The sequence below is a fragment of the Puma concolor genome, chromosome E1, assembly GCF_028749965.1.
Source record: "Puma concolor isolate L17-30 chromosome E1, mPumCon1.1.hap2, whole genome shotgun sequence".
NCBI classification, from domain to species: domain Eukaryota; kingdom Metazoa; phylum Chordata; class Mammalia; order Carnivora; family Felidae; genus Puma; species Puma concolor.
In genome coordinates this window covers 23,226,151-23,508,742 of record NC_141680.1, presented here as the reverse complement: position 1 = coordinate 23,508,742, position 282,592 = coordinate 23,226,151, and the positions used below count along the sequence as shown (strand labels likewise).

Below are 282,592 nucleotides of genomic sequence, written 5' to 3'. Positions count from 1 at the left end.
TTGTAAATGGGATCGATTCCTTGATTTCTGTTTCTGTTGCTTCATATTGGTGTATAGGAATGCAAGCAATTTCTGTGCATTGGTTTTATATCCTGCCACTTTGCTGAATTCATGGACCGGTTATAGCAGCTTTTTGGTGGAATCTTTTGGGTTTTCCATATACAGTATCATGTCATCTGCGAAGAGTGAAAGTTTGACCTCCTCCTGGCCAATTTGGATGCCTGTTATTTCTTTGTGTTGTCTGATTGCTGAGGCTAAGACTTCCAATACTATATTGAATAACAGTGGCGAGAGTGGACATCCCTGTCTTGTTCCTGACCTTAGGGGGAAAGTTCTCAGTTTTTCCCCATTGAGGATGATATTAGTGGTGGGTCTTTCATATATGGCTTTTATGATCTTGAGGTATGATCCTTCTATCCCTACTTTCTTGAGGGTTTTATCACGAAAGGATGTTGTATTTGCCAAATGCTTTCTTTGCATGTATTGAGAGGATCATGTGGCTCTTGTCCTTTCTTTTATTGATGTGCTGTATCACATTTATTGTTTTGCAGATATTGAACCAGCCCTGCATCCCAGGTATAAATCCTACTTGGTCGTGGTGAATAATTTTCTTAATTGATTCAGTTGGCTAGTATCTTGTTGAGGTTTTTGTGTCCATGTTCATCAGGGAAATTGGTCTATAGTTCTTTTTAGTGGGGATCTTTGGCTTTGGAATCAAGGTAATGCTGGCTTCATAGAAAGAGTTTGGAAGTTTTCCTTCCATTTCTGTTTTTTGGAACAGCTTCAAGAGAATAGGTTTTAACTCTTCTTTAAATGTTTGGTAGAATTCCTCTGGAAAGCCATCTGGCCCTTGGACTCTTGTTTTTTGGGATATCTTTGATTACTAACTTGATTTCTCTACTGGTTATGCATCAGTCCAACTTTTCTATTTCTTCCTGTTTCAGTTTTGGTAGTTTATATGTTTCTAGGAATTTGTCCATTTCTTCCAGATTGCCCATTTTATTGGTGTATAATTGCTCTTAATATTCTCTTATTGTTTGTATTTCTGTTGTGTTGGTTATGATCCCTCCTCTTTCATTCTTGATTTTATTTATTTGGGTCCTTTCCTTTTTCTTTTTGACCAAAGTGGCTAGGGATTTATCAATTTTGTTATTTCTTTCAAAGGACCAGCTTTTGCTCTGTTCTACTGGTTTTGTTTTTGTTTCAATAGCATTGATTTCTGCTCTAATATTTATTATTTCCTGTCTTCTGTTGGTTTGAGGTTTTATTTGCTGTTCTTTTTCCAGCTCCTTAAGGTTAGGTTGTGTATCTGAGATCTTTCATCCTTCTTTAGGAAGGCCTGGATTGCTATATACTTTCCTCTTATGATGGTCTTTGCTGCATCCCAGAGGTTTTGGGTTGTGGTATTATTATTTTCATTGAATTCCATATACTTTTTAATTTCCTCTTTAACTTCTTGGTTAGCCCATTCATTCTTTAGTAGGATGTTCTTTAGTCTCCAAGCATTTGTTACCTTTCCAAATTTTTTCTTGTGGTTGATTTCGAATTTCATAGCATTGTAGTCTGAAAATATGCACGGTATGATCTCAATCTTTTTGTACTTGCTGAGAGCTGATTTGTGTCCCAGTATGTGGTCTATTCTGGACAACGTTCCATGTGCACTGGAGAAGAATGTATATATTATGCTGCTTTAGGATGAAATGTTCTGAATATATCTGTTAAGTCCATATGGTTCAGTGTGTCATTCAAAGCCATTGTTTCCTTGTTGATTTTTTGATTAGATGACCTGTCCATTGCTGTGAGTGGGGTGTTGAAGTCCCCTACTATTATGGTATTATTACCAATGAGTTTCTTTATGTTTGTTATTAATTGATTTATGTATTTGGGCGCTACCACATTTGGCGCATAAATGTTTTCAATTGTTAGGACTTCTTGGTGGATAGAACCCTTAATTATGATATAATGCCCTTCTCCATTTCTTGATACAGTCTTTATTTTAAAGTCTAGATTGTCTGATGTAAGTATGGCTACTTCGGCTTTCTTTTGGTGACCATTAGCATGATCATCCCCTTACTTTCAATCTGAAGTTGTCTTTATGTCTAAAGTAGGTCTCTTGTAAACAGCATTTTTATCCATTCTGTTACCCTATGTCTTTTAATTGGAGGATTTAGTCCATTGACATTTAGAGTGAGTATTGGAAGATATGAATTTATTGCCATTATGTTGCCTGTAGAGGTGGAGTTTCTGGTGGTGTTCCCTGGTCCTTTCTAGTCTGTGGTTTTTGGTCTTTCTTCCTTGTCTTTTCTCCCCTCAAAGAGTCCCCCTTAAAATCTCTTGCAGGGTGGGTTTAGTGGTTATGAACTCCTTCAATTTCTGTTTGTCTGGGAAACTTTTTATCTCTCCTTCTAGTTTGAATGGCAGCCTTGCTGGATAAAGAATTCTTGCCTGCATATTTTTCCAATTCAGCACATTGACAATATCCTGCCACTCATTTATGGCCTGCCATGTTTCTGTGGATAGGTCTGCTGCAAACCTGATCTGTCTTTCCTTGTAGGTTAAAGACTTTTTTCCCTTCCTGCTTTCATGAGTCTTTCCTTGCCTGAGTATTTTGTGAATTTGACTATGATATGCCTTGTTGATGGTCAGCTTTTGTTGAATCTAATGGGAGTCCTCTGTGCTTTCTGGATTTTGATGTCTGTGTCTTCCCCAGATTAGGAAAGTTTTCTGCTAGGATTTGCTCACCTAATCCTTCTACGCCCTTTGCTTTCTTCATCTTCTGGGACCCCTGTGATTATGATGTTGTTCCTTTTTAATGAGTTGCTGATTTCTCTAATTCCTAAATCGTGCTCTTTTGCCTTGGTCTCCCTCTTTTTTTATGCTTCATTGTTCTCCATAAGTTTGTCCTCTATATCTCGGATTCGCTGCTCTGCCTCATCTGTCCTTGCCACTGTGGCATCCATTCGAGATTACAGTTCACTTATAGCATTTTTTATTTCATCCTGACTCGGTTTTATCTCCGCAGAAAGGAATTCTAATCTGTTTTCAACCCCAGCTAGTATTATTATTAATATTCTAAATTCTGGTTCAGACATCTTGCCTGTATCTGTGTTAAGACCCTGGCTGTCATTTCTTCGTGTTCTTTCTTTTGGGCTGAATTCCTTCATTTTGTCATTTTGAAAGAAGAAAAGGAATTAATAAGTTAAAAAAATTAAAATTAAAAAATTAAAAACAACACATAAAAAATCAAATAAAGGATGCTATATCCGAGGTGTGTTCTGGTTTGGTTGTTGAAAGGAGCTTGATTACAGAAAAAAGGGAAAGATGAGAAAAGAAAGGAAAAAAAGAAAATGATTGGAAATTTGAAAAATGAATACAATGCAATAGAATAAAATGAAAGGATGGAGAGACTTGTGGTGTTTCTGAATAGTGAGGTTGGCCCAGATGGGCAGGGCTTACTGTAATGGCTCCATTCTCCACCAGATGGTGCTGCTTAGCTTACTGGGGTAGATTGTTGTGGAGTCTAGTGGTGTGTATGCACATGCACGGGAGGGGTGAAAATGGCATCACCCAGCTTCCCAGTCTCTACTATTAGAACTCTGTGCTCTGACCAGCAATCGCGTATCCCTCCTTTGTCTCCAGCTTCCATCTGCTCCCCACTTTTATTGTCCATGACTAAGCCATCAGCTTGCCAGGCAGCACATCCCTCCTGAGTTTTATCTCAGATGCAGCTGTTTCCCATCCCCTCACTTCTGAGGAACTGCAGTCTTGACCCGCTCAGACCTTTGGGGGGAGGGTCTCACTGAGCAAGGGCCAGGTGCCCACCTGTCCCCGGGAACATTCTCAAGACCATGCTGCTGCTGATGCCCAGAGACTGTGGCTGGGTGCCAACCCACCCCAGAGAAAGTTCACGTGATCGTGGAGTGGCAGCGATTCAGGGATTATGGTACATCACAACACACATCTGGCACCAGACTTGCCATTTAACGTCCTTGTTCCAGCACCACCAAATGTGGTTGTTCTCTGGGGTCCACTGGGAACTTTTCCTGTGGGTTGGCTACCCTACATCTACCATATGTCCTTCCATCAGGAGAACCACCTCTCCTCCATGAGGCCTGATGACCCTGAGGACCTTGCTCTCTGCTCCTGGGGATTTGCCCTTCCCATGACAACACCACCAGGTATTGAGTGGCAGAGTTTCAGGCTCTGCACTACCCCTGTTTTTAGAATATTAATAGAATTTAAACCCTCTCCTTTCTCCTTTCTCCCTTTTTTGTTCAGTCCCTGTGGCTGTTTCCACTTTCTCTCCAGCTGCTTTCGGGGGGGGGGGGAGTGCTTTTCCCATATTCTTCTCCCACCCCATCTCTGTCCTCTTTCTGCATGCAAAAGCGGCTCCCTGCCCTCCGTGTCTTCTCTTTCCCCCAGTTCACCTCTCTGTGCCACACACCTGCTGAATTCTGTGGTTCAGATTGTGCAGATTATTGTGTTAATCCTCAGATAGTTTTCTAGGTGTGCAGGATGGTTTAGTGTTGGTCTGGCTGTATTTCATGGATGTGAGACACACAAAAAAACTTCCATGTGCCATTTTGGCTCCTTCACCAAGAAATTTATTAACTACCAAACATTATTATAATTAAATTGCTTAAACCAAGACTAAAGAGAAAATCTTAAGAGAAGTCAGAGAAAATACCACATTGTGTACAGAGGAACAAAGATGCGGATTACAGCGTATTTTTGGAAATGATGTAAGATGAAAGACAATGAAGGAATATATGTAAGTTACTGAAAGACAAAACTACCAACCTAGGCCTCTATCCAACAAAGCTATGTTTCAAAAGCAGAGGTGAAGTACTTTTTCCATGCGTACACAATTTGAACAAATTTATCAATAACTCACCTACACTATAAAAAATGTTAAAGAAATTCCTTTGAGCAGAAGGAATATGATGCAAGACACAAAGGAATGAACACCACCGGGAATGGTAACGGCATGGGTAAGAATAAGGATTTTTTTTTCATATTATTTAAACTTCTTTAAAGGACAAGTGGCTGTTTAAGGCAAAATAACATCAACATATTATGGTTTTTATAGAAGTACAATGTCTCTGGACAAAGCACAAAGCCTGGAGAGAAATGGAAGGATAGTGTTGTAAAGTTCTGATACATCACATGAAATGGTATCATATCACTTGAAAGAAGACTGTGATAAGTTAAAGATACATACTGTAAACCCTAAAGCTACCACTAAAATAACAACACAAAGAGTTAGAACCAATAAGCCAATAAAAGAGATCAAATGTAATTGAAATACAGCATGCCCGTTGTCTTGTTGCTTTGAATATTGCTCCAGAGAAATCAGAAGCCAGAAGGATCAGACAATTGGATTTGTCTGCTGTGATTGTTAAGAAATCTTTCAATCTGAAGATATATTTTATAATTTTCCCATATTATATCTTAGAACATTTTTATTGTTCTACTTATTGATTTTTCTACTCCATATCCATTCTTACTGGATCCTCACACTCTAGATAGATCTTCTTGATAACTACAGTAATATTTGTCTAATTTCTCTCCATTTGTGTGATTATCTCAAGACTTCCTCTATGTCAGGAACGGGGTTTTCAATTTCTTGTTGCTTCTAATTTATTTTTTATTCTGTATTGTTTCACAATCTGTGTCCTTAGCAAGATCCCTCTTTGTCTCTTTTGGCTGCTTCCTCACTTTGTCTTTCAAGGCTTGTTTCATTGAATTTAGAGACTTCCTAAATTCTTCTATAGCAATAGCCTTTGAGAAACTAGCTGAAATCCTCAAGATTCTGCAGAATAAAGATATCGTATATTTACTTTATAATTTCATTGGCTATTAGATTAAATTAAAAGCAAAATGGACCTTTAAAGTCCAGTACATTCATCTTCTTAAGGCCCTTTTATTTTAAAATTAAGAAATAAAATACAATGTGTCTCCCTGGGGAATTGTGTCTCCCTGGGGAATAGGTTCATGCAGTAACCTATTTTCTCCACGGGAATAATATTAAAGCAGAGCTAAGGAGCCAAGATCCCAAATAACCAAAAGGCACACAAAATGTTTTCAAAGATAGTGATCAGAATTACTACCATCACTAACAGAATAAAAATGGAAAGGCATAGGGACGCCTGGTTGGCTCAGCCGGTTAAGCAGTGGACCTCAGCTCAGGTCACAATCTCACAGTTCACTAGTTCAAGCCCTGCATCGGGCTCTGTGCTGGCAGTTCAGACCCTGGAGCCTACTTCAGATGCTGTGTGTCGCTCTCTCTCTGCCCCTAGCCTGTGCTCTCTCTCTCTCTCAAAAATAAATAAACATTAAAAAAAACTTAATGGAAAATAATCATGTAATGTGGTTTCTAAAAAATTGCAGTTTGTACTTTCTGATCTTATATTTTGAAATATTCCACAACCATTCCTGGCCCATAAAAGGCCAGACACATGACCTCTCTGTGTCCTTCATACTCTCCCAGTACATGATATCAAGCATTTCTGCACCATTGCTGTATTGAAAATAGTGAAAATATTTTTTTTAAAGTCACAATATCTGAGTCTGCCTGGCACATATGGCTCAAAGATATTCCTGTGACTCCTTCCCTCATTGAGTGCTTCCTCAGCCACCATGAATAACCAGCTCTTCCCTCTATACCTGCCTACGTGTTCACACACACACACACACACACACACACACACACACAATGTCTGCATCTCAGGGCCCTCTAATTACTATTCTGATGACCCTAATTACTATCTGAAATTTCTTTTTTTATATTTACTTATTTATTTTGAAAGAGAGGAGTGGGGAGAGCGAACATGAGGTAGGGGCAGAGAGAGGGAGAGAGAGAATCTCAAGCAGGCTCTGTGCTGTCATCATGGAGCCTGACAGGAGGGCTCCATCTCACAAACCATGACAACATGACCTGAGCCAAAATCAACAGTTGGAAACTTAACTGACTGAGCCAACCAGGTGCCCCTATCTGAAATGTCTTGTACTTGTATTTGTTTACTTGTCTGTGATTTACCTCTGCCCTAAAGAAGAAATCTTGTCTGCCTAGTTTGATACCCTACCCCTGATCCCCAGCACCTAGGAGAGTACATGGCTCAGAGTGAGTGCTCATAAAATACTCGATAATTCAATGTTTAGATCAAATAGTTTCATGGTTAACTAGAGATGAGAGCTACCTAATTGTTTCTTAGCCTGGGATCTTCCTGTCAAATAGGAACCTTCAGAATATAGAGATGTTTCTTTGCCCTGGAAGCCAGACAGAGCAGAAGATTATGGAAAATATCTGGCTCAGCTGTTAGGTTGAACCCAAACACGATGTTTCTTTCCAGGCCTGAAAATCGACGGACACTGTCCAACACGATGTGATTGGCCATGATATCCGATGCATCTTGGATCTGTACTAAAAGATCAGATTCCCCATCAAGCTGAGATGTATTTCTTTTCCTCATTGTTCTTAGAAGCTTGTCTTTATATATTTCCACTTCACTTGCTTTGCTGAAAAGCACAGCAATGTCCTTGGGAGAATAACCATTCCTAAAGAGAAAGTGGCATTTCTTTGCTACTTGGAACACCATATCTTCCATGTCCAAGTACTCCATAATCTCCACGTAGCCCGGAATACCCTGAGCCCATTCAGCTTTATGAACCATCTCCAGGGACGCAGGCGGGATGTTACATGGAGGATTTTCTCTGACCTCCTGCATTACTTCTTGTAGGTATTTGGCTATTGGATCTGCATTACGGATCACTCTGGTGAGCTCTTCTCTTGGATACTGGGCTGTGAGAGCAGGGAGGCCACTGCAGCTCAAGTGGGTAGTCTGAAAGTAGTCTAGAAAGATCCAGAGAATTCCTGGGCAATCCTTTTTTCTCTGAGTGATGGCTTTTGCCTTCTCATACCAGTCTCCATCCTCAGTGCGAAAATTCTGAGCTTCATCGATGATGATGTGCTTAATCTTTTGGAAGTCATTTTTCATGAAGGTTTTCCGGGTCACTGCCTGGCAGACATGTCTCTGGCTGAAAATGTAGAGAAACACAGTCAAGTTACCCCACTCAAACAAAGGAAGCCAATTATATTCTTAAACACATCTGGACCTAGTCATTACAATATGACTTTTCACATGCAAACTTAAAACCACACTAGCCAAAATTATTTTTAAAAAATCATTATAGTTAGGCTGCATACCTCACAAAATTCTTCAGAGGCTGATTTTCACAGATGTAAAGAATATCATCTGGTTGACAGTGAAACACATTCCTGATCTTCTCCATTATCCTAAGAGCCAGGATGGTCTTCCCTGATCCAGGTAAGCCATGAACAAACAGTTCTCTAGTCATGCGAATGTTCTTTGAAAGCAACTCATACTGTTTATCTGTGAGGAGGCTGAAAACCTCAGAGCCCAGCTCTTCACTTAAGAAAGATCGGAATCCGAGCAAGACTATCACAAGGGACCGTAACAGAGCTTCCATGTGCTGGGTGGTCCTAAGGTTATAGGAGTTGGGGTAAATTTGCAAATCCAAATCATGAAGAGTCATTGCTGTATTATCAGGATTCAGTAGGAAGATCAAGGGAGTGACACACAATCTCCCAGTGTAGCCACCTGTGTTCACCAGCGTCTGTTTTAAGATGCGGGCGACTTTCCTAGAGTAGCCCTTCCAGCTTGGGTCCCACTCTCTGAGGATAGTGTAGAGGCGTGGGGTGTTGTTCTGGGAAAGCAGAAGAGCATCACAGATGACTCCCTGCTTCTCTTGCAGACCCACGTCCACAGCCCAGCTTCGAGAGAATATCAATATTCCTTGAGAGAAAGAGCGCATTTCCTTATTTATTAAGTTTTTGAGTCCTTTATGTGTTGAGAACAGCTCCTTGTAGACGCTTTCTGGTGCATACACCATTCTGTCTGGTAATACTAAACAGGAAAAGAATTGGAATAAATTCGAGAATCTGCAAACAAGCTAGAATCATCATTATCCGTAATAGATTCAATCCACATTTGGGCCCAACCACGTGTCAGCATAAGGATGCATTAGTGATAGGAAATAAAACAATTCCCAGTCCAATGGAGATGATAAGTGACTGGCATAACAGAGACAAACAATAATTATACAAAGTGGTAAATGCAATGGGCAAGAAGTGCACAGAGCATTATGCAATCATCAAGGAGAGGGAGCCCTCAGGAAAAAAGAAAATGTGGAAGTCTTTCTGAAGAAGGAGACACCGGAGCTGCTTAAGGGATGGCTGTGAGTTAGCCCTCTGAAGGATGCGAGAATGGAGAGATAGGCAACAGGGGACTCATGAGTAAAGCACAAGAAAAGAAACTCATGCAAGCACCTCCAAGAAGTTTGTGTTGTGATGTCTAAAGTGAAAGGCACAAAGGAGGAAATGAGGATGGAGAAAAAGGCCTTATGGTGCCATCTTAGCACCTGGCAACGCTGACTAGGGTTAACAATACTGTGTGATATATGTGAAAGTTGCTAAGAGAGAACGTAGATGTTCTCAACACACACACACACACACACACACACACACACACACACACACACACACACGTATGGTAATTATGTGAAGTGATGGGTATGCTAGCTAACTTTATTGTGGTCATCATTGTGTAATATGTACAGGTTTGAAAAAAATCATTTTGGGGGCTCCCAGCTGGCTCAGGTGGTGGAGCATGCAACTCGATCTTGGGGGTGTGAGTTTGAGCCTCGTGTGGGGTGTAGAGATTACTTTAAAAAATGAAAGATTTTTTTAAAAATAGGGGGAAAAAACCCATGCTGTACACCTTATATAGATGATGTTATATGCCAATTATGTCTCCATAAATCAGGAAGAAACACCTATCATTGGTTATAAACTATATGAGGTGTCCTACATGACATTTTGTGAAAGGCAAAATTATAGGGATGAAAAATAGATCAACGGCTGCTAAGGGTTAGGGATTGGAGAATTCTGACCACAAAGGGGCAGAATGAAGGGGCCTTTTTTGGGTGATGGAACTATTCTGTGTCTTTACTCTGGTGGTGGTTACATGAATCTATACCTTTAAAAACCTTTAGAATTCTTTAAGAAAAAAGCCCATTTTATATATGTAAATTTTAAAAATTAATTTTTATAAGTATTTTTTTAAAAGAGATTTAGGTGTTTTATATGTATAAAAAGGGTTCTTGAAACTTTTGGCATCACAAGCCCAAATCGGGACTCTAACAAAATCTATGAACCTTCTCCCCAGGAAAAAAATAAACACAAAATTTAAATTTTAAATTCAGGGTAGATGGAAGACACAAGCATGAATCCAGATTTCTGTGATTGGCTGGATGGAGTATGGACTCTCCAATTCATAGACACAATGTGGAAGAAATGGCAGAAAAAGAATACTTCATACAGATTAATATTCAGAATATACAGAACAAGTAGAAGATTGTCAGCATGGAAGACTGATTTTGGAAATGTTCAGTTTAAGATACCTGTGGTACATCAAGTATCCAGGAAGTAATCTGGACACGCCAGTACCATTGGTCTGGGCTCAGACAAATACTAAAGTTATTTTCTATACAATGGACTAAACTAAGGGCTCCTCCTCCTCCTCCTCCTCCTATTTTAATTTAACATCATTTTCAAATTATTGAGCAACGATTTCAACTAAGTAAAGGAATAATATATAAACATAGGAAAGGTTAGTTCAAAACTACCTTTGGTTTTACATTAATACGATTATTAAGTAAAATGTTTGGAAATGGTATAATGTATATTTTAAAGCTAAGAGCTTTCCTAAATGCCAGCAATTCACAATCAGAAATTATTATCATATAAGGATCTCCTTCTAGTAATAAATTTAAACTTTTTAATTCTAGGGTAGTTAGAATATAGTATTACACTAGTTTTGGGTGTGCAATACAGTGATTTCACAATTCTATACATTACTCAATGCTCATCATGATAAGTGACTCTTAACGCCCATCACCTATTCCACTCATTCTCCACCCCTCCCCTCTCATAGTCACCAGTTTGTTCTCTATAGTTAAGAGTCTGTTTTTTGGTTTGCCTCTTTTTTTTCTGTTTGCTTTCTTGCTTAAATTCCACATAGGAGTGAAGTCATATAGTATTTGTCTTTCTCTGGCTGACTTATCATTTTAGGAATAAAATTTGACATATATAGCAACAATACAGATAAAACCAAAACAATCAAGAGATGTAACCTATTTCACTGATTATAAGTGTACTTTAATCTCTCTGAAATCAAGATACATCTTCTAATTTAATTGGCAATATTTTCTTTATTCGTGGTAAATAAAATAATAATACAATATTGTTTCCTTGGGTTTGATGAAATATAGTAAAAGAAGACTTTAATAAATGGCCAAACATCCCATGTTCACCTATGAGGAAATTCACTGTTGTAAAAATGACAATTCTTCCCAAAGTCATTTATCAATTTCATGTGGTTGCCATCAAAATAATCTCCACGTGTCCTTTTCTTTTAGGTGGAACAAAATGATTCCCAGCTTCTTCTAGAAGAGAAATGCCATGATAATACCATTTGGTGGATTCTGGTCTATGTTTTGAATTACGATTTGGCAACGTTCACCGAAGGGTACCAGCAATTTGTTACTATTTGGAATTTATCTTTAAGGAACACCTCAAGGCATTTTTAGAAAAATGTATATTGTAGCATTGTTGAAAATAGAAAAAAATTAGGTGTCATATAAAATTCCATCAAAGAAAGGACTGGTTAAAGAAGTGGTAGCAGGGTAGTTTGCAAAGTTCTATTTTTTGACCTAGGTGGTGGTTACACAGGTTTTGCTGCGTACTAATTATTCTTTTTTAAAGTTTAAATTTAGTTAAGTAATCTCTACACCCAACGTACTTTCTGTACGTATAGTATATTTTACAATAAAAGCAGCTAAAATTAGTAACATCTATGTTTAGGAATACTACGAAACACTACACAATCAATAAAAGAATTGGGTAAATCTATGAGTAAAGTCATGACAAGACATACTTATGTCACTCAGATTCAGCCTTATGCTTGCATATATTTGTAGTACATTCATTTTCACTGCTGAATAGTATTCCACTAGGTGAATATACTACAGTACGAATAGTAACCTAGAGCAGTCACGGGGATCTCTCCAATTTTAGACATCTCTTGATGCATATGTACACATGCTTCTCTAGAAACTAGAAAAAGTTACTGACTGGTATAATATCCAAATGACCAATTTAGTCTAAAGGGATTAACCCAATTTAATTCATAGCAGCAATGTACAAAAATTCTGCTTAGGGGCGCTGGAGTGTCTCAATTGGTTGAGCATCCAACTCTTGATTTCTGCTTGGGTCATGATCCCAGGGTGGTGGGACTGAGCCCCGCATTGGGCTATGTGCTGAGCATGGAACCTGCTTGGGATTCTCTCTCTCCCTTTGCTCTTCTCCCCCCTCACGTTCTTTCTGTATCTCGCTAAAAAAAAAAAAGATTCTGATTACCCAGAACATCTCCAACATCTGTTATTTCAATTAAATAGTGTAGGATGGTATCTACTTGTGGTTTTGAAGTACGTTTCACTCATCCCGATAGCTTGAACAGCCCTTCCTAAGTTTATTGGACATGCGTGTTTCCTTTTTGGAGAAATACATCTTTATAACTACTGTGTATTTGTCTACGAGGTGGTTTGTGCTTTTAACAAGTTTTGTAAATTCTTTATATATTCTTGATACCAGTTCTTTGTCAACTGCATGGATTTCATAATCTTCTTCAAGTTTGTCATGGATTCTTTCACTCTCTTTAAGGTATCTTTTGAGTAACATAAGTTCTTAATTTTAGTGTGGTGAAATTTATCAATCTTCTTGTTTAAGGTTAATATTTTTAGGTCTAGTGTAGGAAATCCTGTCCTACCTCAATGATGCAAAATTATTTGTGTACATCTACTAAAGTTTCAAGGGTTTGTTTCTGACATTTAAGTCCTTAAACCTTCTGGAATTGATTTTTTTTCTATAATATAAATAGGAGTCCAGGGTTTTTTTCATATGAATGAACAACCAACATGCTCCAAAGCAACCAGACATGAATTACCTGGAAAGTAACGTTTTTGCTGTGCTTCCAGACATTCAAAATTCTTATGAGTGCACACAGTCCTGCTGCGGGGTGTAGTGGATGACAAACTCAATGCAAGGACCATCTCAGAAAATCTGGAAAGATCTTAGGAAGTAAGAAGTAACAGTTCAATATGCAAAAATGCAGACTCCAAATTATAGCTAAGCTGTGTTGTAGTCTTTCACTTTGTCTTAGAACCCAAAGCCTTGGCCCACAGATCCTTGTGTATACATTCTGAGTCAACTCAAGAAAGTTTACTAATATCTTGGGCAGGGTGAGGTACTACATGGAGCAATAGTTTTCATTTAATTGTATTCTACTGAAACTCATGTTTTATTTTTTAGAATGCTTACATTTTAAAAATACAATCAGAAAGTATATAAGGTTTGGGGTGCTGGGTGACTCAGCTGGTTAAGCATCCAACTCTTGATTTCGACTCAGGCCATGATCTCATGGTCATGAGATTGAGCCCCACATTAGGCTTCACACTGAGCATGGAGCCTGCTTGAGATTCTCTCTCTCTCTCTCTCTCTCTCTCTCTCTCTCTCCCCCTCCCCACCTCACCTCTCTCCCCCGCTCATGTGCTCTCTCTATCCCTCTCAAAATAAATAAATAAAAATTTTTTAAAAAGAAGGAATAAAGTTCAATGGATACATATTTCTGAGAAGACTCTGAAATGTTCTTTATTTTTGTGGACTTTTGAAAATGTTTCCATTAATTTGTCTCATTTCATCTTGGACTTTCTTTTTCCAAGTGGGATGTACATCACCAATACTACTCTGGCTTATCATTCTTGGTGAGTAGCACATGTTCACTTTGAAAAGGAAAAGTAGGAAAGGAGAGAGCTAGCCACGGACTAGTTGTGTTTGGGTTCAGAATGGAAGAGGGGCGATGAGAAAGGGAGAATATTTATTCCAGGGACCAAGAACGGAAAGGCAGGGAAAAGTGACGGTTGGGTTAAAGATGACACATATGTGCACGTGAAAAAGAATTTCCTGAATAAAGGAGTTCATATTCAGAAAGGTAAAGAAGAGACTTCAAAATGAACACAAGAAAGGGAGTGAAAATAAAAATTACTAGGTCAGACAGCACCCTGCACCAACCTCTAGTAGGTCTATTAGCCCAAGGCAACATCTTTTTGCTGAATGCAGGGTATTCAAGATAGGCAGAGGGAGTGAAGTGCAGTGACCTACCAACTGTATCTATCGGAAATCACAAATCAGGCATGTGCAATTAAGACAGTGCTTTTCTTTGCCTAGATCTTGAAATAATACCCTAGTTCCTCCCTCCTCACCTCTCCCCTTCTGTCCCCCCAAATGAACATTATAATCATTGTGGATTCTGCTCCCTGACCTGGGTCGGCTTCCATCATCCAAGCTATCCATTGCTTCGTGTCCAGCTGTTTCACACAATTGTCCTTCACCTGCCAGGAACTGGGCATCTTGGAAAACACTGCACAGCAAAATTGTTCCACCTTGACTGCACAGACATATCCATGGAGGGTCCCCTGATTGTGTACTTCAAGGAATTTGACAGCATATTTTATCTCATGCTTCTGTGTACAGAAATGATGGACAGGGAGATTCCTAATACAGGAATCAATACAAGCCTTCAACATGTCAAAATCTATTTTGTCCTTTTCACATCCAATGACTTCATGGGTCTCATCATGCACACCAAAAAATATATACCCTCCTTCAGTGTTTGCAAATGCAGAAACACAACTGGGGAGACTCTCGTGAAAGCACTGTGACTCCTCTGTTGAGAACATTTTAAATTCAACGTGGAGGGAATTAGTAAAGTTGAGCTTTTCTAGGTACTGAAGCTGAGTTCTAGCGAATACAGCAGCAGCTGAGGCCCTTATGTTATACTCGTTTCGCACACCAACCTGAACTTTGTGTGGACTTAATGAACTGGAATCAGTATTCCTAAGAGTCTGAGTTTTGCCTTTGAGGAATGCCAATGCTTCCTTAGAATCCATGACATCAGTAGATGCTCTGTATCTATAGTACAAATTGGAGCACAAGGTAGCGATTCGTACACCAGAGGCATCTGCGTTCCAGGATCTCACAAAAATCAAAAAGAGTTCTCCCTGCTGCATCTCATCTAAATAGTCTTTAAAAATTGAAGGCATCGTCAGGCCTACTCCATGGATTTCATAATTGTAGTCTTTGTTCTCAATCTCAGCCTTGACCACTCCGCCACCAGAATTCAGCAGAGCACATATTGCTTTCAAGATGTTTTTCCTCTGTTTTTTCCGCAATTCAGGATTCATTCCTTTCCTTTGTGTATCCCCAAGGATGATCTTTCCTGCATTTAAGACACATTCGGCAAAGTTTGTTTCCAAATCAACCTTGAGACTCATCTTCTCAGCACAGGTCCTTTTCCTACCCTGAAATATAAGAAACAGGAAGACAGAACGATTAGAAGAGGACAAGCATAGGGGAGGTGGGAAAACTGACACTTTGAGGCCACTCTTCTGAAGCTGGTCACTTCATTTATGCACACAGAGTTTGAGGCCACTTTTGTGCATGAAATAAGTGCAGAGGCCAAGGGGAGGAGCTAAGTCTACTGGAAGCCCACTGCCACTGAGAAATGATCAAGAGCCTATTTTGATGCTGTGATTTTAGTAACTGTTTGTGCCATAATCTCTGAGTGGCAAAGTCTCCCAGATCACCTGCAGAAAAGTAGAAATTGTGCAAAGATACATGAGGACGGGGGCTGCAATGCAACCAGAAAGTTTTCACTGTCAGTGGTGTCCCCGGGGTGTGCTGATGTGTATTGATTTTCTCGGTGCTCCTTCTCCTCTCACTGAGACTGGGCTATTCTTGGATTGTTGCTATTCAACAGATCTTTAAGCTTTCCCTCGTTCAAGAAGTTCTCATCTCATGAAAACTTACATATATATATGTAAATTTTACATATATGTAAGTATATACATATACATATATAAGTATATACATATGTAAGTATATACATATGTGTAAGTATATACATATATGTAAGTATATACATATACACACACATACATAATTTATTAGAAACGGACAAATTATTGACTGTTTGGATCAACCCAGCTGGCAGGTTGAGGTGGGCTTTTGGCATTTCCTAAACTTTAAGTGACAACAGGGAATCTCAGAAGAGGTAAAGCTGAGTGAAAGTGTGCACACACCATCTTGACAACCACACCTCATGATGGAAGGGCAGTGTGAGGGATGAACATTTCTGCAGCTGCTTATCTTTAACTCTTTGGTAGCAGTTGAGTAAAAAGAAGGAGTGACTAGACCAACTCACACATAATTACACAGGTCTCCATCAAAAGACAGTTCTTTGTGAACCAAGATGTCCTGCTATCTCCTCATCCAGCTTCCTTCCTTAAAAACAGGTTGCAGGAAACCAAAGACAGAACCCGAGAGAGAGAAGAAAACACAATCCATACTCTGAAAACTATAGAACACTAATGAAAGAATTTGAAGGGGACACAAAGAAATGGAAAAGTAATCCATGCTCATGGATTGGAAGAACAAACATTGTGAAAATGTCTATACTACCCAAAGTAATCTACACATTTAATGCAGTCCCTATCCAAATACCAACAGCATTTTTCATAGAGCTAGAACAAAAAGTCCTAAAATTTGTATGGAACCACAAAAGACCCCAAATAGCCAAAGCAATCCTGAAAAAGAAAATTAAAGCTGGAGGTATCACGATTCTGGATTTCAAGCTGTACTGCAAAGCTATAGTCATCAAGACATATGGTACTGGCACAAAAACAGACACATAGATTAATGGAACAGAATAGAAAACCCAGAAATGAACCCACAACTGTATGGTCAACTCACCTTCGAGAAAGCAGGAAAGAATACCCAATGGAAAAAAAAGACAATCTCTTCAACAAATGGTGCTGGGAAAATTGGATGGCAGCATGCAGTAGAATGAAACTTCTTACACCATAAACAAAAATAAATTAAAAATGGATGAAAGTCCTAAATGTGAAACAGGAAAACATAAAAATTCTAGAGGAGAACACAGGCAGCAACGTCTTCGACCACAACTGTAGCATCTTCTTACTAGACACATTGCTGGAGATAAGGGCAACAAAACCAAACATGAACTATCAGGATTTCACCAAGATAAAAAGCTTCTGCACAGCGAAGGAAACAATCAACAAAACTAAAAGGCAGCCTACCAAATGGGATAAGAAATTTACAAATGACATACCTGATAAACGGTTAGTACTCAAAATCTGTAAAGAACTTATCAAACCCAACCCCCAAAATACAAACAACCCCAGTTAAGAAATGGGCAGAAGACCTGAATAGACCTTTTTCCAAAGAAGACACACAGATGGCTAACAGACACATGAAAAGATGCTCAACATCACTCATCATCAGGGAAACATCATCAGGGAAATACAAATCAAAACCATGATGAGATAGCAACTCACTCCTGTCAGAATGACTAAAATTAACAAGATACAACAGGTGTTGGCGAGGATGTGGAGAAAGGGGAACCCTCTTGCACTGTTGTTAGTAATGCAAACTAGTGCAGCCACACTGGAGAACAGTAGGGAGCTTCCTCAAGAAACTAAATATAGAACTACCCTATGATCCAGCAATTGCACTATTAGGTATTTACCCAAAGGATACAAAAATACAGATTTGAAGGGCTACATGCACCCCAATGTTTACAGCAATATGATCAACAATAGCCAAACTATGGAGAGAGCCCAAATGTCCATCAGCTGATGAACGGATTAAGAAGATATATATATATAGGGGCGCCTGGGTGGCTCAGTCGGTTGTGTCCGACTTCAGCTCAGGTCATGATCTCATGGTCCATGAGTTCAAGCCCCATGTCGGGCTCTGTGCTGTTAGTTCAGAGGCTGGAGCTTGCTTCAGATTCTGTCTCCCTCTCTCTCTTCCCCTCCCTCAGTCACTCTCTGTCTCTATCAAAAAAATGAATAAACAGTAAAAAAAAATTTAAATATATACGTATATGTATACATATATGTAATGAATATTACTCAGCCATCAAGAAGAATGAACTCTTGCCATTTGCAATGTCGTAGATGGAGCTAGAATGTATTACGCTAAGTGAAATAAGTCAATCATTGAAAGACAAATACCTATGATTTCCCTCAGATGTGGAATTTAAGGAAAAAAACAGAAGAACATATGGGAAGGAGGGGAAGAGAAGAGAGAGAAACAAACCACAAGAGACCCTTAACTGTAGAGAACAAACTGAGGGTTGATGGAGGCAGATGAGTAGGAGATGGGCTAGATGGGTGATGGAGATTAAGCAGGGCACCTGTGATGAGCACTGCATGTTGTATGTAAGTGATGAATTCTACCCCTGAAACCAATATTGCACTGTATGCTGACTAACTAAAATTTAAATTAAAAAAAAAGAAGCCAACACAATCCTCTGGATGGGACCCCAGAACGACAGCTGTGGGGCAGGCCTAGAGGATCACTATCCAAAATGGGAACAAGATGCCTTCAGGCTTCAGTGGATGGACACTATACAACCAATGGGATGCTTCATGTGTTAGTCAGCTGAAGAGGTAGAGAGTTTGGGGCTGAATTAGTAATAGGGACTTGGGAAAACATGTAAATACAAATATAAGACAATAACTCTAAGAACAAAATGAAAACTAGTATCAAAAACCATACCTGTAACTGATTACATGGCATAGCTATAAACAAAACGACAGTCATAATATTATCAACTCTGAATATTGTTCTGACCGGAAATGATGACGTAATCATACTGGCAGGATGTAGGGAGAAAAGGGGTAGTGAAATGTGGAGGAGGGAGGTCATTATCTCCAGAAACAGACAGCATTTAAGGTGGGGGGGGGGGGGGAGGTGTGTAAACATAAGCATGTTGTTTAGAAATATATAAGTAATCCTGAACAAAAAAGCCAAAGAGGCAAGAGGATGCCTAGAGAGCAGAAAAAGGGGGCAGAGTAGAGGGTAAGAGGCCACTGATTTTCTTATTATGTCTTATGAAACTATGAGTCTCAACACTACACACATGAGACTCCCACTCCCAGACAGAATAGAGTACCAGGGACTAGATCACTCTCCTCTCTAAAATAAGAAAAACGTTTTAAAAGAAAAAATGGCTGAAAATTTTCCAAATTTGGTGTAACTTGTAAAAAATTAAGATCAAGATCCACAATATTCAACAAGCTCCAAGCACCAAAAATACAAAGAAAACAATACCAAAGTGCATCTTCATTTAATTGACCAAAACCAATGATTACAAGAAAAATCTTAAAAGCAACCAGAGGAAAAAGATACATTACACACACAGAAGGACAAAGGATGACATTAGGATTTTTTTTTGTTGTTGTTTTGTTTTGTTCTTTTTCAGAAACAAAACAAGATAATGGATAAATGTCTTTAAACCAGTGAAAGAAAAACAAACTATGAACCTAGAGTTCTATACCCAGTGAAAATGTTTTTCAAAAATTAAGTTAACAAAAAGACAAACAATCCAATTTTTTAAATGGACAAAGGACTTGAATAGATGTTTCTCCAAAGAAGATTTACAAATTGCCAATAAGCATATGAAAAGATGCTCAACACCATTAGTAATTAGGCACACACAAACCCAAACCACAATGAGATACCACTTCACACCTATCAGGATGGTGGTGGTGATGATGATGATGATGATGATGATGATGATGATGATGATAGAAGGAAAATAACAAGTATTGGTGAGGAGGTAGAGAAACAGGAATCACATAACACTGCTGCTGGAATGTAAAAAGGAAGCAGTCATTGTGAAAAGCAGTTTGAAGAGTCTTTAAAAAGTTAAATGTAGAGGCACCTGCGTGGCTCAGTTGGTTGAGTGTCCAACTCTTGATTTCAGCTCAGGTCATGATCCCAGGGTCAGGGGATCGAGGTTAAGATTCTCTACATATCTATCTATCTTTCTTTCTTTCTTTCTTTCTTTCTTTCTTTCTTTCTTTCTTTCTTTCTTTCTTTCCTTCCTTCCTTCCTTCCTTCCTTCCATCCATCCATCCATCTATCTATCATCTATCTATCTCACTCTGCCCCTCCCCCATTCACCCTCTCTCTCTAAAACAACAAAAACAACAAAAGTTAAACATAGAATTAGCATCTGATCCAGCAAATCCTTTAGGTTCAAACAAGTCATAAATGTTCATACCAGAACTATTCACAAAGGCCAAAAGGTGGAAACAACTCAAATGGCCATCAACACATGAATGGATAAACAAAATGTGCTACAAACCATACAATAGAATAGTATTCAGCCATAAAAAGGAGTTAAGTACTGACACATGCTTCAACATGGGAGAACCTTGAAAACATTATCCTAAGTGAAAGAAGCAAGACACAAAAGGTCACTCTATGGACCGTATATTTATATCCCTCCCAGAATTCATATGTTGAAACCCTAATCCCCATGGGGATGGTCTTAGCTGCTGTGAACTCTGTGGAGGTAATTAGGCCATGATAAGAAGAAGTACAAGAGAGCTTGCTTCCTCTCTCTCTGCTCTCTCCACCATGGCAGTTATCTGCAAACCAGGAATTTTCCTCACCAGACCAGATCAGCCGATACCTTGATCTTGGACTTCCTAGCCTCCAGAATTGTGATGAATACATATTCACTGCTTAAGCCACCCAGTCTATGGTATTTTTGTCATAGCAGCCTGAACTAAGACAGTCACATATTGTAAAATTTCATTTATGAGAAATACACAGAATGGATAAAGTCATTGACACAGAAAGAGGGTTGATTGCCAAGTGCTAGAGGAAGAGGGGGCTGGTGCATAGTCGTTCAATGAGGTTTTATCTGGGTGTGATGAAAATATTTTGAAGGTCGACAGAGGTGGCGGTTGTACAATACTGTGAATGTCCTAAATGCTGCTGATTTGTTCACTTTAAAACGATCAATTCTAGGGCACCTGGGTGGCCTAGTCGGTTAAGCATCTGACTTCAGCTCAGGTCATGATCTCGCAGTTTGTGAGTTCAAGCCCCACATCGGGCTCTGTGCTAAGAGCTCAAGAGCCTAGACCCTGCTTTGGATTCTGTGTCCCCCTCTCACTCTGCCCCTCCCCCGCTCATGCTCTCTCAAAAATAAATAAACATTAAATTTTTAAAGAAAATATAAAATAAATGATTAATTTTTATTATATGAGTTTCATTTCAATTTTAAAAATTAATCAAAAAAGAAGGTGATATAAAAACTTTCTCAAACTGATAAAAGCTGAAAGGATTTATTTGTAGTAGAACTCCAATGTAAGAAATGCAAAAGCCAGCCTTCAGGCAGCAGGAAAATGATTCTGGTTGGAAAATGAATATACACGAAGCAAGAAAGAACACTGGAAATACAGAAGGTATTTTAAACTTAAATCTCTCTAAAAGAAGAATAAAATGGAAATACTAACATTAAATGATTTCAAGCCTTATAATACAGTTATAGTAAACAAGACAGTGTGGAACCAGTATAAAGACAAACAGATTCAGGGAAGAAAGGGTCTGGAAATAGACCCACATATATATGGACAACAAAGATGCCGAGTGGAGAAAGTGTAATTACTTTTTCAACAAAGAGGACTGGAACAATTGGATATCCACATACAACAGAAATGAACCTCAATTCATATTTGGTGCCATTTACAAAAATTTATTTAAAATGTGTCACAGGTCTAAATGTAAAACGTGAAACTATGTGGAAATAAATGAAGACTGCCCAAATGGGAATAATGAGAGGCTATTTATTCAGATTGCACTGTGACAAGGGAGTCAGCCACTTGCGATGGCAGAGACTCAGAGGCAGGCAGGGGACTGGGGAAGCTTTATAGTGAGAGAGGAGGGGGGAGGCACTCGCCCGGGTAAGCCCTGATTTGAAGTTGTTTTTCTAGGGAAGCTGGCAGTGAGCTTACTAGAAATGGCACATCTAATGTGACTGGTTTGGAAGCCTGTTTAGCTTTCTTTGGTTCCTTCTGAGTTAGAAGTGGGGCCACACACCAGGGAATCTGGGAGTTGTTAACCAAGTCCTGAGCACTTTCGCTGCATGGGCTGTGGTTTAGCTTCTGGAGGTTGTTGCTCCAGTATTGTGGGTCAAGAGTTCTGTGTTCATATATGGTCTGGCCAGTGTCCATTTGTATGTTCAGTCTCTTGACCTCAAAACCTCTGGAGGACAACATCGGAGAAAATATTTTTACCTTGGGCTTGGCAGACATTTTTTTAGAGATGTCACTAAATGTACAGTACATAAAAGAAAAAATGAATATGTTGGACTTCAAGAACACCTTTTTGCACCTTTTCTTTTAACACCTGTTAAGAGAATGAAAATACAAGCCCCTGACCAGAAGAATATATTTCCAAATGATATATCTGATCACTTGTATCTAGATTAGATACAGAATTCTTGAAGGGCAATAATAAGAAAACAACCCGATTTAAAAATGGAGGATGGATGCAACAACGTGGATGGGACTGGAGGGTATTATGCTAAGTGAAGTAAGTCAGTCAGAGAAAGACAGATATCATATGTTTTCACTCATATGTGGAACTTGAGAAACTTAACAGAAGGCCATGGGGGAACGGAAGGGGGAAAATAATTTCAAACAGAGAGAAGCAAACCCAATACAGAGAACAAATGGAGGATTAACGGGGGTGGCAGGGGAGAGGAGAAAATGGATGATGGGCATTGAGATAGGCACTTGTTAGGATGAGCACTGGGTTTTGTATATAAGTAACAAATTACGGGAATCTACCCCTGAAACTAAGAGCACACTGTATATACTGTATGTTAGCTAACTTGAAAATAAATTATATTAAAAAAATTTTTTAAAGTACAATGGGGTGCCTGGGTAGCTCAGTTGGTTAAGCATCCAACTCTTGGTCTCAGGTCAGGTCACGATCTTACCATTTGTAAGTTTGAGCCCCTTATCGGGCTTGCAGCTCTCAGAGCAGAGTCTGCTTGGGATTCTCTCTACCCCCTCCCTCGCTCTCTCTCTCAAAAAGAAATAAACATTTAAAAACATTTTTTTAGGGGCACCTGAGTGGCTCAGTAGGTTGGGCATCCAACTTGGGCTCAGGTCATGATCTGGCAGTCCAATAGTTCAAGCTCCACGTCAGGTTCTGCACTGACAGCTCAGAGCTTGGAGCCTGCTTCACATTGTTTCCCTCGCTCTCTGCCCCTCCCTGACTCACACTCTGTCTCTCTTTCTCAAAAATAAAATAATACATTAAAAAATTTTTTTAAATTTTTTTGATGGATAAAAGATTTGAACAGATATTTCACCAAAGAAGATATATGAAGAGCAAATAAGTACATGAAATATTGTTCAACATCATCAGTTATTAGGAAATGGCAAATAAAACTCCACTGAGATAGCACTACTCACTTATCAGAATAGCTAAAATGACTAACCATACAAGGTGTCGGCAAGCATATGGAGAAAAGGGAACTCTCGCACACTCCTGGCAGGAACATAAATACAACCATTTTAGAAAAGACTTTGATAGTTTCACACACTTACCATATGACTCAGCCATTTCACACCTAAGTATTTACCCATGAAAAACGAAAACATATTTCCATACAAAGACCTGTTCTGAATGTTCATAACAGTGGGGGAGGGGCAGAGAGAGGTGGGGAGGGAGGGAGAGAGAGAGAGAGAGAGAGAGAGAGAGAGAGAGAGAAAGAGAGAGAGAGAATCCCAAGCACGTTCCATGCTGTCATCCAGAGCCCAACATGGGGCTAGCACTCACCAACTGTGAGATCATGACCTGAGCTGAAAGCAAGAGTCAGATGTTTAGGGGCGCCTGGGTGGCTCAGTCAGTTGAGCGGCCGACTTCGGCTCAGGTCATGATCTCGTGGTCCGTGAGTTCGAGCCCCGCGTCGGGCTCTGTGCTGACAGCTCAGAGCCTGGAGCCTGTTTCACATTCTGTGTCTCCCTCTCTCTGACCCTCCCCCGTTCATGCTCTGTCTCTCTCTGTCTCAAAAATAAATAAACGTTAAAAAAAAAAAATTAAAAAAAAAAAAAGAGTCAGATGTTTAACTGACTGAGCCACCCAGGTGTCCCAGCTTGTACACTTTAAATATGTGCAGTTGAGGGGCACCAGAGCTTAATTAGTAGAACATGTTTTTGTTCTTGGGGTCTGAGTTCATGCCCCACATTGGGTGTAGAGCTTTACTTAAAAAAATATATGTGTAGTTTATTTCGTGTCAACAATACCCCAATAAAGCTATTAAAAATTACATATCTGAGGGGCACCTGGGTGGCTCAGTCAGTTAAATATCCAACTCTTGATTTCAGCTCAGATCAAGATCTCTCAGTTAGTGAGATCAGTTAGTGCCCTGTCAGCGCAGAGCCTGCTTGGGATTCTCTCTCTCTCTCTCTCTCTCTCTCTCTGCTCCTCTCCATGCTCTCTCTCTTCTCTCCAATAAGTAAATAAACTTAAAAAAATTATATGTATGAATGATGGTGAAAACAAAGTAAAACATATTTTGTTATAATATACTTAGCTCAAAAACCAGTAGAAATTGATGTGCCTGTTATTACTAATATTTTTTCATAGAAACTAAACCTTTGATTAGGACTAGGGTATTGAAGCCCCAAATCGTGCATACTCCAAAAGGACACCTTGGCATGCCCCATATTCATTCGCTAGTAACCACCACCCCACCCTGTCTTTTCCCTTGCAAATTGTGAATTTACACTTTTCAGGCCTGCCAACTCCCTTCTCAGTGGAAATCTAGTGTTTGGCACGGAAAACAGCAGGCACTCCTAATTGCCAGTGAAAATTACCTCAGCAAAATAAGAGAAAATGCTGTCCCTTCCATTACGGGTGCATAAAAGCAGGAAGTATTCCATTTCATAAAATTCCCCTTGTTGATTTTTTTTTCCCCCTAGCAAAGGAATCCTCTTAAGACACCTGGTCTTCAGAGACTGTTGCTCTGGCCTGTGATCATGTGCATTAGCCTTGAGGGATACTATAACTATGAATGGTTGTAAACTTAACGTCCTGTTGCTATGACAATAATACTGCAATTGATTACTGTTTTCTTTCCTTCTTTCTTTCTTTCTTTCTTTTTAGTTTTATTTTATTTTATTTTTTTTTTTAATTTTTTTTTCAACGTTTTATTTTATTTTTGGGACAGAGAGAGACAGAGCATGAACAGGGGAGGGGCAGAGAGAGAGGGAGACACAGAATCGGAAACAGGCTCCAGGCTCTGAGCCATCAGCCCAGAGCCTGACGCGGGGCTCGAACTCACAGACCGCGAGATCGTGACCTGGCTGAAGTCGGACGCTTAACCGACTGCGCCACCCAGGCGCCCCAGTTTTATTTTATTTTAGAGAGAGAAAGCACACGGGGGAGAGGGGCAGAGAGAGAATTTCAATCAGGTTCCAGGCTCAGCACTGAGCCAGCTGCAGGGCTGGATTCCACAACCCCGGGATCATGACCTGAGCCAAAATCAAGGATTGTTGGCTTAACCAACTGAACCACCCAGGTGCCCCATTTCTGTTTTCTGATAGGCATAAACACCTGTGCATTTCGTATTCCGACCAGGAGGCTATCATCACATTTCACTCTTCTTTGATTCGCAAAAGGTACTAAAACTTGTGACTGTCCATTTTCTTTTTTTTTAATTTTTTAAAATGTTTATTTTTGAGAGGGAGAGAGACAGAGCGTGACCAGAGAGAGGGAGACACAGAATCTGAAGCAGGCTCCAGGCTCTGAGCTGTCAGCACAGAGCCCGATGCAGGGCTCGAACCCACCAACCATGAGATCATGACCTGGGCCAAAATCGGATGCTCAACCGACTGAGCCACCCAGGTGTCCCCTTCTTTTTTCTTCTAATTTTTTAAGGTGATTTTTCATCTTCTTCTTTAAACAAAAGAAGAGTCTTGTGACATTTTAAGGAACACTTCTGACACAGGACGTTATCACGCTTAGCGGCTCATCTGGCCATAGGAGCTCTCACCTCTGCCCCCTGCAGACTGAAGAGGAACCAGTTTCTCTTTTCAAGGCAGCCATAGCCTCACCAACATTAGCCAGAACCGCCATCTCCTTGTAGAGGCTTCGCTCTGAGACCTGCCATCAGTGGGCGGGGGGGCACCGTTAGGCATCCCCCTCTCTTAGGCACTCCACTGCAAGGAGTCCCTTCTGCGTCCTATGACAGTCATGTGCAAACGGGGAATGGAGTCATTCACCGCAGCTTAGCCTCTCTGGACAGAATCCACGGGAGTTCTTTTAGCCACTTGTTGGGGGATACAGGGCTTTGTGGACTGCCCTGGGAGTCCTCCTACCCTCCCCCACGCCGTTACTGTTTGAAGACTGACCTTGCAAGCCAGGGGCTTACAGGCATCCTGGGAACGCAGCTTCTTGTAATACAATGAACACTGACCCTATCTTGTCCCCGGGCCACAACCTCGCTGGCTTCACTTTCAGGAGCCCCGGTAACTGATGTGGTTCTTACCTCTAAAGTTCTTCGTGCTCCTGAACAGTGGGAAATTTTATCAAGCTCAGCGTGGTAAGACCTAGGCTGTGACGCTGCGCGCCTCCCGCTCCTCCCCTGTTCGCTCGGCGTTCCTAGCCTCCCGGCTCCCCGATCTCTCACTGTGCGCCTGTCGTTGGAAGTTGCTACCGACTGCAGGGCAAAAGCTCCCGAGCGGGAAAGGAGCGCAGGGGAGCTCGGGAGACGGGCGCAGACGTGGGGAGGGAAAGAAGCCCAGCTCTTGCAGGATTTGTGCAAAGGAGCGCGGGAGACGCCTTACCCGCCAAGGTTTCTCCTCTGCAGAGCGCCTCCCTCCGGCAGAATGTGACGGAACCTCCCAAGTCCGCAACCAGGATTTTGACTGCAAGGCGCCCGCTTTACACCAGGGGAACTAGGCGATACCTCACGGGGAGGGGCCCCGCGCGGGAGAGAGTGGGACAAACCAACAGTCCCAATTCTGTGTACCCGGGAACCCAGTTCTGCAAGGACAACAACCTTGGTTACTTTTGGTGGATACACGTGGGGTTTGCGGGGAGGGAGAGGGGGATCTTTTTTGTTGCTTCTCTGTTTTCTGATTAATTTTTTGAAGCTGGCAGGTCCCCCCCGCCAACAGGGACGGAGTTCCGGGAACAACCTCGCTCCCTCCAGTCCTCCCCCAGCCCGCTCCAGCCCTTCCCCCCTACCTCTCAGGCTCTGGCGGCGCGCTCCGCAGGTGTTTCCTCGAAAGGCCTGCAGCCCCAGGATTCCAGCTCGACTAGCCCCGACCAGCCTCGAGCTCTGTCCTAGGGTACTGAGGAGGTGGTTTAGCGGGAAACAGAAAATTAAGCTTCCGCTTTCTCGCTTCCCCCGCCCCGTCCCCGCCCTCGGCCCCGCCCCAAGGCGAGAAGTTGCATTCGGCCTCCTTTTGCTGGTGTTTTAATTTGCAAAGGGGTGATGACCGGGCCCCGAGACTGGCCGCGGGTGTCGCCGTTTGGGGGGACCCCGGAGGGCTCCGGCGATGGCATTTTGGTGAAAGAAAACAGAAATTGTCCTTTGGATTCGTCTGCTCCTGCAGACTTCACACCCAGGTCTTACGCGACACCGTCAGTTTTCAGGGTGTTCATCCTAATTTTATTACGAAAGTGTTCTGGGCGCTCTCACGAAGGGTCTGGCTCCGTGCCGCGCTCCCGGGGGGAACGGGACCCGGCCGCGCGCACCGCCCTTCGGGGCATCCAAGGAACGGCGCAGCCGCAGCCGGGGGAAGGGGACTAGGAGTCAGCTGCCTGGGAACTGATCCGAGCCCGTGCCCCCAGGGGCGTAAGTAGCATTTGGGGGCCCCTGGAGCATTCAGTTCCGTCTTGACTCCCAACTGCCCCTCTCCTAAGTGACCTCCTTCTGTCTTCCTCGGGCCTCTTAAATTTATGGTAAACAGATGTTTGTTTCCCCATCTCCTCACTTCCAACTCCCGAGTCCAGCCCAAAGGACCGCTGGAGTCCTTCCAGCAAACACTCTCCTACCTTCTCCCCGGGAGCTCCAGGTCTCAGTGGATGTGGGGCTAAGGAAACTGAGGCCAACTATGGTGCCTGGGGCAGGCTGTCGCGCTCACTTCTCAAGACCGGCGCAGGGATGAGCTCCAACCAGACCCTTGGGCACGGGGAGAGTCCGCAGCTTTGAGCTAATGGGCTGGAAAAATGTCAATGTAGGACTACAGGTTTCTGATGAGTCTGCCTCATTGCCCAAGCGCGTTCAAATCCGTGCAGCGGGGGCGCCTGGCTGGCTCAGTGGGAGGAGCGTGAGACTCTTGATCTTAGGGTCACGGGATTGAGTCCCACATTGGGACTTTATAATTTATAATTGTAGATTATTGAACTAAATAAATAAACCGAAAACAAACAAACAAATCCATGCTCAGAAAGGATGCGGTCACTCCTGGCAGGAGACTCTGTAGAACCTGGGGCAGGCCAGGGAGACAAGGATGCTGACCAGTTACCAGAAAACCAAAGCGAAGAGAACAGTCTAGAGGACACCACCCGTAGTCATCTCTGGGGTTCTGCTTTTTGATTTTTAAACGTATTGTCAAATATCTAAGGTGTATGGAAAGTACGAAAATAATAATACATTGAACACTCATGTATTCACCACCCAGCTAAATGAGAAAACATCAGCAATAGTTTTGTGTACCTCTCGCTCATTCCCTCATCCCACCTGTCCCCTACTCACCTGATACCCAAGATGATTTTCTAGATTTGAAGTTACTACACTCATACAATTCTCTGTACTTTTATTACATGTGCATATGTCACTCATATGTGAAATTGTTTCACACAGCGAGCACGTGCAGATAGTAGCATATTGTATACATTCTGCAGAACTTGCTTCCAACTCCTTAACATTTCGTTTTTCAACGTTTATTTATTTTTGGGACAGAGAGAGAGAGAGAGCATGAACGGGGGAGGGGCAGAGAGAGAGGGAGACACAGAATCGGAAACAGGCTCCAGGCTCCGAGCCATCAGCCCAGAGCCCGACGCGGGGCTCGAACTCACGGACCGCAAGATCGTGACCTGGCTGAAGTCGGACGCTTAACCGACTGCGCCACCCAGGCGCCCCAACATTTCGTTTTAAAGATGTATCCATGTATCTAGATCATTCATTTCACTGCTGTATAACTGGATCCTTCCTTTCCACCTTTCCATCCATCCCCTTTGGTCTCCACGTTATCCAGATCTCCTCAAATTTTCCTGCAAAAGACCTCAGCTTCCACCCACTTTGGGGTCATAATTGCCACAGCACGGCATCTTCCTTTCTACTGCCCCCTCCCCGTCCTACACTCTGGAAGCTTCTGGAAGGTCTGGGAAAAGGGAGTCGTGCTTTGATGAAATGTTGCCCCTCTAGCAAGCTTGCATGTTTGCTTGTTTGTTTTTGGGTAGGAGGTGGGCGAGGGCAGAATGTGATTTATTCTTAGTATTTACTGAAGATTAAAAGTAAAACTCGGGTTTGCTCGAGCAAGCAATGCCAAGAGCCACTATTGGTCTCACACACACACACACACACACACACACACACACACACACACTAGGTTAAGGCAAACTTTATATATTTTTTTTCCTTCAATGAGCTAAGCAGGGAGCAACCTAATGAGAAGGGACATAGCATCTTAGAAGGGATTGAAGAGACATATCACCTTAGAAGGTTCAGGCAGTCTCTCATGGAAAGAGAAACACTGCATTAAAGTCAGAGTATCACTGTCATGTGTTGGCGACATCTGCCAGCACATGAGGTTGGTCCAGATAAACCCAATTCAGCCTTCTCCATGAGAGACCCAGGGAGATTGATGCTGGGGTCCATGCTCAGTGACACTGTGGCTGGTCAGACTTTTACTAGGGGGACTGACAGTCATAGCAGCCATGAGTTTTAGCACAGAGCCTCATCAGTGTTTCCACAGTCTTTCTTTCAAACCCAAGCAACTTGTTTATAATATTCACTCTTCGGGCAAAGATACATTGCCACCTTCTTCCTTTTTACTTTTTTGCAATAAACAATAAATTTTTAAAGATACATTTTATATAAACATGCTTAAGACTTTTTAAGAATGGTGTTTGCCATTTGACAAAGTGGGGTGGAAACCTCACCGAAACAAGTGTACTTGGAGGAGAGATGAGGCATCCTTTACAAGTGTTTATACAAATCACACACAGCAGAGAAGACTGTGGGAGGGGGGGAATCTCAGTTCTGTGGGTTCTCAGCACTGACCCTGAGTTCCAAGATCATCCTGATGTTCCTGTCCCAGTGGCTGATTATGCTTTCCCCAAAGGTGCCCAGTCGGTATGAGTCCAATGCTCCATTTGCTCTTGGAAGTGTAGGAAAGTGGCTCAGAATGTTCTCTCTGTCCCCTCCCTCAGGTCTTTAGCTCACTGAGAATGAGTATGGTGGGCAGGATAACAGCCTCCCAAAGATGTCTGCACCCTAATCCCCAGGACCTTAGAGATTATGCTCCATGACAGGGGGAATGAAGATTGTAGAGACAATTAAGGTTGCTAACCAACTGACCTTAAAATAAAGAGAATCTCCTGCATTATCTGGGAGGGCTCACTGTAATCACAAGGGGCCTTACAGGTGGAAGGAGACAGAAGAATCCATGTCAGAGTGATGCAAGGTGACAAAGACTTGACCAGCCACTGCTGGTTTTGAAGATGGAAGGGGGGTGAGAGCCAGGGAACACTGGAGGCCTCTAGAAGCTGGCAAAGCTGGAAAATGGATTCTCCCCTAGACCTCCAGAGAGAACTGCTGTCCTCCTGACACCTTGATTTTGGCCCAGGGAGACCCAACCTGCTCACCAATCTGAATGTTATGATGAGACATTATGTACATTGGCAGATATGCAGCACCACTTATGAGGTATTCTAGCGATTCACCTCTTCCTCCCAGCACACACACATAATCGAGTCTAAATGGTCAATCTTCCGGGTCTGAGACAAAACACAGGCACGCGGGAAGAAATTCAATGGCACCACAAAGAGGCAATCACCTGAACTGTTAATGTGAGAAGTTCAATGGGAGAAGTGAACTGGATTTTTTTTTTTTTTTAACAGATCACAGGGGAGGAAAGAGGGGGCTTAATGGTGTTGATTATGAGAGACTTAAGTCACCTGTCAACTAAACGCATCGTGTGGACCTTGTTTGGATCCTGACTTCAACAACAACAAAACGTAAAAAACCAACCAAACAAAAACCTGTGACGATCAGGGAACTCTGACCGTGGCTGACTGGGTATTAGATTATAATAAGAAATTATTAGCAATTTTGTTAAATGTGATAATGGCATGGTGCTCATACCTTTTTAAAGGTCCTTATCTGATAGAGATATATACTGAAATGTTTATAAGTAAAATAATATGCTGTCTAGGATTTGCTTTAAGATCATCTAGAAAATGAAACTGAGTGGAAATAAGATGATTGGAAAAAAGAGTAATTGTTGAAGCTGAGTGATGGGTGCAAGGGTGTTCACTGTATTATTATCTCTACTTTTGTGTTCATCTGAATATTTCCACAATTCCTTCTACCTTCCACAAAACTACAAAAACACATTTTTAGAAGAGATAGTAATATGCCCCAGTTAATTTTGTGTTTTTTATATTTACTTTAATTAATTTTTTTGAGAGAAAGACGCACGTGTGTGAGTGGGGGAGGGGCAAAGTCAGACGGAGAAAGAACTACAGGCAGGTTCCATGCTCAGCGCAGAGCCTAACAGGGGGCTCAATCCCATGACCCCAGGATCACGACCCCACGGAAATCAAGAGTCGGATGCTTAACCGACTGAGCTACCCAGGTGCCCCTACCCCAGTTAATTTTGAAACACACACACACACACACACACACACACACACGCGCGTGCACGCACACACACACCATCCAGTTCTGAATAAAAACATTATTTTGTAGCCATATTCTGCAGAACTTGCTTCCAAGTTCTTGCTTGTATGTTTCCATGAAGGTGCAGAGATGCTTCACATCAGGACTATACCAATTTTATTACTTTTTTTACTGGGGAAAAAACATTGGTTACTATTGTCTCAGAGAGTTATGACCAGACTTCCAGGGGGCTTAGTATTAAAGTATAAACTTGATCACTTTTGGCATTGTATGAGCTCATCCTCATGTTAAAACTTTAAAAACAGTTGAGCTGGAATTAGATTCAGCTCCAATGAAAAGTTTGTAAATAAATTTTTTTATATTAAATATAATTTGTTGTCAAATTGTTTCCATACAACATCCAGTGCTCATCCCTGTAGGTAAGTTTTAATGGTCTGTTACAGTTGAGATTTTAGTAGAAAATTGGCTCAGAATGTCATTAATCAACATGACCCATGTATATTAGTTTCCTTTTTTTAAAAAAAAATATTTATTTATTTTGAGAGAGAGCGAGCATGAACAGTGTAGAGGCAGAGGGAAGGCAGAGAGAGAATCCCAAACAGTACACGGGGCTTGATCTCGCAAACCATGAGATCATGGCCTAAGCTACAATCAAGAGTCAGAGGCTTAACAGACCGAGCCATCCAGGCGTCCCAATATATATTGGTTTCCTGTTTGAGGCCTTGAGTTATGTATTGTCTGTATTCTCTTAAATCTACTTTGTAACTGACCATCACAGTTGTTTTGCCCTAGAATGGCTAGGTAGCATTTGGGTCTGATCACTTGTCTTCCACACCACTCTCTCTGCAAGGGAAAGAAAGGCGGTATGTCAATTAGTGTCTTCAGTCAATACATGATTTACAAGCCTACCTAGGGGCTCTTTCAAATGCAATCTGCAAGCACTTAACAGCTTGGTGCAGTGGAAAAACCATGGTCTGTGGACTCAGACTGTTTCTGACACTGAAGCCTTGGGGAAATTACCTGATTTCTCCGAGTTTCTCCCTCTTCAACTGTAAATAGTACAGACACGCCTCGCAGAGAATGTAATGAAAATTCATAGAAAATACTTTATCAGCTGATTCCACTTGCACCAGGTCAAGTGTGAAGAGGTTCACTCAACAGTGAAGTATTCATTTTTAAACTGATTTTTAAAAAGCCAAAGCAAGTGAAATTGATTAGATCCAAGATTGGATTGGAGGTGACTGGGGCTTAAATTACCAACTGCTTCAGGGAGAAGAATGTAATTCTAAGGCAGTATTGAGTTGGAAACACCAGTGGAAGGAGGTGGACGAGCAAAAAGGACCAAGCTTATAAGGAGACACAAGACATTGAGTCTGAAATGGGCTCTCCCTTCCCTGGCCCTCTCTCTGCCTCTGAGCTCACATACTTGCTTTTACTCTGAGGGTTTTTAAATGTGTGTGTGTGTGTGTGTGTGTGTGTGTGTGTGTATACACATTTGGTGTTTGTTATTATTTTAAGTAGCTTTATGCCCAACATGGGGTTTGAGTCCTGACCCCAAGATCAAGAGCCATGCCTTCCACTAAGCCAGCCAGGTGCCCCTACTCTGATGTTTTGAAACAAAACAAAACAGGGTCAGGCTCTGCAACAGCTAGAGGAGCTTTCAGATTCTTTCTGAGATAGAAACTGACTTTACCTAAAGAATGACTTCCTGTATGTGCTGTACCTGTTAGATCAAGAAATGACCTCAGACGATTCTTAGGTCAGTGAAACTGTGGTAGGGTCCCCTCCCTAAGGAGAGAGGGAAAACAAAGGAGAGAAAACGTCAAGGTAACCTGGCTACGTGCCAGCGTAACAACATCCCTCATGACCTTGTAAACTGAGACTACTTAAACAGACTGCATGTTTGTGTGTGTTACCATATATGGGAGACAAAAAAAAAAAAAATAGAAAATGTATAAAAACTATGCCACGCCCGGGCCTCAGTTCCCTTACGAACCCAACTGAGCGGTGCCAGCATGAATAAAGTTGCTTCCTGGAAATTAAAAAGCCTTGGTGTCATGACTGTGTGAGAATCCTGCTACCAAACTACTCTGTACGATACTATAATGGTGGACGCAGGTCGTTATACATTTGTCCAGACCCATGAATTACACAACACCAAGAGGGCACCCCGATATAAACTGTGGACTTTGGGTGATCATGATGTGTACGTACATGTAGGTTCATTGGGTGTAACAAGTGTGCACTGTGGTGCGGGATACCCACAGCGGGAGAGGTTGTGTGTGTGTGTGTGTGTGTGTGTAGTGATAGGAGGTATATGGGAACTCTGTATTTTCTGATCAATTCTGCCATGAACTTAAAACCATGCCAAAAAATAAGGTATACTCATTTTAAGGTAAATTAAAGAGATTTTTAATGTTTATTGATTTTTGAGAGGGGAGAGAGAGAGAGAGAGAGAGTGTGTGTGGGGGGGGGAGGGGCAGAGAGAGAGAGAGAGAGAGAGAGACAGACAGAATCTGAAGTAGGCTCCAGGCTTTGAGCTGTCAGCGCAAAGCCTGGCACGGGGCTCGAACTCACCAACTGTGAGATCATGACCGGAGCTGAAGTCAGGCATTCAACCAACCGAGCCACCCAAGCATCCCTTGTAAATTTTTAAAAGTGAGGCACATACAAGCAAAAAGTAATAAGGTAACTGACTACCTAGCCAATGCACTTCCTGGTTGCGCCATACCCATTAAAGATAAGAGAAATGGGGTGCCTGGGTGGCTCAGTCGGTTAAGCGTCCGACTTCGGCTCAGGTCATGATCTCACAGTCCGCGGGTTCGAGCCCCACGTCGGGCTCTGTGATGACAGCTCGGAGCCTGGAGCCTGCTTCGGATTCTGTGTCTCCCTCTCTCTCTGCCCCTCCCCTGCTCATACTCTGTCTCTCTCTGTCTCAAAAATAAATAAAAACATTAAAAAAAAAAAAGACAAATGACCTTGGTGGTATGGTGCTCAACTGTAGAATTTCCTTTTGTTGATGGAGGTGCAAAATGTGTCACAGTCCCCTGACAGGATGTCTTCATTTATCCTGGTATCTGTAAAGTCTGTTATGAACCACTGAGGAATTTTGTTAAAAATGCAGATTCTGATTAAGTAGTTTTGGAGTCAGTTCTGAGATTCTGCATTTCTGAGAAGCCCCTAAGTGATGCTGGGAGAATCTAGAGGAAGTTTGGCAAACATGTATCTCTTTCCTTGCCTAGACTGCTGTCTTTGCTGCATAACTTTGCTGCATGCCCCAGGATTCACCATGAAAGAATGGTTCCTTTGGATATTAAACACATTTCCCAATCATAGGATTGGACTTTCTCTAAGTCGCATTTGTGCTCTGCTTGACATTCTTGTGGCACAGATCACATTCTTTTGCTATACTAGTATCTTTGTATATATCTTATCCCCTCAACCTGCTCCTTTCTACCTCCACTATCCCTAATCCTATGTTCTCAGAGATTCCTGCTTTTCATTAAGCAGGAATGCTTTTCATTAAGAGTGCTTTTCATTAAGAGCCCTTATAGCAACTCTAGTTGGATAATTATTTACATAATTGCTTTTATGGGTGTCTTCCCTACTGAATCAAAAGCTCCAGAAACAAAGTATCATATCTGTATGGTACCATACTATACTCCTATCATTGCCACAGGAACTGGCACACAGTAGGTGCTCACTAAATATTTGTTGAATGGATTGTAAGGTTCTTGGGAACAGAAACTGCACGAGGCTCTGGGGAAGAGAAACAGCATGAGGCTCTGCACATAACGATTCAGTACATAATTACTGACTTAGTGACAACAATGTTAGGAATGTTCAAAAACCATTTTCTGAGTCACTTAATTCATTCAACAGCAATCTATTCAATAGCTACTATGTGCCAGGTCTGATTCTGTCATCAGAGATCTAATAGTATTTGGTGAACATCAGTGTAAAAACAATTCATTTCTTCAAGATGGGAGTCTCTTGGAACACCTGGATGGCTCAGTTTATTAAGTGTCCAGCTCTTGATTTCACTTCAGTTCATAATTCAGGGCTGTGGGATCTCCCCATGTAGGGCTGTATGCTGATCATGGAGCCTGCTCAGTATTCTTTCTGTCTCTCCCTCTGCCCCTCTCCCCAACTTGCTCGTGCTCTCTCTCTAAATTAAAAAAAAAAAAAAAGATGGTGTTCTCTGTTCTTTTTTTTTATTTTTTAACTTTATTTTTTATTTTTTAAAATTTACATCCAAATTAGTTAGTATATAGTGAAGAAATGATTTCAGTAGATTCCTTAATGCCCCTTACCCATTGAGCCCATCCCCCCTCCCACAACCCCTCCAGCAACCCTCAGTTTGTTCTCCATATTTATGAGTCTCTTTTATTTTGTCCCCCCCCCGTTTTTATATTATTTTTGTTTCCCTTCCCTTGTGTTCATCTGTTTTATCTCTTAAAGTCCTCATATGAGTGAAGTCATATGATTTTTGTCTTTCTCTGACTGACTAATTTCACTTAGCATAATACCCTCCAGTTCCATCCACATAGTTGCAAATGGCAAGATTTCATTCTTTTTGATTGCTGAGTAATACTCCACTGTATGTATGTGTGTGTGTGTGTGTGTGTGTGTGTGTGTATATATATATATATATATATATATATATATATATACATACCACATTTTCTTTATCCATTCATCCATCGATGGACAGTTGGGCTCTTTCCATACTTTGGCTATTGTTGATAGTGCTGCTATAAACATGGGGGTGCATGTGTCCCTTCGAAACAGCACACCTGTATCCCTTGGATAAATGCCTAGTAGTGCAATTGCTGGGTCATAGGGTAGTTCTATTTTTAGTTTTTTGAGGCACCTCCATACTGTTTTCCAGAGTGGCTGCACCAGCTTGCATTCCCACCAACAATGCAAAAGAGATCCTCTTTCTCCACATCCTTGCCAACTCTGTTGTTGCCTGAGTTGTTAATGTTAGCCATTCTGACAGGTGTCAGGTGGTATCTCATTGTGGTTTTGATTTGGATTTCCCTGATGATGAGTGACGTTGAGCATTTTTTCATGTGTCAGTTGGCCATCTGGTCTTCTTTGGAGAAGTGTCTATTCATGCCTTTTGCCCATTTCTTCACTGGATTATTTGTTTTTTGAGTGTTGAGTTTGATAAGTTCTTTGTAGATTTTAGATACTAACCCTTTATCTGATGTGTCATTTGCAAATATCTTCTCCCATTCTGTCAGTTGCCTTCTAGTTTTGCTGATTGTTTCCTTCGCTATGCAGAAGCTTTTTATTTGGAGTTCTCTGTTCTTGATTTAATTAGGTCCAGTTGTTTGTCAGACCAACAGGTTCTGAGGTCATGGTTTATGCATTTATGAAGGTTTTTAGGTCAGACACCTTTTCATGTAAGGTTTTAAGGTTTTTAAGTGTCATATTATTAACTTGGGGTTGGGGAAGATGTAGGGAAGGAAGACTGAAGGCACAGGAAGCATTTGAGCATTTAGTAGTGAGATGGTGGTCTGGACTAGAGTAGTGGCAGTGGGGAGCCATTTACACAGATGTGGGAAATATTTAGGGAACAAAATAAACAGAACAGAAACGAAAGCAAAAATGTACACATGGGATTGCATCAAACTTTAAAACGTCAAAGGGCACAATCAAGAGAGTGAAAAGGCAGCCTACAGAATGGGAGAAAATGTTTGCAAATGATACATCTGGTAAGAGGTTAATATCCAGAATGTATAGAGAACTTCTATGACTCAACCACCAGAAAACCAAATAACCCAATTCAAAAATGGGCAAAGGACTTGATATGTATGTCATCTATGGAAAAGGACGATATACAAATGGCCAACAAGCATATTGAAAAGATGTTCAATATCACTCATTTTCAGAGAAATGTAAATCAAACCCACAACGAAGTACCACCTCACACCCATTAGGATAAGAAAAACTTATCCTATAAGAAAAACAACACTATAAGAAAAACAACAGCAGCAATAAAACAGGAATAACAAGTGTTGGTGAGGATGAGGAGAAACACTTCTGCATTGTATGGGATTGTAAAATGGTGCAGCCGTATGGAAAGCACTGTGTAGTTTCCTCAAAAAGTTAAAAATAGAACTGTACTATCATCCAGCAATCCCACTTTTGGATATTTATCTGTAAGAATTGAAAGTAGGACCTCGAAGAGATATTTGCACACACATGATCACAGCAGCACTATTCACAATACCCAGGAAATGGAAGCGACCCAAGGGTCCATCAACGGTTGAACCGATAAACAAAATGTGGTCTACATACACAGTGGATTTCTATTCGGCCTCTAAAAATGAAGACAGTTGTGTTACATGATGAACCTTGAGGACATTACTGTAAAGTGCAATAAGCTAGTCACAAAAAGACAAATACTGTGTGATCCCACTTATGCAAGATATCTACAGTAGTCAGATTCATAAAGCCGGAAAGTAGAATGCTGGTTGCCAGGGGCTGGGGGAGGGAGGAATGTGGAGGCATTGTTTTAAGGGTACAGAGTTTCAGTTTTACAAGATGAAAAAGCTGTGATCTGTTTCACAGTGATGTGAATATACTCACCACTACTGAACTGTAGGTTCAAAAATGGTAAATGTTGGGGTGACTGGCTGGCCCAGTCAGTAGAACATGCAACTCATGATCTCAGGGTCACGAGTTCAAGCCCCCATATTCGCATGGAGCCTACTTAAAAAAAAAAAAGGTAAATGTTATGTTGTGTGGTTCATTTTTGTTTTTTACCACAATAAAAAAAAAAAATGAACAGGATGCTGTGAGTGAGTGGATGTGGTAAAAGGAGATAGAGAGACTTAAACACTTATGAGTGTAGAGTTCAAGAGGAAGGCCGAGGATGGAGATACAGATACAAAATCTGGAGAAATGGAGGTGGAAAAGATGACCCAGGAAGACCATGTAAGAAATGAGAAGATAATATCCTCTTTCAAACAAGGGCTGAGAAATATTCCCATCATGGGAAAAGGAAATGAAGTGAAAATTTCAAAATAGCCTGCAAAGAAGACTTAGAATGAACGCCCAGAACATAGAGCAGAAGAGGGAGAGGAAAAGGGTGAGGGGACAGAGACAGACAGAGACAAGACAGAGACACAAAGACGGAGGGAGCTCGCACCATATCAAGGAAGCCCAGGGAAGAGGGCATGTTTCAAGGTCAGGTGAGTCAACAGTGTCAAAGGAGCTGTCTTTGACACAAAGGAGTGTCAAAGTAATGGCTAAACCCTACGTCATCAGTGACCTCCACCAGCCTGGAAGAAGAGGGTAGTGGGTGTCAGGGTATCATGGTGGGTGAATTATTCTCAGAGTCTACATGAAACTGAATGCCGGAGAAGTCACAATCATATCCTTGTCTGATAGAGACCCCCTTCATGAAAAGTTACATTTGCGACCACCTTGTATCCTAAGGGATATTCAAAGATTCTTTAGAAAAAGAACATCTAAACTTCACAGCTTTAAAATTTTTTTAAAATTTAAGCACATATCATTTCAGTTCATTGCCAAAACAAACAAACAAACAAACAAACAAACAAAAACCACATACTGGAAACTCTCTTCTATGTAGAAAAGGTCTTGTGTCTTTTATTTTATCAGAAGAAACTCAGCTGACTCTATTGCCATCTCTTATCCTTTTAGGCCTAAAGGAAAATTACCAATTTGATCATAAGTAATTTTTTAATGTTTATTTATTTTTTGAGAGAGAGAAAGAGAGACAGAGAGAGAGAGAGTGAGCGAGCATGAACAGTAGAGGGGCAGAGAGAAAGAGAGACACAGAATCTTAACTAGGCTCCAGGATCTGAGCTGTCAGCACAGAGCCCAACTTGGGGCTCGAACTCATGAGATCATGACCTGAGCCGAAGTCAGATGATTAACCAGCTGAGCCACCCAGGCGCCTCAGTAATTTTTATTTTTAAAAATAAAGAGTTAGAGATTTTGTTATCCAAGTAGAAACAAAGAATTTTGAAAAAGTAAATGGAGTGGAGAGATGTTCAAAGCATGAACAAAACCCAGATTAATTTAATAAAAAATTGAGAACTCAGATGAAGCAGTACAGAAAGAAAAAAACCCAGCTTACCAAAATCTTTTTAGTAACATTAGCCCTTTTGGAGTTTAAAGAGAATTTTTTTTAACTCTTCAAAATATCATATGATTTTGGGGCGCCTGGGTGGCTCAGTCGGTTAAGCGTCCGACTTTGGCTCAGGTCATGAGCTCACGGTCCGTGAGTTCGAGCCCCGTGTCGGGCTCTGTGCTGACAGCTCGGAGCCTGGAGCCTGCTTCGGATTCTGTGTCTCCCTCTCTCTCTGACCCTCCCCCATTCATGCTCTGTCTCTCTCTGTCTCAAAAATAAATAAACATTAAAAAAATATATCATATGATTTCTAGAGTTCCTGCCAAGATGGTAATTTAGCACCGGCTTCTGGCTCCAACCATCAAGGTCAACCCTGGAGGATTATAGAGAGAAGCATCATGGATCCTAGAATGAACTAGGAAAAGTCTGTGAGCAACCTCTGGGAGAAGACTATTTTGAACCTACCTGTGTGTGTGTGTGTGTGTGTGTAAAGGTAGCTGAACCCCGAGGTAGAGGAGTCATAACAGTAGAAGGTAATTAGAGGGAAAAAAGATTAAATAGATGATAGATGATAGATAAGAGAGAGGGACAGAAAGAGAGAGGAGAGAAATTTGGATTCTACTCTGCCTCCTCTACCCACCCCATACACATGCTCTCCAGGAGCAATGGTGCAGGAGTCACAGGGATAAAATCAGGGCAGCCAAGATGATGGGTTAGGGAGTGTCTAACCTCAGCCCTTCATTACCTTCCCCCTCCTCCAAACCCTCAGAGTGAACGATTTACTAAATAGGAAGTGCCTCCCCTATGTGATTCTTTCTGGGCTACTGAAGGTCAGAGCCCTGAGCTGAAGAGTGGCTGTGCTTGGGGGAGTGGTACTAAATTGAAGTGTTTCACTGTGATTTTCTGGTGTCTGGTTCTGTTCACACGAATGCTCGTTTCCTTCACTCTCTTTGAGTTCATCCAGTTGATGTAAACTAGGGTCTGGCTCTTGGAACTGCCCCAGCACAGACCGTCTGGTACCTCCAGGGGAACCTGAGCTCCCTCGCCAAAGTCACAACACACCCTTGTGCCAAACTCCTTAATGAGGGAGTCAACAAAATGGGTTAGATATCATAGGAAGCAGACCAAGAATGGACCAAGATTTTGAAATAAATGTAATAAATATACCGGAAGAGTTAAGACATTAAAAATATGAAAGGAGAGGGGTGCCTGGGTGGCTCAGTCACTTAAGCATCCAACTTTGGCTCAGATCATGATCTCACAGTTCATGAGTTCAAGCCCAGCGTTGGGATCTCTGCTGTCAGTGCAGACCCCACTTCGGATCCTCTGTCTCCATCTCTCCCTGCCCCTCCCCCACTCCCATTCTCTCTCTCTCTCTCTCTCTCTCCCCCCCCCCCACCCACCTCAAAACTAAACAAACATTATTTAAAAAGACATACGAGGGGCACCTGGGTGGCTCAGACAGTTAAGTGTCCAACTCTTGGTTTCAGCTCGGGTCATAATCTCGCAGTTTTGTGAGTTTGAGCCCCACATCGGGCTGTGAGCTGATGGTGCAGAGCCTGCTTGGGATTCTCTCTTTCTTTCTCTCTCTCTCTCTCTCTCTCTCTCTCCCTCCCTCCCTCTCTCTCTGCCCCTGCCTTACTCACGTGTCTCTGTCTCTCTCAAAATAAAGAAATAAACTTTAATAAATAAATAAAAAGACATATGAAAGGAGGCTGGAAATTAGAACCAAGGGAAACCATTAGGTATGGAAAATATAGTGGGCAAAATAAAGAACCCAGGAGATGAGATCAATCACAGAATGGACAGAGATAAAATACTGATTCCCAAGTTACAGCATTAGATTCAGGACCTCTTACAGAAACAAGCAGGGAAGGATAAAGAAATAGAAAATATAAAGGAAAGTTAAAAGATATAGAGAATAGATGCAGAAGGATCATCCGGATAATATGAGCTCCAGTTGGAGAAAAAAATTAAAATTAAAAAAGCAAACCACGCCTTTCCAGAGTCCCACTTTTTCCTTTTCTTAAACACAAACACACACACACACACACACGCACACACACACACACACACACACACACACACACACCAGGATATTAGTGGAAAAATTGGTGAAATTTCAATAATGTCTGTAATTTAATTAATAATAATGTACCAATGTTAATAATAGCATACCTATTCATACTTATTCTACTATGATTTTTTAAGATGTTCATATTAGGGGATCAGAGTGAGAGCTATAAGGAGCTTGGTACTATTTTTACAACTTTTCTCTGTCTAAATTAGTTCAAAATCAAAAGGTTTTAACACTCAGTTACTTACATTTTCCAGTTCATTTTATTTTCTGCCACTGGCAAATCTATGCTGTCAATGTTCTGATTTTTTTGTTTAATTCTGGATAAACAATGGAGGAAGGGGTAACATAGATTTATCACCTACAAACTGTTAGCAGTATGATGTAATCTATCTGGTCTTTTTTTTTTTTTTTAAATTTTTTTTTTCAACGTTTATTTATTTTTGGGACAGAGAGAGACAGAGCATGAACGGGGGAGGGGCAGAGAGAGAGGGAGACACAGAATCGGAAACAGGCTCCAGGCTCCGAGCCATCAGCCCAGAGCCTGACGCGGGGCTCGAACTCACGGACCGCGAGATCGTGACCTGGCTGAAGTCGGACGCTTAACCGACTGCGCCACCCAGGCGCCCCTCTGGTCTTTTTTTCTAAAAAAAAAAAAATTTTTTTTTTTTTTTTTTGCAGGTCAACAATTAAACCATGGTGGATTTTTTAACCTTTCTTTTTGCTGTTTATGGAAGAGGCAACTCTAAGATACCACTGCAAAGATGTCTCTACTCTCTTATTGAAAATTGCCCAAGGGGCGCCTGGGTGGCTCCATTGGTTAAGCATCCAACTCTTGGTTTTGGCTCAGGCCATGATCTCATGGTTCATGAAGTTCCAGCTCCACATCGGGCTCTGCGATGATGTGCAAAGCCTGCTTGGGATTCTGTCTCCCTCTTCCTCTCTCTGTCCTCCCCCCTCAAAATAAAGAAATAAACGTTAAAAAAGAAAAAAAGAAAGAAAGAAAATTGCCCTAAAGCGAGAGTGAGAAATGAAATGCCAGTAGGCACGCCAGCAGACCTCAGTATTTGTGAAGAAGGGCTAAGGCTGCTGAGTGCAGGAGACGCGAAGAGAGAAGATCTGCAACTCCAGATATTGGCACAGCACTCCAAGCAGGGAGTTCTCTGCATTGAGCAGCTCATAGAGCCTGAGGAGGAAACTCCATCACTAGTTATCTGAACAACCAGACTGATGGCAGAGGTGAGCTTTAGGAGTTCCCGGATCTCTGGATTGACAGCAAGGGTTGGCAAAAGACATACATCATCTTTACTAATCATTCTTCAGGGCCGAAAAATATCTATGGAAGACAACCAGCCCGCTGCTGCCAATATCTAGCCTCGGAAAAGAGGGAAGCTACACCAATCCTCATAACAGGTCGTTATAAAACCCTGTGCCATGTTCACAGTGGAGCAGGGAAACTTTGGTGCCCCAAGCATTCATTGCCCTGGACCTGTTCCCACAATATACTCCTGCAAGCAGTTCCATCGGGAATATGAGGATCTAACTCTGGGGGAAAGCAAAAAGAAAAAAACAAAACACAACAGGGGACACAGGGGAAGGGAGAGCCCAGGATGACAGCTGAGTGGTGGCCCTAGAAAGCCCCCAGTCAGGATCCAAGGGCAATATGTCCTGAAGACATGAAATTTGAATTGATGTTTATTGATGGTATACTTAATGTATTTACATTTCACATGATTAACAACAAGACCAAAATGTTTCCTCACTTGAGGCAGAGGATTTGGAGATAAATTAGTGTTACATGCGTAGAAAACTAGACAAACAAAAAGCAAAATGATGGTAAATTCCAAGCAAAGCAGAAAATTGTACAGGAAATAAAATAGACTCAGTATATCACCTAGCCCAGCTGTGAATAGAGAATTCATAACAAGGTAAACACTGAATATTCTTCTAACCCCAAATGGTGATAGAAACCATATTGGCAGGAGGTGGGGACAGGAAGCTAGGGAGGGAGTGTAATTGAACTAAATCTTTCAGAAGCAAATAGATAATATCTATATGAAACCGAAAACTGCACAATTTGGAAACAGAGGTATATACAAAAGAAATATTGAAGTGGTCACCTTTGGGCAGCAGGAAGAGGGGTGGGGCAGGAAATAGCTAATTTTAAGCCAAGCCTCATAGAACTATTTGACCAACTAGCTGTGTGCGTCTACAGTAACTCTGATTTTTTAAATTCATAAGCATTCTTATTATAATATAATTATCTGGAAAGTAGTAGGAAACGTGTTGTCTGCTATTATGGAGCGCTTTTTTTCCATATAAACTGGGTCTCTATGTAATATGTTTTATAGTCCCATATTCTTTTTTTTTTTTTTAATTTTTAAAGTTTATTTATTTTGAGAGGGAGAGAGTGAGTGAGCAGGGAAGGGGCAGAGAGAGAATCCCAGGCACACTCTGTGTTGTCAGCACAGAGCCCGATACAGGGCTCGAACTCACCAACTGTGAGACCGTGACCTGAGCTGAGACCAAGAGTTGGACACTTAACTAACTGAGCCACCCAGATGCCCCTAGTCCCATATTCTTGAATGTAAAAGGCCACACACTCAACAGTCCCAATAATAATAATGCCATTCTGAACTTCTTGCATATTCTAGGTTTTTAGTTTCTTGGATTGGGCATTTGTTTCTTTCCAAAGCAACCAGTCAAACTGCAGTGCTTGGCCCTGAAAATTACAGTCAGTGAATAAACAGAAAATGTCCCTTTAAAAAAAAAAATAGGGGACCTGGGTGGTTCAGTTGGTTAAGTGTCCAACTTTGGCTCAGGTCATGATCTCGAGGTTCGTGAGTTCAAGCCTCACGTCAGGCTCTATGCTGACAGCTCAGAGCCTGGAGCCTGCTTTGGATTCTATGTCTCCCTCTCTCTCTGCCCCTCCCCCTGCCTGTGCTGTCTCTCTCTCTCTCACTGTCTCTCAAAAATAAATAAATAAACATTAAAAAAATAAAAATAAAACTCCCACTTGCTTGTGCTATCTCTTCCTTCTGTTAATCCAGAGCATCTTTAACTCCATTTATAATGATGGTAGAGAAACATGTTCTTTTTTCAAAAGTTACTACCTCAAACTTACATAACTAAAAGTCAATCCTACAAGAAGATTTTCTTTAAGATGATGATGAATGTAGAGGCATAGGCATTTTAACTTGTTTGACTAGATTAAAAAATAAAGACATTTTCTTTTTAATATATATCTAATACATGCCTACAGAACAATACATTTTCACATATGGCTTATGGTTAATATGTATTAGATACATTTGAGACTTAATTAAAAGTATAGAGCCTTTTGAAATTCAGAGATAAAAATATGCTCTTTTAAAACACAAAGCAATTTAGGGGCGCCTGGGTGGCGCAGTCGGTTAAGCGTCCGGCTTCAGCCAGGTCACGATCTCGCGGTCCGTGAGTTCGAGCCCCGCGTCGGGCTCTGGGCTGATGGCTCAGAGCCTGGAGCCTGTTTCCAATTCTGTGTCTCCCTCTCTCTCTCTGCCCCTCCCCCGTTCATGCTCTGTCTCTCTCTGTCCCAAAAATAAATAAACGTTGAAAAAAAAAAATTTAAAATAAAACACAAAGCAATTTAAAGTATTTATTTATTTATTCATTTTCATTTACATCCAAGTTAGTTAGCATATACTGCAATGATGATTTCAGGAGTGGAATCCAGTAGGTAATATCCCTTTATAAAAGCTGCAGAGGGGCGCCTGGGTGGCTCAGTCAGTTGAGCGTCCGACTTCGGCACAGGTCACGATCTCAGGTTCGTGGGTTCAAGCCCGGCGTCGGGCTCTGTGCTGGCAGCTCAGAGCCTGGAGCCTGCTGCAGATTCTTTGTCTCCTCTCTGCCCTTCCCCACTCATGCGCACGCGCGCACTGGCGCGCGCGCCCTCTCTGTCTCTTATATAAACATTTAAAAATTTTTTTTAAAGCTGCAGAAAACCAGGTATGACTCAGCTGGGTCAAGCTGTCTTTCCAAATGCCCTTTCTGGCAAAGGAGAATTGTTTAAACACCTGGACTTGGAGACTGTGCCGGGTCGGTTGAAAGTAAATCAAGTAAATGGCTAACTGCTAGAAAGTCTGCTATCCTGCTGTGTTGTGTAACTCAATGATGGACAGCTGTGATAACATTGGTAGCCACACCTGTTTTCCTGGCAGCGCTGGACACTTACAAAGTTGCTTTTTCAAGACGGAAGAAGGAAGAAGAGCTTTTCTCTGTTCTCCCGCAGGCCACTCGGGGCGATAATAACCTAGGCTTCTGCTTAGTTTCTTGAGTTTGGGAGTTTGTGTTTCCTTTAAATTAACACTTCTTATCCAGGAACTGCTGTCACGCCAGGGGGCTGACCTTCGAGTGCTGGGAATGCTCCACCCTCAAGAAACTCCAGGGTGCTGTTCCCCTTGTGCTGAGTATTTGTGTAAGAGTATTTATACTTCCTTGTACGGAGAGTAAAAAACCGTGCTGCAGTAACTTCATCGTCACTGGTGGCCATGTGGCTACCACATGGGTTATGACTCATCCACCAACTACTGCCATCTACATTACAGCCAGAGGCTTTCATAAGAACCTGGGACCTCCAGGTGGCTCATTCCCTTGAGCTTCCTACTCTTGATTTCACCACCCCCCCTCCACCCCTACCCGATCTAATGGTTTGTGGGTCTGTGCTGATGGTTCGAGCCTGCTTGGGTTTCTCTCTCTTTCTCTCTGCCCCTCCCCTGGGCGCTCGCTCTCTCTCAAAATAAATAAACAAACTTAAAGACAAAAACAGGAACCTAACAATCCTTTAGATTTGTTGGTGTGAAATCCCCAAACTTAGTGGAAGGCAGAATGTCACAGGAACTATGCTTTTGGGGTGGGTGCATAGGTGTCCTGGGGTCTGTTCCACAAGCTTTTTTTTTTTTTTTTAAGTTTATTTATTTATTTTGAGAGAGACAGAGAGAGCGTGAGGGGGGAAAAGGGGGAGAGAAAGGGACAATCCCTAGCAGGCTCCACGTGTGGTCAGCGCAGAGCCCAATGAGGGGCTCAGGAACCTGTGAGATCTCAGCAGAAATCAAGAGTCAGAAGTTTGAACAGCTGAGCCACCCAGGTGCCTGTTTTGTTTTGTTTTTTTAATGTTTTTTTTTTTTTTTTTTGAGAGAGAGAGAGAGAGAGACAGAGCACAAGCAGGGGAGGGGCAGAGAGAGAGAGAGAGAGGGAGACACAGAATCTGAAGCAGGCTCCAGACTCTGAGCTGTCAGCACAGAGCCCAACGTGGGGCTCGAACCCACGAACCCCAACATCATGACCTGAGCTGACGTAGGACGCCTAACCGACTGAGTCACCCAGGCATCCCTGTTTTTTTTTTTTTTTTTTTTTTTTTTTAAACAGCTACCAACTCCCTCTGAACAGTCCAATCAATCCTAAAGACGGTGCTGGGCAGCAGTTTCCCTTCCCAGACTCCAAGGGACAGCCTTAGCCCACTTTTCCTCTGCCCTAGGGGATTCCTTTCGAGCTCCCACACCCACCACAAATAGAGGGCCAAGGAAGTCTTTTTTCACGAAGGCCTCAACCTCTGGGACTGTACCCACAGCAGTCTCCTTGATCTTTGGGTTGGGATACACAGGCTCTATGAGCTAGCCCAGCTCCCGCCCTGCGCACATGCTTTCAAGACGGTGGATCAAAGGCAATCACTGGAAACACAACGCTTTGTAAAATAATCTCAGGAACCTGCTTGTACTGGAGACCCAAGGCTCAACTACCTCACTTGGATCCCAGAATCTTGGCTTATGGTGTGGCTGTTGCCTCTGAAATCTTTCACATTTTATGAAAGAATGTACTGGCTATGAGGAAATCGATTACCTTGGTATTTCCATGGCTTCCGGTTTGGACCTTCAATATCGAGAGGGAAGCAGCCCACCGATCTTGGAACCCCAAAGGTCAGTCTATTGGCAGAACCCTATAGACAAGGGAGGTGATAGACGTCTTTGCCTCTTTGTGGCTTAGTGTTTTACTGTACTGGGGCGTTTCCCTTTCTGTGTCCCCTTTATAGATTGTTCAATCGTAAAGGAGAGTACTGTGTAAGCTATCCGCATGTCTGCACCACAGCTGGTGCCTTGGGAACTCCCTCTCCACGCCTCTGCCTGCTCTCAGAACCTGGGGGAAGAGGGACGTCCAGGAACTCTGGAGACTCGCGTCCGACTGAGCGTCCTTGGACCTGTCCGCGCAAAGGGGCCTTCGCTGTCACACCAGGCTGCCACTGCCTCTCTAGCGCCCCAGAGACCCCTCCTCTCTGTGTGCTCTGTGCTTCCCCGTGCGCGCAGGTGGTGGCGTCTGGCTTCGCTCCCTCTCCACCCGCCCCACCCGCCCGCAGCCCACGTCACCCCGGCCTTGAGACCGCCACAACTCGTCTTTCTAGGGAAGTCTCTGCAGAGGCTGGAGCCGAGAAGCGACCACGCCGGGCCCGGAGACGAGCGCGCGGGCCAGCGCCCGCTGCAATGGTCCGCGTCCTGCAGACGGTGATCGGGAGTGGACCAGACCCCTGAGGGATGGGGAGAGGCGAGGCTTTGAGCACCTGAGCCAAGCTGCTGGAAGAACTTCCCTACCCCCTCGCCTCCCACCGCGTAGGCGTCTCCGAGGAGGCACCAGCATGCTCCAGCCTCCCCCCGCCTGTGTCCGCTCCTTGTATTCCTGGGGCACGCCGCCGGGCTAGGGTGGCACGGAGGTGGGGGCACCGAGCTACAACAGCATCTGCCCGATCCGGGCATCCGCGCCTGGAAGGACAACAGGTGGCTATGGCGGGTGGACCCGAGTGGCCTCCCCGCTCCGGCTCCTGCGCTCCCACCCCCAGAGGATGCTTCCAGCAGGTGGGTTCCTATTTGACTTGCCCAGATGTGTGCGCCCTGTCCCCTGCCCGGGGAAAGGAGTGAGTGTGGGCGACGTGGGGGAGAAGGAGGTAGGAAATCACGCCTCTGATTCTGCAAACGCACACTCTTCCCCTTTTTGTCGTATTGCTGACATTCTTAAAGCATACGAGTCAAAGGCAGAGAGCTAGGATTTGGCTATCGATGGTGAAAGGCGCTGGTGTTGGGGTTCAGGGAAAACAAAGTCGAGCTCGTATTCTCTGGGCACTAGCGTGGTTCCAGGTTCCGCGCCACGCGCCCTGCCGGGACTCCAACATGCCCAAGAAGACGAGGGGCTCCAGAGCAAGCCGCGTGGAGAGATGATTGAACCCGCGTGTCCTGGGGACTACACACATAGTGGGGGTTCCTGGGCGGTTTAATCCAATCCTGGCTCCAGCTGCTGCTCTCACAGGCGCCCTCGGGCCAGTCTGCCTCGGAACCTCGGTGTACAGAACTTTCTCCATTTCACCACCGCCCGCTTTCCTGACCAGAACCCTTACGTTGCCTAAACACACTGGGGACAGACGGCAGCCACTCCTTGGGAGGATTTGGAAACGGGAACCATGTCCCCATTCCCCGCAAGTGACCCGTGGAAGTAGAGATCCACGAATGAGGGAGCTCATCCTGGTATCACACTCCAACTGGCCCATAAGGAGCAGGGACTATCAAACAGACTAAAGGAAGGGAATTAATTAATTAATACTGACTACTCATATACAAAGAACCAGGTGCTTTGGATCCATTATTTTATGTCATCCTCACACTCTAACAGAAATACATTATTCACTTCTTTAAAAGTCTTTAAAAACACAGCGTTATACAGAAAAATGCACAAATAATAAGGTTGATGAAAGCGAACCCACCCAGACCTGGGACACACCCACCCAGACCTGGGACACACCCACCCAGACCTGGGACACACCCACCCAGACCTGGGACACACCCAGAGACTCTCTGTGCCACACCCCCTCACTAGCCACTCCTTTCTCCCTGCAGGTAAACACTAAATTGACTTTTTAAGATCGTAGGCTAGTTTTTCCTGGTTCTGAACCCATATTATGTCCTATACAGTATACTCTGGGAGGTCCAGCTTCTTTCACTGAGTATTATGTCAGTTACCATCACATTGTAGGCAGCAATAGTTTGTTCTTTGCACTTTTGTAAGTGCACTTACATTGGTGCGCATTGGTGTATGCCAATGTATCCGTTTTCTGTGGACATTGGGGTTACTTACACTTAGGCGGCTATGATGAAAAGTGTTATCTCATGGCTATACATGTTTTCTTGGTGCACATATTTCTGTTGGCTGCGTACTTAGGAGATGCTGACTGTGCTTGTGCTTTTAGAGGATACTGTCAAATGCCATTTTCCTAAGTGGCTGTAGCAATTTGCATGCCCACCCACAATGGATAAGAGTTCCAGTTACTCCACAGTTTCACTGGCGCTTGATTTTGCCGGTGGTTGTTGTTGCACATTTTTAAAAGTTTGTTTATTTATTTATTTAAGTAATCTCTACACCCAAGGTGGGACTTGAACCCACAACCTAGGAATCAAGAGTTGCATGCTCTTCTGATTGAGCTAGTCAGGTGTCCCTGTCAGTGTTTTAAATATTAGCCATTGTGATGTGTCTACTGTGGTTTCTCATAATAATTTTATTTTCCATTTGCCTGATGTCTGGTAAGATTGAGCATCTTACTATATATGTATTGGCCTCTTTTATGAAGTAACTGTTCAAGTAGTTGGCTCCAACTTTATTCTTCTTCAAGATAATCATTACTATTCTTGACTCTGTGTGTGTGTGTGTGTGTGTGTGTGTGTAAGTATATATGTTTTTAAAACAATTTATCAGTCTCCATTCCCCAAAAGACTCAAACTTTGATTGGTATTTCACAGAATATATATATATATATATATATATATATATATATATATATATATATATAAATTTGGGGAGAATTTGCATCTCTATAATGTTGAGTCATCTAATCCATGATCATGGTAATATCTCTCATAGGTTGACTTTCATTTTTTCTCTCAATAATACTTTAAAGTTTTCTGCACAGAGTCCTTCAAAATCTTTCCCATGATTCATTCCTAGGCATCTGATACGTTGGTTGTTTTTAATGTTTATTTATTTTTGAGAGAGAGGTACAGAGCATGAGTGGGGGAGGGGCAGAGAGAGAGAGAGACAGACAGAATCTGAAGCAGGCTCCAGGCTCTGAGCTGTCAGCACAGAGTCTGATGCGGGGCTCAAACCCACAAATGGTGAGATCATGAGCTCAGCCGAAGTCGGATGCTTAACTGACTGAGCCAACCGGGAGCCCCATGATGTGTTTTATGTTATTATAAATTGCACTGTCTTTTAAATTTCAATTTTCTCATTGCTTGGTACAGGTATTCAGAAACACAATTGACTTTTGTAAATTGACCTTGTATCTAAATTCACTTATTATTTCTAAAAGCTTACCTGTAGATATTTTCAGATTGCATTCATGTATAATCCCGCTGTGTGAATAAGTTGAAAGTTCTATTTCTTGATTTTTCAATCTTTATGCTTTTTATTTCCCTTTCTTGCTTTATCGCCCTAGTTAAAACCTCCAGCACAAGGTTGAATAAAATTGGTAATAACAAGTATTGTCTCATCCATCGCAGGGAGATCATGAGCTAGGACACTGGCTGTAGAGTTTCTGTGATCTTTGTCCGATTAAGGAAGTCTCCTACTTTTAGTTTATTGAAAACTTTTATCACAAATTGTTTAATTTTATCAAATGTTTTTCCTGAATCTATTCAGATAACCGTATCATTTTTCTTCTCTATTCTGTTAATGCGATAAATGGAAATGTGATGCACGCTAGACATATTAGAGTCATCCCTGGGAGTTTTGCTGGGTCATTGAGAATGGTCCTCTCTCTTCTCTCCCATAATTAGGAACTATAATAACTATGTAAGTCTGGAGCTTCTGGGAATATCTTTCCTACCACATGGAGAGAGGCTGCCAGAAAATAAGGTCAACCCAGAGGAAATCAAAGCCAAGATATGGGTGGGGGGAGTATGAGAGAGAGAGAAAGATACCCACACAGAAAGTAATGTTGGTGACAACATTTAAACCCTGGATCTAACAATGTCAAACTTTTCCTAGATAAACAAGCTATACGAGCCAATCAACTTTCTTTTCTTAAAGTACTCTGAGTTTATCTTATTTGTACTCATTATGCCCATCTTGCTGGGATGGTTTTCCCAAGCAAATTGCAAAAATGCATATCAGGCTGTTGAACATAAACTGTATTTCCATCACAGCTGAGTGATGGGACTGGGCATGGGGCTGGGCACTGCAGCTAAAACATGCAATTCTAGGCAGTCTTACTCAAACATATGCGAGACAGGCTATGAAAACCAGCACAGCTCAACTTCCAGATAGATCAGCACTAAACCTTTATATTCACACACCCATTAGGTCCTACCTTACCACACAATCCATTTTCCAAAATACAAAGAATTCAGCCCATTATCCTGGATTTGGGAATGGGTACAGAAAGAATTATCCAACTTGTCTTCCCAATCACTGATGAAAATCATTCTAGGAATTTTTGGAACATGACAGATGTAAAAGACAGGGAGCAAGACAGCCAGTGAAACATCCAAACTTTCCTAGGGAAAAGAGGAAGATTGACAACTCAAGAAACAGTCAAGTCTTTTCTTTTATATGGAGACTTCATTGTCACTGCTATGATCCCTAGCTGAACTGACACCCCAGGAGTTCTCAGCTTAGGACTCTTCATAGTACAGAACCAGCCCTAGCAGCCCTGTGGGCCCCTGTCTAAGACACTGGTTTAATGAAGCCATAATCCATGCACTTGATGAGACATTCCCGGGCTGTCTGAACCACTTCTGCCCTCTTCTCGTCTGGCTCTTGTTTGCCCACTACAGTCAGGATCTCCAGCAGTTCACTCTCCACCAGCTTCTTGGCCAGCTCAGCATCTGCTGCCAGCAGGTTGTAGGCAATGACCAGGCCCCGGTGTTGGACTGACAGCCGGTCGTGCAGGCAAAGCCGCTGGAGGATCTCCAACCACTGAGTTGTCTGGAGGGGAGTTGTGGATAAAGAAGGATTGGAGGAATCAGTGGAGGCACAGAGACTGGATATTTGGGACAAGATAAACCGAAGGCGCTGGTAAGGCCCAGATTCTGGGCTCTGAAAGGACAAGCACATGTCTGGTTATCTGTTGGGACTCAGTTTATGCCTATCTGAGCCCCTCGGGACTAGGTGGCTGATGCCCATCTCCTTACCAGAGCCAGGGCAAGAATTAGAAAACTAAAAGGAACTTGACATAGTCCAATCCATTTCATTTTATAAGTGGGGGAGCTGAGGTCTAGGAAGTGGGAGTAACTTAGCTATGGTCACACATCTGGGAATAGTAGAGAATGAACATCCACCCATTCATTTATTTTCTTATGCATCTGAGAAGCAAAGGGACAGGGCCCCCGCATGCCTAATTAGAATGGTGATGGAGAGTGTTCAGAAAGGAGAATTCTAGCCTTGAGCACATGAGCAATGACTGCTTCTTGCCAACCCAGGTGCCCTTATTTTTTTTTAATGTTTATTCATTTTTGAGAGAGGCAGAAACAGAATGTGAGTGGGTTAGGGACAGAGAGAGAGGGAGACACAGAATCCGAAGCAGGCTCCAGGCTCTGAGCTGTCAGCACGGACCACGATGTGGGGCTCGAACTCACGAGCTATGAGATCGTGACATGAGCTGAAGTTGCACGCTCAACTGACTGAGCCACCCAGGCATAAATTTTGGTTTTTGTCTGCTTTTCTCCTCTGGCTCATATTTGCATGAACCAGGTCGTTACATAGGCTTCTTAATTTTTTCAGAACAATGCATAACTTACCACAAATATTCTTATAGTTGCTAAGAATGCAATATTTTCTTTTTTTATATATGTTTATTTATTTTTGAAGGAGAGAGTGAGCAGGTGAGGCGCAGAGAGAGAGGGAGATGCAAGAATCTGAAACAAGCTCCAGGCTCTGAGCCGTCAGCACAAAGCCCAACGCAGGGTTTGAACCCATGAACTGTGAGATCATGACCTGAGCTGAAGTTGGATGCTTAACCCAACTGAGCCACCCAGGCACCCCTTGCTAACCCAGTGCCCTTAGAGATATGACCACCAGGCATGCCCTGGGCTTGCACTCCACCATCCCTCCTCTATCTCTCTCCTCCATTCCCGGTTGTGAAGCAACCCAACTACTGTGCGTGGGGAAGACAGGAATCCAAACCATTCTGATCGGCCCAGAAGACAGAGTTGGAGCTAAGCATAGAACCAGGAGGCTTGACTTTACAACATTCAACAGACACACATGAGCAGCAGAGTAGGAGACTTATTGGTATGGGTCTTGGAGTCAGAGAGATCAATGTTCAGGTCCCAGCTCAACTACTTAACCAAATGTGACCTTAGGTAAGTTCTGAACCTCTCCAAGTCTCGAGAGCCCCTCTGTCATCTAATATACCTACTTCTTCACATTGTTCTGATGCAGTGATATGGTGCAAGAAATTGCTTAGCATGGTGGCCGGAGCACAGTAAAGTGCTCAACAAGGAGGCGTGGATGGGGGTTATGATTTTATGCAGTAGTCCAAGGATTTCCCCTTTGCTTCCTCGTATACTTATTACCTCACCCTCCGTTTGCCAACGGGGGCAGCTTCCCACAGGCACCACTTACAGATGGGGAGACAGGCACAGGGGGAAAGGACAGACTAATTATTGGCTCTTCAGCTTCTAAGCAGATTTTGGTAAACTCTGCACCGAGCGCACCACAAGGAAAGGAAACGAAAATTCAGCTAGCTGCGGTAGAGTTCAGGGGGAAGGTTGAATGCTGATGGGTAACTGATAACAGGTCTGGTGCCAGTGCTCCCCGGGCACAGAAATGAAGCCAAGATTTCGGAAGGAAGAAGTGGCTGGGAGAGGGTCAGCAATCTTGAAGGATTCCAATCCCTTCCCAACTACCCGGCGATGTGATCTTGAGTGGGTTACTTTTCTGCACTCACCGGTAAATGGGGATAATAATAAACATATCCACCACACAGGGCTGTTGGAAGGATGGAACAACTTAATCGATGTAAACATTTAGAGGAGTGTCTGCAGCACGGTAAGCGGGCGAGTCGCAGAGCACCCTGTGGGAGCCTGTTGACAGATGTTGTGTGACCAGTGACTCCAGCAGAGGCCACCTCGGGGCAGCGGTTTCAAAGTGTGGTCCTCAGGCTGGAGGCACCCCACCTCTCATCTATTGATGCAGAATATCTAGGGAAAGCGTTTTCACCAGCCCTCCAGGTGACTCACACACCTCTCAGTTCTGAGAAACTTGCCTTACGGGGAAATGCCTTACCAACCAGGATGAGCTCCATCCAGCTGAGAGACCCTTCCCTGGTGCCAGGCAGCATAAGCGCCTGTGGAACACACACACACACACACACACACCACCACCACCACCACCACAAACTGTCTAAAAGAGCCTTCCTTTAAAGCAGACTTGAGTACATTTGAACCAAGACGTTTACAGTTTTTGCCTTCAGTGGAGATGACGCCTACAAACTAGGTTGTTTGGTGGGCTAAAGACATCTGCACCTTGCGTGGCCGGGTCCGCAGCTGTGTTTATACCACTTTGCTGAGATGGCCACAGTCCCACCGAAGGATCTGATCACCGCGTTCACGTGAGAGAATCTGCCATCTCTTTGCCCAACCGCCAGTTCCCTGTGGCACCCCAACCACATCCATGCTCCTCTCGGGGAGCTCGGGGGCTCCCCCACAGTAGTTAGTGTTGTGGCCATCCTTGTCATCAATCTGAACTAATGAGCTGTAAGCACCACCAAAGGCAGTGGGTGGAGGTACAGTGGGAGGGACCTGAGTTAGCACACCTGGGAGCCCCAGCCGTGGAGGTAGGGGGCCAGACGGTATAGACGCTCCTTCTTAGGTCGTAGGAACAGGTACCCAGGGGCCTGGGAAGTGTTACCACAGAGGCCGGCCTCCCCATAGAGGACCACACAAGACAGTCCCCTTTCCACCCCCAGGGCCCGCTCTCACCACTTGGGTCATCTTGAGGCACAGTTTCTTATGTGCTGCTGTCAGCATGGCCAGCGCCCCTGCGGCCGCGTTCTGCACCTTCTCATCGTCCTCTCCGCAGAGCAGCACCACCAGCTTCAGCCGGTCGTTCCCATCGGCCAGGAACCTCTCCTGTACCTGTGGGAGGCAGGTACAGGGCTCAGAGAAAAAACGAAAAAACGCCCCCACCTGCCAGCATGAAGAGGGAAAGAGGCATTGGAAGCCGTGTTCTCTGACCTAAGATCCTTCAGAGCTTTCCTTTGAGCAGCTCACCCATGCCACCTCCCCCAGGAAGTCTTCTCTGATTAACTGGAGAAAGGGGCAATAAACTCCTCCAGCTAAAAGGTTAAAGAGACTAAGGGATTCCCCCATAGAGCGTGTGCCGCCATCTCTGTTTGCACTTGGCTATCCACATCAGGGGACAGGGCACAGGCTCCTGGATGGTAGGTGTTGCCCAAAGAGTCGTGTTTCACTTCCCTTTGGGGAAGCCTGGAATGTTTCTCCCACAACAGATGGGCCTTCGGGGTCTGCCATAAAATGGCTTTGCAGTCCCGGAAGGTACACGGGCTTGGCAAGGGCAGGGGACAGAGCAAGAGCTGCTGTACCATTCAATGGGTGAAGGATGAGCTTCCCAAGAGCCCTAAAGCCAGAAGAGCCTCCTGGGCTGGGGCTCAGAGCCCTGATATGTCTCAGAGCTCACTGCCCCCCCCCCCCCGTCTGCTCTACAGTAAAATCCAGTTGGTCAAATTTAAGGGTATTTTGTTGGGTCAGGTTTCCTAGAGGTGGAGCTCTGAAAGGGGTCTAAGGTCGGTCACAGCTGCCCAGGTTATGACCCGCATCTCACTGAAGCTGGGGCAGAGGTCCTCAGAGGCGAGAGTATGGCAGAGATAGTCACTGCAGTCCCCTCTCGTGGGGCACAGTGGTGATTGGAAGCAGCTATATTCCCCACCGATGTGGCAGTAAGCCAGTGCTCGTGATGGAATGTGAGAGGAAGGGATACGTGTCACTTCAGGCCACCATGGTGGAGTACCACAGGTGCCTTTCCCAGAGGCTCACTCCCTGTTCAAATGGAGACCACTCCCAGAGTGGCAGAGAGGGAGACAGTTCTTTTTCAGTTGGGGGGCTAGTTCTCGATGGTCGAAGAAGCCTGGATCCCAAGTCATTGCTTAGAAGCAAGCCAGCAGATCCAAATGTAAGCAAGAAATGAGGTGAGTGAGAAATGAATTTCTCTCTTGGTGGGACCACTGTATATTTTGATTTTGGGGTGTCACAGCAGCTGATGTTCCCAGGGGAAGCCTATTCCTTCTCCCCCACTCTCCCTCCCCCGACTTTCTTTGGATACACTCTTTTCTCCCACATGGCTGCCAGCCCTCCAGGCCAGCCTTAGGCCAGCTCCCTGGTGGATCCTGTTTAGCTTTTAAAATTTTTTTTTAACGTTTATTTATTTTTGAGACAGAGAGAGAGCATGAACGGGGGAGGGTCAGAGAGAGGGAGACACAGAATCTGAAACAGGCTCCAAGCTCTGAGCTGCCATCACAGAGCCCGACGTGGGGCTCGAACTCACGGACTGTGAGATCATGACCTGAGCCGAAGTCAGACGCTTAACCAACTGAGCCACCCAGGCACCCCCCCCCCCCGTTTAGCTTTTTAAAAATTTATTTTTTGAGATGGCGGCGTAGGAGGACGCTGGGCTCACCGCGCGTCCTGCTGATCACTTAGATTCCACCTACACCTGCCTAACTAACCCAGAAAACCACCAGAAGGCTAGCAGAACGGAGTCTCCGGAGCCAAGCGCAGACGAGAGGCCCACGGACGAGGGTAGGAAGGGCGGAGAGGCGGTGCACGCTGCACGGACTGGTGGGAGGGAGCCGGGGCGGAGGGGCGGCCCACCGGCCAAGCAGAGCCCCCGAGTCTGGCTGGCAAAAGCGGAGGGGCCGGACGGAGTGTGTTCCAACAGCAAGCGGGACTTAACATCTGGGAGGTCATAAGTGAACAGCTCTGCTCGGAAAGCGGGAAGGCTGGAGGACAAAGGGAGGGAGAGTTGCTGAGCCCCGGGAGGACAGAGCTGTTTGGCGGGGAGCAAAGGCTCTCGCCAGTGCCATCTCCCTCGCCCATCCCCCAGCCAAAATCCCAAAGGGAACCAGTTCCTGCCAGGCAACTTGCTCGCTCCGTGCAAACACCCAACGCTGTGCTTCTGTGGAGCCAACCCTCCGGCAGCGGGTCTGACTCCCTCCCGCTGCCACAGGGCCCCTCCTGAAGTGGATCACCTAAGGAGAAGCAAGCTAAGCCTGCCCCTCCTGCTCCCGTGCACCTTGCCTACCCACCCCAGCTAATACGACAGATCCCCAGCACCACAAGCCTGGCAGTGTGCAAGTAGCCCAGACGGGCCACGCCACCCCACAGTGAATCCCGCCCCCAGGAGAGGGGAAGAGAAGGCACACACCAGTCTGACTGTGGCCCCAGCAGGTCGGACTGCGGCTCCGCCCACCAACTCCAGTTATACACCACAGCACAGGGGAAGTGCCCTGCAGGTCCTCACCATGCCAGGGACTATCCAAAATGACCAAACGGAAGAATTCCCCTCAGAAGAATCTCCAGGAAATAACAACAGCTAATGAACTGATCAAAAAGGATTTAAATAATATAACAGAAAGTGAATTTAGAATAATACTCTTAAAATTAATCGCTGGGCTTGAAAACAGTATAGAGGACAGCAGAGAATCTCTTGCTACAGAAATCAAGGGACTAAGGAACAGTCAGGAGGAGCTGAAAAACGCTTTAAACAAAATGCAAAACAAAATGGAAACGACGACGGCTCGGATTGAAGAGGCAGAGAATAGGTAAACTAGAAGATAAAGTTATGGAAAAAGAGGAAGCTGAGAGAGAGATAAAAAAAATCCAGGAGTATGAGGGGAAAATTAGAGAACTAAGTGATACACGAAAAAGAAATAATATACGCATGATTGGTATCCCAGCGGAGGAAGAGAGAGGGAAAGGTGCTGAAGGTGTACTTGAAGAAATAATAGCTGAGAACTTCCCTGAACTGGGGAAGGAAAAAGGCATTGAAATCCAAGAGGCACAGAGAACTCCCTTCAGACGTAACTTGAATCGATCTTCTGCACGACATATCATAGTGAAACTGGCAAAATACAAGGATAAAGAGAAAATTCTGAAAGCAGCTAGGGATAAACATGCTCTAACATATAAAGGGAGAACAATAAGACTCGTGATGGATCTGTCTACTGAAACTTGGCAGGCCAGAAAGGAATGGCAGGAAATCTTCAATGTGATGAACCAAAAAAATATGCAGCCGAGAATCCTTTATCCAGCAAGTCTGTCATTTAGAATAGAAGGAGAGATAAAGGTCTTCCCAAACAAACAAAAACTGAAGGAATTCATCACCACTAAACCAGCCCCACAAGAGATCCTAAGGGGGATCCTGTGAGACAAAGTACCAGAGACATCACTACAAGCGTAAATCATACAGACATCACAATGACTCCAAACCCGTATCTTTCTATAATAACACTGAATGTAAATGGATTAAATGCGCCAACCAAAAGACATAGGGTATCAGAATGGATAAAAAAACAAGACCCATCTATTTGCTGTCTACCAGAGACTCATTTTAGACCTGAGGACACCTTTAGATTGAGAGTGAGGGGATGGAGAACTATTTATCATGCTACTGGAAGCCAAAAGAAAGCTGGAGTAGCCATACTTATATCAGACAAACTAGACTTTAAATTAAAGGCTGTAACAAGAGATGAAGAAGGGCATTATATCATAATGAAGGGTCTATCCACCAGGAAGAGCTAACAATTATAAATGTCTATGCACCGAATACCGGAGCCCCCAAATATATAAAACAATTACTCATAAACATAAGCAACCTTATTGAGAAGAATGTGGTAATTTCAGGGGACTTTAACACTCCACTTACAGAAATGGATAGATCATCTAGACATATGGTCAATAAAGAAACAAGGGCCCTGAATGATACATTGGATCAGATGGACTTGACAGATATATTTAGAACTGCATCCCAAAGCAACAGAATATACTTTCTTCTCGAGTGCACATGGAACATTCTCCAAGATAGATCATATACTGGGTCACAAAACAGCCCTTCATAAGTATAGAAGAATTGAAATTATACCATGCATACTTTCAGACCACAATGCTATGAAGCTTGAAATCAACCACAGAAAAAAGTCTGGAAAACCTCCAAAAGCATGGAGGTTAAAGAACACCCTACTAAAGAATGAGTGGGTCAACCAGGCAATTAGAGAAGAAATTAAAAAATATATGGAAACGGGGCGCCTGGGTGGCGCAGTCAGTTAAGCGTCTGACTTCAGCCAGGTCACGATCTCGCGGTCCCCGAGTTCGAGCCCCGCGTCGGGCTCTGGGCTGATGGCTCAGAGCCTGGAGCCTGTTTCCGATTCTGTGTCTCCCTCTCTCTCTGCCCCTCGCCCGTTCATGCTCTGTCTCTCTCTGTCCCAAAAAGAAATAAACGTTGAAAAAAAAAATTAAAAAAAAAATATATGGAAACAAACGAAAATGAAAATACAACAATCCAAATGCTTTGGGATGCAGCGAAGGCAGTCCTGAGAGGAAAATACATCGCAATCCAGGCCTATCTCAAGAAACAAGAAAAATCCCAAATACAAAACCTAACAGCACACCTAAAGGAAATAGAAGCAGAACAGCAAAGGCAGCCTAAACCCAGCAGAAGAAGAGAAATAATAAAGATCAGAGCAGAAATAAACAATATAGAATCTAAAAAAACTGTAGAGCAGATCAATGAAACCAAGAGTTGGTTTTTTGAAAAAATAAACAAAATTGACAAACCTCTAGCCAGGCTTCTCAAAAAGAAAAGGGAGATGACCCAAATAGATAAAATCATGAATGAAAATGGAATTATTACAACCAATCCGTCAGAGATACAAACAATTATCAGGGAATACTATGAAAAATTATATGCCAACAAATTGGACACCCTGGAAGAAATGGACAAATTCCTAAACACCCACACTCTTCCAAAACTCAATCAGGAGGAAATAGAAAGCTTGAACAGACCCATAACCAGCGAAGAAATTGAATCGGTTATCAAAAATCTCCCAACAAATAAGAGTCCAGGACCAGATGGCTTCCCAGGGGAGTTCTACCAGACGTTTAAAGCAGAGATAACACCTATCCTTCTCAAGCTATTCCAAGAAATAGAAAGGGAAGGAAAACTTCCAGACTCATTCTATGAAGCCAGTATTACTTTGATTCCTAAACCAGACAGAGACCCAGTAAAAAAAAGAGAACTACAGGCCAATATCCCTGATGAATATGGATGCAAAAATTCTCAATAAGATACTAGCAAATCGAATTCAACAGCATATAAAAAGAATTATTCACCATGATCAAGTGGGATTCATTCCTGGGATGCAGGGCTGGTTCAACATTCGCAAATCAATCAACGTGATACATCACATTAATAAAAGAAAAGATAAGAACCATATGATCCTGCCAATCAATGCAGAAAAGGCCTTTGACAAAATCCAGCACCCTTTCTTAATAAAAACCCTTGAGAAAGTCGGGATAGAAGGAACATACTTAAACATCATAAAAGCCATTTATGAAAAGCCCACAGCTAACATCATCCTCAATGGGGAAAAACTGAGAGCTTTTTCCCTGAGATCAGGAACACGACAGGGATGCCCACTCTCACCGCTGTTGTTTAACATAGTGTTGGAAGTTCTAGCATCAGCAATCAGACAACAAAAGGAAATCAAAGGCATCACAATTGGCAAAGATGAAGTCAAGCTTTCGCTTTTTGCAGATGACATGATATTATACATGGAAAATCCGATAGACTCCACCAAAAGTCTGCTAGAACTGATACATGAATTCAACAAAGTTGCAGGATACAAAATCAATGTACAGAAATCAGTTGCATTCTTATACACTAACAATGAAGCAACAGAAAGACAAATAAAGAAACTGATCCCATTCACAATTGCACCAAGAAGCATAAAATACCTAGGAATAAATCTAACCAAAGATGTAAAAGATCTGTATGCTGAAAACTATAGAAAGCTTATGAAGGTAATTGAAGAAGATATAAAGAAATGGAAAGACATTCCGTGCTCATGGATTGGAAGAATAAATATTGTCAAAATGTCAATACTACCCAGAGCTGTCTACACATTCAATGCAATTTCAATCAAAATTGCACCAGCATTCTTCTTGAAACTAGAACAAGCAATCCTAAAATTCATATGGAACCACAAAAGGCCCCGAATAGCCAAAGTAATTTTGAAGAAGAAGACCAAAGCAGGAGGCATCACAATCCCAGACTTTAGCCTCTATTACAAAGCTGTAATCATCAAGGCAGCATGGTATTGGCACAAAAACAGACACATAGACCAATGGAATAGAATAGAAACCCCAGAACTAGACCCACAAACGTATGGCCAACTCATCTTTGACAAAGCAGGAAAGAACATCCGATGGAAAAAAGACAGTCTCTTTAACAAATGGTGCTGGGAGAACTGGACAGCAACATGCAGAAGGTTGAAACTAGACCACTTTCTCACACCATTCACAAAAATAAACTCAAAATGGATAAAGGACCTGAATGTGAGACAGGAAACCATCAAAACCCTAGAGGAGAAAGCAGGAAAAGACCTCTCTGACCTCAGCCATAGCAATCTCTTACTCGACACATCCCTAAAGGCAAGGGAATTAAAAGCAAAAATGAATTACTGGGACCTTATGAAGATAAAAAGCTTCTGCACAGCAAAGGAAACAACCAACAAAACTAAAAGGCAACCAACGGAATGGGAAAAGATATTTGCAAATGACATATCGGACAAAGGGCTAGTATCCAAAATCTATAAAGAGCTCACCAAACTCCACACCCAAAAAACAAATAACCCAGTGAAGAAATGGGCAGAAAACATGAATAGACACTTCTCTAAAGAAGACATCCGGATGGCCAACAGGCACATGAAAAGATGCTCAACGTCGCTCCTTATCAGGGAAATACAAATCAAAACCACGCTCAGATATCACCTCATGCCAGTCAGAGTGGCCAAAATGAACAAATCAGGAGACTATAGATGCTGGAGAGGATGTGGAGAAACGGGAACCCTCTTGCACTCTTGGTGGGAATGCAAATTGGTGCAGCCACTCTGGAAAACAGTGTGGAGGTTCCTCAGAAAATGAAAAATAGACCTACCCTATGACCCAGCAATAGCACTGCTAGGTATTTACCCAAGGGATACAGGAGTACTGATGCATAGGGGCACTTGTACCCCAATGTTTATAGCAGCACTCTCAACAATAGCCAAATTATGGAAAGAGCCTAAATGTCCATCAACTGATGAATGGATAAAGAAATTGTGGTTTATATATCAATGGAGTACTACATGGCAATGAGAAAGAACGAAATATGGCCCTTTGTAGCAACGTGGATGGAACTGGAGAGTGTGATGCTAAGTGAAATAAGCCATACAGAGAAAGACAGATACCATATGTTTTCACTCTTATGTGGATCCTGAGAAACTTAACAGAAACCCATGGAGGAGGGGAAGGAAAAAAAAAAAAAGAGGTTTGAGTGGGAGAGAGCCAAAGCATAAGAGACTCTTAAAAACTGAGAACAGGGGCGCCTGGGTGGCGCAGTCGGTTAAGCGTCCGACTTCAGCCAGGTCACGATCTCGCGGTCTGTGAGTTTGAGCCCCGCGTCGGGCTCTGGGCTGATGGCTCAGAGCCTGGAGCCTGTTTCCGATTCTGTGTCTCCCTCTCTCTCTGCCCCTCCCCTGTTCATGCTCTGCCTCTCTCTGTCCCAAAAATAAATAAACGTTGAAAAAAAAATTAAAAAAAAAATGTTATAAAAAACTGAGAACAAACTGAGGGTTGATGGGGGGTGGGAGGGAGGGAAGGGTGGGTGATGGGTATTGAGGAGGGCACCTTTTGGGATGAGCACTGGGTGTTGTATGGAAACCAATTTGACAATAAATTTCATATATTGAAAAAAAATTTATTTTTTACTTCAACAGGCTTTCATGGGTTGGGTTTTCCTAGTATACCAGTGGGAAGATCCAAGACCTGAGTTAAGAATCAAGGGAAAACAGGGGTCTCACACATGGCCTGGCCCTCATGTTCATGAAGGGCCTCAGACTTTGGCCCTACTGTTACCTCTGATGAGGTTATCCCTACAGGCATAGCAGTACTCTGGCAGGATGGAAAGAAGGCATTCATTTACCATATGGTTATAATTGGTCTCCATTACTGGACCATGAAGCCATTGGCATGTTCTGAATTCATTTTATTTTTTATAAATCCTGTAATTACTCTGTGAAGAACACAGTTATAGTGCATTGCAATTTCCATAGAAACAGCAATAGTTCATTAAACTGTTAACATTTAAAATATTCTAAAGTTGTTTGTACAACTGTGTTTTCTCTCATTTTTTTAAATTTTTTTTTTCAACGTTTTTTATTTATTTTTGGGACAGAGAGAGGCACAGCATGAACAGGGGAGGAGCAGAGAGAGAGGGAGACACAGAATCGGAAGCAGGCTCCAGGCTCCGAGCCATCAGCCCAGAGCCTGACGCGGGGCTCGAACTCACGGACCGCGAGATCGTGACCTGGCTGAAGTCGGACGCTTAACCGACTGCGCCACCCAGGCGCCCCTCTCTCATTTTTTTATATATATGTGGAGCTTCAATAAATGTAAGTGGTCTAGCCTCTTTTGAGCTCTAAAAGACCCTGGTCTTGTATTCTTCTCTGTTATGAGATTATTCTGACATAAATAACTTAGGGAAATGGTACCTTCCACCTTAGCTGGCCCAAACTGTGGGTTCAAAGCCCCAGCTAGGAATAATACTACTTTGTGTGTTTTTCTTTGTCTCCTTGGTTCATATATTCCAATCAGAGTCCCTACAGGGAAGAGGACTGCAATCTGGGAGAGATTGAGGGGTTCCTGGGTTCACCTGCCCCATTCCCATCCTGAGCCCGCCTCACCTCCTTGTTCAATACCATGTTGCACATGCATTCAGTGGCCGCCTGCCTCAGCTGGTCGTGATTCTCAAACATGTAATTCTCAATGTCTGGCAAGGCCTTCTCCTTAAAGATCTTCTGCCTAGGGTTTGAGAGGTGGAGGAAGGGAGGCGACTGAGTCCTCTGGAGTGAGCATTTGGAGTTTTGGGCCATCCAAGGGCCACTCCACCCTGCTGGTGGTTCCCTCCCACGCCCTCATCAGGGTTTGGACAACACCGATCCCACCCCCAGCTCCAGGAGAGGCACCAAAGGGCATAAGCTAAATGATAGCATAACATCCTGGCCATAGCAATGGGGTCTGGGGTGAACATGTCACCAGGCTGGAGATTCTTCTGTATTATTGGTGCAGAAGAGAGAGTCTTTCTCTCTCTCCTGCTGGCTATGAAGCCCAGAAGATGTGAGGTCTGGAGCAACCCTTGTGATCACAATCGAGGGGAAGAGCCCATTTGATAATTAAGACAACACAGGCAGAAGTGGACAGAAGTAGGAACGTGGGAAAAGTAGGGAAAGTGGTAAAGAAAAAGTGGGGAGGTGGGGAAGCTTTGTAACCCTTGTATCAAGCTGCACCTGCTTCTGGTCACCCCAGGCTTTTTATTTACATGAGTCCTTAAATCCCCTCTATGCTTAAACCATTCTGAGTTGAGTTTTCTGCCACTTGCAACCAACTGAAAGAATCTCAACCCAAAGCTCTCTACCATCTCCTTGGCTCCCAAGAAGGAATCTGTTTTATCCCCACCCATCCATCTGGATATCTTTTTTTACTACTTCCATCAGAAAGAAATAATATCCTTTGCCTTCCTACATTCACTATGTGCTAACTCGAAACCCTCCCACTGTTGTTTCTGCCCATTGCCTTCAATCCTGTCCTCAGAGGAAAGTACACAGGGTGTGTACACGAAATTTCCACCAAACCCTGCAAGGGGCACATCTCTCCCTGCTGCTCTCTCCCCACCCTACTCACCGGAGTCTGTCACTTCGCCCAGACAGATTGGTGAGGCCCAGGAGAGCCTCATAGTTCTGGAGCCCATCCCGCTGTGTATCCAGGAGACTCACAAGGGGCCGCACCACCTCATACACCTGTGTGGAGGGGTCAAGGAGTGAGTTGGGTGGAGACCGTGTTCCCCCAGACCCAAACATCAATAGAAGCTGGGCTTTAGAATTTCCAAATTCCTTGCCCACCCACTGTCTGACTCAGGCTTCACAATGATCCTGAGAGGCAGGATTACTTTCCTTACTTTGCAGATGAGATAACTGAGTTTCCAAGAGGACAGTCCCATTAGTCAGAGGCAGAGCCAGGCACCTCCAACTCATTGTCCTCTCTGTGACAACACCATGCCCCCTCCCAGGCCTGGGGTAGGGTGCAAAGGCCCCTAGGAGCAAAGGAGACTTCTCCCAATGCCCCCTTCCCCCACCCCTCCGCTGCCCCGGCACCAGCACCCACCCGCTCCCCCGGGAAGGCGATGTCTGGATTGGACACGGCGGCGATCTTTGCCAGGGCATGGGCTGCCTTCACCTTGCCCACGTCTGTGCCCTCCAAAGCCAGGGGAAGCAGTGCCTGCAAGAGAGGGCATGGTCACTCTTTGGTCACAGACATCCAGAGACCTCTCTCCCCATCCTCTTCCTCTAGCTGCTGTCTGCCTATTCCATTAGAAGTTCAGGACAACTAGGGGCGCCTGGTTGACTCAGTCAGTTAAGTGTCTGACTCTTGGTCTTGGCTCAGGTCATGATCTCATGGTTCATGAGATCAAGCCCCATTGACAGTGCAGAGGCTGTCTGAGATTCTCTCTTTCCCTCTCTGTCTGCCTCTCTCTCTCTTTCTCTCAAAATAAATAAACTTAAAAAAGAAAGGAGTTCAGGAAGACTCTACAACATAAACAACCCTTGAGCATCACAGAAAACGATCAAATACGTAACCATGGATGGCTCCCCCTGCCTCCCAGCACACTTTGGTGTCTTCCCCCACATTCCCCATCCATACTGTTTGTTTTTGGAAAAATAAATAGATCGACACACTGACTTTTTACTTCCTGACTAAGTCAAACCTAATCATCACGGCAGACACTTACTGAGCACCTACTATGAACCAATACTTTAAGAGTATTTCTGTAATCCTTGTGACATTCTGCAGAGTGAATGTGTGATCCCCCCTCCCATTTTACAGATGAGGAAACTGGGGCTCAGGGAGACAGTCATTTGCCCAAAGTTATCCAGCTAAAAAGGGGATGAGCAAGGACCCAAAGACAAGTCTTCTACAGCAACATCCACGGTCTGTGTAGCTGTACCTTGCTTCCTTCCCATAGCAAGGAGCATGAATGGGATTCCACAGTAAATCCCATGACACACTGTAAAATCAGGCAGAAGTTGATTTGGGACCATAAGCACAGACAGGACAGATACTTGAATGACAGTGTTCCAAGGAGGTTAGGTTGGAGCAAGCATATTTTATTTTTGGACCAGGCAAAGAGCATGCACACACACACACACACACACACACACACACACACACACACACACACCATTGCTCCTCCCCAGTGGATCATCTTTTAGGATGGCAAGAACCTTATCCCACCAATTACCTTGCCACCACCTTGAGCCACAATGGTTCCTCGGTCTTTTGGGTTATCACACAGTGCCAGGAATACCCTGTAGGGCAAGGATAAAGGACACATCATGTGAACCTTTCCCAGGCGTCAGCAGGCCAGCCAGTCAGACCCAGTGAAGCCCTGGAAAGTGCTGCACCTGCCCCATCATTAGGCAGCTTGGCAAGATACTGCCATGGATGTAAGGAGCTGGGGAGAAAGTAAAGCCAAGTGAGGCAGCAAAGAGCCCCCATCCCTATTTGGGAAGGCAACAAATGGCTCCCTGCTGCCCATCAACCAGGAGAAACTCTTCAGTGCAGATGCAGCCCAGGACCTCTGTGATCTGACCCTCATCCCCTTCTCTGGTCCTACTAGCATGACTCCCTCCTGTGCTCTCCATGCTCCAGACATGCTGCAGGAGAATCTCATCTCACTGACTCCTTCTCCCTCCGTCCCCTCTGCCTGGAACTCTTCCTCCCTGGAACTTAGGTGGCTCCTTTTCTCACCTCGTGGTTCCATTGAGTTACCACATCCTCCAAGAGGCCTATCCTGGCTGCCCTCCCACCTCCCCTCCAGTTGGCTGGTGGGTGCCACTGCTTGTGCTCCAACCAACCCTTTGTATTTGCCCCATCATGGCACCCGATGCATCGTATTGTACCTGTGAGCCTGTCTGCCTCCCCATCTTTGGAATAGCAGGTCCCACTCGGGGCCTGGGAGGCAGCTAACCAGGATGGACAGTGACCTCTTTCCTCCCGAAGCAAACCTCCACCTGGGATGACCTGCCCTGCCACATCACTCTTCAATGTCGATCTCCTCCGTCTCCTTTCCAGATCCCTCCAATGGCTCATTCCCTCATTGACTTCGCTGCTATCTCTATCTCCCTGCCCGGCCTCTCATCCCCAGCTCCCTCAGACCCCATTCCCTGGCCCACTGCAGCCCCACCTGGCCAGCAGCTCTTTGGTCTGGTCGGTGAGAATGGCACTGTCTGCTTTCACCATGCAGGCCAGGGCAGAGGTGACACCAGCCTTCAAAAGCCGCTTCACACGCATGTCTATAAAGTCCTTCTTGTCCTGGGGAGACAAAAGGGTAGCAATGGGGAAAGAGCCCAGGCACCAGGCCAATCTATGTTGGAACTAAAGGTGGTGCATTTCTGACTGCTTATGGCAGGCTGAATAATGACCTCCAAAGATGTCCACATCCGAATCCCCAGAACCTGTGAATATTACCTTACATGGCAAAAAGGACTCTGCAGATGTGATTAAATCAAGGATCTTGAGACAGGGAGATAATCTTGGATTATCTGGGTAGGCCCAGCATAATCATGAGGGTCTCAATAAGAGGGAGGCAAGGAGGGGGCACCTGAGTGACTCATTTAGTTGAATATCCGACTCTTGGTTTCGGCCCTGGTCACGATCTCACGGTCTGTGGGTTCAACCCCCACATTGAGCTCTGTGCTGACAGATTTAGAAAAATCTAAATCTTTTACTGGCTGGAAATATCTATACGTTCATATTCAAACCACGTACAAAGCATACGCTTGAGTCCAGGGAATCACTGGGGAGGGCCCCAAGGAGATTTTGTAACATCTGGGCTACCGCTGACAGGCCTCTCTCCCCTGTCTCATTCTTTCTACTTAACACCCAGATCCCCAAAGCCAGATATCCCAGGAAACAAAATTTCTGTAATTGTTGGAAACATGAAATACACGGTCTGATGTTCATGAAACCAGCAACATAAATTGCAAAATGTTCATCGTAGCTCCATTTGGTTTTTCAGACTAATGGTTGGATCCTCACTCCCCACTCCCCATAGAACATTAAAAGTAAGGGGGAGGGGCGCCTGGGTGGCTCAGTCGGTTGAGCTTCGGCTTAGGCTCAGGTCATGATCTCGCGGTTTGTGACTTCGAGCCCCGCGTCAGGCTCTGTGCTGACAGCTCAGAGCCTGGAGTTTGTTTCAGATTTTGTGGCTCCCTCTCTCTCTGCTCCTCCCCCGCTCATGCTCGCGCGTGCGCTCTCTCTCTCTCTGTCTCTCTCTCAAAAATAAACATTAAAAAAATTTTTTTTAAGTAAGGGGGAAATGAGCATCACCTAATGGGAGAGATTTGCCATGATCATCTTCAAATTATTTGTGTCCTGTGCCAAATCCTCCCAAGCACATACACACAGCACCCAGACATCACTGTCCTTCGGTTCCACCTTTCAGCTGGCCTGGTGACCCTCCAGCATCATCCCTATCCTCACCTTAGGGTGCTCCTCAGGCACGTGCTGCTTGGAGAACTTGGCGAGCTGCACCAGCTCGGGGATTACCTCCTTGACGTCATAGCTGTTGGTGCAGTTCACCAGGGTGGTGGCCACAGAATACAGGATAGTCTTGTCCGTGGTCTGGAGTTACCGGGTGATGGCAAGGAGGGGAAAGGCAGAAAGGAAACTTTAGAACAAATCTCTGCTTCCAAGACGGTCCCCTGGCCTGGTTGGTGAGTTGGCTTGGGAGGAATATGGCTGGTGCTGCCCAGCTTGGAGGCAAGCAGGCGGCACAGAGGGAGGAGGAACCAGCTCTACTCAAGCAGGGTGGGCAGAAATTTCTCCTGCACCTGCAACAGCACCCCTGGGAGCACAAATGGGCACCCTTTTGGTACTCTGTGCCTCTTTCAAAAGCCCGGTCCAACACGCTTTGCCATGGGATGGGGTGGGGGCTAGACTCCTCTGGTCTGGCCCTCCTGATAACTTCCTTCTCCCTTTGGTGGTGGAAAAGAGTCAGGGATTGGCCCAGCGCTGGGAAGGAGGGAGGGGCCCAGAAAGGGCTAGCCACTGGCTGTCAGTCCCTCAGGACCTCACCGTCCTCTTATTCATCTTCCCACTGCCTGGCAGCCACAAAGAATCATGAGCCCATTTTATGGTCAGGTAAAATGAGGGCCAGACAGAGGGAAATAACCAATCTGGTTTACGTGGGCAGTAGGGGCAGGGCCAGGATAAAGACACAGGAGTCCAATTTCTCAGGCTCAGGGGAGGACCCTGTGAGCCTGAATCCAGTAGACCTTTCCTGAGGCCAGAGGTCAGGGCCACACTTGCCTTGGCCAGCTCAAACATGGCCTGCAGGGCAGAGATGTCCTGGACAAAGTCGTCTTTCACGTCAGCATCCAGCGTGAGGTAGGCCAGGCCCTCCACTGCCCATCGCCGGGTCCGGGTATCTATGGACGCATTGCACAGCCACCTGGAAATCAGGGAGGAAGAGCGCTGGGGAAGAGTGCCATGGCTCTGGTCAAGATGGTGGAGCCATTTCAGGTTAGTGGGTAGCAGGTGAGGAGCGTTTCACAATGTGGCCCCACTAGAGCACACCCCAGAGAGGAGATGGCGGGCCCAGGGAAATAGGACCCCCTTACTTGCGACACTGTTTGGCCAGCTTCTCTGTCGACCCTTCAGCAAACTGCCTGAGGCCATAGTCTGTACCACCTGCAGAGCCGAGCTTACAGAGCCCCTGAGGAGGAAGGGACACGCTGGTAGAATCAGAGACACTTGGGGACAAGGCCTTGCTCAAACTCGTCCCTTTGCCCCTTTTTCTTTGCCTCGATAAACCTCTGTGCATACTACAAACCTCAGCTCAGGGGTCACCTCTTCCAAGATGCCTTCGCTGAGGCTTCCAGGATAGGGCAGATGTTCCCAAACGCTGGAGTTTTTACTCTGCCCCTTTCCACCACCATTTTGACCCCACAGATGGCTCTGTGTCTGTTGTCTTGCAAAATGAGCACAAGACAATACTAATCTTATCAGAAACTGCAATGGCGAAAGATATTGGCAGACAGACCTTGTATGTAGCAAACTCAGACGTGCAGAATTTCCTCAGGGAGAAACTGCACTCTTATTGGGAAAACAGGCCTTCCGTAAGAGAAAACTCACGGTGGCAGAAGCTATAACCAGCTTGTTTTAAAAACTGATACAAACAACCACCACAAAACAGATCAATGACTCCGATCCTCACTGTAATTGTTTACAAGCAAAGTAAAAGACCCACGAAAATACTTTCTGTTAAATGAAATTGGAAAAAGTGAAGCCGGTCATCTGTGCCACCTAGAAACTGAGTAAGGAAACAAACTGACTTTTTAGAGTTTGCTCTGAAAATACCGGTTGGACAGAAGCTCCTCGGGGTCAGTGTTGTTGAAAAGCGTGGAGGCAAAGGTCCCCAGGGTTAAACAGCAGCGCCCACCCTCCTGAATCTCCATTCTCACAGCCTCCTACTTATCACCCTGCTCTGCGGGGGCCCATGGATAGGGCTGAGCGCCCCCTACTGCACGGTCTTCTCACGGATGGGGCCACCCCTCGCTCATCTTGGTGCCCCTGGTGCCCCGGCACGAAGCCTGCTACCAACACTCACCACCAGTGTGCGGATCTTGATCTTCTCGTTTTTGGTGGTCTTGTAGATCTCTTTGAGCAGCGATACGCCATTGGTGATGATGAAGGTGGCGCGGCTGAGCTTGGTGGAGGCATGGATGAGGGCCTCCACGGCCACCAGCTGGTCTACCTCACGCTCCGAGCCACACAGGGCTACCATCATCTCCATCACACCTTTCAGTCCCAGCAGCTGATTGCCCAGGTCAAAGGGGCCTTGCAGGATCCCCGACACTGTCTGAATGGCAATCACGTTCTTGTCCATGTCCTGGGGGTCAAACTTGCTCCTAAAATAGAGGGAAGGTGGTTAAGAGAACTGGCTGAAGGTGGGTGGGAAGAGTGTGGGATCTGAGGGGCAGACAGACTTGAATTCACAACCCGGATCCACCACTCGTGTGCCAGGTGACCTTGGGCAATCCACGGAAGCTCAGCTTCCTGACCCATAAACGGACAGTAGTAGTCTTACTACTTATCAGAGTTATGACGAGGACAAGTGATATAACACACGTGCCATGGGCTGTGTCCCCCAAGAAGCACCCTCAGAGGGATGGGGATTGACATGTGAGAAGTTTATTAGGGAGAGTTCTTGGGATCAGCTCATGGGGGAGAAGGGAAGGGAGCAAGACTGAGCATTGGGACACGCTAGGCTGCGACTCAGTCACCAGAAAGCCTCCGCCTATAATGAGTGCTACAGCTGGGACACACGCCCAGGCTGTTTCTAGTTGGGGGGGAGGGACAAGTCATTGGATGCTGGCCACCCTGGGAAGGGTGACGCGGCTGTCCCCAGCTGAGGCAAGTCCCAAGGAAAGGTTGCGGGTGACAGCTGTCAGTCAACAGGCTTCCCAGCAGCTGGGCCGTCTAGTGGGACAGAACAGCAGCCACAGCAACACAAAAGGGCCTACCGTGGAGCCCGGCACGCTGCATCACTCTGCGATGTGACCAAGTCACGCAGTAGCCGGAGGTGGTGACTCCCCCGTCTGGTCCCGGTCCCTTCCCCCAGTGGGTGAGGCTTCTGCCTTGCTTTTGGAATCTACGACCATCTACCCTGTGGGAGAATCTCCGCATGGGGATGTCACTCATGACAAGTCCTCTGATCTTTTGGTGATCTGCCACGGTTGGTTTGATGGGAGGGATCAGGGCAGACGGGCACAGTGGAAATGCAGCTGTTACGAATGAAAGAAAGAGGGCGACCCGGACTAGGCAGGAGAACCTCAGATCAAGCAGGAGTCGGAGACCCGGGCTCTGGTCCCACATCTGCCTCTGCGAGGCTGGATGACCTGAGCAAGTCCCTGTCGGAGAGAAGGCAGCTTTGGAAGCTCCGAGAGCCCCTCCGGTTCTGACATTCTGCATCCTGTACCTCCTGTCTCCACTCAGCGCCAGGGAAGCCAGAGCCTTTCACAATCAGTCAGGTCTGCCCTCTGTGCTGGTTCCACTCACCCCGGCCCTTGACAGAGCAGGGTAGGGATTACACCCTTTGTGCTGGGGGGCGGGGGAAGGTCTCTTCAGGCGCCTCAGAGACTCACTCAACCTCCATGACTGGTCCAGGGGCTGGTGGCTGGTCCAGGGGCAGGCCTGTGCAGAGGCAACATTCCACAGGCTGGCTGGGAGGGGCCCTCCTTCAAAATCCTTGGCCCTCACAAGGTCTGGCTGGGTGACAGTTACTGGAACTCAATTTGGGACCTCATGAGAGACTCAAGAAGTTAGCTGCCAAAGCTGAAGCTGAGGTAGAGAAAGACCAGAGAAGCCCTGAAGAGCTTTCAGGGAAACATTCGGGGGTCAGGTGAAGCGACGGGATTGAGCAGGAGCTGGCAAACCTCAGCTGCTTGGCCAAGTCCGGGAGGCTGAGAATGGTTTTCGTGGTTTAAAGGTTTTTTTTTTTAAAGTATACACTAGAGGGCTGCACATCCCAGCAAATATAAAATATTTCCTCCAGCCCTTTAGAGGAAAACTGTGCCAACCCCGGGAGGGGAGAAAGGAAAAGCAGAGTGACTCCACTCTCCGAAGACTCACCTGGGATACTTTTTAAACATGTAATTTCCTGAGCCACATCCCAGACTACTGAGTCAAGTAGGGTCCCAGAAATCTGAATAATCTCCAAGTCTGAGGATCATTGGAATAAAGGGTTAAAAGACCGCGTAGCAGTGGGAGGGAATGGGAGAGGGCACACAGAAAAAAAAACGGAGACGCAGAGAGAGCATCTGAGTCACAATGATGGTTGAGTGACAGTGGGGAGACCCAGAATTCCACTGTTGAGAGTCCCAGGCTCCTGTCTAGTCTCTGCAAGGCCACACAGTGCTTAAACCTGACAAAGCCCGGTCTTGCTCCCTCCTTGATAAGCGGACATTTGTTCCTTCAACCACAGGAGCTTGTGGTAGGTTTAAAATAAGCCCCAAAATATTTGACACTCTTCTGTGCAAAAGGTAGAGCCAAATTCCCCCCCTCTTAAATGTAGACCATCCTTAATGACTTGCTTCTCATGCATAGAATGTGGTGGGAGTGATCGTGTGTGACTTCTGAAGCGAGATGACAGAAGACATCGCCACTTCGGCCTTGCTCTCTTGAATCACTCACTCTAGGGGAAACCAGCTACCACGTGGTAATGACACGGGGAGGTCCACACGGGGAGGAACCGAGGCCTCCCGCCAACAAGCGGCACCAACATGCCATCCATATGAGTGCACCACCTTGGAAGCAGATCTTCCAGCCTCAGTCAAGCCTTCAGATGACTGCAGCCCAGGCCGACATGTGACTGTAAGTTCGTGAGAGCCCCACAGCCAGACCCACCCAGCCTACCCACTCCCAAACTGCTGTCAAACTGTGAGATAATAAACAGTTGCTGTTATTTTAAGCTGCTCCATTTTGGGGTGATTTGTTACACAGCCATTGATAACGAATACAGAGCCCGACCCCGCGGGGCGTCCAGGAGACTCACGTGATGTACTCCTCGCAGATCTTGCGGAAGTGATCACGCTCTGGGTCACAGCGCAGGTCATCGTAGAGCTTGTTGATGAGGATAGAGGCCAGCATGCGGGTGTTGTCAGTCAGAGGCAGGCAGGATGGCAGATCTGGAACCTGCCCCACCACCTTCAAGATCTTCCTCAGGCCTGCAGGGCAGATGATGGCAAGTGTCAGCTTCCTGCTGGGTCTCTCCTCAAACACACCCCTCTCATTCGGTTGTCTTAACGCCAGCTTCTCTCCAGCCTGCCTTTACACAGCACATGGCTTATCCAGAGTGAAGGGCACTGAAATGGGGCCAAGAGGCCCGGGCTCTACACCTAACTCTGCCCCTAGGTGAGCAATCCACCTCCCACTGTGGTAGTTGATCTCAGAGGACTGAGTACCAGTGTTAACATTCGATGGTATAGCCTTCCTCAAATACTATTTGATATTCTCTCTTCCCCAGGTCTCAGTTTCTGTAAAATGGGAACACTGCTACCTACCACAGAGAGTTTGAGGACTCAGTGAGGTGATGTGTGGTAACCATTTGGGGCCAATCCAGACACATCATTTTATTTATTTAGTAATTGCTACATTCGCTATTTATGATCGCTATCTCTTCTCTCTTCTGTGGAAGAATCTTCAGTGACTTCCTATTACCCATCAGGTTAATTCGATCATTGCATATTTGTTGAATACATGAATGAATAAGTGGATAAATCAACGGGCAATTTTTAGGCACTGAATACTGAAATAAAGGACACAATCCTCTTCTCAAAAAGTTCAAAACGCAATAAGGAACAGTCACATAAAGATTATAGTAAGGTGTAATGAGGACAGCAGGTGTGATAAAGACAGAGTGGTTAACACTGCAGATGGGGTGATTTGCTCCAACAAAGAGTTGTAAATTATTTTGAGCACTTACTATGTGCCGAGAGCTTCATACACATTACCCCGTTTAATCCTAACAAAAAACTACTGGTTAGAAATCATAATTCCCATTTTTCAGAGCAGAAAACCAAGGCATGGAGAAGTCAACTAAGTTGCCCAAAAGCAACTTGCAGCTGGCAAGTGACATTGTAACGGCGCTCTCCCAGCAACATCTGATTTCAACGCCCACGATATTAACAGTTATGTTATGCTGCCTCTGGGATAACTGAGAGCTTGACTTTGGAGCCAGGTTTTAGGAGTGGCTAGGAGTTCGTCAGACCTTAGCTGGTGCAGATAAGTGGGAAGAGGTAGATGCTGGGAGGCGAGAAACTCTGGATGTTAGGAGGGAATTAAAAGTGCTCAAGGGCACCTGGGTGGCTCAGTTGGCTAAGCATCTGGCTCTGGATTTCAGCTCAGGTCATGATCTCACTGTTGTGAGATCAGGCCTCAGATTGGGCTCTGTGCTGAGCGTGGAGCCTGCTTGGGATTCTCTCTCTCTCTCTCTCTCTCTGCCCTGTGTGTGCATGCATGCACGTTCTCTCTCAAAATAAATAAACTTAAAAAAAATGTCAGCAGTATGTTTTCTGCCCTGCATACTTTACCACCCGCACAAAAGCACCGGCAGGGCTGGGGAGTCATGGGAAGCAGTTGATGAACCAACCCAAACTCCCAGCCCGGCTCTCAAAGAGAGCCACTGAATGCACCTGCTTCACTTCCCACCACCTCCCCAATGCCCATCCTCCATGCTTCCCTTCCATTCCCACACATGCTTTGAGCATCTCATTCCTCTTCCTCTAGGACACTCTGGACCTCTTCCTCATCCATCATTGCCCTTCCCTGAACCCAAACGCTCACTTTCGGCTGGATGTCCTGATGGTTCCCAAGGCAAGTCTCCCAGACCAGCTTGTACAACACACAACCTCAACAAGGCATCTTTTCACTAGTATGACAGGATTTGTACATCCATGTTCTGTTTACCCAAGAGCTACTTATTTTGGTGCCTGGAATAACAAATATTGCTTCCCACCTGCCCTACCCATTAGCTTGTGGTTGGACGCAGGTCCTCTCACTGAGAGAAAGAGGTCTGCTGTTCACCCTTTGTAATGGATGCAGAAAAGACCAGAACTGGGAAGGGGAGGGGAAGTGTTGAGGGAGAAGGTTTAAGCACTAGAGTCATTTGTTAAAGTGCACTTTGTTGAGATCTGTGCAAACCAAACAAGGAAGCACAATATCACAAGAGGATACGTGTCAAGCCGGTGAAAGCTAATTTGAACCTTGTAGATCAAAGGATGGTCTATATGTCATCCAACCTGTGGGAGTTCGTCACAGTAGATGATAAAGCCATGGGTGTGATTCCTGAACAATTAGAGTTGACTTGGGAGAAGGGTAACCCCCCCCCCCCAGAGCTGACACATAATGGCCATCTGCTAGAACCTATATATGGGACAGTAGATGCCAATTCTCCCTTCCAGAAGGCCTGTGAAGTATTTTGCCAACCAAGGGACTTCAGGAATGTTATCCTATGGTTGGTGGGATCCTGTTTGCTTTTGGCATTGCCCCCGCTTGTCAGGTAACTCTGCCCAGCTGTTTTCGGGTGTGTTCGGGCCCCGAATTAAGAGCCCAGTCTTGATCGGTATCCCCACCAGCCTGCTGGTGGGTTCTAACCGCTAACGCCTTTTCCTGGCTTTTCAGTTGGGACTGAAGACTTCTCCCAGACAAGGGCCACACCTCTTCTGCCGTCTGCTCAGTGCCAGGTACTCTGGTGCCCACGTGAAAGGCTGGAGCGAGCCCCAGACCCTCCCACCTCCTCACCGTTATCCACCACATAGAGGGTGCGTGAGTTGTCGTGAATGGCGAGGTCCTTCCTGGGGACGTTCTTATTGAGCAGGTTCATGGCCTGGTCCCTGCCCTGGCCAGACACCTTCTTACTGACCAGCATGTCAAGCAGGTGGTTGGTTATCTGCTTTAGGTCCTTCTTGGTATCTAAGGAAGGAGAGGATGGGGTAAATAGAGAGTAGGGAATCTCAGGTCTATAGGACTAAGAACGGCAGAGGCTTCTAGAAGGACTCCGGAAATATGGAATCCCCTGCATCCCGGATGTTGGAATTTCCCAGGAGAGTATAGAATTGCCCATCTCACCCCCCAAAAAGGAGACAAATGTCTAAACATTACCCCCCAGTGGCCCTCCAGCCACTGTGCACACTGACTTTTATAACAGCCCATGCCATCCTTGAATATCAGCTCTGGTTCTTAGAAAGTTCTTTATTCCAAGGCATGACTGGCAGAGAGCCAGGGACACTTCATGTAGCTCTTTATAAACTGATTTAACAAAATGTTTTCCAGACAAGAAATTTATACTCCTTAGAGACATCTTACTCCCTGTAGATTCAGGCATGCTGGGAGCCTGCATTCAAGCCTCAGAAGGGATGCCAGGTCTTCCCCACCTGCTGGGGGATTAAAAGATAAATGCTTTTTCTTGCTTTTGCCCTGTCTGACTTCCCTGCTACTTGGGGATTTTTGTTCTCATTCTAGGTTGGATCCCAAACAGGCAGGAAGGCAGGCAGGGAGAGAGGGAGGCAGGGATGGAAGCAGGGAGGGAGGCAGGGAGGCAGGGAGGCAGGGAGGAAGGCAGGCAGGGAGGGAGGCAGGGAGGGAGGAAGGCAGGCAGGGAGGGAGGCAGGGAGGGAGGAAGGCAGGCTGGGAGGGAGGCAGGGAGGCAGAGAGGGAGGAAGGCTGGCAGGGAGGGAGGCAGGGAGGGAGGAAGGCGGGCTGGGAGGGAGGCAGGGAGGGAGGAAGGCAGGCTGGGAGGGAGGCAGGGAGGCAGGAAGGGAGGAAGGCAGGCAGGGAGGGAGGCAGGGAGGGAGGAAGGCAGGCTGGGAGGGAGGCAGGGAGGCAGGAAGGGAGGAAGGCAGGCAGGGAGGGAGGCAGGGAGGCAGAGAAGGAGGAAGGCTGCAGGGAGGGAGGCAGGGAGGGAGGAAGGCGGGCTGGGAGGGAGGCAGGGAGGGAGGAAGGCAGGCTGGGAGGGAGGCAGGGAGGCAGGAAGGGAGGAAGGCAGGCAGGGAGGGAGGCAGGGAGGGAGGGAGGAAGGCAGGCTGGGAGGGAGGCAGGGAGGCAGGAAGGGAGGAAGGCAGGCAGGGAGGGAGGCAGGGAGGCAGGGAGGCAGAGAAGGAGGAAGGCTGCAGGGAGGGAGGCAGGGAGGGAGGAAGGCGGGCTGGGAGGGAGGCAGGGAGGGAGGAAGGTGGGCTGGGAGGGAGGCAGGGAGGCAGGAAGGGAGGAAGGCAGGCAGGGAGGGAGGCAGGGAGGCAGGGAGGCAGAGAGGGAGGAAGGCGGGCAGGGAGGGAGGCAGGGAGGGAGGAAGGCGGGCAGGGAGGGAGGCAGGGAGGGAGGAAGGCGGGCTGGGAGGGAGGCAGGGAGGCAGGAAGGGAGGAAGGCAGGCAGGGAGGGAGGCAGGGAGGCAGGGAGGCAGAGAGGGAGGAAGGCTGGCAGGGAGGGAGGCAGGGAGGGAGGTAGTCAAGAAGGGAGGCAGGCAGGGAAGCAGGCAGGGAGGGAGTCAGGCAGGGAGGGAGGCAGGCAGGGAGGGAGGCAGGCAGGAAGGAAGGGAGGGAAGAAGGCAGGCAGGGAGGAAGAGAGGGAGGCAGGCAGGGAGGGAGGGAGGCATGCATGGAGGCAGGGAGGGAGGCAGGCAGGGAGGCATTGTCTGGACGTGGGGCTCAAACTGCAAGATCAAACTGCAAACTGCAAGATCATGACCTGAGCCCACGTCAGAAGTTTAACCAACCGAGCCACCCAGGCACTCCGTCTCCATGATTTGGGCTACTCCAGATACCTCACATAAGTGGAATCAAACAGTACTTATCTTTTTGTCACTGGCTTATTTCACCTAGCATAACGTCCTCAAGGTTCATCCATGTAGCACATGTCAGAATTTCCTTCCTTTTTAAGGCTGAATACTATTCCGTTGTGTGGACGTACCACATTTTATTTATCCATTCACCCGCACATGGACACTTGAGTTGCTTCCACCTTTCAGTTATTGAAAATGATGCTCCTATGCCTCTAACACTCTTTTAATTAGAAAATAAGTATAAAAATAAAACCAGGCCACCTCCACCTACAGGGAATGACCCATCTAAGGTGGCAACCGACTCTCCCTGGCCCCCACCCCCGTGGAAAAAAACCTGAAGAATGCCTCCTACCTAAGACCAGCGCTTCCTCCTTCCCTTGATGTTCTCGTTTGTCCTCTCCTGACAGAGAGTCGATGACAGCCTGGAGCAGGTTGCAGACGGCCAGAGACATCTCCTCGTTCTCCACGGCCATGAGGCTACAGATTCTGTCTATCCGGACGGCATGGAGAATCACTGTGGCCTATACCCCCAGCAAGAACGAGTCAGCTGCCCGCCCCTCTCTTCCAGCTGCCATGCAGGTTAGGAAGTGGGTGACGTCCATCCCCACCATGCCCCTGCAGTAGGGAACTAAGCCCAGGCAGCCACGCCTCACGGGGCCCATGGTCTAGGCAGGCTCTTGACACAAGCCAGGCCCCTTTCCAGAGGTTTAAGCCTGGGCCATCCAATATAGTAGCCACTTTGCCACATGGGGCCGTTGAGCACTTGCAATGTGGTGAGTCTAGGTTGAGATGTGCTTTACGCGTAAAATATACACGGGCTTTGGAAGACTTAGGACGATACAATGTAAACTGTCATAACCTTTGCATTCAGCTCTTCCTCATAAACTTTCACTAGCCTTATCTTTGCATAAATGCATTTCCAGCTCAAAGGGAAATGCGGAAGATCAATCTCTGTTGATCCGGGACCATACAATCGAGGATGGCAGGGGGTGGGGGGACACTCTCCACTTGGCATCTGGGTCTATTTATGCCACCCACTAACTGTCCACATGTCGCCCTCCAGATCTGCCTGGCAGCCACCTGTGCTGCCAGCCCCACACCCAGGCCCTCACCCTAGCTCGGTGGCCACTGCACAAGCCCGACAGGGTCCGCACAGCCGCTAGCACAAGCTCGGGCCTCTTGGTGTCCACAAGCTGCAGCAGCAGGGCCACTCCGTTGTTCTGGAAGATCCTCTCGGCCCCTGCTTCTTCACGCCCCAGGACGATGAGGTTGTTGGCAGCCTGAGGAGGGAGGACACGATGAGGGTGGGGCGGGGGGAGGTTTGGCTGCCAAGGCCTCAGGCAGGGGCCAAGTGCAGGGGCTGGTTGAGGACTTGGTTTCCAAAACATCTTTATACTGGGTTCTTCCCCTACAATCCTGCTCCCAGAGACCTAGCCTAGGAACATGACACAACAGAAGAAACAAAGTAACTGACATACAGCCCAACTTGATGAGATATACTGTAGCCACGAAGCCATAAACGAGATCACCCAGCAACTTGGAAAAAACATTAGGAAGTAGGTTCACTCTGGTTGCACTTACATTAAACAAAACCGTGTATGTATGCTTACGGATAAGTACTAAACCAAGGTATTGAAGTCTTAAATTATTTAAACAAGAAGGCCATTAGACTGAGTGGCATTAATGCCCTAGTAGCTAATGTAAGCAAACCCGAATGGAAGCCTGTAATGTCTCAAGGTTAAGAAATCGAAACTTAAGAACAGTCAATCACAGCCAACTAGGCTTTCCCAAATAATGTAACTGCTTAAGCTATAGCCAATCAAATAATTGCATTGCTTTCTTTCCACCCATGTCTTTCTAGAAGCCTTTCCCCTGGCTCCTGTAGGTACAATGCTCCTAACCACTTCCTGTTTTGCTGCTACCCCACTTGAATCAATTTTGCCCAAATAAACCCTGAAAATTATGAATATGCCACGGTTTACCTTTTAACAGAAGTGGATTGTTTTCTTTTAAAATTTTTCCCTTGAATATGGTTTCAGCATTTTGGGTTTGCTTGTTTACCTGTTCTGGGCAATCTGAAGTTACAGGCATTCTCAGGGAGGTGGTGGTTGGTGGGCAGACAGCGCAGGAGAGGGGTCTCAAGAGTCCTGGGTATGAGGACTGATTCTGCTGTATGCTAGCTGTGTGACCTTGGGCAAGTCATGGTACCTCTCTGGGTCCCAGACTGCAAAATTAGGCAGTTGAGCTAGAAAGTTCTCCAGTGTCCTCCCACCCTAAAACCTTGAGGAGGATACATATACCTTAAATGGCCCCAGATCAGGGGAGGAGGCCTCAGCAAAACCTGAAACCCTGGAGTTGGGGGAAGAACTCATGAGAGAGAAGGAGGAGGTGAGCAAAGAGAGAGGGAGTGGGACGCTGGGTATGAGGCTGATTAGAGACTCCTGGGCAAGTACCACCAGGACCACCAACACTCTACCAGTCAAGGGCTGTGTACTCGCCAAGTGCATTTATCTGTAGCAACTCATTAAGTCCTCACATCAGTTTGTTATAAAAGGTATTTGCATGTTACATGGACTTATTGATCATAAAACTAACAAAAATTCCCCACGCATTGTCTGTCCAATTCTTATAACTATAAAATATTCAGGGACACCTGGGGTGGCTCAGTCGATTGAGCATCTATCTGACTCTTAATTTCAGCTGAGGTCGTGATCCCAGGGTCGTGGGATTGAGCCCCGCTTGGGACCCTGTGCTGGGTATGGAGCCTGCTTAAAGATTCTCTCTGTCTCTTCCCCTCTCCCCCACTCACACTCAGCTCTCTCTCTCTCTCTCTCTCTCTCAAATAAACAAATAACAAAAACCATTCAGATGTTCAATTTTTTTCCCCCTGAAGAAAAACCAGAAGGGAACATTAAAAAAAAAAAAAAAAAAAAAAAGGCAACAAATTTGGCTAAGAGGATGGTATTACGAGAAGCTATTCTCATATTTCAGGATGACCTTTTACAATATTTTATAATGGACTAGAACATTATTTTAACATGTTGTTTTCAACAGCTCTCAGTGTGGAAACCTGGGTATGGCAAGTGAGGCACTTGCCTTGGGTGCACCATTTACAGGGACATCGAAAACCTCGGCAATCAAGGTGAGTAACATCTAATGCAATATTTTAAAATATCAAAATCAATGCAATGCAAAAAAAAAAATCATAGTGAACAAAATCTCAAAAATTTAAAACTCCAACCCTGCCCTCATTGGTCTCACCCTAGTCCTGGCCCTTATAGCCAGGTGCTTTCTAAAGTGCTTAACCTTTGGCCCGTTTGTGTCCACGTTCTTCAAGGAGACGCCCTCCTCTTCCTCCGCGACCGGTCAAGGCGTTACTGTCTTGAGATCCGGTGGGACCAGCAGCGGAAGATCGGCCGTGGCGGGGGAGAAGGGGTGGGGGGGAGAGGAGAGGAGAAAGGGGAGGGGAGGAGGAGGGGTCCCGAGCGCGCCCTCTGCTGGCCGGCTGGTTGTCCCGCACTCACCTTCTCCAGCTTGTCCGCTTCACTGTTTTCATCCAGGAGGATCTCGAACATTTTCTGTACCCTTGAGTCTGTGGAGAACTGCACACGAAGCTGAGGAGAAAGGAGGGAGTGGGGAAGGAGGTAGGCAGGGGTCCACGTTCCAGGCGGCTCAGTAAATATTACGGTATCTACTCTGGGCCCCTACACTATGTTTCCTTCTTTCTTTCTTTTCTTTCTTTCTTTCTTTCTTTCTTTCTTTCTTTCTTTCTTTCTTTCTTTCTTTCTCTTTCTTTCTTTCTTTCTTTCTTTCTTTCTTTCTTTCTTTCTTTCTTTCTTTTTCTTTCTTTCTTCCTTTTTCTCTTTCTTTCTTTCTTTTTCATTCATTCATTCATTCATTCATTCCTTCATTCAACAAACCCTTACTGAATAACTATTACATGCCAGATACTGTTGCAGATGCTGGGGATAGAATGGTGAACAAAATCAAGTCCTCACTCCACAAAGCTTACAGTCTAGTTAAGTTTGCTATGCTAACTTGGAGGGCTTGGATCATCACCCAAATTTTGCAGTCTAGTAAATAATTAGCTATCACATACTTTAAAAATGGGCTAAAATAGAACTCGATTTCTAAGACCAGAAACCTGAAGCAGTTTTCAAGCACCTCTTCACTCAATTTAAAACCAATACATTTGGGGCGCCTGGGTGGCGCAGTCGGTTAAGCGTCCGACTTCAGCCAGGTCACGATCTCGCGGTCCGTGGGTTCGAGCCCCGCGTCAGGCTCTGGGCTGATGGCTCAGAGCCTGGAGCCTGTTTCCGATTCTGTGTCTCCCTCTCTCTCTGCCCCTCCCCCGTTCATGCTCTGTCTCTCTCTGTCCCAAAAATAAATAAACGTTGAAAAAAAAAATTAAAAAAAATAAATAAATAAAAATAAAACCAATACATTTGGGGGCACCTGGGTGGCTCAGTCAGTTAAGCGGCCGACTTCAGCTCAGGTCATGATCTCGTGGTTTGTGGGTTCAAGCCCCACATCAGACTCTGTGCTGACAGCTCAGAGCCTGGAGACTGCTTCAGATTCTGTGTGTGTGTGTGTCTCTCTCTCTCTCTGCCCCTCCCCTGATCATGCTTTGTCTGTCTCCCTCAAAAAAATAACCATTAAAAAAAAAATTTTAACCATTACGTTTGGCTGTCTCATCCCTCACACCCCCACCCCCAACCCCAGTGCTCTGAATCTACCATAAAATGACCTAACTGATCACCCATCACCCCACCACCCCACTCCCACCATTTGCCAGCTCCTTCTGTACCTCCCACCACTTTGCTTTGCTCCTCCACAGTCCTGCCTATTTCCATCGGGGCTCATTTCCTCCCAGTGGGTCTCTCATTTGTCACCCCCTCTCTGGTCACTCCTCAGTTTTGTGTTTACTCAGCCCCTGAGTCTGCACTCTGGAAGTGTACTGTGGTCCCACCATGGGGCTGCCCCAGACACAGAGGAGTCGCTGAGTCTTGGAGCAAGGAGCTTAGTGATCAGTTACCCTCTTGCTCTTACAGAGGAGGAACTGACACCCCAAGGGATCCCTTAGAAAATTGGCAACTAAGCCAGGACTAGGGTGTAGAATTTCTCATCTCTGATCCTAGTTCTCCTCCACCCCACTTCGTTTTCCTGGAAAAGATTTCCCTACTGGCTCTATCATCCAGCAGTACCCTACCCTCAGTACTGCTTTTGTCCTCCTAGAAAGAGAAGATCATGTCGCATACATACTAAGTTACAATTTCTTTTTAAAGCCTCCATCTGGAATTTAAAGGACCCGTGTTCTAGTCCTGGCTGGCTTGTCTCCTGGAACAAGCATCTCCGATCACTCAAAGATGGGTGCCTCTGCTCGGCTGTTCTCTGGCACCTGCCTGTGCCATGCATTCACTCCATCCAAGAGTGTGGAGGTAGGGTTAGACCTGCTCTGGTGTCCTGCTTCCCTAACTCGTCTACTAGGAGTTGGGGGAGGCAGCCAAGGCTTGTGGGTAGGGGTCTGGCTCACCTTCTCCTGGATACTGGTGTTGAGCCTCCTCAGTGTCTCCTGGAAGTTTTGGTTCCGTGGCTCGAGGGTGGCACAGCGCTGCACGTCCTTGAAGGCCTGGTCCAACTTCCCCAGATGCTCCAGCGCCTGGCACCGCCGATAGAGAGCCTTGATGTCCGAGGAGTTGATGTCAATAGCTAATGAGGGAGACGGGGCCTCAGGGGCCTGGGGTGCAGATCGCCTTCCTCCCTCCCCTGCCACTGTCCCCAATTCCAGGGCCACTGTGTCTTCATTGGAGATTATCCACCCATGTGGACTATCTGGCCCCAGGCTCCCTCTTTGTGAGGGAGGCAGTAAGAATTATAGTCTCAAGGGAGGTTAAGGGTCATCGCGTCTAGCTCCTGATATTTCAGTCTCTGCTACATCATGATCCCAGCCAAGCACGCATCCAATGGATACTTGCATACTTCCAGCAATGGGGAGCTCCCTCCTTCTCAAGGCAGCCAGGCAGCTCCATCAAGAAAGCCCTCCCCTCTTCAGACCTGAAATATATCTCCCTGTAACTTTGCCCTCTTATCCTAAGTTCAGCCCTGGAAACCCTGAGATGAAATCCGATCCTTCTTCCTTGTGACAGCCTTTTAGGTGTTTGAAGGCAGCTCTCCATCCCACCTGGGAATTGCTTTCTCTGGGCTAAATATTGCCACGTCCCTCAACTGCTCTTCACAGGGTGTATTTCCAGGCCCATCTCCAGCTGGTTCCCTTCCTTCTGAGCTCACTTCACGCTGTCTCTGTTTCTCCTAAAAGAATGGTGCCCAGATCAAAACCCAACACTTGCAGCTAAGAAAAGACTTCCCATTTTGACAATGCACTTAAGTCAACATTGACTTAAGCGCAAGTTGAAATTAGTTGCATTTAAAGGTTTGCTTTGTTTTAATGTTCTTCTCTCCCTCGTCTGTGCAATGGGCTACTACCTCCCTCCTCCTCTCAGGAAGCCTGATCCCACAGAGTGGAGTGGGCTGATGCCCAGAACCACTGGGGAGCCCCAGGATGAGCATACCCTAGTTTACAACAGAGGGTGTGTCATTACCAAGACACGAGGATTTCTGGAAACATCTTTTAATAAAAGAATCTCCCAAGGGGCACCTGGGTGGCTCAGTCAGTTAGGCATCCAACTTTGGCTCAGGGATGATCACACAGTTCGTGGGTTTGAGCCCCACATCGGGCTCTGTGCTGACAGCTCAGAGCTTGGATCCTGCTTAAGATTCTGTCTGCCCTCTCTGCCCCTCCTGGTTCGCACTTCTCTCTCTCTCTCTCTCATTCTCTATTTTTCTCTCTCTCTCAAAAATAAATAAACATTAAAAAAAAATTTAAGAGGCGCCTGGGTGGCTCAGTCGGCTGAACGTCCAACTTCAGCTCAGGTCATGATCTTGCGGTCCGGGAGTTCAAGCCCTGCATCGGGCTCTGTGCTGATGGCTCGGAGCCTGGAGCCTGCTTTGGATTCTGTGTCTCCCTCTCTCTCTGCCCCTCCACCACTCACGCTCTGACTCTCTCTCTCAAAACCAAACATTAAGAAATTTTTTTTGAAAAAAAAATTTTAATTTCCCTCAACCTATGATTTAATATACAATTCGAGTTGCAAAAATGCAATTTAGGGATGGTTTCTCTGGACATCCGAAGCCCCGCCTACAATGCCTAGGATGGCGTTTCCACAATCTGTCATTTCTTCAATTGACGAAGAGCCTCTTAGACAAAACAGGGATGCTGGGGTTGGGGATGGGGGAGTGGGTGGGGAAAGGGAACTCACCTCTTGAGGCATCTGACGCCGCCTGAACATAGCTTTCCTGAGAAATGGAGAAGAGGAAGCAGCCGGGGTTAATTCAGGCCCAACGCAGAGACAACCAGACAGGGTTTGCTGGGGAGCTGCTGGCTGTCAGGGAACCAAGGGCGGACCCCCCGCTGGGCATGGGAAAGCAGATGAGCTCTGACATTAGGCAAACTTGGGTTTGAATCCAGGCTCTGCTACTAATGACCTGGGAGATCTTGGTGAGTTACTAAGCCCCCCTAGCCCTGAGTTTGTTTTATCTGCTATACGGGCACGGCAACGGCAGCTGACTCACGGGGCTGTCAGTAAGATGCTGCGAAATAACATGGAAAAAGCCCCCGGCGTGATGCCAGTTCCCATTAGGCTGATTCCCAACTGGAGGAATTTCTGTCTCCCAGAGGAGTGGGTCAGGCAGTGGGCCCAGGAAAGCAGTGGGAAAGTGCCCTTCCCTGCCCTGAGGGCTCCAGCAGAAGGGGCTGGGACAAGGGGGCTTAAGGGTCTGATACCCGGCAAGATGGGGGGCTGCCTTCACCCCTGCCTCTGAGTGCTGGCCCTCAGCCTCCCGCCCTGCCCGCTCCAGACCGTTTTCAGGCCACAGGCTGCCCGATTCCGATAGAGCGTGGCCAGCAGGGCCTTGTCCTTGGTCAGCTTCAGGGCCTGGCTGTAGCTCTTTGTTGCAGCCTTATAGTCCTGGAGCTGGAAATGCCGGTTCCCTTCCTCCTTCAGCTGCGCTGCTTCTGCCTCTGCCATCTGTCAGGACAGGAGCAGCTCAGTCTGGCCAGTCCCCCACTCCAGACTCCTGGCCTGAGGTCTGGAGCTCCAGGGCCTCCTTCTACTGGGATGGAAGGTGAGGGTTCTGCCTGGAAAGGACCCATGTCTATCACCCCCAAATCCATTGCTCAGAAGGACATGATAGCACCTGCTTGCAGAATAGCATGGCTGAAGGAACCTTAGAGCCCCCGTGCCTCCCTCTCCTTCCCTCCCAGCTGGGCGGGTGAAGCCACCACGCCGGAGGCCTGAATTCTCACTGCAAGCCTTGAAAGTTCTTCTCAGTCCCTCTTCTCCCTCCCCGGTCTGAGGAACTCTCCACGCGGACTCACTTTCTCAGAGGACGGTGCTCCTGGTCTGTCCTCCTGTGATGCTGTTCAGCTGAGCTCCCTTGTGAGCCACCTCCTGGCCACCAAGCCTTAATCTGCCTCCCTCCCCCACCCAAGAGGTTTTATCGCCCCTGTCAGTAGCTCCAGACCATATTTGGCCACAGGGTCAGGTGTCCCTGGAGTCTGTCATTGATACTCAGGGCCTTCCTCCTCCCCAGAGTGGATAGTCATTAGTCACCTGGAAGTGCTGACTAACCTATGCCCCAGCGTCCTACTCAGGGGCAGTCCTGGACTCGGGCATTCATACCACAAAGAGCAGAGAAAGATCCAGAAGGGAGGGAGACACAGCTATAATGCCCCTTCTCCCCCTCCATCCGAGATAAACAATCTCCCCTCCCTTCCCCCAATCACTGCTATTTTGGGAGCAGAGTGACAGCTGAGGGGCTGGCAGACTTAGAGCAGCTGCCCAGGTCCAGGACCAACTGGAGACTTCCAGAAATGCCCTTCTGGAGGGAGGAGAGTTCCTCCCTCTCTTCCACTTGCCCACAACTCCCCAACCCCTCCAGTACTCATTGTTGAAATGTCCCTCCTTTTCTGAAAGACAGAGGGGCTTACTAGTTCAAGTTTAGTGGAAATGGGTGCTTTGTTTTGGTTTGCATGCCTTCTCCTGTGTCCCCCATCCGTGTGGAGTGGATGCATTCAGCCTACCCCTCCCAGTAGACAGAGAGGGTGGGCTCTTAATGTCCCCCACTAGATTATAGGCTTCTTCTTGGTCAGAGCTAGGTCAGTCTGGAATTCCCTGAGCCCGAGGACCGTACCCCCCCCCCCCATCTACCTGGGATCTCTCCTGGGATCAGCTGAGTCTCCCTCATCAAAAGAGGGTCTTCCTGGGACAAGAAGGAAGAACAAAACAGGTCTCCCCTGGGGCAGGACTTGTTTCTTCTCATCTGACTGAGGGTTCCTGAGACAAATTTGAGTCTGTTCCTACTTGGACTCAGAACTCTCTCACCTCCCAGTGTCTCCAAGCCTAGGCTGTGAGTGCCCTCCCACAGGGTAAAGACAGCATCTCATTGCAGTTTGACTTACCCTGGCACAGAGGCTGGCAGAGTGAGTGCCCAATGCGGGCTTCCTGAATGAATGAATGAATGAATGAATGAATGAATGCATAGTGTCTTCCTGTTGATGCTTTTCTTCACTTATCACAATTCTGCCCCCTCCCCCCATACATCTTCAAACCTACCTGACCATGGCAGAGAAACGCACTGAAGATTCTGCTCTTTGATCGGTAACCTTGGACACACAGCTATGACTGTGGACAAGTTCTACTGTCCTGCTGGACCCAAGGCCCAGCTCTGATGCATATTTGTCTGTTGCAGGTTTGTTGACTGAATAAATGAATGAAGGAATGAATGGAGGAAGGGATTCCCTGCCATCATGGTGTCCTAAACTCTGGGCCCCTTTGTGGGGCAAGTGCTCTTGTAGTAATGAAGCAATGGGATAAAGGATCCTGCCACTGGCAGAAAACTGAGGTTCTCTGACTTTAGGTCCTAGGAATCTTAGATTCAAATCCTGATTCAGTAATTCACTCCATGTCAATTCGTAAGCATCTACTATGTAGCAGGAACTGTGAATGACAGTGAAAGCAGAGACCACTCATGAGGGCAAGGATTTGTGTCTATTTTGTTCACTTACATATTTCATGTGGCTATCACAGTGCGTACATAGTAGGTGCTCAACCATATTCGATGAATAAATGGATGAAATAATTCCATGGATCTGTGATTCCTAAATACAAAGAATACCAGGATGTTGTGAAAACACATAATAGGGAAACATGGCATTGTTTCAGAGAAAGCTTCCTGAGTGAATGATTAAATGAGTTAATATATGTAGAGTTCCTAGAACAATGTTTGGCAGAGACATTTGTTGAATGGATGCATGTATATTTCAGGCAAGACTTGAAAAATGAGGAATTGTCACTGTCTTCAGCTGCTCAGGCTGCTATAACAAAATACCACAGGCAGGAGGCGCCTGGGTGGCCCAGTACCTTAAGGGCTGACTCTTGATTTTGGCTCAGGTCGTGATCTGGAGGTCATGAGATTGAGCCCTGCATCAGGCTCAGCACTGAGGGTGGAGCCTGCTTGGGATTCTCTCTCTCCCTCTCCTTTTGCTCCTCCCCCACTCCTGCGCTCTCTCTGTCTCTCACTCTCTCTCAAAATAAATAAATAAACTTAAAAAAAAAAAAAAAAACCTCAGGTGGGATGGCTTGAATAAGTGAAATGTATTTTTCCACAGTTCTGGAGTCTAGAAGTTTAAGATCAAGGTGCCACCAACATTGGTTTCTGGTGAGGCTTCTCTTCCTGGCTTGTAGATGTCCACCTTTTCACTGTGTCTTCATATGGCTTCTTCTCCATGTGAGGAGAGGGGAAAGGAGGAGAGAGAGAGAGGTAATATCTGGTATCTCTTCCTTCTGAGGACACCAGTCCTATCAGACTAGGGCCCTACCCTGATGACCTCATTTAACCTTTATTACTCTCATATAGGCCCTCTCTCCAAATACAGTCACCTTGGGGGTTAGGGCTTCCACATATGAATTTGGGGAGGAGGGACACAACTCTGCCTATCAAAGTTCCAGGCAGAGAAGTCTGCACGTACAAAGGCACCGATGTAAGAAGGGTCATACCTTAGAAGAACTAAGCAAAAGCCAGAAGAATTTAATCTTAAAGAGAGAGGAGTGGGGTGTCTGGGTGGCTCAGTTGATTAAGCATCAGGCTTCGGCTCAGGTCATGATCTCACGGTTCACGAGCTCAAGCCCCACATCAAACTCTGTGCTGACAGCTCAGAGCCTGGAGCCTGCTTCAGAATCTGTGTCTCCCTCTCTCTCTGTCCCTCCCCAACTTGTGCTCTCTCTCTCTCTCAAAAATAAATAAACATTAAAAAGAGAGAGAGAAAATTGAGAGAGAGAGAGAGAGAGAGAGAGAGAGAGAGGAGTGGCTGGAGAGGTAAGTAAGGCTGAGTGGGCCATCATAAGGAGTTTGACTTTTGTCCTGCTTATTATGGGAGACATTGTAGGGTTTTAGGGTGGAGAGTGACAGACCAGATTTTTGGTTGGAAAACGTCACCCCAGTGGCAGTGTGGAGGATACATCGGAAGAGGCAAGAGTGGAAACAGAGAGGCAAGTGAAGAGGCTTTTGTAGGCAACCACGGTGACTCAGTCCAAAGTGTAATAGTGGAGATGGAGAGAACAAATTCAGGACAGGTTAAGGAGGCCAGCCTGACCAAGCTTGAGACCGTCCAGATGTGGGGAGAGCTGCCAAGGAAGACCCCAGGTTTCTGGTAAGAGCCCTCATGTTAGTGGGTCTGCGCTTCAGTTCCTCATCTGTAATGTGGGGAGAGGAAGGTGGGGATTTAACGAGTTATATGTGTGACACGCTTGGAACAATGCCTGACACACTGCTCTCGTTATCATCATTATTGTTATTGCTTTGCAGTGTTGAAAACTGGAGACATTTTTTGCTTTTGTACTCAAGAATTATGAATCGATTTGGTCCATTTAAAAAAGAATAATAATTTCTGCCTGCAACCCAACAGGTCTAGTTTCCTAAGCCACCCATGCAGGGGCGCTGCTGTCAGAGCCAACCCAATTTAGTCTTCTGCCATTTCCGGTCTCTGATTTGGGGGAAAGTCAACCGCTCAGAGCCTCGATTTCCCCACCTATGAAGTGGGGCAAAAATCCCTGTTCTGCAGAGACAAAAGGCTGTTTGTATCCTGCACGGCACTGGGAGGGACTGGGTCGGGGTGACAGCCACCTGTCCAAGGTGGGGCTGTGGAAGCAGGTACCAGGTGCGCCCACTGCCTAAGCCTGGCCGGCACGGCGTGACACGTCCCCTCCGCCACACCAGAGGGCGCTGTCGCGGGCTGCAGCGCCGCCCTACCCCGGGGGCGGCGCTCCGTCCCGCCTGAGTCTTTTTCCTCCACGTGCGAACGCGGGATGGCGGCGGCGGCGGCGGCGGCGGTGGGTGTGAGTGAATGGGAGTGGGGGCGCTCCGGCCCGGGGTCCCCGAGCTCAGAGGGAAGCAGCAGTGGGGGCCTTCCCGCCCGGCGGCGTGGCTGACCCCCGCGGCGCTTGTAGGCACAGGACGAGGCGGCGGCGCGCGACGTGCAGCGGCTGCTGGTGCAGTTCCAGGATGAGGGCGGGCAGCTGCTGGGCTCCCCGTTCGACGTGCCCGTGGACATCACCCCGGACAAGCTGCAGCTCGTGTGCAACGCGCTGCTGGCCCAGGTGAGCGGCGGCCCGGGCGGTCCCTCTTTCCTCCCCTCGGCAGGAGGGCCTGCTCTGGGCCGGCCCGCAGGGGACCGGGAGACCCAAGGTCTGGGGTTCGGGGGTCCCAGCGCTTGCCGACACTGGGAGAACCACCCTGGCGCGCGTCCGTGGCAGTGCCACCTACGTCGGGGGACGGTCAGGAGATGTATTTCGTGTGACAGCGCTTTTCGCTTCGACCTGCGAGGTCCACCTGGGAAGAGACCGCGCGTTTTGAACGCATCGGGTACATCGTCAGATTCCGCGACGCAGCTCCTCGTTAATATCCCCTATCTGACAGTGTGGCCCAGAGGCAGTAAATTATTTGTACGATGCTATGTCGTAGGTGGTAGATTGGGAATTAGAACCCGAATGTCAGGTTCAAAACCCGTGGTCTTCTAAACCAGTGGGGCCATTCATCATTATAGTGGGGGGGGGGGGGCTGGGGGCTTAAAAATATAATACCTAGACCCCACCCCAGGTTTACTACACCAGACCCTGGGGTAAGGCAGAGTCTGTGTTTTCAGCCAGAGTTTTGGATGCTTCTTACACATTGTACATCATGGTGTAGCAGTTTAGAAAACGCCGCATAATCCTGTATACTGACACTAATTCTGGACTTCAGTTTTCTTTCTGGATTAGTCGTTACCAATAGGACGGTGCGTTAATTAGCTGCTCTGAGCCTCAAGTTTTTTCATCTGTCAAGTGGGAATATGAATGCCTGCCTCCCAGGGTTGTTGTGAGATGCAGATAAAGGATTTTAAAGTACTATTTTAAGTGTCTTGCTGTTGCTCTTGGAGGATAAAAGAGGCCTTTTGGGGTGGGCATGGTGGGGGTACCCACACCGTGGCTGGAGAGAATGAAGCTTCACCTGGCCACAGCACACTGGGGAGCACCCCTGGCTCCATCCTTTGATGGAGGAGTTGCCCTTTGCCATTGCCCTCTAGGAGGATCCCGTGCCGCTGGCTTTCTTTGTCCACGATGCTGAGATCGTCTCATCACTGGGGAAGACGCTGGAGTCACAGGCAGTGGAGACAGAGAAGGTCCTTGACATCATCTACCAGCCACAGGCTATCTTCAGGGTCCGTGCTGTGACCCGCTGCACCAGCTCTTTGGAAGGTCACAGCGAGGCAGTCATTTCTGTGGCCTTCAGCCCCACAGGAAAGTAAGGACAGTTGCAGAATCGTGGAATAGAGTGTGGGGGTACAGCCTCTGGCTGGGGTGGGGCAGATACCCCAAGTTAACAATCAATGGGACCTCAGGCTGCCTATCATAGACCTGAGCTCAGGGCACGGGTTCCAGGTAGAGCACTTCCCCAGTGGGGTTTGGTTTTGAAGGACACCCATCTTGGAAGGGCCTTTCTTGGCCTTGATCTCAGGAGAGCTGAACTGTAGGCTTCCTGGCTGTGTGCCCCAGACAAATCACTTTCTGACTTATTTCATCATCTGTGAAACTGAGTTTGTTTGCTTTTCGCAATCCTACACAGATAATGAGAAACTCTAAATCTGATTATGGCTGTGGCCATTCCTTTTAGAAAGGAAGAAGAGAGATATGGCTGCCTTGAGGTAGGGGGTTCTTCTCCCATATGGTATCAGTGTTATACTTCTCCTCCTCAGGGGAGGGAGAAAAGTCCAGTCCCAGACTGTACGCGCAGAAGACAATTGAATAGGCAGCCAAAATGCACATGTGCCCTGTTTTGGTATAAGCCCTACCCCTTGTCTCCACTGCAGAGGTCAGGTGTCCTCTCTTCTTCCTCAGGTACCTGGCCAGTGGCTCCGGAGACACCACTGTGCGCTTCTGGGATCTCAGCACCGAGACACCCCATTTCACATGCCAGGGTCAGTATGCAGTTAGCCATTTAGAGGGAGGGTCTTAACCCAGTGGTAGGTGGGTGATCATTTACTCAGCTCTTTAGTTTCTGAGGAGGCCCAGAGCCAATTCAACCCCTTAACCCAGTTAGCAGCTGCCTGTTCCTAGGTAGAGGCTATCCTTGAACCCAGCCAGCCACTTCCAGAGACTGGACCAGAGAGAGGGTGTGGGGTTGTGAGTTGTGCTGAGTAGCAAGGAGAACCTGCCTTAAATCCAACCCCCACCACAGTGGTTCTCAAACTTGAGCATCAGAATCAACAGGGAGGCTTGTTAACCTACAGGTTGCTGGGCCCCACCCCTGAGTTTTTGTCTCTTTAGTTCTGGGATGAGGCCTGAGAATTTGCATTTCAAGTTTCCAGCTGGTGCTGATGCTGCTAGTTTGAGGTCACACTAGCTGGGTGACCTTGTGTGGGTAGGGCCTGCTCCCTAAGCTTCAGTTTTGTCATCTGGAAAATTGGGAATAATTTTTGCTTTGCTCCATACCCTTAAGCAAATTCCAGAGCACATCACACATAGAGTAATTATTGGTTGGTGAAATGTGTTTTAGTTTCACGTGTATGTATGAGTATACTAGGTTTCCAGGTAGCATGCATTTCTTACTTTTGGTCAAGGTAAAAAAAAAAAAAAAGGATTTGAAACTTTATACCACGTATCCTGGAAGGAATTATTAGCGGAAGTACTATCTATGCAGCAGGATACACGGCTGTAGCACTTGGGATGAATTCTTCCTTTGCCTAGAAAACTGCGTTTCCCCTTTTGTTTGACCAATCATTTATTCTCGGGCTAGTTGAGTTTCTGCAGCGTGTCAGGCGTGCTAGGTACTGGGGATAAAGACAGATATGTGCTCCTTGCTTTCTCCCTCCCCTGTTTTCCTAGGACACAGACACTGGGTCCTTAGCATATCCTGGTCTCCAGATGGCAAGAAGTTGGCCTCGGGCTGCAAGAATGGCCAGGTAGATGGTGGTCGTGGTAACCAGTCAGGGACTCTGGGCTTCCTTCCTAGGACATGGGTCAAGTGAGGTTCTGGGGCCTTCAGGGAAAGATGGATTGGGGGCAGTGGGCGGGAACTTTGGTGGACCTAGGGACAGGATGGAGAGGGTTATTCAGTAAGCTTCTGTCCCTCAGATTCTCCTGTGGGACCCAAGCACAGGGAAGCAGGTGGGCAGGCCCCTCGCTGGCCACAGCAAGTGGATCACAGGCCTGAGCTGGGAGCCCCTCCACGTGTAAGTGATGCTCACAGAACTGGGGGAAGTGAGGAGCCAGGGCTTCAAGGTGGTCTCCTCCCTTGCTTGATGCAGAGGGGCTTTGCCTCAGGGGGTGGGATGGCCAGCCCGACTGACAGTACTGGCATGGCGGGCAGTGGGCTAGGGCTTCCAAATCTGTGTTGCTGCTTGAGAGGGGGCTGTTCATCATGGGCCCTGAGAGTTGCCTTGCAATGCAGCTGGGTCTTGGAGTCAGGAAGCTGTTGAGTCATTATCCCTGGCCTTTGAGCTAAGAAGGGGGGGGCGGTACTATTGCTGTTCCCACATCAGAAGTGGGGCCACATCTCCCTTTCCCTCTCCAGGAACCCCGAGTGCCGCTATGTGGCCAGCAGCTCCAAGGATGGCAGCGTGCGGGTCTGGGATACAACTGTGGGCCGCTGTGAGCGCATCCTCACCGGGCACACACAGTCAGTCACCTGTCTCCGGTGGGGAGGGGACGGGCTTCTCTACTCTGCCTCCCAGGACCGCACCATCAAAGTCTGGAGGGCTCACGATGTAAGAGCTGGAAGGGTCCAGAGAGCAGCCTGGGGAAATCTCGGGCCATGAGATGCCAGGGCTGGAAGGAATGTTGACCAGTGTGTTCTGGGATCCGGGTGGCAGGAGGTGCTTCAGGAACAGTGGGTTCCTGTGGTTGGTGCTGCATGATAGTGGAGGTTCCAGTGTTCATTAACGTGGTCCAGAAATTGCCGCCGCAGGAAGCCTGTTGTTAGCTTTATTAAACCTGCCACGTCCCAGAGTTACTTGACTGGAACCCTTTTCTTCTCACATACTTAAGTTCCTTTCCATGAAACATACTTTTGGAAACAACAATCTGGGCCAGTACCTGCATTTTGTAAGTGAGGAGAGACTTCAGCCCAGAGCGGTGATTTGATTAAGATCACAGTGAACGAGGGACCTAATTCTGAGTCCCATGTCACTGTCTTCTGGGGCTAATCTGGGGGTACCAGTTCCCTAGGGTGGAGAGTAGGGTGGGTGTGCATCTGACCGGTCTTCCTCTGCCCTAGGGTGTGCTGTGCCGGACCCTGCAAGGCCACGGCCACTGGGTGAACACCATGGCACTCAGCACTGACTACGCCCTGCGCACGGGCGCCTTCGAGCCAGCTGAGGCCTCGGTTAACGCCCAAGATCTCCGAGGGTCCTGTGAGTGCGTGAGAGAGGGCCGCCTGGGAAGGAGCCGGTTCTCGGGCTTATTGTGCAACCTGGGCCGGGGGTGTTTGCCATCTGTGTTGGATTTTCTAATCAGCCTTGTTCCTCATCTCTTCCTCTCCCCTCTGGTACCTGGCCACAGTGCAGGAGTTGAAGGAGAGGGCTCTGAGCCGATATAGCCTCGTGCGGGTGAGTGTGTGCCCACCGCCAGCATGCCCGGCTCCCTACTCTTCCTCCACTGGTCTCTCAAACCCTCTGCAGGCACTCAGGCCCCTCCCCCTTCTAGCCCTAGCTCAGACGTTCCTCTTCCAGAAAGTTCTTCATGAAAATCCTAGTTTTTTTTTTTTAATTTTTTTTTTTTTTCAACGTTTATTTTTTATTTTTGGGACAGAGAGAGACAGAGCATGAACGGGGGAGGGGCAGAGAGAGAGGGAGACACAGAACCGGAAACAGGCTTCAGGCTCTGAGCCATCAGCCCAGAGCCCGACGCGGGGCTCGAACTCACGGACCGCGAGATCGTGACCTGGCTGAAGTCGGACGCTTAACCGACTGCGCCACCCAGGCGCCCCAAAATCCTAGTTTTTAATCCTGAAATCTTAATGTATAGGACCATGTGATTTTGTTGCGTTCACTTGCTTATCTGTTTATTGCATTTTCTGTATTTTTTATTGTGTTTAATTTAAGTAGCACATTCATGTGGTCGAGGCTTCAAAGAACACAAAAAGGTAGATGGTGAAGAAGTCTCCCGTCTCTGTTGCCCATCCATCCTTTCCTTCTGGAAACATCCAGAGCTACTAGTGTCCTGTCTTTCCTTCCAGAGACTTCATACCTCCACATACATGTGTATGTGTACACAGGATGCAGCATACATACACGTGTGTACAAACCCACACATAAAATCTTTCCCTTTTTTAGTACACTATTCTGTACCTTGCTTTTTCTTGTGATTATGTATCTTAGAAATTATCCCAGGTGCATAACATTTCCTTTTGCGGGAAGTGACTGCCAGGGGTCCCATGTGAGTTGGTAGCAGGCCTGGCCTCATTTCTCCTAGTCCTGGCCTCCGTGTTGGTGTTGGGCAGTCAGTGGTGCGTTTGCTGCCCAGGTCGGGCTCTCCTGTCTGAGACCGTGCCCAACACGGTGTGCTTTCTGCCTCTCCTAGGGCCAGGGCCCAGAGAGGCTAGTGTCTGGTTCAGACGACTTCACCTTATTCCTGTGGTCCCCAGCAGAGGACAAGAAGCCCCTCGCACGGATGACGGGACACCAGGCCCTCATCAACCAGGTGCTCTTCTCCCCTGACTCCCGCATCATCGCCAGTGCCTCCTTTGACAAGTCCATCAAACTGTGGGATGGCAGGACAGGCAGGTGAGTGGAGGCGTGGGGAGGGAGAGGAAGGGCACTGGTCCTCTAGAAGGAGCTTGGCTGTGCCACTTACTTGCTGCGTGGCCTTGGCAAGCATTTGGATATTCTGAGCCTTGTCTCCTCTTTTGTAATATGCAGACCTACCTCTCAGCTTTGTTACAAGGACTAAGGGAGATGGTATATTTAGGACTGGCAATAAATGGGCACTGAAGTGCTAGTTCCTTTTGTATCAAAGGAGAGAAATGACCTTAAGACGGCCGGGATTGCAGCAGAAGTGTAGACTTGAGCTGCAGTCATTTTCCGGCCCCCCTCAAAGTGTGGTCCACAGACCAGCTGCTGCAGCATCACCTGGGAGCTTGATAGAAATGCAGAGTCTTGGGCCCCACCCCAGACCTTAAGAATCAGAATCTGCATCTTAATAAAGTCATCAGCTGATTCTGCTCCCGTTGAAGTCTGAGAAGCCTCAGTATAACGAGATACTGTGCCCTTGAGGTTAATCAGGTCAGCAGAGAGGCAAAGGCACGGGCAAGAAGAGAAAGGGGACGAGGGAAACCCTTGCTGGGGCCTTGCTGTCTCGGCCATTGTGGGTTTCCGTATAGCGGTCTTTGAAATAGGTCGTTCCCTTCTTTTTCAAGATAAGGAAACGGAGTCTCAGAGACTTGTCCAAAATGACAAGTCCTAATGACTTGTCCAAATAGACATAGCTAATCTGTATTGACCTGGAAGTGCCAGGTGAGCCTGGCCCACTACTCCATGCCACTTGTCAGCAAGCAACTTGTGTTAGGGGGATATCAGGCAGATGGGCTGAGCAGGGACTACACTGGATTCGAAGTCATGCAAAGTTGTCCAGATACGGAGGGCACAGGGGCCCCTTCAGACCTAATACCCATCATCACTTTCCTGGCCCAGGTACCTGGCTTCCCTGCGTGGCCACGTGGCTGCTGTGTACCAGATTGCGTGGTCAGCCGATAGCCGGCTCCTGGTCAGTGGTAGCAGTGACAGCACGCTGAAGGTGTGGGATGTGAAGGGCCAGAAGCTGGCTGCTGATCTTCCAGGCCACGCAGATGAGGTATGGCTGACCTCGTGAGCAGAGGTGGGGCAGGTAGGGGTTGAAGCCTGGCCCTCCTGCCCGACCCCCTTCCGACACCTTACCTGCTTCTCCCCACCCCCACCTCTGTTTAGGTATATGCTGTCGACTGGAGTCCAGATGGCCAGAGAGTGGCAAGTGGTGGGAAGGACAAATGCCTCCGGATGTGAGTTTTGGGGAGGTGGCGGTTGGTGTGCTTGGCTCTCCTGCCCTTAAGTTGGCCACTCCTTGCACCTTTCCCTTCTGGCGTAGAATTCTAAGGGTTCTCCAGGTGCCTAAGACAGCGTGTGGTGCCACGTTCTCTCGGTGGTTAAGAGGGAGAACTGCAGAATAACCGTGATTATGGGAGACCCTGACGGTGCTCTCCGAAGGGCGAGCCCAGAGTCCCTCCAGCATGAGGCAGTAGTTCTTAGAACGCTGGGTTTTGAAGGCGTCACACCTAGTTCCGATCCTGGTTCTGACTTTCATTGTGTGGTTTTGGAGAGCGTGGTTCACCTGCCTCCTGAGAGTTGTCAAGCCTCAGTAGATGGGAAGATCAAAGATAGGAGGCGAACACACTTAGGAACCCAAAGCACGTGTACTTGTAAATGTTGTCATTGTTTGCTATCAGATGACCTTGGTGGGCATCTGAGAGGCCAGGCCCTGGGATGAGGTCTTGGCTGGGGCAGGCAGTGGGTGCCCAGCGTTGAGTTTGGTTGGCCAGAGCAGAAATGGTAGCCAGTCTCTTAATGACCAAGTGAATACAGGTTCTCCCCCGTAGTGGGCTCCTGGGATTATATGGCAGCCTCCCCTTCCCAAGATAGGATCCCCATGCTGTTCCCTCCCCTTCTCCACAGATGGAGGAGATGAGAAATCCCAAGTTCTTGGACTCCCACCTGGACTCAGCTGCTGCCAGTGCCCGCCCTGACAGAGACCAAAGGCCAGGGTGGTGCCCCTGTGAACCAGTGTGGTCTGCTGTCTTTGGACAGACCCCAGTGAGGTCCCTCTCCAGAGCAGGAGGTCGAAGTTACGGGAGAATATCACTGGGCTCAGCCGTTGGCCATTACTCCATACCTTGCTGGGGGGGGGGGTGGGGGGGTGGGCAGGCAGTGACCAGACCCTTGCTGCTGCCCCTCCTCCTTTCCTGAATGTTCTCTCTATTCAGCATCAGACCCTGGATCCTGTGACCAAATAAATAACTTCTATTTTGTGTGTTCGGGTTAATTCCTTGTCCCCAAGGCTCACCCAAGGGCTGTGCTGAGTCAGTCTGTCTAACCCTTCCCTCCGGGCCACACCAAAGCCATACTGACTGGGAGGTGGCCTTTCTTCTCTTTCTCTTGTGCCTACGAGGGAGAGGCTCATTGTGGCTGGGGGCGCTGGTGGAAGCCATAGGATAGTGGCCAGAGGATGATGTGAGCTTGTGCTGTCCAGTGTGGCAGATGCTAGCGACATGTGGCTGTGTTTACCAGAATTCCACATGGTTAGAAGTGCAGTTCTGTGATGCTAGCTGAAGGCTACCCACTGCACCGGACGGCACAGATGGAGAACACCTTCACCAGCCCATGGAGTTGTGCGGGCCAGTGTTGTTCTAGGGCTGCTTTTGTCCGCCCCTCTCTCACACAACACACTTCCTGAGCTCCTGCAGTGCACCGAGCACTGTGCCGGGCTCTCAGGGTACAGAGCAGAAGGTGACCGCTGTCCCAGGGGGCTCCCTCTAACAGCGTGCAGTAGTGAGGGCTCTAGCAGAAGTGGGTGTGATGTGACATGGGAGGCTGGTTCTCTGCCCCATAAGGACTGTCACACAGTGAAAGGAATCCCCACCAGATGTCCTCAAATGCTTGAACAAAGTCTTGCCTCCCATGCATCTGCCTTTGCTTTGTCCCGTTTCAATGCTCCGGCAGTTGGATTCTTGTACGGACTGCTCAAGGCCACGGCATTTCTAACCTCTTATCCCCCGCCCACCATGCCTTTATGATTTTGCACGTCATCTGGATGTGCTCCGTCTCCACCTTGTGTGTCTCTGCAGGGAGGCTGCAGGAAGGGCAAAGGGGGCCACCAGTGGCGGAGTTCCTACCCTGTGCACTCGTTCTATGTGCTCACGTGATCCTCATGGGACCCCTACTGTCCTGCCCGTAGGGTTTTCACCTCCCTAAACAGCCCAGGAATCTTAGATGGTTTGTCCGGGCCCTCACATCCAGGAAAAACTACGATTAGAGCAGACCCTGCCCCATAACCTGTGCACTTTGCGCCACGTCCTTCCAGAGCTTGTTGACTATCGACGAGCTGCCACCACCTCTGTCCAGTGTTGCTGTTTATCCCAGTGTATGTGCGTTTTAGTCTTTAACATTTCTTCCTCCCCCAGGGAAAGGGGGATATGTTCCATATCCCCCCAGCCCCCGACCCAGACTCTCGGTCCTGGCAGAAGCTAGGAAGGTGAATGGCAGCCAGCCCGGCTGTCAACACGAAGCACAATTCGGTATGCTGGGTGACCTGCAGTGCTTTAATAAGGGACTGGACCCAGCCCAGATCTGGGGAGGAGGATGCCGAGCAGCTGTAGGCAATAGCTGACCAGACCTGGCCTGTGGCGTCTCCAGGTGAATGGAGCTCCTATCTAGCCTAGGCCCGGGCCCAGGAGTGTAGATTTGGGAGCATCGCCACCAGGCTCTGGGCAGGGTGGTCAGCAGTTCCCTGGCATGGTGCTGGTGGTACATCTCACGATTCTGGTTCCTGAGAGCCCTGGGCTGAGGCTGAAGCTGAAGATAGGTGAGGGGCTTCCCGGGGCCCTCCTTAGTAGGGAAATAGGTATTCCAGATCTTCCAGCTTCCGCATCTCCTCCAACCCGATGGAGACGGTTTTCCGCTGGGGTTCCTTGCGCTGCACGGTGATCTGGATGGGGTTGTTCTCGGGGAAGCTGTTCAAGTCAGTGGCCACGGTTGCAAACTGAAATAAAACAAACTCAGAATTCCATCCCAGACCTGACCCTAGCTCAGCTCTTCATCTCTGCAACCCCCTTGTTGTTTGCCAAATGGGATCTTATGTAGCCTTACCGCCTGTTCGCGGACTCCAGAAACAGGTACAAACCAGTGCCTTCTCTGTCGTGTGAGGTTTCCAACCACAGTTGTCTGGGCCTCTCCTCCCGTGCGCCTGCCCACCTCCCTTCCCTTCTTCGTCCCCCTTTCGCCTCTTCCCTGTGTTTCCCTCGGTGCCCTTAACTTCCTGGCCCACTCACGATTATTATGAGTTGAAGAATCCCAAAAGTAGTGGCTTTGGAAGCTGAACATTACAGAGGTGCTGGTGAATATATCAGTTTGCATTCCCAGTGGGCCCCAGAGTGGTGTAATCCTTAAACCTCCCAGAAGGAAGCAGCCTGGAATTCATGCTCATCCGCCCAGGCAGAAAGGCAGCCAGCAAGAAGATGAGTTGCCTCCAAATCCCCTGACCTCCCGGCCCTCTTCTCCCAGGGCTCACTTTGTAGGGCTTGCACCACTTCCCCACCCCGGCTGTGTTGGCCGCACGGACGGTGAGGCAGTAACTCGTGTTAGGCTTCAGTTCCATCAGCTTGACAGTAGTGCCCAAGATCTTGTTGAAGATCCACGGGCGATTCTTTGTCTTGGGCGGCTCATTGTCTTTTGTCTTGACCACCTCCTGCAACAGGACCTGGTAGAAACTGACCTGCTGCTTGCCCAGGGAATACGTCCAGGAAATCTAGAAGAGACCCCCCGCCACCAGGCTTCCTCAGACCTGCTCCAGGCTGTCCTCCCCTCACCTCCCACCCCCAACCATGGGTCCGAATGCCCCACTCCCATCCCCTGTCCCTCCTGGGGCTGAGGCAGGTCTGATGGAAGGGATAAGGCATGCTACGGGCCTGTAGCATTTGCAACTCTCCCTGGGCAGCCCCACCCACCTCAGGGTGTGCCCCCAGCCCATATTTCTTCTAGACTAGTTGAGAGGGACCTTAGAGATCATCTTGTGCACCTCACTCCTTGCAGATGAGATTACGGGTTCAGAGAAGGCGGGTGGCTGGCCCGTGGTCACACAGAGTGACAGAGCCAAAGTTCAAACCAGTAGTTCCAGAGCCCACATACTTTGTGCTACAACAGTGGTTGCCAAGCCTGGCTAAGGAGCTGGGGGAGTTTTTATAACACTGCAGATTCCTGGCCATGCTGTCTTCTCTCAGGTCTCCCATTACCAATTTCTCCTCCATCTAGGCCAGTGGTTCTCAAAGTTGGGTGTGCATCAGAACCCCCTAGAGGACCTGTTAAAACAGACTGCTGGCCCCCACAGTTTCTGATTCAGTAGGCCCAGGTGGAGGGGGAGGAGAGGAGAATTTAAATTTCAAACATGTTGCCATACGATGCTGACACTGTTGGTGGTCTGGGAACCACACTTGGAGAGACACTGCTCATCTGGGACTTCCAGATTTATCTTCCTAAAATACAGCTCAAATATCACCTTATATCACCAGATAGAAGGCTTTGCAAAAAGCTGTTCTCTACTGCTTACAGAAAAATCTATACAGTAGTCTAACGTTGCAGGACCTCCAAAAAAATGACTCCAGGCTAACTTCCCCCACTCTGTTCCCTGTCCTGGACCTGGAACAGTGCTACTCAACATGAGGCCTATCAGCACCACCTGGGAATTTGTTAGTGGTGCAAATTCTCAGGCCCCACCCCACACCTACTGAATCAGAATCTCTAGGGATGAGGCCCAGGAATCTCATTTTTAAGAAGACGGTTGGCTCTGCAGGCACAGAAAAGTGCGAGAGCCCTACATTGGGACCTGGCTGTTTGCTCCCACTTTTTCCCACCTGTGAGGTGTTGCTAGTGTCAACCCCTCCATGGAATGTCTTTCTCCCATCCCTGGATGTTTAAATCCTACCTCTGCGTCCCAGCTTAAACGCTACCAAAGCCACCAAGCTTATTCCTACACCTGGAAGTAATTTTTCTTTCCCCCTGAATTCCTGGTGGCACTTGATCTGAACTCTGCCCATAGAACTGCATCCAATCCAGCTTGCACTGGAGTGCTTTACAGACATGGCCTCTCTCCTGTGCCAGGAGCGTGAGGTCAGGATGCAGGTGGTAGGCATCTTCGCACTCCCTGTGGAGCTCAGCTCAGTGCCTGGCACACGGGGGCGGCCAGTAAGCCTGTACCTGAAGGCATGAAGAGGGAAACTCACCACAGCCGTGGAGTCGCTGACTGTGTGTTCGCAGATGAAGGGCGCCTCCGGCACATCCATGACCACAGAGGACTCTGAGGGTGTTGAGGTGTCTGTGTCCAGCTCAGGGTTGTCAAGGTCCAGCAGGCCCCCAGGGACTATTTGGGACTTCGATGGACGGGGGCAGAGAGCCAGGTTCCTCTTGTGTGTGTCGTTGCCCATCGAGGAGAGGCTGAGTTTGTTCAGCTCCCCCTCTAGCATCCCTGCAAAGAAGCTGCTGTTGGGCTGGGTCACAGCCAGTTTGATGGGATTCAACAAGGTGGATGAGAGTGGGGAGATGCTGGTGTCGTCAGAGCTGCATTCAGAATCCTCCACTGGCATCGGCTTCCTGAGTGGGAGGGAGACAGGTGAGCCACGGAAGGAGGCCACCCCAGCCCATGCAGCTGGGAAGCTCCCCGAAGGCAGGCCTTGAGCCTGACTCGCCAGTAACCCCAGATGCTTCTGAATAGCTCAGAACATCCTTATCACCCTGCAGCAGTCCATTCAACCCACCAGGGCACTTACTGAAAGATGCAGATTCCCGGTCCCTGCCCTCACCCCCCCGCCCCGCTTTGGGATGCGACTGGGGAAGCTACTAAAGTATCTTTCAACGTTTATTTATTTTTGGGACAGAGAGAGACAGAGCATGAACGGGGGAGGGGCAGAGAGAGAGGGAGACACAGAATCGGAAACAGGCTCCAGGCTCCGAGCCATCAGCCCAGAGCCCGACGCGGGGCTTGAACTCACGGACCGCGAGATCGTGACCTGGCTGAAGTCGGACGCCTAACCGACTGCGCCACCCAGGCGCCCCTAAAGTATCTTTAATAAGATCTTCAGATGATTCTGAGGCATGTGTTCTGAGGCCCAGAATTTGAGAAACACTGCTAAAATCTTAAGTCCTCCTTCCACAGCAGGGTGCAAATACCCTGGGGAATGCCCAAACCAATCTAGTGGGGTATGGAAAAATATCTAAGTGTCTAAATTAAAAATAATTAAGCTTTACTAATACTTGCTACTGTTGAACAGTAATTACTAATTTCTTAGATTTTGCAACATTTAACAATATTTATTAATATGTAGCATGTAAAGTTAACAATAGTACACATAAATATGAATATATTGGGGTAAAAGCTCAAAAACCTTTCTTCCATTCTAATTTTGTTAAATTATGAAATATTTTAGACATACACGAGATATCAAGAATAATATATTAATATATAATAATGCATGGTGATTATAGTTAGTACTACTATACAGTATGTTTGAAAGTTGCTAAGAAAGGGGCATCTGGGTGGCTCAGTCGGTTGAGCGTCCGACTTCAGCTCAGGTCAGGATCTCGTGAACTGTGAGTTCGAGCCCCGCGTCTGGCTCCGTGCTGACAGCTCAGAGCCTGGAGCCCGTTTCAGATTCTGTGTCTCCCTCTCTCTGCCCCTTCCCCACTCATGCTCTGTGTCTCTCAAAAATGAATAAACATTTAAAAAAAATTTTTTTAAACAAAAAGAAGAAGAATGTTGCTAAGAAAGTAGAACTTGAAAGTTCTTATCATAAGAAATAAGTCTATAACCATGTGTGGTGATGGATGGTAATGAAACTTACTGGGATAATCACTTCATAATACACACACGTATCAAATCATGTACACCTTCTAAAGCCTCAGCAGTACAGTTAAAGCCCCTGACACTTGTGTCCCCCTCCTCAGTCTGCATCCTCCTGCTCAGAGGTAACCAGTACAGCACATTCCAAATTTTGTGTTTATTCTTCATGTGTGTTTCTAAAGCTTTGTTACATGTGTACGCTATCCTTACACAAGTTGTTATTTTGCATATTTTAAAACTTCATATAAATAAATGGTGTCATATCCATCAGCAGCTTGCTTTTTTCATTCAACATTGGTTTTTTTTAGATTCATGTGTATTGATACATGTAGTTCTGGTTCAGACATTTTAACTGTTGTACACTTTCCATTACATGGACATTTGTCTTGTTACCAATTCTTTGCTATTACAAAGAAAAACCTTGGACATGTTTCCTTAGTTTATTTTTTTGTTTGTTTGTTTGGTTGGGTTTTTTTTTTTTTTTTTTACTGATGTAGTCCAGAATCCAAAAAGGTTGGGTCTCAAATCTTTTTTTTTTTTTTTCCTTGACCAAAAGGAAGAAAAACATACTACCTGGAATCCTGGGATACTCATACACGCATGTAAAACTGAAACACATTTCACGAACCAGTAATTACTCTATGTGTGATGTGCTCTGGAATTTTCTATTCTTCTGTTTCATTTTTATAATCCTGGTCTCTGTCAACTCCAGTAATGGATCACAACCCACATTTTGAAGAGCAGTGGTATAGCAGGAGCAGTCACTGGGCCTTTGGGGACCAAGTACCCTAACCAAGGTCACAAGGTGAGTTGAAGGCAGAGGTTGAACCAGAACCCAGATCTCCTGGGTCCCATGCCTCACAGCTCCCATCTGCCTCTGGTGCATTCTGGCTCCTCTCCTCTGCTTCTTACCCCATTTCCCCAGCTGCTCCGGACAGATCCAGCAATCAATACACATGCCCGGATCCCTTACTCCAGGCCAACCACTGGCTTCATGGCTGATGGATATGCCAACTTTTCCTTGAGTTCCAGCCCCAAAGACTACCTCCTGAGAAATCCTGATCCGCCCAAACCTTCTATGCTAGCCTTTGGTGAACATTTGCCATAGGTGACTCCCCCAACAAGGCCCTTTGTAGGCTGGAATCTTGTATTTAGGTCACTTATACTTCAGATTGTCCTAATGAGTCTCTATTTATCTATAAGATTTAAAGCAATTTTTTAAGCTAATCTCTACACCCAACACAGGGATCGAACCCACAACCACAAGATCAGAGAGTCACATGCTCTACCGACTGAGTCAGCCAGGCACCCCAAGAATATCTGTTTTAGATTCTCTTTTTCAAAAGAGCAGTGCTGAAGTGGGCACAGAAAGTAGTTAAGTATTGAGCTATATGCTGGACAAAAATTTTTTATGCTCTTCATGACAGCTCTGCTGGATGGGTGTTAGCCCCATTTTGCAAATGAGGGACTGAAGGTCCCTGATCTTAATTAGTCTATAGTCATGTATCTTAAGTGATAGAACTTGGATTTGAACTTGGGCTCCTAGCCCAAGATTTTCCTGTCATATCACATGACATTTCCTACAAGTATCTGTCACTTTAGCCACACCTGCTTACTTATAGGTCCCTTAGGGACTGGACGTCATATCCCTTTCATGTAATCAAGACTAGCTACACAGTTCATGGGGCCACTTCTTCAAAATTATTAAGAATTTCTAGACAGTGACAGCCATGTCTGGTTCCTCAAGGTGTCCTGTCATAGCACAGATTGGGCTTATCATTCTTGATTCTTGCCGAACATCTCCAAATACACACACACACACACACACACACACACACACACACACACACCAGACTGAGAGCTCCTTCAAGGCAGGGGCTGGGTTTTTCAACTCTGCATTCCTAGAACTTGACATTAGGCCAGATACCTTAGAGATGCTCAGAGAATTTTGTGGAACAAACTAAAGAGAACCCAGAATCACTGAGGAAGAACAATAAACTTCAGGCTGACAGCAGGCAGACTATTGGGGGGACATAATCAGGCAGGCAAAGGCACCAAAAGGGGGGACTGAGGAAGAGGAGCCATGGGGAATGGAATGGACTAGGGGTGTCTGTATGGGGGTGTGGGAGTGGGGAGGACCACAGCTAGACAAAGCAGGATAAAAAGTACCGTCAACAAAACTCTAATCCTCGAAGGCCTTTTGGAGCAGGAGGCCTCCAAGCCTCCAAGAACTGATTTGGGGTCAGACATCCAAAGTGCAACCTTTACACGTGCTGTGCTCTTCCCGGGGAGTTCAGGGACCAAGCTGTGACAGGTCAAGGAAGCAGCATTGCTTTTCCGGGACCCTCTCCTTGCCCCTCAGCTCTGGCCTTAGAAAGAAGGAAAGGACCAGACTTGTGTCTTACGGTAGATTGATGGGATCTTCCTCCAAGAAGTTAACCAAACTGCCTCTTGTGGAAAGTGGGAGTCCTTTGGTAGTGACGGTCCTGTTCATAGACTTGGGGTTTGGAAAAGGCTTTGACATTTGATAGAGTGCATTCAGAACATTGAGGTTTTCCTTCTTCAGCATGGCCTCCCCCCCATCTCCCACTTTACACAGTGCCTTTGATGCCATCTTGTCTGTTTGGGGACCGCAGCCGTCACCACACAGCTGACAGGAAGCAGAGAGAAACTGGGGGCAGTGGACCCACCCTTAGTTTGTGTGGGCTGGGGGTGCAATGAGCTGACTTCATAATCACGGCAGAGTGTAACAATTAGGGGCCAGCCTCCCCCTTGATCGGAGGCTGCTGCCGCCCAGGGCCAGTGTTAGGAGTGGGGTACAAGGGACAGGCTACATCATCCCTTGGGCCCCTTCCAGTTTTAATGCTCTGTGGTTACAGCAACACTGTCCTTCTCTTCTCTGAAGATCTCAAAATGCTTACCACCTGTTCCCTTTGGAGCTGCTCTGGGAAGGAGGAGCAGGTGGTAAGAGAAAGGCTCCCGGGGGCAGGTGGGAGTCGGCAGGGGCCCTGGGAGACAGGCAGCACTGAAATGGGTCTCTGGGAGGGGGGAGTTTGTCTCCAGAATGCTGAGGCTCTATATCCAGAAATCCTGGGCAGCAAACCCCAACTATGTCAGTAGGCACAGGGAAAGTCCAGATGGCTCATGGGGTTCACAGCCCACATACAGCCAGGTTTTGCTGCTAGAACTCTAAATGTGCCACATCCTCACCCCGAGCGTCTCTGTGTGTTGAGTGACAACGGTGGATGCTGCACAGGGATACAAATATGGGCCAGACATGTTTCTGTTCTCAAGGAAACCACCTTACCGTAGGAAAACCGACACATAACTCCGGGAGTGGTTAGAGTGGGTTTGCACTCACATGTGGATTTGTCCACTCTAAGTCCCGCTCTGCACCTACAGGTTGTGTAAACCTTTGGCAAGTGACTTCACCTCGCTGAGCCTCAGTTTCCTCCTCTGGAAGATGGGGATAAAAACAGCAGCCGCCTTATTGGATTGTGAGGAGTTGTAAAGTTGTTTTATGTTTCCCAGAGGACGAGGCAAAGCAAAGGATATTTAAAAACGCCAAATCATATCTTCTGTGTTCCAAATCATCAGGGTTTTTGTTGTTAATTCATCCCCCAAAAGAGAAAGTGTTGTTTCAAAAATAGAGCCGCAGATGCCCTCTCTGCTGCTTCTGAGCACCTACCATAGAAATCTGTAATTACCCGGTATCTTGGACTCCTCTTCACTGTCCTCCCCACTAACACGTAGGTGCCTGAGAGTAGGGATGGTCCGTCGGGTCGAACTCCGCGGCCCAGCGTTTAGAACAGAAGCCGACGCCCGGGGGCGCGCAGCACGACCTGCGCGCGCGCCCCCGGAGGCGGGTGGAGGCGTGTGCGGGCGCGGGGCGTGGCGGGCGGAGAGCCGGTCCAGTAGGCAGCGCGCGGCGGGCGCCAGGGAGCACGGGGGTGGAGCGTCGTGGGGCGGGGGACTGGGGACTGGGGACTGGGGGCCGGCTCCCACCCCAACCGCCCTGTCGCCGCACGGCCAGCAGATGGCGCTGCAAGCCAGGTCCTGGCTCCTGGAAGGCGGAAGCGCGGCGTGGCGCGAGCGGCTGGGCTGAGGCGCGGAGACCCGGTGGGGCGCGCCCCCTCCGCGCTGCCGCCTTGCGCCCCTTCTCGAGCAGGGTGCCGCCGGGCGAAGGGAGAGGGCCCCCGCGGAGGCCCGCGGGACGACCAGCCCCGAGCCCGGCGTTACCCGGACCGACCCCCAGGGAACATGGGCGTTCTCAGGGCCGGGCTGTGCCCGGGCCTCACCCAGGACACAGTCCAGCTTCTGAGGAGCCGCGGGATCAAGACAGGTGACCGCGTGCGCGCCACCCAGCTGGGCACAGCGCGGACTAGGCGTACCCGGGAGGGGTCCTCCCCGCTCCCCTGTGCTCTGCCCCGCACCGCTCTGCAGAGCCTCGGGAAGGCGGGAGTGGGGCCAACCGAGCCCCTGGGGAGGGCAGAACCCCTACTGGGTGCCAGGCGCCCCGCCAGGCCCCACGGCTCTGTGCTGTCACGTAGGCCGCCTGGGACTGCCTGCCCCGGGGTAGAACCGTCACCTCGCTTTACAGAAGCGGAAAAGCCACGTGTGGGAAGCCCGGCACCTCCCTTCCTGCCAATCAACCACGTGTGCTTTGTTTTCAGTGGTGGACCTGGTTTCTGCAGACCTGGAGGATGTAGCCCAGAAGTGTGGCTTGTCTTACAAGGTGAGCTATCTCCACGCTACAAACTTGGGTGTCTCTATTTTTTTTTTTTTTTTTCAACGTTTATTCATTTTTGGGACAGAGAGAGACAGAGCATGAACGGGGGAGGGGCAGAGAGAGAGGGAGACACAGAATCGGAAACAGGCTCCAGGCTCTGAGCCATCAGCCCAGAGCCTGACGCGGGGCTCGAACCCACGGACCGCGAGATCGTGACCTGGCTGAAGTCGGACGCTTAACCGACTGCGCCACCCAGGCGCCCCAAACTTGGGTGTCTCTAAATGCTCAACCCTGAGTCAAAGGAGCAAAGGGCTCCCAGAGATTGAAAACTGGGGTGGCAGCAGCGTATGAGACCCTGGGATGCCCCCTCCCTTGGCGAGTCATTGCTGTGTGCTCCGGGCTGCTTTGGGTTGAAGCGATCCAGGCCCCATCTTGAGTTGCCCCCGCCCCTTTCGTAGGCCCTGGTTGCCCTGAGAAGGGTGCTGCTGGCTCAGTTCTCAGCTTTCCCCTTCAATGGCGCTGATCTGTACGAGGAACTAAAGACCTCCACAGCCATCCTGTCCACTGGCGTCGGAAGGTTTGTATTTGGGGAAGAAGGTGAGAGGCTGGAGGACCGGGCTGCCTCCGGTACCGCCTTTCACTCTTGAATCTAGAGAGAGCAGGGTTTTTCAAGCTGTGATGAGGGCAGCATGGGCAGATGGCCAGGACTTCTGAGTTGTCTTACCTTATGACAGGGTTTCTTGACTTCGCACTTCTAATATTTTGGGATTTGTAATCATTTGCCCCAGGGCGGGGGGTGGGGGAGTGTCTGTCCTGTGCATTATAGGATTTTGGGCAGCATCTCTGGCCTCTATTCAATAGATAACAGTGGTACCTCCCTTCTCCCCATGTTGTGACAATCAAAAATGTCTCCAGATGTTGCCAAATGACCCCTGTGGGGGCACAATTGCTTCTGGTTGAGAACCACTATCCTATCACACAAAATGTCAGTATTTCATTATTATTCAGCAGAGCAAAGCAGTTCTTCTCTGGCCCTGCTTCCCATTTCACTGAAGGACAGGGCAAGGAGCACATGAGTAGCTCAGTCGGTTGAGTGTCTGACTTCGGCTCAGGTCATGATCTCACTATCTGTGAGTTCAAGCCCCACATCAGGATTTCTGCTGTAAGTGCAGAGCCTGCTTCAGATCCTCTGTCCCCCTCTCTCTCTGCCCCCTCTCTCACTTGTGCTCTGTCTCTCAAAGATAGATAAAACAAAAAGGATAGGGCGAGAGAACATGGCAAGACTGACACTCATTGAGTGCCTCCTGCGTGCCAGCCACTGACATTAGGTTATGTAATCTCTTCAGTGACCCTGTGAGTTAGTGATGATTAAGCAAGCTTGAGTTTAGCCCTAGAGATTGAGGGGCATGGAGTGGTGGGAAAAGCCCTGAGACACTTGATCGGAGCCAGGTGTGTGCCCCATACCCTGCAGCAAGAGGGGCCAAGGGAGCTTCCGTGGAGGAGTAGTTATATTCTGCTGCGTGGTCTTGGAAGGGAAAGAGTTGGAAGACCACAGCCAGTTTCTGGCCGAGGGAGTCTGACCTCTTTCCTGGCCTGTTCGTGCAGAATTTGATGAGGAACTCTGCCACCAGAAAGGTCTCTGGATTGGTTTGGCCCTTGCTGTTTCCCTAACACGTTCTCTTGGCAAGATTCATACAGCATGGTGCTTCTTCCTCCTGGTTGGCGGTCCGAGTCTCTTACCCCTCAAGCACCGACTGCATGCCTACAGATACATGCGGATTATAGGTGTCCCAGTATGGCGTGGCTCCCGCACTTAATAAATGTGTGGTGTAGTGGGTAGATAGGAGAGCAGGTGAACAGAAGAGAGGTGTACGCATGTGTGGAGGCAGCATAAGGAGGGAGGGATTCACCGGAAGCAGACCTGGCCTCTGGACTTAGAGAGCTTAGAAAAGCAACATGGGCAGAGGAAGCGTTTAGGGAGAAGTCAAGTCATAAATGGTCAGGACTGTGGCTGCAGTGGGGTGTTGTAAAGGAAATCAGAGGGGCACCTGGGTGGCTCAGTCGGTTAAGCGTCTGACTTCGGCTCAGGTCATGATCTCCCCGTTTGTGAGTTTGAGCCCCGCGTCGGGCTCTGTGCTGACAGCTCGGAGCCTGGAGCCTGCTTCGGATTCTGTGTCTCCTTCTCTCTCTGCCTCTTCCCCACTTGTGCTCTGTCTCTCTATATCAAAAATAAATAAATGTAAAAAAAATTTTTTTTTAAAAGAAAAGGAAATCAGAGTGGTTCTGGAAAGCTCTGAGGCAGAGGCAGGCTGTGGGCATTGAGTATGGGCCTTCTCTGAGTGCCAACCAAGAACCCGGCACCATGCTAGCACTCCACAGCACATTATTTCCTTTGTTCTCCACGACCACCAATGGCCACATCACAGGTAAAACCACCATTGGCTAGATGAAGAGACCGGAACTCCGGTTAAGTGACGTGGGCAAGTTCGCACAACTAATAAGTGGCAGACCAGGCTCTTGAGGCCGTACCTGTCACACTTCTGACTCGGACTGCTCTGTCCTGTTGCCTGCCTCCAGGAGGGAGGCCGTGATGTGAAAGTGAGCTGTGGGCACGGAGGCAGAGGTGTGCAGGGTGGACCGGACTAGGGAGGCTCGCAGGAGAGAGGCCAAGACCGAGATAGTAGCAGTGGAGTGCGTGAGTCCCATCGAGAGCAGGTGACAGCAGGAGACGCATTGAAAAGATGCGCAACAGGCCTTGCTACCTGGTGGGATGTGGCTGTGAGGAATCAGATGATATGCTGGGTTTCTGCCCTCCTCACAACGTTCTCTGGACAGTTAATGGATGGATGTAACTTTTAAAAGGGAGGTGGGGAGTTCTGTTGTCACGCTGAGGAAATGCTTCATTAACCCAAATTAAATGAGTTTCTTTGTTGTAGGCCATCTCAGAGCCTGATGTGCAATGTCAGTCTTTACAAGGACAATAGAGAGTGAAGTGGACCTTGTAAGAAGCTGTATTGACTGGGGGAGTCAGGTGATTCCCTGAAGGCTGGTCTCTCTGTATCTCTGTATCTCCAAGGCTGGAGCTAGGTCTCTGTGTTTCTGTATCTCCCTCGTTTTAGAGTAAGACCTTCAGGAAATGGTGAGGTACTTAGGTCATGTTGGAATGAACGGCCGGAAAAGAAAAGACTAAAAGCCAATCCCAAGGGAAAGGGGGAGGCTAACTCCCAGAAATCACTCGGATTCAAAGCAAGTCGTAAGAGCAGGGTGTGCTTCTGCTGCACCAGGCAGGTGGGGCGAGGTGTCTCTCTCTGTCGTCACATGCTCCGAGTTAGAAGTGCTCGGTAGGAGAGTCCTGTGGGCAGTAGGAGGCATGAAATGAAAACACAGGAACACAGCTAAGAAGTCAGCGGAGAGGGGGATTTGAGAATTCCTTATGCAGCGTGGTCCTCGTGGCCAAGAATGAGGTTGATTCTTGTCTGGAGAGTCAGTACCAGTGGTTTAGCCCAGGCTACACGTTAGAATCAAATGGGAGGTTAAGAAAAATTCTGACTTAATTACTCTAGGTCAGTGGGTCCCACACATGTCTGGGCATTAGAATCACTTGGGGAATCTTTAAACATTCCAAAGCCCATGCCTCCTGCAGACCAATTAAATCACATTCTCTGGGGATGGGACACAGGCATCAGTAGGTTTTGTTTTTTTTTTTTAACAGTTTTTGTTTTTTAATGTCTATTTATTTTTGAGAGAGAGACACAGAGCATGAGCAGGGGAGGGGGAGAGGGAGAGGGAGACATAGAATAGGAAGCAGGCTCCAGGCTCCGCGTTGTCAGCACAGAGCCCGACTTGGGGCTCGAACTCCTAAACTGCGAGATCATGACCCGAGCTGAAGTCAGATGCTCAACCAACTGAGCCACCCAGGTGCCCCAGGCATCAGTCGTTTTTGAAGTTCCCAGGTGATTCCACTGTGCGGACAAGTCTGGGAACTGCTGACAGAGGCCTCTTTTTCAAAACTCCTCTGGAGACTTTAATATGCAGGCAGGATTGAGAATCACTAGTCTAACCTAGTGGTTTTCAAACATGCGCACGCATCCAGATCACCTAGAGGCCTTGTTGAAATCAGATACAGTCTCCAGTTTCTGATGCAGCAGATGTGGGGCGGGGCCTGAGAATTTGCATTACACACCAGTTCCCAGGTGACCCTGTTGCTGCTGGCTGGGGACCATCCCAGGAGGACCGCTGCTGCTGCCGTGATGGAGCTAGGGATTGTCTGGTCCCAGCGGGAGAAGCCACAGGCGACTGGAGTGGTGATAAGAGCGTTTTGACTGGCAGGGACGTGTGCCTATAATCACGGAGTCCTTGGAATTGAAATAGATGGGGTATTTACTGAGGTGATGCTTGGAGTACACAGGAGGGTCAGGGGAGGTCTTCCAGAACCTTTGCAGAGTACTGGGGCCTGGGAAGGGGTTTGCAGGGCTGGGAAAGGGATGCATGAGGTCAGGACATGGAGCCATTAGTATGGGCTGTGGTGTAGATAGAGAAGCTTCAGCCCACAGGTCGGGCAGGGAGTGGAAAGTGGTTAGTGACCTGTTTCATCGTGGTTCAAGGACAGGATGTGGATTAGGAATTGGCTGTGTCTTGAGTTTATCCCAAGGCTTCTGCAGCCAAGGTTTTGGCAATATAGGAACTAATTGGTACTTTTCTATCACTTGCTTCTCTGGGAACATTCATTGTTCATCTCCTGTGTTTCTGGCACTATGCCAGTGTCGGAGCCTAGTCCTTGCCCGTGGGTGCTCTGGGCCAAATGGGGAAGACAGACAAAAACAAGCACATAGAAAATAATTACCAGTTCCTAGAACTGAGTGAGTTCAGCAAGGCCTCAGGATACAAGATCAGCACATAAAAATCAATTGCATTTCTGTATACTGAAAATGAACATGTGGAATTGGAAAATTAAAACATAATACCATTTACACTTGCCCCAAAGAAAATGAAATACTTGGGTCTAAATCTAACAAAGCAGGTATGGGAGCTGTATGCTGACAATTCAAACTTGGTGATGAAAGAAATGAAAGATGACCCAAATAAATAGAGAGACCCACTATATTCGTGGATTAGCAGAGTAAAGATGGCAATTCTCTACAAACTGCCCTAAAAACTTCATGCAGTTCTTACCAAAGTCCCAGCGGATTTTTTTTGATGGTAGAGATAAGGCTTATTCTAACAATTAAACAGAAAAGCTAATGATGTAGGATCACTAAAACAATTTTAAAAAAGGATAAAGTTGGAGGAATCAGTCTGCCACATGCTAAGGCTTACTATAAAGCAGTAATCAAGACTGGTGTGGTACTGGCCACACAAAAGACACAGATCAGTGGAGTGGCGTAGAGAACCTAGCAGTACACTCACAGATATGGCCAACTGATTGTTGACAAAGGTCCAAAAACACTTCAGTGGAGGAAGGATATAATCTTTCAACAATGGTGCTGGAGCTGGTGGGCATCATGGGGTAATAAGTATCCCTAAACCCCTCATCTCACACAAAAATTGAAAATGGATCATGGACTTAAATGTACAACTGTCAAGCTTTTATCTTTATTTTTATTTTTCAAGATGTTATTTAAAGTAATCTCTGCACCCTACGTGGGACTCAAACTCACAACCCCTAGATCAAGAGTTGCACCCTCCGACTGAGCCAGCCAGGTGCCCTAAGACTGTCAAGGTTTTAGAACAAAATACAGAAAATCTCTGGAACTAGGGCGAGGCAAAGGTTCTTGGATGTGACACCAAACGTGTGATCAATTAAAAAAAGATAAAATTTTTAATCAAAAAAATAAAAACTAGTCAAAATTTAAAACTTCTGCCCTGCAAAAGAGGACAAAAAGACAAGCTATAGACTGGGCACCGTATTTGCAAGCCACATATTCAACAAAGGACTTGCATCTAGAATATATAAAGAATTCTTAAAACTCAATGGTGAGGGGCACCTGGGTATCTCAATCAGTTGAGCATCTGCCTCTTGACTTCAGCTCAGGTCATGATCTCTCACGGTTCATGAGTTCAAGAACCATGTCGAGCCCCACTTCAGTCTCTGCACAGAGCCTGCTTGGGATTTTCTCTGTCTCTCTTTCTGTCTGTCTGTCTGTCTGTCTGTCTCTCTCTCTCTCTCTGTCTCTGTCTCTCTGTGCCCCTCTCCCACGTGTGCACACAAGTTTTCTCTCTCCCAAAATAAATAAATAAACTTAAAAAAAAACTCAATGGTGAAACAATCCAGTTAGCAAATGGTCAAAAGACATGAACAGATATTTCACCAAGGAGGACATACAGGTGGCAAATAATCACATGAAAAGATGTCAAACATTATTAGTTATTAAGGAAATGCAAATTAAAACCACAATGAGGGGCACCTGGGTGGCTCAGTCAGTTAAGCGTTTGGCTCTTGATTTCGGCTCAGGTCATGATCTCACAATTCGTGAGTCCAAGCCCTGTGCTGGGCTCTGAACTGACAGTACGGAGCCTGCTTGGGGTTCTGTCTCCCTTTCTGTCTGCCTCTCCCCCATTCATGATCTTTCTCCCTCCCTCCCTCCCTCCCTCTCTCTTCTCTCTCTCTCTCTCAAAAATAAATAAATAAGCATTAAAAAAATAAACAACAAAACAAAACCACAATGAGATATTACTGCACACCTACCAGAATGGCTACAATAAAAAGTAGTGATAGCAGCACCTGGCTGGCTCAGTCAGTTAAGTGTCCCAACTTCGGCTCAGGTCATGGTTTCACGGTTAGTGGGTTTGAGCCCTGCATCGGGCTCTGTGCTGGCAGCTCAGAGCCCGGAGCCTGCTTTGGATTCTGTGTTTCCCTGTCTCTCTGCCCCTCCCCTGTTCATGCTCTGTCTGTCTCTCTCAAAAATAAACAAACATTTAAAAAGCAGTGATAAATACCAAATGCTGGTAAGGATATAGAGAGACTGGATTACTCATACATTCTTAGTGGGATAGTAAAATGGCATAGCCACTCTGGAAAATCGTTTAGTAGTTTCTTAGTAAAATTAATATATGGTTACCACACAACCCAGAAGTTGTATTCTTTTTTTTTTTTTTTACACTTTATTTTTAAGTAATCTTTATACCCAATGTGGGGCTCGAACTTTCAACCCCAAGATCAAGAGTTGCATGCTCTACTGAGTCAGCCAAGCACCCACTAGGAGTTCTATTCTTTTTTTTTTTTTTTAACGTTTGTTTATTTTTTTTTTATTTTTTATTTTTTTTTGGACAGAGAGAGACAGAGCATGAACGGGGGAGGGGCAGAGAGAGGGAGACACAGAATCAGAAACAGGCTCCAGGCTCTGAGCCATCAGCCCAGAGCCCGACGCGGGGCTTGAACTCACGGACCGCGAGATTGTGACCTGGCTGAAGTCGGACGCTTAACCGACTGCGCCACCCAGGTGCCCCAACGTTTGTTTATTTTTGAGAGAGAGAGGCAGAGTGCGAGTTGGGGAGGGACAGAGAGAGAGAGGGAGACACAGAATCCGAAGCAGGTTCCAGGCTCTGAGCTGTCCGCACAGAGCCCGATGTGGGGATTGAACTCACGAACTGTGAGATCATGACCGAGCCAAAGTCGGACGCCCAACCGACTGAGCCACCCAGGCGCCCCTAGGAGTTCTATTCTTACACATTTATTCCAGAGAAACAAAAACAGGTTTACACAAAAACCTGTACACAAATGTTCATAGCAGTTTGATTCATAATTGCCTCAAAGTGGAAACAGCTAGAACAGACTTCAATGGGTGGGTGGTTAAACACACTTGGTACATCCTTACCATGGGCTCCTTCTCAGCAATGAAAAGAAACGGCTATGGATACAACAACTTGGATGGATCTTAAGGGAATGATGCTGAGCAAAAGAAACCAGCCACAATGGCTGCATACAGTGTGATTCTATGTCCATAACATTCTTGAAACAACATGATAGAGATAAAGAACAGATTGGTGGTTTCCAGGGGTTAGGGGAGTAGGGGTTGAATGGAGGGGTGTGGCTATAAAAGGGTGGCTATAAAGGGAGCCTTATAGTGATGGAGACATTCTGTGTCTTGATTGTGGTGGTTGCATAAACCACGTGTGATACGATTCCATAGAACTGTACGTGCACACACATAACACTGGGGATATCTGGATAAGCTCTGCAGATTGCACTAGGGTCGCCTGGCAATGTTGTACTGTGGTACAGTGTATCTTACAGTGCAGGAGGCTGCCGTTAGGGACAGTGTGAGGCGAAGGGTACATGCAACACCCCTGTACGATTTTTTTTGTGCAACTTCCTAATGAATCTATAATTATTTCAGAGTTTAAAGGAAACCCACAAGGGACTGAGATTCAGATCAGGAAGGAGGACCTTTTGATGGGGCAGCGGAGACCTCTGTGGGGAGTGATCTTTAGGCTGAGAGTGAACAGATGAGGATGGCCCCAAGCAGGATCTTGTAGCCGTGCCCTCTTTCCCCAGAGATGTTCAGATCATCTGGGCAGAACCAGTGCTGGGAAGGAATGTCTTCCTTTTCTTCTTGGTTCCTACTCCCCTCTGTTCCCTCCAGTCCCCTGGGTTGATTCTCATCCTTCCTCCTCTTCTTTCATCAGCCTAGACAAACTGCTTGATGCTGGTCTCTACACTGGAGAAGTGACTGAAATTGTAGGAGGCCCAGGTAGCGGCAAAACCCAGGTACATGTGCGGCCAGCAGCCAGGAGGATAGGGGGAGGTGGGTGCATAGCTCCATATCCCTCAGGGAGCTTCTGCCAATGTGCTTGTGACTCAACTTGGAAGAGAGAGGATGGGTGATGAGGAGTGGGGCTTGAACTTGACTCGATCGTGTCACTGGGATTTGGACAGGATTTGGTGGGGAGTTCTCATTTTGGGGGCTCAAGTTCTCCCAATGCCTTGTCTTTTCAGGTATGTCTTTGTGTGGCTGCAAATGTGGCCTATGGCTTGCAGCAGAATGTTGTATACGTTGATTCCAATGGAGGACTGACAGCCTCCCGCCTCCTCCAGCTGCTTCAGGCTAGAACCCCAGATGAGGAGGAGCAGGTAAGGGGTAGGAGGGTTGAGTTCCTTTGAGGTTCTGACACAGAAAGACCCAAGTATCCCTTATACTGCAAGAATTATGGCCATTTGGATTAACAGTCATTTCTATTAATACTTCCTGTACTCTTCAAGCTTCCCCTGTTATGACATTATCCTAGCTGGGATGCTACCACACTGATCTCCCAGGTAATCCAACCCTTGCGCACCCTAAGTCATGGCTGGCAAACATCCAGCATCTGTGTTTCCTTCCCATTGCTTGCCCTCAGCAGACGTTCCTAACCAGACCTGCCAGTCGTACTTCCCTGACTGCACTCTGACTTGGCTTTGTAGGTCAGCACCCGGCAACCACCAGTGTGAGAACTGGCCCAGTAGACAAAACCCATCTGCCATCTTGGACTTGAGTCCTTATGTCTAGATGCGTCTGCTCAGGTTTAAAATCCCTCTTTAACTTGCTTGATCCCCTGCTCCCTCTTATTGAAAGCCCCTCCTTCTCTTTCCCACCCCTTTAGGCAGGAGCTCTCCAGAGGATCCAGGTGGTTCGTGCGTTTGACATCTTCCAGATGTTGGACGTGTTGCAGGACCTCCGAGGCGCTATGTCCCAGCAGGTGAGCCTGCTGTTCTGTCCCTTCCTGCTTCACCCAACTTGCCAGGGCGATCTGTATGTGGGCAGGTGCCCTACGACAGACTGTTTGGAAATGCAGATATGCAATCTGGTGACTCCAGCTGTGCATGCCACTTCCAGGATGGGACTCCTGAGTGCTAAATCCATTCCTGAGTACCTCATTGTTTACATGCCCATCTTTCCCACTAAACAGTAAGACCCTTGAGTGCAAGGATCATGTCATACTCATTTCTGCATTCATTCCCCCACAGGATCAGCTAGGATTACTTTCAGCTGCAAGTGATAGAGTCTGCCTGACAGACACATGAACCTTGAGGACATTTAATTATCTCACATGAGTCTGGAGGTTGGCTGGTCCACAGTATCAGGGCTCTAGGTTGGTGTGTCTGATTCTCTTGCTCTTTCCCCTCATGATTGCAAAGTGGCTGCTATAGCTCTAAGCCTTATGTCTTCACACATCAACCCCGGTGTTCAGGGCAGTAATAGATGGCCCCTTTTCTGCACTTCTCTCCTTTTATCAGGAAAGAAAAATCTGTCTTCAGAAGCCACTAGTAGACTTTGCTTTACATCTAGTTGGCCAAAACAGAGTTTTATGTGTATCTCAGACTAGGAGTTGGGCCCACTTTCCATGATGTCAGGAGATTTCTGCCCAGTACCTGAAAACCTTCAGAATCCTGTTAACAAGGAAGAGGAGTTTAGAATGGCATTTGGATTCGTACTGCACTATACTTGCCTAGGTACTTAGGATTTGGTGCACTGATTTATGAGCTACTAGATTTAGAAAGACATCTTAGAATATTCATTAAATATTCATTAAAATTCATTAAAAAAAGAAAAAAAAAGAATAGCTCAATTCATGTTAAACTCTGACCCCAAAGCATAACATGTGCATGTAAAGTAAATCATTTTTACAAACTTCAGAATGTACTGAACAGATACTTGCCATAGGAGCCATTTTTGATTATGACCCATGTGTGTTGAGACATGAAGTCAAGTAGCCTTGATCTAATCCAACCCTCTATTTCTAGAGATGAGAGTGAGGGCCAGAGAAGTTTAGTAAGTTATTTATAGTCACCACATAATAAGGATAAGAACTAAGCGAATAACCCAAATCTCTCAACTCCCAAGTCAAATGACTGTATTTTTTACTGGAAGACCGTTATGATAGTATATATCCTATTGTATAACAAATTACATAAATTTAATGACTTAAAGCAACACATGTTTACTACCTCACAATTTCTATGGGTCAGGAGTCTGGCACAGTTAGCTGGGGCCTTTGCTTAGGATCTCAGTAGTCTGTAATCAAGATGGCAGCTGGGCTGTGTTCTTATCTGGAGGCTCAACTGGGGGAGAATCCACTTGTAAGTTCACTCAGGTTGTTGTCAGAATTCATTTCCTAGTGGGGTCCAGTTTCTTGCTGGCACACTGCCCCCTGTTGTCTGCCATGTGGCCCTTTCCATAAGCAGTTCACAGCATGACCACTTGCTTTCAAGACAGCACAAGAATGAGAGCAACACGCAGTCTCATATAACATAATGTAATCTTGGGAGTGATGTTTCATTACCTTTGCCGTATAACGTAGCCTAGACAAGAGAGTAACATTCCAACACCTTTGACACTGTATTAGTCAGAAGCAAGCCATAAGACTCACCCGTAGTTGGGGGGAGGGGATTATATGAGAGCTTGTACACCTGGAGGTGGGGGTCAAGGGGCTGCTTTAGGTTTTGTCTGCCACGGATGACCTGATAACTCCATAGTTGCCAGCAGTGAGAGCCTGGCTGTCCCCATTTTAGCCAGAGATTTCAACCTGCTCTCCCAGAGTGAGGAAGAGTTAAGCTGATTTCAGCTTTAGCTTCTCTTCTGCCGTCTTCTCTTAGACAAGCTGATGGCCGAGAGTCAGAAACTGGAAGATGAACAAAGACATGCAAAAGACAGGCCAGATAATGCTGAATATCCAAGATCTGGTCGGCATGAAGTGAGAAAGAAAGCTGTAGAAACAGAATCAGCAAATGACTTGGATATAAGGAGTAAGGGAGGTTAGGTCCAAGATGCTAATGCTTGTGTAAAGACAAAAGTTTATGGTTTTAACAGATGGCTGTCTATATAGTCTATATTTAGAACCACTTCAGATGCGGAAGATGAGGCCCTAGAGGCATGATGATCTGGAAGGAGACAGTGAAGTAAAGAGAAGGCTAACCCTTTAGCACAGGGAGTTAGGAATTTGGGGAGTAGGAAGGAGAGGGAGAAGAGGGACCTGAAAAGATGGTGGAGGGCTGGCCATCAGGAGAAAGATGGCTTCTAAGAAAATTCGGGACTGGAGCACCTGGCTGGCTCAGTCAGTAGAGCATGTAACTCTTGATCTCAAGGTTGTGAGTTCGAGCCACACGTTGGGTATAGAGATTACTTAAAAATAAAATCTTAAGGAGTGCCTGGGTGGCTCAGTCGGTTAAGCATCTGACTCCTGGTTTCGGCTCAGGTCGTGATCTCACAGCTCGCGGGACTGAGCCCCACATCAGGGTCTGCACTGACGATGCTGAGCCTGCTTGGGATTCTCTCTGTCCTCTCTCTCTGCCCCTCCCCTGCTCATGCACTCTTTCTCTCTCTCTCAAAATAAGTAAATACACTTAAAAAATATAGTAAAATCTTAAGGGGTGCCTGGGTGGGTCAGTCGATTGAGCGTTCAGGTCTTGATTTCGTCTTGGCTTGTGATCCCAGTGTCATGGGATCGAGCCCTGAGTTGGGCTCCACATGAGCATGGAACTTGCTTAAGATTCTCTCGGGGTACCTGGGTGGCTCAGGCAGTTAAGCACCCTACTCTTGATTTTGGCTTAGGTCATGATCTCACAGTTTGTGAGATCAAACCCTGTGTGGGGCTCCATGCTGACAGCTGGGAGCCTGCTTGGGATTCTGTCTGTCCCTCTCTCTCTCTGCCTCTCCCCTGTTCACATGCTTTCTCTCAAAAGAAATAAACATTAAAAAAAAGAAAGATTCTCTCTCTTCCCTCCTCTGCTTATCCCCCTTGCATGTGTGTGTATATGCTCTCTAAAAAATAAGATAAAATAAAATAAAATCCTAAAAAAAGAAAAAGAAAATTCATGGCTAGGGCTATAGAACTTGGAACAGGGATTTTGCAAATATATTTTGGTATATCTGTGATGTCCTTTGATTTAAAACCTCTCTCTCCACCCAAGTCTTCAGTAAAATCTCTCATACCTACATAGGAGGTGGGGTGGGGGGACTGAAAGTCCGTGAAACCTGCACAGCTAATATTTGGGGTTGGGGAACTTACTTCTTACCAGTTCCGGATAGAGGAACAATCTTGTCCTGTAATGGACACCCCCTAGAGACTAACTGGTTCATGGCACCTGCTTCTCCCCAGGTGAGCAGTGCCTCAGCGACTGTGAAGGTGGTGGTTGTGGACTCGGTCACTGCCGTGGTCTCCCCACTTCTGGGAGGTCAGCAGAGGGAAGGTAAGAGGTGTGGCAGAGCCCACAGTCCGGGACATGACCTTGCCTCCCAGCTCTGAAATCCAGTCCCCATCCAGCCTAGTCCCGGGTGCCCTGCTGCCCTCGCCCTTTGCTTCTCTTCCAGGTTTGGCCTTGATGATGCAGCTGTCTCGAGAGCTGAAGACCCTGGCCCGGGACATTGGCGTGGCGGTAATGGTGAGGAACTGGGCTTGGCCAGCTTGCTGCTTTTGTGTCTGATCCCAGGGCTTTGCCAAGGGGGCACATGAATTCAATTTATAATTCAGTTTCTAGGCTGTTTACTTCCCTTAAATGGCAACCTCTGAAACCTGAAAGTGGCCCTTTAGGAAAGGGTCCTGGCCCAACTTCCCTGGGTCATCGAGCACTGGATTTTGATGGGATTGGACGTAAATAGCCAAGGGGTCAAGGACAGTCTTGTTTTTCTTTTTACTTTAAGACAGGTTTATTCGGGTATAATTCACACAGAGTAACTCTCTTCTCATTTAAAGTTTGGCCAACAGATACTAATGTATCCAGTCTTGTTACCCTGGCACAATCAAGATCTCGACTATTTTGGTCACCCCAAAAAGGTCACCCAGCCCCAGACAACCACCAATCTGGTTTCTATCTCAATAGTTTTGCCTTTCAAGTCTGCATGCTTCTCATAGGGCAAAATAGTTAAATATAGGAATCAAATTTGCAATAAATCTCCACATCCACAGAAATCATATTAATATTTTTGTATATCTCCATAGGATCTTTTTTCTCTGCATATATATCTATACGTTTAACCAGCTTTCCAACTAAACTGTAACCTTGTTTAAAAAAAAAAACTCAGGGCACCTGGGTGGCTCAGTTGATTAAGCGTCTGACTCTTGATTTTAGCTTAGGTCATGATCGCACAGTTTGTGGGATCGAGCCCCATATTGGGCTCTGTGCTGACAGTGTGGAGCCTGCTTGGGCTTTTCTTTCTCCCTCTCTCTCTGCCTCTCTCTCTCTCTCTCATAATAAATAATTTTTTTTTTAAAAAACTCATTCCATTTCCCATGTCTTTAGATGTTTTAAGAATGCCATTTTTAGCAGTTATATATTTTATCTAATACCTAGGTTACAGGGGTCAGCAAAGTTTTCTGTAGAGGGCCAGACAGTAAATAGTTGAGGCTTTATGGCCATACGGTTTGCATCACAACCACTCAACTCTGCCTAGATAGCATGAGAGCAGCCATAGACAATACTTGAGCAAAAGGGCATGGCTATGTTCCAGTCACATTTGATTTTCAATAACAATTTTGGGCCACATTTGGGTATTAGTTTGCCAGCCCCTCGTATACCATAATGATCTTGGGGCCTGTAGGTCATTCCTGGTTTTCCTCTTATTTTAAGGAAGACGCCAGTGAACAACATGCTGATACCTAAATCTCTTTGCACATTTCATATTATTTCCTCGAACTCCTGAAAGTATATTCCCTGGGTCAGGGTTGCATGCATTTTCTTTTTCTTTTTTTTTTTTTTTTTTAATGTTTATTTACTTATTTTTGAGAGAAAAGGAGCACACACAAGCAGGGGAGGGGCAGAGAGAGGTAGACACAATCTGAAGCAGGCTCCAAGATCTGTGCTGTCAACACAGCACGACAGGGAGCCCGATGGGGCCATGAGACCATGACCTGAGCTGAAGTCAGACACTTAACCAACCGAACCACCCAGGCACCCCGAGGGTGCATGCATTTTTAAATGTGTAGATGCCAACTAATTTCCAGGGAGGTATTCTCATTTCTACACCCACCAGCAGTGTTCTTGAGTCCCAGGGCCTCCCTCTCCTGACTTTAGAATTAACGTGATCACCTGCTTGTGCCTCTGGCTCAGGCAGTGGGGACTCGGTGACGAATAAGCCACATCCCCTGCCCCTGGTTGGGGTCTGGTGGGGAGAATCTTATTAAGAGGATGCTGTGAGGCTCAGGTCGCCTACCTATGACTATCCTGGGCAGAGTAGAACGGACTGACCAGATTACGACCTCCCTTTCAAAGCTCCCCCAACCTCCCCACACACAGAGGCACTCCCTGACACAAAAGGCTGGGTGGACGTGGTCTCAGGATGCCTGTCTGCTGGGTCGGGGAAGCCCGCTGCTGGCTTCCCTTCAGCAAAGTGCAGACAACACTGCTTTTCCCAGACACATGCCCCATCACCTTCTGTCCAAGTCCAGCCTGAGGCATTGTGATTTAATGGAAAGAGTTGAGCACAAGTGAGGACCCACGGTTCTTAACGCAAGACCTGCTGTTACTAACTTATGGAGCCTTGGGGAAGTCATTTCTCTGTGCGAGGCCTCAGTTTTTTCTACACTTGCATTAAGTCTTTGATGCTTTCTTCCCCAGGTGACCAATCACATGACCCGAGACAGGGACAGTGGGAAGCTCAAACCTGCCCTTGGACGCTCCTGGAGCTTTGTACCCAGCACCCGGATTCTCCTGGACATTGAGGAAGGGGCAGGGATGTCAGGCAGTTGGCGCAGGGCCTGTCTGACCAAATCTCCCCGTCTGGTGAGCCAGCCCCAGGGGAAAGCCAGGAATCGGCCCAGATGTCTTATAGAGACATCTTGGATGCTGAGACCCTGCAACCAAAGTGGCCACCGGCTTGGGCTGCTTCACTCAAAAACTTACCTTTCCCTCCTGTCTTCTCCCAGCCAACAGGTTTCCAGGAGATGGTAGACATTGGAACCTGGGGGACTCCAGAGCAGAGCCCCACGTCACAGGGAGATCAGATGTGACTGTTCTACTGATTGGGAAAGGGAGGGCCATCATGGGCCCCCCAACTCTGTGCACAGTAACACCTGCTGTTCACTGCCATCCAGCGCTTGGGATTCCAGTCGAAGCTCTTGGGCTGGACAGAAGAGGCATCTCTGTTTCTGCAGCCTCTCTTTCTGTGGAAACAGAGCTACAGGCGAGAGAGGTGCTGTGGTGGAAGGACCCAGAAATCCATGCCGGTGCCAAGTTTTCTTCCTTGTTTCTATCATGTATGTTTCCAGTGGGAGCTGAGTTCACCCTGGCTTAGGGCATTTCTGAAGAGGCATGCTAGTAACTGAGCAGAACCCTGTGTGTCATCGTTGTGCCTGCACTCCATCCTTACACAGTGATTGAGCCATGAAGCCTCCGGCTTGCCCCCGCTTCTCTCTGTTTTGTTTGTTTTTGTTTGGGGGTTTTTGGCCTCTGTTTTTCCATCCATAAGATGGAGCTCCCCTAGCTTTGTCTCTGAGGTACTAGGTGGAAGTGCCCTTGTAAATGCAAAACCTTTATCTATGTCATGTTCTGAAAAATACAAAGACGAAATTCCCTGAGCCCCAAAGCCACCTAATTTCCCCCCAGAAGGTTGTTTTTCAGTTTCCCCTAGTGAGGTTCCAAAGAACGGTTACTCCTTTTTTCCCTCTTGCCGATTTGGTTTCACACACCTGCATGCATCACCATGACTAGGTGAGATTGTGAACTCCCTGCAGTCCCAGGGATATAATCTAACAGGAAGGGAGGATGTGACCACAGTGAATCCAGCTACTTGTTTATTATGCACGGTGCCTTGCAGGGCCCCTCTACAGTATAGAGTAGCCAAAGGTGCTGAACCATGGCCTTGCCCATAAACAGACAGAGGAGAATTTGCACAGTAAATACAGCCAGCTGGGAAAATTGATGCTGGCGTAAATAATACATGGCAAATCTAGTCCTTTATGCAGAAATTCATTGCCAGTGGCTCCGAGATGCAATATAATTACCCTTCTCTTCCTGCCAGCTGTACCACAGCCTGGTGCCCTAGTGTATGAAATAACCCCCCTGTCTGTTATTGGCACTGTGGCCATCCATCTGAGGGCTGTAGCCGTGGCTGGGGGGGGGGGGGGGGGCAGGGGGTGGTGAGGAGGACACCAGGGAAAGAATAATAAAAGGCAAAGTAGAGAAATGATCAGAATTGTTTACGGACTACATTTTTTAAAGGAAGGTCGCCTTTCTTGGTTAGAGAGCCTGTCATGTAATTAATTAGTTGTGTCTTGGCTGCAAGAAAAGGGGGGTCAGAGTTACAGGGGGAAGCTAGGACATTAAGATGATGAACGTAGCCGAGGCAGAAGCAGGAAGCGTGGAGGACCGGGAACGAGCAGCACGCTGGCTCCGGGGTATCTGCCTGAACGAAGACAGGGTTGGTGAGCCTAAGATGAGGGGGAGCCCGGCACTGCTGCTTGCAGAGAGGACCCTGGGAGAAATTAATGTTCGGTATCCTCACACCATGAGGGGCTGGCGCATTTCTGCAACCGTAGCAGGGAAAAATACGTTAAGCTAGGAGTTGCAGATCCCTGCCGCTCCTGACATTTGGGCATTTTGAGCCCACAGAGGTAATTTCTGCACAGCGGTCTCCCCAATCACTCAAGGGTTCTTTTTTTTATGGAACTCAGGAGTCCAGGTAGTCACGACCAACCAGAGAGGGAAACTGAGGCCCAAAGAGGAGGAGTGATGGTCCCATGGCAGAACAGGAGCGGGCACCCAGGACCCCAGAGACCTTTGGGTCTCCTTGTTACCTTTAGTTTCCCATCTGCATACTTCTCTTCCCCTGGACAATTCACTGCAACTCAGCCATCACCCAGGTGGCCTCACTGGCCACGGGAAGCTGCCCCATTCACTGCTGCTCCAGACCACCTTGTGACATTCCTGCAGGATCCTGCCTCCCCAACCCCCAAGCTTGCTTCCTCCCTGGATCTTGCTCTCAGACCAGGGCTTCACCTCACCCTGCGTGCTGCCACTGCACACTCCATTCTGGGCAGGCTGCATGGTGCGTTGGCCTAGCAGGCTTCGGGCCGGGCTGGTTCTTTTGCCCAAGTGCCTTTTGCTCCCTTTGCTTATGTGTCTGCTGTGTCAGGTGCACACTCACCCTGACATCCTCCCTTTTTTATGCAGCAAGTATTGTCTAGATAGACATCATAACCCCTCTCTGCCTCTCTTTCTGTTCACTTGTCTGCGCACGAGCTCAAGAGCCATTTTAAGAGCCCCATGTCAATTTTCCTTTTGTTCTCTCTGCAGTCTGGGAGCTCAGTAATGGTTAACTATATGAATGGGTGGGCTCTAATGCATTTTAAAGATGGCAAATGAGGAACGCAGGGATGTTTTTCTCTAGATCTAGATAGTCATTGATTCCCCAGAGTAGCTTTTTATAGAGCTTTCTACGGAGGATTCTTGTATGTCCTGGGTTTGATATTAAAATTTTTTTTTCAACGTTTTTTATTTTTATTTTTGGGACAGAGAGAGACAGAGCATGAACGGGGGAGGGGCAGAGAGAGAGGGAGACACAGAATCGGAAACAGGCTCCAGGCTCCGAGCCGTCAGCCCAGAGCCTGATGCGGGCTCGAACTCACGGACCGCGAGATCGTGACCTGGCTGAAGTCGGACGCTTAACCGACTGCGCCACCCAGGCGCCCCCCCTGGGTTTGATATTAGAAAAAAATTAATGTTGAGTCCCTACTCCGGGCTGGCACTTGATGACTTTAAGTCAGGCACCTGAGCCCCCAGAGACTCTCAGGCAAAAAAAGGTCCATGTCTCCTTGAGGCTGCTCTCCACTGCAAGTAACAAAACCTGGCCTAAAGAGGCTTAAACAATAAGGACATTATCTCCAGTTACAAGGAGTCCGAGTTTGGCTTGTTCAGTGGCTCAGTGTGAAGGGGTATAAGGCCTCTTTGATTTCTCCACTCTGCCTTCCTTTTGTGTTGGTTTTGTCTTCAAGCTCATTTTCCTCATTAAATTCTGGATGTGGCCATTCTGAGCATCAATCCAGACATGACAGTATCTACAGGCAGGAACCCGGGCCTTGGGTCCTTTTAAGAACCAGGAAAATTCAACTTCCGGCCAGAGCAGATTTACCTCATACCTTAGCACAGAATTGCTTTCTTATAGCCCACACCTAAATCATGGCAAGGGAAATGGGTCTGTGATTGGCTCAGACCAAGAAGAAAATAGCCTTAGGGCTGGGGTCAGGCTTCTCTTAAGCACATGCTGTGGCCTTCTGGGAAATGGGGGCACTACTAGAAAGGAGGGAGTTGCATGGAGGAATTAGACATCCAGTGGGCAGCCCCAAGTCCAGAAGGCAAGTTTTTCAAGGCTCTCATGTGCTTAGGCCCTTTGTACACATCTCATTTAGATCTTAGAACAGACACCCTTCTAGCATGGGGAATCATTTCCATTGTACAGTCAATAGGAGCCCAGCAAGGCTAAGGACATAAGGCTAATAAGTGATAGCAACAGATTCCAAACTCGGGTCTGTCTCATTCTAAACTCTTCTGTCCATCCTCATGCTGCCTTCAGCTGTGAATATGTAAACGTTTTGATAAAACTCTTTGTTGGGGTGCCTCACTGGCTCAGTCAGAAGGGCATGTAGCTCTTAATCTAGGGGTTTGCGCCCCATGTTGGGTGTAGAGATTACTTAAATATAAAATCCAAAAAAAAAAAAAAAAAAAGATTATTTTTCATATTTTGCCCAGAGAGCAGCCAAGGCTATATACATCCTGAGCTCTTTTCAGCTTAGTTCACCATAAAAAGCTGGATCAGAGATCTACTTTATTAGCTCTTTCCAATTTCCCCTAGGGAATTTACAAGAGACTGCATGACTTAGACTCCTTAAGCCTCAGTTTCATCTGTGAAATGGGGAAAATAAGACCTGCTGCTTATAATTGCTTTAGGTTCATATGGTTTACGTAAAGCACTGAAGACTTTTCCGGGCCTATAATGGGACTTAACCTCATATTATTATTATGAGGCTTCTGATGCCTGGGAGATAATTAGTGACAGCTTCCTTCTGTCCGGGCAAGGCCAGCTTCAAGGAAGTATGACCAGTGCAGTTGCACAGAGCCCTGTGCTTATATTCTACTGTTGCCATCCTGAAATTCTTAATACTTTTGGAACAAGCATCCCATATTTCGCACTGTGCCCTGCAAGCTACATAACCAGTCCTGTCCCCAGCAATGAGTAGAACTCTTGTACTGGCCCTTCCCTTTGGAAAATACCCTACCACTGATTTCTTAGGGAATAACTCCCTTAGAGAGTTACCTCCTATAGAAAAATTGGGGTTAACATCTTGTGTCTTATCTCTGTTCCATTCTGGGGTAATCTACATGGCCTCTTTCAGAAAGGAATACTTTATATTTTACATAATTTACTAGGTTCAGAGAAGTTAAGAGGGGGCTGATGAAGTAGAATGATGATTTGGGGTTTTGGATAAGGAAAAGATCCAGGTTCAAAATGCTGCGGGGCTCTTTCTGGCCAAATTACTCAGGCAAGGTAAGGTGTCTGTCTCATTGGTAAAATCTATGTTGTGGGGGAATTATATTTTCCTTATTGGTAAAATTACATTGTCTCAGGGGAATTTAACAGATAATCTATGCAAAATGCCTTCCATAGAGAGCCTGGCACCTAGTAGGTGCTCAATCACCATTAATTCTTTCGGCTCTTGCCAGAAGTAACAAAATCAGGGCACTAGAACTTACAAACCATGCTGCTACTAATAAAAGAAATAATATGATTTATTTTTTCACTACTGTTTTGGGAAAGGCATGTGCTTCATAAATATGTATTGGAAAGTACTTAGCAAATGAGTAGAAATAATAAAAATATGTCAAAGTAAACTGCTCCTATAAATATGTCACTTGGTAGACAAATTAGTGTTTTATTACTACTAAATACTATTGCTTGCCGAAAAGGATTTTAGATTACTTGCACAATGGGTACATTATTGAGTGCCTCTGCAGAAGGACACGATAAAGATGAAAAATAGTGATGGTGATAATGCTAAAGGTGGAGAAATGAGGAGTGTGGGTAAATGCAGCTCTGAGACCTCCTTGCTTCAGAGATCTGCACATTATTTAGCAGCATTCCAATGATTTAGCTATAATATGGACCAGAGGGCCCTGGGAAAAAAATGACCTCTATAGGATGTTATGAATCTAGGCTCTAACCCATGGATTGAGCACACTTCCCTTTGGAACTGAGCATTTGGCCTGTAAACTGAGCTTACAAAAACATCTCTGGGCCTCACCCTATCCTTGCTCTGAACCTATTAACTTTCTATGACTATAATTAACACTGAGAGAAGGAGAGATCAGGTGGAGAATACTGGGCCTTAATCACAGGTCACAAATCCATTTCAGAATGAAGATGAACAATGTCCTGAGAGGGGAAAATAAGAGACAATAAATGCCTTCACTGGGAGAATTAAAGCCCTGGAGAGAAGCAGAGAGGACAGAATTCCATCAAGGAAAGTTACGAATATAGTCAGGTAGGAAAAAGATGAGCACATTTAATTTAGGGGTAGGAGACCTCTAGAAGGCTAGTCTTTTCATGAGTTCCTGGGGGTGGAAAGACCTGGTTTAAAATTTCAACTTAGCCTTTTTCTACCTGTGTGGCTTTGGGTGAATTAATCTTCAGATCCTTGTTAATAACATGGGAATGACAGGACTCAGTTTGCTGGGTTGTGAAGATTGGAAATCATACTTGTGAGAGTCTACGTGTATAAATGATAGTATTTTTACATCACTTCCTTGTGATGCTCATTATTTTCTTTTTTTTTTTTTTTAAATTTTTTTTTTTTTTTCCAACGTTTATTTTTGGGACAGAGAATGAACGGGGGAGGGGCAGAGAGAGAGGGAGACACAGAATCGGAAACAGGCTCCAGGCTCTGAGCCATCAGCCCAGAGCCTGACGCGGGGCTCGAACTCACGGACCGCGAGATCGTGACCTGGCTGAAGTCGGACGCTTAACCGACTGCGCCACCCAGGCGCCCCGATGCTCATTATTTTCAAATACAAACCGTTCACAACTGTGGGAGGTTTTGACAGGAACCTAAAAATAGGAGAAAGTATCACTAGACTTGGTCAGAAAAATGATGAGAATGTATATTATTTTCCTAGTCTACACTGGCTAACGATCCCCCATGCAACCCTTGTGCTTTATAGTTTGCTAAGCACTTCTCCGTAGTGCTCCGTAATCCTCATACCAACCTACCTCCTAAACCATTCCAATTCTTTCAAGAATGAGGAAGCTGGAGTTCGGAGGTGTTAGTACCTGCTGAAAGGTACACAGCCGATGAATAGCCAGGGTGGGCTCCCGAGCACAGGGTCATTTTCCTTTTACTAAGGCCTTCCTCTGAGCAGTTTCCTCACCCTCTTAGGGTAAAACTAACCCTGGGGGTTTAGACTGGGAAATCCTAGAAGAGGGAGGTGCCAGCGAGTGAGTGGGACAAGCATGGGTTTTGATGTCTTACAGATCTGGCTTCTAATAGCTTTCCAGCTACAGAACCTTGACTAAACTAATGAACCCTGATGGGCCCGGGTTGCCTCCATTATGAACCATCACCTGCTTATAGCATTGTTGCGAGGAACAATGAGATAGGAGAGGCGACTCACAACCTCTTACAACGAAACCAGTTCAAAGATGTTAAAGGACTCGCTCAAGGTCACCAGGCTGGGCCACCATCTAGCTGAGCCTCAGACCTGGACTCCAGCTCGTCGCGCAGTCTGGTGACCAAGGCAACGAGGAGCAGAGAGATGCCCAGATAGGGGCGAATGCATGCATCCACAGGACTCAGGCTCAGACTCGGCCAGCCCCGCCTCCGGCGGCCCCAGCTCCGCCAGGGGGCGCGCTCGGAGGCCGCGCTCTAGCCCGCCGCGTGCCTCGCCCCTCTCTATGGTGGCTCGGGCGCTGCGGGAGCGGAGGGGCGCTCCCGAGAGGGGGCGGGGCCGCGCCGGGGGCGGGGCCGCGCGAGGGGCGGGAGCGGCCGGGCCGGGCGGCTGGGGATGGGTGGGGGGGCCAACTTCCTGGGGCCGCCCGTGAGGATGTCGCGACCGCCCCCCGGTGCCCCTCAGCCCCGGAGACGCCGCCGCGGCGGAGTCCGAAGCCCCCCTGCCTGAGGCGTCCGCGGCCCGGATCCGGCTCCTCCCCTCCCCTCCCCTCCCAGGTGCGGACCGGGCGGGCGGCCGCGGCAGGTGAGGAGGCGGCGGCGGCGGCGCTGGGATCCGCGGGGCGCCCGGCCTGGGTGGGGTCCTGGGGGAGGCCGGGGTGGGGGCGCTGCTCGGCCTCGGCTCTCGCCGCGCTGTGGTCTGGAAGCGCCTCCTCCGTGCGGGGCGCGGCCTGGGACTCTCCCTGCCTCGCTGGAAGTCTCCGCATCCGGGGCAGCTCGCACCTGTCCCAGTAAAAGTCCTTCCAAAGAAAGCATTTCACCTGTGGGGGCAGTAACAGGAGACTGGTCTTTTCAAATATCCCCAAACGTCTTACATAACGGCAGGTTCAATTGGTTTGTGGGGGGAAAGATGCCGCCTTACGGCAGAGGAAACTGAGTCAGGTACGCGGCGGCCTGGTGCCCCCTTAAAGGAGCTGGCTTGTCCCTGCTTCCTAGCGGAGGGGCCTTTCGGGCCTCTCGGAAGGAGACGGCTGGAGTTTGGAGGCTTAGTGGAGAAGTTTGGGAATGTGCTGCCCCCTACCCCCTCCCGCTTTAGGGATTTGTCCTCTGTTCGTGTGAGATGGTGTGTGAGGTCGTCAGTGGCCAAGACGGAGAGGGAAGTGGGGCCTCTCTGCAGCCGGCAGCCCCTGAGACATTTGCCCAGGCGTAGGGAAGTATGGCTAGACCAGGGGAGTCAGAGCATGGCAGGCATCTGTCTGCTCAGAGCCTGATTTCGGGCTGGTAGAAGATACAAACAACAGCATATTTTCTCGTTTTTGTTGGCCTGTCATTTATTCTAGTGGGAAAAAACTGCTTGTGTAATCAAGGAAGGGTGTATCAAGCTCCTCCCAGTCTACCGCGGGGAGGAATTACGGTTAGCTTGGAAATAGGGCTTTACCCACTACTGTCACTTTGCACCTTGGCTAAAGGCCACGGTGACCTAATTACAGACATCCACAGGTGCATGTGGCCTTCTAGAAAGCAGCGAGTTCCTTATTCATCCCCTTTTACAGGTGGTTTGGAGGACCGGGAAGATTTCCCGTCACTCCTGTTGCTACAGCTGTCTGGGGAGCCTTGTGATTTTCTTAGTGACAATTCAAGTTACTGCAATGTGACCAAAGCTGTCCTATTTATTGAGCCATTTTTTTTTAGGAATGGGAGTAGGCAGGGGACAGGTGCTGGGCCGAGTTCCTATACAGAGTTCCAGGGTTGGGAGATGCAGGGTTGCTCTCCGTTCAGGGGATTTCAGGTTTGAATAACTTCTTTATCGTTTTTTCCTGATTGTGTTCTTTTTCACATTTCAAGGAAGTGGGTGATGGCAAGTATTTCTGAAGCATTATGGCATATTTCCTAATAATTTTGAACTTCAGAGTACAGTTCATAAATTACAGTTGATTTAGAGGTGTTATTTTTCTTAAGTTTGGAAGTTGTGTATAACAACTTGATGTGGCAAGGCTAAATAATAACTTGATTGTGCTTGAAGGAAATTTCCATGTAATCTAGGAGACACCCACACACTTTAATGTCTATATCTAATTATGAAGATAAGCCCACTAAAAACTTTCAAATTGGTCAGGTAGAGGTAGAGAGCTGTTACTCTGACTGTTTACATTGGGATCAAGGGTTTTAAATCCTCTAAATTGACTTAATTTAACCATTTGCTAAAATAATACGCACAAAACAAGAGCTGTTCTCAGATTAGAAATTAATTTTTTTTTAATTTTTTAATGTTTTTATTTATTATTGAGAGACAGAGAGACAGAGTGTAAGCAGGGGAGGGGTAGAGAGAGGGGGGGACACAGATCTGAAGTAGGCTCCAGACTCTGAGCTGTTAGCACAGAGCCCGACGCGGGGCTCGAACTCAACCAACTATGAGATCATGACCTGAGCCGAAGTCGGTTGCTTAACCGACTGAGCCACCCAGGTGCCCCAGAAATTAACATGTTTTTAATCTTTCTCATGGCCAAGAGGTTGACATAACTAACTGCTTAGCACTATCTAATAATGCATCTTTAAGGCCTCTTAAGATAGCAGTGGAAAAAGCATTTTCAATTACCAGCATTTAGAAAAGACAAAACAGCAACAGTAACAAAAAAGGGCACAATTTCTTCCCTAAACACATGTTCACTGTCATGTTTAATATAGCCACACCCATCTGTAAGAGTATTGTCCCTAGAACTTTCTGGAAACACCTATAGACACCTAAAGAGTGTTAGGGGGACAAATTCCACCTTGATGTCTTATAATAGAATCTTTAATGCTGCTGTTGCTTTAATGGTAGATTAGAGACTTAAAAAAATATTTATTTTGAGAGAGAGTGCTGCACCCATGAGCAGGGGGAGGGGGAGAGAGAGAGAGAGAGAGAGAGAGAGAGAGAGAGAGAGAGAGAGAGAATCTCACGCAGGCTCCACAATATCCACTCAGAGCTCCACATGTGGCCTGAACCCACGAACCTCAAGATCATGACCTGAGCTGAAATCAAGAGTTGGTTGCTCAACTGACTGAGCCATCCAGGCTCCTCTAGAGACTTTTATATCAAACTTGTACTGACCATAGTGTTTATATTTTGGGATGAAAGTTTTAACCTATGTACCTTTCGAATCTCCTCACCTCTGCAATACAGAGCTAAGTTATAATTTAGAGTTTAATGAGAATACATAGTTTTCAATTGCTATTGGTTAAATCTCAAGGGACGAGCTGCTTTATTATTGTTTGGTAATGATTGGTTATTATTTTTGTTTGGTTACTGGTTATTGGTAGTGGTTACTTGTGTTTATGTAAGAAAGATTTTGGTAATTATAAGGACAATCTATTTTTTTATTACCTTTTTTTGGTTTATTTTTTAATTGAACTATAGTTGACACACAAGGACAGTCTTTTTATATGCAAACACGCGAACTCCCATTCTTTCAATAGGGAAATGGTTTGGTCATTTTCTTGTATCGTGACTTTATATTATCAACAGTGTTTTAAATAGGACTTTTAATAGGATATTCTGTTACATCTCAAATGAAATCCATCCCTAACGGGAAGGAATCCTAGGCCTTGGCTCTCCCAGTTTCCAGGATTTATCAGTTGCCATGGTCAGGACAGTGGTTTTATCTAATCCTATAATGCCATTCTTACTTTAAACCCATTACCTTCCTTTCTCTTGATTAAGATGGTCATGAAGTTTCTTTGCTTTCCCCTGTGCAGGTTGAATATTCCCCATTTTTGATGCATTTGGGCCTGTTAACGTTCTGAATTGGAGCCAAACAGTTGGTTAAGAGAATCCTACTGCACAATCTTAAACATTTTCCTTTTTCAGAGCAAGCATAAAATCTGTGTTTCCTCTGGGGGAAAATTAGCTTTTTGAATCTGATAGGAAAACCAAAGCTGGTTTTTCCAGCTTTGTACCAATACAAAATCTTAACCTTTCCTTTCTGGTTTTGCCAGTACAGTGACTGGTGACAGTAGTGAATGATGAACTAGAGCCTTTGGGAGATCCCCAAGTCTTCCCGAATCAGTAAAAAAAGGTCACATTGTATTCAGTGCAGCCTTTAGCCTTTTTAGTGTGTTTTATTGCAAGGAGTTCCCAAAAGCCAGCCATTCCTTGAAAGCTGCAGTTTGCAGCTGAGTCACTAAAGGGTTCTTTAAAAATACAGATTTCCCAGCCCCACCTCCTGGAGATTTGATTGAGTGAATGAGTGATGACCAAGAATCTACATTTTATTTATTTTTTTAATTTTGTAAAAATGTTTATTTTATTTTTGAGAGACACAGAGCATGAGCCGTGTAGGGGCAGAGAGAGAGGGAGACACAGAATCCAAAGCAGGCTCCATGCTCCGAGCTGTCAGCACAGAGCCCAATGGGGGGCTCCAACCCACGAACTGTGAGATCATGACCTGAGTGAGATCATGACCTGAGCCGGAGTCAGAAGCTTAACTGACTGAGCCACACAGGCGCCCCAAGAATCTACATTTTAAAAACCATTCTGGCATCTATTTCCAAAAAGGTCCCCAAAGCGATTCTGATATGCAGCCAGGTTTGGGAGCCACTGTTGCACTGCTTTGAAATTCTTTACAAATGGTAGTCCCTTTAAAAGCATCATTATGGTATCCAGGATGTTTGATTTGCTAGAATAGCCCATTTCCTAGTCATGACAGATAACAAAGAGCTTTTATAACTTTTATGTAAATTACTTTACAAAGAGGCCCCCCCCCCCCCCCCCCCCCGCCCTCCCGCTGTATTATCTATCTGGAGTCATGAGGGAGGGTTGGTGAAAGTAGCTTCCTTTATTTCCTGAGTGGACAAATGAATGATAATGTGGAAACGACTGGAGGTCTGAATCGGTAGTCGAATCTAGTTACGATCAGTGTTGGATAGGAGAGATGCCTGGGAATTCTCCGCGTGTAGGATTTAAAAATAAAGCCAACTTGCCAGATGTTTCACTGCTTCATAGCCAAAGAGCTTTATTGAAAATAATGGAGGCTTAATAGTCAATAAAATTTAGTCACGGGTCCTTTGCGGAGTTCATGGAAGGAAGCACAATTGCTGAAGTACAGAACCATCCCAGTTAAAACAATTGGGGCACTCAACATGTTAGTTAGGGAATTAAACTTGGGAAAAGTGTAACAGTTGAGGAAATAGACAAACCTGGTTTTGAATCCCAATTCTTCCACCTCCTGGCCTCTGCTACTTCAAGACACGTTCCTTAATCTTTGTCAGCTTCATTTTCTTCATCCCCGAGATGAAAATAATGCCTGATGGGATTGTTCCGTGGATTAAAAGAGAGAAGATCCGTTCTTTATACATTGCAGGCAACTCCATGAATGTTCACTTCTACTTTCTGTTAGGATTTCTATTCCAGAGGCTTAAGATGTCTTTCTAAATCTGGCCTTCTCTGTATCTCTTTCCAGGAATATCTACTCTGTCAGCTCTTTTAGAGAGTCTCTGAAAGAGTGAGGACTAAAGTTAGGAACTGGATGATATGGGTAAAGAAGAATGAGTCATAGGACACTCAAAAGTGTTTTTAGAATGAGAGGAGTATAGGCATATATCCAGAGTTACTGTTTGCAGAAATGAATTAATGCCATCCAAATTCAGCCATACGTATCTATCTGGGTGGTAGTGCGCGGGCACTCATGTCAGTCTAGGAGGCTGTAAGGGTGGCCCCGTTAAGTAGCAGCTGACATCCATTTCTTCCCTCATCTCCCGTTCTCCCTTTCGGTCTCTTTTGTTTCTCTTTCCCTCTCTCCTCCCTTTCAAAGTGCCCTTCCTTTCGACTTGCCAATCATGCCCCAGTAATCACAGGCCAGGCCCCTGAAACTCCAGGCTAAAAGAGAGGTTGCTGGTTGCTAACACCTGTCTCCCAGCTAAATGAATAGGCCCTTTTGTGGGCAGGATGTTAAAAAAGCTGATTAGTACAATACTGGCTTAAAGGACCTATTAATGATACAGCATATGTAAATCAGAGAGTGATTCAAAGCCATTTTCAAGATTTCTTTCTTATACCATATATTTATTTTTTATATTGAATTATGATGTTGGTTGAAAGTTTGTGTCTAAACCATGAATCTGTTTATTGCCCAAACAGACTAATTTTTGTCATTTGATTGGGAATCATTTATATTCTAAAGAAGTTTCTACCCTTAAGGGCCTTTGTATTGTTCAGCAAATGTCTAACTGGTGTGTAATACAATTAAAGTTTTGTTCACTGCGCTGCTGACATAATTAGTTTAATTTCTGCTCCTTATATATTTCTCTTGGCAGCTGGGAAATTAAAATACTAGATGTTGCATAAAACTGCTTTTTTGAGGGGGTGATTTTACTGTCAGTTGAATGGACTTAGGCCCCAGGGTACATTTTTTAAGATGTCTTATTCAACTTTCCTGTAATGGTCTTCTTTCTCTCCATAGAATTAATGTATTAAGGCACATAATTGGCTATTTAAGCATTCAGAAGAGACAATGTTTGGCCTTTACCCCATGATTATATTTTTTCCTTACATCTCTTTTGAGGAAATGTGTGTAATTTTTGAAACCTCTAAGTATATTACACTTACACGAGCATGTGGACTTTTGCAAAGACTGGAGAGTGGAGTGGGTTTCTCTGATAAGGTGTATTATTTAATGCCCTCCCCAAATCACCGCTCTGTTCTTTTTAGATCATAGCGTTTGCAGACCTGATGTGAAAGTGGAGAGGCTGAGCTGCCTGGCAAATCCTCCTCACAATTTTTCTATGATAATGTTTCACAGAAATGGCTCTAGTCTTCAGGAACAGAAGTTGCTCTCGAGGAGACTTTACGTTTAATTACTCTAATCCGCCCTTCATTTCCTATAGGATTCTTGCAGAGATTCTCACCAGGCTGCTGATTTCATGGAGTCATGACTTTACACAGGTTTTTAGCTCTGTTAAGGCTTCCAGCCTCTTTTTGTGTTTTTTTTTTTTTTTTTTTTTTTTTAATGGAAAGTGACCTTGGTCTGGTAATTTCTCCATTGTCCTCTCCTATAAAAAGATAAGCAAAACCTTCTTGCAATCTCAGCAGCCTTTTTCAGCAGCTACCCCTCGTGCTGATTTTGAACTTTTAAAAAATTTTGTTGAGCAAGTGTTACTTGACTTTTTAAAGCTGCCCCTCTCTGGTGCTGGGGGCTAGGCCCCCATCTCCCAGTTTAACATGCTCAGGCCTTCTGGAATCGCGTATAAAGACCCAATTTCATTGTCTCTGGGTTGTGGAGTGGTCAGGGCTCCCTAGGACAACTTTTTGTTTCCCGCAGTCCAGTTCTAAAGGGAGGGGAAGCCCATCCCCATTTGAACTACCAGGAGCCAGTCTGATCGCTGAAAACATTTTAACTGCCTTGATCCTCTTGAAAGAAATGCTGAAACTTACAGGAAGTTAGGCCAACTGGAGGCTCTGCTGGCCTCTGAGTGGTTAATGCAGTTCGTTAGTAATCAGCACCATTGTTTATTTGCAACTGCTGGATTATGTTAAAAGACTTGCAAAAAAAAAAAAAAAAGCTTTTCTTAAGTAAATGGAGCATCCTTCTCTCCCACCCCATCTTCTTCATGCTCTACTCATTTGCTTTGGAAAATCTTTCCAGTCTCAGTCCAGATGACAGGCATACAGACGAACAGCACAAGATTTGATCCTAAAATGTATAGAAGTGTGTTGTCCCTCCAGTATTTTCTGTGAATCTTACCTTTTTTCTTTATGATAATGTTTAAGACATCTGCCTGGGAAATAGCCTCATCCTATTTCTGCTTCCAACCTTTTCCTAGGTCCTGAGTCAGTGGGTCCACAACCAATTAATTATACCTCCTCTTGACCATGGTAAACTATTATTTATTGGTGTGGAAGAAGATTCACCAGAGCATAAGGCTTTAATCGAAAATGCTGGACAAAAGGAGCATTCTAGTTTGGAGAAAGAGAGCAGAGTGTTTTCTAGGGCTTGCTCTAGCAGCAGTAGGTCAGCTGAAGTTCAGTTAGTTGGAGGAATCTTTAGTCAAGGATGGTTCTAGGAAGAGGGGGAATTGGTTTTTTTTGTAAAGTAGCAGCCATTGTTTGGGCATTTGGGATTTTTTGGAGGGGTGAAGAGGGAGAGTTAGGGGCTAACATTTTGTACAGTTGGAAGAAGGTGGCAGGAAGAATTGCGGATGCTAGGACCCTCTCAGCCCATAGCGGGAAATTCTTAGTCTTTCAGCTTCTCTCCTGTTTGCCTTGGTTTCTACCTTTTGGGCATGACTGGACTTCAGGTACCGTTCTTGATCATTTTATTTACTGATGGAAGAATTTGCTTAATCATTCTGAGTGCAAGCTGAAGTTTGCCTTCGCCAGTGTTTGCTACAGGACGGGTGGAGCGAGGGGGTGCCTGAATATTCCCAGAAAGCTTGACAAAGGCCACTCCACCTTCCTTACTGCCCTCATCGTATAGTTGGACCCAGCACTCCAGATGAATCTGAATCCTCTACTCCCATGCCCACTGGTCTGATCCAGTTAGGTGTTTCCTAACTCTCTGGGTTGTTGACACAGTTGCGGACCAGCAGCTTGATGAATAGGGACAGTGAGCCAGCCAGTTAATGGGGGACATAAAAATGGTATCATTCTGCCACTTCACCTCCAGATGATCTTCATCAAATTCTTAAACTTTGTGTGATAAAATTTTTGAGGGGTGCCTGGGTGGCTTAGTTAAGTGTCTGACTCTTGATTTCGGATCAGGTCATGATCTCATGGGCTGGGTTTGTGAAATTGAGCCTTGTGTTGGGCTCTGTGCTGACAGAGTGGAGCCTGCTTGGGATTCTCTACCCTGCTTGCAGGCACATAGGTGCTCTCTCTCTCTTTTTCTCCCCACCCCCTGTCAAAATAAATAAATAAACATTAAACATTTTTTTTCATACAGCATATCAACATGTCTCTTGTAGTACCAAAACTAATACTGAAAATGAAAATACACTGACAATTATATTTAAATTGGTTTTTATTTGAGATATAGGCTGTCCATACCTGCACTGTACCTACTTTTGGAAATGCTCATAAACCGTAGCCTGAAATCCTCCTTGTCTCATCTTTTTAGAAACAACACAAACATAAAAATAAGCCACTGGTTTTATTTGGGAGGGATTGCAGAAAATTCAAGAGTCTCTCTCCCCCTCTCTCCCTACATCCCTCTCTCTCCCCATCCCTGCTTGCACTCTCTCTAAAAACAAACAAAACAATTTTGATGTCATAACATGTACATATTTACATGTGTTTTAATTTACATTTGGTCTTCCCAACCAAACATCATTTTTTTTTTTTTTTAACTTCTGTGCCCAACGTGGGGCCCAAACTCACAACCCTGAAATCAAGAGCCACAGGCTCCACTTACTGAGCCAGCCAGGCACCCTCACCAATGTCATTTTTATAAATGGGGAAAAGTTGGGGCATCTGGCTGTCTCAGTTGGTAGAGCACGTGACTCTTGGTCTCAGGGTCATGAGTTCGAGCCCCACATTGATGTAGAGATTACTAAAAAAAAATTTAAAAATGGGGAAAAGTTGAAATTTGTTACATATTACAAATATTATAAAAGTGTATTGGGGCGCCTGGGTGGCTCGGTCTGTTAAGTGCTGGACTTCAGCTCAGGACATGATCTCATGTTTCGTGGGTTCAAGCCCTGCGTCGGGCTCTGTGCTGGCAGCTCAGAACCTGGAGCCTGCTTCAGAGTCTGTCTCCCTGTCTCTCTGCCCTTCCCCCAATCACACTCCATCTCTCTAAAAAATAAACATTGAAAAATTTTTTTAAAAACATTAAAATATGCTTTCTGTAAGTTTTAATATACGAAATTAAAAATATTCTTTACCTAAGATAATTTATCAGGGATTACACACAAATTGTAACCTTTTTTATTCCTAAAAACATTGCTATAACATATAAAAAATATATGGCTGATCTCAAATTTTAGTGTGCCCCATAATCCCCTGGGCACTTGTAAAAAAAATTCAGTTTCCTGCTTCTTAGCCTAGACTTATACAATCAGTGTTTGGGACTGAGGCTTGGGTTTCTGACGACCATGATGATGATGGTGGTGGTGGTGGTGATGCTGAGAAATTCTGAAATTACGAGGCTGCCTTTATTTTGCAGAGGAGGAATTTAAGGCCCAGAGGAGCTTAAGGCACTTTGAATAGCATTGTTCTAGGTGGTTCTGAGGACATTGATAATCACTGTCTCCTCAGCTACCTGTTACCTGTAAATGAAACAGCCCTGAGCTCCCATCCCTGCTTGGGGAGAGAAGTTCCATCACCTGGTGATTTGCTAATTCAGAACCACAGTGTTACTACTTGGAGATTAGGTGAGGGATACTTACCTTTAATATGTTTAAGAATAAGTCAGTACAACTTGCATTTGGTGCCTGGCTCAGGAGGGATGTTTACCTCTTTTGACTAACCACTAAAAAGGAGTTTTCAACCTCTTGGCCTAACTGTGAGTAACTTTACTCACAGTTAATAAAACCTGCTTAAAAGTGTGAGACAAAATAAAATATGGGGATGTGCAGTTTTTTTGAGGCACTAAAGTTTGCGGTGCCTTTTTTAGAAGCTTTTTTTTTTTTTTTCAACGTTTATTTATTTTTGGGACAGAGAGAGACAGAGCATGAACGGGGGAGGGGCTGAGAGAGAGGGAGACACAGAATCGGAAACAGGCTCCAGGCTCTGAGCCATCAGCCCAGAGCCTGACGCGGGGCTCGAACTCACCGCGAGATCGTGACCTGGCTGAAGTCGGACGCTTAACCGACTGCGCCACCCAGGCGCCCCATTAGAAGCCTTTTATAAGTAGTCTAGGAACAAATCTTCCTAGTTTGTGTTGCTGTAATGTCAGAATGAATGTTGATATGGAGCAGGTGGGGATAATCTCTGCAGGCTTTGCATCCTGGTTTAAATTGCCTAGTTGGATAAAATGTCAAACTTGATAGATTATTGGAGCTGTTATTTTGGTGGTTAAACAAAAATGAAACTGTTTGGATGTTCTCAAGGAACACTGCTCCCTGTGTCTGGACTTTGCACTGGAGAAAGTTTCAATTGTTCAGAAGCAATACTAGTTAGAAAATGCAGCTTCTGTGGCTCCTAGCACAGCTGTCTAAATTACCAGCTCTGTTGGGGCCTTTGGACAAGCATTGTTGAACACTTTTGGAAACAATTTACGCTGTTCCCTGAATAGTTGGGAAACCTAGAAGTGGAGAAAGGTATGGCATTGTGTCTAGATTATTCAAGTCAAAACTGTTTTCTTTAAGTGTCTCTCAAACAAATGTCTCTCGCCATCTTTCTGACTGGGGTGGGGTGGGGGTGGGGGGCTGTAAAGAGAGTATGACTCCCTGGGCCTTTCTTTCCTAGTTACTGACTATTCAGTAGGATGGCACGTTGTCCGGCAGTGTGCCACCTACAGAGGACTTTGGTTATTATAACCTTGATTAGGAAAGAAGGATGGAGAACATGAGTGTGAGCATGCAGATGTTTTTGAAAGTCTGTGCCTGCTGTGTGAAGCCTTGAATTTGCACTTTGAACATTTGATTTGGTGAAGGACATTATAAAACTGTCTCGACAAAACAGCCCCCTTTCCTATTGAAATCATATTTTGCCCATGAGAGTTTGGGAAGCATTAGGCCTGCTCAGCAGGATTTATTTTACTCATTCCGTTGTGTAAAATGATACTTTTTTTCTGAACGGAATTGTATGCGTTGTTTGGTGGGAGTCAGGGGAAGGCTTACTCTTGTCTAAAAGTATGAGAGAATTTGGTGGAAGACTGATGAAAAGACTGACATTTCTTTTGCTGTGTTATACTTGTCTTTGTGCCATATTTTACCTGTATAAAAATTACCAACACTCCCTGTGTACTTGCTGTGTGCAGGGACTTAACTATATGAACTTATTTCATCCTCCCAACAGTTTTACGAAGCATGGGTACTAGTTTCTCTGTTCCACAGATGTGAAAACACTGCACAGAGAAGTTAAGTGATGGGTGCAAGGCCACATAGTGTTTGAACCCTTCTGGCTGTGAAGTCCAAGCTTTCAACCACCAGGCTATAGTGGCCGCATGGTCTGCTGACACATCCGTTACCATTACTTTTCAGAGTATGTCTTCAGAAGTAGGTTCTAGTTCATATAGTGGTGGGCTTTGAAATTTCTTATATGTGGGCCTCTTTGTGTGGAATGGTATTTAAAAGGAGTATTAGGTGCCTGGGTGGCTCAGTTTGTTGAGTGTATGACTTGGTTTTGGCTCAGGTCATGATCCCAGGGTCATGGGATCAAGCCCCACTTGGGGCTCTATGCTGAGCATGGAGCCTGCTTAAGATTCTCTCTCCGTCTCCCACTCTCCCTCTCTCCTTCCCTCTGCCCCTCTCCCCTGCTGGCTCTCTAGCTCTCTCTCTTAAAAAAAAAAAAAAAAAAAAAAAGATGTTAGCAACACTTGTTACTTACTAGTTTTAGTTCTGTTAGCACTGAAGTGTCGTTTCATGGTTTATTCCAAATTCTAACATTATAATTGTATTTTTAAAAATTTATTTATTTTTTTTGAGAGAGAGAGAGAGAGAGAAAGTGGGGCAGGGGCAGAGAGAAAATCCCAAGCAGGCTCTGCATTGTCAGTACAGAGCCCAGTGTGGGGCTCAAACCCACGAACCATGAGATCATGACCTAAGTCAAAATCAAGACTCGGATGCTCAACCAACTGAGCCACCCAGGTGCCCCTGTAATTGTATTTGGTGTATAAACCAGTCACCCTTAAAAGCACATTTGGCTAAACAGCTAAAGCTTTGGCTTAGAGAAGGATTTATTGATGGCTTTTCATTTTTCAATTATTTTTTTTCTGGTGGGGGCAGTGTCTTCCTGTTTGTCACTAGGCCTCAATAAATTGCCCTCTACATAAGACATGTAGATGTTCTGACTTCCTGTTGTAAATGATAACGGAATAAATGGTGATAGACCATTTTCAGGAGGAAGTCCTGATCAGTATAGAAAGTAAAACTTTGCTCTCTGGGCTTGAGACACGTGTCCTGCTTCCCCTACGTATGAAACCCTTGAGGACTGGCTTGAAGAATCACAGAAGAAGCATCATTTAATTTTTTTCTGCTAACGTCTCCCTCACATTTTTGGAGAATGCTCCTGAGACTTGTAAGGAAAGCTATTTGTAGTAAGAAGCCTGTCACATGTGAGGTGCCCTACCTGGTAACCACGTCTTTTACAATTTCTTTGTCTTGTTGCTGCAGTGTTCAGATGCTTTTGATTTCCAGCAGGGTCCTTTCGGCTGAATGCTGAGCTGAAACTACAGCAGAATTCATTCTGTATGGGTTACTTCTGCCTTTTGGCTCATTGCTTATGGCTCTGGGGGAGCTCAGACGGAAATACAGGGAGGGATGAGGCACAGGTAATGCCTGAAATGTATTTCAGGTGGTTGGGCCAGCAACTGATCCATGCTTAGAGAATCTTTTTTCTTTTTTTTCTGGCATGGTAGGAACTGCAACATAAGAAGAAATGTGCTTTGCTTTACAAACTTTTCGCCTTTCTGGGTTCCCCGTGGTGATTGGACAGTTGAATGAGTAATTGCACTTTTATAGTCACATCATCCCTAATCCTTGGCAACCAGCGATCTGTTCTCTGTCTGTATAATTTTGTCATTTCTGAAATGTTATGGAAATGGATTCACAACAATATGTGACCTTCTGAGATTGGCATTTTTAACTTAGCATGATGCCTTCCATGCAAGTTGTGTGTTGTAGTAGCCCGTTCCTTTTTGTTGAGAAGTAGTGGATGTGCCACAGGTTTTTTTTAGCGATTCACCTATTGGTTGTTTCCAGTTTTCAGAATGTAAATAAAACTGTCACGGACATTTGTTTAGAGGTGTTTTGTGTATACAAATTTTAATTTCTCTAGATTAAGTGCCTAGGAGTACAATTGCTGAGTCGGATGGTTTATATATGTTTATTTTTTTATTTTATTTTATTTTTATTTATTTATAATAAAATTTTTATTTTATTTTATATTTATAATTCAAAAATGTTTAATTTATACTTATGTATAATTTAAAAATGTTTATTTCATTTTATTAATTTTTACTTATTATTTTAATGTTTTACTTACTTTATTTTATTAATTTTTATTTTTTTAATGTTTTATTTATTTTTGCGAGGGTACGAGTTGGGGAAGGGCAGAGAGAGAGGGGGAGTGAGAATTGCAAGCCTGACAAGGCATGGGGGGGGGGTGTACGGACAGGGACGGGACTTCAAACTCATGAACCATGAGATCATGACCCAAGCTGAAATCGAGTTGGATACTTGGGGGCACCTGGGTGGCTCAGTCGGTTAAGTGTCTGACTTCAGCTCAGGTCATGATCTCACAGTCTGTGAGTTCGGGCCCTGCGTCAGGCTTTGTGCTGACAGCTCAGAGCCTGGAGCCTGCTTTGGATTCTGTGTCTCCCTCTCTCTCTGCCCCTCCCCCATTCACGCTCTGCCTCTGTCTCTCAAAAAGTGAATAAACATTAAAAAAAATTTTTTTTTAAGAGTTGGATGCTTAACCAACTGAGCCACCCAGGTGCCTCAAATTTCTGGTTACTTCTTTAGAAATTTGCCTCAGTGAAAATATCCTTAAATATGCTGAAAATTGATTTTACAATGGCCCTACCATCTTATTCACATAGCTGTTTTTTTGTCAAGTGACCTTAGGTACCCCACTTCTGGTAATATTACTTAGCTTATGTCACTCATTTAAAAATACTAAAATAGCACGAGAGTGTAATATAAAGCAGGAGGTAAACCCCATCCTTATCAGAAGTAACTACTATGAAATGGTTTTAAACTTTTGAACTATATGTGTTTTGTATCTTTTTTCACTCTATGTGTATGTATATTCTGTGTGTGTGTGTCTTCATGTTCCCATAGTCCCCATCTGCTGTTGTGTTAATGCTTTTTTTGTTTTCAGTGGAGAATGTATTATGGGCATTTTGGCTGTGATTTTTTTTTTAAGTGCTTCAGCTTGGGATAGTGTTGTTTTCCTTTTTCTAACCCCTTTTGTTCTCTTATAAAAGGCATGAGAGAAGGCATGAGAGGTACCTTTGAAAGACCTAAACAAAATGTATTTTATTCTTCGTTACATGAGTTTGGGTTGAAATAAGGTTGTAGCTTTATTTGCAAGGAAATCAGCAGAATTCTGGATGTCGGAATCTACCTATCCACTTTATTATAAGTAATGCAAGTTTGATTTTATGAATCTTGAGGGAAGCAAGAGCTGTGAGCACAATAATCTTTGGAGAACGTACAGTCCTTTGGGTATTAGCCTACTCATCAGGGGCTTAATCAGATGGAGTGTTTTCTTAAGTGCTACTGAAATGCACAGTTCAGTCTTTATTTTGAAATCTCTCCTGTCTACTGTCTCTCTTCCATTATTTTGATTACCTTGATGGGACATTCAAGCTGTGCAGCCTTAGTCTTTTATTTCCACAGCCTACACAAGCCAGTTTGAAGATTAACTGTAGGTGAACAGGTAGTTTTATCTACTTGGCCAGAAATCACCCATCCAGATGAGACACATGTCAACAGAGGCCCCATAGACTTGGGCACCTGCGAGAAGGTAACTTAAATCTTGTGGCATTTTAGTGGAAACCAAAGTGAAAAGTCAGAAAGTTTGACTTATGGGAGGCAGGGCATGGGTATGGGAGGTGGCAGGGAGTAGAGAGAGAAAGAGGAGTGTGTGTGGATGTATTTAAAGAGGAGAGTCCAGAGGTACACAGTGAAGAAGAATTGTGAATTCAGGAAATCTTCAGAGTTGAATTACAGAATCTTTGTTCCGAGAGGGTGGTTACTGGGGAATAGGACGTGAGCCTACTAGTCACTTCATTATGAAGCTATGGGAGTTGTTTATGTGATGGAGTTGGAGGACAAGGGCCTGTCCCTGCCCTTCTTCTGTATTAACAACTCAGGAGAGAAAATGAAGAAATAGCTTTGTAAAGGAAATTACACTATCAGACGGTTCCCACATTTCCATCGCCAGGTTTCTAAATTGAGCTGCCCAGGATAGCAGATTGGTCACATTGCTGACTTCCTTTCCCCCCATCTTGTTATTAGGGCCTCCCACTGTGTCCTGTCAGCTTAGGATTCTTCCTTTTCCCATAGGCTTGCTACTTTTTCAATTCCCTGACATTTAGGGATCTAGTATTTCACTGTGACTGAGGTAGGCAGTTGCTGTACCCTCGATATTGGATACCCTTTTGAACTATTACACTGCAGTGGATAATCAAATGCCCACAATTACATTATAGACCAGATTCTGGTCACTGTACCATCAGGGACAGACTCACGTCACGTGCCCTCACACAGCTGGTTGGGGGGTGGGGGGGTGTTGTTTTGCAGCAAAGTGCTGTGAAGCAGGTTCCCACACCTGAACATGAAAGTGGCTCGTTAAAGATTAAAAGGACTTCCTGGTCCTTCTGGCCCCAAGATGGAATGATCTCCGGCATGGCGACAGCCTCTGTCTCCCAGGAGAGGCCATTTTATACAGGAGGTTTGTGCTTCCAAATGTTACAGTAAGCCTGCATTGGCTGATGCTGTGGTGATAAGTTGGCATTTGGGTACTCTCAAGACATATGAGCTATATAGCATCCCATGGTTTGAATTTCTGGGCAAAACTGCCTCATCAGGAAGTCAAAAGCCTCTACTTTCAACCTGTGCCTTTTGGGAGGTTTTATCCTTTGTTTTATTTGACTATTCTGTTGAGTCAAGTGAACTTTAATCTTTACAGCCATAAAAATTCCATTAAGCCCCTTGTACTGCATCCCAGGTGTGAAAGTGTCTCAGAATAATGACTGTGGGTGACAGCTAAAATCCTTGAGTAGTTAGGGTAATAATTGTCTCTGGAGGCTTGAAGAAAATAATGGTCCAGTTGACAAAATAAATACAGTTCAGTTGTTGTATACTTGGTGATTCTTGTGGGTAAGAGGACTAATGTCTGTGGCATACTCAAGGAGACTGTGGCTCATTTTGGTGGTCTTTGAAACACAACTTTTCATTTTATTGTAAACAGTGCTCGGGGAACATAGCTATATGACTGGTATCTCAAAATACTTGAGTCCCACCTGCATCAGAATCATGTGGGAGCAGGAGATGATTATTGAAAATTCTGATTCTGGGGCCTCTCCACTTGGGCTAATCCAGAATTTCTGAGGGACTCGGATGAGAAAGAATTATTTTCAGTAGGCACCCCTGTGGATTCTTAAGTACCCCTAGAGTGGATTCTTGAGTATCCTAAAATTTACTCATTTTTCACATTTAATTTCTGTGATTTATTAGACGATAGATGTTTGATTGATGCTCATCTGTCTTTTTTGAAGGGGAGGTACTCTAGTTTTTTAAAAAAGGTTAGAAGATCCTAGAACTCCAAAGATGAGAATTTGGCAATGTCCCTAATACTCAACAAGCTGAGGCAGCCACTGGTTTCTGGAGACTTGGATTTATCAATTCAACCTCTTCTCCATAAGAGAAAGGATATGGACATTAATAAGATTAATTTTGTTGAAAAGAATAAATGTGCAGTATCCTTTAGGATGTTGGGGAGGGGAAAGTAGGTAAAAGGGAGATGATTAGAGGAAAAAGTGAGAAAGGGAAAAGATTAGTTAATAAATGGTAAAACGTTTAACCCAGTTTTAAATTACCGATACTTGGGGTGCCTGGGTGGCTCAGTCGGTTAAGCATCCGACTTCAGCTCAGGTCATGATCTCACAGTCTGTGAGTTCGAGCCCCGCGTCGGACTCTGTACTGACAGCTCAGAGCCTAGAGCCTGCTTCTGATTCTGTGTCTCCTTCTCTCTCTCTACCCCTTCCCCGCTCATGCTCTGTCTCTCTCTCTGTCAAAAATCAACATTAAAAAATTAAAAAAAAAAAAAAAATTACCAATACTTGAATACGTGTTCCTTGTTAAAACAAAAAAATTCAAATTCTCGCGAAACTAAAAATACCTCCTGGGTCTCCCATTGCAGTTCCCTCCCTGATGTGTGTATCCTCCCATATCTTTTTGTATGTATTTGGTAATTCTCTATGGATTTGGAAGATGACAGAATCCAGAGATGTGAATTTTTTTTTCTCTTTTGACACCTGGCTTACTTAACGTTTGTAACGTTAAGATCTCTTGCAGAAAAAAAAGGGGGGGGGCTATAAATAGCATTACATATTCCTGTTCAAGAAAAACAGTGAGTGTGAGTGTGTGCAGATATCACACACACACACACACACACACACACACACACATATACATACACTTAATCTCTCCTGTGACCACCCATAAAATGTACCTTTAGGTGAGGAATAACTTGTCTGAGTTTTAACATAATGCATTGAGAGAACTTAATAAGCACAAAGCCACAATTATTTTTCTTATTTCTCATTTTCATATAACCTCCTAGTTTTCATATAACCTCATAAAACTTCAAGTGCCTGAAGCCATTTGTTCAGATTTAGCATCTTTTGAAAGCCCTAAATCAGTGTAATCCTCAGCCTTTCCAGTCTAAAAGAAGGAACTGGGATGGGTATGTATGGTTATATTTTGGGGAAATTGATTGGAACTGTATAGAATCCCAAACCAGGAAATGATAATCTGCCATATTTCTCTTCACCTGCTAATGGTGTTTATTTTAGCAGAATTAGGAGATTCTCATGCTTCTGGCCCCCGTGTTGCTGTTTATATAATTTATATTTACTTCCTGGGTATAGTACCATCTGAATTTTCTCTTCCTTTTTTACAGTTACTAATATAGAATGAGCCAGAAGCCTCTAACAATAATGTTTTTTCCAAAAGAGGTTTCATATTTGTCCATTACTGTACGAACCTTGAGAGTTGCTCCATACCAGAATGTTGTTTATCATCAACTACAGAAATATTTCTTAAAATGTGGTCCATGAGATAATGGTTGTCAGCTGCTGTAAAACACTTTTATCATTTGAAAAGAACTAATTAACACATACTGTAGGAAAACTTCTTTTAAACAGCCATTTTCTGAAAAAGAAAATGCTGAAAGGGAGGAAATAAAAGAGAGAACATTTTATAAAACCTTATAAAGCCCAGTGTGGCTATCCTACTGGAATAATGTAATTAAGGGGAATTAAGCAAGTTGGATAAATAATTTTTTTTTTTCTTTAACTAGACCCTTGAAAAGGAATAGAATTAAGTAGCATAGTTATTAAACCCAAAATGTGACGGTCTGCACATACATTTTAATTAACCTAATAACATTTACTGAATGACAGGCTGGGCTGGTAGTTATATCCAGAGTTCATAGCATGTGGGATCTGCCTTGAAGGATGGACAAGGCTTGGAATGGGAGCCTTGAATGCCCATGCTAAGGAAGAGCTGGTAGCCGTGGGAAATTTTGAGCAGGCAACAGAAGGATCTGATACGAAATCTCGTTTCTTTCTTATCAAATGAGAAAACACAGAAAGCAAGGGCTTAATCTTTTGTTTTCTTGGTATAGCACCAAAGCCCGTTCTAGCTGGTCAGGGCAAATTCAATAATAATTAATAGCTGTTGATGAACCAGTCATTCTACAATTGATTATTTAATAAGCTGGCCAATAAATGAGAATCGACCTAGATTTAGGGATTTTTAAATGTAAGTGGTAATACAGTTTTCACACACTCCTGTATTCCTTAAACATCTGGTAGGTGTGCTGGTGGATAATGTAGCTTAAGCTGTGTGTGGCAGCTGATTAAACAAAAAAGCCTTCAGTTATTTCTGTCTTAATTTGAGATTTTGAATTGCCTAAGGAAATAGAAAGTTCAGAGAAGGCCTAGTAGGGAAAAAGAAGAGTGAGCCTGGTCATAGCTGACAAATTCACTCTGATGATTTGACCAGCTAAGGATGACTGGGCAAGTTCCGGAGTCCTCTGACCCAGATGTTCTAATTTGTAAATGCAAAGTGACTTCTTTATCAGCCACTCTGGAGAAATCTTCAGGGCTGTGAACCTGCTACCTTCTGTAATCTTGCTGCCCTGAGCCCCGGGCTGTTCTCAAATGAAACTTTGGAAAGTGACCACTGGAGCCTCCCAGGTAAGGGCTCCAGAGGCAGCCGAGCGACCAGCAGGAGGGCCATGAGGAAGCTGCCCCTAGTAATCAGCACTGGATTTAAAAAAAAAAATCAGTGGGGCGCCTCTTCTTTTTCGAGGTTGCACTTGATTGTGGTTGGCTCAAGCTGGGTTGTTTGGGAAAGAGGAGTTTTGCCTAGCATGAGTCAGCACTGCCCTGGGTAAACCGCCTGCTCTGTTGCAATCTCGCTTACCAAAGATACGTCCCCAGGCGGCACCATTCACTCTGCCTGAAAGCTGCTGCTGTTGGCTCCTGAGATGAGCTCATCTGAAATGGCTCCAAGGACCTCAGCGGCAGGAACTGGAGGCAGCCTGCTCTCTGCTGTGGTAATGTTTTGAAACAGGCAAAACCAGGTAACCCCAGACTGTTTTCTCTTAGTTTCATTTTCATCAGCTAGACTGAGCTGCAGGACGAACTGGGCCAGTCCTTTGTCTCAGAAGTTCGTTAATGCCTTAACAATTTGGATGTCTTAAAGTCAGTCCTTCAGTCCTTTGGAGGGGGTCTGAAGGGGAGAAGTTTCACTTCATTTGGGATCTGGATGTGGTTTTAGACCTAATTAGACCATTTATTACAGAAACCTTAGAGAAGCCAAACACATCAGGCTTACAGCTTTATCCATCTTTTGCTCTTATAGTTTCTGTCCTATGTTTTTTGAGAAGCAGTTTGGTCAAACTGAACCGTTATTAAAGGAAGAGAGAGAAGCAAAGGTATTTTATTATCTACCTAATCACTGGGAATATCGAATTATAGGGAACACTGTCTTATCAGTGAGTTTCCATATTTCTGAGGTACTATGAAGCACCTCTCTTCATCCCTAATTCTGATCAGACTACTATTCTCTCTCCCTCCTGCTCTTCACTTCTAACCTTGTTTAAAAAAAAATTTTTTTTTTAATGTTTATCTATTTTTGAGACAGAGACAGAGTGCAAATGGGGGAGGGGCAGAAAGAGGAAGACAGAATCTGAAACAAGGCTCCAGGCTCTGAACTGTCAGCACAGAGCCCGATGCGGGGCTGGAACCCATGAACCGTGAGATCATGACCTGAGCCGAAGTCGGACGCTTAACTGACTGAGCCACGCAGGCGCCCCTCTCTTCTAACCTTTTTAAGTCTTAAGTCTCAATGCTAGGCAGTTGCCCCTCACAAAGTTTGCTTCTGCTCCTTCCAGTTCCCCCCAAGTGGCGCATGTTCTTTTACCTCAGGCCTTTAAGGCCTTTACATAAGCCAGCCGTCTCTAAAACACCCTGCCCCAACTTAACCTAGCTACTGGCTTTAGCCTGGAAGTCACTTCTTCCACAGAGTCAGAATTTACATTGACCATAGGGTATATCAAGAATCACCGTCTGTTTTCTTAGACTTCTGTCCATATTACTTGGCACATGGTTTTCAGGGTAGAATGAGGAAGAACGTATAGTGTACTTCCTCAGCTCTGATCCTCTTACCAAACCGTTTGTTATTTCGGCTTCTACCCACATTACCTTGCTCGTGTTTTCCTGAAGAACCCAAGTAAACTCCAGATTACCAAACCCAGTGTTGTGGTTTTAGCCTCCACCTTACTTAATCTCTGCTTGGCATGTGGCAGTGTTGAACCATTCCTTCCCTGCCACCCCCAACCCTCTTCATTTGGCTTTGAGGCTACCTTGTCTCTTCTGAGTTTCTACAGTGTTCTTCTATTATTTCTTTGTATTCTCTTTTGACTATCCCATAAATGTTGAGATACTCCAAGGCTTTGCCTTGGGTGTCTTTCCACTCTTCCCCGTAGCTTTACTCCAAGGATCTCAAATATACCCATAAATTCAGCTATCCTCAGTATGTCTTACCAACCAGCTGTCTGTCCCACGCTTCAGATCCTTATTTCCAACTTGATAGACTTTGTCCAACTTGACAAACCTACCAGAGTGTTCAAAAGGCATCTTAAATTGTTAACATACATTATCTCCACTACCCAGTATCAGTTATCTGCTTGTATTGCTGTAGGTTTGAACTCTGTTAATGATGTCTACCAAATCTTCCTATTCATACTTCTTAATGCCTCACATCATCTAAATATGCTAAATCCATGGTTGCTTAAACCCTTTTGATTGTATTATTGGAGTACTGTTTCATGTGTGGTTTTCCTTCATTTCCACTGTATTGCATTACTGTACCAGAGGTCAGAAAGTAGACATTTTGTTTAACCAGTCCAATGGCTTAAAATGTGTGTAAATAGTTTTAGGCAGGGCCTGCACTCTTCAATGATTACAGGTAACTGGGATGCCTGGGTGACTGAGTCATTTAATCGTCCGACTTCAGCTCAGGTCATGATCTCACAGTTCATGAGTTTGAGCCCCACGTCAGGCTCTGTGCTGACAGCTCAGAACCTGGAGCCTGCTTCAGATTCTCTGTCTCTCCTCCCCCTTCCCTGCTCACGCTCAGTCTCTTTCAAGAATAAATAAACATTTAAAAAAAAAAAAAAAAAGATTACAGGTAACCCTTCTCCCAGATGTTAAATACTAAAGATGTCACATTTTACCTACTTTGCCTCCAGGAATTTGAGTTTATAACTTGTGGTTGAGACCCTTATCATATCTTTTTTTTTTTTTTTTAAGACTTTATTTATTTATTTATTTATTTATTTATTTATTTAATTTATTGTTTTAAAAAGTAATCTCTACCCCCAATGTGGGGCTCAAACTCACGACCCCAAAATCAAGAGTCTCTAGGACTGAGCCAGCCAGGTGCCACCACCACCCCCGCCCCCTTATCAAATCTTGACTGGGCTTTTGCCACTCTACCATGGGTCTTTCTCTGCTCCTGTCTCCTCCACATTGTTGCCAAAGTTATCATCCTAAAAGCCCAAATCAAATCTTTTCATTCTCAGGTTTTCAGAGTGCCATTGGTTCCCTGTTACCAATGTATTTTGATAGGTGAAATCCTTCACAATTTGACCCTGTCCTACCTGTTATTGTTACCTGTCTCATCTCCTTCTTGTCCCCAGTCATTTCTCTCCAGCCCAACCCCTTCCCAACTTCTCTCATTTTCCGAATCCCTGGTTATTGCACTTTCTTCTAGGACTCTGTGTCTTTTTCTGGTGGCCTCCCCCTCAGACTAGCAAAGTACTCATCCCCCAGGAGACTTACTTCATATGTGAAACCTTCCCTGCCTTCTTCAAGTAGAGTTATTCCTCCTTATTTGGACTTCCACGGTTTATTATTTGGTTTCTTCCAGTAGACTGTTGAATTCCTTGACTGAGCCTGTTCCCTGGCCTAGATCCTGACACCATCAGACAGTGTTTGAAGTGGGTTCCCAGGGTCCAACCACTAGTCCAAACATTTTTATTAGTCTTGGCAGTATTAGAAAATTCATAAGCTTTCTTATTAGGTGGCAGCTTTTTAGTTCCTATTGGATGAACTTGAGCCCATGGTGCCTATTCCATATATTTCACCTGAAACCATCAGGTAACCATTCAAAGTTGATTTGAATATTTCTTGGGCTTGCTGAAACTTAGTTCTACAATATCACCTACCATTTTTATTTAAAAAAAAAATTTTTTTTTTTCAACGTTTATTTATTTTTGGGACAGAGAGAGACAGAGCATGAACGGGCGAGGGGCAGAGAGAGAGGGAGACACAGAATCGGAAACAGGCTCCAGGCTCTGAGCCATCAGCCCAGAGCCCGACGTGGGGCTCGAACTCACGGACCGCGAGATCATGACCTGGCTGAAGTCGGACGCTTAACCGACTGCGCCACCCAGGCGCCCCACACCTACCATTTTTATATAGTACTTTACAAAATTATTTCCCTTGTATCATTTTATTTGATACCTACAATACTCTGTTTTGGGTAGGCTTTATTTATCCCTATTTTACTGGTGATTATAAAGCTACATTTGACATTGAAGCCTACATTCATGTGATACTTCAGAGAGAAAATGTGTTTTTACATTGCTTTAAGCAACTGGTTTGTCTCTTTGTAGTTAAATATACCCTGTTGGGTTTTACAAAAACAAAAAAAAAAGGTGCCTTTGCTCAATAGGCAAGTGCTAAAGATCTTGCCTTTTACAAGACTGCTTTGCCATCAAGGTGGAAGGAGGTACCCTGAGCCCGCCTGACCTACAGAAAGGCCTTGACTGTGGTTAGAGACCTTGACTGAAATTAATGGCGTGCCCACTCCAACCTCAAGCTTTTCTGTTGTGCTTCCTATATCTAGAATTTGTTAAAATCTATTTCAATAATGGAGTGTGAAACCAGGTTGATGAGTGAAGGGAGTCGGCACAAGGTGGAGTAAGCTGAACGTTAAGAGCCCAAAAGTTTTCGTAATAATGTCAGCGTATGATTGCATTTGTAGGGTAATAACTTCTGTGGTGCTAACATGCCATATTTGGGACTGTGTGGAATTTGAACCAGTACGATGAACCACAGAGCAAGGAAATAATCTCTGTTAGATGCTGGCATGTGACTTCCAATTTTTGTCCCCTGCCAGCACTGACCCAATGTTTGAGAGGATAAAAATGATTACAAAGTTTAAAAACAAGTCCTATCATTGTAAGTTTAAGAAAAAAAAAGGAATGATTTTAGCCTACTGAAGGAAAAGCTAAGGGATGGCTTGATTACCATCTTAAAGTAGAAGAATAGTTTTTGCCAGGGGGGTTTTGATTAATTGTTCTTTGGTACTTCAAAGATCTAAGAGGAAATGGGCTTAAATTGAAGGAGGAGTCATTGTAATGAATATGAGGAAGATTTTCTTGATCATCCAAGTTGGGAAACATTTGAATGATTGCTAAAAGCGTTGAATTTCTGACGATTTCAGTTTTCTATTACCGTGTAGCAAATCATCTTAAAATTTGAGTGGCTTCAAATGGCAACCATTTTATTGCTTATGAATCTGTGAGTTATATTCAGGGAAGAAGGGCATATTGCTTTGCTCCATGTGATTTGACTTGACTGGGGGATCCAACATGGGTTCACTCACATACGTGGGCCTCTCTGCTAGCTGTTAGCTGAGACATCTTGGTTCTCCTCCATGAGTTCTGACACTCTCTTGGTCTCTCATCATTCATTAATCAAAATCAGGCTCCTTTTACATGGTGGTTGGTTTCCAAGGTGGCCATAATGGAAGCTGCAGGGCCTCTTAAGGCCTAAGCCTGGGCATGTTAATCAGTATCTCCTGGAGGGTGTTGGCACGTATGAGACAGTCTGTGTCCTTTCTCTCAGATAACCTTAAAATGAGGGTGGGGGTTGAGAAAGGGAACAAGACTGATCCAGATAGGTACAACATAAGGCAGAATGGTGGGTGCCTTAAGATAGGCCTGCTGGTCTCCTCTTGCTTCCAGGACCTGATTGAACCCTCTGCCTGGTATGCTCTGCCCTCCAGTCTGCCTAGGCTAAATTATGTCTCATTCATTCAGCACATCATTTAAGGAATGTTTTTTGAAACCTCGCATATTTTTTCTCATAGTTTCTAGCACCTTTTTTCTTCATAACATTTTTTGTTTACAGTTTTTACAATTTGTAATATTTGTGTGATTATTTGACTGATACACAGTAGACAAAAATATGTCTGCTTTGCTCTCCAGTAGCTAACGTAGTACCTGCCTCATAAAAGGCACTCAGCAAGTATTGTTGAATGAATAAGTGGTTGATTGAATGCATGCATGAATGAAGTGATACTTGAATTCAGTTTTAAAGGGTGATTAGAATTGTGGACAGGTGGAGCAAATGACTGGGAAATTCATGGTTCTGAAGTGGAGGTGTAGATTAAATTGCTCATGTAATTCTAGAAGATGAGAGGAACTGGTTTGGGTGGAGATGAAGGGTTTGGTTTTGAGTGTATTTGCTGTGCTAAATTTGAGGTATGGATATCTAGGGAGCATTTAGAAGTCAGGTGCTGACGCTGAAGGGTGAGAACTGATTCCAGATATTTAGATTTGGGAGTTATCTGACTAAAGTCTGTGGAATCCATTCATTCAACACAGACTCCATGAGCTCCGACTGTGTGCCAGAAAACTGTGTTACAGGGCAGGTGAGCTCAAGTCTCGCTGAAGAGGAGCCAGCTTGGTGAAGAGAGCTATGGAGAATGTTCCAGGACAAAAAGGAACCACAAGTGGGCAGACCTGGGTGGGGGGCAGTAAATCGTCCTTTTCTTTTTGAGGACCTGAAAGGAGGATCACCAGGGGATTAGAGTGAGGTGAATGGGGGAGCGGGGCAGCAGTGGGGGGCGAGGTAAAGCAGGAGAGAAAGGCAGGCCCCATATCACACAGGCCTTTGTGGGCTCTATGGGGTGTCTAAACTTTACCAAAATAAGCATGGTGGTGGGAGTCACTGAAGGTTTTAAAGCAGGAGAGTAACAAGCAGTATGTTTTTTTGTTTTTTGTTTTTGTTTTTTTAATGAAAGGTGATCCTGAGTACTGACTGTGTGGAGAAAAGAGAGTGGCAAAGAGGGGACCAGTCAGGAGGTGTTTGCCCTAGTTCTTGAGAAAGATAATGGTACATAGGACAGGGTATGGCAATGTATAGAGTGAGAACGGGATATTTGCAGGATAGGTTTGAAAAGACCCAGTAGAATTCACTAGAGAAGGAAAAGAAGAATGGTAAGTACAGAGTCCTAGGGGATACTTAGGGGTCAAAAAGGAGGAGCCAGGAAGGACTGGGAGAAAGATTGGTCTTTGAAGTCAAAGGGGAGTCTAGCTACTGCACTTTCAGTGGAAACCAAAGGGGAAGAAGGAGCCAGAAGGAAGAACACGGGTAGGTCATTGGTATATGGCGCTGCAGGGAGGTCAGGAAGGTGGAGGATTTAGGGAAAAGTCATTCGTCCAGCCATCAGATCTTTGGTGACCTTGGAGAAAGGGCTTTGGGTAAGATAGTGGAGCTAACAAATGAGTGTGTGACCTGGAGGTGAAGCAGAGCACCACTCTTTTTTGGAGAAGTAGGGAGTTCGAGAGAAAGGGAGACTAAGCGGAGAGCCCACTTGTGCAAACTTGCACAGAGAAGCATGTGTGTGGAAACAGATTTATAAAAACTTTAATGGACCAGTGTTTACCGAGCATCTACTATATGCCAGTTGCTGTGCTAGGAACTATACTGAGTCTGTTCTATTTATCTTTGTTTTTAAACAGTTTGCCTAATAGTGTAGTGACCTCCAAAATGAATTTCTAGATTCTAAGGTATATAAGAACTTCCTTTGGGGTATGGGAAGGAGACATCAGAACTAAGTTTTTTGTTGTGTGTTTTAATTTTTTTGTTTGTTTGTTTTTGAGAGCGACGGAGCATGAGTGGGGAAGGAGCAAAGAGAGAGAGACACACACAGAATCCAAAGCAGGCTCCAGGCTCCAGGTTCTAAGCTGTCAGCACACAGCCGGACGCCAGGTTCGAACTGAAGAACCGCGAGATCATGACCTGAGCCAAAGTCAGACACTTAACCGACTGAGCCACCCAGGCGCCCCAGAACTAAGTTTTTAAAAATATTTTTATTTTACTCTTTGAAATTTCTTCTTAGTATTAGGTTTTAGAAAGAACACAGTAGGGGCACCTATATTACATATAGATATATTGGAGATGTGCTAATTTTTTTTAACTGATGGTCAGAAATGGTGCTCTCCTGGTCTACTGAATAAAGGGGAGTTGTTGAGATGGAAAGAAAAGAAGAGGCAGAAAGGGGTGTGGGGAATCAGCATACCAGGTAGTTTGTACGTTGTTTTAAACCTGTCCTAGGGCGCCTGGGTGGCTCAGTCGGTTAGGCGGCCGACTTCGGCTCAGGTCATGATCTTGCGATCCGTGAGTTCTAGCCCCGCGTCGGGCTCTGTGCTGACAGCTCAGAGCCTGGAGCCTGCTTCATATTCTGTGTCTCCCTCTCTCTGACCCTCCCCTGTTCATGCTCTGTCTCTCCCTGTCTCAAAAATAAATAAACGTTAAAAAAAAAAAAATTAAAAAAAATAAACCTGTCCAAAACCCTGTGATGCTGTTTCCGCCATTTACAGACAAACTGAGGACCAGAGACTAACTTGCCGGACGTCACACAGCTAGTTAAGCGGTAGAACTGGAATTTGAAGCCAGGTCTGTTTTGCTTGAAAGCCTTCTTACCTGACATATTTTCCTCCTCCCCTCGTCTGCTTGATGGCTCTTTCATATTTTTCCATTTAATTCTCACATCTTAAAATACACATTTTGGGTGTCCGTGGGTGGCTCAGGCGGTTGACTATCTGACTTTGGCTCAGGTCATGATCTCATGTTTTGTGGGCTTGAGCTCCCATTGGGCTTTGCGCTGACAGCTCAGAGCCTGCCTTGGATTCTGTGTCTCCCTCTCTCTGCTCCAACCCCCTTGTGCTCTGTCTCAAAAATAAATAAACATTAAAACAAACTAAAAATGAAATCCACATTTTGCAGTTGAAGAGTCTGAGGCAAAGGTAAACAGTTAGCACGTGGTCCCATATCTAGGGTAGGGCACCAGCGGCGCGGCGCGCCTGATCACCGTGTTCTTCCCAAGGTACTACCACTGCCTCAAAGTAAATAGAACCCTGTTGAATTATTTCGGTAAAGTAGGTGAGGCAGTTGCTGGTTATTCGACCAAGGCGTGGAAGAGGGGAGAGGGATTGGTTGGGCTTACACAAAGTAGAAAACAGTAATAGTTCCCACTTTTTGAGCATTTTGTGTTGTTAAGGGCTTGCATTAATTACCTCATTTAGGGATTCCATTTTACAGAAGACGCGAAGATTGGGAAAGTTTAGCATCTTGACTGAGGTCACGTAGGAAGACTGTGAGTTCTGTCTAACTCCAGGCCCCATGTCCCAAAACCCTGCCGAACACTGCTCTTTGGAAAGTTCCTGTGGGTACATCAACTAACGATGAATAAAAGATTTCTGAGGCCAGTGGTGGTTTGGTCCCAGTTGTATGAATTTGTGGGGTACCCAGTAAATAAAGTCTTCTGACGTTTCTGTAATACTTGGTAGCTCAGGTGTGGAGAGGTTGGGCAGTTAGAAGGGAAGAAAACCATAGAATAAGAGTTCAGTAAATCAAGAGAGTTCAATAAATCCTGCCTCAGGGTGTAGGACTGGTGGATTGCAATGGATTGTGGTGTCGAAGAAAGTTGTGTTTGAAATTCATTTTTATAATAAATGTGGTTTGATGCAAGGTATGTTGGGATATGGAGGCAAGAATGCAAAGATGATAAGATTGGATCTTTGACCTCTAGAGAAGGTCAGAGAGAGAGAAAGTGTTTGACTGTGGTGCATGATTGAAGGGTATGGAGCGGTAGAAGGGGAAGAAGTATGGGGAAGTATTCTACAGACTGGCTTGTTGCAGATGGAGGGTGGCACTAGGTAGGGCCAGCCCGGCGGGTGCCATCTGTTTCCTCAGGAAGACCCCTCAGGGTTTCGGTCACTACTTCTTAGGTCTGGTTCAAGGCACAACATTTGTCTTGTTTCGTACCTGGAAATGATCAGTCTTTTGGGGACAGCACTGTATTCAGACTTCAGTGTCGGTGATCAGAAAGGAATGACAACTTATTATTTTAGAGTGACTGAGGCCTTTCCTATTGACAGGAATCTGGATTTTGCTAGGGTATTGCTTTTCTATATCAAGAGATCTGAGAAATGAAATTTAATAATACCACGCTTGCTTGATGAGCATGGAATAATAGAATAGTTTGTGAGGGAAGTTAGAAAAAAAACAAGCTAGGATTATTGATTGCCTGGGGGCGCCTAGGTGGCTCAGTTGGTTAACCATCTGTCTGACTCTTGATTTTAGCTCAGGTCTTAATCTCAAGGTTTGTGGGGCCTGTTTGGGATTCTCTCTCTCCCCTCTCTCCTGTCCACCACCCCCATCAAAGTAGGTAAATAAACTAAAAAAAAAAAAAAAAGATTGTTGATTGCGTACTATACGCTCAGTTTGGTACTGAGTGCTTTTGCATAGAGTAGGACATTTAATTCTCCCAGTGGGCCAATTATCCTCAGTTTATAAATAAAGAAACCAAAGCTCTGTCTCAGCCGGTAAGAGGATAAACTGAGATTGGAACCCAGTCCCTCCAGTTCTAAGAGCCCATACCCCTAACTGCTGCTGTACGCAGTTCCCATTTAAGCTTTATGAACAGACCTTGTCCCACAGGAGAGAAGATGGTGTGCCACCTAGTTGAAGTATTTCTCTACCTTGGGTTATTCTGGACTCAAAATGGCCCCCTCTGTTTTTTTCTAGGTTTTTCTAAGTTTGTTGACCACATTTTGATGTGATTGTGTTCTTTTTATTTTAAGTAATCTCTACCCCCAATGTCGGGCTTGAACTCATAACCCCAAGGTCTAGAGCCATGTGCTGTACTGACTGAGCCAGCCAGGCACCCCAAAGTGGTCACATTCTTTATTTAAATATGTGAATACCATCACCCAAGCCCTTTTGTCTTCCTGTCTTCTTGCTTTTAGTTTGGGAGACATTGTATCTCTTTGGAGGTACTAATCTGTACACATTGATTTTGCATTAATTTTATTATCTTAATTTTATGGGTCATGAGATTCCTCCAAGCTCCTAACTTGTCACCCTCCCTCCTTCCCCTTCCTTCTCCACTGGATTTAAACTCAAATTCTGAGTCTGACTTTGGAATACTTGTCTGGCTCCAGTCCAGCTATCCAATTTAGCTGTGGCTCTGTGGATTGCTAACTGTTATTATTACCATCCCTCCCTTCATGCCCACTTATAGCTCAAATCAAATCCAGTTTCTCACTGTACCTCTATGTCCTTGATTTCATACTTGGGTGTCCTTGCTTTTCTGTTGTGCTTTTGGCTTAGAATGTCATTCTTCCTGTGAAGCCTCTTTGTCTGATCCCTCCCTGGGAGTAATCACTCCTTCCTCTGGGTCTCATAGTAGAGAATTCTCTTTTATGGCACAGTACACTTTCTGCTATATATTTCAATAGTTTGTGTACATGCCTTTATCTCTCCTACTAGACCATAACCTCACTGAATAGATTTATCCGGATGACCTTTGTATCTCCTCTAGTGTCTAATTCAGTTCCCTGCACGTAGTAGGCATTCGATATCTGTTGGATGAATAGGTGAATGGAGAAGCAGAACTAAATTTTTTTTTAAATATTTGCTTAGAGAGAGAGACAGACAGAGCCATGAGTGGGGCAGGGGCAGAGAGGGAGGGAGACAGAATCCAGAGCACAGAGCCTGACGCCGGCTTGAACCCACAAACCGGAGGTCATGGCCTGAGCTGAAGTTGGACATTTAACCAACTGAGCCACTTAGGCGCCCCTCCTGAAACAGAAATTAAGATTTAAGTTTCTGCTCATTGATTTGGATTCTGCCCCCTGCCCCGCCTTTTTTTTTTTTCCTTTCTCATTTCTTTTTCTTTTCTGTTAAACTTGCTGTGTTTTCCTTTGTACTGACTCACCGAACTTGTCTTTACCACTCCTTTTTCTTACTCAGATTTTGCCTCATTTTTTCCCCATTAACAAGCACTATGTGGGAGTGCCACAAGCTGCTGGTCAGATTGTCTCCATCCTTTTGTGGCTTTATTCTGTACAGGAATCATATGACCAGCATGAGAACCGAGTGGTGACTACATTAAGATTTTAATAAAAAGACCATGTGTAAAGAGAACAGTCCTTAAGGTTTGTTATTTAGCTTGCAAATGGGAAACTTTCCGATCCACATTTCAAGGGAAGGGAAAAGAATCCTTGGGTACTTGAGAGGTAGATCAAGGCATGTATTCACACTGTGGATTTGTGGGGTGTTGGAGGTGTCTTTTTTGACCAAAGAAATAACGCCGAAAGCCACAGAAGCTTCCTCTCTTAGTGTTGAATCCTGGAATCTACAGCTGGAAGAAACATTAGGGATTTGTGTCGTTCAGCCTTCCTATTTTCCAGATGAGAAAACAGACCCTAGGAGGCTAACCGATGGGTCCATAAAAACTGGGATATTTGTTGGCCCAGCATTTATTCCCAACACTGAATGTGGCTTGTGGGGGACACCGCTAACTCTTTGAAAGCGGTGAAAATTTCACTTCACGTGGAGGCTTCAGGTCTGTAAAACCAGAAGGCTTTTGCTGCCAAGTAGACCCAGATTGGTAGCAGGTTGGGTTGGGGGCAGTGTTCACCAGAAGGGCCCTTTTAAGTGTTGTGATCACTCGGGTGGTTCCCTTCTGGGCATCTGCTCGGTGGGGATTTTGGGCCGACAGAAACCTGTTTCTTCTACATTTGAAAAGAGACCCACGTTTAATAATAAAAACATTTCCAATCTTTCTTGCTCTTTTCCCAGCCTTCATATTTCACGTTTTGTTTCAGGCGTGACTTTCTTATCTCAGCGCGTGTTTGTGTTCAGTTTTTATTATTTAGGTCAGGCGTCAGTAGGAAGCGTAGGAGAGACCGAAAGTGGCTCAGGAGCTCATAATTGTTTTTTTGGTGCTCTTCAGGTGAATCTTTTTTAACCCAACTCATAGAACAAATGTTGTCAGTGGACTGCTGTTCAGTGAACCATTTGTTGGCAGATATGAAAGGTTACCTGTTTTGTGGCTAGGCAGCAGCAGTGTAAATAGATCAGACTGCCCAGAACAGGAAGTCAAGTGCAAACAGGATGTGCTTGTCTTTACTGTAACTTTGTGTATCTGTGTTTTGAAACTTGGTGTGGTTAAAAAGTCAAGACTTCTAGTATTTGAGCTTGACCAAAGATGTCTCTGTTTCTGGTTTGAAAAGGTGGTAAGGCAACTAACTAGTCCTTTACTGCCCTTGCCTGTATACAGGTACACGTCTTTCTTCTAGGGATTAAGCCATTCTTCCTGGTGCATGATGGTTTTTCCTCCCTTACACCGTATTGCATCCATATGTTTCATAAAATGGAACCACTGAATTGCCTGCTGATGTGTTACTTTTGGTAGATGAGGGATCCAAGCTGTGCTTGGCTATTTATTTCTTAATAACAGTAGAAAATCTTAGCCTGTAATTCTCCAGCCTTTTAAATTACAGGTTCCTTTTGTTGGATTCCAGGATTTCTAGCACACCTTTTGAGTGCTTCCTAAGTGTGGTAGTTTACAAATTACCCCCAGGCCTTTTTAGTCTTTGAATTGAAAATTTCCTTGAATGTTGGAGGCTGGATCTAAAGCTAACTGCTGAACTGTTTTACCCCTGTAGGCATGTTTCTGGAGAAGAGATTAAATAAGCAGTTTGCTTGTTGGGGAGGTCACTCAGCTGGTAAACAATCTTAGGAACCTCTATTTGATAAACCCCTTCTCATTCCTCATTGCTTCCCACTGCTGAAATCTGCTTTATTACGTTCGTTAGGGAACTGGATGGTCTATAGAATAACTCCCTGTGGGAAGTAATCTTAAGATCTTTGTGGATTATCATAACCACTTGAGCTATTTCAGAACAGGTCCATTCTGGTGGTCTCAAACCATAAACTAATGAATATGGAGCAGGTACAAGTCTGGGTAATGTTTTTTGTGCAATCCACATCCTTGCCACATTGCAGACTATCCTTCCACTTTTCTTGTTTTTAAGTTTATTTATTTATTTTGAGAGAGGGAGTGTGCACTTGTGCACGTGAATGTGGCCAGGGGGTTGGGGAGGGGGTAGTGGCAGAGAGGGAGAGAGGATCCCAAGCAGGCTGCATTTAGAGCCCTATGCGGGTCTCAAACTCATGAACTGTGAGATCACAGCCTGAGCTGAAACCAAGAGTCGGGTGCTCAACTGACTGAGCCACCCAGGCACCCCTGTCCTTCCACTTTGTAATTCCAGGAGCAGATGGGTGAAGTGGCATACATATGTTGGCATCAATGAGAATAGCATTACAGTATCAGTATTATGATAGACCGATATCAGCACAGGTGTCTCTTTTCTTGACTCTCGCAAGGAGTGGTAAATATGAGCCAGCTTGCACTTCATTGTGGGATATACAGGCAAAGAATAAAACCCGAAGACCAGGTTAAGCACAGGTGTTCTTCCCAAGGAGGGAAGGTGATGAGAACATGAAGGATTTCTTTGTGGTATGAGGTGAACTAGAAATCTCCATTTCTGCCTCTTGGGAGAGATAGTGGACATATCACATCCTGGCAGGAGCAGAAAACATTTCAGAGAGTCAGCATAATTTCTAGATTGAGATCAAACATCAAACCAAGCCAAAGGTCTGTGGGAGGAAGGGGGTGGTTAGTCTGAATTTATCCTGGGTTTATCACAAACTCCCATCAGACTTCAGCGCAGCACAGGCAGTTATGGGGCGCCAGGTGGGGGCCAGAAATGTGTGTGTGTGCTCAGTCCTCTGCATCAGGTGGACAGAAGGGTTGAGCTGAGGGAGAGTCTCCAGTAACTGAGCCGTGGGAAAATTGGCAAACTTGTTGGCAAAGCGGTGGATTTGGGAAGAAGTGTAGCAGGCTGGGCTGCATGAAGGGAAAACCACCTCCAGATCCCCTCTGCCCCTTCTCCAGGGATTATAAAGTTAAGAGCTGATGGGAGGGGCCTGGGTGATTTAGTTCTTGGAGGATCATTAGAAAACTAGACTTTGCCTGATGAAAGAAAGGTATTAGCAGGTCTTGAAAAAAGCAGATAGGGGATAGAGCAGGTAAATTTTGTCCCTTTAAAGAACCTTAAAACAGCTTTTCTTTAAGTTACTTGTAGCCAGCTTTTATTGAGTACCGTTCTGTGCTAGGCTCTGGAGTACATGCTTGACCTGCATTATTTTAATCCTTTCAATTATCCTTTCAACCTAGCAAGCTCTGTTGTTTTTGAGAAAAATAACGTTTAAAGGGATTAAATAACACCAGGGGCTAGAGTCCTCAGTTGAGTTCACGCCACTGTACGTTTAGCCGCAGTGACTTTTGTGTGGTCCACTTTGGAAAGGCAGACGGGGTCATTTTGACCCTAGACAGAATTCACGCCCTGAAGTGCTGCCTTTCCCCAGGGCTTTGCATGTGGCAGAAACCCTCTCAGTGAATCCCTGGCTTCCTTATCCTGGTGACCCAGTAGTCCCGTCACTGTGATAGTAGCTCAGGAGAACAACTTCTTGGGTCCAGAATAGCCTCTCTGGTAAATCCTGTTTTCTGCACGAGAGTTCAGAGGGATCAGAATCTCTTTATTGTTGATGAGCTCTGTCATCAGTTTTGATGGAAGAAGGATCCTGTGGTAATTAAACCACAGGTCCGTTTATTCTGTTTTCAGCTTGTTTGAAGACTCCTCTGAACTGCTTTCTTTCCTGATTGACTCGCCCTTTGGGGCAAAATGCCTGGGCTGAAATTAAATGTGTAGGTTTCTCTGCTGCAGTGTTCAATCTGTCATCTCTCCTGAACGCCACACTAAGAAGCAGCCATTTAATTGGTCAGACCCCGAGGGTGAGATTTTGGCACAAGGCCATTGGTTAGAATTACTTTTCCCTGAACTTCGCAGCAGATGCTGAGGTCCCTCTGCAAGTATTTGTCATAGACTAGTTGAAACGAGGGAGTTTTCAAGAACATTTATAACTTGGATTATTGTGTATGTTTTTCACTTGTTTACAACAGTTATCACTTCAGGAAAAGAGCTCATGTATTACTAGCGAAAAGTGAAACCTCCCTCCTTTCCCCTTCTTCATGCTGTCATTTTAACGCTTTGTGTTCCAAGACCCGCTGCCGTGGTTCCTTGTGTCCTGCTTCTCCCTCCTCTTGCTTGAGCTGCGCACATTGGTAGCGACTGGCAAAGCTCTGCTTAGACCTGGGTGGATCTGGTAGAGTCTCTTTGATTGTCTAGCATTGCTTTTCTCTGTTGTTTCTCTTCTCCATGTGTTGATTTCACTTTAATTTGTGTTCTCTGCAGTTCTTATCACTGTGCTATTTATTCCCAACCGAAGCCGCTGGGAGGTCACTGAAGGCTTCTGTGCCTTTCGATGCAGGGAGGGGATGGACGTGCCGATCCTGTTCATCCTCGAGGTTTTCTGGCTTTCTAATGCTATCGTAACTGGCAGTTTTAACATGTGTCTGTTACTTCTAGAAACTCAGTCTGTTACCATTCTTAGCAGACACTTTAAAAACTTAATCCTCAGCAAGTGTGAGGTAGGCATGTACCTATTAAGCCTTTCCCTTAACATACTGCTATGGTCATTTGGGTTTAAAACCCTTAATTTGCTCATCACCCTGTAATCAGGATTATAGAGTTTTCAAGCATGAATTTCTCTCTCTCTCTCTCTCTCTCTCTCTCTCTCTCTCTCTCTCTCTCTCTCTTTTTAAAGCTCTGTTGTTGTTATCATTAATAAGACTTCAACAAATACCTGGTGATCACGTTTACCTGGCACTAAGGCTGGGAATTAAGCTGTAGACTCTTTTCCTGTTTCACTCCCTAACCATGGGAGAAGAATACTTGAAAAAAAAAAAAAATTACACAGATTGTTAGCCAATTGATTAAATGCAGTGTTGCTAGAATGCTCATCCCCTCAGAATGTAATCACCATGTGGTGAAGGGACCTTGCCTGGTTTTGTTCCTCTTGGAGTCCCCAGCACCTGGAAGAGAGCTCTGCAGAAAGTAGCGCTAAGCAGACAGTCAGGTGAATGAATTAAAGTTCTTGGGAGGTGTACGAGATGCTGTGGGAGCACAGACAGGGTCAGAGGAGGTTTTCCTGAGGAAATAAATGCTGCATGAGGAGGTCAAGGTCGAGGGTATAGCGTGAGGGAGGTTCCTGAAAACCCACATAAGCTTGGTCTTTGAGGGGTCGACGGAATAGCAGGGTAGCTGGAGCTAAGAGCAAGGAGAGCGAGGCCCTGATTGCTAAGGATTTGCTTTCATTATTATTTAATGGGTACCAGTGAAAACACTTATTAAAAGGAGAGTAATAGAGCATTAGGTAGTTGAGACAATTAACTGAAAAACCCCTCCTCAGCTGGAACCAAGGTGGGCAAGGATGGAAACCGAAACATCTTAAATATTAAGGGCTCTATCTTTAGAAAGTTGGGGGTCTCTTCATAGCGTCAGTACCCCGAAGTTGTAGTGGGTCGGAAATGCAGATGGCCTACTGGATGTATAAATTAAAATTCTGTATTCCTGGGGATGGTTTGTCTGCCATCCCTTTTACAAGGTCCTCAAGTGTTGAAAGGTTGGCTCGGCGGGTAGGTGGTTTCCACTGTCTCTCCTATGGTCAACTCATTTACCTTGCTCTCCAGCACACAGGCTCTGTTAGTAGTACTATGGGGAGGGAGTTGTGGGTGGTGAAAGCATCGCCCTCTTTCTGTAGGGCCATAGATTAATCACCCCTAGCTGTATGACCCAACCCGAAGGGCCCAGCCTCTTGATTTAGGAAAAGAACATTGTAATTTCGATGTTTGCAGGATTATTGTATTAAATGAGACAACAGATGCTGACAAAACAACTCACGTGTTTTGTAGTGTTTTTACTTTTCCTGAAAAAAATACTGTTTTCTAGGATCATCTGAGAAGGGATTTCTGAACCCCTGAGTCTAAATACCTCCTATTTTCCCCTTGTCTACCCCTGAAATAACAGCACAGGAAATTGTTTCTCTCACCTAGAGCTTTGATCCTTTATATTAAAGTAGAACTTGGGAACTGGAGGACATAGGAGTCCTAGTGTCTTTGAAGGCTGACATCTCAGAATGAATAGGGGCTCTGGGAGCTGGTTTGGAGAGAGGCAAACATTGAATCCTCCTTAGCCCCATGCCTTATTATAAGGCCAGCCATTTACTGAATGTCTAGTACCGTCTTCTGCTCTTTTTGTAAGACTAAAAATTAGCTCGTAAAGTACGCTCCCTCTTTATACTGAGCACCTACTCTGTGTCCAGCTTGCGAGGTACAGGCAAGTTTATTCCTGTTCCGCTGAAGCTCAGAGAGCCCACTTTCTCAAGTTCATTCCGTTACTCCTTGTTAGAGTTGGATTTAAGGTCACGTCTGACTGAAGCTAAAACCAGAGTAAGATGTAGTTGGGAATTTTTTTTTCCTTTTTTTTGTTTTTGAGAGAGAGTGCGAGCAAACGGGAGAGGGAGAGAGAATCTGAAGCAGGCTCTGCGCTTTCAGCTCAAAGCCTGATGTGGGGCTCGAACCCACGAACCCTGAGATCATGACCTGAGCTGAGGTGGAATGAATGCTCAACTGACTTGAGCCACCCAGGTGCCCCGAGAATTTTTTTTTTTTTTAACTCTTGTATTTTCTAAAAATTTAGCCCGCAAATGAAATGCCTAGCTAGGAAATATGCATTATCCACTCCCCACATCCTAAGGACTGCTTGGGAGGATGGACAATGTCTATTAGGATTTAAAGCCTTTGGAAATGTTTTCGTCTGCTGTGTTCCAGCCTTGTGACAGATCCCTTGTTCATGCCCAGCCCAGATACCACTTTACCAGGGCTGCTGATCTGATTCAGGCCTCGGGTGTTAGAGTTCCATAATATACTTGTCTTCTCTGTGACTTAGGTGTTCTGAATTCTTTATCCTAAAGTAAATATCTCAGAAATAATGTCCGTATCACAGAGAACATGCTTCACTCTCCCACGCCCAGCAAGTGAGACCAGTGTCTAATATGGTGCACTTGTGGGTTGCTTACTCACAGATGCAACAGTGGCCCTGTTTCATGCTCATGGTGTTGTCGCCAGCCCTTTAAACCTTCCCCAGCCAGGGTGGTTACCTTAGGCAGGTTTGCTGGAAAATTCAAGTTGTGACTTTGAGTTTGGGTTTTAAATTAAATAGTTTTGAGGGATTTCAAGTTTCTTTTCAAACTTTAGAAGTAAGCAGCCTTCCAAGTTGAGAGATGATTGTAAATTTCAGGTGAGTTCTCAAGATAAGGATTCTTTATCGTGTGGGTGATGTGATCAGCTGTGCCGGAGCCCCACCTAATCCAGTCCCTTAGGTGGTAGGAGACTCAAGTTTTGGGGCATCAGAGAGAAAAAGCGTGAGACGTATGGGGCTTTCTGGCCCATAGTCACTGTTAAACATCTAGGCTGTTGCCATTTTAGAATTGTAACTTAAAGTTAAATGATAATTTCTTTTAGCATGTTATTTATTGATCAGTGATCACTTACTGTGGGTTAGGCACTTTCTGAATATTATTTTTCATCCCTACAATTACCTCCCAACACAGGGATTATCCCTTTTATAGAGGTGAGGAAACAGACTCAAAAAGCTTAAGTCACCTGTCCAAGGTTAGCTACCCTTTGTTTTTGATAAAGGGCTTTTTTTTTTTCATAGTCCCTTTATGTCACTATAAATATTGACAAAATGCTTTGGGCCCTAAGGAGAGATAACTAGTACTTGCCTCATTGGCTGTATTGATAAAATACTTGAACGTTCTTCTGACCTCTGTTTGTTCATTTCACCAATTATTTGGGTGCCTGCTGCAAAGTGGTACGGTGCTAGATGTGGATAAAAAAGTGAGGACAGGTGGGGTTCCTGCCCTTGGAGTTTCCAGTCTGTGGGTAGATCAGCTGTAAACAAAGCTTTATAATTGCAGATATCGGCAGTGCTCAGGAAGGAAACTAAGGGCAGTGAGAGAGAGGCAGTGTGACTGAGGAGGACTCCTCTCAATCGGTGGTGTCCGGGTTGCATCCTGAAAGATGAGGAGGAACAACGCAGGCAGGGAGAACAAGCGGAGACCTGGAGGCAGGATGGAGCCGTGTGCTTGACCTCCTAAAGGCCACCATGGCTTGAAGCTTAGCGAGCAGGGAGAAAAGCAGCATGACACGAATCAGAGAAGTGGACTGGTAGCACATGCAGGGTCTTTTAACCATGCAAGGAGTTGAGTTTTCCTTTTAAAATGCAGTGGGACTTTGTTCAAGAGCGTGTGTGTGTGTGTGTGTGTGTGTGTGTGTGTGTGTGTGTGTGTTGGGGAGAAAGAATTGGAGAGAGGCAAGAACAGAAGCTGGGAAGCTAGTTGGGATCAGTTCTTCTACCCAAGAAGCCCTTCTAGACTCTGGAATTACAGTAGAGCGTAAAATCCCTGCCCTTGTGTATTTTTTAAATTCTAGTTAGAAAAGCAGTTAACAAGTAAGCCAGTAATACCAGTTCATGCTGTTAGGCATGAGACTAGAAAATGACATTGAAACTGAAGAGTGAATGGCAGGAGGGAGCCAGGTATGTGATATCCTGGGGAGAAGAGTCCAGGCAGGACTCTTCCAGAAGCAAACAGCAGATTCAACGTCTAAGGAGGGAAGTGTGCCGTGTGCATAATAGATCAGAGATGGTGGTTGAGATCTCTGCCGTATTGGGGGGGGGGAGGGGGGAATGGGGGTGGTGACAGGGGAGATGGAGATAGGAATTTATGAATCTTCAGCTTAAAAACAGTACCCAAAGTCACCTGACAGGGCTCCTCTCGGGAGACTATGGATGGAGAGGGTGCCAAAGACAGCCTAGGGGCTCCCAACATTGAAGAGCAGAGGGAGGGGAGAGAGCAGCAAATAGGCTTTGAGCTGGGAGGCAAACCAAGGGCACGGAGTTGTGGAGAGTGTTTCAAGGAGGAGGCAAGGGTCACTTGTGTCTGGCTCTGCCAGGAGGTTAAGAGGAAGACAGAGAAGTGTCACTTGGATCTGGCCACTTGGGATTCCTTGGTGACCTTGAGAAGAAGAGATTAGGTGGAGTGGTTCAAGCGAGACTGGAGGGTTTAAAGAGTGAAGTTGATGAAGTGAGTTGAGTATTGGGAGAATTTTTTTTTTTAAGGTTTATTTATTTATTTTTGAGAGCAATCGAGCAAGGGAGGGGCAGAGAGAGAGGGAGAGAGAATCCCAAGCAGGCTGCATCGTCGGCACAGAGCCCTGTGTGGGCTCGAACTCATGAACTATGAGATCCTGCCCTGAGCCGAGGTCAAGAATCAGATGCTTAACTGTGCAACCCAGGCGCCCTAGGCTGATTTTATTATTATTTGACTGATTGATGGACTGTGGAATCAGGAGTACTTCTTGCAGCCTGCAGAGCACGGGCTTCATGGTATAAGCGATTTAGTTTCACATCTTGGCTTTACTACCCTCTAGCTATGACCTTTAGCAAGTTAAGTTCTCTGAACCTTGGTTTTCTCACCTGTAAATGGGATGCACTAATCTAATTTGCCTTGCCAGAATTGTGAGGATCACATGATAAAGCACTAGGTAGTCCCTAGCTCAGTGCCTGACATCAGAAGTATTCTTCAAGTGGAGAATGACTACTTTCTTCTCTACTTCTGAAAACATGTAATTACTTATCAGTTATTTCAAAGAGGCATAGCTAAGCCATATTGATAGGCTTTCATAGCATTTCCTTTCAAAGTCATTGCAATTGTACTTTAATTGCTTTTTAAGGATAATATACAAGATGAAGCAAAACCTATTCTGTATTAATGATCCATAACGTGGGATACTTTTCGTAATGCACTTACAGCCTAGCTGCTTTTAACAATTCCAGGAATATGGTAGTGACAATAGGCAAACCTCCCTCACGGAACTGCAGACATTCTTGAAGGCTTGCTTCGTAGCCACTTTCTGATTTGCCCTGTCAGAAAGGTACTTCTTTGAGGATTGTGGGCATTGTAATTAGGTTTTCTAAAAAGGATTTTTGTGAAATCTTACACAGTGGTTCACCATAAGTATGTTAATTCCAGGATGTTGCATCTATGTAAAGCCCGTTGTTGCAGAAGTACCTTGGCACACAGAGCAGTTAATTAAAATCAGAACAGATTGGATGAGAACCTTGGGGACTTGACTTTACTGCCTTAGATTTTGGAGGTTAGCAAGGTAGTTTGGAGTCACATTGCAAACTAGCACTTATTTTACTAGGGCACTGACATTCTGACCCTTCTACTCCATGGGTCCATTCTGACCCTTCCCTCCTCCTCGGTAAAGCCCATGACAACCACTGATCTGCTTAAAATTATTTGCCTTGGGCAGGTGAACGAGTGCAGAAGTGACTGTTTTAAAATTACTTAGGATTCTAGGACTTAATGGGGAGAAATCACATTATCTCCCTTCTTGCCTCTAACTACGACTGTACTCAGCCTACCTGGGATAGATCATTTATCTTAACCCTGTTATTAAAACTGTAATTTTCCTGTTCAGCAGAGCTTAGTCTCTCAAGAAATGCCAGCATACTTGTCAAGCTGACACACTCCCACATGCTGACTAGCCTTCTCGGCCCCAGACCGCAGGGTTCCTCCACAGGGAGGAGCAAGTTTTCTTGCTCATCTTGGCCTTACACCTCCCGTCTTCCTCCCGGTCCTGCAGAGCGGGAGAGGAGAGCCTCGCAGGCTTCAAACAAGCTCCCTGGGACCGCGGTCAGAGACTGTATTTGGGGATTAAATCGCCAAGTCCGTCTGTTCCGAAGAGGGTGAGGGGAATCGGGGAAGGAATTTTCAAACCCTCAAAGAAGATTTGATCATTTTCTTTCAAGATCAGGAGATTTGCAGATCAGAAAGGGAACTTTCTCATGATGGCGCCATGGGCAAAATTCGTTATACACCCACGGTTGGTTCCACTTCCAGCCCTTTGGTAACACGATCAGATGCCAAGTGTGTGTGTCTGTTTAGGGCTGAGGGATGAAAAAATATTGCCAAGAGAAAAGCGTTTGGTTTATATGGCAATGTTAAAATTACAAACGCTTTCCTTTCACTCCCTGAGGTAATCCTGAATACAGTTGTAATTTAGGCTTCGTATTTTCTGGCTTGGCAAGAGAGTACTTTTAACTGGCCACATTAGGAAATGGTATTTTAATTATATGTCAAAAAGAGTAAAAGCCTGGTCTCCTGACATTGGTGACAGGGTCACCAGTTAACTGAAGTTAGCTACTTCAGCACTGGAGACCTCCCCCTGCCCCAGCCCTTTCTGTAATAGTCCGTCCCCACATACTCATATGCCCGGGATAAGACTCCGTTCTCCACCTGCACATGGGGCCGGGGGAAGAACCCAGAGGCAATCTTCAAGTCTTCTCCCAGAGCCAAGACCTCCTGAGCCAGGCCACATACTTGGATAGGCTGATGGCTTTTCTTTCACAGCTCTTCAGAGGAGGCAGTTAAGATTAGAACCAAAGTTGAGAGAATGAAAATACCGCCGTGGAAGATAGATTGTCTTGGTTCTCGACTGAGGAAGACCTTTCTTAGCTCTTCTGTCAGGATGGCTGAGTTGAGCTGTATAGTTGTGCCACATTGGGCCCAGAGTCCCCTGGGGGCAAGGACCTAGTCGACCTCACTTTTGGTATTCCCAGTGCCCAGCACGGCGCTGGTGCTCCCTAAGTGCTTGGGAAAGCACAGGAATTTAAACACTGTACAGCTGGCTGGCCTTCTGGCTGTTTTCCTGTTGATCACGCCTTGCTCTGCGGGCCTACCCATCGTGTGGCAAAGTCCTTGGCTCTCAGAAAAAATTGCAACGTGCAGATTCCTTGTGCGAAGGAAAAGTTTGTTTTCTTCTTGTGGTTAACATCCCCCCCCCTTGTCTTTTTACTTCATCCGTTCACCTTTGTCTGCTGGCAGCTTATCTTTGGTGACATCTGTCTCCCCTTGCTTCCAGTCTCTGGTGAAAGAGGTGACCTTTCTCCTCCCTGCCCACCCCCAGTCTTTCTTTCTCCTCCTGGCCCTGACTCCCACCTTGTGTTGCCAGCTTCCCTTCCCCTGTAACCTCTTCCTCTTTGGGGGTCTCCTGCAGTTTCTGCATTTCTCTGTCTTGTGTTAGTAACCTGCATCCTCTTTAGCTCTGGCCTTCTCTCTTCCCTTCATGGCCAGAAGTTTCTTCAGAGAACAGTTAATCCTTAGGGCCTGGCTCATCCTCACATCTGACCTGTGGTTAGCCATCAGGTTCTCTCTTCCTTAACTGCTCGGTTGAAGAACATATTCACGTTTTCTTGAAACTGGGGCCTGGGTCCATTGGACATTTTGTATTCCATGCGTTCTACTCTCCGGGTCATTTGACAGCATTGATCATTTCTTCCTGAAACACAACCCTCTTCCAGGTGCCCCCCCCTTTGTTTTTATTTGTTTGTTTTGTTTAGTTTTGGTTTTTTGTTTGTTTTTTTAAATTTATTTTTGAGAGAGAGAGAGAGACAGAGAGAGACAGAGCGTGAGCAGGGGATGGTCAGGGAGAGACAGAAACACAGAATCCGAAGCAGGCTCCAGGCTCTGAGCTGTCAGCACAGAGCCCAACGCGGGGCTCTAACTCGTGAACCATGAGATCATGACCTGAGCTAAAGTCAGCCATTTAACCGACTGAGCCATCCAGGTGCCCCCAGATCGCCCACCTTTGAGCATTCTTCCTTCCACTGTTGTGATGGTTTTCCTCCACTAGCCCTTTAGGTCGGGTCTTCCCCGGGGCACTCCCTGGCCACCCTCTCTGACCCCCCACTGTCTAATTCAGTCTTCTGCCCTGTTCTGGCTTGTCATGCTTCCAGCAGGCTGAGGATTCCCAGACCTTTGTCCTCAACCAGGACTATGCTCCTGTGTGCTGTGTCCATCAGCAAGTCCCCTGGGTACAAAACCCCACTTGTCGTCTTAACTGCTCGCTGCCTTCACACAGACACATGCCTCCTCCTGAGGGCCTTGTCCCTCGTTACAGTTTTCTACCGTGTCCTGTTGTTTTTTTCAGAGACCCCCAGGATTCGTCCAAGACTGCTTTCTCTCCCCATTCTCCCACTGCTTCAGTTCACTGACACATCCCACGAGTTCGTCAGAGATCTGTCTGTGCCTTTCTCTTACGCCCGTGCCCTCGTGTCTTGACTGTACTATAGCAGCTTCCTGCTCCTGGCCTTCCCCTTGCAGGCTTGTTCCCTAGGCTGCTTACCGGCAGAGTGCCCACTTTAAAATGTAAATAAGATCAGAAAACCTGCTTGCCTGAACCCCTCACCGTGTTCCATTACTTGCAGGATAAAGTCCAGATTCCTTATCGTGGTCTTTAGTGGCTGCTCGTTTGCCTGCTGCACACCCCACCCTTACTCTTGACCCTACTGAACATTTTGTAGTTTCTTTTTGCATTTTTTTAATTAAAAAAAAATGTTTAATGTTTGTTTATTTTTGAGAGACAGAGAGAGAGACAGCACGAACGGGGAAGGGGCAAAGAGAGAGAGGGAGATACAGAATCTGAAGCAGGTTCCAGTCTCTGAGCTGTCAGCACAGCGTGCCCATTTCAAGCGGGGCTTGAACTTACAAATTATGAGATCACGACCTGAGCTGAAGTCGGATGCTTAACAGACTGAGCCACCCAGGCACCCCCATTTTGTGGTTTCTTTAATGCCATGTTGCATGCAGTTTGCTCTTTCTTGCAAATTCATTTTACTCTGGGCCAGTTACTCTAACAGCAGGATATGTGTGGCATCTCACTGGAGAAGTCTTCTCTGGTCATCCCTCCACCCCTGGGGAGTTGATTGTATCTTTGTAGCCTCCCATATGCTGTAGGAACCTCTGTTAAAGCACTGAGCACCCTGAAATTTCTAGCTTTGGCTTTACATTTCTTTCTGTCTTTTTAAAAGATTTTAAGTAATCTCTACACCCAACATGGAGCTCGGATTCACCACCCAGAGATCAAGAGACATGTGCTCTACTGACTGATCCAGCCAGGCGCCCCTGCTTTTACATTTCTTGTTCCCCTGCCAGACTGTGAACCCCTCGAGGGTCAGATTTCTCCCTTTACCTGCCTAGCACTGGAAACAGCAAGGCACTGGCTTCCATAAAGGTTGCGTGTGTGGGGGAGTGGAGATTCTGACCAAAGTTGCAGACCACCCACAGCCGGGCTGCGCTGATCCTCGCCTTGCCCCCACCCCCTTCAGTTACTTGACCCCTTCTGCTAATTTTGTCACAGATGTCCATATCCCTTTTTAGGATAGCCCAGAAAGCCAATGGTAATTGTGGGGGAAATCTCTAGGTTTACTTTTTAATCTGAACCTTGCCAGAGAAATCGTGGCTGAGCTATTGTTATGATGCTCGTAGCAACGACTGATTTGTTTAGTGGCTCTCAGCCCAGAGAATGTCCAGGTGAGAAAAAGGAAGAACAGAAAGGTAGGACTTACTAGAGGCAGGTGTAGTAAAGCAAGGCTTGGGCCCAGGTCTTTTGGTTCCAGATCCTGCATTCCTTGCATTACAACACATGGTCCCAGATGCTCTTGTCCAGGTGATTGAGAGAATCGTACAACCCCTCTTTCAGAGGGGCCACTCTGCTGTTAGCGCCATTATCTTGCCAACACAGAACTCATTTATTTAACTGTTTCTCACTTTGTTTTTCCATGTGAACTATTCATTGCAGTTAAGACTGTCTTCTAGGAGCTGAGAGGCCTTGGACAAGTACTAGGCCGAGACCAAGGTGTTTGATGTGTAGGAAATGGAGTGAATGCGATTAAAGTTTAAATACCGTGTGTGATTCATCCTGTAGTCTTTGTTGAGCTATCTATCTGCTGGGCACTGGCTGACTGTCATGGTCCCTGTTCTCAGGGGAGGGAGGGGGGTGGGGGGTGGGAGGAGGCGGATGTGAATCAGACATGCCTGCAAAAGGGAATGAATTCTCCATCAGGAGTATTGGGAAATGCTAGAAGCTAAGAAGGCCCTAGAGTAGTCAGGAGACCTAAGGTTATAGCTGTGTGAACCAGGAAGTGAATCCTCCTGCTGGCCTCTGTCTTTTCCTCTGTGAGATGACCAAGCTTGAACCAGTCGGCTTCTTACTGTTAGTACTTCCCAGCTTAGCACATGTTTGAACTATGATTTACAAAGGCACTTTGCATGAGTCAGGAGGCAGAGCAGAAGGTACCATTCTTCTGTGTGACCTGATTATTGAGTAGTAACACTAAATGTTTCATTTATTATTTCTGTAGGCAGAGAGTTCAGGCTCAAAATGTCCATATTGACTGCCATGGTGTACTAAGAAAAGCACGCTCTTACTTCATCACGGCAATGCTTGGCATTTCAGGGGACCCTTTTGCAACTTTAGGTTATTCTGACATTTGAGGGGTTGGATCTTCTTTGTTCTGTGATCTTAAGCATCTGGGTGGCTCAGTCGCTTAAGCAACTTGATCTCAGCTCAGGTCTTGATCTCAGTTGTGAGTTCAAGCCCCACACTGGGTTCCATGCTGGGTGTGGAGCCTACTTAAAGCATTTGGGGTGCCTGGGTGCCTCAGTCGGCTGAGCGTCCGACTCTTGATTTCAGTTCAGGTCATGATCCCACGGTCGTAGGATTGAGCCCTGCATCATGCTGAGCATGGAGCCTACTTAGGATTCTCTCTCTTTCCCTCTCACTCTTTCTCTCTAAAATTAAAAAAGAAAACCAGGGGTGCCTGGGTGGCTCAATCAGTTAAGTATCCATCCGACTTTGGCTCAAGTCGTGATCCAGCCATTTGTGAGTTCGAGCCCCTTATTGGGCTCTGCACTGGTGGTGTGGAGACTGCTTGGGATTCTCTCTCTTTCTCTGTCTCCCTGTGTCTCTCTCTCTCTCTCTGCCCCTTCCCCACTTACACTTTCTTTCTCTCAAAAATAAATAAACTTAAAAAAAATCTACTCCTTTGGACAAAGGAGCACCCCTATTTGATATGTTAAATGGGAATAATATTCCAGAATTTCTTAATAAACCCATAGAGGCACCTCTTCAGCAAGGTTACAAACATTGGTTGAGCGTCTTCTGTGTGCAGGACACTGCTAGGATGCAGTACACACGTGGCTAAGAAGTCATCCCTGCCCTCAAGGAATTTATGCTTTAGTGGCAGAAAATAGAGGGTAAGAATGTCTGTGCAACAAACTGTTTAAGCTGCTGGGAGAGAGGTTTAGGAAGGACTGGAAGAACAAACGTCAGAGCAGTTTGCTCTGCTGGCCGGCAGAGGGGAAATCAAGGTGGGTGGCATGGTACAGGAAAAGAACGTTAGGTTTAGAGTCAGAAGACCTGGGTTTTCAGAATCTCAGTTCTCTGTATATTAGCTGGGTGACCTTGACTTCTTTGAGCCTGGGTTGCCTCATCTCTAAAGGAAATAGTAATAGTTCCTCTCCATGGTCATTGTGAATATGGGATTATACTTGTGTGTGTGTATGTGCATGTATGATAAAGTCCTTTCTTTTTTTAAGTTAAAAAAAAACCTTTTGTTTATTTTGAGAGAGAGAGAGAGAGAGAACGCAAGCGGGGGAGGAGCAGAGGGAGAGAGGGAATCCTAAGCAGGCTCTGAGCTGTCCGCGCAGAGCCTGATGTGGGGCTTGAACTCACAAACTATGGGATCATGACCTGAGCTGAATCCGAGTCAGACGCTTAACTCACTGAGCCACACTGGCGCCCCTGATAAAGTTCTATCTATCTGAGTTCTAGGAGCAAATTCATCTTCCTGAATAAAGTGGGTATTAGGTCACTTACGATTGCTAAGGCAGTTCTTTACTTGAAGTCAGGTCTCAGATTAAACCAAAACATAGCTCAGCAACCTTTCAAAGGTAGGGTGCCATCTCGGCTGTCCGTGTCGTCCTGGTAGATCAGGCGTCTGTCTTGTGTGCAATGGCCACTGGTAAAGCAGGAGGTGGCGAGAAACCTACGGCCCCTGAAAACATGTCTTCACCTCGACGCTCGACTCTGGCAGCAGGTGTGGATTGAGTATCCCGGCTCACTTGTGCCCTCGGGAATGGGGGAATGCAGTAGAGGTTTGTCTTAACTCTGACCCTTTTCCCCTTCCTCCCTCGCACCAGATTTTATCATGTGGGCAACCTGCTGCAACTGGTTCTGCCTGGATGGACAGCCTGAGGAGGTCCCCCCGCCCCAGGGAGCCAGGACGCAGGCCTATTCCAACCCTGGGTACAGCTCCTTCCCCTCCCCCACAGGCTCGGAACCAAGCTGCAAGGCTTGCGGGGCCCACTTCGCGAACATGGCCAGGAAGGTGAGTGTTGACTTCACGGCCTGCTGGGCCGCTACAGCCTCAGGTCCTCGGGCAAGCCTGCCGACCCCTCCGTAATGCCTGTCGCCTTGCCGTTGCCTGATCCCATAACCCACACCTGATCCCTTCACAAGATTGTTAAAGAAAAACTAGCCCAAAGCAGAGCATCTCAGCGTAGATTTGGAGCCAGACAGGCCTGAATTCAGATGTCAGCTTTGCTGCTTACAAGCCATATGACCTAACTTTTCTGGAGATTCTTTCCCCACCCCCGTCTCTAAAATGGGGGTGTAATAGTCATACGCATCGGACAGTGTCGTGAGAATAAAATGGTTAGGCCACCAGGGGCGTCCAGCATGATGCTTGGAACGGAGCAGGCACTCAGTGTTACTCCCTTCATTCGCTGTCGTCATAAAAAGCCCGGCCGCAGATTAACTTGTTCTTTTTATCACTCGCAGTGCCGAGGACATCTCAGGTACATCAAGACCCTGACAGGACAAAGACCGGGGCTCCTTTACTGTAGCGACTTCACTGGCCGTGTGCAGTAGTCATCATGTTTTCCAGATTAGCAAGCAGCAGGGGAGACCAGTGGCTGGGGAGTTGTGCCTGGGTGCGGGCGTCCCTGGTTAGGGCTCAGAGGCGGCATATTCTCCTCGGTCAAGCACGGCCGGGGCTGAAGGTGAACCCTGACCTGGGAATTCCTGCATTCTTCTGCAGAGCAGGCAGTTTGCCGCCCTGGATGTGATGTTAGAATGGCGCTGACGGGGACTTTGAGAGGAAGAGCTACTTTTTAAGCCACGTGCTGTATGCCAGGGTCTGCTGTGAGCTGTGTGGATGTTTTGGTTTCATTTCATCCTCGCAGTGTCTCTGTGATAGAGGTTTCAGGGTCCCGAAACTCCCATTTTACAAATGAGAAACTGAGGCTTTAGAGTTTAACCGTTAAGAAGGAGACTGTTTGTCAAGTTCCTGGCAGATGGCGTAAGAGGGATTGAACGACTCCGTCTTTTCCCTCCACTTAGGTAGTGCCTCCAAGATCATGTGGTTAGTAGAGGGCAGAGCCAGGATTCACACCCAGCTCTTTGAATTCCCAAGCTGCCTCCCAGAAGACATTCAGCACGTCAGAGAATTTCTGTAGCTCTGACCACCCTTTTGTCCCCATAAGGTGGAGGAGGACTGGCATTTTGCCTCGTAGGTTGTGTTTTGCCTACGCTCCACTGCAGCGAAGGTGGGCCCTCAGCAGAGCTTTGCCGCGATTTGCTTGGCTGCCCTGGTCACTGCTAGAATGCCACCAGAGAGGCCACTGCAGGTGGCCAGGGAGCTGTGGTTTAGTGGCTGTGACGCTGTTCCCCTTACACTTAGACTGGAAGGTCGAGTCCTTGGACGGAGGCCGATGCGGAGACTACAAGGAGCTGGGAGTCCTCTTAGTGATGGAGACGGTGGGGTGGGTTCGGGAGCCGAAGTGAGATGGGCAGGAGGCCCATGGGCTGCTTGTCACCTGCCGGGCACTGAGCTTGGTGTTTCAAATGCGTTCCCTCTTTGAGCCCTTAACACAGCCTATGAAACGTGTGCTATTGTTTGTTCCCATTTTAGAGATGAAGAAATTGCTCTCTCTGTTTAAGGTAGTCAGTAGTTTCCAGGACTCCTCATGTGCAACTAGAGTCTGTTGGATAGTCCAAGACCTTGCTGTTTTCAATGAGAAATGCTGGGAACAACCGTGGGAAGAAGTGGCAAAGTAACTTCCTGTTCCTTTGGAACAGGAAAGACATTTGTTTCAGTGAGGCTGCGTGAATTTGCTCTAGGTTTGTGTGACCTTTTCTTGAAAACATCAGTTATACCCTGTGGAAGGCGAGTGGAGGGGAGCAGAGAGCGAGCACAGTGATGGTGATCAGCTCGGGCACCAGCACACTAAGCATGTTGAAAAGCATGTTGAGAGAACCAAGGGATCTGGAGAGTTCCTGACATTTCTGAGCCAGAAAAGAGAATGAGTGAGCAAGGAAACTGCCCCCAGAGAAGAGAGAATGGCTGGTAGGTGAACGTGGGAGGAGGCTTCGTTTTTGTGTATGGTGCCTGTTTCCACCTGACGTAAATGTTTGCCCATGGCCCATCTTCAGAGGTGGAGCACAGGACGGGGATTCTGTGGATTTTGTTTGCAACTCTGTCCCCAGTGCTAGTAGAACAGTGACTGACATGCAGTCGTAGGCAATATGATTTTATAAATGAATCAATGACTAGGCAGTTGAGTTGCCAACAGTTTGTAAAGGAGGAAGTAGGCCGGAGAGTTTCTGTTTTCATTACTTCGTGGTTGATAATTCCATGCTGAAGATTTTCATTGAGGGCCCAACTCTGCTGCTGCAGCAGTGTGCTGACAGCTAGAGGTTACAGGTTTGTGGAGACGGAGCTGAGTCGGCCTTTCCCTCGGGGAGCTCCCTGGCTGGCTAAGGAGGCCCTCATAGCAACTGTGCAAGTTGTGTACTAGGGAATCAGGCATTGCTGGTAAATTGAGACACCAGATAATTCTAGCTGGATGAAAGAAAGTTTATTGATCTGCAAAGCAGCGGCTGAAGTAAAGACACCAGAGGTGGGGCAAGTGCCAGGTGTGTTTGGGAACTGTGAGTGGCCTGTTTGGCCAGAGTGCAGGATGCTCGAGGAGTTAGGGTGGACCACGCTGGGATCAGATGGTGAAAGGCCATGACTTCCGCTGGAAGGAGCTTGTCACCAGATAGCAAGGAAGCACAAGAAAGATTTTGAACAGAGGAACGAAAGAGATCAAGGAGATAAGGAGAAAGCTTCTGTAGCAAAAAGAGCTTTAGGGGGGTATGAGAGGAAGAAAAGTTCCAGTTTGAACGGAAAAAGATGGCTATTGGTACGATGTTGTCTTGCCACAAAAATAAGAATTAATTTTGTGTAATTCACAATGGATTTTGTGAATATTAAGGATGTTTTCTCCTAAGAGAATTTTTCATTTGTAACTTCCTTCGTAAGTGGATCAGCATTCATATCTTTAGGGCTTGGCAAATAACAACCACAGGCTTTTAAAACGTGTTTTCTAGAAGTTGGTTGAAAGGAAATGATTACGAGGATCCTGCTGTTTTTCTTTTCTTCATTGTGGTCAGTATCTTCTGAATACTCATCCAGTACAATGCACAGATAACATTCGGGACTATCTGGAGAGAACATAGCTTGTACCCCCTGCCTTAGAGTTTTTAGTCCTAGAGAGGGATGACAAGCCAAAGGTTTTGCCCCAAGCCAAAAACCTCCTCTGTATTTGCAATACCCATGTGTAGTTTGGCAGGGGCCCCGACCATTTTGGAAAGTGGGGGGGGGGGGGGCTGGTGCTCAGCCTCTTTAGTTGGACCAGTTGGGGGAGGCTGCGGAGGAGGAGGAGGTCGTACTTAGAAACTGGAAGAGATCTTGGGATCTCAGAGTACTGGCAGAAGCTCAGAGATAAGGCAAAGGGGGAAGGGAATAAAAGGTGACTGTGTTACCTTTTTTTGTGAGTGCCCACCTTATGCTAAGGTTTCCTATGCATGACCTCATGTAATGCTTTCAGTAACCCTTAGAGGTGGGTTGACCTTCTGATGTTACAGGTGAGGAATCTGATGCCCTGGGAACTTACTTGTTTTGTACAAGTTCCCTTAGCGAGGAAGGGACCTGCCAGGAACGAATCCTAACTGTGTCACTCCTCAGGCTGTCCTCTTCCCCCCCCAGTGGGCTGCAGGGAGAAATGCCCATAGGAAGGCTGGTGCGGAGGAGGGGCTGTCCCACCTGTGCCAGGGAGTGTGCACGGGGAGTGGGGAGGAATAACAGAAGGGCAGATTAGCCAAGGAGAGTGACGTGCCCTCCCCCGCCCCCCACGCCGGGCATCCCTTGAAGGGCGGTGCCTGCCTGGAGGTGCTGTACTCTTGGCAATTTTGCAGGGATGTTGGCTCCGCTAACTCATCTTTCATGCTTCCTTGTTACTCAGTTAGTTTGCAGGGGTTGCTAGAATTTATACACACGTGTTGCCTTTGCTCATTCTGCCCACGTTTGTTGACAGCCGTTTTCTCCTTTCCCTTTGTTCTGTCCTGGCTCTGCAGGCTGGTATGCTAGCCTGGAGGCTGTCTCACTCCTTGAGGGGGTGTTTCAGATGCTGGCTGACTTGAGAGTCCCCTGCGAGCAAGGGGATATGGAGAAGCTGGGTGGCTGCCTTTGCATTCTGATCTTGCATCCAATAATCCAATAAGCTGGGCACATTTGAAGAAAGAATAGAGAGTTGTTTAGATCTGGCTGATTGAGCAACTCAGGGCTTTTTAATTGCGTCAGGCTAGGTCTTGTCAAACTGCATTGACTTAAGTAATGTTCCACGTCAGGACCTGCAGCTTTATGACACCAAAGCCTCGTCATTTCATGATCAGTCATCCTAAACGTATTTCATTTCCCAATAGAAAAGCTTTAGATCTAAATGAACCCCCCAGGACCCCAAAACATCTATTTTCCACCTGAGTGGCTACAGGTTTCAGGACTGTTATGATGCTCATGCAGCCATGTGTCCTTTTAACTTGGGCTCTGACCATTTTATTGTCTGGTTATGACTGTAGAGAGTGAGGGAGCTGGATATGTGTCCTTTCAAAACGCCTTCTAGGGGTGCCTGGGTAGCGCAGTTGGTTAAGCGTCCGACTTCACCCAGGTCACGATCTCGCGGTCCGTGAGTTCGAGCCCCGCGTCAGGCTCTGGGCTGATGGCTCAGAGCCTGGAGCCTGTTTCCGATTCTGTGTCTCCCTCTCTCTCTGCCCCTCCCCCGTTCATGCTCTGTCTCTCTCTGTCCCAAAAATAAATAAACGTTGAAAAAAAAAAATTAAAAAAAAAAAATGCCTTCTAAGTATGAGTGGTCAAAACTGGTTGGTAGACATGCCCGTTTCCCTTTATGACACAAATGCCACTTGGAGCCTTCTTCAGCCTGCACAGGGGTATCTGATCTCGCCTAGGAGAACCTAAGTCTCTCGGGCATTCTTGCGAGTTTGAATTCAGCTTTCTATATTTAGAAGAGAGGGAACAGAAATATTTAGTTAATGCTCAAGTCACCAGAGGATGAAAAGTTTTTAATTTCTTTAGAGGACTAGTGTGTGCTTCCAGGGCCATGCCAGCATGCCCACGGATTACCTCTGCCGTGGGAGTGTGGCCTGCTCTTGGCTGGGACAGAGCTCAGTCAGATGTCGCTGTGCTGGCTCAGCCTGTAGGGCTAGAGGCTGAGGATTTGCTTCCTGTGAGTTGAGCAAGCCCTTGTGTGCTGTGTGGTCTGCCGTTATGGGAGAGGCTGCTGTCATGCAGTACCTCCTACCTGCTAGGTGCTCTCGTCGTGCGGCTGGGACACTCTGCACTTGCGCAGATGAGAGCTCCTTAATCGCGTCTGGGGGCCCCTGTAGCTGTCTGAGTATTTGCCTTGGGTATGCTGCCGTGCGTCTCTGGATTGCCAGCACTCTGGGCCTTCCTGGGGGGGGGGGGTTTGGAGATGGAGAGCCAGGCCCTGGACTAGGTCCTGCTGTAGGCTTGACCGGGACTGAGTTAGGCAGCATGGCCTGGTGCAACGGGCGTGGCTGCGGACATTCCACATGGACAGGCCTGCAGTGTGAGTCCCAGCTCTGCAGTGTGAGTCCCACCCTCGAGTACGGTGCTTAATTTCTCTGGGCCTCGACTGCTTGGTGAAACAGGGAGGCCTGTTAATAATGATTGATTAATGATTATGTACATTAATACATAATACAGTGATACAGTAGTGCTTTGCGGGGTTGCTTTGAGAATTAAATGACAGGCCCTAGCACATCGTGGCCTCTCAGTAAATTTAATTAATAATAGTAGTAACCACCATCATACATATGCATTTGCTTTCTTTTCTCAGCAGTAAAGTAGAAAGAATCGTAGTTCAGAGTTTGAATCCTGGCTCTCAAAATTATCTCCCATTTCCTAGAAATAATTAAAAGAGTTAACACTTATTGAAGAATCATGTGTCAGATATGCTAAATGCATTCTCTCTTAACTATACAACGGTCATATGAAGTAGATACTATTATTGCCCCCATTTTACAGATGAGGAAACTGAGGGCTAGAGAGGCTAAGTTACACACCCAAGGTGACACCATAAAAAATGGGGGAGAGGGGCACCTGGGTGGTTCAGTCAGTTAAGCGTCCAACTCTTGATATCCACTCAAGTCATGATCTCACAGCTTTGTGAGATTGAGTCCCGAGTTGGGCTCTGTGCTGATGGTGCAGAGCATGCTTACGATCCTCTGTCTCTCTGTGCCCCTCCCCTGCTTGTGCTGTCTCTCAAAAAATAAATAAATAAACTTTTGAAAACAGTGGAGGGGGGAGACTAAATAAAAATGTTGGTTTTTTTTTCCGACCCTAAAGTTGGTATTCTTAGTAACCTCTGTTTTTCTATCTGTACAATGAAAAAGTAAGCCTCAACTGGAATAATAAACGTAGCGTCCTGTACATGGATACACAGATGCATACGGGGCGGGGGGAGGTCTGCCATCTGGGGGTGGTGTTTAACCTGAAAAAGGGAGCTGGCACCCGCATCCTGGGGCGCCTGGCTGGCTCAGTCGATAGAGCGCCCGACTCTTGATCTCGGGGACATGTTCAAGCCCCATGTCGGGCTGCGGGGCCTACTTTAAAATAGCCTAAAAAATAGGTAGCTTAGTACAAGTAGGAGTGATTGGGGGAGGCCTTGCTAGGCATGCAGCCGTAGGCCCCCATCGCACCCCTCTTGTCCTCCGTCTGACATGGTTTCCGCCGCCTCTTGCTCTAAGCAGCAGACCTGCCTGGACTGCAAGAAGAATTTCTGCCTGAGCTGTTCGAGCCAGGTGGGAAACGGGCCCCGCCTCTGCCTTCTGTGCCAGCGGTTCCGAGCCACAGCCTTTCGGCGGGAGGAGCTCATGAAGATGAAGGTGAAGGACCTCAGGGACTATCTCAGCCTCCATGACACCTCCACCGAAACGTGCCGGGAGAAAGAGGAGCTGGTGTTCTTGGTGCTTGGCCAGCAGCCCGTAATCTCCCAGGAGGGCAGGACTCGCGCGCCCACCTCGTCCGCGGATGTCCCCGAGCAGCAGGCCTTCCTGACCCAGCCTCGCGCCAGCACGGTACCTCCTACCTCGCCTCACCTCGCCTCTTCGTCCGCACAGGCCACCTCTGTTCCCCCAGCCCAGGCTCAGGAAACCCAGCAGGTATGCACCGGGTCACGGCCGCCCCCGGCCGGTCAGGGGGCTCAATGCGCTCTCCTGCTCGCTGTGTGCGAGTGGGCGTGAGGCTAAGTGTCCCTTCTGCCTACTGATGCAGGCATGTTTTCTGGACATCAGACCCCGGTTTTGTTTTTTTCAGAGACTATAATGCACAGCATCAGGTATTTTTGTGGTTTTTGTATCTTCTCAATACAGACATATATCCCTGTTAGTTTTTAAAAACTCATTGTTCCAGAAATATTGTGAGAAAGCTGTTAATTCCAAATTTAGTTCTGTGCAGACTGCCCTCCTGCTTATCTTTGTTATCAGTCTTCCTTAGCCGGGTGGGGAGCTCGGTGCCTTAGTAACCATCACAAGGCACGTAGGAAAAGGCACATGGAGAGGGAAGGGAGAACGGAGGAACACTGCGACCAAAACACGGTCGCTGCTTCTCTCGCCAGTCACCGTTTCGGTCAGGTTGTGGTTGGTATACTATGGAATGGGAAGTGGCCTTGGCATCCTCCCAGGGGGCTTCGAAACAGCAGGCAAAGAGCAGCACACTGGCGGAGCTGTGAACCAGGCCTGGGGAGTACAGAGCTGCCTGTGCCTTCAGGAAGCCCCTGTGAGAGGGAAGGTAGATGTGCAAACCAGCTACTGGGTTAGAGCGAGGCCAGTACACTTACCCAGCGTGTCAGGAGTGGTGGCGCCCCAGAGATAGACTGAAGTGCCTCGGTGACCCTTTTATTTTTCTGCTTTAGGACCTAGAAGATCTGGTTTCCATATCCAATCTGTCACTGACTCTTTGGTCACCTTGGGCAAGCTTTGAGCCTTCATCCATGAAATGGGGTTAGCGATCCCAGACCACTTTTGCTCTCACCAGGATGTTGGGAGGACTGGCTGGCGTGACAGTGGGTCTGAAGAGCTGGGAGCCTCTTACAGCTGGCTTAGCACTAGTGTTAGGTCCTGTGCAGGCCGTGGCTGGCCACTGCCTCTTGCTTGTGACCCCCTCCTTCGCCGGGACTGGGCCCCCGATTCAGCTCTGGCAGGCACTGAGGCATAAAGGCCAGGGTGCTGGCTTACTTCACCTGCAGTAAACTCACGTAGCTCTCTTGGGGGCTGTGGTGTGCCCTCTCCCCAGCTGGAGTTTAACTCTTCCCTACACTGGGGCTCTGTCTCCTGGCAGGTTTTACCCCCTAGTGTGACTTCCTCCCTTGGCTGGGTTGAGTTCTCCTGTATATGGGGAGCCCGGAAAGTAACTTGAGGAAATTGCTGTTCCCTAAAGAACTTTCAGGTGGGTTTTTCCATGAAAGGAGTAGGTTCTTAACTTCCTGCCCTTAAGCAGAAGTTCCAGGCTGCACCCGCAGGTCACAGCTCACATCCCCTGTTCTGGTGACATCTGCAGTTTTCAAGCCAGGAGAAGAGACATGGGAAGTCAAGTAACTCGTGCCGACTACCTGCACCTAGGATGCAAATCTGCCATGGCGTCCGCTCCAGGCTTCTTTCCCTTCCCCTTAGCACCCTGGCCATCACTACTAGGGATAGAAGTGGGTGGAATAAGCAAAATAGTGGGTGGACACTAGTTACAGATTTTGATTTAGCCAGTGGGCAAACTGAAAAGACAAGAGCATGCTTTGCAGTGTGGATTCCAGTTTCTCTTTCCAGGAAAAAAGGACATACAGAAGCTGTCTACTTAGGAGGTTAGGCTCGGAAAGGCTTTGTAACTCCAGGAGACTGGTGGGTACCACATCCACGTAAAGCTAAGGGAGAACCAGATACTGTTTTGGGTGCATCCCCGTACATGTATGCTACATGTGTGATCTCACCACCACCTGGCATTTTTGGTGGTGGTGGTGATTTTTACTTTTCATTTCCATTGTAGTTATTGGCCTCTTCTTAATTAGCTCTATGTCATGCATCGTAATCTGGGATGAGTGGTTGGGGCCATGGGGGACTGGTTTCCTGGGCTGTCCCTTTATTGTTCTGAGAGTCTGGAGGAAAGGCCTGTGAGCTCAGACACCTGTTTGCTCCTGGCTCACACCAGGGCCTTTGCTTGGAGGGAGCAGTGGGTGAAGAGGCTCTAGTTAAGGGGGTTGTGGCTTAAATGGTGATGCGGGGGTGGGGTGGGGTGCCTGGGTGGTTTAGTTGGTTAAGCATCTGACTCTTGATTTTGGCTCAGGTCATGATCAGGTGGTGAGATTGAGCCCCGTGTCAGGCTCTGCTTACTGACAGTGCAGGCCTGCTTGGGATTCTCTCTTCCTCTCTCTCTGCCCCTTCCCCACTTATTCTCTCTCTTTGTCTCTCAAAATATACATTAAAAAAAATGGTGATGGAACTAGGAGGCTCACAGTTTTAACTACTCTTTGACAAAGCCTTTTGAGAAGTTAGAATTCTAAACTCCTTAAGCATAGACATCTGTCTTTATAGTTTTAGGCTAATAGATTCTCTGGTGCATTAAGGTAATTTTTGACCAGGTATCAAGATAGCTCTTAGTAATAGTGTGCACTGCTGGTCGGAGCACATTTCCAGAATGTAAGAGCAGTGACTGGATGGAAGAGAGGGAACAGAGTGATAAGGGTCTAAAAAGTCTCATCTGGGTCAAATGAGGAAGCCAGGGAGATATGGTGTGGAGGCGAGAAGACATGACGTGAACAATTTGTGAGAAGATCGTGGACATTGGTTCCAGGGGTAGAACCAAGGATGGTGGGTAGAAGTTACAGGAAGGGCAGTTTGGGATCAGCATCAAGGAGAACCTGGATGGCAGTTAGAGAGCAGCCTGCAGTGCAGTGGACCTGTGGTCCTCCCCTCACTTGGACTGTTCAAGCTGAGATCACATTGATGGTGAGTGGCCACTAATGCCACCCTGGTGGTGAGCAGAAGTAATGTATTGCTTGTTTTTTAGAGTTGAAATCTGTTTGTATTGTTTCTCCCCCCGACAGAGTTAGTATTAAAGAGCAGTCTTTTGTAATGCTGTGGTTCGAGACACCAGATTTCCGGGGGAGATGGGAATACGTTTGGATATGGTATGAGCTGGGAAGAGGCCCATGCTGTGCAAATCCCTGGGTCGTCTCTGTGGATGTGATGGCACCTTTCTCTTCCCACAGGCCAATGGCCATGTGTCTCAGGACCAAGAGGAACCCGTCTACCCGGAGAGCACAGCCAGAGCACCTGCTGAGGATGAGACCCAGGTGGGGCCTCTGCTCGGGTCTGTGCCTTTGCCTTTGTTCTTTCACTGGTGTTGCCAGGCTGTGATTGGGACCCTCTCAGCAGACTCAAAAGTGAAGAATCAGCCTGTGATGATAGTCTTACAATTCTGTTTTCAGGGGTGGAGCTTAGTGTTAGTGTTCCAGATAAACCTTGGAAGCCGTCAGTTGTTAAGTGAGGAGTTGTGAGGTCACAGTGGAGACCAGGGAGCCTCGCGGCCCCTTTGTTTCTAGTCTCTTGCCTTTCTGTAAGTCGCCAGAGGGCAGGCTCCTGGTGCTGCCACGCAAATCTTGTCGTTCTTTTCTTCTGCTTCTAGCACACAGTAGCTATTGTCAGGAGAAGGAGGTCAGAAAATCAGGAGGAAAGATGAGACGGAGTTCAGGCTTCAGCCACGGCGGGGCCAGTCCAGAGGACACAGCCAGCAGGGCCACGAAGCTGTGGTCGAGGTCGCGTACAGAGGAGTGCTGGCCAGGGAAGTCTGCCTCTTCCAGAGGGAAGCAGAACTCACTCCAGGGGAGAGGGGAAAGGCCAGCGCCATGCTTGGTGGTTTCTTGTGTTGCTACCTTTAATCTTCACAGGAACCCTGTGCGGCAGGACGGCAATTTCTCCTTTACAGAGGGGAAGACGGGCTTAGAGAGGCGAGCAACTTGCTCGATGGTGTTTAGCATCAGTCGGTGGAGGAGTCAAAATTCGGGCCGCGTGACTCAAACCGGTGCGCCTTCTCCTGTATGACACCGGTTGGTGGGTTTGGGGCTGGCTGTGCCTGAGCCCAGGACCGTGGGTCAGGAAGAGACTGGGGGCTCTTTTGCAAAGCAAAGCACCAGGCCAGGTCCTCTTCCTGCCTCTGTTCCTACTTACTTCTTGAGGTCGGGCCCAGAAGTACGGTCTCTTGGCGAGAGCTTGGGAGGTAAGAGCTGAGCCCACCGATCTCACCGTTGCCATTGCAGTCTGTCGACTCAGAGGACGGCTTCGTCCCAGGCCGGAGGGCCTCTCTGTCTGACCTGACCGACCTGGAGGACATTGAAGGTCTGACCGTGCGGCAGCTGAAGGAGATCCTGGCGCGCAACTTCGTCAACTACAAGGGCTGCTGTGAGAAGTGGGAGCTGATGGAGAGGGTGACGCGGCTGTACAAGGACCAGAAGGGCCTCCAGCACCTGGGTGAGGGGCCGGCTGCGCGGCAGCTGCACACGGACCCGGACCGCTTGCTTGCTCTCACTCTAAAGCCTGACGGCACCGACCTGACTAGATTTCCATGCTTTTAGCCAAGGAAGGAGTCACCTTACGCATCTGCACCGGCCAGTAATAGCTGCCATTTGAAGTTGAGTGCCAGGACCGGGTTAGGCACCGTGTACATTCATTTAATCCTCAGAGCTGCCTGCGAAATAGGCATGATTGGCATTACCCTTTTATTATAGAGCCTGTATTTGAACTGAAGGCATCCTGGACGGAGTCCATAGCCTTTCCCACCACGTGTCCCCCTCCCCCCCTCCCACCCCGCCATACCCCGCCCAGCAATACCCTCCTGAGCAGTTGGGAGATGAGGAGGTGCGTCTGCACACGTGGTACAGGGGAATAGATCTATTCTGCCTGATCGTGGGCTTTCCCTGCAGTCATTTCCCAAAGCATTCTACACGGCATCAGTTTTAGGCAGTGCCCAGTAAAATATCTAGGCCTGTGGTTGAATGAATTTGGGGAAAGAACTTCGTCTCCCTATTACCGATTCATGAGGGACGCCATAGGAAAGGCAGAGAAGTCCTGCGGAAGAGGAGTGTGTATTCAGCTGTTTTTAAACTCCTCTTTTCCTAAAATTTCACCCAGAGCCCTCTCCTCCCCACCTGATTTAGCTTCTACAATCAGCATTTTGATTCCGTGCATGCTGTTGGTGGTCGAGATCCGATTTCAGGCTCTCCTGTCCCACTAGTTTATCAGAGTTGAGGATGTCTGACTAGTCGCCTGCTCACAGACTCACTTTCCTCTCTGGGATTGTCCCCAAAATCCCTGTAGAGTTGTGATGTCCTGGGGAATAGGACATGGCCCCATGGGAGTACCTCATCCAGACTCCTTGGCTGACTGTTCCTTCCTTCTTGATGTTAATGCTGCTTCGAAAGTGATAGAAAAGGATACTGTGCCTCTGCAGGGTCCTGCCTACTTGGCAGTGTTGTTCATCCAAACCAGTGGAATCCCTTTTACCAAGACTGGACCGGACACGCCAGCGGGAGCTGTGTGTGAGCTCTGAGCGTGTGAGCGAGGAGGGCGGGCGTCTGGCTGGGCTCTTGGCCAGCCTGGCTCCCAAGCAGGGAAGTGGTCCGAGCACAAAGTGAGGACAGGCTGGTTGGAGACGTTCCTCACGCCATCACACATTCAGACATCTTCTTTTTCTTTCCTTTGCAGTGTGTGGTGCTGAAGACCAGAACGGTACGTAGTTGCTTCTATTTGGGACCGTGTTTGGACTCTGAGCTCTTCTGTTTTTCCCCTCTGCTAACCCTGCTTCCTCTTAGCAGGCTAAGAATTGTGAGCGTATTGGCATCTAGACAGCGTAGGGAAAATTTCACGGAGAACCAGGGCTTCTCAGCATCTTTAAAAACTGTCCTTCTCGCCTCCCTGGGAAAGCTGGGGAAGGTGAAGAGTGGCAGCCTACCCACGGGCAGACTGATGTGCATGTCTCGGGGTTGCCAGAGCTTGGGAGCCAGCATCTGTAAAATATTTACCAAAGCGAGCGGCGGCGCGTGTCGCATTCGCTTCATTTTTCATACTCCTACTGCTAAGGCGCTCCTTCCCCTGCAGTTTTCACTCTGTTCTGGTCTGAGTGGGGAGGGTCTCTGCGTGTACCTGCAGAGAAATCGCCTGACATGTTTCACAGCTCCTGGTACCAACCAAAAAGAGAGGGAGGTGACCTGAGCCTTGTTCATACAGGGCTGGGCAGTGGCTGGAGCTGCTCTCAGGATGGAGCAGGAAAGGTGTCACATGTGGTGCTCTCTGACCACAAGACTCCTATACCACCCTGCTGCCACACCCCCACCTGGGTGTTAAAGACAGCCACTGGGCCTGCAGGTACCCCAGAAAGCACTACAGAAATCTGGCGGGGCCTGGGCTTCATTCTAAAAATACCTTCGTTCTGCCTTTTGAAAGCCTCCAGGCTGTGCGATTGAGCTCTGCCCCCAAGAGAGAATGTTCTCAGAGTAGTGTTGGGGCCTGCAAACCATTTTAAAACTTTCAGAAGACTCTCCCAAACTTGTTCTTTAGTAAAATGGCCTTTTGCTCAGATAAATACTCAAACGTTGAGTTCTCGACCCCCACAAACCCTTGGGGGTTCTAGACTCACCCCCTCTCCTGGTGCCAAGATCAGGCTAATCCACATGCTGTCTTTTTTGTTTGTTTGTTTCTCTGGGAGAATACTGGCAACTGAGTAGATGGGTTTATCGTTGTTCCTAAGAACAGCAATCAGTATGATATTCTGTAGTACGCTCTAGATCATTTTATGTATATAGTTCAGTCCTTTCCAAACCCCTGTTGGGGCCAACAACTGCTCGAAGGGGCCAGTAGGTTTCACTGCCTTTCACAGCTAGCCCACCTCAAATGTTGCCTGACTTTTTGAATAGTCCAGGAAACAGAAGAAAGTGCAGAGCAGCAGTGGCATGGGACAGGTGACTGGCACGCGGCCAGCTCCCTGCTTATGGCTACCTGGTTTGGGCTACTATTTAAAACATGCTGGGGATGGCTGGGATTTTGGACGTGGATTTTCTGTTTGCACTAAACTAGGATCCTGGCCATGCCCACTGCACCTCATCACTGGCCCAAGCCAGCCAGCTGCTACTAGCCCTGTGCACGGAGCAGCTGATACTAATTCCATAGTCCCTGTCCTCGGGCCACTTGCCCGGAAGGCCTGCCTGCTGGGATTCGAATCCTGGCTCCTCTACTTAGCAGTTGTGTGTCCTTGGGCAAGCCACTTAACTCCTTGGCCCCAGGTGCCAAGAGTACCTACTTCCTAGTTTCTAATGAGGAATCAGAGAGTGAAAATACTCAAAGCTTTTAGGACCCTGCCTGGCACAGCATTCCGCAAACATGAGCTGCTAGCACTCCTTTGGGAGATGTTCATTTATGAGACACTTAGAGAACACCTACCACATGACTGGCATGTTAGGGATTCAAAGAGAAATACCCGACCTCAGAGCAGACAACAAATGCTAAGTGTAGAACTGCAGAAATTGATGGAATTTGTTGAATTAAGGAGCTCCTGGTGTGGTGGGGGAGATAAACACTGTGATCCAATGCGAGGAGCAGGCGTCGGGGGGTGGGCACAGAAGAGGGAGCTATGATCTCTGCTGGGCTCTTCTGCCCCGAAGTCCCTTCCGAGGAGGAGGCCCTGGGGAGGTCTGTGGGGTAGCACAGGGGGCCCCCCTGATCCTTGGCTATATGAAATTGGGGATATGTTTGCCGATAAGCCCTGCCATCGTTAACAAGCCGTTCACTACAGTACCATTTAGATCTAAACTTTTTGGAACCAGTTCTTTATCTTTTCAGCATGTTCTGCCTCAGGGGATAATGAGTCCCCAAGTGCCACTTTCTCACCATATTACATCCTCAACTGTCTGAAAATTCTTTTAAGCTTTGAGGACTTGGCCTTATTTAGTTCTCCTGTGCTGGCTTGTGTTTGATCTCCAAGTACTTTATTCTTCAGATCCGTAGCCTGCCCCACAGAGGCGCAGATTAAGCACGCAGCTGGGATTGAGGACTGGGGGCGGGGGTGGGGGGGGGGGGGAGATGTCTGCCTGGAGCTCCAGTTGAGGGAAGTGTGTGGACTGGGGCGTTTGTTCTCTTCCACACTCACAGCCTCCCCTCCCCTCCGCCCGCTTCCTGCCCGGTGTTTGTACAGGGGGAGCGGCACCGTCCAGCGTGGAGGAGAACCTGTGTAGGATCTGCATGGACTCGCCCATCGACTGTGTCCTGCTGGAGTGCGGCCACATGGTGACCTGCACCAAGTGCGGCAAGCGCATGAACGAGTGTCCCATCTGCCGGCAGTACGTGATCCGAGCCGTGCACGTCTTCCGATCGTGAGGGCTTGCACCGGCTTCTTCAGTGCCTTATGGGGACGTAGCTTGAGGTGTCTGGGCTCCAGACTGGGCAGCTCGCGGAGGGGCAGGCTAACAAGAAAATCTGCAGTGCTCGTAAGACCGGGGCAAGCAAGGATGCTGTCACCTCTGGGCATGCCTGTCCTGCCGCGGAGGCGCACCTCTTGGCTGGCAGCGTCGGAGGCCGGTGGAAACCGGAACAGACTGCACGGGCAAGTCCCTATCTCAGTGATCTTGGGGTAATGATGGCACCTGATGAAGAGAGGACTTGCCAGAACTTGGACCGCATCTTCCTCCTTTCCTCCGAAAGCCTAACAGTTTCACCCTTGTGTACCCCACCCGTCCTTCTGAGCTCCCTGCCTCTGGCCTTCACCGGTCAGAAGTCCTGGTAGAAATGGTTCTCTTCCTCCCCAGCACATCTGGATTTATTTCTGCTCTGGCTTTCTGTGCTTTAACCTACCTTTGCTAACGTCTCTGGCTACATTGCCTAAAATCCATTTGTTTCTTCAGACCAAAAAGATGTTAGCTTACCAGACCGAGAGTGATCCTCCTTGGGACTGAATTTGGACCAGTAAACTTAGCTCTGGTGAGAAACAAAACTCAACTGCTACTGAAAAATTTCAAAGTCATGAAGAGTTGCTTCCTTAAGTGCTGGGACTGGAAGCGATGAGTCTCCTGACCCCAACCCCGGCTCCCAAACTGCTGGGAAGTTTGAGTCCATTTGCGTGAGACGGCTCGCACAGCCTCTCTGCTTCTCTAGGGCCCGCACGCCATCCCTGTTAGCTTGAGAGAAGGGAAAGTGTTGGGTGGAGGCAGGGGCTTTCTGCTTAACTTTGACTTCTCCAGCAGACAGGAATAGCAAACCACTTTCCTCTGAGAATGAAGTCCCACTCTTTTCCATGGTCTCACTGAAGGCAGAGAGCCTTGCCCTCCTCTAGCCACACTTCTCCTGAAGTTCCTGGAGACCAAACCTCAACACCCGAGGGGTATCTGAAGGTACCGAATGAGACTGGAGTCAGCTGTTGAGCAGACAGCTGCAAGTCTTAATTCCCCAGGTTGGTGGGGACTCTCTACTCCCATTTCCTTTCTCAGAACACTGACTTGAGGGCAGGTCAGGAAGAAGCATTCTCAAGGTCCTTTAGAAAGACCATACATTGAGCTAGAGGATTCTTGAGCCCTTTTAGGGTTGTTCTACCACTGGGAGAGCCAAAGGGCTTAGGTTTGCTGGAGCAGCTTAGTCAAGAACCCACACACATGCTATCGAAGAGCCTTGTGTGCGGCCATCACCAATGGATGAACTACACAAACCCTAGACACCGAGGGCCTTGGCAGACCACCGCCCCCACCCTACTCCCCTGCCGAACAGTCACGTTCTCTCAGACTGGAACCTAGCATGACTTTGGAAGACAGTGGGAAACTCCAAGGGGACCTGTTTATCGGTACAGATGTGCTTAGGCTTTCCCCCATCATCAACCACTATTCCCCTTGAGAGGAGTGAAATGATTGCATAAGGTGGTTGCCAGTTGAACCACTGGGCCACTTACCTTGACATTACACCAAGCCCTGGATGACTGGATTCTGGGACTCAGCCTTTGTAGGAATTGGGGGAATCAAGAGGTCAGTGAGAGGACCTTTGACCTTTCTGCTGGACAGTAAATATTATGGTTTACAATGCGTACCAGTTTGGCAGAGAATTCCACCACTTCTCGATTCCACTGTGAAACAGGTCTATATTTATGCAACTCAGTTAAGATCTAGCAATAACTTCAGGGCAGATGCTGGCTCTCTCCCTAAAACTTGCTTTCACTGCTGAGGCCTTCCCTCTCCCCACCTCCCACAGTCCCTCTCCTAGACAGAAGTTACGAATAATATCCTGAAGGTTAGTAACCTCAGTAAGAATTATAACTGGTATCGTTTCATTCTGGAGAAAGAATTTGCCTTGGAGTCTTTTGATCTATTTTGACGAAGGTTTTCATTCAGGAAAAATGGTGTCAAACCACCCCGATTTGTCGTCATCCATCATTATCATACCAAATAAAGGCTGGGAATTCAAGATCCCATTTCAGTTACTATCTAATCTAGGTAGAAAACCTGATTTTTCTGAGTAACCACCGCCCCCCGCCCCCGCCCCCACCCCTCATGGATCCTTGGGTCTTAATTATCATGAAAACCTCTAATTCTTCCAGTTATTCCATGGCTTTTGCTGTGATTGTTCTGAGATTTCATTTGAGACTTGTTTCAAGACTTAGGAGAGCTGACTGGTTCATAGTATATTGGAATAGTTGGATCCAAGCTAGTAAGAATAAGCTGTACAGGAATTCATGCACAATATATATTGTATAAATTGGTTGAAATCTTGGGGACGTGAATGTGTTACTTCAAGTGGCTTATATTAAGAGTCTTCAGAATTACTTGGGTGTTAAAGCAAACCCAAATGTGTATTTTTTGTTACAGAGCTCTGCTTTATAATTTTGTAATAAAATTCACTATAGAAGCCTGTCTCATCTGGTGGGAGAACACCAGAGGTCTGAGAGTTAAGACTGACAAGAGAGTTGATACACCACAGGCTAATCCCAGGCTGTGTGCACACAGGCATGCTCTTGAGAGACTGCATTATTTGTGGAGATGCTTGGGCCACTGTGGCCTTATTGATATTCCTGTTCAACAGATGAGGAAACTGAAGTTTGGTGCTGTTTTGACTTGTTCAAGGTCTCACAGCTAGAGTATGGGAGAAGCCACGGAACAGCCTACGAGAGGACGGGAGCTGCGTAGCAAAAGAACCAGCCTTAAGACTAAATAGCAAGAAACACCAACTGAGTTCAGACACTTGACACTGATCTCATAGAGATGGGCCTCGAAGATGTGGGCAGAAAGGAATCTGAGGACAGCCAGTGTGCCCAGTCAAGACTTCAGGTGACCCTGGGAGACAGAAGGTAGTTTTTGGATACAGCTGTAGTAGTTAAGGCTCAGAGGTCACTGAGCCTCGTGGGCAGATGGCTGTGTGCACACAGGCCTGTGTGGGGAGAGCTAGATTCCGTGCACATCTACCCTGGGACTCGAGGAAGCAATCTTGCCTGGCGGATGTAAAGGCCGGAGGCTGAGCTGCAGCTGTCCTCCTTATTCTGGGGGACTGGCTTGCTGAGCACCCAGGACAACCTCCTGTACGCTGCCAACCAGCAGCATGTAAACAGTCTCCAAGGAGGGCAGGCCTCCAGCACTGTGCTGGGGAGGTGTAAGATGATGTTGCCCAGGGTCTGGGAAATGCGAAGCTGTGTAGACAGTATAATCTCAGCGGCAGAAAAAAAAAACACGCAGGAGAGAGACTAGAAGGAAACAGACATAGTACCTTGAACAGCGAACTGAAAGAACACCCAGCAAGACCGGGAAGGGCCAAAAAGGGCCAGGCTCATTACTAAGATGATCCCCTGTGGCTGGCAGGGCCCCTCTGCCATGAGGGCACACCTGGAGTCTAAGTGACTGGTAAGGGCAGGTAGGTTGGGTCTAAGTCAGCTGGGCCAAAGGGCAGTGACAGTGTCCTTTGGCAGAATCCCAAGGGGCACACTTTGTTCTGCTGCCCTGTCTGGCTGCTTGGCCCGAGGAGGCTGGAGAAGGGGGTGGAAATTTATGTAGGTCAGCGCTCAAAGGAGCAGCAGCTTTTGTCTCCACAAAGGACAGAATAAAGAGAGTCTTATTCTCAATACTGATGTGAGACTGAATGGTGCCTATTCAGAAACACCAGTGTGCTGGACTAGAGTCAGGGTGGTACCAACCCCTCCTGTCCCTTCCTCCCAACACACTTGAACCAGCAGGTAGACACCCAGACGAGGTTAGAGCTGGCCTCCAGGCCGACTGGCAAGCAGCCTCCCAGCGGAGTATCACCTTAGTTGAACACACTGGAGGGGGTCTGGGGGAGGCAGTGGTCCTCAATCTTAGAGACTCAGACACTCCAGCATGTTCCAGAGGTTGAGGCTCATGAACTTAACTCAGGAGATGGACAAACAAGCCTGATGACCTGTTGATAGTAAGACAAAAAAACTCACTCTCTGGAGTCTGCAGAATGGAAAACGTGGAAGCTGGTCTGTAAGGAGAGGGCAGCCTGATGAACCTGCGCCAGCCCAGAGCATGAGCTGCACACAGACCCAAGGCTGTGGGAGTGGTGTGACCAGAGCTGGGAAGTCAGGGGCTGGGGCGCCCTCTCCCAGGTCCCAGGCAGGGAGTGGGCACGTGTGTAGTCCCTGCTCCAGAAAACTGTGGACTGGGCGCTGTGCTGAGTGCTTCACACAGGTTATCCTGGATCTGTTTACTCTTTGCAGCAGCCTAAGGACACAGGCACAAGTCCTCTCCTCACTCCTCTGGGAGGAAGCGAGGCTCAGACGTCACAGCCTCGGAGTCTCGGCTTGGATCTGAACCAGGCCCATCCCTGCACTGTCCAATGTGGTAGTTATTAGCCACTTGGGACCATTTAAAGTTGAATTAAAATGAAAACTTCAGTTCCTCAGTTGTGTTAGCCACATTCCAAGAGCTCCTTGGCTAAGTGTGCCTAATTTATTTTGGCTAGTGAAGATTTACAGGGTATTTCCATTGCCAGAGAAAGTTCTACTGAACAGCACTCCACTACACTGAATTGTTTTCCTTTTATTCAAAGAAGCCAGCCTCAGTGGCGCAGGAGCCTTTCTTGGTAAGGACGCTGTGTAGGTTTTGTCCTCGGGTGGATTTCTGACTCTCAAAACCAGTCTTGCTTCCAGATTTGGAGGAGGCAGATCCTCCTGGAGCCCTATGTCCCCCAGAGGAGTAGCTCACACAACCTGGCTTCTGTAGAAAGGCCCCATTTTCCTACCTGATCCTGGTGCCCTCCCTTCAAACCAGGACCCATACCCTGGAAGAGGAGAACACAGAGAATTAAGTCATAAAATTCATTTTGTTTTCTTTCAAATAAGGATTCATTCCTGGCAAAAAGGGCCAAGTTGAATACAAGTTCCGCCAAGTAGAAGAAGCGTTTCCGAAGGCAGTCTTTTAAATGCAACTTTTAAAAGGAGCCTGCAAGTAAAAGGGGCAAGTGGCTTTGTGGACAGCCTTCAATAGCCTTAATCGCTAGGGAAGTTACAGGGGACGGGGGGCAAGGCCAGGGATAACTGCAAGAGATTTTATTTATGGGGGGGGGGGCGTGGGGAAGCTGCTTTTGAAAGAAAACAAAGACAACCAAACCAGCACCCAGATCTGAAAGATCTATGTAAACCAGCAGGAGAAAGTGATTTCCCTGGAGGGGTGCCCACAGCAAGTCCATCCTGGTCGGGAAGAGACCAAGCATGGCTGGCGTGTTCTGAAAATGCACCACTTGGAGAAGAAATGCCACCCGCCTGCCCTGGTTCCTGGGGCCGCCTGCCTGCCCAGCAGGAGCACAGGCCTGTGGGGAGGCAGAAGAGTGCGGCCAAGGGAGACGGAGGGCCGCGGTCCTAGCAGGGAGCTACCAGCCTCCGTTTCCGGATACACGCCCAGATCCACTCCGGGGAGACCTGCTGGGCCTCAGGGTTCTCGTCCCTGCTCCCCAGCACGTGCGTGGCCGAAGCCATGTCAAATTCCTGCACCAGGTCCCCATCGAATGCCACAAAGTAGCGTCTGAGACGGCTGAAGTCCGGCGTGGAGGGTGGCAGGTAGAGCCGCACCCCAGTGAAGATGTCCAGCAGCACCTGCAAACGCACAGGGGTCAGTGCGGTCAGCAGTGGGACCGATGGGCCTCCACAGAGACGAGCACAGGCCAGATACTAAGGGGACTTGAGACACAACAAGAGCCAGAGATGAAGCCTAGTGGTCAGGACACCAGCACGGAGAGTTTAGTGGAGAAAAGGAACAGGCACTGAAACCCATGTCCTCCAGCCACTCTAGAGGAAGCACCCCCCTCCCTCCCTGCCTAGAGGGAAAGGAGGAAGACAGGGTGGGTCCCTATGCGGGGACCTGGAGAAGGGGGAAGTACATGTGTCTGAGAACCATCCGGCAGGCGGGACTAGTGGCTCTTGGACTCCGGGATGCCGGCTGATCGAGCAGTCCACGGTGCCCAACTAGCTAGGCTGCGGGGTCAGGAGCCCTCCTCGGCCGTGAACGGATTCAAGGGCTTCGCGCAGGGAAAAGACAGGAACGGTTCTACACGTGTGCCGGGGACGGGGCTCGGGGCCTGACTTGCCAAACTTCGGTGCTTGCTTTGGCTAGCGGGGAGGACTGTGTGGCTCCGTCACACGGTACAGAGATCGGGTGTTTACTTCCCACGTCCCCCCTGGGCCAGCCTAATCACTGGCCTCAGTAGGTGCTCAATAGCTGTTGTCAAACCAACGACCGAGAAGGGGCTACAAAAGGCGAAGGGCTCTCTGGGGGACAATCACCAAGCCAGCGCCCTCTCCCCACTCCGCTCCTCGTGGGCTCAGTCTGCTCTGGCCCCGAGCACAGACAGCACAGACTCACACGGCCAGCCGCACTCCACCCAGACTGGGCTTCCTCCCCTTTCTTTAATGTAAATTGTGACTTGGGAGCGGCAGCCCGATGGGTCCCTGCAGCCTCTCAGCGAGGCCCGGCTGTTCTATCTCCTGCCTGTGGACACAGCTCTCCTTCCTCTCTGCTGGCTGGCCGGCCGCCTCTGCAAGGCAACGAGAGGGCACAGGGTGGAGCAGCGGTGCTGGCAGCCGCGGCGGGGTGGGGTGCGTGTCTGGCCATCAGTCCCCAGACATCGCTCGTCTCTCCGTGTTCCAGTGCAGGATCGGGAACGCACAGCCCTGGGCCAAGCCGGCCGCGGGTACCCCGCCATTTTTCCCCTCACCTTTGCTTGGCCCGGGGGCTCGTCGGGAGCCTTGCGCTTCTCTCCCACTCTCACGGGGGGAGGCTTCGCTGTGTGCTTGCTACCTGCGGGAGAGCTCGGGGTGAGAACTAGGCGGTGGGGAGGGGAGCGGACACGGACCCCGGAGGTCAGGGCAGCACGCAGAAGGGCCAGGCCCTGGCTCTCCTAGGAGCACGGCTGAAACGGGAGGGGAGCTCAGAGGGGGCTTATCCAAAGGTCAGGTGGGCTCTCCCGGGGTCCCGTCACTCAGGTTTACTGAGCAGATGGAGGGGGCCCAGGAGAATGGCTTCTGGCCCGCGGCTGGACACACAACAGGAACACGGTCAACGTCTGTCACGGCGGATGCAGAGAATCACATGATCTCAGAGCCGGAATGTCAGACCAGGTCCCTGTCCTTTGATGTCTGCCTTCATACCACACTCATCGCCGCAGCCCCTCCCTTCTTACCACCTCGGCTGTCGGGGCTGCTCCGCCTCCCTCCTGCCTTCTTGGCACTGGTGGAGGGCTGCTTCGGGGAGGCCCTGGAGGCAGGCCGCGAGGTAACCTCGTTCTCTCCGCTGCTGCCCCCAGTAGTGGAGCTCCCCTCGTCTCCGGCTGCCACAGTGAAGTCTGCCCTCTCCTTGGACAGCTGGTACAGTTCCTGAGGAGAGGCACGGAGAATATCAGGTGTGATCCTTCCCTTACCTTCCCAGCCACTGGCCTCTGAGGTGTGTCTTAGGTCCGTGTGGCTAAGGAACAAAGAGGGGAGACAGACAAATAAATGGCAGGGAAAAAAGCAGCTGGCTTTCTTGGTGTGTGTGTGTGTGTGTGTGTATGTTTTTAAGTTTATTTATTTAGAGAGGGAGGGAGGGACAAAGAGAATCCCAAGCAGGCTCCCCGCTGTTAGCACAGAGCCCAGTGCAGGATCCGATCCCACGAACCGAGAGATCACGACCTGAGCCAAAATCAAGAGTCGACCGCTCAACCGACTGAGCCACCTAGGTGCCCCTCAGTGCTTTTCTAAACTCCGTCCCTGTCTCTTAGGGAGTCGGTACAAATCACTGTTTTCTGTCCCCCGGTTCTTCTCAGCAGCACAGACCACAGCCTGGGGCCAGCCCCCGAGCAGGAAGCGGGAGAGCAGCACGGCATTCTCCCTCGGGGTGCTGCAGCTCCTGGCCCTGTGACAGGTGGTCTCCCTCCACTGCCCTCCTGGTCTCAGGGGAGAGAGAACATGTGAGCGGGCCAGACAGCTGGGGTGCCAGGCCAGGACAGCAGGGCAGAGGACACACATGCAGCGTAAGCAGGCACCTTGAGTTTGGGGAGGTCAGTGGCAGATTTCCAGTCCTTATCATCACGGATCCGGGTGCAACGAGGGAATCGGATGGAGATTCCGTCGGCCGTGTGAGCCTCAGATTTGGAGAACTCAGCCCCTGTGATCTCCCACACGGCAGCTTTCTGTCAGGGGTTAAGTCAGGTCACTCGCTGGTGAAGCAGGGAAGCCTCTCCCAACCAGCTAGAAGCAACACAGACCCGTTAAAACCAAAAAGCACTGGCTAACAGGCGCTGCTGACGCTATGTGACCTTAGGGAAGTTCTGGCTCTCCTCCGGGGTCTCAATTTCTCGGTCAGTGCACAGAAGGAACCGGGCCCGGTCACTTCGAGCAAACCCTCTGTGTCTAGGGGATGGTCAGTGTCATCCTCCCTCTATTGAGGATTCCTCAGAGCCGACTGGCCCATCACTTGGCTGCCCGGTCTAGACCCCCATCCTCAGGTGGGCTGTCCGTGAGGTTGAAACGGCATCTCTGTGGCCCTACGGAATCTGCAAGCTTGTTCTGTGGGCTGGAGGGCCTCGGGCCACTGGGCTGATACCTTTGGGTCTGGAACTATGAAGTCCGGGTAGTAGATCTTGTTGATTTTCAGCCAGCTGGGTATCTTGCTGGGATCCTGGAAGACAAAAGACGCTGTGCTGGGCTGTTCCCACGCCAAAACAAGAAGCAGATGCTACTCCCCTCCCCAGTCACAGGCTTGTGCAAGGAGATGACTGTTTACAAAAGGCTGACCCTCACCCCAGGGGATCCTCCCTGCCCAGAGAGAGTTTGGCCCAGGGAGCAGGCGGGCCGGTCTGCACAAGGTTGGCACTCAAAGACTCTGAAGGCCTAATGCTGCTCCCATGGCCAATCAGCAACTCTCTGTGGAGACAGATCAACGATCCCCGCAGTCCCCCAAGCACAGTCTCAGTGACGACGGCCAGTCCAGAGGCCCAGGCCAAACAGGTCCCTTCCTCACCTTACTGATCTTCACCATGTCCAGTTCCTTCTGCAGGCGGGCAAGCGTCGCATCATCATGGCCTCCCGAACACTTGGTGACCGTGCACCACTTTTGGCTGCCTGGGTCATAGCAGCCCATGAGGAAGATGGACATCATGCCACCTGAGGGGGGGCGGCGAGTTAAGTTGCGGATGGAGGGAGCCGTTGCTGTCAGCCCCACGTGCCCAGTGAGGGGCAGCCTGCTGGAGGGGAAAGCCCTGGGCCCAGGCATCAGAGCGCCGAGTGCCCCTCCTGGATCTACCTCCTCTACCTCTTACTAGCCACACAAGTTAAACCTTTATGAGTCCCAATTTCCTCTTTAGTCAATTAGGGACAATCATAGAGAATTTGTCAGATTCCGGTGAGTAAAGCAACTTGAACAGTGTCTGGCACATAGTAGATTCATTCCTCAGACCCCAACTTCCCCTCCAGTCAGGAGATTTTGAGATTTTTCTCTGAGTAGAAAGTGGCCAGGCCCCGAGGAAGTAGTTGATGGTGAGCTTCTTAATGCCAGGTAGCATAGGGTACTCTTGCCTGACCTCTCCCTGCCCAAGTCTATAGCTCTCACATAGATGTCCCCACCTGAGGTGACACGGGTCAGTCTGGGGCCCTTGATCCCAGAACCGTGGAAGTCATGATGGGCCGTGCTGGTAGATTAAGCCAGCAAAAAGGCCAGCCTACACCCTGAGTGGTGCCTGTCAAAGAAGTCCCATCCAGAGGCCTCCCTGACCTTTGCTCCCTTGCCCATAGAAGGCCCCAAGGACCACCAGGTCAGCTGTGTCAGCCATGGCCCCCTCATTCAAATAGTCTTTCTTGACTTTCAGCCAGTGCCGCTTTCCAGGCTCATATGTACCCTGAGAGGAAAAAGCAAGAAAGATTCAAACTAGAATGGAACCCGCAGAAGGGTGGGATTTACCTCTTCCTTTGACATTTCGGCTCTACCACAGTGCCCGGCCCACTCTGGCCAAGACCCCCCAGCTCGCGGCCCAGGAAACATACACAAACCCATCCTCTAGACACAGAACGGAGATGTGCGGACCCTGGAAAGGGCCCTGCTGCAGCCAGCCCCGGCCACCTCAGGCTGACACCGCCCTCTGCTGGCCGGGGCTGGAGAGACCGGGTGGGTGGGGGGGCCCGCAGGAGAGAGAAGGCCGAGGGTGTGAGTGGCTGAGTGGCTCACCTTCACGTCCTTCAGCACCAGCCCTTCCAACCCCTCTCGGATGACCCGGTTTATCATGTCGGCCAAGTCCGAAGCTTTCTGAAGGATAACAGAGAGATGCTGAGGTTGGCGTGAGAACAGACACTGCTGTGGCGGGGAGGTGGCCGCGGTTCCCTTTCGCACACTGGTGCGGGGCCCAGTGGAAACACCCCGACTTGAGTACGACAAACCAAGGTCTTGCAAAGCAGGGATTCTCCCAACCAGAAAGCTACTGCGGCTGTGAGACATGGGGAGCCCGTCGCAGAAGAGTGTTTCATGCCCTGTCCTCCCGGGGGTGACTAGTGGACGACATACACACGTCGGCAGCCCCCATAAGACAACTAAGACTCGTTCTCCCAGTCACATCTGACCAAGGGGCTGTGTGCCCTTTCAAACCACTAGGCGGCTGTCTGGGGTGTGGTCTTTGCTCACAGTGACTTGCTTCATTTCTGAGAACATGATCCGGTTGGGAATTTCAACCATGTTATCATGAAGAAACTTCCGCCGCTCACACAGAGGCCTAAGGGGGATGAGAGAGCTGAGGTCAGGGTCCTCCGACCCCCATCAGGAGTTCTGAGGAGAGAGGGATTCAGCGACGAACTGCTGCTTCGCGAGAGGGACTGCCATGGCTCAAAGCCTCTCTCGTGACCGAGCTGCGGCACAAAAGCCACTTGGCCCTCGCAGGTCCCGTTTCTGCTTCGTGGAGCACTGTGCGTGTAGCAAGTGTGCTACTTCTTAGCTCCCTCCTCCCCAGCTCTGGGTACAAAGAGGCACAGGCTCCAGCCCCTTTCCCCTCCCTCCTTCCCAAGGTGAGCGAGCCCTTGCCTCCCTACTCAGGAGCCAAAAAGAGCTCCCTCACCTGTCCATCAAGCTGATGTCATTGAAGTAGATACAATCAAAAACAAACAGGCAGACGTTAGCATCCTGGAAGGCAGCTTTCTGTAAAGAAAAATGAGATAGGAGATACATGAGGGACAAAAACAAGAGGGCAGAAAAAATGGGGAGTCCCAATCCACTTCTGGAGACCCTCTAAAGCACTGGACAGAAAAGTCTTGACATGCTCTGAAGCCCTGGGCCACAAGGGCACTTAGCACATGGTCCTAAATGGAAATCAACCCAATTCTAAGTTCCCTGTACTAGCTCCTTTTATGTAAAAAACAAAAAAAACACATCTAAACTCAGGGCTACATTCAGAAATAGTTCAGAAACAAAGAATAAGCCTAACCTTGAGTGAGTGACAGATTCCCCTCCATTCAGACCAACAGCACGCATACGTCCACGTCCACATGCGCACACATGCTCCTTCCCACATGTGTGGCCCTGAGCCAGTACCTTGTGCACCCCAAGAGTCCCAAAGGGCAACGGTTTGCCTGTCTTAGTGTCGATCAGGAGCACCTCAGAGTCCAAGATCATGCTGTGGCCCCCAGGGAAAGCCTGGGGGATATAGTCCTTAAAGTGGGCCACCTGGAGGCAAAAGGGTGACTTAGGTAAGGGACAGAGGAACGGGCAGCAGTGACCTACAGCCGAGCCAGAAAGCAAAACCCAGGCCCCAAAAGGAACGCAGAACATCAACACGGGGAGCCAAACTCATGTGCAAAACAGACCTAAGCCTTACCAGCCATTGAGACCAGACGAATGGGTATTTCGGACCCAGGAAGAGGTGGGCCTGGGTTGAGTCCCCTGAGCCATGGAGAGTTTGGAGGAAAAAGGAAGAAAAAGGGCGTGGAGTATGCGCAGGAGCAGGTGGGGGTGGACAAACATGAGAGGAGGGAGTGCGGCCAGGCAGACACTTGTGGGGAGAACAGGTCAGCTACAAAGAGGTGGATGGAAAGGAAGAAATGAACCCTCTTAGGAGCAGCGAGGAAACAGGAGGGTCTTCTCTGAGAGCTTGAAATCCACAACCATCTTCAAAATGAGTAAGAAAGGATGTTTGGAATTAGAGTTTTTCCTGATAGAGGTAGAAACCTAGTCTCTGATAGTTCCAGAGAGGGAGGAGTCCCACCCTTGCTAGCCCCTGCCAAGTGATGCCAGCAGTGAGGTCCAGAGAGCGTGACTGCGGCCTGATTCCTCCCCTGGGCCGGGCACGCAGGCCCTTGCTACCTATGGGGCTGGAAGCTGGGACAGGAGAGGCCTGTACACCTGTCCTGCTCTACTTCAATCCCCAATCCACTCTCCACAAACCCGAAGTACAGGAGAGACAAGGAACGAATGAAGCTTTGGAAAGGGCTCTACACTCCGAAAAGCCAGGCTCGAACTTCTTCCTGGGTAACAGAGGTGCCCACTGAGCAGCTGCTCCCTGGGAACAGTTCCTCGGCGGCTTTACTGGGTCCGACCACGCCAGTGAGCCTGCGCTCATCTCCCCAGGGAGGGCAGTGCTGAGCTCTCCTCTGGACATCTGAAATGAACAGCCCGAGGCTCAGGGCTCTAGCAGGAAGGCAAGGGGAGGGGAGCACGGGAGCCACCCAACAGGTCCCCTTCACCCCCGGAGCTCTGAAAAATGGAGTCTGAGCAAGGAGAGAACGGGTAGCAAGGACAGGAAGTCCATCTACTCACAAGCTCCTGGGGCCAGATGTTCCAGGTGCTTTCCCCTGAAGAGAGCCCCAAGGCTCACAGAGGCCCTGGTGCTGAGAAGGACTGAGGGGTGAGGTTCTTAACGCCCCTGACTGAAGGACAGGAGTCTGGGCTCCCAGATGTCCCCACTGGACTGTTTCCGTCAGCATGTAAGCCTCCAGGGGGCAAGAACCTTTGCCCATTTTTTTACTGCTGTACACCCACTACCTGGAACAGTGCTCAGCACAGACAAAACACTCGATAAATATTTACCAAACTCATGAACGACAGTTCCACAGCCTTTTGTACCCGACCTGTAATTTAGCTCTGAGAAGCACACGGGCATGGAAACGTAAGAGACAAGCACTGCAAGTCACTTGCAAGGTGAGCTCACTGTCTCAGTGTCACAGTGGGCAAGGGGAGTATCGCTGTCCCCTGGGGCTCTGCTGACTTACCCAAGTCTGGGCTCTTTGGCTGTCCCTACTGGGCAGCCCCTCGTTAATGAGACTCCAAAAACAAACACACGTTCATTCAACAGATATGAGAAAACCCCTGTTGGGTACCAGAGCTGAAATGACTATGGAACCCTGCCCCTGAGAGTCTTAGAGGCAGGAAGGTTAAGAAAGTCCCGGCAGAAAAGAAGGAACCTATACCTTGTGAGGCAGGACGGGCTTGAGGCTGCGGCTGAAGTAGCTGAAGTGGTCTCCGTTCTTATGCACCTGGACTCGCTCCCCGTCATACTTGATCTCAGAGAACATGCCATTAGGACACTTCTTCATCGCATGTTCGATGGACTTGCAGGCCTCGGCCTTGGGGTGAGGAAAGACAAGCCTGGAGACTTACAGGTGCTCTCCCACTGGGGGCTGCTCAGCAGGGACAGCCCCAGAGTCCAGGTCCCGGGGAGTGAGGACCGGAGGATGCCCTCAGGGCTGGCACGGAGCTTGCCTTTTGAAGACTACGAATGTGATTCATTTTAAAAGAGTAATAAACTTCCGCTGAAACAGCATTTCATTTTCTTCTCAATAATTTAAGATCTTGCAGGGTCTTGGCTTATTGTTAAACACACCGGTCAGCAAAGGAGGTACGCAGAGGTAAGATAAGGGATGCAGAACGTTGACAGGGGCTGGCAGGGTGGCAGCGGTCAGGGACAGCGGTCAGGACAAGTCACAGGAGTGCTTCCTCACATACCAGGGCCACCCTGCCTCACACGACACTGACTGACTGACTACCATTCTGGGGCTATTCACGGGTATAGATCAGACATAGCCCCGCCACACCCTCCATGTGCTATCTTACATGAGGGACGCTGTCTTAGCTTCATGGTTGAGAAAACAAGACGTTCAAAGAGGTTGAGTCCTTCCTTAAAGCTATATAGCTGGTCAATGGCAGGGCTGGTGTTTGCAGCTAGCCCCAACTCCAAAGCCTGTGGGGTTAAGCACTAAGCTATAGAACCCATGCCACTCTTCAAATAAGTGACAAGTTGTACAACAGACTCTGGACAGAACTCTTATAAAAGTCAGAAAGGCCACTACTGCCGGTGACAAGAGTCCTGTCCCCGGGATGGTGAGCTCACAAATTTGGAGCTGGCCATCCCACATTCCCGGGAGGGAGAGAACACTTCTGCGAAGGCGTTAGCAGCACACACGAGGCAGGTTCACAAAAGGCACTGCACCGGCTGGAGCAACCCAGGGACCGCATAGTAGGCCCGGCAGCATATGTGGAGGGGCCCGATGCACAGAAAAACCAATCCCAGAAAGGAAATCCCACATCTCGTGAAATGAACAGAGGCTCAAGATGATCTCGGTCACACCTGGTCTTCATTCCTTGAGCTGTGTTTTCCAGAAGAATATGAGGCCAAGCCACCCTGTCATAAGCAGCTCGGCTCTGCCACTAAGTCTCAGAGCTACTTTGGGGTAGGTCACAGAATCTCAGGAGTTACTTAATACATCCACCTGTTTTCAGGAAAGATGACCGACAAACCATTCTAAGTAGATGCTTCAGAAGATTTCATACATCATTTGTGTGAGGGAAAGAAAAAACTAAGAAGGGCCAAGTAACTCATTCAAGATTCTACAGCTTGCTGGCAGAGTCGGGCCTAGAATTCAGGTATTTCTGCTAGATCACGCCGCCTTCTCCGTTACCTCTAATTCCCCGCGGAAACATACCCCTCCGCAATTCCACTGTTCCCTCCCCAAACCCCTCCAGCATCATACCCTAGCAGATCTCACAAGCACGGGGAGTATCTGGAGCACGTGGGGCCGGAGCAGCATCCTTACCAGCATGGGCTGCACTGGCGTCATCAGTGAAGCCTGGACACTCAGAGCTCGTCTCCGGCCTGGCTCCTTCTCCACCTCCTGCTCATTGCGGAGGACTCGCTCCACCACGTCCTGCAGGTTGCGTGAGGCTTTGAAGGCTTCATAGGCATTGGGGTCAAGGGCATCTAACCTGCCAAGGCAGATGGGAGCAAGGAAACAAAACCCACCGTCTCTGACCTTACTGCTTTAGATAGCAGTCAGTTCTCAGAGAGAGAGCATCTCAATACAGAGGGGAAGCTGACGCTCTATTGTCTAAAGACTTTCACAGGAAAACGAGCTCTTGGAAAACTCAGCATTTTGAGATACTGGGCCTCCATGGGTGCTGCCATGGCAAAGAGGGGGCCGGGGCGGACAAGGAACTCATATTCTATTTTTTGAACATGCTCCATACTTTCCATTTTAACAACTGCGTGAGAAGGGGATCCTTACATCTTACGTGAGAAGACGGAGGCTGAGCTAGGTCTAGTGATGGGTCCCACACGAAGGAATAAGGCAGAATGAGGATTTAAATCTAGATCAGGACTCCAAGGCCCTGACCCCAGCTGGCAACAAAGGAAGCTGGCAGTTCAGGCCATCAGAGGGGCTGGGACTTACACGTGTTTTGCACCTGAGTTCATCTTCAGGTCATGTTTGATCAATCTGATGATGCACTTAAGGTCGTTGGCTGTACACCTAGGGGTGAGGCACATTCAGCTTGCTCTCTGCAGAGCTGTGGACCCCCAAAGCCTCCTCTCCTGGCGATCGCATCTCCCCACGCCCAGCCCCACGAGGCAGCTCCCCCGACCTGGACGCGATGTCCTGCAGGGCCTGCTGTTGCTCATCCTCCTTGGTGAGCTTGGAGAGGCGAAGGAGGAACGCATCTACCTCTTGGATGGTGAGGAGGCTCTTGGCAGCTGGAGGGAAAGACTTGCTCTGCTCAAAGAAGACTCTGATCGTCTCTGACACGTCACCCTGTCTCCAAAAACCAAAATGGCTCTGCTGCAACCCCAGAGTGGCCGAGCGTATCTCCCAACCCCCCAGCACTAAAGGTGAGTCAGGGATTTCAATCATCACTCCTATTCCCAGCTCGCACATATTGGGCTCACTTCTTGGAGACTCTATCCCACCCACAGTTCCTGGAAAGGGCACCTCTACCCGCCTTAGGATCTGGCCATCTGCCTTGGCTGAGAAGTGACGCAAGGAAGGACTAATCCAGGACGCAGCCAATTGGGTTCCTGGTAGAATTTGGACCAAGAAACAAATATGGTCATCAGGTAAGGGCAGCGCTCGGTTAGAAACTTTCTATGCTGCCAAAGCTGGAGTTGTGAACAAACAAAAGCTGAATGTTATACCAAGTTACGGTGAAAAAAAAAACAAGAAAAAGGAGGGCCCAGAATGAGAACCCAAGGAGAGCCAGTGGGAAGTCTCAAACCCCGTCGCTGAGATCTAGGCCTCTCATGGGGTCGCAGTCCAATTTCCGTCCTCAACCTTGTGACACTAACGGCTGTGGCCTCTAGTAAAGGAAGCTCTCTCGAAAAGGAAGCTTGCTCAAATGGGTTTCAGTTTCCTAAAACAGTATATGCCCCAACCAGAAAAAAGAGGTTGCAGGTGCCTAGCTTGGCAGAGCCCCACCTGGAACGCCGCCCACCCTCCCCTTCCCCTGACCTGCTCTAGGTCTCGTGCCATATCATCTGGGTTGCAGTTAAAAATGCGGCTGAAAAGCTTCACAATCTGCTTATCGTTCAAGTTGTAAACACTCTTAATAACACCTGGCAGCAGCAGCTTCACTGTTAGGTACACGTCACCGTGGAAACCATCTGGAGGCAGAAGAATAGAACCCTTCTTGAGAAATGGGAGCTTAAACAAACACATACATAAACTCAAGGAACTGAAAGAGATGTCTACATCGCTGTCTGTGCTGCCACAATACCCCGTGTACTTCATCACAGAGGTAGAGGCTACCGCATCTGGTGGCTCGTGGCTTACGCATCTACCTCCCCGGATGAACTCCCACAGGGCGGAGCCACTGTTTTGCTTTAGTGTCCCCAGTGATGAGCACATTCAGATGCTCAATGATCATTTGTTAGATGAATCGTTCACAAAAACCTTATCCAACATGCAGGATAGTGAACTTTCCTCTTGGTCAAATGCAATAGGTCCTTCCGGCCTTCTGGGGATAAAATAAGGGCAGCAGAAGAGTGACGCCACTGTGCCCCAAGAACAACTGGCTGTGCTCCCTGTGGAGCCTGTAAGAAGTAAAAATGGGGGTGCCTGGGGGGGGCTCAGCTGGTTGAGCATCCGACTTCAGCTCAGGTCATGATCTCATAGCTTGTGAGTTCAAGCCCTGCACTGGGCTCTGTGCTGACAGGTTGGAGCCTGGAGCCTGCTTCACATTCTGTGTCTCCCTCTCTCTCTGCCCCTCCCTGCTCACGATCTCTCTCTCTCTCTCTGTCAAAAATAAACATTAAAAAAAAGAAGAAGTAAAAATGCAGGGCTCATTCTTCAAAATTATTAAGAATTTCAAGTGGCATCTGGCTGGCTCAGTGGGTAGAGCATGCAACTCTTGATCTTAGGGTTGTGAGTTTGAGCCCATGTTGGGTGTAGAGGTTACTTAAAAATGAAAAATCTAAAGAAAAAAAAGAGAATTTCAAGATGGTATTAACAGAAGATTACATCAAAGCAAGCTCCCCCTCTCCCCCCGTGAAACCGTATAGTTCACATGCCCACGAAACCAGTCACGGCTCTGAGCTCTTCAAAGGAAATGCCCATCCAGGATGTTCTAAGCCCCACCTCCTGCTGAACCTTTCCGAAGGAAGTCCTGTATGATCTGGGTCTTCGTGTTGTAGCTAGGATTTTCAGCCACCATGGCACACAACTTCCGAAACTCACGCAGCAGACAATCCTTGTGCTTGGGGTCACATCTGCTTGAGGACAGGCTTGCCTTAGGGGTAGGGCTTGAGCGGGCTTCCCCAGAGTTGTTGGGCTTGGCTGTTGGAGGGAGAAACATGAGGGAGGATTCACTGGCCTTGCTGAGAAAGAAGAAAGGGAAAGTGACAAGCCATCTGCTGGAGCTTCACTTAATCCCCCAAAATAGCCCTGTGGGGGGGATACCATTATTCCCACCTTACAGGTAAAGAACAGGCGTCACAGCTATTAATGGGAAAGAAACACTGGCCTCACACCCATGCAGGTGCCCAGCTGACGCGCATGTGTTTATATGAGTGCCGCACAGAATAGGTCACCTTTGTGCCGAGAGCAGATCTCCGCAATGGTAAAGCTGACCCCAGAGAAGCAGGGAGAGCAGGAGAAGAAACCAAGTGACATATTAGTCAGTGGGAAATCATCACTACCGCAGACTGTTGGGGCTGGAAGACGCCTTAAAGATTACCCAGTTCAATCTCCTCATACTGATGAGGAACCCAAGACCAGGGAGAAGGCGTTTCCAGCCTTTCGCCACTCCCACCCGCCCATCACCACTTCTTTATTCTTGCCAAAATAACAGGTATTTGGCTAAATGAGCAAGACTTTCCTCCAGACATCCCCAAATGGTCCTCTCTTACTTCCTTGTGGCTATTTACAAAGCAAATTCTGTTCTGCAAGCTTGCAGCAGATCCATTAGCTAGCAGACTGCTGATGTAAGCTTCCTCTTGTCTGGGGTTTGTAAATTATGAACCCATCCCCATCTCTGACCCGGAGTCTAAAGAGGATTATAGGGGACAAAATCTCCAAAGTGTCGACGTTCAGCAGGATGCGAGAATTTAGAACACCCCATTCCTCTCAGTTCCTCCCAAATTTCCCTCCCTAGGACCAGGGCCCTTCCAGAAACATGCTGTCCTTATTGCTACCTGAACTCTTCTGTACTTCCGTCTCTGGCCTACCACCACACAAAAACCAAACCTCAGAGTTTTAAAACAATAAAACCCCCACAGAATCAGGCACTGTTTTTGCAATCTTTTCTCCATTAGTGCTCATGAGAATACCGGGTGGTAAACGAGGCAGGTGTTACAGTTCCCACTTCACAGATGAGGCCACAGAAGCTCCGAGGTAGAGCGACGTGCTCCCCTGAGCGAGCTGTCAGATGCTGGGACTTCTGACTTGAAGCCTACGCTTCTTTCACTCACAAAAAGCCACCTCCGCACACAACTTCTAAGGCCATGTGTTTGGCTTTACTTTCTTTACCTGAGTCACAGAAATGTCTCCAAATGATAGAGGCAGCAGGGTGCAGGGAAAAGAGCACAGGCGTTGGAGTTAAACAGACTTTAGCGTAAATACTAATTCCATAATGAACGCTGGATGTCAGCTTTCTCTTTCATAAGACAGGCCTCGTAAAAGTACTTCGTAAGGTTAACTGAAGGAACAAACCAAATTACATGGGCAAGAGTCCCTACCTAGCCCAGTGCTACCTGTTACACAGGACACACATGCCACCTCCCTTCTTCCATACTTTCAGCTCCGGTTTGGGCAAGATTAGGGATGCAAGTTCTCAAACTTCATTCAGTACCAAAAAACAAGGAAGCTTTAGGGCAGGGTATAATCATCTCCATCCGACCCAGGTGACTACTTCAAGGGCAAAAAGTCCTGCCAACACAAAACCTCTTTAGGCTGCCACAGAGATTCACATACACAAAGAAATGCTTGCTATACAACTGGAATGCTGAAAATTAGCCATTACCTGCCTCTGCTCAGAGGAAAGCGAATTCTGAAGGAGGCCAGATAGATAGCACAGAACTTCCACTCTTAGCCAGAATCCCAAATAGGATTCCAAACTAAAAGAACCATAATGGCTAAAGCAGCCCTAATCTCTCACCTGCAAAACCAGAAAATTTCCGAGGATTGGTATTGGTGACAAATGAGGCACCTTTCACTGGAGACGTCACCTGGCCAGTGGCTGTCAGCTTAGCCTGGACAACAGCTTTCTTCTTTGGTGTGCTTGTTGCCTTGGAAGACAAATCTGTAGGACCCCAAAAGAAGGGAAAATATGTTTCAGTGAAAACTCCCTGAGAAAAGCTTCCAAAGAACCTCACAACTGCTCTTACAGCCTTACTTGGTAAGTTACTACCATGGCATTACAAAGGTTGGCTGTGGACTGATCTGGTTTTGTTTCAAGTTTATTTATTTATTTTGAGAGAAACAGAGGGAGGGAGGAGCAGAGAGAGAGGGAGAGGGAGAGAATCCCAAGCAGGCTCCGTGCCAACGTGGAACTCGAACTCACAAACCATGAGATCATGACCTCAGCTGAACTCAAGAGTCAGACACTGAACGGACTGAGCCACCCAGATGTCTCTGGACTGATCTTTTTGAGTGAAGCTAGTGGGTAACAGAGTACTGGGGGCAGGGGAAGAAGGAGCAGGTTCTGGCGACAAAAGACCCCATTACTCTGCCTCTGTTAGTAACTTATATTTTCATCAACACTCTCTACTTCTTATCCCATATATAATAATCTCCAGATTTGGGGAAAATCAGATCACATCTTCACAGATAAAACTTGGGGACTCAGCTCCATGGAATTAGCCCCCTGATTTATAGATGAACAGGAAAGTAAAATGAAGATGGAAAACAGAGCAGGTCAGGTTGGCACAGGCAGGAAAAGCCCAGCTGCTGAGTTTTTTGAGCTGTGTGACAGTCTGACTCTACCTTGTATTTCTCTTCCTCTGAAGGAGATTAGTTAAGAAGTGACAAAGGCTAAGGCCAATGGCCAAGGCAGGACAGGATGGGGAACTTGAGAAAGGAGTATATGTGAAGAAGCTTTCTCTCTTGGAAGTCTTCTCTCTTCTCCAAGAACAATGATAGATGCCCACTTTTTTTTTGTTTGTTTTTTATCTTTTTGCCCATTTGTAGAGCCACTGCTATAGTTCTCCTTCGGTGACCAGAACTATACTTAATTGAAGACAGGATTACTTTAAAAATGAACACATGAAGAGTGCCTGGGTGGCTCGGTCAGTTAAGTGTCTGACTCTTGATTTTGGTCATGATCTCATGATTTGTGGGTTTGAGCTCCACATGGGGCTCTGCACGGACAGCGCTGAACCTGCTTGGGATTCTCTCTCTCCCTCTCTCTCTGCCCCTCCCCTTCTTGTATGCTATGTCTCTCTCTCTCAAAATAAATAAAGTTAAAAAAAAAAAGGTCAAAATGAGCACAGGAAGGTCATAAAGGACTAAATGGATTTGGAAATACCAGTGTAAGATTTCTAAAATATGCACACATGTGAATATGTACGTGTGCATATAGATGTATCTGTGTATGTATATGCAGGTGTTTTTGCATATGAACATACATTTTCTAGTTCTGTCTGCTAAAAGAGCTTAAAAGCAAAGATACCTCATGGTAACAAGGATATAGAGCATCTAGATTTTGTTCTTTAAAGACATTCCCCACTAACAGAACCAGGACTCTTCAGAGAAATGGCAGATTCCAGGGTTATGGTAGGATACACATGAGGTAAGCCTAAGAAGGGCACCTGAGTGGGTTAGTCTGGTGGAGCACATGATTTCTTGGTTTTTTTTTTTTTTTTTTGAGAGAGAGGCAGAGAGCAGAGAGAGAATCCCCAGCAAGCTCCACACTGTCAGCAGAGCCAGATGTCAGGCTCGATCTCATGAACTGCGCAATCATGACCTGAGTCAAAATCAAGAGTCGGACACTCAACAGACTGAACCACCCAGGCACCCCAGAGCATGTGACTCTTGATCTTGGGGTTGTAAGTTCAAGCCCCACACTGCGTGTAGAGATTACTTTAAAATCTCAAAAGTAAGAGTCGCCTGGTGGCTCAGTCAGTTGAGCGTCCGACTTCAGCTCAGGTCATGATCTCACAGCTCCTTAGTTCAAGCCCCGCGTCAGGCTCTGTGCTGATAGCTCGGAATCTGCAGCCTGCTTCAGATTCTGTTCCTCTCTCTCTGCTCCAACCCACTCGCATTCTGTCTCTGTCTCTCTCAAAAATAAATAAACATCCAAAAAAAAATTAAATAAAACCTTAAAAATAGTAAGGAAATAAAATAAAAAACTAAAGTAAGCCTAAGAGCATTATGCCAGAAAATTAAGGAAGTACTTTAAAATATTTTATTTTGTTAATATAATTTATTGTCAAATTGGCTAACATACAGTATGTAAAGTGTGCTCTTGTAAAATATTTTTAAAAACAGGCACCTGGGTGGCTCAGTCGGTTGAGCATCCAACTCTTTTTTTTAACTTTTTTTTACATTTATTTATTTTTTGAGAGACCGAGAGAGACAAAGCACAAGTTGGGGAGGGGCAGAGAGAGAAGGAGACACAGATTCCGAAGCAGGCTCCAGGCTCCGAGCTGTCACCACAGAGCCCGACACAGGGCTCGGACTCACAAACCGTGAGATCATGACCTGAGCCAAAGTCGTACGCTCAACCGACTGAGCCACCCAGGCGCCCTGCATCCAGCTCTTGATTTGGGCTCAGGTCATGATCCCAGCATCATGGCATCGAGCCCTACATTGGGCTCTGTGCTGAGCGTGGAACCTGCCTGAGATTCTCGCTCTCCTTCTGCCCCTCCCCCCCACACGTGTGCATTCTGTCTCTCAAAATAAAAATAAGTTTTTTTTTTTAATTTTTTTTTTTCAACGTTTTTATTTATTTTTGGGACAGAGAGAGACAGAGCATGAACGGGGGAGGGGCAGAGAGAGAGGGAGACACAGAATCGGAAACAGGCTCCAGGCTCTGAGCCATCAGCCCAGAGCCTGACGCGGGGCTCGAACTCACGGACCGCGAGATCGTGACCTGGCTGAAGTCGGACGCTTAACCGACTGCGCCACCCAGGCGCCCCAAAAATAAGTTTTTTAAAAAACATTTTAAAAAATGATGAGGCAAAACTGAGAACAAACTGAGGGTTGATGGGGGGTGGGAGGGAGGGGAGGGTGGGTGATGGGTATTGAGGAGGGCACCTTTTGGGATGAGCACTGGGTGTTGTATGGAAACCAATTTGACAATAAATTTCATATATTAAAAAATAAATAAATAAATAAATAAATAAATAAATAAATAAAAAATGATGAGGCATCTAGGACACAGAAACCCCCTCAAAGGGGTTTCCCAAGTGGCCAACTATGGGATAAATACCAAATTAATAAAATACAATAAAATTACAAGCCACCAGGAAAAAGTAACCTGTGAGTCCATAGGATAAGAAGTTGAAAGATAAGAGGGTGTGATGGTAGGTACTCTAGTCTTTAAGAATATCAACGGCATTTAAAAAAAAAAAAAAGACTACTGAAATGTTCCACATTAAGGAGGACAAAGAGACAACAAAATGCAATACTGGATCCTAGAGTGGGATTCTGTACCAGAGACAAAAGCTATAAAAGATACTGTTTGAGGGGCGCCTGGGTGGCTCAGTCAGTTAAGCGTCCGACTTCAGCTCAGGTCACAATCTCGCGGTCCGTGAGTTTGAGCCCCGCGTCGGGCTCTGGGCTGATGGCTCAGAGCCTGGAACCTGCTTCCGATTCTGTGTCTCCCTCTCTCTCTGCCCCTCCCCCGTTCATGCTCTGTCTCTCTCTGTCTCAAAAATAAGTATTTAAAAAAAAAAGATACTGTTTGACCAACTGACACAACTGAACACAGATGGTGGATGAAAGTATTATATAAGGCATTGATTTACTGGAGCTGATAACTGTTACGGTCACATAAGAGAATATTCCTATTCTTAAGATATACACACTGAAGTACTTCAAGGCCAAGGCCATAACGTATGCAACCTACTCTAAAATGGGTCAGGAAGAAAACTGCGCACGTGGATAGAGAGAGTAACAGCACAGGAACACAAATGATAATGCAAAGACAACGAAATGGTAACAACAGGTATGTCTGGGGAAAGGGAATAAGAGCTTTCTTTTTTTCTTTTTTTATCCTCACAACTCTTCTGTGAGTTTGGAAATGTTTTCAAAAAGTTAAAAAAAAAAAACAAACACAACAAAAAAGAAGGCGGCAGGCAGGGAGGAAAAAAAAAATGGGGTCCTACTCTCCCCCTCCTCTCTCTCAGCACCAGTTCCCCACCCACCTGCAATGTGCTGGCTTATCTGTTCCTTCTCATTATCTTCCAGCTCTTCCCAGCCTTCCAGCTCGGTGAGGTCCTCAATTTTTTTTGTGGTGGCCCGGGCCCGCTCCAGTTTCTCGAACATGCATTTAATGTGATACCACTCTTTCATATCGCCCCCGGACTCTGAGAAGGGGTTGGGCACCACTTTGCCGATCCGGCATACGCCCTTCACGATCTTTTCCTTGCACTTTTTGCAGCCGGCCGTGCCACGCTTGGCGTAGTCCACACAGAACCGTTGCTCGGCCATCTCACAGGGGCCACTGCAGAGTCCCACATGCGACCCTGGCAAGAAAACAAGGTGGGTGGCACGTGGTCTTAGACCGCCTTTCTGGGATGACAGAACGGCCTTTCTTCTCTGGAGGAGGCCGTGCCCATGAAACAGCTCTGTTTCTGACCAATGGCCGAACTGTCTTCTGTCAGGCCAGCGATGTTGTTCTCCGAAGAGGCAGAGTTCTTTTCGCCCAAGTGCGCGGAGGGTTGGGAGGAAGAGGATCTTGAAAGTCAAAGTCATACAGCTGCATGAAAAAGAGGCAGGAAAAGTGACATATAAACCAGAAGCTAGGCTTCCACTGTCCCCAGAGGCCAGAGTCCTAACACAGTCCATGCTGACTAACTAAACATTTCCCAAAGTATTAAAGATTTATTGCCTACAGGATGAAGACAAGTTCAAAACAGGAAAATTCAGTTTGCAAAAGGGTGTTCAAGTATCTAATGCACACATGTACATCTAGTAAATCATAATCAAGGGGATCAAATCCAAATAACATAAAAGCTTTTCTCAGGCCATCAGCAACATCCGATACTCGTAATGGATGATGACTGGTAAGTATTACAAGCTATCCTGAAGTTTCTTTTTAATCACCAAGAAGAACTGCATTAGGTTTGTGAAGTTTTTAATGTGAAGCATAACATATATGCCATCCTCTGAAAATAATTCACTATATAGATTTGTGATGTAATCAGATGACCTACTTTGAGAGGCCATTAAGTGGAGAGCCTAGAACCAGACTGCTTGGGTTCATATCCCAGCTCATTAGCTGCGTGACCTTGGTAGGTCACTTAACGTCTCCCTTCCTCAATGTCCTCAACTGTAAATATGGAAAACGATAGTACCTAACTTGTCATTCTAAGAGGAAGGCCCAAAGAACAGAGCTGGGCACACAGCACAGGTTCAATACCCATTGGAAGCACTTATTCTTTAAGGAGAGGCTCCCTCTGTGCAACCAGCCTGCTCATAATTTATAGCACCTCGAATCAGGGAATGTTGAAGCAACTGGACGGCAAGAATCAAAGGAACTGATAGATCAACCCGCATGGAAACAAGGGATTATGTCTACCTGGTATCCCACCATTTTATATTCATATTTTCTAAAGTATCTTCATTGTTCTCATTTTAAATATCCTGGAAATTCTTTCCAGCCCGCACATGCTTTGCAAAAGGGAAATAACGTTAGCTGTTTACAATGACAGGCAGGCTTTACTTCCTGTAGTGCAACATGAAGCAGAGGAAGGCAGGTGGATCGGGATCAGGGATGGGAGTGCGACTGGGACTGTTCAGTTGAGTGACTATATTATTTTTGAGAAAACCCTTAACTCCTTGGTGTCTCAGTTTCTGTTCTTTCCAAAGTAGGGACAACAATACCTACTCCACAGGATGAGTGGGAAAATTTAAAGGAGTCCATGGATGGGCTGGGGGAAGGGGCTCTGAACTCCCTGAAAACGTACACAAAGTGCGCAGATTCATCAAGGGGCATTCTCTGGGAGAGGAGGTCTGCAGAGGTGAGTTATGTGGGCAAGGCAGGCCCATCGGGGGAGCCCAGGCCGAATTAGGTTTCCACGCGGTCCTCAGAAGGATGTTTGGGAGGCGCGCCCCCTCGCTCCGCACGGAGCCGACCGGAGAGCGCGGCGCAGCACCCCACCCTCCGCGGAGCCCGAGGCCCAGGGCGAGCTGGGCCACGAGGAGGCACCACGCTGCTCGGAGCAAGCCCGTGTGCTCGCAGCCCCCAACGGCCGCCGCGCAGCGTTTCCTCCAACGTGGTGGAGAATGAAACGGCTGGGGCCCGAACGCAGCCCGGGCCGGGAAGCGAGCGCGCTGAAGCCGCTCTTCCCGGGGGGCCTTCCCCGACGCCTTCGCGGGGGTGGGCTGAGCGACTGGCCGGTGCGAACGCCCGGGGACGGCCGCAGAGGAAGCGGGGAAGCGAGTTCCTCGGTTCGGACCGGCCAGGGGCGCGAGGACACGGCCCGGGGCTGGGGAAGGGGACGTGGCCGGCAGAGAAAACCTCCCGACACGCACGGACCGGCACGGACGCACACGGGCCTCGGCGCGGCCAGCGTGGTTCCGCGGGGGCCCCGGGGAACCCTCCCGCGCGCGGAACCGTGGGGGTCCCCGGGAACGACGGGACAACCCCCGTGGGCTCCCCGGGGGCCGCCACGTCACGGAGGGTGTGCCCCGGGGCTCGGCGGGCGGGCGGGGGAGGAGCCGAGGGGGCTGGCTCCCGGGCCGCGCCGAGCCCCGGGTCCCCGGCCCCCCCGGGCCGCCTCCCTCCCCGCTGCCCGGCCCCGCCGCGCCCGCCGCTCACCTACCTTCCCCGCTCCAGCGCACACCGCAGGCCTCGCACCGGGCGCCCACAGGCCGCGCGCCGCCACGACGGTTGTAGAGCCTGTCTCTTTAAATCCGGGTCCTTGAGCCCGCGCAGTGCGCAGGCGCAGAGGTCCGGGCCCAAGGTGCTTTACGCGTCCCCGCCCCCCCCCCCCCCCCCCCCCGCCACGTGGGCGGTGGTCAGGTTCCGCCGAGTGCGGCTTTGGGCACGGTGTTGGGGTTTGGCGGTGGTTCCCCGCCTGCGGTGGAGGTCAGGAAAAGTGGAGGTGCCGGGGGCGGGGGGGGGGGGCATGGTGGTAGCTGGGGTCGCACCCTGGCCTGACCTTCAGAGGACCCCCCCCCCCCGCCCCGATGCGTTCATAATGTTAGAGATGCTCCAGTCCTTAAATCGAATGGTTGAGAAACTGTTTTGTAATGAGCTTGGGGAAGGCAAAGGAATGCGTCATTCAACCTCTTTTTTTTCAATTTATTTTTCTATATTCCCTGTGTCTTGTGTCCTGCACAATGCCTAGCACGTTGTATTCAATAAATAGTATTGAGTTGAAAAGCACTAGATACGTGGACACACATTAAGGTGTAAAGGAGTGTTGGGGAGAGTAATCCCTTGTGTTGCTTAAACCTCAGGTCAACTTTTTGAGGGATTAGGATGGCTAGTTTTACAAAAGAGCAGCAGGCTCAGAGAACCTAAGCGAACTTGTTCAGGGTCTAGGAACAGCAAACAATCGGGCATTATTAGGCAAACTAAAATCAGATTCTGGAGGGAATTCTGTGCTCTGTGCAAAAGAGCTTGACTTTTACTGTGTAGGGGATGGGCAACCATAAAGGGCCTTAGGGAATAGTAACTACTTTTGAGGCTGGGTCAGGGAGAGACTGAGGCAAGGGAAGAAATGAAAGGTTCTTGGTGCTTGCTGAGGCAGCACATAGACTAAAATGGGAACATACAGAGAAGATTAGCATGGCCCCTGCACAAGGATGACACACAAATTCATGAAGAGTTCCATATTATTAAAGAAAGACAATTTTTTCTTTTTTTTCCCCTTTTTTCTTTTTCTTTTATGTATATGATGGTGGATGCTACCCAAACTTACTGGGTAAGTTTTGTAAGTTTCACATTCATTTCATAATATATAGGTCAAACCATTATGCTGTGTACACCTTAAACTTCTGTAGTAATGTATGTGAATTACATCTCAATAAAGCTGGGAAAAAAACCAAAACATTTCTGGTAGTGACCCATGTGAGAAAGTGGCCTGAACATGCTCAGTTAGTTGGGATGGAGAGGAACGGGCATCTTTTGAAAAATAAATATTCGGATTTTACTTTTTATTAAAAAAATTTTTTTTTGAAGATTCTACTTTTACATAATCTCTACATCTGACGTGGGGCTGGAGCTCACAACCCTGAGATCCAGAGTTGCATGCTTTACTGGCTGAGCCAGCCAGACGCCCCTAAAATAAATACTTGGATTGGATAAATAAATACTTGGATACAATGCTCATTTACCTAAAGATGAAATGAGAATGACTTGAGTGAGCAGGAGATAATGGTGCCATCAACTGAGATACAAAATGAACAGGGAGAAGTAGGTATTTGGCGTAAAAGGATGAGTTTTGTTTGGACATATTTGATTGGTTGAGGACAACCACAATCCCACTGTTTGGAGTGGGGCAGTCTTTAGTGTGCTGCAGAATGAGCGTGGTTTTGGGGTTTGGAAGGTCACTGGAGGCTCAAATTTTTATTTTTTTTTCAACGTTTATTTATTTTTGGGACAGAGAGAGACAGAGCATGAACGGGGGAGGGGCAGAGAGAGAGGGAGACACAGAATCGGAAACAGGCTCCAGGCTCTGAGCCATCAGCCCAGAGCCTGACGCGGGGCTCGAACTCCCGGACCGCGAGATCGTGACCTGGCTGAAGTCGGACGCTTAACCGACTGCACCACCCAGGCGCCCCTGGAGGCTCAAATTTTAACGGGCAGTTGAGGAATCCTGATTTCTGTCACTGCATTTACTACATTGTTTTGAGAATCCCCTGGACTATACCTTTTTCCCAGGCCCTGTGCTGTTGGCTGCTGTCACTGCTAGCCACATGTGGCTATCAGGCTCTTGAAGCATGGCCAGTCCAAATTGAGACGTGCTGTAAGCGTAAAATACACACTGATTTCAAAGATGTGTTGCCAAACAAGAAAGGACTGTAAGGTATCTCATCAACTATCTATTTGATTCCATGTTAAAGTAATCTTTTGGATAAGTTGGGTTAGTTAAATAAAAATATATTAAAATTAATCTCAACTGTTTCACTCTTTTGAAAATGTGACTAGAAAATGTAAAACTGCATACTCCACTCACTTGATACTTCTGTTGGACAGCACTGCCCTGGACTTCAGTGTTTGTGGAGGGTGACATCTGTGCCTTATGTGTCTTTTTATCGTCACTGTGGAGAATAGTACTGTGGAGAATAGCATATAGTAGGCACTCAGCAAATATTCATAAGTACATTAATGAAACCCATGAGTGAATGCAAGGACTTGAAACTCTGACATTGATCAGCTCCCTCAGAAGAATGTTTTATTACATTGTATCTTTGGCAATGTTTGATGTAAATGTGCAAAAAGACTCAGGCTCTTAATGTTTGTTTTGCTTGAATACAGCTCCAAGGAACCCCTAATCTCTTTGATTCACCCTCCATTCCCCTGTCCCCCAGTATAAAACAGAACTAGGTGTGAAAGCTGGCAGTTGCATTTCGTTAGACAAGTGGGAACTGTTACCAAGGAGGGTGAAGTAACGTGTAGTGGAAATAGCAGGGCTTTGGAATAACAAATTTAGGTTTGAACTATGCTGTGTAACTATTTTCTTAACTTCTCTGGGCTTCAGTTTTCACGGTGAAATGGGGCTAAAAATACCTTCTAGGATTGTGTGTGACAGTTAAGTGATAGGATTTATATTAACTTGCAAACTGCACTTAGAGGTATTTCACTAAATGTACATTCCCCTCCACTCCCCTGCCTGGATGCATCCATCCCACTGCGAAGCGGAATCAATCAGGCAGGTATCGAATGCCTATTCTCTGTTCGGGACTATTCCAGGAAGTGGAATACAGCAGTGAAACAAAAAGGGGGAGGTAGAAAATAAATAATAAATAAAATGCATAGTATGTAAGGTGACGTTGAGTGCTCTGGAGGAAAAGAAAGCAGAGGAGGAGGATAGGAGGTGCCAGGCAAGGCGGGGATGGGGGTGCAGTTTTAAACACAGTGGTCAAGCAGCACCTGAGTGGCTCAGTCAGTTAAGCTTCTGACTCTTGATGACTCAGGTCATGATCTCACAATCTGTGAGATCTGTGAGATCTGTGTGATCTCACAATCTGTGAGCCCTGCATCGGGCTCTGCACTGACAGTGCAGAGACTGCTTGGGGATTCTCTCCCTCTCTCTGCACCACCCCCCCACCCCAGCTCGTCCTTTCTCTCAAAATAAACTAAAAAAAAAAACAACCCACAGTGGTCAGGAAGGCCTCACGCCCAAAGCGACAACCGAGTAAAGACAGGAAGGGATGAATGAGAGCCACGTGGTAGGCTAGGGTACAGGGAATAGCAATTAAGGCCCAGAGGCCAGGATGTGTCAGTCAGGTTATGAGATCAGCAAGGAGATGGGCGTGCAAACAGCAGCAGGAGTTAAGGTTGAGGAGCTGGAGACAAGGTCAGCAGGGTATCCGGAGACAGATCCTATAGATCTGGTGCCTTTTATTGCAGGTAAAATGGGAAGCCAGTGGATTGTATTAAGCAGAGAAGTAACATGATCTGACTTAGGTTTACCAGGATTGCTATCATTCTGGCTGCTGTGTGGAGAAACTGAGAGATGAGTTAGTTGGCTACCGTAAAAATACAAGGGAAGATGAAGGCAGCTTGGGTGGTAACAGTGAAAGAGTAACCAAGTATTCATGTAAATTTTTGTAAGTGCATTTTTCTTTTTATTTATTGAGAGAAAGATAGCAAGCTGGGAGACAGAATCCCAAGCACTCTCTGGGCTGTGAGCACGTAGCCTAATGAGGGGCTCGAACTCACAAACCATGAGATCATGACCTAGAGCAGAAACCAAGAGTCAGAGCCTGAGCCACCCAGGCGCCCCTGTAAGTGCATTTTTCAAGGGAGCGCTTTTATTGAAGTCCTAAAGCAATTCCATGATCCAAACCAAAAATGACCTTGGTGACAAATAACCAGGGTACCTGTTCCTAGTTATTCAAAGTCCACATGATTAAATCCTCCCCTCGGATGTTGCTGCCAAACCCTCCAGGGCACCGATTCTGCTGCTGAGTCTCCCAGAGCTTCTGCCACCCCCTTTTAAGACTGTAACATGGGGCGCCTTGGTGGATCAGTTGGTTAAACATCCGACTTCGGCTCAGGTCATGATCTCACGGTTTGTGGGTTCGAGCCCTACATTGGCTCTATGCTGACAGCTTGGAACCAGGAGCCTACTTCAGGTTCTTGTGTCTCCCTTTCTCTCTGCACCTCCCCTGCTTGTGCTCTGTCTCTCAAAAATAAAAAAAAAAAAAAAATTAAAACAAAACAAAACAACTGTAACATCCCTGACTTCCAGTTTAAGCTCATTAGGATTAAGGAGAAAAAAAAAAAATCATTGATTCTGTTCATTTTTTACGCTACTCAGTACGGAAGCTTGGCAGTCACAGGCAAGAATAGGGAAAAGGCTTCGCACCTTCCGAGAGACAGTGTGGGGCACTCACACTCAGTAGATTCCCTTTTTTAATAAGCTCTGGTCTATGAATCACATAAATCTCAGCACTGAGAGCCAATTTTACGGTTTGGTTTGCTTAATAGTCACACAATTAAAATAAGTTGTAAAAAACGGTGATGGTGTTTGCCAGGATAAATATTTAAAAGGGAACAGCTGTGGGAAGATGTAATAATTCACATCAGCCCATGGCTTTTTATTTTCAATAAAGGCTGTGGCGGTTGGTTCTTAACCAGCGGGGTTTCTTGGCCTCTCCTTGGGATAGCTTTGTGCTGTAGCTGCCAGGTTGAGGTAGGACAGAGACGAGTGGAGTCAAGTGTCTCGTGTGCCTCCGGGAATAGCTGATCATGACACAGAGACAGGGGCAGGGTTTAGGACGTTCGGTCCCGACAGTTGAGGTCACAGATACGGAGTGAGGGGCCTCAAAGTTGCTACGTCTTCCCTAAACTTCAGGGGTGGGTTTTCTAGTCACGATTTTTAGGAGGCAAGTTAATAATTTTCAAAAGGTAAATTTATAAAGAGATGAGCCTATCTGGGAAACAAACCTAAGTTCTGTCTCCTCCAGCGGACTCTAGGCTGGCTGAGAGGTGGCCTTGGTGCCCGTTGATTTTCCAGTTTGGGTATGATGGTACCGCTTGAAGATCAGGTCGAACGCTTCCTTCCTCTCTCGTGTCTCATGCCATTCCCTTTACATCAGGAGAGGGCCTACCCCTCTTCTCTCTTCTGGGAGCTTCCACCCATGCCCTCTTACTGAACCTTCTGACCGTGCAGCCCGCTGTGCTCTCCCTCTCCTGCCTTCGGCTTCGGTCTTGGTGTTGGTGATAGTAAAGAAACAAACCCCAATTGCTTCCACTTGCATTACAGACGATACTCTGAAGACTACTTCACTTGTGACACCAGACATGGGTTTTCTACATCCAGCAATGAAAGGGTTTCGGTTAAGGGCTCAGTCCCACGAGACTGCTCCCTGCCCCCACTTCAGATGCCAGTCCCAAGGCCAAGTTGTCACCGGGCTTCCGACTGACCACCTGCAAGTCAGAGCTTCCCAGACCCCCCTCTGTGGGTTTGATAAATGTGGTAGAGCAACTCAGGAAAAGTTTACTTCCTGGATTATCCGTTTATTATAAAAGGATGTAATCCGGGGCGCCTGGGTGACTCAGTCGCTTAAGCGTCTGACCTCAGCTCAGGTCATGATCTCATGGTTTGTGGGTTCGAGCCCCATATTGGGTTTCTTGCTGGCAGTGTGCAGTCCGCTTGTGATTCTCTCTCTCCCTCTCTCTCTGCCCCTCCCCCACTTTCACTTTCTCTCTCGCTCCTAAAAATAAATAAATAAACGTTAAAATAAAGAGAGAAATAAAAGGATGTAACTCAGGACCAGCCAGGTGAAAGAGATGCGTAGGGCAAGGTGTGCGAGAAGGAGGACAGAGCCCTCTCTGGCCACGCCACCCTCCCGGTATGTCCACATATTCACCGACCTGGAAACTCTCAAACTCCATCCTTTCGGGGTTCGACAGAGGTTTCCTCACAGAGACACAATTGATTAAATCATTGGCAGTCGGTGGTCCAACTGAATCTCTAGCCCCCTCTCCCTTCCCAGAGATGGGGGAGGGGTGCTGAAAGTTTAACTTTCTAATCGCAAGCTTGCTTCCCCTGGCAAGCAGCACATAACCTTAGGGGCTGCCCAGAAGTCACCTGATTATCATGAACTCTGAGGTGGTTGAAAGGGGCTTGTTTTGAGTAACAAATGACCCTTTTGTCACTCTTACCACCCTAATCACTTAGGAAATTCCAAGGGTTTTAGGAGATCTATGCCAGAAATGGGGACAAAGGCCAAAATATATGTCTCTTTTTTTAATTTTTTTTAGCATTTATTCAATTTTGAAAGACGAAGAGAGACAGAGCACGAGCAGAGGTGGGGCAGAGAGAGAGGGAGACATAGGATCTGAAGCAGGCTCCAGACTCTGAGCTGTCAGCACAGAGCCGGACGTGGGGCTCAAACTCACAGACCGAGAGATCATGACCTGAGCTGAAGTCGGATGCTTAACCAACTGAGCCACCCAGGTGCCCCAAAATATGTATCTCTTATTTTGAATCACAATATCACAGTGATAGACAGATGTGGGAGGGGTCTTAGGGAGTACCCAGATAGCATAATACCCAGAGATGGTAAAACTGAGGCTTGGAGAGCAAACTGACTAGATAAATAACACATAACTAGTCAGTGGGAAGAGTCAGACTGAACACTTTTGATTAGCTCTCTTTCTACTACCTATACCAGTAGTTTAATAAATAATTGGATCCTGCTCAATTTCTTTTTTCTTAAAAAAATTTTTTTTTGTTTATTTATTTTGAGAGAGAGAGAGCACGGAGGAGAGGCAGAGAGAGAGGGAGAGAGAGAATCCCAGGCAGGCTCCGCGCTGTCAGCGCAGAATCTGCTGCGGGGCTCGAACTCATGAAATGTGAGATCATTACCTGAGCCGAAACCAAGAGTTGGGCGTTTGACCAGCTGAGCCACCTAGACGCCTTGGTCCTGCTCAATTTCTTATACTATTTACAGTACAACCAGCTTGTAGTTTTCTTGAATCTAAGGGTCATGTCTTCACTCATTTATTCAAAAGCATTATGTAAAATGCTTTTACATTTTAAAATAAAAAAAAAATAATAAACAACTAAAAAAAGCTATATGTAAAAGCATGTACATGCCTTGAAATTCACTTAATCCTCTCAGTAATTCTAGGAGGTAGGAACTGTTACTTTCCCTGTAGTTGTGGAAACAAAGGGTGAGATCACTTACCCAAGGTCACATAGTTAAAAAGTGGTGGACCACAGGGCATGCTCTGTTATTTCCTAGTTGAAATGTCTGGGAACTGAAGTCATTATTCTTGCTCCCATCAGAGACCACTAAAGAGTAAAATTTACTGGGGCGCCTGGGTGGTTCAGTTGGTTGAGCATTCAACTTCCGGCTGAGATGATCTCAAGGTTCGTGAGTTCGAGCCCTGCATTGGGCTCACAGCTGTCAGCGGGGAGCCTGCTTTTAAATTCTCTGTTCCCCTTTTTCTGCCTCTTTCCTGCTTGTGCTCTCTTTCTGTCAAAAGTAAACAAAAGATTTAAAAAAAAAAGGGTAAAATTTATTGCTGGTGAAATGGAGGAGGGTGGGGCAGTGTGGACAGTCTGTTAACAACTTCAAAAAATATAGCTTCCAACCCAGCCAAGGTCTCTGAACGGCGCTGAGTTCTCTTAATGTTGATAGCAAACTTCCCTAGTCTTAATTCTTGCTATTTTGGGGGATCGTCTCCCCTTTTCCGCATTTCTCTATTAAATAGTAGAGGGAATCAAGTTACATCTAGTCTTACTTTAGCAATTGCTGAGTGACCTTGGACAAGTCATTAGATGTCTAAAATGGAGGCGATAGCAGTTGTTTTACCTCCGGGGGGCATTGAGACTTGAAGAAAACTGATGTGAAGGCAGTGAATAAAAGATACGCTCACCATGTAAATGTAAGGTGATGTTAAATAATAATGATGCAGGGTAATAGTGAGGACTTTGGGATTGCTGCCCTGAGCAAGTTCCTTCACTTCTGAGCATCAATCTCATTTGTAAAATGAAGATATTACATACTTACAGGGATGTTGGGAGGATTAGAGATAGTGTATGTCAAACCCTAGCACAGAGCCAGACACATGGTAGGAATCCAGTAAACGGTAGCTATTATTAATAATAACCTGACAACCTGGCTTGGTCGACACTCTCTTATAACCACATTCGGCACACACGCACACAACGAAAACAGCAATAACCCCCACCATCAACCACCCCACCAGCGTGGTCCTCTGTGCGCCCCTAAAGGTGACGGCTGGCTCCCAAGTGCATGTGAAGCTGGCCAAATGCCGTTAGCAAAAGGGAGGTCTAGCCAGATGGAACTCCTTTTCTCCTCTGAGAGACTGGGGGTGATTTTAATGAAGGATGGCTGAGTGCAGACTCACCCTGAAATAGCTTTGACTGCCAAGTGACAGGAGGAGGGAGCCAAATGAAATGGCGGTGGCAGACGAGAGCACCTAGGGCTGAGAGCAGCTGGGAAGCAATGTGTCCTTGCTGACTTTTTTTTTTTTTTTTAATTTTTTTTTTTTCAACGTTTATTTATTTTTGGGACAGAGAGAGACAGAGCATGAACGGGGGAGGGGCAGAGAGAGAGGGAGACACAGAATCGGAAACAGGTTCCAGGCTCTGAGCCATCAGCCCAGAGCCCGACGCGGGGCTCGAACTCACGGACCGCGAGATCGTGACCTGGCTGAAGTCGGACGCTTAACCGACTGCGCCACCCAGGCGCCCCCCTTGCTGACTTTTTGATCGCACTCTGCTACAGAATCACTTTACTCCTCCTTTCCTCCACTTAAGAGGCCTCTAGGCAAAGAGGGCTGCCCACTAGCTCCCGCTGACATACGGACATCTCTGGACATCCCTCTTTGCTTGTTTGGTGCCATGAGGAATTCTAATTAGCTGCTAAATGCGGGGGTGGCCCATTGCACTCCAGAGGCTCTTGTGGATACTTCTTGTACGGCTGCTCAGAGTAGGTAATGACTTCTTGTGCCAGACAAGGGACACACAAGGTAGGAAAAGATTTCTCAGCCCTTTAGGCCTCTGAATTGACTTTTGTTCTGGTTCTGGCTTCCATGAGTTAGCTTGGTCTTCTCACCACGTTTCCAAGCAACTTCCTGCTATGTGGGTGTTATTCATTCAGTGGATATTTATTGAACTCTATGATTGCTTGGCATTAATTAAGTTGTGGGCAACACAGACGAGTCCCCTGCCCTTGTGGAGTTTACATTCTGGTTGGGGAGAGACCTAATTCATGTGCAAATAAACAAGCTAATTCAAGATAATGGTAAATTTAATGAACCCATAGGATGATGTAACAAGAGGTGGAGAGATGGCTGTTTATATCATCTGAGAAAGAAACATCAGGGCTGAGAACAGAATAAGATTGCCATGCTATTTGAAGTCAGGTTCTAAGCAGAGGGTCCTGTGAGGAGGAGGTCCTAAAATGGCATGTCTGAGGAACAGAAAGTTAGCCAGCAAGAATGGGGACATGGAGAATAAAGGGGGGAGAGTGTAGCAAATGAAGTTAAAAGACAGGTCACAGAGTGAGATCCTATGGATTACCTTTAGCCTACAAGATGTTTTTGAGATTTCACTAAAAACAAAAACAACCTTGACTTGTAATTTCTCCAGATAATTAAAAAGACATGGCCATGCCAGCCCACTATTGGAGGACAGTTGATTTCGACATAGAGCAGTTATGCTCTCCTGCCCTTTCCACCGCCCTTTAGTGGGGCTTGTGGCCCGTCATTAGTTCATAGGCAGTAGACATTCGAATCGGCAAAGCTGAGCACCATTTGAGCTTAATAAGGGCCCGGACTGTTTCCCCCCCAAGTGTAACGGAAGCATGCAATGAAGGGTTTTAAGTGACAGTGACTCGACCTAAATTCAATTTTTTTTTAATGTTTATTTATTTTTGAGAGACAGAGAAAGACAGAGTGGGAGTGGGGGAGGGGCAGAGAGGGGAGACACAGAATCCAAAGCAGGCTCCAGGCTCTGAGCTGTCAGCACAGAGCCCCATGCCAGGCTCGAACCCACGGACCGTGAGATCATGACCTGAGCCGAAGTCGGACGTTTAACTGCTGAGCCACCCAGGCGCCCCATGCCAATTTCCTGTTAATGAAACATGCTATCTCCATTGAGATAATCTATTCCATGTTCATTAGAAAGTGGTTTTTCTTCTTATAAAAATTTTAGGTGAGTATATATACCTCCAGAAAAGGCCAGCATTGAGGGTGAAGGGTAGGTGGGGGCACTATTCATATTATGCCAAGACAAACAGGACTATGCTGGGCAAATCTTTTAAGTAAAAGCAACAGTACTTTAGCCATCTGTCTCCAGATGATCAATTGAATGACTTTAAAAATGTTTAAAAGGTGAGATGCCACTTGTCTCATGGCAAAATTAAACATCTGGAGTTAAAAGAAATCTCAAGTAAATCATTACTCTAATTACCTCAGTTTCAGAGAGGAAATTAAGGGGCACTAAATTATTAGCCTAAAATGAAGTTAGCATGGGAGAGGGTAAGACCAGTCCATCTTCCTTAACTTAGGATGGGTTTATTACGACATAACTCCATGGTAAGTCCCAATAAAGACATAAGTTGAAAATAACTGTAAGTGGAGGGGCGCCTGGGTGGCTTAGTCAGTTAAGTGTCCGACTTTGGCTCAGGTCATGATCTCATGGTTTGTGAGTTTGAGCCCCACTTTGGGCTCTGTGCTGACAGCTTGGAGCCTGGAGCCTACTTCTGATTCTGTCTCCCTCCCTCTTTGCCTCTCCCCCTCTCACGCTCGGCCTTTCTCTCTCTCAAAAATAAACATTAAAAAAAAAAGAAAAAGAAAATACTGTAAGTTGAAAATGGATTTAACACAGCCAACCTACTGAACATAGTTTAGCCTAGCCTATCTTAAATGTGATCTGAACACTTACATGGGCTTACAGTTGAGCAAAATCTAACACAAAGCCTATTTTATACTAAAGTGTTGAACATCCCATATAATTTATTGAATACTTCAAAGTGAAGGACAGAATAGTTGTAGGAGTACAGAATGGCTGTCAGAGTATTGGTTGTTTACACCCGTGATCATGTGGCTCACTGGTAGCTGTGGCTCACTGCTCATGCCCAGCATCACGACAGTATCATACTCCCTATCACTGGCCCAGGAGAAGATTCAAATCACAATTCAAAACAAATTTTTTTTTCTTTTCTTTTCTTTTCTTTACAGAGAGAGAGAGTGTGTGAGCAGGGCACAGGAAGAGAGAGGGAGAATTTTAAACAGGCTCCACATTCAGCACAGAGCCTGATGCAGGGCTCAATCCCACGACCCTGGGATTGTGATCTGAGCTGAAATCAAGAGTCGGATGCTCAGCTGAGCCACCCAGGTGGCCCACAGTTCACAATTTGAAGCAGTTTCTACAGAATGTGTATTGCTTTCCCACTCTTATGAAGTCAAAACTTCATGAAATACAACTTCATGTAGGTGGGGGACCAGACACTTTATTGCACTTCAATTTATAAATCCCTGTCATATGCATGCGTCATTTGACCTGTAAATGATATATCATCATTTGATGTAGGGTGTACTAAGGTTTAGAGATGTGACTTGCCCAAGATTACTAACCATTAAAATGTAGAGTGGGAACTTGAACCTCGGTCTTCTGTTCTCTTGCCAATTTCTCTGTTCTTTCTATTGTTCCATAGGAATCTAGTGAGTTACTACTAAAGGTTTTAGGCCTAAATTATTTTTTTTCTGGAATTCTCATTCCACAGCCTGTTTCCTTGTGTGTAGTCATTACTTTCATCATTATGTGAAATACAAATGTGAAAGCATTTGGAAAGTTGTAAGGCACTGGGCAAATTTACACTTGAAAGCTAATTAAATCAGCTTTTTTTCCCCCTCAACCCAGGGGAACTACAGTAAATTGGCAAGTGAATTGGTGAAGAGGATTACCTCTGTAGCATTTACAGTAACTCTGATATACTGTTGGCTAAATTAGGAGGTTCTCTAAAAAAGAGAACAGTGACTGGAAGAAATCTGTGGGACTAAGTCTTACAATTTGGGAACTTCAGTGGATTTACAGTCTAATGCTAGAACCTCTTTGACCCAGTTCAGAGAGGCATAAAGGAGCTCTCCAACGTGTGGAGGATCTGAAAGGATCCACTAACCCCTATAGCTATTTACATTGATCTCAAACCCAACAAGGATTCCCTTGATTTTGTTCAGGGCCCCACCACTCATTCTCTGGGATGCAGAGCATTGGGAGATTTTGAGAGCTTCTGTCCCTCTTGAACACCCAATGCTATTTACATGTGTAGTAACACATACCTAGCACTTTTTTTTTAATTAAAAAAATATTTTATTAGGTTTGAGAGAGAGAGAGAGAGAGAGGGAGAAAGAGAGAGCATGCGAGTGAGCACAAGCAGGGGAGGGGCAGAGAGAGAGGAAGACAGAATCTGAAGTAGGCTCCAGGTTCTGGGCTGTCAGCGCAGAGCCTGACTCTGGGCTGGAACCCACAAGCTGTGAGATCATGACCTGAGCCAATGTCAGACGCTTAACTGACTGAGCTACCCAGGCGCCCATATACCTAGCACTCTTTAACTGTGTTACAGTTAAGGCCTCAACAACCTCAAAGATACTCAATTGTTAACTTAGAGAAAGTTCCAACTCCTTAGAGCATGGCATTAAAGACCTTCCACAACAGTTCATAATCTAGCTTTCCAATCATAGCTTCCATTGTTGTCTGAAATGAACATTCTGCTCTATACTGGTCTGCTTGCTACCTCCTGTGCATGTTTTATTTTTCTACCTGCACACCTTTTTTTTTTCAACTTTTATTTTATTTATTTTTTGGGGGACAGAGAGAGACAGAGCATGAATGGGGGAGGGGCAGAGAGAGAGGGAGACACAGAATCTGAAACAGGCTCCAGGCTCTGAGCCATCAGGCCAGAGCCTGACGCGGGGCTCGAACTCACGGACCGCGAGATCGTGACCTGGCTGAAGTCGGCCGCTTAACCGACTGCGCCACCCAGGCGCCCCTCTACCTGCACACCTTTAAGTATGTACTGTCCTTTATTGTAGCCATCCATCACATATGGCTCACACTTGAAATGGAGCCAGTCCAAACTGAGATGTGCCAGGTTTCAGAAATGTAGAACCCCAATTGTAAACTATTTCATTCATGGTATTTAAATATTGACTATATATTGAAAAGTGAATGTTTTGGGTATAGTGTATAAAACAAAACACATTGATACTAATTTCACATTTTTTACTTTCATGTGGCTCCTAAGTAATGTAAAATATATATGTGGCTTACATCTTTTTATTTTTTAAAAGTTCTATTTATTTATTTAATTTCGAGAGAGACAGAGACAATGCGAGTGGGAAGGGGGGGGAGGGAGAGGGAGGGAGAGGGAGGGAGAGTGAGAGAGAGAGAGAGAAAGAGAATATCCCGATGTGGGGCGTGAATTCACAAAACCGTGAGATCGTGACCTGAGCCGAAACCGAGTCGGATGCTTAACCAACTGAGCCACCCAACCACCCCTATATTGTATTAAAACAAATTTTTTTTTATACATTTATTCATTTTTGAGAACAGAGAGAGACAGGCTGCGAGCAGGGGAGGGGCAGAGAGAGAGGGAGACACAGAATCTGAAACAGGCTCCAGGCTCTGAGCTGTCAGCACAGAGCCCAAGGTGGGGCTGGAACCCACAAACCGTGAGATCATGACCTGAGCTGAAGTCAGGCACTCAACCGACTGAGCCACCCAGGCGCCCCACTACACCGTATTTTTAAATGGACAGTGCTCTACTAAATCATCAGCCTAGCCTCTTAAGCCAACATAGAACAGGACCTTCTACTCAAGCCCACCTTAGTATTTCCTCATTCTAAAATAATAAAGTGATGGATGATAGAAAACTGTGAGTACCTGTGGTTTTATTCATTTAAGGCAGGCATGCCCTGTTATCAAATCGAAGTTGCTATTACCAGCTGACAGCTCAAGAAAACACTTTCTGGCAAAGACAGCAAAATAGTTAACATGTTCAGTAAGTGTTAGATTGCCTTTAGTCACCCACGCTAAAAAACCCCCAAATCCTTGAATTCCATCTTTATCCCTGTTTTTCTTCTATATCCAGTTACTAAAATGTTAGCCCTTCCTGTGAAGTTTTTCAATTTTATTCCTTTTCTCTCGTAACTAATCCGAGTCTTGCTCACCTTGCTTTTAAAATTCAGTTTCCAAGTAGTCTCCCAGCTTTTCTCCCCTATCCACATTTGTTCCATTTTAAAGTCTATTTTTTCTTTTTTTTAGAGAGCACAGAGTGAGCGTGTGAGCGGGGGGTGGGAGGGGGCGGGAGGGAGACAGAGAGGGAGGGGGAGAGGGAGGGAAGGAAATCCTAAGCAGGCTCCACACCATTAGCACCGAGCCCCACGTGGGGCTCAAACTCATACGAGCTGTGAGATTGTGACCTGAGCCGAAATCAAGAGCAGCTTAACCGACTGAGCCACCCAGGTGCCCCTCGTTCCATTTTATATATTGCAACAAAATCATCTTCCATAGTATTTTTTTGCAAATATAATTCTCTGCTCAAAAACTTCCACTTTTCCTACGTTGCCCAAAGGAAGATTCCTTCATCTAGCATTCAAGCCAGGCTTTTTCATTCCTTATCTTTTGGTACTATCCTCCATAAAACCTGGGCTTTAGAGCAACTAGACTGACTTTATGTAAAGCACTTAGAACCATGCCTGGTTTATACTGTAATAACTATATATCTTAGCTATTATTATTATTGCTGACTTTCATTTGAGTAAGCTGTATCCATTTCTACCTCTGGAACACTGCTAAATCCTTTTTCCTATTTGAACAGGTCTGTCTGCAATGGGAAAAGTAGTGATTTAAACAATCTGACTGGCACAAGCCAATTGTTAACTCCTTGAGAAAACAACTTCTCTTCCTGCAATAGATAGAAACTGTGAACAATAATTTTCTTTTCTTTTTTTTTTTTTTGAGAGAGAGAGAGAGAGAGAGAGAGAAAACGAGAACCAGTGGGGGGTGGGGTGCAGAGAGAGGACAGAGCATCTGGAGTGGGCTCTGTGCTGACAGCAGAGAGCTTGATGCTGGGCTTGAACTCACAAAACGCGAAATCATGATCGGAGCCAAAGTCAGATGCTTAACTGACTAAGCCACCCAGGTGCCCCTAAACCCTAATTTTCTACAAGATGCAATAACATTTAAGACTGGATGAGATATAAATAAAAGGTAGTATTTCTTGGGGTGCCTGGGTGGCTCAGTTGGTGGAGCATGCAATGCTTGATCTCAGGGTTGTGGGTTCAAGCCCCATGGTGGGTGTAGAGATTACTTAAGAAAAAGAACATCTTTAGAAAAAATAAAAAGCAGTACTTAAAAAACAGGCTGAAAAAATATGTGTTCTGGATTTAGGGCCAGATGGTTCTCCAACTTTGGTGTATATTAGAATAACCTGGGAAACTTTCAAAACTAATTCAAATGCCTGGGCCCCACTCCAGGTTTACTGAGTCTCTAGCAGTAGGCCTCAGGCACATGAATTTTTTAAAAGCTCCAAGGCGACTCATATGCACCTTTTCGAAAGCTTGGCGGATCATCTTCCTGTGCACCTACACCCAAGAATCATTGGTTTAAACAAGAGAAACTTTTGGGTTAAGGAGGCTGGTCATGTTTGGCATGTTTTCACCATGTTCTCCTGGCACATTTTTGAAACAGAAAATTCAGAGAACTGATTTGCCCTGATTTATGTGTTTGAGTAGTGTTCTTAAAATAAAAAACATCCTCCACCCTTGAGTTGATTTAGGGGATCAGAAAAGAAAAAAACCAAATACATCCCAAATACTACACTTGATTTTCACCTAAAGCCTTCTCTGCTAGCCCAACTTCTATTAATTTATAAATTTCAAAAGAGTTACTTAAGTAAATATATATTTAACTATGTACAATATTTACAGCTTACAGACTTAACTCAAAGTTATACACTTGAGTAAATGTGTAAAAAGTTGCCAATATAGTATGTAATACTGGAAAAATTTCAAAAACAACTTTACCTCAAAAATATTTTACACCAACTTTCCAAAGTGCTATCTTCACAGGTTCATTGTATCTTAACAACCCAGTTAGGCATGAAGTAACCAAGATCATATCCAGAGACAGCACTTTTGGTACCACTGCAGAGGGTGTAGAAATCTTGGGTCTTTGAAACCCTATAATAAAGCCCCTTTTACCCTCCAATCCTGAGACAACAAATCTTGTAGTTCTCCCTCATCATCGCTGTCAACATTCTCCTCTTCCTTTTTCTGCAGTTCTTTTATAGTCAGAACCTCTTTAAGCTTATTTTTAATTTCATCCTGGCGATTCCGAAGCTTTTCCACCCGACGGTAACATTCTATCTGCTCATCGATCTCCCCAATTTGCCGGTCCAACCGTCCCTCCTCATCCTCTTCAGCAACTATGGCTTCGGAAATGGTATTGACCTGTCTCATGGCCTTTTGAAATTCGTCCCACTCTTTGTCCATCTGATCCTTTGGGGCATCAACCTTTCGAACCCTAGCGTCTATTTCAGGGTCATCAAAAAAGCCTTCCGGTAATGCTTCCGCTGTGTTTTCTCTCCTTTCCACTACTTTTTCATGTATTTCTGCTTTCTCAATGGACCCTGAATGAGGAATTAAAGGGGCCTTGGGAGGATTTGTATCCGAGAAGCCGCTTGGCAGCATACTACTTGTTGCCTCCCTCGAGGAAGAAAGCGAGTGTTCCTTGCCCTGTGCATCGGGCGGCTGCTTGCCGGCGTCTCCCCTTTTCCCTTCTCCTCCCTCCTCCTCCTCCTCTTCTTCCTCATCTTCATAATCAGGGAGTAAACCGAGTCCTGAAACCTTAATGAGGGTCGCTCTAGTGGACTCCTTCCCTGCTTTGTCAAAGTTGGTGGACAAAGCGGATGTGGAGGGCTGTACCTGGGGCAGCGGGGAGGCCTTGGGTCTTTTGGCATCTTGACCGTCCGCCTCCGACGACTTCCTCTTGGCTGACTGAGGCACTGAGCTGGCGGACGGACCCTGGGTGGCTTCCTTCGCGCCTTTCAGCTCGGCCACTTTCTCCCGGTGCTGCTTTCCCAGGACGTGAGTCTGCCACAGGAGCTCGCTCTTCACCGGGGTGTTGCACAGGGCACAGCTCAGCTGCCCCAAACGGTTGTACTTCGCAAATGGAGATTCTATCCGTTTCCGGTTGGTGCTCAGACGCTGCTTCTCCTTCATCAAGCGCCGCAGTTCGTCCTGATTCACCACTCGCTTCCCCGCCGGAGTGCGAGCAGAGGCGGAGGACGCCATCTTGGCGCCCTGACCCAAGGTGATTCTGGCTTCCGTGCGGGCGAGGCCTGGTAACGTCACTTCCTGTGCTGGCGAGGATTGGCTGAGGGTACGCGAGCGCGGGCGGTGGCGCCGGGATTTCCCTCAGGATCCGCGCTAAGGCTGTTTTTGCCGGCCGGGTCGCACGCTCAACGGTGCTATGGCTGCGATCACGGCGGTGAACTCCAAGGCAGAGGTGGTGCGGGCCCGGTCGGCCTGGGCCGTCAACATATGCGCCGCCCGAGGGCTGCAAGATGTGCTACGTACCAACTTGGGGCCCAAGGGCACCATGAAAATGTGAGGCGGCGGTTGGGGAGCCGGCGGCTTGTTGGGTGTCGCTGCGCGCTCTAAGGCCGACGTTCCATGAAGGGCCTGGAGCGACGGGACGCACCTGTGGGCCTGGTTGTCCTCGTTCTCATTCTTGCCCTGAGGTCATCCCTGGCCTGGGGCGGGAGGAGCCCGAGGAAAGGGCCCCCGATGAAGCTGTGACACCCACCCCCCACCCCCTACCCCCCGCCCACGTTAACGCTCTTGTGCAGTTGGAAAGTCGTTTCATCTGGTGTCTCTTTAGAAACATAAGCGGTTTAACTCCCCTGCTCTTTGAGACTATATGCCCTTAGGTTGGTTTGTGTTTGGCAGTGTGTTGTAGCGTTAAGGGCACACAGGCCTTGCGGTTGCAAATCCAAGTTCCCCTTCCAGCGTGCGTCCTTAGGCAACTTAACTTGAACGCTTCGTGCCATCAGCATGCATTTACATAGTATCACAAGTTTCTTTGGAAGAGTGAGGAAAAAAGAGCAAAAAATTTGTAAGGGGGAAAGATGCATTCTAAGAGGAATGAGCAAAATTAATATTAACGGTAAAAGAGAATGTGTACTAATTGGATGTTGGGAACACAGATGGTGAAGGTATCATATATGTTATTGATCATATATATCGCAAATATAATAATACTGAGGAAAGGGACTAATTACTGATGGTGGTAGGGAGAAGGAAAAACCTCCCGAAAACAGATTTTTGATCAGAGTCTTGAAAATTAAGTTAGAGTTCACCAGTTGGAGAAGGGAGTAAAGGCCTCCTGGTGAGTTAAGGAATGAGAAAGTCCAGTGATGTAAATCCAACAGAAGTGAAAACAAGCATGACGTATTAAAGGAACCATAGTATTTTCCCACCAGATCTCATTTGGTAGATGCCAGGAAAAGTGGACATAAACCAGTTTGGGAAGGGTGAACTAGGTCATTGCCAAATAGTCTGGACTTTACCTTGAAGGTGATGGAGAACATAAAATTCATTGAAAGATTTTTTTCCCCCATGTTTGTAAGAATCATTGAAAGATTTTTCAACGTTTTTTTTATTTATTTTTGGGACAGAGACAGACCACGAACGGGGGAGGGGCAGAGAGAGAGGGAGACACAGAATCGGAAACAGGCTCCAGGCTCTGAGCCATCAGCCCAGAGCCTGACGTGGGGCTCGAACTCACGGACCACGAGATCGTGACCTGGCTGAAGTCGGACGCTCAACCGACTGCGCCACCCAGGCGCCCCTCATTGAAGGATTTTTGATCAGAGAACTGACTGAGTCACATTGCCTTTTAGAAAGATAAATGTAGTGTGGAGGGTAGATTCAAATTCAGAGATATTAGGATGCTGCTTAAGTAGTCCAGGCTAGAGATGTTGACAGTTGAACATGGAGAGGAGGGAGTAGATTCAAGAAATACTTAGGTTGTACAATTGACAGAACTTGATGATCTAATAAATGTGAGGGATGAGGGAAGAAAGTAAGTTGAGTGAATGAATGGTAACATTTCACACACACACACACAAAACCTACAGCAAATTTACAAATTTGTGGTTTGTAGACTTACAAATACTCTTCTTAGACCAAACTGCCATTCATAACTCATCAATTTCTGTTACCCTTAAACTTGTAAATGCTCCATTTGGAATGAAATGGCTATAGCAGTCCACATGGGGAGAAGTGATTCTGTAGGCTGTACATGGTGGTGGTTACCATGGAATCTCCCTATGGCACATAGATGTTTTGAAGCCCAGTTCCTGATATCAAGGATCATAGACTGGGAAGAACTGAGAATATCTTGCTTGACCCTTGCCATCTGAGGTTTAATAACATCACTGTTTTCTGAACAGGCTTATTTCTGGTGCAGGTGACATCAAACTCACCAAAGATGGCAACGTACTGCTCCATGAGATGGTGAGCTGATGCTACTGACTCTAAGAAACCTTAATAAGCCTAGAACATAGTACAAATTGTATATCCTTAAAAAAATTTTTTTTTAATGTTTATTTTTGAGAGACAGAGAGAGACAGAGCACGAGTTGGGGAGGGGCAGAGAGAGAGGGAGACATAGAATCTGAAGCAGACTCCAGGCTCCCAGCTGTCAGCCCAGAGCCTGACACAGGGCTCAAACCCATGAGATGTGAGATCATGACCTTAGCCGAAGTCAGACGCCCAACTGATCAAGCCACCCAGGTGCCCCACAAATTGTATATCCTTAAACCAAGGCTGTCAGCTTGCTCATACTGCAGTCATGAGTTATACTTGCTGGGTTAAACCTTAATAAAATATATTTTTGGTTGTTTTCAAATCTTCATACAGACCAAGTAATAGCTTAGAGATACTTCCAAAATAGTTCCATCTTTTAAAGGCACTGTGTTATGTTCTTTGTAATCATGAAAATATAAAAAATCCTTTGCAATTTTAGTAAATATATTCATCTTAGAGATTGAAGGATTTAATGTTATTTTGGAAATGTCATTGCATTCTAAAGCAAAGACTCTTCTAAGATGTTCAAACCTCATTAGTTCTCAATTTAAAAATTTTGGGTATTGACATTTATTAAGTATTGATACTACAGAATTTGTGAACGTGTAGAGTGAGGCTTATTTCATTTCTTAATTTTACTAGTGGCCCTTAGGTTATCTTGTTTGCATTGGACTGTTTTTTTTTTTTTTTCAATCTCGTTCTTTTAATCTGTTGCTTGCTTTTTCCAGCAAATTCAACACCCAACAGCTTCCTTGATAGCAAAAGTAGCAACAGCCCAGGATGACATTACAGGAGATGGTACTACTTCCAACGTTCTAATTATTGGAGAGTTACTAAAACAAGCTGATCTTTACATATCTGAGGTATTAGCATATTACAGAATTCACATTCATGTAGTACTTCACTGTTTTAAATGTTTGTTTATTTTTGAATCGGGGGGGGAGGGGCAGAAAAGGGGGGATAGACAGAGGCTTTGTCGCCAGACTCGAACCCACGAACTGTGAGATCACGACCTGAGCTGAAGTTGGATGCTTAGCCGACTGAGCCACCCAGGTGGAAATTGTTGTTTTCATTCGTACAATGGTTTAATTTTAGAGGGCAAAAGTTAATTTTTATCAAGATACTTAAAAAAATTTTTTTTGATGTTTATTTTTAAAATTTAATTTTATTTTTTAAATTTACACCCAAATTAGTTAGCATATAGTGCAACAGTGATTTCAGGAGTAGATTCCTTAATACCTCTTACCCATTTAGCCCATCCCCCCTCCCACACCCCCTCTAGCAACCCTCTGTTTGTTCTCCGTATTGAAGTCTCTTATGTTTTGTCCCCCTCCCTGTTTTTATATTATTTTTGTTTCCCTTCTCTTGTGTTCATCTGTTCTGTGTCTCAAAGTCCTCATATAAGTGAAGTCATATGATATTTGTCTTTCTCTGACTAATTTCACTTAGCATAATACCCTCTAGTTCCATCCACGTAGTTGCAAATGGCAAGATTTCATTCTTTTTGCCGAGTAATACTCCATTGTATATATATACCACATCTTCTTTATCCATTCATCCATTGATGGACAGTTGGACTCTTTCCCTACTTTGGCTATTGTTGATAGTGCCGCTATATACATTGGGGTGCATGTGCCCCTTCAAAACAGCATGCCTGTATCCCTTGGATAAATACCTAGTAGTGCAGTTGCTGGGTTGTAGGGTAGTTCTATTTTTAATTTTTTGAGGAACCTCCATACTGTTTTCCAGAGTGGTTGCCCAAGTTTGCATTTCCACCAGCAGTGCCCAAGAGATCGTCTTCTCTCCGCATCCTCGCCAACATCTGTTGTTGCCTGAGTTGTTAATGTTAGCTATTCTGACTGGTGTGAGGTGATGTCTCATTGTGGTTTCGATTCCTATTTCCCTGATGATGAGTGATGTTGAGCATTTTTTCATGTGTCGGTTGGCCATCTGGATGTCTTCTTTGGAGAAGTGTCTATTCATGTCTTTTGCCCATTTCATCACTGGATTATTTGTTTTCTGAGTGTTGAGTTTGATAAGTTCTCTATAGATTTTGGATACTAACCCTTTATCTGATTTGTCATTTGCAGATATCTTCTCCCATTCTGTCTGTTGCCTTTTAGTTTTGCTGATTGTTTCCTACCCTGTGCAGAAGGTTTTTTTTTATCTTGATGAGGTCCCAATAGTTCATTTTTGCTTTTGTTTCCCTTGCCTCTGGAGACGTGTTGAGTAAGAAGTTGCTGCGGCCAAGATCAAAGAGGTTTTTGCCTGCTTTCTCTTCCAGGAATTTGATGGCTTTCTGTCTTATATTTAGGTCTTTCATCCATTTTGAGTTTATTTTTGTGTATGGTGTAAGAAAGTGGTCCAGGTTCATTCTTCTGCATGTCACTGTCCAGTTTTCCCAGCATCACTTGCTGAAGAGACTGTCTTTATTCCACTGGATATTATTTTCTATTTGTCAAAGATTAGTTGGTCATACGTTTGTGGGTCCATTTCTGGGTTCTCCATTCTGTTCCATTGATCTGAGTGTTTTTGTGCCAATTTTTATCAAGATACTTTAGTACAATTGTAAATTTTCTTTTTTTAATGTTTATTTATTTTTGAGAGAGACAGAGACAGAATGAGAGTGGGTTGGGGCAGAGAGAAAGAGGGAGACACAGAATCTGAAGCAGTCTCCAGGCTCTGAGCTGTCAGCACGGAGCCTGACGTGGGGCTTGAACTCACGAGCCGTGAGATCATGACTTGACCTGAAGCCGGACGCTCAACCGACTAAGCCACCCAGGCACCCCAGTTTTAGTACAATTGTAAATGGAAGTAATAATGAACTCTTTTTTTTTTTTGCCAAAATAATTCCTTTCATTGGAATGATATCCCTTTTTAAAAAATGAGGGGCGCCTGGGTGGCGCAGTCGGTTAAGCGTCCGACTTCAGCCAGGTCACGATCTCGCGGTCTGTGAGTTCGAGCCCCGCGTCAGGCTCTGGGCTGATGGCTCAGAGCCTGGAGCCTGTTTCCGATTCTGTGTCTCCCTCTCTCTCTGCCCCTCCCCCGTTCATGCTCTGTCTCTCTCTGTCCCAAATAAATAAATAAACGTTGAAAAAAAAAATTAAAAAAAAAAAAGAAATATTTAAGGTATATAAGAAGGTAAAAAATTAGCCATATACCCATGAATAATGACCTAAAAAAGAAAACATCACTGATGAAGTCTAAACCAAATTATGCACCTTTTAAAAAATAACTGGGGGGGCGCCTGGGTGGCGCAGTCGGTTAAGCGTCCGACTTCAGCCAGGTCACGATCTCGCGGTCCGTGAGTTCGAGCCCCGCGTCAGGCTCTGGGCGGATGGCTCAGAGCCTGGAGCCTGTTTCCGATTCTGTGTCTCCCTCTCTCTCTGCCCCTCCCCCGTTCATGCTCTGTCTCTCTCTGTCCCAAAAATAAATAAACGTGGAAAAAAAAAAATTAAAAAAAAAAATAAAAAAAAATAAAAAATAACTGGGGAAAAATAATTGAAGGTTTCACACTGTGAATTTACCTACCTTTCTATTTTATTTTCCTTATAAACCATCTACTCTAGCCAGACTCCTCCAGTCTACTCACTAGCCTCTGAAATCACTACACACATTTCTATGTCACTGCCTTTGTTCAATCTGTATCCTTTTCTTGGCATTATTTATCTGTCTAATCTAATTAAGTATTTGGGTTTTTTCCTTTCTTTCAAGAACCATTTCAGCAAAGCATTACCTGGTCCAAGTGCTAAGATTAGTACTTCTTTGCATTTCATTTAGTATTGGAAATTGTCTAACAATTCAGTACCTGCAACGTACCTCATTTAGGATGCCTTTGGCTGTAAGCAGTAGAAACTTAACTGAAAGTCACTTAAACAGTAAGTTATCTCCCATTACAGAACATCCAAGTTTGGTTGATTGAAAATGTCTATTAGTCATCAAGTACCCTGGTCCTTTCTGTGTCTTAGTTCTTCCATTTATAGTGCTGTTTCATGATAAAGCTTATTTCTGTCCTGATTATAAGACTGTCAGAGAAAAGTAGGACTACTTGCTTCCTTTAATAACACTCAGCAGGAGAGGGAGGATAAAACTATTTGCCCAATTATGGAGTTTAACTCCTTCCTTTATAATATAATTGGGCCAACTTTGATCGGTGTCCATCCCAAATCAATAACAGGTTTTAGGGGAATTGACTTAATCCAATCAGGATCCACCCCTTGAGTTAGCTAGAGAGGGTAGCTTCCTCTGAAGACCTGAGAAAGAGATACCTAAACAAGATTAGGGTTTGGTTAGGGAAAAAAAAGTTTGGGAAGGGGGAGATGCTGACGGGCGTTGACATAATTGTGAAACTGTGGCAGTATAGTGATAAACCTAAGTACCAGATGTGATAGAAACACTGAGGAAGGAGTGATAGCCTAAACTTGCCCGAATTAGGAAGCACTCTTTGGAGGAAGTAAAACCTGGGTTAAATCTTTAGAATGAGAGGCAGTGAACCAGTGGAAAGAGTGAGGAGCAAGGAGAAAGACATTCCAGGCAGAAGGAACAAAATTAACAGAGGCAAAATTAACAGAGAAGAGAAGCAGCATGGTATGTGTGTAAAGCTGCAAGCATTTTGGTGTTGGCCAGACTTTAAAGTGCTGTGGGATGGCAATGAAAGGCAGGAGAAGTAGGTGGAAGCTGGATTACAGAGGGCATGTGGTATACTAACCACGAAGAATGTTCGTGTTAACATATTAATGACTGATCTGGTCAGACTGGCATTTTAAATATTCGAGGGACAGCTTTAAGGGAGTCAAGACTAGAGGATCATAGTCCGGGTGAGAAATTGTGAGATCCGAGACTGAGGAAGTGTTTTGAAAATGTTTAATAACATCCAGGGTCTGGAGTCAGGCTTTGTAGGTTTAAATCCTGGCTCTACCACTTAATATCCTGGTGATCTAAAGCAAGTTACCTTATTATGAACCTCAATTTCCTCATCTGTGAAACAGAAATAATACCCACTTTGTAGTGTTGAGAGGATTGAATGAAATAAGCCTTTTAGATTAGAACCTGGCACAAATCCTTAAGAAATGTTAACTTTAAAAAATTATTGTAGGACTGATGTAGAGGAATGGAGGAAGGGAATAAATTAGACCCAGTTCCAGCTTTCAATAAGTTTATATATTTTTCCTGAAAAGACAATTAAAAAAATTATTTTGTTGGGGTGCCTAGGTGGCTCGGTCGGTTGAGCGTCCGACTTCGGCTCAGGTCATGATCTCACGGTCTGTGGGTTCGAGCCCCGCGTCGGGCTCTGTGCTGACTGCTCAGAGCCTGGAGCCTGTTTCAGATTCTGTGTCTCCCTCTCTCTGTGACCCTCCCCTGTTCATGTTCTGTCTCTCTCTGTCTCAAAAATAAATTAAAAAAAGTTAAAAAAATTTTTTTAAATAAAAAAAAATTATTTTGTTATAATATCAAGCCTATAGAAATGTTTCAGGAATATTCCAAAGAATAACATTTCTCTCTTTCTCAGATATAAACGTATATATGGTGCATGCATATATGTATGTATGTACATATTTTTTTTGAATGGTGTAAGTTGCAGACATGATCATCTAAATATTTCAGTGTATGTTTCTTAAAAATTTTTTTTAAAAAATTTTATTTATTTTGAGAGACAGAGAGGGAGAGAGAGAATCCAAGCAGGCTCCAGTGCTGTCTGTGCAGAGCCTGATGTGGGTCTGGATCTCACAAACTGTGAGATCATGACCTAAGCCGAAATCAAGAGTTGGACACTTAACTGACTGAGCCACCCAGGCGCCCCTCGGTGTATATTTCTTAAAACCACGATATTCTCTTATGTAATCACAGAATAGTGATCAAAACCAGGAAATTAATATTAACATTGATACATTGATACAGTAGTATAATCTATAGATTTTATTCCTATTTTATCATTTGTCCCAACAGTGTCCTTTATAGCAGAAGAAAATCTACGTTCATGCATTACATTCAGTTGTCCTATCCTTATAGTCTTCTTTATTTTTTAATTTTTAACATTTTCTCAAAAAATTTTTTTAATGTTTATCTGTTTTTGAGAGAGAGAGAGAGAGAGAGAGCACGGATGCTGGGGAGGGGCCAAGAGAGAGGGAGACACAGAATCTGAAGCAGGCTCCAGGCTTCATTTATTTAGGGGCTCCTGGTGGCTTAGCTGGTTGAGCGTCTGACTTCAGTTCAGGTCATGATCTTGTGGTTTGTGAGTTCAAGCCTCACACCAGGCATGCTGCTGTCAGCCTATCAGTGCAGAGTCCACTTTGGATCCTCTGTCCCCCCTCTCTGTCCCTCCCCTCTTGCGCTCTCCCAAAATAAATATATCTAAAAAAAAGTCAGATGCTTAACTGACTGAGCCACCCACGTGCCCTCCTTTAGTCTCTTTTAAACTGGAATTATCCTGAGCTGTCTTTTGTGTTTTATGACATTGCTACTTTTAGAGTACAGCCAATTATTTTGTACAAAGTCCTCAATTTGGATTTGACTATCACAATTAGACTCAGGTAATAAACTTCTGGCATGAAATACCATAGACGTGTGGTAGTGTTCTTAATGCATTGTATCAGGAGGCACATGATGTCTATTTGTCCCATTGCTGTGATGTTAACATTTGGTGAAGGTGGTGTTTGTCTGTACTTTCCTCCAAATCAGCGTTGGTTCTTTTCCTCTGCATTAAAGGAGTCTTTTCTTTTGTGCCCATTCGGAAGGGTACCACATGACAGTGTGTCATAATTTTTGAAAATAAAAAGGAGTTTTGTAGTGTTTTGTCCTGGACATAAATTTTTTTCTGTAAGTTTGAGGTTGTTTTAAATATGAAGCACTGAAAAATTACTTTCATAAGTTATGTACATGCATTTGTCTTGAGTGCCATTGATGTGGGTAATATTACTTTCTTTGAACATACCTATTAACAGGAGAAGATGGTTACTTTTACTTTGGATGACTTACTTTATGATTTTTAGTTTTATGTTGATGTGACAGGGCCTGCACCCTAGAATAATAGCTGAAGGATTTGAAGCTGCGAAGATAAAAGCACTTGAAGTTCTGGAAAAGGTTAAAATTAACAAAGAGATGAAAAGAGAAGTCCTCTTAGATGTGGCTAGAACATCTCTACAAACTAAAGTTCCTGCTGAATTGGCTGATGTGTTAACAGAGGTTTGTGATTAAACTTTTGCATTCAGAACAAATATAGACTAATGCATGATGATATTTTTATTTTTCCTATAAGAATCAACTATCGTATGTGGTTCTTTTGAACATGAAATAAAATACAGAAGGCAAACATTTATTCACTTAGTTATAGTCTATACTTGATTGGTCAGAACAGTATGTGTAATTTTTCAAAAGTGTCATATTAAACCTTCTTTTAAGTTAACATGAAAGTTAATGAAAGGGGCCTGGCTGCCTTCTTAAACCTTCTTTTTTTTTATTTTTTTAATTTTTTTTTATTTATTTTTTCAACGTTTATTTATTTTTGGGACCGAGAGAGACAGAGCATGAACGGCGGAGGGGCAGAGAGAGAGGGAGACACAGAATCGGAAACAGGCTCCAGGCTCTGAGCCATCAGCCCAGAGCCTGACGCAGGGCTCGAACTCACGGACCGCGAGATTGTGACCTGGCTGAAGTCGGACGCTCAACCGACTGCGCCACCCAGGCGCCCCTTAAACCTTCTTTTTATTTTTATATTAAATATAATTTATTGTCAAATTGGTTTCCATACAACACCCAGTGCTCATCCCAACAGGTGCCCTCCTCAATGCCCATCATCCACTTTCCCCTCTCCCCCATCCCCCATCAACCCTCAGTTTGTTCTCAGTATTTAAGAGCTTCTTATATTAAACTTTCTTTTAAGTTAACATGAAGGGAGCTTGGCTGCCTGTGGATCAACCCTTGTGGATGTCATTGGGGTGAGGTGCTGGTCTCTTAAAACCTAGAGGTCAATATTTATTATGTGAGGTGACACATAGGTTGTTAAGGTTACCACTTTAATGAAGCGTGATTGATCTGACAGATAATCTTCACATCTGGGAAATGCGTATTTGTTTTGTTTACTTCTAAAGGTAAAATGTATGTAATTTAAGGAGTAGATTGGGTATTTTGGGAAGGCTTTTATCAGGTGGCTATAGTTTGATATCATCATTGTTCCTCAGCTTTGTATTTTCTGCAACTTGAATATATTGGTTTATCAGGAATGATGAATTCATAACCAAAATCACAAAGCATTGATATATAAATCAGAATGCTGTCTTGCTAATTTACTCTGAGAAATATAAATGACAAATGGACTAGAACACCTGATTTGTTTCTGGTCAATTCCGCTTACCAATAGGAAAACCTACTTTGCAAATCAGATTAAGATCAGACAATTTCTTGCTCAGCAGAGTTCAAATAAAGACTACAGTATTTTCTCCTGTTGGAGTACTTATATCAAGTGATCCAGAATCTTCATGTTATCTGGTTAGTGCGCCCATTCTCTTTTGGAGTTGTAGAAACACTGATACTCTCATTATCCTGTGGTCTTTGTCATTATTCCCTGTTAGGTTCCAAAACCAAGTATCATGTTATCTCAGGTAAACTAAGGTATAGTTTTTTGCTTTATTTATATTTTAGGGTGGTTATATTGTAATACTTAATTTATGTAATTTCATATTACTTTCTTTAAAAAACATTTTTTTTTTAGCATTTATTTAGTTTTGAGAGACAGAGCATGAATGGGGGAGGGGCAGAGAGAGAGAGGGACATACAGAATCCAAAGCAGGCTTCAGGCTCTGAGCTGTCAGCACAGAGCCCGATGCAGGGCTGGAACCCACGAACCGTGTGATCATGACCTGAGCTGAAGTCGGACATTTAACCGACTGAACCACCCAAGCTTTCTGAGCTAAGCAATAGGATATATTATTGTACCATGCTATATATCCCTGGGGCTATGTGGCAGAATAAATAGCACATGTCTTTCTGGAGTATCAATTTCACGCTGCAATTTTGGGGAAAAGCATTACTTTCACATTAAAACAAATGTATATCATGGCATGACGTAGAAGCTTTTCATGATAAAACACAAAATTTAAGACACTTCGTGTTAGTGTAACCAGAAAATTTTAGCTTTTACCTCAGATTACATTTCCTTCTTTTCCATTAAATATGTCTTTTGGTGGAAAAGTTTGAGTAGTGTTGGTAGTAGAGCAGTGGCTTGGCAGTTAAAGAAAACGGAATTCTAGGCCTGGCTCTGCTTTTAGACCTTGTGTTAAGTCTGTAAATTCTTAAAAGTTTCAGAGTTTACTTTACTTAACTGTAAAATGAAGGCTTTGGGCCTGATGATCTCTGAAGTTCCTTCAGGGTCTAAAGTACCCACTGGCATTGATTATTACTAATGTCCATGACAGAGTGGCCTTTGTGGCCTTGCCCTATATTTTGGGGCCTGAAGCCCTTTATCTGTTTAGTCTGATGATTACTTGGGCCAGTGATTTCTTTTAATAGACCAGTAATTTACTGTTCTCATTCACTTCTCTTTCAGGCTGTGGTGGATTCTGTTTTGGCTATTAGAAGACCGGGTTATCCTATTGATCTCTTCATGATAGAAATCATGGAGATGAAGCATAAATCAGAAACAGATACAAAGTAAATTACATACACTTTTTTTTTTAAGGTTTTATTTTTAAGTAATCTCTACACCAACATGGGGCTTGAACTTACAACCCCAAGATCAAAGTTGTATGCTCCTGTGACTGAGCCAGCCAGGTGCCCCTAAATTACATAAACTTTGACAATACATGGATTCTAGAATATTTGGTGTAGTTCAGATACTTTTTTTTCATTAATATCATTAGTTACTTTAATTCAATATCAGTCTATTTTTAAAATTTTTTTTTTCAACGTTTTTATTTATTTTTGGGACAGAGAGAGACAGAGCATGAACGGGGGAGGGACAGAGAGAGAGGGAGACACAGAATCGGAAACAGGCTCCAGGCTCTGAGCCATCAGCCCAGAGCCCGACGCGGGGCTCGAACTCACAGACCGCGAGATCGTGACCTGGCTGAAGTCGGACGCTTAACCGACTGCGCCACCCAGGCGCCCCTCAGTCTATTTTTTAAAAAATGTTTATTTTTGAGAGAGAGCACAGGCGGGGGAGGAGCGGAGAGGGAGGGGAACAGAGGATCCGAAGCGGGCTCTGCACTGACAACAGTGAGCCCAATGTGGGGCTTGAACTCATGAACCATGAGATCATGACTTGAGCCGACGTTGGACACTCGACTGACTGAGCCACTCAGGCGCCCCTCAACATCAGTCTGTTAATTCAACATATATTAAGTGAATACTTACCCTGAGGCAGTCATTGTTTTGGGTGCTAGGAATGAAGAGTAATACAAAACAGAATTTCTTTCTCTAAGAAGATTATGTTTTTAGTTGTGGGAGATAATAAATACATAAGTGATAATAAATGCTGGGAAGAAACTAGAGTGACTGAGAGCATGTGTGTGATTTTGGAGTGCTCAGGGAAGATCCTTGTGATTGGAAACTAAACTCAAGAGCTAAGGAGGTGTCTGAAGAAATAAGGGAGTTAGCCATGTGTATATTTGGATGAAGAGTTCTAAGTCAAAGGAATGACGGTTGAAAAGGCCCAAAGGCACCAGTGTGCTGGGGTGTCCCAGTGTGCCTGGAGCACAGTAAGTAAGAGGAAAAAAGAGTAGGATTTGAAGTTGGAGAGGAAAGACAGGTCAGACAATTGACATGGTCTGGGTAAGTATGTACTCAGAATATGTAGCATGTTGTTGATTTTGGACTTAATGAATTTTAAACTTTCTTTTATGGAAAATTCTAAACATATATAAAAGCAGAAAGAATAGAATAGTGAACTCTCACATACCTGTCACTCATGTTTATCAATTTTCAATCTGTGGCCCATTTTATTTTTCCTTTTATTTCCCCTTATAAACTCCTCTTTCTCTTCCTCATCCCAAACCTGGATTATTTTGAAGCCAATCCAAATGTCATATTTCATTTGAAAATACTTTATTTTAATATATGTGTGTGTTTGTGGATCTCTTTATTTACTTATTTCTTGAAGTTTTATTTGGTTTTTCTTAGATTGGCCATTGCACTTTTTATGGTGTCTTATTCCCTGCAGATCTTTCCAAGCCTGCCTTTTATTATTAAAAATTTTTTTAAAAATGTTTATTTATTTTTGAGAGAGAGAAAGTGTACGAGCAGGGGAGGGGCAGAGAAAGAGGGAGACACAGAATCTGAAGCAGGCTCCAGGCTCTGAGCGGTCAGCACAGAGCCCAGCGTTGGGCTCGAACGCACAAACTGTGAGATCATGCCCTGAGCCAAAGTTGGACACTTAACTGACTGAGCCACCCAGGCGCCCCTGTGTTTTGTTTCTATATGTGCCATTCATCATGTTTGAAAAAGGTATTTGTAGAAATTATTTGACACCTAGGATGAAGGTGCATTTCTGCACAGAGGATTTGAATTTGCTGTTGCAAGGAGCCTGGGGAATACTTTAAATTAAATCCACAGCTTGAGGGTTCTGTTTTTGTTTGTTTTTAATATCTAGTTGTGTTTAAAAAAATTTTTTTAATATTTATTTTTGAGAGAGGCAGACTGCAAGCAGGGGGAGGGGCAGAGAGAGAAGAAGACACAGAATCAGAAGCAGTCTCCAGGCTCTGAGCGTCTCCAGGCTCTGTCAGCACAGAGCCCGATGCAGGTCTTGAACCCATGAACTGTGAGATCATGACCTAAGCCGAAGTCAGTCACTTAACCGACTGAGCCACCCAGGCGCCCCTAGTTTTGTTTTTTTAAATGTTTGTTTATTGAGAGAGAGAGAGAGAGAGAGGAAGCGTATGATCAGGCAAGGGGCAGAGAGGGGGAGAGAGAGAATCTGAAGCAGGCTCCTCGCTGTCAGCACAGAGCCCCACACAGGGCTTGATCTCATGAACCATGAGATCATGACCTGAGCCAAAACCAAGAGTCAGACGCTTAACTGAGTGAGCCACCCAGGCATCCCAAATATCCAGTTGGTAGTTCTAACTACTGATTCATATGAGGACTGCTTGCTTCTAGTTCATCCTTCTGGTTTATGCCCTGAGTATGTAGCCCTTTGGTGTTCCTACTTAAAGTGAAGAGTGTCTCCTATTAGACCCTCTACCTTCGATGAGCCCTGAGCTTTTCATTCTGTCCCCCTCTCATAGTGAGGTTGTTGAAACCCAAGTTCAGATTGATCTGAATTGTCAAGTGACTTTAGGATAAGAGTACTTGCAGTTCTTTCCTTATCCTTTGGAGTTCATGTTTTCTTTACTATTTTAAAGCTCTCCAGTGTTTTTAAGCGTTTAATTTTTTTAATGTTTATTTATTTTTGAGAAACAGAGACAGAATGTGAGTGGGGGAGAGGCAGAGAGAGCGGGAAACACAGAATCTGAAGCAGACTCCAGGCTCTGAGCTGTCAGCACAGAGCCCGACGCAGAGCTCAAACCCACGAACCTGAGCCAAAGTTGGACGCCTAACCAACTGAGCCACCCAGGTGCTCCTAAGGTTTTTGTTTTTAACCCAGCATTTTGCTTTTGGTAGTAGGGTTGGTCCAAATTAGTCTACTATTGCTGAGGACAATAGCAGTTCTGATTTATATTTCAGAAGTATCTCTGTGGTTATTGTGGGCAGAATGCACTGTGAAGCAGGGCATTTCCCAGGACAAGGGCAGAAGTGGAGCCCAGTCAGGAATCTGTTGTAATACGGGTGAGGGGTGAAAACACTTTAGATCAGGGTATACTTAGAAGGAGCAGTAGGATCTGTTGATGGTTTGACATAGAATGTGACAGAAATAGTGTCAAGGATGTCTCTTGGGACTTTGCATGGAGCATCTGAAGAAGGGGAAATGCCATTTCTTGGGATGGAAAAGACTCGGGGGAACAGATTTGGGGAAATAAATCAAGAGCGCAGTTTGGGAAATGTTATGTTTTAAGATGCCTGTTAGGCATCCATGTGTGAGTAGGGAGTTGGAGAGGTGTGTCTGCAGTTCAGAATAGAGGTCTGATCTAGAAAAATATTTGGGAGTCATCTGTGTATAGATGACTTAAAGCTTATGAGAGGTAGTGAGATCAGCTGAGAAGTGAATATAGATAGAAGTTTAAAGTTGGTCGCTGGAAATTCAAATGTTTAGAAATTGAGAAGACAAGGAGTGCCTGGGTGGCTCAGTCGCTTAAGTGTCCAACTCTTGATTAAGGCTCAGGTCATGATCTCGTGGTCTGTGAGTTTGAGCCCCATGTCAGGCTCTGTGCTGACAGCATAGAGCCTGCTTCGGGTTCTCTCTCTCTCCCCCCCTCTCTCTGCCCCTTCCCTGCTCACACACACTCTCTCTGTCAAAATAAATAAGCTTAAAAAAAAAAAAAAGAAATTGAGAAGATGAGAAGGATTCAGCACCAGAAGGGATGGTCACTGAGATAGGAGGAAAGCCAAGAGAAAGTATTGTCCCAGAAGCTAAGAGAGGAAAATGTTTCAAGGGGAGAATAATCAAGTATGTCATATGCTGCTGAAACTTAGAGCAAGTTGTTGTGGATTGAAAATTGACCATTAGATATGGAAGGCATTTAATGTTTTTGGTGACTTGGATGGGAACTGATTCAATAAAGGAGTAGGTGTGAAAGTTGGATTGAAGTGGGCTTGAGAGAGAGAAGTGGTTAAGGAAGAAGTGAGGGTGCAAGCATACACAGCTCCAAGGAGGTTAGCAGAGAAACGGGCAGTAGCTAGAAGGGAGGATGGGAAGGGACTTGAAGGAGAAGCATTCTTTGTTTTAAAGATGAGAATTTTCATGGCAAGTCTGTGTCCTGACGAGAATGCCCCTGGAGGCAGGAGGAACTGACATGGGGGAAGAGGGGATGATGCCGGAGCAGAGACCAGAAAGGGAATAGAGTACACACATGCAGGGGTTAACTTGAGAGAAGAGCATGGACAGTTCGCTCATAGGAACAGGAGGTTCAGGGTCAAGCGCAGGTGGACTGGTAGAGGTAGTGATGGGACAGTGTATTTTCTCAAAGCACAAGGTCACTTGCTGAGAATGAGAGAGGGGGGAAGAGTAAAGAGACCTGGAGAGTGACAAGTGTTGAACATAGTTTGCTTGTTTTCTTCCTAAAGAAAAGCTCTGCACTTTCAGCTGGTAGTTGGATAATTAGATTAAAATGTTGTAGTCAGGGGCGCCTGGGTGGCGCAGTCGGTTAAGCGTCCGACTTCAGCCAGGTCACGATCTCGCGGTCCGTGAGTTCGAGCCCCGCGTCGGGCTCTGGGCTGATGGCTCGGAGCCTGGAGCCTGTTTCCGATTCTGTGTCTCCCTCTCTCTCTGCCCCTCCCCCGTTCATGCTCTGTCTCTCTCTGTCCCAAAAATAAATAAACGTTGAAAAAAAAAAAATTAAAAAAAAAATGTTGTAGTCAGATTAAAATTAGTAGTTAAATTAAAAGTTTGAAAACTTCCTTATAATTGTGTTTAACTATTTTAACAGTTATTTCTTTTATGTTTATGTATAACAAATATTGGTTATAAAAGATTTGTAAATAGAAATACCACTCCCTAATTGGGTATAAATGAAGTTTTAAAAGTTATAAAAATATTTACTCTTGAAAGAAAATTTCAACGATAGGAAAAAAGCGTCTCCCACTCCTGAATTATCTGTATTCCTACCACCCAAGCATAACTCTACTCTTAATTTCTTTTCATTTTTTCTTGTCAGTACCGAGGTGCTTATTTTCTGAAAGAGTAGTTATAATCATGCTTTATAGGTAGTTTGCTATTCTGTGTTTGTTTATCAGCTACCACTGTAAATATTTTTCCATGTCATTACATAGTTTTCACGACCACGAAATAGTTGGGTCATTTATTTGCTGAACAATGCCTTATTATTGGACATTTAGGTTAACAATGTTTGGTGGTTCCATATAATTATTTTGAACAAATGTTCCTAAGAAACTCACTGTGTGCCTACCTTTCAATACTTGACCAGCTGTGTCATATGTGTGAGCCACATAATTTAGAGAATAATTCTGGGTTGACTTTTCATTGTGACTTCCCAGTCACACTGTGTTAAAATGAATTTTCTTTTCTAATTTTGCTAATTATGTGTTAGGCTTAAAGTTGGTGCAAGGAAACAATGTGTGCCCCAGTAGTTCTGTTACAATTTTAAGAATACAATCCTTATTTTATAACAAATTTTAGAATGTATATTCAGAGGAAGAAACATTACATATTTTTAATAGGTTGATCAGAGGATTAGTTCTGGATCATGGTGCCCGTCATCCAGATATGAAGAAACGAGTAGAAGATGCGTTTATCCTTTCTTGCAATGTATCACTAGAATATGAAAAAACGTACGTGTCAGTTACTCTTTGTGAATTTTGAAATTGTATTTTCTTTTTAAATTTTCTTTTAACATTTATTTATTTGAGAGAGAGAGACACACAACAGAGCGTGAGCAGGGGAGGGGCAGAGAGAGAGGGAGACACAGAATCCAAAGCAGGCTCTGTGCTGTCAGCACAGAGACCAACACAGGGCTCGAGCTCCCAAGCTGTGAGATCATGACCTGAGCTGAAGTCAGACACTCAACCGACTGAGCCACCTAGGCACTCCTGAAATTGTATTTTCTAAAAGTGTTTTTTTAATCTCTTGCTTCCCTGCCAGATGTTTAGTGTAAACGCCTTCTGCCTTTTCCTCCTCTCTCTTCTACCTTTACTAGCTTATTTTTATTAATCTTTTAGAGAGGTGAGCTCTGGTTTCTTTTATAAGTCTGCTGAAGAGAAAGAGAAACTGGTAAAAGCTGAAAGAAAATTTATTGAAGATCGAGTACAAAAAATAATAGACCTGAAAGACAAAGTCTGTGCTCAGTCCAGTAAAGGATTTGTTGTCATTAATCAAAAGGTGAGAAAGAAAATTTTGATTTTAACTATGTGTAAATGTTTTTCACCATTTCTCAGAGTGTGGTCTGTGGATTCCCGGGAGTCCATAAGACCATTTCAGGGAGTCTATGAGGTCAAAATTATTTTCATGATAATAATAGTAATAATAATGCCTTTTACGTTGTGCTGACATTTGCAATGATCACGCAAAGTCAACGTTAGGTAAAACTACTGGTGCATTAGTACAAATCAAAGGAGTAGCACCAAACTGTACTAATAGTCATTATATTCTTTTTCCCATTTTACCGTACACTTGCAGTTAAAAAAAAAAAGTTTCATTTGAGAATATCTTGATGAAGTGGTAAAACTTATTAATTTTATTGAAGTTTGATCCTTACATAGGCATCCTTTTATAATTCTGTGTGATGGAGTGTGAAATCTGCACATCAGAATATGGTTATCTTGAAGGAAAACTCTTGTATAATTGAGTTGCAAGCTGACCTAGCCACTTTTTTCATGGAATGCCATTTCTACTTTAAAGAATAACTGACAGGGGCAGCTGGTTGGCTCAGTGGGTAGAACAAGTGACTATTGACCTCAGGGTTGTGAGTTCAAGGCATACGTTGGGCAGACAGATTACTTAAAAAAAAAAGTAACTGACAAACTGTGGTTATTTAGATGTGGGTATTTGGCAGGTTTTTCTCAAAAAAGAAGAAGTGGTTCTGTCACTTCAAGGAAAACAGTTGACAGTATTTGTTGCCAATAAATTTGAGCTTTCAAACAAAAATTAAAATTTTGGAAAACGTGTATCTGCCATTGTGAATGTCACAGCTCTCCAATACTTAAAGGACTTTTCTGATAATGTTAATGGTGATATTAGCAAATGTGATATTTCTGATATTGTAGAACTATGAAATGTATCAGCATTTGGAAGCTCTGCTTAACATAGTGAACCAATGTTTTCTTCTTTTTTTCTTTTCAGATTTTTATTTAAATTCTAGTTAGGTAACATACAGTGCAGTATTAGTTTCAGGAATAGAATTCAGTGATTCATCACTTACATACAACACCCAGTACTTATCACAAGTCCCCTCTTTAATACCCATCACCCATCTAGCCCATCCCCCACCCTCAATGTTTTCTAAATGACAAAAAAACCATATGATTTAACAAAATTATGCATGGGTAAATAATACACTCGAAGTGTAAGACAGGCAAGTGGATTTGATTTTATTATTATTATTATTTTAAAGTTTATTTATTTTTGAGAGAGAGAGAGAGAGGGAGAGAGTGAGTGAGCATGAGTGAGCAGGGGAGGGGCAGAGAGAGAGGAAGAGAGAGGATCTCAACAGGCCCTGCACTGTCAGTGCAGAGACCTACACGGGGCTTGAAATCATGAACTGTGAGATCATGACCTGAGCCAAAATCAGGAGTTGGACGCTTAACTGAGCCACCCAGGTGCCCCAGACAGGTGGATTTTCATATGAGAGAGTATGGAAATTTTGTTGAGGGGCCCATGGGTGGCTTAGTTGGTTAAGTGTTGGACTTTGGCTCAGGTCATGAACTCAGGGTTCGTTAGTTTGAGCCCCGTGCTGGGCTCTGTTCTGACAGCTCAGACCCTGCAGCCTGCTTTGGATTCTGTGTCTCCCTCTCTCTCTATCCCTCCCCCGCTCACACTCTGTCCCTCTCTCTCTCTCTTAAAAATAAACATTTTAAAAAAAATTTAAAGAAGAAAAGTTTATTGATAAGTTCCATATTTCACCTCGAAACTAACCTTTAAGAAACTATTATTTATTGAGTTTTGGTGTAGTATCAAAGAAGAACACCCACATTTATCTGAAAAGTTATTAAAATATTCCTCTTTTTCCCAATATGTATTTGTGTGAGGCCAAGCTTTCTTCATATACTTTAACCAAAACAAGATGTCACACCATATTGAAGGCAGAAGCAGATGAGACTCCATATGTCTTCTGTTAAGACCGACATTAAAACGATATAAAAAATGTGAAACCGTGCCATTACTTTAACCTACATATTTTTTTGTTTATGAAAGTATAGTAAGTTTTCACTTAAAAATGTTATTTATGTTAACATAAAATGAGTTTACTATTATTTTGAATTTTAATTTATGATAACTTAGAGTCCACATAAACAAAAGTTTTTTGGGTTCTTAATTTTTAAGAATGTGAAGCAGTGCTGAGATAAAAAAAGTTTGAGAACTAGTGGCTTAAGATGTGCTTATAACTTTTTGCTAATTTGATTTTAGGGAATTGATCCATTTTCCTTAGATGCTCTTGCAAAACATGGCATAGTAGCTCTTCGCAGGGCAAAAAGAAGAAATATGGAAAGGTAAGCTTGCAGATAATTATGTATCCTAAGTTTTTAGCAGATTTAATTGAAATGATTCCATGATATTCCTTTTAACTTGCATGTAAACATTGTTGAGCAAAGTAGTAGCATACATGTTCCAAATTTTGTTTTTAATTTCAATAAATAATGGAAATGTCAAAAATCAAGATTGTTAACCTACGTCAGAACTTTGTTGCAGGACGAAGGTTTTCATCTTCTTAAAACAGATTTTAGGGGTGCCTGGGTGGCTCAGTCAGTTAAGCATATGACTCTTGGTTTCAGCTCAGGTCATGATCTCATGGTTTCGTGAGTTTGAGCTCCACATTGGGCTCTGCACTGAGAGTGCAGAGCCTGCTTGAGATTTTCTCTCTCTCCCTCTCTCTCTGCCCCTCCCCTGTGTGCTCTCTCTCTCTCTCTCAAAAATAAATAAATGAACTTAAAAATTTTTTTAAAAACCCAGATTTTAAAAACAGTACAATACAGTGACAATGCAGTCTTCTGTGTTAGGTATTTTTTCACCTTTGAGAAATTAAGTCTTTCATGCTTACCATAATCAAAGCTACGACGACCTCTGTAATTTCAGACTCTCTCTTGCTTGTGGTGGAATGGCTGTGAATTCTCTTGAAGACCTCAGTATACATTGTTTGGGACATGCTGGTCTTGTACATGAGTGTACATTAGTGAGTATATCTGTGGGCAGTGGTTATAAAGTGAAGAGTAAACTTTTTTTTTTTTTTTTTTTTACGTACTACATCTTTTCATTCAGGCTTTACCTTTTGATATCTGAATAATCCCCAGGATGTATTTTACAATTTATCTTTCTAAATGTTTGTTAAGAGTTCAAATATAACTTAACTGCTTTTAGTGTCTATTTAGTTATGTTTGATGAGAAAAATTTGCAAGATTGGATTCTAATATTATAAACTAGGACTTCACTTCATAATGACATTAAATATTAGAGTTATATCTTCTTGGATTACCCTCTAGGGTGAAGAAAAGTTCACTTTTATCGAGGCCTGTGTTAACCCTCGTTCTGTCACCTTGTTGGTTAAAGGACCAAATAAGCATACTCTCACACAAATAAAGGATGCTCTAAGGGATGGACTTCGTGCCATCAAAAATGCCATTGAAGATGGTAGGCTCTTTTTTATGATGGATATGAACCTTACGTATTTTAAAAGTGGTACTAAATCTGTCATGGTACACACAGTATTTTAGAAGATATGACTGATTACTCTTCTTTATTTCACTTTGGACAATTTATAATTTGGATTGTGAAGATTTTTCCTTTGCATTATTTGTAGTGAGTGTGCTGCCCTTTTAATTAGCTTCTGTTTATGAAATGAAAAAGCACTTTAATGCTATAGTATCTTTTTTTTGATACGTTATCTTAGTTTATTCAAATACCAGTGTGATTACACATGGTCCAAGAGGGCTCAAATAACAAACCAAATGTAAATAGATGTTAAAGATTGGTCTTCAAACATTATAGCCAATGATGCCATGCTTGCCTATGATCTTACCGACATAAAACCACATCCACATCTCAGTGGCCTCCAAACCAGTCAGCGAGATTCCTTAACTGTGAACCTTTTGAAGCTACCAGTTTGAGTGCTTTTGGCTATTTTTTTCAAGCTCTGAATAGCTGTAGGGATCTCAGCAGGAATTGGAGGAGCCAGCTTAATTTGGCATAGCGCCAAAATGTGGCCAGTCGGGGCTTCAGGTAAGTTGTGACCTTACCAGCACCAAATGCTGGTGTTCATTCACCAGCCCTGGGGCCTTCTCTGCAAGGTTATGGACAAACTAGGCCATAGTTCCAGGATGGAAAGACTGTTACCCCACACTATAATAAAGTTTTTTTATTTTTAGAAATTTATTTTTAAAACCATGAAAAGGATTTAATAGTTTAGAACTCATTCTGTTACCTTAGATGTAGTATAATTTTAAGAATGATTAGGACAGAATACTAGCATTTATTATTTATTGATAATTTATAAACTACCTTCTAAAAGGAGTTGAGGTAGATAATTCAATAAAAAACAGACGTTTAAAATAGAACGATAAGCACATGGAAAATGCTCAACATAGTCATTGGGAAAATGAAAATGAAAACCATAAAGAGATACCATTTCACAACTGTTAGGATGGCTATAAATCAAAAAACCTGGATGATAATAAATGTTGGCAAAGATGTGGAGAGATTGAAGCCTTCAACATTGCTGGTGGGAACTGTTGGAAAATAGCTGGGATTTCCTTAACAAGTTAAACACAGAGACAGGGTGCCTGGGTGGCTCAGTTCGTTGGGTGACTGACCAGCTCAGGTCATGATCTCATGGTCCGTGGGTTCGAGCCCCGCGTCGGGCTCTGTGCTGACAGCTCAGAGCCTGGAGCCTGTTTTGTATTCTGTGTCTCCCTCTCTCTCTGCCTCTCCCCTGCTTGCACTCTGTCTCTGTCTCTCAAAAATGAATAAACATTTAAAAATTTAAAAATTAGGGTCACCTGGGTGGCTTGGTCAGTTGGGTGTCCAACTTTGGCTCGGGTCATGATCTCACGGTTTGTGAGTTTGAGCCCCGCGTTGGGCCCTGTGCTGACAGCTCAGAGCCTGGAGCCTGCTTCAGATTCTGTGTCTCCTTCTCTCTCTTCTCCTCCCCACCTTGTGTTCTATCAAAAATAAATAAACATTAAAAATTTTTTCTTTTTTCAAAGTTAAACACAGAGATACTATATGACCCAGCAAATCAACTCTTAGGTATACCATAATATACCTTTGATCAAAGTGTTCCAGCTACGTTTGTTGAAAAGACTCTTCTTTCACCAATGCGTTGCTTTTGCATCTTTGATGAAGACCATTTGTCCATATTTGTGTGGTTTTATTTCTGGGTTTTTATTCTGTTCCACTAATCTGTTTGTCTGGCTCAATATTAATATACTATCCTGATCACTGTAACTTTATAATAAGTCTTGAAATCAGCAATGTTAATGCTCTCATGTTGTTCTTTTCTAAGTTATTTTGGTTATTTAAAATCTTTTGCATTTCCATATGAATTGTAGAATCAGCTTGTCACTACTAAAAAGACTGCTGAGATTTTGATTAGAATTTCACTGAATCTGTGGAACATTTTGGGAATAATTGATATCTTGATATCTTAACAATATTGAGTCATGGTATATCTATTTATTTCAGCCTTCTTTTTTTAAAATAAGTTTATTTTTTTTAAGTTTATTTATTTATTTTGAGAGAGAGAGAGAGAGAGAGAGAGAGAGAGAGAGACGTAGGGAGAGAGAGAGAGAGAGACGTAGGGAGGGAGAGAGAGGTGGAGAGAATCCCAAGCAGGCTCCACATTGTTAGTACAGAGCTTGATGCAGGGCTGGATCCCATGAACCAGGAGATCATGACCTGAGCCAAAATCAAGAGTCAGACTCAACTGACTGAGCTCTCCAGGCGCCCCTATTTGGGCCTTCTTGACTCTGTCTCAGCAATATATATATATATATATATATATATATACACACACACACACACATATATATATATATATGTGTGTGTGTGTGTGTGTATTTTTTTTTACCCCAGCAATATTTTGTGATTCTTAGTGGCATATATTTTTTCAGATGTATCTATGTATTTTATGAATTTTGATCCTATTATACATGATGTTTTTAAAATTTCAATTTCTGATTAACATATAGATACTGATTTTTGTTTACTGATCTTGAATTCTGCAACCTTGTTACACTCACTTATTCTAGTAGCTTTCCTACAGATTTAATTGAGTTGTCTATATAAATAATCATGTTGTCTGCTAATAAAGACCGTTTTACTTGTTTCTTTCCAATCTGGATATATTTTATTTCCTTTTTCTCTTTATTTCATGGGCTAGAAGCTGCAATACATTGTTGAATGGAAATAGTGAGAGTGGGCATTCTTTCCTTGCTCCTGATAATGGGGGGAAAATATTCAGCCTTTCTCTATTATGTATGATATTTAGCTGTAGGGTTTTCATAGAAGCCCTCTGTCATATTGAGGAAGTTCCCCTCTCTTGCTGAGACCTTTTATCATCAATAGATGTTGGATTTTGTCAGTTGCTTTTCTGTTGATCTATTGAGATGATTACATGTTTTTTCTCTTTAAGTTTATTAATGTGGTAAATTACACTGATTTTCAAATGTTCAACCAAACTTACATTCTTGGGGTAAACCCTACTTACTTATGATGTATTATTTTCTTTAAAAATGGATTACAGGGGCGCCTGGGTGGCGCAGTCAGTTAAGCGTCCGACTTCAGCCAGGTCACAATCTCGCGGTCCGTGAGTTCGAGCCCCGCGTCGGGCTCTGGGCTGATGGCTCGGAGCCTGGAGCCTGTTTCCGATTCTGTGTCTCCCTCTCTCTCTGCCCCTCCCCCGTTCATGCTCTGTCTCTCTCTGTCCCAAAAATAAATAAACATTGAAAAAAAAATTAAAAAAAAAATGGATTACAATTTTTAAAATTATTTTTTTAAATTGTGGATATAAGTATATAGTTTGTCATTTTAATCATTTGTAAGTATTACAGTTCAGTGGCAATAAATCCTTTCTTTCACACTGTTGTGTAGCCATCATGATCATGTATCCACAGAACATTTTCCATCTTAAGTACTGAAACTTTATACCCATTAAATAATAACTCTCCATTCCCCTCTCCTCCCAGCTCATGGAAGCCACTATTCTGCTTTCTGTCTCTATGAATTTGACTATTCTATGTACCTCATTTGAGGTCATCCAGTATCTGTCTTTTTGGGCCGGCTTATTTCACTTAGCACGATGTCTTCAAGGTTCATCCTTGAATGATGTGTCAGAATTTCCTTGCTTCTTCGGGCTGAATAATACTGTATTGTATGTATAAATCACATTTTATTTATCTATTTATCCAGTGATGGAAACTTAGATCACTTCATCTTTCGGGTATTGTAAGTAATGCTGCTATGTATTTCTATATATTATTGGACTTGATTTGCTAATATGCTGTTAAGAATTTTTTTTAAGTTTTATTTATTTATTTTGAGAGAGAGAGAGAGAGAGAGAGAGAGAGAGAGTGCAAATGAGGGAAGGGCAGAGAGAGAGGTAGAGAGAGAATCCTAAGCAGGCTCCATGCCCAGCATGGAGCCCAAGGTAGGGCTAGATCTCATGAACTCTGAGATCATGACCTGGGTGGAAGTAGGGCTCTTAACCGACTGAGCCACCCAGGCGCCTCTATGCTGTTAAGAATTTTTATATCTATGTTCATAAGGGGTACTTGTATATTTTCTTTCTTGTAATGCCTTTATCTTTTTTGCTGTTAGAATAATGGTGACCTCATAGAATGAGTTGGAAAGTATTCTCTCCTCTTTAATTTTCTGAAAGTGTTGAAATCTTGTGTAGAATTGGTATTTATTTCTTAAATGTTTGGTAGAATTCACCAGTAAAGCTATCTGGGTCTGGAGTTTTCTTAATGGGAAAATTTTACTATGAATTCAATCTTTTTAATAGAGACAGGGGTATTCAGGTTATCTGTCTTTTTTGAGTTTGTGTCTTTCAAGAAATTTGTCCATTTCATCTGTTAAGATGATCAAACTACTGCCCATGAGCTAAATCCTTTTTGCTGCCTGGTTTTGGTAAATAAAGTTTTATTGGGGTACAGCTATACCCATTCATATATGTATTGTCTGTGGCTCTTTTTGTGCTATAGTGGCAGAGTTGATTAGTTAAAAAGAGATGGTGTGGTTCATAGAACCTGAAGTATTTATATCTGATCTTTTATAGAAAGTTTGCTAATCCCTTAACTTTTCAAATTTATTAGCATAAAATTGTTCATAATATTCCCTTACTATTATGCTTCTCATGTCTGTGGAATCTATAGTGATATTACCTTTTTCATTTCTGACATTGTTTATTTTTTTTTGGACACTGTTCATTTTTATTTCATTGATTTCCACTCTCATTATTTCTTTTTTCTGTTTATATTAGGTTTTATTTGCTCTTTTCTAGTTCTTAAGGTGAAAGCTGAGGTCATTGGTTTGAGACCCTTCTTTCTAGCATAGGTGTTTAGTGATATAAGTTTCTCTTCAGGTATTGCTTGAGTAGCATCCCACAAATTGTGATATGTTGTGTTTTCACAGAATGGGATCAGGGAGGTTTTCAAAGTTACTGGCAATGTTCTGTTTCTTAAGCCGGGTGGGAAGTACATGAGTACATTTATTTGTGCATTTATTCTTTGTACTTTACACATATAAATATTCTTCTGTGTATATTCAGTATTTCACAGGAACTTAAAAAAGTTTTTTAAAATTATGTTTTAATTCCAGTATAATTAACATACAGTGTTACACCACAGGGAAATTTTAACTTAAAAAAAAATTTTTTTTAATGTTTATTTATTTTTGAGACAGAGGGAGACAGAGTGCGAGTGGGGGAGGGGCAGAGAGAGAGGGAGACAGAATCTGAAACAGGCTCCAGGCTCTGAGATGTCAGCACAGAGCCCAATGTGGGGCTCAAACCCACAAACTGTGAGATCATAACCTGAGCCGAAGTCAGGCACTCAATAGAGTGAGCCACCCAGGCGCCTCGGGAGCTTTTAACTTTTTAAAAGTGTGAATGGGAAGCAAGGATGCAATCATCTTGTGGGTAGACAACTCTTTTGAACAGTTTTGTTGTACAGAGAAACAGAAGAAGGGGCTAGTAATTAAAAAATGATGTAGGATAGGGACACCTGGGTGGCTCAGTCATTTTAAGCATCCTACTCTTGATTCCGGCCCAGGTTATGATCTCACAGTTCATGGGTTCAAGCCCTGCATCGGGTTCTGTGCTGACAGCGCGGTGCCTGCTTGGGATTCTTTCTCTCCTTCTCTCTCTGCCCCTCTCCTGCTCACTCTCTCTCTCTCAAAATAGATAAACAAATATTAAAAAAAATGATGTGGGACAAAGGAGAGATTCTTCTTGTTTTGTTTTAAAGATGGGTGATTCCAAAACAAATTTGCTGATTCAAAGGAGAGTCATAAACTTTATAAAACCATACCAGCAGGTATAAAAGTCATATCCTGTTGTGAAAATTGATGTTTTTAAACAGAGCTTTTGCCTTAGAATAATGAAAACACCTATATTTTTTCCTTAGGTAGCAGTTTGGGTTTTGCTTCAGTATAGAAAACAAATACTTCATTAAGTCCCAAGAATTCCATACCAAAATGGTGGCCAAATCATCTTGGCCTAAATTTTTTTCAAATCGGATGTTACAATTTATTACCTGTCCCTATACATGATAAATAATTACCTTTTGCATGTAGTCATAAAGGAATAAGATGAAGGTGGGAAGAATGTCTACTTTTACAAACAAATAAGCTGGTTGCAGCCAGTTGTCTGTACCATGCCTAATTTTTTAATGGTATGTAATTTCAGGATGCTTCATAAGACATCTAAGTAATCACTGAACTATGCAACTTACTTTATTTCTGTGTCTACTTAGGTATATTTTAGATGTAGGCCATATAATAGGTATTAGAACACACCTGAATAGCTAATTGCTTTTTTCTCTATTTTTTTTGTTTGTTTATTTTGTTTAATTATTTTTCCCTGTATGGAATGTCTTGCCAATCTTTTTTCCTCCAATAGGTTGTGTGGTTCCAGGAGCAGGTGCAGTTGAAGTGGCAATAGCTGAAGCTCTTGTTAATTACAAGCATAGTGTAAAAGGAAGAGCTCGTCTTGGAGTACAAGCTTTTGCTAATGCCTTACTCATTATTCCTAAGGTACAACTATCCTAATGGCTAAAGAACAACTGGTTAGATCTAAGGGTGTTGGATTACAAATTGCCCACATTATCTAACACCAGAGTAGAGAGAGTTTTAATTTGCATTTCCCCACACAGTTTTGTCTAAGATATTTTACAGCAAAAGCAGGGAAACTTTTGGGATAATAGCTCAGAATCCTTGTCAGAGTTTCCTGAAATCACTAAGTTACCCCCTTGCTAATCTCTGAGCTCCAAAAGTGGAAGTAAGTCCAGAAATTTCCTTCAAAAATGGTTTATGATTAATCATAATGAAAAAGTTTAGAACTTAAAATTTAACTAGACTTTTGCGTAGATTTTTGTTTTGTTGGTGGTATCCAAAGTATTAATTATTATTTTAAACTGTGGGAATGAGAACTCCAAATACTAGCATGCTTTTGTCATTTTCATTATAATTCCTGGAAAAGGAGAGAAACCAGGTATTTTTTCCATGTGTCAACAAAGGAAACAGACTACCATTCCTTTTCCTTTGCCTTAATCTGGTTGTGAACCACTTAGAAACACAGAAGACCATGTCAAAGATGTTATTACCATGAATTAAAAACATTAAGAACAATGCTAGCGGCGCGCCTGGGTGGCTCGGTCGGTTAAGCGTTTGACTTCGGCTCAGGTCATGATCTCATGGTCTGTGAGTTCGAGCCCTGCGTTGGGCTCTGTGCTGACAGCTCAGAGCCTGGAGCCTGTTTCAGATTCTGTGTCTCCCTCTCTCTCTCTGCCCCTCCTCTGTTCACGCTCTGTCTCTCTCTGTCTCAAAAATAAATAAACATTAAAAAAATTTTTTTAATAAAAAAATAAAAAAAAAGAACAATACTAGCAAAGTCTCTTTGGTAATTGCTTTAAATTATTCACAATTTGTGGAATCTTTGAGAATCAGATATCTATTTTTCTCTTTCCCCAAAACAGCAAAGTCGGTTAAGTAATGATCCTGTAGTTGACACAAACTGGTAAGCCTGGTATACAGTGGTGGCTCCTTACTCATCAGCTGTTGGTTTTGTACTACTTGGAAATAAACCTGGTCTGGAGTGCTATTAGCTCCATTCCTGTTGTCACAGGTCATGACTCTCTTCATGTTGGTAAGGGACACAAGCATCCTGCAAATATGAAGGGTTCTTTTAGCAGGTATCTAGGAAAAGCTGGAAAATGTGTGGCTAGAGGGACGAGAAGAAACCATACCATTCTACTTCTTTACTTTATCTATCTATCTATCTATCTATCTATCTATCTATCTATCTATCTATCTATCTATGTATTTATTCTCTACACCCAATGTGAAGCTCAAACTCACAACCCTGAGATGGAGTTACACACTCTTCCAACTGAGCCAGCCAGGTGTCCCTCTTTCCATTTTTTAAGAGATCTTTTGCAAGGAGGGAAATTACTGTAGTGGGGTGGGGATGGGGGTACTATAATGTCCTCAGAATTTAGTGTGATGTACATACGGAAAATGTTTCAGTAAATATAAAAACTGCTAGAGACATAAAATACTAATTTGTTTTAGATTAAGGACAGAATTCTTCAAGGGTACCTGGGTGGCTCAGTTGGTTAAGCATTAGGCTCTTGATTTTGTCTCAGGCCATGGTCTCACAGTTGTGAGATTGAGCCCTGAGTTGGGCTATGTGCTGGGCATGGAACCTGCTTAAGATTCTTTATTTCCCTCCCCCTTTGCCCTTTGCCCGCTTGCTTGTGTGCATGCACTCTCTCTCAAAGAATGGAATTCTTTAAAAGGAGGGGATTACTGTATTATAAGTGTGTTTTCACAAGACTAGAGAGCAGTGCCTTATTTATTATCTTTGATATTCAAATATATGTGTGAAGGTATTTCATACATATATTTATTATTATTTTTATTCCTTAAGGTTCTTGCTCAGAATTCTGGTTATGACCTGCAGGAAACTCTAGTAAAAGTTCAGGCTGAACATTCAGAATCAAAACAACCTGTTGGCATAGACTTGAATACAGGTAAGAAAGCAAAGAAAAATTAGCTGCTCAGTAAAGAAAGAGGTTATACTCCAGTGACCCAGAAGTTTGCAATTTAAAAAGAGAGGGTGGTCAGGGTAGAGCTAATTGAGAATATGTCTGTAGAAAGAAATCAAAGGAAGTGATGAAGTAGCCATGTTGGGGAACTAGGGAAAGAGTATCCTAGGCAGAGGGAACAGCCAGTGGAAAAGCCAGTGTTTGAAGTTTTTGAGGAGGAGGAAGGAGATGAGAGAAGTAATAGAAAGATCATGCAGGGACATGTGGGCCAGTCCAAGGACTTTGACTTTGACTGTAGTGAGATAGGGAGCAATTTTTAGTAGAGGTGGGACATGGCCTAATTATGTTTAAAAGGATCACTGTGGTTGTTCTGTGGAGGGAAGTCCACTGAACAGCTGGAAGGTTGAAATTGCCATTAACCTCATTGAAGAACTGTGGGTGCAGCAGGTTGTGTAGGGGGAGGTCAGCACTGAGTTTTGGCAAAGCTAAGTTTGAAGTGTCTTTGACTTTCAAGTGAAACAGACAATTGGAAGTATGAGTATGGAGCTCAAGAAATAATTCTGGGTTGGGGGCACTTGGGTGGCTCAGTTGGTTAAGCACCGATTTCCGCTCAGGTCAAGATCTTCTGGTTCGTGAGTTCGAAGCCACCCTGGGCTCTGTGCTGACAGCCTGGAGCCCGGAGCCTGCTTCAGATTCTGGGTTTCCCTCTATCTCTGCTCCTCCCCGCCTCGCACTCTGTGTGTGTGTGTGTCTCAAAAATCAATAATTAAAAGAAAAACTTAAAAAAAAAAAGGTCTGGATTGGAGATAAAAACTTGAGAGTTGCCAAAGTGCACATGGTTTAAATCAAGAAGACTGGATGAAATCGCCTAAGGAGTGAGTGTAGAGAGAGAAGGAAAGAATCCAGGACTGAGCTTTTGGGTATTCCAACAGAATAGGAGCCACTAACAAAAAAGAAAAAAGTCAGGCTGAACATGGTGGCCTGGGAGGCAAGTGAGAAAGAGTAGTGAGGAGGCCGTGTTAAATGTTGCTGATAGATGAGGCCTGAGAACTGGCCACTGGATTTGATTTGATACCATGGAGTTCATTGTGACCTGGACACTATAGTTTTGTTGGTACATTAAGTACTGTTAGAATATATAACCAGTATTAACAGAATATATCAAGATTGTATTGTTAACATTGTTTTTATTTGCAGGTGAGCCAATGTTAGCAGCTGATGCAGGAGTTTGGGATAACTATTGTGTGAAAAAACAACTTCTTCACTCTTGGTAAATTCATATTAATAAAAATAAAGACTTTTAGGGACATAATAACATTAAAACTTGTCTATTATTTTTACCACTCTATAGTAGAAAAATGGTTAAGTGTATGAAAAGGTGTGGTATCCAGTTATTAACACTAGCTTCTGTCATTTTTTCAGTCCCTTTTCCATTTTAATTCTAGTAGTGTGATATATAAGAAATGTTTATCTTACTGTTTATTTGAGGGGGGAGGGAAAGAGGGAAATTAACTAAAATAGTACCACATGCATAGGGGGGAAAGGCAAATGATGTGCCAAAAATGAGCTCAGTTTTGCTACAATTTAAAATCAAACTTTTACTTTATCAGCAAAGGAGTTGAAATTACAATACAAGAGTTGATGTTTGTATTTATAATAGCTTTGTCTCATAAGATCTCATACCAACATCATTGATGAACAAAGTACTTTTAGTAGCTAAAGATTGCTGGGGGAAAAGATGGGAATGGGTTGGTAGACTCTACTCACCCTATTATCTTTTTCCTCAGCACAGTGATTGCCACCAACATTCTCCTGGTTGATGAAATTATGCGAGCTGGTATGTCTTCTCTTAAAGGGTGATTGAGTTCAAAACCAACTCTTCTGGAAGCTGAGATTTAGTATACCTTATATCCAACTACTGTTATATACTGAGCCATTCTCAAGTTTTGCACAATAAATCCAGTTTATATTTGTTGGTCTTAGCAGTCTCAATAATACTTAATCAAAGTATAAATAATACAAGAAATATTTTCACAGTAAAGGAATAATAGTGAAAATATTTGTTCTTAAGAGTTCTAACATTTGGGGCACTTGGCTGGCTCAGAAGAGCATGTGACTCTTGATCTTGGGGTTGTGAGCTCGAGCTCCACATTGAGGGTAGAAATAACTTAAATAAGTATATATAAAAAAAAGATTTCTAACTTCTTACCCTTTATTGTATGTATAATATTGTGAAATAGTAGAAATATATATTTGGTCTTCATCCTCAGTTCCTGGCACAAGAGCTTTTAAAACTGTAATTTCCTGGGGCGCCTGGGTGGCGCAGTCGGTTAAGCGTCCGACTTCAGCCAGGTCACGATCTCGCGGTCCGTGAGTTCGAGCCCCGCGTCGGGCTCTGGGCTGATGGCTCAGAGCCTGGAGCCTGTTTCCGATTCTGTGTCTCCCTGTCTCTCTGCCCCTCCCCCGTTCATGCTCTGTCTCTCTGTCCCAAAAATAAATAAACGTTGAAAAAAAAAATTAAAAACAAACAAACAAACAAACAAACTGTAATTTCCTGAGGAATAGGGGTGATAGGAGTGCTTTTTTTTTTTTTTTTTTTTTTTGTTTTTGGTTATAGTATTTGGTCTTAGTTTCCACTTCCCAGCCTGGAGAGCTTCTTTTTTTTTTTTATTAAAAAAATTTTTTTTTAAATGTTTACTTATTTTTGAGTGACACAGAGAGAGAGAACTAGCAAAGGAAGGGCAGAGAGACAGAGACACAGAATCCAAAGCAGGCTCCGGGCTCTGAGCTATCAGCACAGAGCCCGATGTGGGACTTGAACACAGAAACCACAAGATCATGACCTGAGCAGAAGTTGGGTGCTCAACCGATGGAGCCATCCAGGCACTCCCAGTCCCAGAGAGCTTCTAACACCACTGGAATCTCTGAAATTAATGAGTGTCTTTTTGTATGCTAATGAGTGACTGATGGGCCCTTAGGAGGGCAGTTGGATGCCAGAGGGACCAACCTTGTGATGGGAGGGTTAGAACTTTCAGCCTCTCCCCCACACCTCCCACTCTACCCCTCTACCTCTGGGGTAGGTAGAAGGGCTGGAGATTGAGTTGCTAGGTCAAAGGTCATGCTTATGTGATGAAGCCTGTGTAAAGAGAGTCAGTGTGCTCCAACCGTCCTGGGAACAGAGGCTCCTGGGTCTGGGAACCTTCTGACCTCACACCATGGACCTCTTCATTAGGTTGTTCATTTATATCTTTTGTAATATCCTTTATAATAAGCTACTAAATGTAAGTATGTGAGTTCTGTGAGCTGCTGTAGCAAATTATCAAACATGAGGAGGGGGTCATGGGAACCCTGATTTCTAGCCCTGTTGGACAGAAGTGTGAGTTACATGGGTACCCATTACTTGCAATTGGTGTCTGAAGTGGGAGGTCAGTCTTAATTGCTTCTCGGCCTTTTGGCTAAGATCAGGTGAAGTGGGGGGCAGTCTTGTGGGAGTGAGCCCTTGGTCTGTGGGGTCTGCACTAACTCAGGTAGTTGGTGTCAGAATTGTTTGTAGAACACCCACTTGGTATCTGGAGAGTTGTAGAATTGATTGCTGTGTGAAAACCCCATACACATTTGGAGTCAGAAGTGTTGTGAGAAGAGGAAACAGTTTTCCTTTCATAGGCTACTGTACTTTTCATAAAATAGAATCCATTATGATTCTTAGACCTTTCGACAACTTTTAGTGAACAAAATAGGGAGCACAGGTTTTCTAGTACCCAAGTCAATTTCCAGCTTATCAGAAGATATAAATATAACAGGCAAACATTTTATTCTCTCTCGAAAGTCCTTCAGTAACTTCTTGCTGCCACTCGTTCCTCTTACAAATATGACATCACTTTGTGACTATAGCTTTGGATTTCACTGATACATGACAGTTTATTTTGATTGTAGTATGTTATATTTTACCTGGATTTTTGGTATATATGATCAGCAACTTACGCTTCTGTGCTAGTTCTCCGACTGGATGGTTAAATAGAGCAGGTTTCATCTGCAAAGGTGGGGATTGTTGGCACCAACATTGGGAAATAATTGTTTTTGGCTTTGAATGCAGCTCTTCTGTTTCAGTATTATAGCAAAAGCTTTCTTGTTTGAAACACTGGAATGAATCTATTGTACTTATTATTATTGGGCTGCTTGTAGTTCATTTCTTTCCATGGACACAAGTTGATAAGGAGATTAAAATATGGCAGGTGCGTTAGTGGGACTTGGGCCTCTGTTAGTGCATATGGGAGGTTTGTTTAACCATTTCCTGACTTTGTTGAAAACCTATACTTTTGGGGCACCTGGGTAGCTCAATTGGTAGCTGAAATGGCTCAGGTCATGATCTCACAGTTCATGGGCTCCAGCCCTGCATTGGGCTCTCTGCTGTCAGCGTGGAACCCACTTTGTATCCTCTGTCTCCCTTCTCTCTCTGCCCCTCTCCCACTTTCTCTCTCTCTCTCTCTCCAAAATAAAACATTGAAAAAATTTTTTAAAAAGAACAAAAACCTATATTTTTATACCCCTTTTCCCCCTGACTTGGTATGTTGTCAGCATCTTTCTGGGTTAATAACTGTGCTTCTGAGCTATATAATTTTTTTGTGGTTACATGACATTTCATTGTATGGCTATTCTGTGATTATTTAACGGAGTTTTCATTTTTTTTTCCCAGTAAAAACAAACATCTCCTCCTTTAGCTTCTATCCTTGTTTTATAGGATAGACCTTTTAAGATGTGTATATCATGCATACTGCCAGACTTTCTCTTTTCTATGTAAAATGTTTAAATTATGGAATATTTCAAATATATTGAAAAGATTGAAAAAGTATGATTAACACCTTTGTACCCTCCACCTAGCTTTAACAAATAGTAACATTTTGTCATGTTTGCTTCAGATTTTCTTTAAAGAAATAAAGTGCAGATGCTGTTAAATTGCCACTTTTTCCCACCCACACCCCATCATTTGCTTTTCCCACTCTTTCTCCCTAGAAAAAGACTGCCTAGAGGTAGTCTTTGATCTTTGATATGTATCATCCTCATGCACTTAAAAAAAAACCTTTTTATATGTATGCATATGCCTGTAGCAATGCAAAATTTTTCTTTTTGGGTTTTAAAAGTGTATAAAATGTATATACTTTTACTGCTTTAATTTCCTACTTGACATATGGTTTTGCGATTTATCCATTCATTCATTTATCCTTTCATTTTAGCTGTTTTCAAGTGTGTTTCTATACTATAATGTACTTATCCATCAATGGACCTTTTGGTTATTTCTAATTTTACATCATTTTAAACATTGCAGCATTGAATTTCTGTGTACATGTCTTCTTGGGCACATATATGAGAGTGTTCCTAGAGATTATACCTAGAAATGGAATGGCTTGGGTTTAGTGTTCCTCATCTTTATATTTAGTAAGTGATTATTTCACTTTACATTCTCCCCAGCAATATATAATAGTTACATGCCCTTATAACCTTACCAAGTCTTGGTATTTTTAAAGTTGTAATTCTTGCCCACCTGAAGGGTATAAAATTATATCTTGTCTTGGGGTGTCTGGGTGGCTCAGTCGGTTAAGCGTCCGGCTTCAGCTCAGGTCATGATCTTGCAGTTCGTGAGTTTGAGGCTGGCATCGGGCTCTATGCTGACAGCTCAGAGCCTGGAGCCTGCTTCAGATTCTGTGTCTCCTCCTTTCTCTCTGCCCCTCCCCTACTCATGCTCTGTCTCTCTCTATCTCTCAAGAATAAATAAACTTAAACAAATTTTTTTAAATAAAAAAAATTTTATATCTTGTCTTAATAGGGATTGCTGTGATTACTAGTGTAATTGAACATATTTTCATAAATCTGTTGGCCATTTTCAGTTCTATAAAATTGCCTATTCACATTGTTGTGTATTTTTTCATTGGATTTGTCTTTCAGATTGGTATATCTGTCTGTCTATCCATATTTTGCAATATTTTCTCCCAGACTGAGGTCTTCTTACCTTTGCAAAGTACACAGAATAATTTGACACACATTTTTATTCTTATATACTGAATTTTTTGCGCCTCTACTTCAGCAATAAAGGTATTTTCTTATATTGTATGAGTTTTCAAATTTTATCACTTTTAGGCCTTTAATTCATTGGAATTTATTTTCATTTTTGTATGTGTTGTGGATCTATTCCCCCCCCCCCCCCCCCATAGCCAACCAAGTATTCTCAGACTGGCTGATTTATGATATCACCTCTATCATATATTGCATTGCCTTGAATTGATCAAATTTTTAAATTTGTGTTTATTTCTGGTTTAAATATTTTGTTCCCTTGGTCTGGTAGATTGTCATAAAACAATATTGGTATACAATATTGTTTTAATTCTTAAAACTTTATAAAAATTCTTGATATGTGGTAGGATGGTCCCCAACCCCTTCTTTATTTTCTTCAAAATTGTTTTGGCTATTCCTGGATCTCATCTTTTCTTTCTTTCATATGAATTTTAGGATCAGTTTGTTGAGTTATGTGTTTTGATTAGAACTGCAATTATTTTATAGATTTTTTCAGGTAGAAATGCATGTAGAATATATATACACACCTCATAAATATTTGATATCACTTCATTTATATCTTACTAAGTGCTTCAGTTGTTTTACATTAGTAAATGTTTTGTTTACAATAAAGCTTTAGATTTTCCATATAAAAATGTATCTTTGGTTAGATTTATTCCTATGTGTCTTATTTTGGAAGCTATTATGAATAGGATGTTTAAAAAAATGTACTTTTTAATTGTTTGTCACTGTACTATTGGCCCTTTGTGGAGGTTTATATATTGGCTTTTGTATTCCACTACCTTGCCAAACTCTTATTATTGCAGTAGTTTTTCTGTAGATTATTTTGGATTATTTGGGTTGATAATAATAGTTCTTTTGTGTTACCAATCCTTGTACTGCCTCTGCTTTTTTTCTGTTGCACTGAAGTTTCTGAGACCCTACGTGTTATAATATTAAATGGAAGCAGTGATGGCAGTCACTTATATTTTGTTCTTGCCTTTAGAGGGGTATGTTTCTACTATTTTACTAGTTTTGTTTGTTTTTGCTGTGAAATGTTGGCAGGTAGCTAGCTATAAAGGCTTAAGTCTGTTCCTTTCTATTTCTGTTTTGCTAAGAGGTTTTTTTAAAAAAGTTATGCTTATTGAGTTTTATCAAATGCTTTCTGCATACATTGAGATTTTTTTCTTTAATCTGTTAATGTGGTGACTTACTTTAATAGTTTCTAATGTTAAACTATTCTTGTATTCCTGAGATAAATCCTGTTTGATTTGATATACCACATTTGTTGATTCTGAGATGCAGATTGTTCACATTTCACATTTCTGTCACATTCTGTTAGAATATATTTCACAGTCAATGGCATCTTCTAATTGCTTTTGTTTGAACTTGATCACCTGTAATTCTTTAGTGTTTTAATCAGCAACCATGTAAGGATCACTTGAGGAAGAAATATGAGTCCTGATTATTGATTGAAAACTTTTGTTGTTGTCTTCTGGTACGGTAAAGAAACTCTCAGCATCAAAACTTTCAGAATGTGTGCCAGTGGCTTAGAAGAAAATGCCAGAAATAGCAGTAGAGTATCTTCAATGAAATGTACCACCACCTCTTGATGGCAAGAATGAATATCAAAGACTGAGTTTAAAAGTGATTTAGAGGAGCTAGACTGTAAATATGGGGATCTTACCTTTTTTTTTTTTTTTTTTTTGCTTATGTTTTCCTTGTTATGGATGCATGAGAATGATAGATGACAAAACCTATGTGAGTCTAAAAAAGCTTCTTCAGTTAAGTATGGAATAAAATGTATGAGTGATAAGAAAGCATTATGTTATGGTTGAATGACAGCAGATTTTCTTTCTTAGTATTTAAAGTAATGGTGTATCTTACAGTCAGTGACATTTTGGATTCAATGAAATTTTGTATTAACTTTTTGTATGTTGCTGCACTTGATGCTAATATTTATTTAAATTTATGCATGTGTTCATAAGCAGTATTGGTTCTACTTGTTCACTACAGCCTTTCCTTGACTTATGATGGAATTAAATCCTGATAAACCCATCATAAGTTGAAAATATTGTAAGTTGAGGGGTGTCTGGGTGGCTCAGTCAGTTAAGCGGCCGACTCTTGGTTTCGGCCTGGGTCATGATCTCATGGTTCGTGAGTTCAAGCCCCGATTTGGGCTCTGGTCTGATTGGGCAGAGCCTGCTTGGGATTCTATCACTCCCTTTGTCTCTGCCCCTCCCCTGCTTGTGCTCTCTCTGTCTCTCAAAATAAACTTAAAAAAAAAAGAAAAGAAAAGATCCTAAGTTAAAAATGCATTTGATGTACCTAACCTACCTAACACCGTGTAACTTAGCCTAGCATACCTTAAACATGCTTTTGCAGCATTGTGAAGTCAAAAAATTGTAAATTGGACCATCGTAAGCTGGGGACCATCTGTATCCTTGTTTGGTATAAATGACATATTAACCTCATAAAATGAGTTGGGAGGTATTTCTCTTACTCTTTTCTTTGGAATAGTTGAGTCATTAAAATGGAGAGTTCTCTCTGGACAATTTCTGGACAGTTTTTAAATGGGAGGAATAGATTTTTGACTACTAATTTTTTTCATTGTTATAGGTCTTAAGTGTTTTCTTTTGAGTCTGTTCTGATAATTTATATTTTTATAGAAACCCTCTATAAATTGATGCTTTTTCCTTTGAAGTCTTGTTTTGTGTTACTCTAGAGATTCTGGCTCTTTTAGCTATGATGGGGTGGATGGGGTGGGTAGAGAGAAGATAATATTTTTCTTTTTCCATTCTTTTACTTTCTTTGTTATTAAGTTTTAAGTATGACTCTAAAAACAGCCTATAACTAGATTTTTATTTTTAAAATTCTGACATTAAAAAAAAATTTTTTAATGTTTATTTTTGTGAGACAGAGAGAGAGAGACACAGACTGCAGGTGGGGGAGGGGCAGAGAGAGAGGGAGACACAGAATCTGAAGCAGGCTCCAGGCTCTGAGCTGTCAGCATAGAGCCCTGTGTGGCACTCCATCTCATGAACTATGAGATCATAACAAGAGCTGAAGTCGGATGCTTAACCAACTGAACCACCCAGATGCCCCCGACACTGTCTTTTTAAAGTTTATCTATTTACTTTTGAAAGAGAGAGAAAGTGCAAGTGAGGGAAGGGCAGAGAGAGAGAGAGAGAGAGAGAGAATCCCAAGCAGGCTTCACACTGTCAGTGTGGAGACTGACACGGGGCTCAAACCCACAAACTATGAGATCATGACCTAAGCTGAAATCAAGAGTCAGATGTTTAACTGACTGAGCCACCCATGTGCTCCTCTGACACTTTTAACTGGCAAGTTAATTTTTTATGATTATTGATATATTGGATTTATTTCTTCCTTATAATTTTGGTACTTTCTGCTTACCTCTCTTTTTTATGCTTTTCTTCTTTTACTTCTCTTGGAATGGCACAGTTTATAGTTTATTCCCCCTCTTTTACCTCTGCTAGTTTGGAAATCATCTATCTTATTATTACTTTAAAAATTTTAACTTGCATACTTAATGTAGTTACTAACTTTCTGCTCCTCCCTAGCATTATAAACTCATTAAAACATTTTAAATATAGTCATCCCCTCTTGTTTTACATGTGTTCTTATTCAGTATTTTGTTCCATCTTATTTTTTAAATCCCCTTAGTTAGTCATAATAATAATTATTGTTTTATATAGCCAGTTATTGTTTATAATTTCCATATGCTTACTCATTTCTTTGTTCACCATTCTTTCTTGTAACTATCTTTTTCCATCTGGGCTCACTTTCTTTCTTACTGATGCATATATCCTTAGTCCTTGTCGTGTGAGTCTGGCAATGATATTCTCGGTTTTGCTTCCCTCAAGAGGTTTTTTACATTGCCCCCCTACCACTGAGTGGTAATTTAGCTGAGTGGAGAATTCTAAGTTAACCATTATTTTCCCTCAGCACTTTGAAAATATTATTTCCTTATTTTCTGCTATAGTATATGCTTTGCAATTTCAACAATGTTTCCAAATTCCCCTCACTAGGGGTTGTACCAGTTTGGGTTCCCATCACCAATTTATAGAGCATGGGAACTCACTTTTACCTTTTTT

The 282,592-nt window shown here is 45.6% G+C and overlaps 9 protein-coding genes, 1 long non-coding RNA gene and 1 other non-coding gene across 38 annotated transcripts; 6 read left to right on the top strand and 5 right to left on the bottom strand.

Annotated features, from left to right (window-relative positions):
- Window positions 1-4,576: 4,576 nt before the first annotated feature.
- LOC112853883 (schlafen family member 5-like) lies at window positions 4,577-27,409 on the bottom strand. 8 transcript variants are annotated; one of them, XM_086686651.1, is made up of 7 exons: window positions 27,284-27,403; window positions 26,881-27,079; window positions 16,949-17,092; window positions 14,460-15,498; window positions 13,086-13,211; window positions 8,207-8,927; window positions 4,577-8,037 (listed from the first exon to the last, which is right to left on the bottom strand). In XM_086686651.1, exons 4-7 carry the CDS (start codon window positions 15,469-15,471, stop codon window positions 7,230-7,232), a joined length of 2,667 nt encoding a protein of 888 aa, XP_086542777.1. In that variant the 5' UTR covers window positions 15,472-15,498; window positions 16,949-17,092; window positions 26,881-27,079; window positions 27,284-27,403; the 3' UTR covers window positions 4,577-7,229. The 8 variants fall into 8 exon arrangements, with proteins under 8 accessions (XP_086542777.1, XP_086542779.1, XP_086542781.1 ...); XM_086686653.1 differs by having other exon boundaries at window positions 16,949-17,050; XM_086686655.1 differs by lacking the exon at window positions 26,881-27,079 and having other exon boundaries at window positions 27,284-27,409.
- Window positions 27,410-52,471: 25,062 nt separating this feature from the next.
- Window positions 52,472-88,696, bottom strand: UNC45B (unc-45 myosin chaperone B). Of its 4 annotated transcripts, none has more exons than XM_086686647.1 (20): window positions 88,561-88,696; window positions 87,790-87,957; window positions 87,190-87,226; window positions 85,407-85,582; window positions 83,398-83,487; window positions 80,986-81,153; window positions 80,226-80,394; window positions 77,842-78,012; window positions 75,095-75,266; window positions 72,149-72,449; window positions 71,160-71,254; window positions 70,849-70,990; window positions 70,021-70,161; window positions 68,723-68,850; window positions 67,778-67,844; window positions 66,643-66,756; window positions 66,163-66,278; window positions 65,166-65,283; window positions 56,131-56,286; window positions 52,472-53,134 (listed from the first exon to the last, which is right to left on the bottom strand). In XM_086686647.1, exons 2-20 carry the CDS (start codon window positions 87,955-87,957, stop codon window positions 52,874-52,876), a joined length of 2,790 nt encoding a protein of 929 aa, XP_086542773.1. In that variant the 5' UTR covers window positions 88,561-88,696; the 3' UTR covers window positions 52,472-52,873. The 4 variants fall into 4 exon arrangements, with proteins under 4 accessions (XP_086542773.1, XP_086542770.1, XP_086542774.1 ...); XM_086686644.1 differs by lacking the exon at window positions 88,561-88,696 and adding an exon at window positions 88,308-88,442; XM_086686648.1 differs by lacking the exon at window positions 88,561-88,696 and adding an exon at window positions 88,308-88,364 and having other exon boundaries at window positions 87,790-88,067.
- A 3,554-nt stretch (window positions 88,697-92,250) lies between these two features.
- NLE1 (notchless homolog 1) lies at window positions 92,251-100,521 on the top strand. Its single transcript, XM_086686649.1, has 13 exons — window positions 92,251-92,319; window positions 92,437-92,586; window positions 93,552-93,769; window positions 94,363-94,442; window positions 95,350-95,426; window positions 95,599-95,696; window positions 96,038-96,230; window positions 96,740-96,875; window positions 97,024-97,070; window positions 98,044-98,246; window positions 99,153-99,312; window positions 99,426-99,496; window positions 100,167-100,521. The coding sequence occupies exons 1-13, from the start codon at window positions 92,296-92,298 to the stop codon at window positions 100,177-100,179; spliced, it is 1,470 nt and encodes a 489-aa protein (XP_086542775.1). The 5' UTR covers window positions 92,251-92,295; the 3' UTR covers window positions 100,180-100,521.
- A 1,267-nt stretch (window positions 100,522-101,788) lies between these two features.
- On the bottom strand, window positions 101,789-108,923 carry FNDC8 (fibronectin type III domain containing 8). Of its 2 annotated transcripts, none has more exons than XM_086686650.1 (4): window positions 108,504-108,923; window positions 104,486-104,852; window positions 102,805-103,014; window positions 101,789-102,249 (listed from the first exon to the last, which is right to left on the bottom strand). In XM_086686650.1, exons 1-4 carry the CDS (start codon window positions 108,710-108,712, stop codon window positions 102,097-102,099), a joined length of 939 nt encoding a protein of 312 aa, XP_086542776.1. In that variant the 5' UTR covers window positions 108,713-108,923; the 3' UTR covers window positions 101,789-102,096. The 2 variants fall into 2 exon arrangements, with proteins under 2 accessions (XP_086542776.1, XP_025774015.2); XM_025918230.2 differs by having other exon boundaries at window positions 102,778-103,014; window positions 108,504-108,866.
- Window positions 108,924-110,138: 1,215 nt separating this feature from the next.
- RAD51D (RAD51 paralog D) lies at window positions 110,139-127,312 on the top strand. The gene is made up of 10 exons (XM_025917372.2): window positions 110,139-110,440; window positions 110,772-110,833; window positions 111,286-111,404; window positions 119,453-119,534; window positions 119,763-119,897; window positions 120,404-120,499; window positions 123,899-123,989; window positions 124,111-124,181; window positions 126,354-126,518; window positions 126,662-127,312. The coding sequence occupies exons 1-10, from the start codon at window positions 110,359-110,361 to the stop codon at window positions 126,743-126,745; spliced, it is 987 nt and encodes a 328-aa protein (XP_025773157.1). The 5' UTR covers window positions 110,139-110,358; the 3' UTR covers window positions 126,746-127,312.
- A 6,454-nt stretch (window positions 127,313-133,766) lies between these two features.
- Window positions 133,767-199,995, top strand: RFFL (ring finger and FYVE like domain containing E3 ubiquitin protein ligase). Of its 11 annotated transcripts, none has more exons than XM_086686638.1 (8): window positions 133,767-133,976; window positions 153,703-153,845; window positions 181,993-182,180; window positions 188,960-189,373; window positions 192,469-192,552; window positions 193,516-193,726; window positions 194,960-194,983; window positions 197,442-199,995. In XM_086686638.1, the coding sequence occupies exons 3-8, from the start codon at window positions 182,001-182,003 to the stop codon at window positions 197,621-197,623; spliced, it is 1,095 nt and encodes a 364-aa protein (XP_086542764.1). In that variant the 5' UTR covers window positions 133,767-133,976; window positions 153,703-153,845; window positions 181,993-182,000; the 3' UTR covers window positions 197,624-199,995. The 11 variants fall into 11 exon arrangements, with proteins under 11 accessions (XP_086542764.1, XP_086542766.1, XP_086542768.1 ...); XM_086686640.1 differs by lacking the exon at window positions 153,703-153,845 and adding an exon at window positions 148,868-148,994; XM_086686641.1 differs by lacking the exons at window positions 133,767-133,976; window positions 153,703-153,845 and adding exons at window positions 145,860-146,597; window positions 148,868-148,994.
- Window positions 199,996-202,536: 2,541 nt separating this feature from the next.
- On the bottom strand, window positions 202,537-224,552 carry LIG3 (DNA ligase 3). 5 transcript variants are annotated; one of them, XM_086686630.1, is made up of 20 exons: window positions 224,426-224,552; window positions 221,804-222,357; window positions 217,594-217,737; window positions 215,577-215,774; window positions 214,452-214,603; window positions 213,592-213,758; window positions 213,402-213,479; window positions 212,769-212,937; window positions 211,146-211,301; window positions 209,275-209,406; window positions 208,802-208,881; window positions 208,375-208,462; window positions 207,925-208,002; window positions 207,475-207,598; window positions 206,725-206,867; window positions 206,308-206,382; window positions 205,748-205,894; window positions 204,908-205,100; window positions 204,443-204,525; window positions 202,537-203,324 (listed from the first exon to the last, which is right to left on the bottom strand). In XM_086686630.1, exons 2-20 carry the CDS (start codon window positions 222,351-222,353, stop codon window positions 203,091-203,093), a joined length of 2,991 nt encoding a protein of 996 aa, XP_086542756.1. In that variant the 5' UTR covers window positions 222,354-222,357; window positions 224,426-224,552; the 3' UTR covers window positions 202,537-203,090. The 5 variants fall into 5 exon arrangements, with proteins under 5 accessions (XP_086542756.1, XP_086542754.1, XP_025772571.1 ...); XM_086686628.1 differs by having other exon boundaries at window positions 224,422-224,520; XM_025916786.2 differs by lacking the exon at window positions 224,426-224,552 and adding an exon at window positions 223,568-223,736.
- On the top strand, window positions 224,530-226,723 carry LOC147574198 (uncharacterized). The gene is made up of 2 exons (XR_015244001.1): window positions 224,530-225,532; window positions 226,492-226,723. It is a non-coding gene; the product is annotated as an uncharacterized LOC147574198 (long non-coding RNA).
- LOC112855741 (U6 spliceosomal RNA) lies at window positions 225,343-225,448 on the top strand. The gene has a single exon (XR_003223045.1). It is a non-coding gene; the product is annotated as a U6 spliceosomal RNA (small nuclear RNA).
- A 1,318-nt stretch (window positions 226,724-228,041) lies between the features above and the next one.
- Window positions 228,042-274,401, top strand: CCT6B (chaperonin containing TCP1 subunit 6B). Of its 3 annotated transcripts, none has more exons than XM_086686627.1 (14): window positions 228,042-228,183; window positions 244,281-244,344; window positions 245,144-245,278; window positions 251,424-251,597; window positions 253,957-254,060; window positions 259,680-259,790; window positions 260,178-260,337; window positions 262,582-262,664; window positions 263,224-263,344; window positions 263,652-263,799; window positions 270,284-270,417; window positions 272,312-272,414; window positions 273,627-273,699; window positions 274,217-274,401. In XM_086686627.1, the coding sequence occupies exons 2-14, from the start codon at window positions 244,342-244,344 to the stop codon at window positions 274,287-274,289; spliced, it is 1,422 nt and encodes a 473-aa protein (XP_086542753.1). In that variant the 5' UTR covers window positions 228,042-228,183; window positions 244,281-244,341; the 3' UTR covers window positions 274,290-274,401. The 3 variants fall into 3 exon arrangements, with proteins under 3 accessions (XP_086542753.1, XP_086542752.1, XP_086542751.1); XM_086686625.1 differs by lacking the exon at window positions 228,042-228,183 and adding an exon at window positions 242,214-242,433 and having other exon boundaries at window positions 263,248-263,344; XM_086686626.1 differs by lacking the exons at window positions 228,042-228,183; window positions 259,680-259,790 and adding an exon at window positions 242,213-242,433 and having other exon boundaries at window positions 263,248-263,344.
- ZNF830 (zinc finger protein 830) lies at window positions 240,711-242,142 on the bottom strand. The gene has a single exon (XM_025917597.2). It carries the CDS (start codon window positions 242,116-242,118, stop codon window positions 241,006-241,008), a length of 1,113 nt encoding a protein of 370 aa, XP_025773382.1. The 5' UTR covers window positions 242,119-242,142; the 3' UTR covers window positions 240,711-241,005.
- Window positions 274,402-282,592: the final 8,191 nt, after the last annotated feature.

Excerpts from the sequence above, each read along its gene's own strand:
- UNC45B (XM_086686647.1), bottom strand. The coding sequence starts at position 87,957 with ATGGCAGAGGCAGAAGCAGCGCAGCTGAAGGAGGAAGGGAACCGGCAT. Across the intron at positions 71,255-72,148 it reads TCAAGATCCGCACACTGGTG|GGGCTCTGTAAGCTCGGCTC; the intron begins GTGAGTGTTGGT and ends CTTCCTCCTCAG. Across the intron at positions 56,287-65,165 it reads ACATGGTATTGAACAAGGAG|GTACAGGAGAGGTTCCTGGC; the intron begins GTGAGGCGGGCT and ends TGCCTCCCACAG.
- RFFL (XM_086686632.1), top strand. The coding sequence starts at position 181,805 with ATGGCCACTGGTAAAGCAGGAGGTGGCGAGAAACCTACGGCCCCTGAA. Across the intron at positions 192,553-193,515 it reads CTGCTGAGGATGAGACCCAG|TCTGTCGACTCAGAGGACGG; the intron begins GTGGGGCCTCTG and ends TTGCCATTGCAG. Across the intron at positions 194,984-197,441 it reads TGGTGCTGAAGACCAGAACG|GGGGAGCGGCACCGTCCAGC; the intron begins GTACGTAGTTGC and ends GTGTTTGTACAG.
- ZNF830 (XM_025917597.2), bottom strand. The coding sequence starts at position 242,118 with ATGGCGTCCTCCGCCTCTGCTCGCACTCCGGCGGGGAAGCGAGTGGTG.
- CCT6B (XM_086686625.1), top strand. The coding sequence starts at position 242,297 with ATGGCTGCGATCACGGCGGTGAACTCCAAGGCAGAGGTGGTGCGGGCC. Across the intron at positions 244,345-245,143 it reads ACGTACTGCTCCATGAGATG|CAAATTCAACACCCAACAGC; the intron begins GTGAGCTGATGC and ends TGCTTTTTCCAG. Across the intron at positions 245,279-251,423 it reads CTGATCTTTACATATCTGAG|GGCCTGCACCCTAGAATAAT; the intron begins GTATTAGCATAT and ends TTGATGTGACAG.
- NLE1 (XM_086686649.1), top strand. The coding sequence starts at position 92,296 with ATGGCGGCGGCGGCGGCGGCGGCG. Across the intron at positions 95,697-96,037 it reads AGCTGGGAGCCCCTCCACGT|GAACCCCGAGTGCCGCTATG; the intron begins GTAAGTGATGCT and ends TTCCCTCTCCAG. Across the intron at positions 96,231-96,739 it reads AAGTCTGGAGGGCTCACGAT|GGTGTGCTGTGCCGGACCCT; the intron begins GTAAGAGCTGGA and ends CCTCTGCCCTAG.
- RAD51D (XM_025917372.2), top strand. The coding sequence starts at position 110,359 with ATGGGCGTTCTCAGGGCCGGGCTGTGCCCGGGCCTCACCCAGGACACA. Across the intron at positions 120,500-123,898 it reads GAGGCGCTATGTCCCAGCAG|GTGAGCAGTGCCTCAGCGAC; the intron begins GTGAGCCTGCTG and ends GCTTCTCCCCAG. Across the intron at positions 124,182-126,353 it reads ACATTGGCGTGGCGGTAATG|GTGACCAATCACATGACCCG; the intron begins GTGAGGAACTGG and ends TTTCTTCCCCAG.
- LOC112853883 (XM_086686655.1), bottom strand. The coding sequence starts at position 15,471 with ATGAGTCTCAAGGTTGATTTGGAAACAAACTTTGCCGAATGTGTCTTA. Across the intron at positions 13,212-14,459 it reads GATGATGGAAGCCGACCCAG|ATCTTTCCAGATTTTCTGAG; the intron begins GTCAGGGAGCAG and ends TTACTTCCTAAG. Across the intron at positions 8,038-8,206 it reads CCTCTGAAGAATTTTGTGAG|CCAGAGACATGTCTGCCAGG; the intron begins GTATGCAGCCTA and ends CTACATTTTCAG.
- FNDC8 (XM_025918230.2), bottom strand. The coding sequence starts at position 108,712 with ATGGCATCAAAGGCACTGTGTAAAGTGGGAGATGGGGGGGAGGCCATG. Across the intron at positions 104,853-108,503 it reads GAAGATCCCATCAATCTACC|GAAGCCGATGCCAGTGGAGG; the intron begins GTAAGACACAAG and ends CCTCCCACTCAG. Across the intron at positions 103,015-104,485 it reads TCAGCGACTCCACGGCTGTG|ATTTCCTGGACGTATTCCCT; the intron begins GTGAGTTTCCCT and ends GGTCTCTTCTAG.
- LIG3 (XM_025916786.2), bottom strand. The coding sequence starts at position 223,596 with ATGCCCCTTGATGAATCTGCGCACTTTGT. Across the intron at positions 217,738-221,803 it reads GATAAGCCAGCACATTGCAG|ATTTGTCTTCCAAGGCAACA; the intron begins GTGGGTGGGGAA and ends GGGGTCCTACAG. Across the intron at positions 208,463-208,801 it reads GACATCAGCTTGATGGACAG|GCCTCTGTGTGAGCGGCGGA; the intron begins GTGAGGGAGCTC and ends CATCCCCCTTAG.